Genomic DNA, 288,358 nt, shown 5'->3' on the forward strand with positions numbered 1-288,358 from the left:
GATAGCTGAGGTGCATAGCAAAGGCATGATTTCAGTGAGCCCAGACTCTTTCTTGCATCTTCCTATGCATAGAAAAGCGCTAAATTCCTTAACTTGGGATTTCTGGTTTTGTTTAATTAACAGTAATCTTATGTCGTTCCGACTACCTGCCCTTTGTTGCCAAGCTCCTATATATCCTAGCTCTCCCCTCGCCTCCTTGGAGCAGTTCTCTCAGTGTTACTTGAGATGCTGCCTTCTGGGCTTGAAGTCCTAAAAATTGCCACCAAATAAAACATAACTCTCAACTTTTAGTTTGTGAATATTTTTTAAATCGACAATATAGACAGAACAATGAACAAATCTTAAACGTACAACTCTGTGATTTTTTGTTTCAACATAACCACCATCCAGATGAATATAGTGTTACCAGCACACTTGAAGCCTCCTGTGAGGAAGGTATTCAGTTCCATTTTACAGATTGTGCAGACTCAGCAAGGTTTCCCTTGCTCAGAATCACACATTTATTAAGTTACAGTTTGGTTTTTTGTGTTTTTTTTTTTTTTTTTTTTTTTTTTTTGGCTGCGTTGGGTCTTCGTTGCTGCGTGCGGGCTTTCTCTAGTTGCGGCAAGCGGGGGCTACTTTTCGTTGCGGTGCGCGGGCTACTCTTTGTTTTGGTGCTCAGGCTTCCTATTGCGGTGGCTTTTCTTGTTGTGGAGCACGGGCTCTAGGCGCATGGGCTTCAGTAGTTGTAGCACTCAGGCTCAGTAGTTGTGGCTTGTGGGCTCTAGAGCGCGGGCTCAGTAGTTGTGGCGCGCGGGCTTAGTTGCTCTGCGGCATGTGGGATCTTCCTAGACCAGGGATTGAACCCGTGTCCCCTGCATTGGCAGGCGGATTCTTAACCACTGCGCCACCAGGGAAGTCCCAAGTTACAGTTCTGAGATTTGAAATCCCGTTTGCCATTTGGACTGAGAGGTGTCTTGAATTTATGTTTTCCTTGGTAGAAGTGGGCAAGAAGCAGATTTGTCCTGGTGTAGGTCTGCCTTTTTCTCCCCTCAACTCCTCCCCCACCCATCTGTACTCCCCCAGTGCCACTCTTCCCCATCTTTTTTTACACCCAGATTACTCCCCACTGTCTCCCAAGTACGTTTGGTGTCCTGATGGACTAAATGTCCGACATTAAACACCATCTAGCCTCATAAAGACACTCAGATTCTAGCTTATGTGATTGTTACCAAGTCCAAGCTTGCTCTGCTCGCCGCACGACAGGCCAATGAATCGGAGGCGAGGTGTTGAGGCAAGGAATACCACTTTATTCGGAAAGCCAACAGACGAGAAGGTGGCTGACTAGTGTCTCTGAAAAACCATCCTATCTGGGTCTGGATGCCAGTTTCTTTTATAGAATCAGAGAGGGAGAGGCAGTGAGGAAGTAAAGCAAAAGGGCTATCAGTCTTGCAAAACATCTCCTGGAATGACCAACATCCAAGAGGGGATGTGTTAGTTTCTTTTTTCTTGCAGCCACTCACAGGTGGGCATGGTTACCTGAGGTAGGCCATTATATATGATTATAATAACAAAAGCAACGAAAAGCGAAGGTTAAAGGCAATGAAACAGATCAGACATGGAGTCCGATTTAGCTCTTCCCTGTTACATGATCAGAATTTAGAATCTCTCAAGTTCATCTTAGCCCAGCAAAGACCATTATAAGCAGGTAGGGCAGGGGTTCCCCAGAGAAAGATAACTGTTGCCAGAAAAACTGGGTTCATCTCTTGGTGGGTGTCAAGCCAAAAGACACATCCAAGCCAAAGATCAGGAGAAGGGAGAATTTATTATTGAAACCTAGCAGGACCCTGTAGGACTCCCGGGTACAAAGCCTTTCTGTGTCCCCCATTTCTTATTTGTAGGAAATAGGCTTCATTCAGCCTCCAGGACCTTCCCTAAGTTCCAAAAGGCAGGCTAAAACAGTTGCTAATCAGAGAAGGGAGGGAATGCAGAAACAACAGAGGAACAATCAAGAAATACTAATGCAGCCTTGGGGCAGGGTCCTGGTTCCTCCTCAAGGAATATACATAACAATATTTTTGAGGTCTTCTGCAGGAACTAAGGTCCCCACCCAGGGAGAGGATAGCAACCTCAGGCTGAGCACAAGATTCCTGGAGCACCACCTTGTTACCTCACCACCAACCAATCAGAAGAAAGCCATACACCCTGCAGCCCTCACCCCAAATTTTGCCTATAAAAAGCTTTCCCCAAAAACCATTGGGGAGTTTGGGGTTTTTGAGCATGAGCCACGCATTCTCCTTGCTTGGTCTTGCAATAGACCTTTCTCTGCTTCAAAGTTTGATGTTTAGGTTTATTTGGCCTCACTGTGCATGGGGCACATGAACTTCTGTTCAGTAACATTATTGCAACAAGTAAAGAGAACAACAGGGATCTTTCCCAAAGCTGTGTCTCCCCGACAGCAAAAATAGGAACGTTTAAGCTAAGGGCACATGCATATTCATGAAAGGGCTTGGGTGGTCAACAGAGTCCAAGCTTTAGTTGATTAAAGTCACAAAAGTCAGAAAATCTCGACATCAGCATCCCTTATATTCTAACTGATCTGGTGGTTGAGTGCTTCAGGCTAATCTTTTTTTTGTAAAACAGAACTGGGAGTCTTATCTTTGCTGTTGTTACTCCTCTGGCCTGATAACAGTTTGTTCTTGCATAATTTTGTTCCCTTAAGATCAGTAATTACTGAGACCTGTTCAAGGACAAGCACTGTGGCCAGGCTTAGATCACAAAATGGCTTAGGCCAAAAAGGACCCTCCCACAATCCACAATCTTCTGCCCCATCGAATGGACTCCTTCCTGCCCACTCCTTCCCCAGATCTGAGCCTTTTGCTCTTAGTTCTGGCCACTGGGATTGTTCCATGCAAGGCACAACACTAGCCTTCCAAGAGTTTTCAGAGCAATAGTCATCAAATTGGTGGTATATTGTCTTCTAAAAGAGATCAGCATGAGAACGCACCATCCCTTCTACAATCTTCCTCCTCCGTTTTAAAAAAGACAAACCTCTCAGCCAGCTCCTAGGATGCATTGCCCCCGTGTGCATTGAGGCTACTAAACAAAGGAACTTTTGGAAATACTGATGACTCTAATGACTGGATCATAAACCCTTATGCAAGTCATTTCCAATTCTTTGTTTTGAAAACTATTGGTAAAAGCTAATAGACCATTAAAAATAATTTTGGGTGATAGATTTTGTGATTTTTGGAGTATAACTTGGAAAGAGTTAAAACAGCTAAGTGACATTGCTTTAGAAAGATTTCTATTTTCATCCACTTATTTATGTGAACAAGTTATCTCAATGCTTGTATCTATAAAAATGAAAAATAAGAATGGAATTGAGGGACTTCCCTGGTGGTGCCACGGTTAAGAATCAGCTAGCCAATGCAGGGGACGCAGGTTCACGCCTTGGTCCTGGAAGATCCCACATGCCGCGGAACAACTAAGCCCGTGCGCCACAACTACTGAGCCCACATGCCACAGCTACTGAAGCCTGCGTACCTAGAACCCGTGCTCCGCAACAAGAGAAGCCACCGCAATGAAGAGTAGCCCCCATTCATCACAACTAGAGAAAGCCACACACAGCAATGAAGACCCAACACAGCCAAAAATAAATAAATCTATATTAAAAAAAAGAATGGAATTGATGTTGAACTCTGTTCATTCTGAAAATAAGTAATATTCATCCACAGGGACAAGAATTAAATGGAGAAAATAAAAAAATAACAAAGCCCCAATCCATCTCATTTTTATGTTTAATAAGTATTAAAACTTGTACTGTATGTTACTTTGATCAACTGTGTAATAATAATAGTTGTAATTTTTAAAAACATCACAGAACTTAAAATTATATAAATTAATTTATATATTTTGACTGCAGAGAAGGATGATAACTTAAAATTTTCAGTCATAAGAATATGCTATATTAAGACAATATTCTCGAGGTGAGGTGGGAGCATTCTTTGATGTTCTATTTAACTTCAGTCTTGACCTCAGCTCTGTCCCTGCATCTCCATAGTGGACACTTCACATGTCCTATTCGCCCTCTTGGAGCTGGAGTACTGCCTAAATAAAATCTGTTATCTGAAGGGAAGATGGGGAAGACGCTTCTCTGAAAATTTCCCCAGCAGCTGGTGTTCCCTTCCACCAAAACAAGAAAAGCTTCTTCTGCATATTCCTCAATTTTTTGTGAACACCCAGTAGGGTTTATGGAGGAAAAGTTCATAGGTCTTCACATAGAGGGAAACTATACTTAATGAGCCTTATCGAGATGAGGCTAACCTGATCTAGATGATAGATTTTTTTTAATTAATTAATTTATTTTTTGGCTGCATTGGGTCTTCGTTACTACATGTGGGCTTTCTCTAGTTGCTGCAAGCGGGGGCTACTCTTCGTTGCAGTGTGTGGGCTTTCTCATTGTGGAGGCTTCTCTTGTTGTGGACCACGGGCTCTAGGTGTGAGAGCTCAGTAGTTGTGGCTCATGGGCTCTAGAGTGCAGGCTCAGTAGTTGTGGCCCACTGGTTTAGTGACTCTGCAGCATGTGGGATTTCCCAGACCAGGGATCGAACCCATGTCCCCTGCATTGGCAGGCAGATCCTTAACCACTGCACCACTAGGGAAGTTCCGGCAGGCGGATTCTTAACTACTGTGCCACCAGGGAAGTCCCTAGATGATAGGATTCTTGACCTCCAGTCTACGCCTGAAATATCCTAACGTGATGCAACTTTGGAGGTTCTCCAAGGAGAGGTGAGTGGACTGTGCATACAGGAAAAACTTCATTGTTGTTGCTAGACGGTGGAATGTGGAAGATTGTGTTTTCTGGAAAAGGTCACAGCAGTATTTCTGGCTCATCTGACAGAAAATTGATAATCCCCTTTAAGAGATAGGGTCTATTTCCCCTCTCCTTGAAACTGGGAAGGACTTGTGACTGTTCATTGAAGATAGTATGGTTAAACTGTGTGATTTCAGGCTAGTCTAACAAAGGCAATGCAATTTCCACTTGGCCATCCATTCCTGTCTTGGGACATCTACCTTTGAAACCCAGTCATGCTAGGAAGTATCCCAAACTAGCCAACATGGAGACCCCATATGGCAAACTCTGTGGCAGAGTACCTAATATTCTAGTTTATAGCCATTATCAACCAGTAGACCTGTGAGGGAACAAGAACTCATATGAGTCTAGCACCTAGCTTTCATGTCATCTAGTTGAAGCTCCAGATATCATGGATGAAAGACAAACTATCACTGCTGTGCCTTATCTAAATTCATGACTCACAGAACTTTTGAGCATGATAAATGGTCATTTCACATGGCTTAGTTATGGGATAATTTGTGACTCAGCTGAAGTAACAAGGATAAACTCCTTTAGAAGCTTAATGCAGAAACTTAGTGTGTAGAAATTTTTTTCAGCTTTATTGAAATATAATTGGCATACAACATTGTGAATAATATGTTTATTTGTTACACTTATATACAGTGGACCCTTGAACAGCAAGGTTTATACGTGGATTTTCTTCAGTAAATGCATACTACAGTACGACACAATCCAAGATTGAATCCATAGATGCAGAATCACAGACAGGGAGGGCCAATTGTGAAGTTATAAGCATATTTTTGACTGCACGAGGGTCAGTGCCCTAACCCCTGTATTGTTCGAGGATCAACTGTATTTCAAAATGATTACCATCACAGCATTAGCTAACACCTCTGTCCTGTTATATAATTACCATTTCTTTCTTGGTGGTGAGAACGTTTCAGATCTATTCTTTTAGCCGCCTTCAAGTATATAATACAGTATTATTTGCTGTAACCACCATAATGTACATTAGATCCCTAGAACTTGTTACTCTTACAACTAGATATTTGTACCCTTTGACCAATGTCTTCTCATTTCCCCCACACCCCAGGCCCCTGGTAACCACTCCTTTACCCTCTCTTTCTCTGAACTTGGCTTTTTAAGATTCCAGATGTAAGTGATATCATACCGTACTGTATTTGCCTTTCTCTGCAGACAGTGTTATTTCACTTAATGCCCTCAAGGTCTATCCATGTTGCAAATTGCAGGATTTTCTTCTTTCTTCATGGCTGGATAATAATAAAGTGTGTGTGTGTGTGTGTGTGTGTGTGTGTGTGTGTGTGTGTGTGTATCTTTATCCATTCATTTGCTGATGACACGTGTTTTTCCATGTCTTGGCTATTGTGAATGGTGCTGCAATGAACATGAAGATGCAGATATCTCTGCAAATGAATTGACAGCAATGTATAAAACTGCTCATATTTATGTATTAAGTGTTTAATTTAGTATAAGTAAATAGTACATTCAGTCAATTGAAAATTTTTGTCTTAAAACATTTATTTTTTTTAAAGATTTTTTGATGTGGACCATTTTTAAAGTCTTTATTGGATTTGTTACAATATTGCTTCTGTTTTAAATTTTTTTTTTTTTTCCGGTAGGCGGGCCTCTCACTGTTGTGGCCTCTCCCGATGCGGGGCACAGGCTCCAGACGCGCAGGCTCAGCGGCCATGGCTCACGGGCCCAGCCGCTCTGCGGCATGTGGGATCTTCCCGGACCGGGGCACAAACCCGTGTCCCCTGCATCGGCAGGCGGACTCTCAACCACTGTGCCACCAGGGAAGCCCTCTGTTTTATGTTTTGGTTTTTTGGCCATGAGGCATGGGAATCTTAGCTCCCTGACCAGGGATCGAACCCGTACCCCCTACATTGGAAGGCGAAGTCTTAACCACTGGACCACCATGGAAGTCCCTTAAAATATTTATTTTATTTATTTATTTAAAAAATTTTAAATTTTATTATTTATTTATATTTTTTTGGTTGTGTTGGGTCTTTGTTGCTGTGCGCGGCTTTCTCTAGTTGTGGCAAGCGGGGGCTACTCTTTGTTGCGGTGTGTGGGCTTCTCATTGCGGTGGCTTCTCTTGCTGTGGAACACGGGCTCTAAGCACGTGGACTTCAGTAGTTGTGGAACTCAGGCTCAGTAGTTGTGACTCGTGGGCTCTAGAGCGCAGGCTCAGTAGTTGTGGCACATGGGCTTTGTTGCTCCGTGGCATGTGGGATCTTCCCGAACCAGAGCTCGAACCCGTGTCCCCTGCATCGGCAGGCGGACTCTCAACCACTGCGCCACCAGGGAAGCCCTAAAAATTAATTTTAAAAATATTTTTTTAAAAAAGAATTGGAGGGCTTCCCTGGTGGCGCAGTGGTTGAGAGTCCGTCTGCCGATGCAGGGGACATGAGTTCGTGCCCTGGTCCGGGAAGATCCCACATGCCGAGGAGCGGCTGGGCCCGTGAGCCATGGCCGCTGAGCCTGCGCGTCCGGAGCCTGTGCTCCGCAAAGGGAGAGGCCACAACAGTGAGAGGCCCGCATACAGCAAAAAAAAAAAAAAAAAAAAAAAGAATTGGAGGTGAAGAAGTGGACAAAGTGCATATAAGCAACCTGTTGAGGAATTTTGCTATAGTGAAATGGGATGGTAGTTGGATGTGTAATGAAGTCAAAAGTGGGATTTTTTTTCGGCCTGAATTGGCAGATACATTAGTATAGTAGATTATGTGCTGATCCAGCAGAGTGAGGAAAATTGACAATTCAGGAGAAAGAGAAGATAATTGCAGGGGCAACATCCTTGAGTAGGCAAGAGAGCATAGACTGTCTGCCTCAGATTGGAGGGCAGACTGATAGATACTTTTTTTTTTTTTGCCCACGCTGCACGGCTTGTGGGATCTTAGTTCCCCAACCAGGGATTTAACCTGGGCCCTCAGCAGTGAAAGCACGGAGTCCTAACTACTGGACAGCCAGGGAATTCCCCTGTCAAATACTTTTTAAAGTGATTGATGCCTCCTGATCTCCAGTATCTCATTTAATCCTCACGGTAATCCAGCATGTTGGTATTACCATCCTTATTAAATTAAATTAAATTAAATTAATTAATTTTGTCTGCGTTGGGTCTTTGCTGCAAGCGGGCTTTCTCTAGTTGTGGTGAGCAGGGGCTACTCTTCGTTGTGATGCTCGGGCTTGTCATTGCAGTGGCTTCTCTTGTTGTGGAGCATGGGCTCTAGGTGCCCGGGGTCCAGTAGATGCAGCACGCAGGTTCAGTAGTTGTGGTGCAGTGGCTTTGTTGCTCCAGGGCATGTGGGACCTTCCCGGACCCGGGGTCGAACCAGCATCCCCTGCACTTGCAGGTGGATTCTTAACCACTGCACCACCAGGCAAGTCCTGTCATTCTTATTTTAAAGTGGGGGTAAATTGAGTGTCAGAGACGCTTAGCAACTTGCTTAAAATGATAGAGTAGTGAATACAGGATTAAGAATTTGGCTAGGGAATTCCCTGGCAGTCTACTGGTAGGACACCGTGCTTTCATTGCTGGAGCCCCAGGTTCGATCCCTGGTTGGGGAACTAACATCCCACAAGCCACCTGGTGTGACCAAAAAAAAAAAAAATGTGGCTAATTTCAAAGAGAGTGTCCGTTTCACCAAGATCAACAACAGCTGTTGAATCAGTGAATGAGAATGTGCACATGAGTGTACCTCTCGGGAAGCTGGATAGTAGCTGTGTACAGCTGTTTCTGGAATATCAGGCTGGGGAACTGGAAATCTCACAGACCTGAACCTCCAACCTTGAGGCTGCCCAACTAGATAGATTGTGAATCATCCAGGACAGGTGTTGTTTAGATGTAATTGCATTTAAATCCTTGCTGTACCCCTTAGTAGATGTGTGAACTTGGGCACATTTCTGCATGTGTGAAATAGAGATTTGAATATCTACCTTGCTGATATGTTTTGGAATTAAATGAAACAATGGATGTAAATTGCCTCACAGTATACATAGTAGGGATTTAGTCAATAGTTGTGACTGATTATTGTTTATATTCAGAGTAGACGTTTGCAAGCTAGGCAGGGGTGACAACAGTCCCCTCCCCACCCAGTGAAGCTGCTGAAACTGCTCCCCAGACCCGAGAGAGATAGCAGGACTCCTGAATGGAAGAGGATTCTGCAGAAGGGTTGCACTCTCTTCTCTCTCTCTGTCTCTCTGATACACATATGTGTGCACACACATTTATGTAGAGCTCTAGCTGTATTTGTATCAGGGCAGGATTCACAGTCACAAAGATCAATGCTGCAGTAAAGTGGTGGGAAGGAGGCTGCAGCCAACTGAAAACATTGGTCTGGGACTGGAAAAGGGAGGGGAAGAGGAGGGAGTGCTGTGAGCAGGCCTGGCAAGGCGAGGGCAGGACCACGGCAGGAAGCAGACGGCCTGTCATATGGCAGTGCGGATTTCCCCTGTCAACTGCACTTCCCAATTTTACATCCTTCCACTGCACATGTGTCCCGCAGAGCCTGCCCTGTGCTAAAAGTGGGTAGAAGTGATTGATTTATTTATTCAACTGACAAATGCTTAATGATACTTACCACATGCCAGGAATTTTCTGGAAGGATTAATAGCTGTTGGTCAGGGAGCTAAACGGAGCTAGGGAAGAGCAGTCTGCACAGAGGAACAAACATGTGTTAAGTTGTGGAGGAATGAAGTAGAATGTTACACTCCAGGAACAACATGTGGTTTGATAAAAAGAGAGCATAGAGTTCCAGGGAGAAAAGTGGTAGATGAAACTGGAGAGGTGGGATGAGTCCAGTTCATAAAGAGCCTTAGTTACCACATTAAAATGTCTGGGTTAACTGACTAACCATTTGGAAAAAAATAAAGATTAGACTCCTACCTTGTACTAGACACAAAAGTAAATTTCAGGAGGTTTAAAGGTTTGAATATGGAATTCCCTGGCGTTCCAGTGGTTAGGACTCAGCGCTTTCATGCTTTCACTGCAGGGGCCCTTGTTCAATCTCTGGTCAAGGAACTAAGATCATGCAAGCCGCTCAGTGCAGCCAAATGAATAAATAAATAAACAAATAAAGGTTTGAATATCAAATAAATAAATTTTTTAAATGCTAAAAGAAGAAATAGGAGAATATTTGTATAATCTTGGTGTGAAGAAAGCCTTCCTTACCTTTAAAGCAAAAGTTAGAAAGTATAGGGCTTCCCTGGTGGTGCAGTGGTTGAGAGTCTGCCTGCCGATGTAGGGGACACGGGTTCGTGCCCCGGTCCGGGAAGATCCCACATGCCGCTCCCCATAAGCCATGGCCGCTGAGCCTGTGCGTCCGGAGCCTGTGCTCTGCAACGGGAGAGGCCACAACAGTGAAAGGCCTGCATATCGCAAAAAAAAAAAAAAAAAAAAAGTTATAAAGTATAAAGGAAAATACTGACAGCTTTCACAGATAAAAGTGAAAATTGTGCAGCAAAAGACAACATAAACAAGATTAAAAGGCAAATGACACAGTAGGAAAAGAGTCTGCAATATTTAATGGTTGAAGGGTTCAAATATTACGTTGTAAAGAACTGCTAGAAAATCAATTTTATAAATTTATTTATTTATTTATTTATCTGTGGCTGAGTTGGGTCTTTGTTGCAGCACGTGGGCTTTCTCTAGATGCGCACTCAGGGGCAACTCTTCGTTACGGTGCGAGGGCTTCTCATTGCAGTGGCTTCTCCTTGCAGAGTACGGGCTCTAGGTGTGCGGGCTTCCATAGTTGTGGCACGCAGGCTCTAGAGCACAGGTTACAGTTGTTGTGGCACACGGGCTTAGTTGCTCCACGGCATGTGGGATCTTCCCGACTAGGGCTCGAACCCATGTCCCCTGCACTGGCAGGCGGATTCTTAACCATTGCGCCTCCAGGGAAGACCCGAAAATCAATTTTCAAAAGACAAATATTTTGATAAAAATAGGCAAAAAATTCTTAACATGTTGTTCTCAATATAAGAAAGAAAAATGGGGGCTTCCTTGGTGGTGCAGTGGTTAAGAATCCGCCTGCCAATGCAAGGGACACGGGTTCGAGCCCACGTCTGGGAAGATCTCACATGCCGCGGAGCAACTAAGCCCGTGCGCCACAACTACTGTGCCTGCGCTCTAGAGCCCGCGTGCCACAACTACTGAAGCCCGCATGCCTATAGCCCGTTCTCCACAACGAGAGAAGCCACTGCAATGAGAAGCCCTCGCCCCGCAACGAAGAGTAGCCCCCCGCTCGCCGCAACTAGAGAAAGCCCATCTGCAGCAACGAAGACCCAATGCAACCAAAAATAAAAATCAATAAAATAAATAAATTCATAAAAAAAGAAAGAAAGAAAAATGGCTATAAAAAGGTTATTCAGGGCTTCCCTTGTGGCGGAAGGAATTAACTACTACACTCAACAACGTGAATAAATTCCCCAAACTTAATGTTGAGTGAAATAAAGCAGACATGAAAGAATACATATACTGTATCATTCCATTACATAAAGTATGAAACCACTAGAAACCAATCTATGGAGGCTTCCCTCGTGGCGCAGTGGTTAAGAATCCGCATGCCAATGCGAGGGACATGGGTTCTATCCCTGGTCCGGGAAGATCCCAAATGCCGTGGAGCAACTAAACCCATGCACCACAGTTACTGAGCCTGCACTCTAGAACCTGCAAGCCACAACTACTAAGCCCACGTGCCACAACTACTGAAGCCCGCACATCTAGAGCCCCACAACAAGAGAAGCCACCGCAATGAGAAGCCTGTGCACTGCAACGAAGAGTAGCCCCTGCTCGCCGCAACTAAAGAAAGCCCACGTGCAGCAATGAAGACCCAACACAGCCAAAAATAAAAATAAATAAATAAATAAAATAAATAATAAATAAATAAATAATTTTTAAAAGGTTATTCAAACACACTAACAATGAAAGAAATACAAATCACTTTCCCTGTCAGACTGATAAAATTAAAAAGATCAATCCCCAGTGTTGGGGACAATGTAAAAAAAGAGACCTACCCATACACTGTTGATGGTGGTGCAAAATAGTATAATCTTTCTATAGGTTAATTTGGTAATATATATTAAAATTTTTTTGGGGGGTGGGGGTGGTTCGCGGGCCTCTCACTGCCGTGGCCTCTCCCGTTGCGGAGCACGGGCTCCGGACGCGCAGGCTCAGCAGCCATGGCTCATGGGCCCAGCCGCTCCGCGGCACGTGGGATCCTCCCGGACCGGGGCACAAACCCGCGTCCCCTGCATTGGCAGGCGGACTCCCAACCACTGCGCCACCAGGAAAGCCCATGGATTAAAATTTTTAATGTGCATCCCTTCCGACTTTCCTTCTGAACCAGGAATTTTAAGGAATTTAGTCAAAGGAAATAATAAAAAAGTGACACGGTTGTTTATTGTGTTGTTTAGAGGAAAGCAAATTTACCCGAATGTTCATAAGAAAGGAATTGGCAAAACAAATTATTGTGCATCCACACAATAAAAGTGATACAGGGCTTCCCTGATGTGGTGTAGTTAAGAATCCACCTGCCAATGCAGGGGACATGGGTTTGAGACTTGGTCTGGGAAGACCCCACATGCCACGGAGCAACTAAGCCCATGCGCCACAACTACTGAGCCTGTGCTCTAGAGCCCTAGAGCCACAACTACTGAAGCCCGCGTGCCTAGAGCCCGTGCTCCACTACAAGTAGAGCCACCTCAATGAGAAGCCCACGCACCGCAATGAAGAGTAGACCCCGCTCGCCGCAACTAGGGAAAAGCCCGTGCGCAGCAACAAAGACCCAACGCAGCCAAAAAAAAAGAGTAATACAGACACAGGAAAAAGTAGGTCTGTAACTGTTGTAGTAGAAAAGTGTTCAGGATATGTTGTGAAATGGAGGAAAAAACAGAAAACAAAAAGGAGGTTATCAAAGGCAGGTTGGGCACTAGCTGTGCTCAGTTCATTCAGATTCAAAGATCAAAGTCCTAGGGCTTCAAAAGGCCAGGGTGCCACCACCTGCTTCTGGATCAAGGTTGTGCAAGGTAAGGGAGGAGGCTGGCCATGAGCCCAGGGTGGGGATGGGCATTTCTTCTCCAGCTCTGCCACAGCCATGACAAAGCCTAGGAGCCAGATACCTGCATTGGAGCCTGCATTTCCTTCTCCAGGCAGAATGTGGATGAGGGTTAAAACTCTGGGTACATTCTGGTGCCCTTCATTAGGCAAGAAGTTGACTTCCCTGAGCTCTGCTAGTGCTGGACTTTGGGAATCTGATTTCCTTTTTCTCGGGAATCTAGCAGATAAGCCTTTGCTATAAGGCTGTCCTTTTAGTCATAGACCAACTATAGCCAAGATGCTTGGTTGTGTTCTATTAGAGGAGAGGTATTCGAGTCCATTTCTGAGGATAAGAGGATCACAAGATTTCAGGGTACCCAGAAATAAAAGAGTAGGCACTCAATAAATACTAATTAAGCTTCACATAAGCCTGGATTTCCAGTAAGATACTGGGAAGCAAAATAGTTTGATTAGATGAAATATTTCAGGATCTGAACATTGGTCAAACCAAGCTATTATTATGTAAATGGCCAATTAGTAGCTAATTAGAACTCTGGAACTCCCTGGCCAGGCCCCATCTGGAGACCCTCTTGAAACTGATATAGTAAATCCAACTTATAACACTTACTGATCAAAACATTCTCCAGTGAAAATCCCCACATTGGCCTTTCCCATCTAAGGTACTAGGGGTCCAATTCTTATACACTTAAAAAACAGCATGCAGTTTTTTTTCTGGAAAGGAGGAGGACAGAAGTTACAGCACAATTCTCAGGCCCAGGTTAATTCCATGTAAGTGAATCTCCCTCCTGCCTGGAGAAAACAAAACAGGAATTCGAAAAGACATATGCACACTGATATTCATCGCAGCGTTATTTACAATAGTCAGGATATGGAAGCAACCTGAGTGTCCATTGATAGATGAATGGATAAAGAAGATGTGGTATATATATCATGATATATGTGGTATATATTCAATATATCATGATACATGTGGCCATAAAAATGAAATCTTGCGATTTGCAGGAACATGGATGGATCTAGAGGGTATTATGCTAAGTGAAATAAGTCAGACAGAGAAAGACAAATACTGTATGATCTTACTTATATGTGAAATCTAAAAAATAAAACAGGGACTTCTTTTGCGGTCTACTGGTTGGGACTCTGCACTTCCACTGCAGGTTCGATCCCTGGTCGGGGAAATAAGGTCCCACATGCCTGTGCAACATGGCCAAAAAATAAAGTAAAATAATAAACTAAAAGTAAAATAGGGCTTCCCTGGTGGTGCAGTGGTTGAGAGTCCGCCTGCCCATGCAGGGGACACAGGTTCATGCCCTGGTCTGGGAAGATCCCACATGCCATGGAGCAGCTAGGCCCGTGAGCCATGGCTGAGCCTGCGCGTCCAGAGCCTGTGCTCTGCAACGGGAGAGCCCACAACAGTGAGAGGCTGGTGTACCACAAAAAAATAAAATAAAATAAAATAAAATAAAATAAAATAAAATAAACAGATAAACAAAACAAAGTGAAAACAGACTCATAGATACAGAGAACAACTGGTTTCCAGAAGGGAAGTGGGGGATGGAATAGGTGAGGGGGATTAAGAGGTGGTACAAAGCTCCAGTTAGAAAATAAATAAGCCACAGGGATGTAATATGAAGGAATATGGTCAATAATATTGTAATAATTTTGTATGGGGACAGATGGTTACTAGACATCGTGGTAACCATTTCATAATGTATGCAAATGTCAAATCACTATGTAGTACATTTGAAACTAACATATTTTTAATTAATTAATTAATTAATTATTTTGGCTGCATTGGGTCTTCATTGCTGCATGCGGGCTTTCTCTAGTTGTGGCTAGCGGGGGCTACTCTTCACTGCAGTGCACAGTGTTCTCACTGCGGTGGCTTCTTTTGTTGCGGAGCACGGGCTCTAGGCACGCGGGCTTCAGTAGTTGTGGTGCATTAACTTAGTTGCTCTGCAGCATGTGGGATCTTCCCAGACCAGGGCTCAAACCCGTGTCCCCTGCATTGGCAGGCGGATTCTTAACCACTGCACCACTAGGGAAGTCCCCTAACATAATACTTACTGTATATCAACGATATTTCAATTTTTTGAAAAAATATTTATTTATTTATTTGGCCGCACCAGATCTTAGTTGCGGCATGCGGGATCTTTGTTGCTGCATGCGGGATCTTCATTGCAGCATGCAGGATCTTTAGTTACAGCATGTGGGCTGTTAGTTGCGGCATGTAGGATCTAGTACCCTGACCAGGGATTGAACCTGGGCCCCCTGCATTGGGAGCGTGGAGTCTTAGCCACTGGACCACCAGGGAAGTCCCTCAATTAAAATAAATAAATAAATAAATAAATAAAAGTAAAGCTCTATCCTGTCAGTTTTCCAGGCCATCCTCCAGACCAGAGTGGCTATGGTTGGCTCAGTTTTAATGGAGTTGATTCATAATCCTCTCTGCCCCCAGGGAACTCAGAAAGTAATACTAAATACTTAGGAAGGCTGTTTTTTATTTTATATTTGAACTTGCTAGCCTATGGTGGAGGGGAGCAGGAACCTCAGTTCTTAAAAATGGGGAAATTGAGACATTGACTAATTCAGCAAGTACCCATTCAGCAGTTTCTCTGCTCCTGACATGAATAAGGAACTTTTCATGAGTGTGCTCATGACACTCAAAGATGAGATCACCAGGGCTTCCCTGGTGGCTCAGTGGTTGAGAATCCGCCTGCCAATGCAGGAGACACGGGTTCGTGCCCTGGTCCGGGAAGATCCCACATGCCGCGGAGCAACTAAGCCTGTGAGCCATGGCTGCTAGGCCTGCGCGTCTGGAGCCTGTGCTCCGCAACGGGAGAGGCCACAACAGTGAGAGGCCCGCATACCGCAAAAAAAAAAAAAAAAGATGAGATCACCAAATGTGTGGCTAGCCACCTGAGAGCAATTCCCCTCTGCCTGAGGCATTCATGCATACTCCACATTCACTGAGCACCAGCTGCTTACAGACCATGTGCTGGATGCTGGAGATGCAGAGGTGAAGATATGGCCCTGCCCTCAAGGAATGGCAGTCCGATGCAGTGCTTCTCAATCTGTTATCTCTTCAATGCTATGAAGTACTTACTACCACCATAACCTTGACTCACTAAGATCATGGTCCATTGGGGGAAGAGAAAAAAAATTAATAATTACAGAACGATGTGATAAGTGCTAGCTGTGATAGAAATAAGCACAAAGTGTGGTGGAAATACAGAAGGAGGAACACTGAAAATCAGTTTGAGAATGGAGTGGTTGTCAGGAAAGGTATCCCAGAATGGTGACACTTTAGCCTAATTTTGAGAGACAAGCAGAAGTCAGGCAAAGAAGAGTCAGCAAACAGGATGTGGGAGATCTGTAACATCATGATATACTTAAGGATTGCACACAGTCCTTTATGGTTCGAGCAGCTTGCAGTGTATGTGAGGGAGGAGAGACAAGGTGGAGAGCCTGGGTGTCAAGATATGGAACATTACGCTGAACACTTGCTAAGCTAAATACTGTGGGGAGATATCAGCAAGGGGGTTGGAAATCATATCACATAAGGAGCAGTTAGGGAAGTGGGGCTACTTAAATTGAAGAACTGAGAAGACAGGAGAGAAGAGTTTTGAAGAGTTTTTTAATGTGTTACTTCAGAATTAGAAAGGGCCAACTTTTATCCTGGCTTGGTAAACCATACATGATGAGCAGGTTAGCTAGACAGTTAGGTCGGTGGCCCAAACTGTTCAACCATTTGGGATGGCCCTGCCTCCTATCCGGCTCTGGTCTTAGATTAGAGTTCTCAGATTCCGGTGCGCTTGTCAGACCTGCTATTCCTCTGGGGAAGGTGGTAGGAAAGAATGTGGAGATGCCTCTAGTTGCAGAATTATGGCTTGTAGAGGGTCAAGGGAACATGACTAATGGCTCCAGGAAAGGCGAGATCCCAGCTTGTGGTTAGAGGTGTGGTTGAGGCTAGGAATGAATCAGTGAAGACTTGCCCAGAGATAAAGCTCTCCTTTTCCATTTGTGTGCTTTCTTAGAGACTTTTATCCTTTGTCTCCCTTTCTCTCCCATCTGTCAGTGGCAAAGTAGGCTTCAGAAGAACAAGCCAAAGAGTCATTACAATGGGTGTGAGTCTTTCTGGTCCCAATATCATCGCTCTCCTAATTGCAGTGCTTCTAATGAGTGAGGCACTCTTTTCTGGAAGATTTGGCCAAGATGTCTAGAAGTAAAATATGAGTGCATGAAAGAAGTAAAAGATTTTTTCCCCCTGCTTCCAGGCAGAGAATACCCTACCAGCCAGGACAAATGGGCCAGAAGGTTAGATAGGCTGGGAGAACTCAAGTCATTTATCTGACTTTCTCTAGCTGAGAGGTTCTCAACCTGAGGCAATTTTGTCCCCCAGGGGACATTTGGCAATGTGTCAGAGGGGGTGCCACTGCCATCTCGAGGGTAGGATATTAATAGCTAAACATCCAATTATGCACAGGACAGCCCCTCCCTCCAACAACTAATTATCAGACTCAAAATGTTGATGGCACTGAGTTTGAGAAATAACTGATAAATGCTTATGTTTATAAAGATTTGGTTGTGGGGAGGATGAAGGTTTGAGCGTTAGTACCTAAGGCATGAGGTGGCTAGAGGTAAAAACCAAGTTTAATTCTGTAAATATAAGGTGCACGTCCACTGCTAGTCTAGCTTACAGCTATACCATAGTTGATCCAGCTTGGGTACTTCCTTCCCCTTTACTGCTCTGGTCTGGATGTATCTGTGCATTCATTCGAGCTCTCCTAAAATTGGAGGGGAAGGAAGATGGAAGAAGAGAAGGAAAATCGACACTTTAGTTAGGTGTGGAGGGGTGAAAACTTGAGCCTAAAATCAAGAGTTTGATGTTCTAAACACATGCCTCATTTAATTACAAACAGCAGCTTAGTATAAAACAGGACAATGGGGCTTCCCTGGTGGTGCAGTGGTTAAGAATCCACCTGCCAATGCAGGGGACACAGGTTCGAGCCCTCGTCTGGGAAGATCCCACATACCATGGAGCAACTAAGTCCATGCGCCACAGCTACTGAGCCTGAGGTCTAGGGCCTGCGAGCCACAACTGCTGAAACCCGCACGCCTAGAGCAGGTGCTCCGCAACAAGAGAAGCCACCACAATGAGAAGCCCGTGCACTGCAAGGAAGAGCAGACCCCCCTTGCCGCAACTAGAGAAAGCCTGCACACAGCAACAGACCCAACGCAGCTTAAAAAAAAAAAAAAATCAGGACAGTGATAGAAGAATAACAAATACCAAATTATACTTGAATTTAAGGTTTGGAATCTGATTGAAAATGTAGAATTGGGCAGTTTAATAAAATGAATTGCCACCTCTAGTCAGAGCAGGAAAAAAACGTAACTTAGTCTCTTTTTCTAGCATTTCAACATCCTTACACAGCCACAGTCAGAATCCTAAGTTTCTCCTTTCAGATTCATCAAGGTCAGTTACCTATCTAATACCCTTCCTTTTTTCCTTCCTAACCTTCCCCTTCCGTCCTTCCTTCCTTCCTTCCTTCCGACAGATTCTCAATTTTGTTAGGACTGGTAGTATGCCCAATTAATAGACACAACTTCCAGCCTCCCTTACAGCTAGGAGCAGCCATGTGACATACTTAGGCAAATGCTATGTAAACTGAGGGTTTCTGGGAATACTTTGCCTCCCCATTATAGTTCCCACACACTTCTGGCTGCCTTTTTTCTTCTCCCTGCCTGGAATATAGGTATTAAGTTGGAAGTAGAGCAGACATTTTGTGACTATAAGGTAGTTGTAAGAATAAAAGCTGCATGCTAGGGATTTGGGACGAGAAAGTTAAAACTCTGGGTTCCTGATAGCAGCCTTGGACTGCCTACTTGTTAAATGGGAAAAATTAATCCCCTATTTGGTTGAGCTTGTTATTTGAGTTTAATCTGTTAGTTACAGCTGTATTCAATTCTAACAAACATCATCCTTGATAACAGTGTTTCGGTTGGTATCTGTAGGCCTTTGTGTGCCCCAAATATAATTTTATAAAATGAATTCTTTGTATATTAAAGGATTCAAGTGTTCTTTGAGCTGTTAAATGTAATGTTTTTCTTTCAGCAATAATTTTAAAAATTAACATAATCCTATTTTGAATCATTTGGATGCACTCATAACTGAATGCTGCCCTGGGATTTTTATTTCCATGATTGCATTTGTGGTTACAATTACATTAAAGCATTTAGCTTTAATAGTTTATAGGTTTAACTTTAATGGTTTATAGGTTTAACTTTAATGGTTTATAATTTTATGACAGGCTGCTATTAGGTTAGCAAGTTCTAATGTTAAGATGATCATTGCTCTAGGAAATCTGCTTTATACTCACGTTGAATTGCCTTACCTGTTGCATCTAGTTAGTTATGAAGAAGGTGTGTCAGTTAACTGTGTCTACCTCAGCAAATCAGTGCAGTGATATAACTACCGCTTTAAGCTAAATGAGGGCCAGATGATGTCAAAAAACACTGTATGAACCAAGGTTTCATGACTAGATTGAACAGAGAAAGGTTGTGGGAGAACTGAGTCACCAACACAAGGTGTTGGCAAGTATAAGTGTGCAGAACCCAGGGGGTGATGAACTATAACAGTATTAGGACCATATTTTTTTTTTTTTTTTTTTTTTTTTTTTTTGCGGTACGCGGGCCTCTCACCGCTGTGGCCTCTCCCGTTGCGGAGCGCAGGCTCCGGACGCGCAGGCCCAGCGGCCATGGCCCACGGGCTCAGCCGCTCCGCGGCATGTGGGATCCCCCCGGACCAGGGCACGAACCCGCGTCCCCCGCATCGGCAGGCGGACTCTCAACCACTGCGCCACCAGGGAAGCCCTAGGACCATATTCATGAAGGGTATTGCTTGAATGAAACTCATCTTGCATATTACAACTGGCAATAATTCAGCAGCAGCAAGTGTAGTAGTGATTAACAAGAAAAACATTTTCAGGAAGCAGTATTTTATTTCCTCTTTGAAACAGTATTTTAAATTATATTCAATGATGCATCCCGGGGTAACCTATCAAAATATTAAGTACCCACTTAAAGCCCTCAGCAACCAGCAACTTAGTAATGGAATTTTTTTTTAATTTAAAGGATTTTAGAGAAAACTCAGTAGTAAATCTCACAGGTGGCAGCTTATATATCTACAAGTTGACTCACTTCTTAATTCATTCCTTTTTTGTTTGCTTTTTTGTTATCCTTTCCCAAGTGCAATAAACTTCAATGCTGATGGTGGAGATCAAAGGAAATTATTCTGGGTAGAAACAGTCCATCTTCATGAGTGACCCTTTGCCCACAAAATGCTGATTGGTTTTTGTTTTTGGTTTTTTGTTTATTTGTTTTTGTTTGTTTTGTTTTTTGTTTTTTTTTTAGTTGCCTTTAATTGTTTTTGTCCCTCCTCTTACCCTCATAGAAAATCTTTGAGGTTCTGGTCTTGGCTCATCTCTTTACACTTTCTTAGGGATTTCATTTATTCCTACAGTTTCAAGTATCCTTGATATTACAATTGATGTCAAAAAATATAATTCATGGGCTTCCCTGGTGGCGCAGTTGTTGAGAGTCTGCCTGCCTATGCAGGGGACGTGGGTTCGTGCCCCGGTCTGGGAGGATCCCACCTGCCGTGGAGAGGCTGGGCCCGTGAGCCATGGCTGCTGAGCCTGCGCTCTGCAACGGGAGAGGCCACGACAGTGAGAGGCCCGTGTACCGCAAAAAATAAATAAATTATATATATATATATATATAAAATTCATTAATTTATTTGACAAATACCTAGGGACTGGACTTCCCTGGTGGCACAGTGGTTAAGAATCTGCCTGCCAATGCAGGAGACATGGGTTCAAGCCCTGGTCCGAGATGCCACATGCCGTGGAGCAACTAAGCCCATGCACCACAACTACTGAGCTTGCACTCTAGAGACCAACCAACAAGCCACAACTACTGAGCCCACGTGCCACAACTACTAAAGCCCGCACGCCTAGAGCCCGTGCTCCACAAAAAGAGAAGCCACTGCAATGAGAAGCCCGTGCACTGCAATGAAGAGTAGCCCCTGCCCGCTGCAACTAGAGAAAGCACGTGCGCAGCAATGAAGACGCAATGCAGCCAAAAATAAATTTAAAAAACCAAACCAAAAGAAAAAAACCTAGGGACTTCCCTGGTGGTCCAGCAGGTGAGACTCTTCGCTCCCAGTGCAGGGGGTCCAGGTTTGAACCCTGGTAGGGGAACTAGATCCCGCATGCATGCTGCAACTAAGAAGCCTGCATACTTCAACTAAGAAGCCCGCATGCCACAACTAAAAGATCCTGCATGCCGCAACTAAAGATCCCTCATGCCGCAATTAAAAGAAAAACCAAAACCCAAATATCTACTGTACCTATCATGTGCCAGGAACCATGCTGATAAGTATTAGGGTAATAACTTGATGAACAGGATAGGCAGGGTCCCTGCCTTCCCACAAGCTTACACTCAAGTTTTCACATTTCCAACTTTCTTCCTGGCTAACTCCTGCTGGAATCTCAAATTCAGTATGTCCCAAAGTGGACTTATTATCTCCTCCAAAATTGGTTTCATTACATTTCTGTGAATTGCACCATCTTCATCCAATTCCCTTGGGACTCATCCTCGACTCCTTCCTCTCTTTCAATTCTCATAACTGATGCCCAGATCTTACAAACTCTGCCATCTGATCCCATCTCTCCACACTTGCCACTACTGCCTTCACTCTTGACCTCTTCCCCCAATCATGGCAATAGCTTCCTTCTTGGTCTCCTTATCCTATATCTTCTTGCTCCCCTACATCTATTTTCACTGCAGCTGCCAGAATGATAAATAATACAACCTGATGTCATTTTCTTATTCAAAACTCTTACTTCCTTTCTATACTTCCATATTCAATTTTGCCCCCTGGGATAAAATTCAAACTCCTCAGCCAAGCTTATGGGGTACATCATAACCAATCTGTGTTCTTTGTCTCTACATTCTAGTCTTTGGCATTTACATTCTATTAATATTCAACTTTTTGTACTTCCCCAAACATATTATATTGTTTTCCACTTCTTTTGCTGTTTTCTCTGCCTGGAGCTCTTTCCACACTTTTCTTCTCCTTAGCTAACTTTTTAGTGATCCTTCAAAACACCTCAGTAGATGGTGTTTTATTCATCTTTGCATGTCTGGTACCTAGCAGAGAATAGGCCTCCTGTAAATAGAAGAACAATAAATATATAACTAAACCTCTGTGCTGCTGATTTTCAAATCTACATCTCCAACAGTGACCTCTGGATACCTCTACCTGGATGTCTTGTGAGCATCTCAATGATGTTTTCCTCAAACCAAACTGATTATCTTCTCCTTTAAGAGAGGAGTCAGTAATAAGTTAGACTCCAGAGTCAGCCTGGCCAAACCAGGATAAGGCACAACTCCATTACAGTCTATGTAAAAAATTTTAAAAATATTTATTATTTTATTTATTTATTTATTTTGGTTGTGCCAGGTCTCAGTTGCGGCATGTGGGATCTTCATTGTGGCATGCAGGATCTTTAGTTGCAGCATGCAGACTTCTTAGTTGCATAGTGCATGCGGGATCTAGTTCCCTGACCAGGGATAGAAACTGGGCCTCCTTCATTGGGAGCTCAGAGTCTTACCCAATGGACCACCAGGGAAGTCCCAGTCTATGTAAATGTGACACCTGCATAGTGTGCAACATGATAGCTCTGCTGCCTGGGATGGCATCTGGCTCCAAAACCTATTGAAGCCAAATCTGGCCTCTGTACCCCAACACCAAATTAAAGCTTGGAGACAGAATTTTGGTTGAAGTAGAAAAGAAGAGCTTAATTGCTTTGCCAGGCAGAGGCCACAGTGGGCTAATGCCCTCAAAACTATGTGTCCCAACTTGGAGAGGGTAGTGAGAAGTTTTATAGTAATGGTTCACCCAGGGCATGATCAGCTTGTGGAAATTCTTCTGATTCGTTGGTGGTGAGGTAAGTAGGAGTCAGCATCATTAACCTTCAAGTTCCAACTGGTCTGGGGTCTATGTGCCTGTGGGCAGCATACCATTGTTAAACTTCTCCCACCTGGAGGGGGTTTTAGTATCTGCAAAACTCAAAGACATTGTTATGTGTATCCTTTGAGGGGGAACCAGGACATTGCCCCAAGGCTGCATTATTGTTTCTCTTGATTGTTTGTTTCTCCCTTGTCTGGAATCCCCTCCCCTTCCCTAATTAAAAAGTGCTTGAATCTGCCCATTGGAACTCAGGGAAGGTCATGGAGGCTGAATGAAGGCTATTTCCTGTAATCAAAGGAATAGGGGACACAGAAAGGCTTTGGGTCCAGAAGCCCCACAGGGCCCTGCTTGGTATCACTATTAGTTTTTACTTTAGATAATTAAATTCTTTGGGCACCAGGCATCTCATCTATAAAATAGGTAGTACTCGATAAACGTTCATCATTTAAAAAAATTTTTATTTATTTATTTATTTTTGGCTGCGTTCGGTCTTCATTGCTGCACCTGGGGCTTTCTATAGTTGCAGTGAGCAGGGGCTACTCTTCCTTGTGGTTGCACGGGCTTCTCATTGCGGTGGCTTCTCTTGTTGTGGAGCACAGGCTCTAGGCGAGCGGGCTCTAGAGCACAGGCTCAGTAGTTGTGGCTCACGGACTTAGTTGCTCTGCGGCATGTGGGATCTTCCCGGACCAGGGCTCGAACCCGTGTCCCCTGCATTGACAGGTGGATTCTTAACCACTGTGCCACCAGGGAAGCCCTCATCACTATTTTTAACCTCAAAACTTCTCCTCCAGTGTTTCCTACATTACTGGTTAATGACATTACTCACATGGCACCAAGATATGAAACCAAGGAATCAAATTGAACGTCCTCTTTCATCTCACCCTAAATGCAATCGATCCAAAAGCCTGTAGAAATATTTTCTCTCCTTCTTCCCTTTCTGCTGCCAATGTCATTTTACAGTTCTGAGACCTCTCTAATCTGGACCATTGCAGTAGCCTCCCAGTTGGTCTCTTTGCCTATTGTCTCCTAGTCATTACATTGATCACACAGCTGCTAGAATCATCTTCCTAAAATTTGGTTCAAGTAGGTTAACCCCACATCTCAAAAATCTGCAATACATTCCAAAATTAATGAAGCACGTCTCCTAGGCCAGTTAGTTTGCCAGGTTCTGGTACTACAAATATAAATAAAACAGATAAAATCCTTCTCAGACTACTGGTGAACAAGGGTGGATAAAGGTTCTGTAGAAGGATAAAGTTCCCCTGCCCCCATTTCCAAAATCTTTACTGTTCTCTGAGGAAACAGATTCTATGATAACTTAATCAGACAAGTGTTCAACAGATTTCTTCTCTAGTCATAGTTGTTCTGCTATTTTGTTTTTTTATATTCCCACGAGGATTGAATGTTAATATTTCCCTGGGCCAGGATAACTTTTTTGGTTCTTAAATGAGACAAATAAGCTCAAGTGCCCAGCCCAGGGCCTGGCACATGGTAGATACAATAAATGGTAATTTTCTTCTGGCTGAAGTAGGACTGTGTATTGTTGGTTTAACCTGCTCACAGCAATAACCATCCACTATTAAGCTCTGAATGTCTGTCTCCCCTGAGTCCTCAAGAAGAAGATGAGTAATGGCCAAATAATTGTTCAGTCTCAGGAAGAGAATGAAAAAAAAAATCACTACTGTTGCATGGTAGGATGATAAATGCCAAAAAATTTTGAGATGCTCAGTCAGCATGACACAGAACTTCCCTATTTTCTTATCCTGCTATAATGTCCAAGGGAGTTAGGAGGATAGTGGGGGTTGAGGGCAGAAAGGGGGACACAATACTATTTAGTAAACACTCCTATTTTATATCAGGTGCTACGTTGTGACGTGGGGACACAGGTGGTAGTGACCCAAACCCTACCCTCCAGAAAGTCAGTCTAACAAGGAGAGATAGACATATAAACAAGTAAAATAGCTTAAAAGTTTTCTTTTTGCTATACAGGCTACTGTTTGGGCAGAAAGGAGGGAATGGTCAATTCTGAGGATGAGTGAAAGAATTTCAGAGGAAGTAGTGCTTCAGCTGAGTCTTCAAACACGTTTTCTGTAGGTCAAATAGAGAACGGGTTCCTCATGTTTGAACAAAAGCCTGAAGGCTTAAAACAGCTACACTCTGCTCTGGGTGTTACAATATAGGAGCAAGAAAGAGTTACAGTAGTAACAATGGCTCACACTTCTAGTGTATAATAAGAACTAGGTACTGTGCTAAATAAACTACAGAGATGATTTCAGCAAAGAATAGTATTCCCATTTTACAGACGAGAAAAGTAAGGTTAATGGATTAAGACTCTAATGAAGGTCACACATAAAATAACAATGAAGAGTTTTAACTCAGGAATACAGTGCCCCAGTTTTTATGAACCACAAATCAGAGGGGTGAGTGAGTGAGTGACAAGATCAGATTTCAGGAAGATTCCCTCCAGCCGCCGTGGAATGGATGGGATGGGAACTCATGGATAGCAAATGGAAAGCAGCAACCCTGTTAATCAGACGGCTCTCTAAGGAATGAGGGTTACTGAGGATCAGCACTAGAGCAGAGGCTGCGGAAATCGGTGTAGGGGGTTAATATCTGAGAAATATTTGAAGAGAGAGTTCTCAGGGCTTGGTTAGACGTGGTCTTCCGTGGGGAGCAGCTAGAACCCTTACTCTGGTTCAGGCCTTAAGGGCAAGGCGGAGGCGTTCGGGTTTGGAAGTGATCAAAAGAACGCCCCAAACCTCGGCGGCGCGGGGGGGAGATTGGTAGTCCGCGAGGCCGCCCCCAGTGAGGGAAAGCGCTGAGTCATTCTGGCGGGGCGCTTTGGGTCGGGGCGGTGCTCGGGCCAGATCCCCCGCCTTCCCTCTCTCCCGTCCGCATCCCTGGCCCGCCCTGACTCTCGCGAGAGCCTTACAGGGTATAAAGGCTAGCGCCCCGCGCACGCTTTGCGTGTGTGCTTCCTGATTGTCCTTTGTACCCTGTGAGGAGTGGTGAGTATGTGGGTAGCGCTACTTCTGCGGACCGCAGCGCCCCACGTCCCGCTCGTCGCCTTTTCTTCTTCCTCCTCCTCGGGGCCTGCCCAGCTCAGCTGGGGTTCTCTGACGGAGAAGGTGGCCAGGCGAGGTGGCCCTCACGTTGGACCCCCTTGTGGGTGCGGGGACGTGGTTGAAACCCGAGACTAACGGCGGCTTGAGTATGCCCTTCCCCCGGCAACCAAAGCAGAGGGCGCTGATTGGCTTGGCGTGACTTGGTGGTGATGAGAACCTTCTAGAGTGGATCTGCAAACTGATTAGAAACAGAGGATACTCGTCCGTCCGTCGTGTATTAGGGGGAAAGGCTGTTTTCTCTGTCCTGACCTGTGACTAGCAGTGGAGCTTCAGATACTAAGATTCCGTTCTCCGTCTTTAGTTTTCTATCTGCAGAATGGGGTTTGTGGTGATCCTAAATGCCCTCGGTGAAGAGTGCGCACTCTTCTGCTGGTGCTTTCTTTTTTTTTATTAAAACATTTTTTTTGCGGTACGTGGGCCTCTCACTGTAGTGGCCCCTCCCGTTGCGGAGCCGTTGCGGAGCCCAGGCTCTGGACGCGCAGGCTCAGCGGCCATGGCTTACGAACCCAGCCGCTCCGCGGCTTGTGGGATCTTCCCGGACCGGGGCACGAACCCGCGTCCCCTGCATCGGCAGCCGGACTCTCAACCACTGCGCCACCAGGGAAGCCCTGTTGGTGCCTTCTTAAGTGTTAGGGTGGGGGTGATGATGGGAGTGGTAGGGAGGGTACCTGAAGTGAGTTTTTGGGGAGTGGCTTCCTCCAGGGAAGTTCAAGGGGAGATTTCCTGAAGGGGACACACCGACTGGAAGTCCAGCAGCTTCCTACCCCCCACCATTGGTTGTGCTTTAGTGGTCGTGGGGGGCTCCCTGGAAAATCAGGTTTGTACAAGAAAGCCATTTATGTTAGGGTCACATCCTGTGTTTGGTTGCCAAGTTGCTTTGTGCCTTGCTGGTTGGTTCTTTGGTTTGCTATTAAAGTTGTTAAGTGGTAAAAAGCTTGTGGCACTCGATGCTTACGTTTCTTTTGGTTGTGGTATTATGAACCAAGAACTTTGGGACTTGAAAAGTTGGTTTCTTGGTGCTTTCAAACTGATGGCTTACTGTGTTAAATCTTAACTTCTTATCTTGGTCTTGACCTGGGTGAATCCAGTGTAACATTACTCTTTGGCAATAAATTGACTCTTGTTCTACTTATTACTGCCCCAGGATCTTGGCCCCGAGGTAAGAAACCCACTTTTGAAAGGACTTCTGGGCCTTAAACACAACACCTAGAATTTTGAAGTAGACCCAAAGCCATAAATCTTGGTCTTGGCGTCTTGAAAAAGTTGGATTGGCTTTAGGGTGTGTGCTGTCTTGGGTAAATCTACGTGGAGAAAGGTCAAAGTGTGCTTACCACATTCTGAAGGCAGGTGGAGTTGCAGTCCAGGGAAAGGGCAGCATGGCAGCTTCTGGGAGGCAGGTGCTCAGTGTTAATGGCATTGTGCATTTGGGTCCAGGTTTGAGAGTTTCCACCTCTTTCTCTGCTTGTGTAATGTGTAATGAAAGTACAGAAGAAAATGTAATTGTACGAATGATGGTTCAGGAACAGTAAGAGTTTACTCCAATTGATAAAGAAATTTCCATTTTAAAATGAAAACATAACATTGTAAATCAAATGTGCTCCAATAAAAGGTAAAAAATTAAAAACAAAAATAAACTTCAAATGCACAATACAAAAAAAGAATGGAAACAGAGCTGAGATTCAGAGATGTGTAATATTTTTGTTTGAAATATTGGAAAGTTGGTTCATGCTTACTATTATAAAAGTTAATGTAGGGACTTCCCTGGTGGTCCAATGGTTAACACTCCGCACTCCCAATGCAGGGGGCCCAGGTTTGATCCCTGGTCAGGGAACTGGATCCTGTGTGCCGCAACTAAAGATTGCGCACTCTGCAACGAAGACCCGGCACAGCCAAATAAATAAAAGTTATTGTAGGGCTTCCCTGGTGGCGCAGTGGTTGAGATTCTGCCTGCCGATGCAGGGGACACAGGTTCGTGCCCTGGTCCGGGAAGATCCCACAAGCTGCGGAGCGGCTGGGTTCGTAAGCCATAGCCGCTGAGCCTGCGTGTCCAGAGCCTGTGCTCCGCAATGGGAGAGGTCACAACAGTGAGAGGAGTGAGAGGCCCCCGTACCGCAAAAAAAAAAAAAAAAAAGTTATTGTGTATGCAGCATCACTGGACACTTTCTGCACCTAAGTCTCCAAGTAGCTGAAAGTTGCTGGTTATCTAGAAAAGTAAGGCTTGTTTCTAATTGACTTCCTGGGATCTTTTATCTTTTCCAGCTGATTGCAATGTCTTCAGGAAATGCCAAAATTGGGCACCATGCCCCCCAGTTCAAAGCAACTGCTGTAATGCCAGATGGTCAGTTCAAAGATATCAGCCTATCTGACTACAAAGGTAAGAGTAGTTAGGTTCATTAATATGGAATTATGTTACAATCTAGGGATGGCTTGTTCATTTTCTGTATCTCTTGTCATATTTGATTGTAAAATGATTTTTATATCTCCTGTGTCTTTAGGGTAAGAGGCTTTGTCTTCCTGTTGAATTGAAGTGGTGATTATCATCAGTGAACATAGGGTAGATATCCTAAGTCCAAACTGCTTCTGGAGAAAGCACATGCTTCATTATGTCTGGACGTATATCTTTATTATTTTCCCAGTATTGCTCCTCAATTATATTACTGGAGATATTCTCATTATCGTGTTATAAAAGGCCTTCAACAATTTAAAGTCTCAGAGCTAAAGTCTTTGGAGCTGTGAGACTGTATATTCAGTTCAGTTTAAGAAATATGTGTGTCATGATTGCTGTATTAGGCAGAGGGCTTAGGCACATTCCCTTGACTATTTTGCCCCCAGAGAAAAATTGATGTCGCAATTAGAATAACTCTCCTTTCTGTTAAATAGTTTCAAGTAGACACCTAGCAAGTTCTAATGAGGCTCTTTTTACTTTGCAGTCATGGAGCAGCAGGGTCTTCTGGGACAATTGAAAATACAAATTCCTTAGAGTGCAAACCTGAAACTCAGGTGTCAAGTATTCCTTTCTTGGTGGTGTAGCAGTTGGTCCCTAGAGTCAGCTTTTGGGTAGAACCTGTGACTAGGTTTCTTAACAAATTACACATATTGGTTGGAATGAGAGCAGATAAGTGGGGCCCTATGGAGAGAAGTTCCTCCTGGCAAACAGGGTAAGTAGCACCATAGGGAGGTGACCCTGGCCCAAGGGCAAAGGCATGAGGTTTAGGAAGAGCTATTGTGTGCCCTCCAGGGCTTGACAGGCTGTGTAGAGTGTTAGGCAAAGCCCCTGAGGAAGGGTTGTTTAGGTGAGTGTGTTTATAGTGATTTTGGCTTTCAAAGTGAATGTCAAAAGGACCTGCTTGTTTTGACTTTTCAAATATCGTTGCTATCTGGAAATAAGTGAATATTTGGAATTGTTCCAAATAGCTCAGCCCATTAGGTATGGTGAGAAGCTGCCCTCAGGTTGAAGATCTAGAATACTTCAATTGGTAATCAGAATGAGTTTCATAAAATTGCAACTAGAAATTCTGTTACCTACCAGCAGAATTTTTGGAACTTTTGCCTTTTAACTTTTTTCTTTGCTTGTCCTATCAGGTTTGTTTGAAACATGTCTGTGGTTATTCAGGTGATCACTTAAACCTTAGCCATCAGAGACTCCCTGGTGGTCCAGTGGTTAATAAGAGTCCCCCTTCCAGTGCAGGGGACGTGGGTTCAATCCAATCCCCAGTCGGGGAACTAAGATCCCACATGCCGCGGGCATACTGCGGGGCAACCTAAGCCCGTGCGCCACAACTACAGAGCCTGCACACTACAACTAGAGCGAAGCCCGTGCACACTGCAAGGAAGATCCCTCGTGCCGCAAGGTAGCCGCAAGGAAGACCCAATGCAGCCTAAATAAATAAATAAATAAATAAATAAATCTTACCCATCATATTACTGTGGTTCGTTGTGGAAGAATTGCAGAGGTTCTGACTTTCTCTTGGTCTTATTGCCTTGCAGCAGAGAATGCAGCAATTCAGCTCTTTCTGGGCACTGATTATATAAGCATTGGCATTAGACTGTCCAGTAGATAATTGCATCTTTGCTTTTTTTCTTCGCTGGAGAACTTGGTGTTTGTGCTGATTTTAACTACCCAAAGATCAGATCAAAATTAGGTGGAACAGTGTTTATCTGTAGTTGGCAGCTAACATGGAGGCAGGAAAATAAAGCATGGAAACTGGAAGAACTTTTTCTTGTGGAAGGGGTTCTGACAGTAGCTGCAAGGAGTCTTCTCTGTTGAGCATCTTGTCATTTTAACAAATGTGTCTGCCATCAACTTAAAAAGGCTTCTTTTTTCCATAGGAGAATGTCTTCAGGTTTACATTCTCTATAAAGCACGGAAGTCTGTTTCTTTTTTTTTTTTTAAATACATTTATTTACTTATTTATGGCTACGTTGGGTTTTCATTGTTGCACGTGGTCTTTCTCTAGTTGCTGCGAGTGGGGGCTTCTCTTGTTGCTGAGCGTGGGCTCTAGGCATGCAGGCTTGAGTAGTTGTGGCACATGGGCTTAGTTGCTCTGCAGCTTGTGGGATCTTCCCAGACCAGGGCTCAAACCCGTGTCCCCTGCATTGGCAGGTGGATTCTTAACCACTGCACCACCAGGGAAGTCCCAGGAAGTCTGTTGCAAAGGCTAACTTGGGCTTTTTTCCCCCCCGCAGGAAAATATGTTGTGTTCTTCTTTTACCCTCTTGACTTCACCTTTGTGTGCCCCACGGAGATCATTGCTTTCAGTGATAGGGCAGAAGAATTTAAGAAACTCAACTGCCAAGTGATTGGTGCTTCTGTGGATTCTCACTTCTGTCACCTGGCATGGTAAATCTCTTGGTCCATTTGGCATGGAGTTTTTTGTTTTCCTTTTTAAAAATTATTACTATTATTATTATTATTTTTGGCCGCACTGTGTGGCATGTGGGATCTTAATTCCCCGACCAGGGGTGGAACCTGTGCCCCCTGCAGTGGAAGCACAGAGTCTTAACCACTGTACCACCAGGGAAGTCCAGGCATATGGACTTTTAAATTAAGCAACAACTGGGACTGGGAGGCTTTGGCAATAGACTTTCTCAAGTATTGATTTCTGACTCCTCATAGAAGCGGGTGAGTACAAATGCTCTGACTTCCCTTGTTGTTGTTACTACCTGGCAGCAGAGGAAAAGCAACTTGGATTACAGCTGAGTGTACCCTAGTGACCTTAACTGTCCTCAGCCGGTTATTTTACTGCTGGAAAAAGTTTGAAGTTTTTTGGGGAGTTAGGTTAGGAATGTTGGACAGGAGAAGGAATAGTTAATGCTTTTGCTACACAAGAGTTTGAATGAATGTGATTGTGTGCTTTTTGCTGTAGGGTCAACACACCCAAGAAACAAGGAGGACTGGGACCCATGAACATTCCCTTGATATCAGACCCCAAGCACACCATTGCTGAGGACTATGGGGTCTTAAAGGCCGATGAAGGCATCTCATTCAGGTATATACCTGCTGGGGGGCTGACAGTCATCAGGAGAATTATCTGATTGGCTGAGGACCTTTTATTTGAAAGGTAGAGCCCTGATCTGTGGAGTCTTTTTTTCTCATTTCATTTTTTTTTTTCCTGTTGTATTGAGAAATAATTGACGGACATCACTGTGTAAGTTTAAGGTATATGGCATGATGGTTTCATTTCATTCTTCTATGCAGGGCCTAAGGGGAAGGCCAGTGCAAGTGTGGGAGACCAGCCTATTGCCATTTCTTCTCTATTCTAAGAAAGCAATTTCTAAAACTGTACTGTCTCTCTCAAACCTTTAATACTTTCTTCCAGGGGCCTTTTTATTATTGATGATAAAGGTATCCTTCGACAGATCACCATAAATGACCTTCCTGTTGGCCGTTCTGTGGATGAGACACTGAGACTAGTTCAGGCCTTCCAGTTTACTGACAAACATGGAGAAGGTAAGTCAGTCTGCCTGGTGACAGGACTGTGGAGTGGGAAAGGTGGTAGGAACAAAGTCTAACAGATAAGAAAAGGGTGATTATGTCTCTTCAAGAAGTTGCCATCTCTGGATTATAGTGGGTTGTGGGGGTGGGGCAATGGAAAAGCCTGGGGAGGAGAATATAAAGGCTTCTTGTTCCAACTGTATTCCCAGCTTCTGCCCTGATCATTTAGTATCGCTCACTGCTGCAGATTCAACTTACTAAACGAGTATAGGAGGATCCCATAGGTGTGTTAAGGGTAAAACAAAAGGCTGGGAATCACACCTAGGCATGAACCCATGCCACTCTTGACAAGTGTTTACTGGGGGCAGAGCTTAATCCCTGTAGACCATATTTGTTTCATTGGGGTAATGTCCAACCAGTTTTGGAAAATGGAAATGAAAAGAGGACTAAGATAACTTATCCAAAGACAGTAGGTAGGAACAGTTAATACATTTTTATCTTTTAAAAACCCATTCTGTTGGTGCAGTGTGGTTGTATTTGTAAGACTTACAATCAACAAATATCAAACTATATATATGCTCAATATAAAAATTTGTTTAAGGAAGGAGGAGGGGTTAGGGCTGAAGGGTTTGAGATGAAATACCAAGGTTCTTCATTAGAAGTTTCAGGATGAAAGACGATGTTTTCGTGAGTCTGAACATGACCACGTAGATTCAATTTACGTTTTTTATCTAGCATTTGCTAGAGTTCAGGTCTTTCTTACTGCTCTAGCCCTTCTCTCCTTATATATTCTCTCATTGCAGTGTTTTGATAAAGTCCTGAACTACTTGCTCCCAGCCTTTGAGTTTATAAGTCTGTAGCTTTTGATAGCTCCCCACCTCTGCCCAGTGTAGTTGTTGCTTGGAATGAGATAACCTTATCCCAACTGTCAAGTTGAGTTTTAAGAACTCAGCTCCTCCTGTCTGCTGCAGGTGCTGGGTATGTAGGGGGAGGGGATCTTGAACCCCACCCCCACCCCAGCTTAATATGATTGAGGGTAAGATGGTTGTGATCAAGTGCACAGGTGGACTTGGACAAATTTCTTGTCTTATTACATCTCATTTTCTTTCTCTAGAAAGTAAGTCGTTCTGGCTAGCTCTCTAAGGTTCATTTCAGCTCTGATCTTGTGAGTTAAAGGAGGTGGAAGTTAAGAACCTGGATTAGTGGTGTTTGTTTGGGGGACCCAAAAGTACTAGCTTGACTAGAGTGGAAGGCTAATAGGCAATGGGAATCAGAAGGCACCATTTGCAGAAGCATGTGTGTGGGCTTTACTCTGGATTAAACTATATATATATATATATATATATATATATATATATATATGCTCAATATAAAAATTTATAGAGCTGAGACTGCCCCCTGGTGGAGAATGAAGTTCAGTACAAAGAGGGAAGGCGCTGTGGAGTGGCCAAGTCAGCCCTTTACTGGACTTTGCTAGGACCTTGCATGGACTCTTGAACCCAAGAGCTCATGACTGTGAAGCTTGCTGTTTCACACTCTATTGTTCTCTGCAGCTTCCCATCCCATTAGAACAGGCACAGCTTTCTGTGTGCAGCCTTTTATGGCTTATAATATGATAGTTCCCGCTTGAGAGCATGTAAATACCAACCAAGCAGTCTATATGAGGTGCTGTCATGTATTGTTTATTTGACAAATAACCCTGCATTCCTATTTTTAAAATTGAGATATAATTGACATATAACATCATATTATTTTCAGGTGTACAACATGACCTTATGTTTGTATATCCTATGTTCCTCTTTTTTGATCTTGAATTTTACACTTTTTTTGCGGGGAGGGGTCTTTAAGTGAACTACATTACATTTTAGCAGAGAGAAGGGTGGAACTGACAAATACAAGAGAAATTTTTTACTGAAAAAAATCCTATGTTCCTATTTTTAAGGACAAATAAACCAATATTTAAACACAGCATATATTCATAGTTAATGGTGGAACTGGGATCCAAATTCAAAGCCCTCCTTTTCTTAGGTAATTTAAAATGCTGAAAAAGTCATTGTTTAGGGCCTTCTGTGTTGGCGAGAGTTGTGGTACTTCAGCTGTACTTGAAAGCTGGTAAATGTGGGACTCAGCCAGTTCTTCTGGGGTACATATTGATTCTGAAAAACCAGCACTGTTGCGTATGAGTGAAACATCCAAGTGTGGATCTTTCTGTCCTGTCATTAATTATTGGTACAGTCTTAAGTGCCAAGAGGCTTTAGTGCCAAGGAGACTAAATTGTCAAGGTTCTTCTTTCTGGTTCATTATTCCTCCTGTCTTTGTATCATTTGTATTCCTGGACAGAAGAATCTTTGGTTTCCCTGCTGGCAAACTACGGGGTGGCTCTGGGTCTGTTCTTTGCTTTTATGTTGCTTTTTATTCTTGGAAGCTTGTTTATGCTTAGGACCTGTGTTCTAATCCTTTGGTGTGCCACTAAAGCTAATGACTGTGTAACAATCAAATGGAGATTTTTGTAAAGCAGCTGGGTTTGCCATTTAGTGCTTGTTCCATCCATACCTTGTTCCCAGACTGCTGTTTGCAGTGTCTGACATCTGAGGCTGTGACATCCTTGGACTGAAAGGGGCTTCCCCTCTCTCACCTGAGCAAGTGAGATTTTTGCTGCTTCATTACTGGACTTTGCTGACTACATGCTTCCGAGAAGACTAAACAGCAAAATAGAGTGGAATATCAGAGATTGGTTCCTTTGCCTCACTTTCCTCAGGTTTGCCCAAGGAGCATTGCTAACTCAGAATCGTTGGAAAAGTTGAAAGGTTATGCTTTTCTGCATAAAGTGTGTGAAAGATTCAAACTTGGACCTTTTGCTTACCAAGGTATAGCAGGCAGTTACATAGTGAATCAAGCAGGACTTTCTGTGGAGGTCCTGCCCCTTATTTCAGGCATTCTTGTTTGGTAGAGTTAAGGAACACTGAGAAGGCAAACTGCTGCTTTCAGATCTCTGAAGGGCTGCTAGAGGGAAGAAGCAGCTTAGTGTTAGGGTTTACACAGTCCTGGCTTTGTCATTTTTTAGCTTATTTTTCTTGGGTATGGGGGCAAGTCACTTAAGGTTTTTTTAAATCAATTTTTATTGGGGTTTTATATAATTGACCTTTTTAAGTGCATAATTCAGTGGCATTAATTACATTCACAGTGTTGTACATCTATCAGCACTGTTTCTCTTTTTCATCATCCCAAACAGGCAGTAGTAACCATGAAGCAATAACTTACATTTCCCTTTCCCTCCAGCCTTTGGTAACTTCTACTTTCTGTGTCTGTGAATTTGCCTATTATAGGTATTTCATGTGAGTGAAATCATACAGTATTTATCCATTTGTGTTTGGTTTCTTTCACCTAGCATAATGTTTTCCAGGTTTATCCAGGCTGTAGTATGTATCAGAACATTATTTTTTAAAGGCTGAATAATATTCCCCCCCCACACACAAAACCATGTTATGTCTATCCATCCGTTAACAGGTTGTTTCCATCTTTTGGCTATTGTGAGTAATATTGCTAAAATATTGGTGAACTGGTGTCTGAATCCTTGTTTCCAGTTACTTTGGGGCTATATATAGGAGTAGAATTGCTGGGTCACACAGTAATTCTGTTTAGATTCTTGAGGAACTGCCAAACTTTTCCACAGCACGTGCACCATTTTACATTCCCACCAGCAATACCAAGGGTTCTTTACATCCTTCCCAACATTTACTTTCCTTTTTTTTTTTTTTTAAACTATAGCCATCCTAGGGGATGTGAAGTGGTATCTCATTGTAGTTTTGACTAGTGATGGCATATTTTCATATGTTTATTTAACCATTTGTATATCTTTGGAGATATGTCTCTTTTCAAGTCCTTTGCCCATTTTTGAATTGGGTTGTCTGTTGAGCTGTGGGAGTTCTGGATTTCAATTTTGGCTATTAATCCCTTATCAGATATGATTTATAAATAATTTTTCCTATTCTGTGGGTTGTCTTCACTTGCCTGATAATGTCCTTTAATCTACAAAAGTCCTTAATGTTGATCAAGTCCAGTTTATGTTTTTTACTGTTGTTTGCGTTTTCAGTATCCTATCTAAGAATACATTTCCAAATCCAAGGTCATGAAGTTTGACCACCCTGTCTTTTCTTCAGAGTTTATGGTTTTACTTCATACATAGGCTGTTGATCCATTTTCGAGTAAATTTTTTGTGTATGGTATGAATAATGTCCAATTTCATTGTTTTACATGTGGAAATCTAGCTGTTCCAGCACCATCTGTTGAAGAGCATTTAAGCTTATTTTTCAAAAGGTGCATTTTTGAAGCATACATAAAATCACAGAGAACATATGAATGAATACCCATTTACTTACTACTTACTGTTAAAATCGTAATATTTTGCCGTACATGCTTTAGACAGATTATTTTTAGAACAAAGCATGAAGTTGAAGCTGTTTCTCAATTTCTTTAAATTTCAGTTACTCTCTGAACAAATTAGGTATCGTAATTAGGGCTGTGGTGAGGATTAAATTACATATTTAATTTAGTTTTATACTAAAAGGCTGAATGATCTCAGACTGCAGGGTAGGCTTCTGGTGCCTGAATGTTGAAGCTCTTTCGGGCTCAGATTTGGTTTTGAGGCATCCAGTTGTCCTTGGGAGGGTGGAGCTCACCACTGATCAGGTTATTAATTAGTACCCTTTCTCTTGCAGTATGCCCAGCTGGCTGGAAGCCTGGCAGTGATACCATCAAGCCTGATGTCCAGAAGAGCAAAGAATATTTCTCTAAGCAGAAGTGAGCACTGGGCCATTTTAGGGCCAGGCTGCAGCAGGTGGCCATGAGAACAAAACCTCTTTTGTACTATTGTCATGCTTAAAACACAAGACCTTAACACTCAGCCCAGATGTGTGGGACAGACAGGACAGGCCTTTTCCTGCAGGGGTTGGGGAGGCCAGCCTTTCTTCCTCTGGAGGGAATGGCTTGAGCTGTATTATGGGGCAGGCAAACTGATGTGTATAGTAGTAGGGTATCACTTTTGGTCTTTTGTAGTTTTATTAAACTTGAGCTGAGACCTTGTTGATTCTTCATTTTAGGGGGGGACATTAGCTTTTGAGTGTAAGAGGAATTTACTTTTTGCTTTCCCTCTTAAGGGGAAAAGGAGGTGTGAGAGTACCTCAGAATCAGGAAATTATATTGAGGGGAAATGCAAGTAGATAGAGAATGGACCTCGAAGCAAGGTGTTTCATTTCACCATATCTGGAGAAGAGCAAGGCCTACTACAGTACTGGCCAAGGCACTGCAATTTATGCTATAGGCTGGGTTTCAGGTTAAAGAGCCCAATGAGATTACTGACATTTACTTTTACACTACTGGGAGGGCTATATGAAAACCTGAAACTTGGCCTCTTCTGATAAATGCCTGGTACTGGTTCTGTAAAAAGATGAGCGTTAGAGGCTTCAGTACCTTTGGAACTAAAAGGGGGAGGGGGAGACAAACACAGTGCTGGTGTTCATAGGGTAGGCTTTCTATGTCAAAAGCACAGTGCTGAGCACCTCTTGGCTTCCCTCGGTTTCTATCCTTGATTTAAGGGTAGTTCTTATCCTCATATCATTGTCCTGAGGGAGGGTTGTCAGTAGGGCAAAGGTGGATTCCTCCTGGGCTCTTGAGGCCTTGAGGCTAGGGCAGATTCAGGACTGAGAATCCTTCTGTATATCATGTGGTGTCCTAGACACCTTCCAGACACAGCTACCCCAGCCTACCCACCCCTCCAGTATTCAGAAAAGCAAGAACTATGAGCAGCAGTATAGGATTCCTGGGGCCTTTAATAATAGCTTATTATATGCCAGGCACTATTTCGTATTTATTCAGTCTCCATAATAACCCTCTGAGGCAGGTACCGTTACTTAGGGGATAGTTGCTTCTTAAGCCCTGTAACAAGTAGCAGCATCTTGAAGCACTGCAGAGAAATGGTAACAAGTAATAATCCCATATTCTAAGGCAGGTGGCAAGTCTGGATCTGCTTTGGTCTTTTGACCAAACTTCTTTAAGCCTTGTTATCTTCATTTAAGATCTCTATTATAATTCTTTATCATAAATGATCATCTTGTACCCAATAAAACCTTTGTCTAGCCAAATAAGTTCCAGCAGGTGCCACTGTCATAAATGAGGATCCCACAGGGGAGGGGAGGGTATCAAGGGCCAGGGGATACAGGTGGTGAGACCCTGGGGCTGAGCCAGCCTCTGCTGGGATTCTGAGGCTTCCTGGGTATGAATGTGATAAAGTGAAGCTCTTGGGATGTAGAGCTAGGCTCCTCTGAGGTCTGGGCCAAGCCCAATAAGGCCAAGCGTTGGGCAGGCGGAGTGGAAAAGTAGGCCTTCTGCTCTTCTGAGTAGCGCTCCTGAGGTGGCACAGCATCCCGGTAAGTCCAGTCACGCCAATGGAAGTTGAAGCGTTCAAGCAGGGTGATCCGGTCAGCTCTTGCAGGTACACAGTCGAGGGGCTTTGTGGGTGGCAGATCCGGCACCTCTATTCCTCGCAACAGCACCACCCCTCGGATGGCAAACCAGCCCCCAAATCTGGGATGTATGCACACACCTGATATGTGCTGGGGAGTGGGTAAAATAAAAAAGTCATGGAGGTCGTCTTGGCACCAAATCCAGCTACCAGCAATGCAAGCTAGGTTTGTTCACTTATTCATTCTCATTTCTCATTCTGAGTCTACATGTGAGCCTCTGTCAGTCTTTGACTGGACTCCTCTATTCCCTCTCCTGGACAACTTATTTCATGAAGTCACCGACCACAAGGAAAGGTTCCTTGAGCTGAATTTCAGCTTCCCAGTCTCACCACTCTAATCACAGCTCTGCCCCCTCCATTCTGTCACAAAGACTAAGAACAGACTGTCATAAAGACTAAGAACAGACTAGTTCTCTGACGTGATGTGTCCTTAGGAACCAGACCCCTGACCATGGTGCACCTTTGTCCTGGATTGTACCCATCAATTCCTTTACCCAGGGGAGGTGGAAGAATGACACCTGAAATCTTTCTTTTACTACTTTTGGCTGTGCCTCGTGGTTTGCGGGATTCTCAGTTCCCCAACCAGGTAATGAACCCGGGTCACGGCAGTGAAACCCCAGAATCCTAAACACTAGGCCACTAGGAACTCCTGGGTCTTTCTCGGCCCCTATTCATTCATATTTGCCCTCTGACCTGGGTTCCCCAGGGGTCAGACTCCACATCTTGTCGTTGGTAGTAATAAGCTGCTCCTGCCACATGGGCTGCTGTCTGGGCCAGAATCTTGGGGCGCCGGTTCGGGTGTACCTCGTAGTCAGCGATGATTTCTATTTGCATCTCTGGGAGGCTCTGTGATGGAGAACAAGATGGAAGCTTTTCGCACAAGAGGAATCATGACCACGTCCAACAGCCTTAAGTTGTGCTAACACGGCCCTGTCCTCAGAAGTCATGTTTAAAGGGGAAACATGACCTTAAACTTGGAGTGGGGCTGGGGGCTCCAGCGTGAAGAAAACAACAGTGTCTAGGAGGGCCCATGTTTGAAGGGAAATACACGAAGTCTTGTTCAGAAACCTTTACGAGGGGTGACTTGGCTCTGCCCTCCAGAGGCCCAGTGTGGAGGAAGACATGGCCCAGCTTTGGGGAGACCCAGTGTATGTGTACCTGTGTATGTATACATGTAAAGTGTGTAGTGGGGGAGTATTCTGTCCTCAAAAGACCCCAAAGACAGCATAAAGCTTCCAGGTCTAGGGCAAAGAAAGGTGAGAGATGCGTGGGGAATGTTGGGCTTATTCCCATTTCACTTGGAGGCCAAGGAAAATCTGATCACATAGTTGTCCATCAGTGAAGGGTGAGTGAGACTGGTTTCAGACCTGGAGGCTGCTAGAGGAGGTGGCCAAACCTGGGGTGAGAAGGCAGAATGGGGAGAGATCACATTGTCAAGGCTGGCTTTAGGATACCCTTCTGCCCGGGAAGTGGCTCCTAGCCCTAGGCAGGTCTAGATCCTGCACTAAGCTTTGAGGAGCTGGAAGCAGATGCAGGTTTTGAAGCTGGGAAAGGCTACAGCCAGCCTTGCTCACCTCTCTAACACGGTCCAGGTGGTAAGCCACACACTGGTCCACAGGGTCAGTCAGTGGTTGGAGGTGGCAGCTCTGCAGGAAGGGCTTGAGGGCCCGGTCAAACATGGCAGGTGTGCTGAGTACCAGGAAGGCCAGGGTAGGTCCTGGCAGGGGCAGGTGGAAGGCTGGAGGCAGGAGTGCATTGTACCATGCCACCTGGAACAGAGAAAATTCAGGCCACACAAGAGGGCTAACTTAGGCCTTAGCCAGGCCCATACCTTAGCTTCGCATTCAAGGCTTCATGCATCTTGCCCAGCCTCCATCTTATTCAGTCAATGAAATTCTACTGATGTATGATGTGTGTTTATGGGGACGCATCTGAATCTGACAGGGAGTTTCAATAGAGAGGCAAAGAATTCATAAACAACTAAGAACAAAAAAAAATTGATTATATTGTGATTAGTGCAATAACAGGGCCAGTAAAGGCCCTCTGAAATTAGAAAAGGCTTCTTGGAAGCTGAGTCTTGAAGGCTAGGAAGGAAACTTACAGGCTGAAGTGGAGAGGGAGAATCTGGTGTGTGTTTTAAATAGGTCCCAGCATAAACAAAGAGGTAAAAAGTGCAAGGCATAGTTGGAGAACAGCAAATTGTCTAGTTTGACAGAAGTGAAGCATCTGTAGAGGGGAGCAGAGGGAAAGAAGGCTGGAGAGATCAGTAGGAGTAAGACTGTGACTGGCCTTGAATACCACCAATTTGAGGAATATGGGGCTAACTTGGTGACAATGAGGGGCTAGCCATTGACGATTTAAGGAGTAAACTGACATCAGTTTTAGATCAGTCTGGCTGCAGTGTGGAGGATGGAATGGAGGCAAAGTGACAGCAAGGAGGTTACTGCAGAAATTCACATGAGAAGTAGTGGCCTGGACCAAGAACATAGATGGGTTGAATGGAAGGGAATGGATCTGGGATAGTTAGGAGACAGATTGCTAAAGGTCTCAGTGGCTGATTGTATGTGGAGCTAGGGAGGTGAGAGAAGGAGGAGCTTAGGATGATTGGCAGGGCTGTATACGGCACTGTTCAATACCATAGCTCCCCCTATCCAGGCCTACCTGATTGCACCAGCTAGGCATCCCCACTCTCCCTCATACCTGCCATCCACCACTACTACCTCAACACCTTTACTCAAGCTCTTCCTGATATTTGGGATGTACATAACCTTCCAATCTATCTTTTCATATATAGTTCAACTCCATTTTTTCCAGGGAAGCCTCTCTGAGGCTAGATCCAACCTACCTCTTCCTCTATAATCGTCTCCCAGCACTGCTGTGTGCCACGCAGTGGACGGGTTGGAAGTGGGCTGCCTCTTAAACATCAGGCAAAAGGCTCAAGCTGAGTTGATTTAGCTTTGTTTCCAAGCCCAGGGCTCAGTGCAGGGGGCACTGGATATGGGGAAATGGACCTATGTGAACAAGGGTAGGTGGTGATGCCAGACTTCTGTGTCAGGCAAGTGTATAGTTTCTATACCCAGCCCAGCACTGGTGATTGGCAACATCATGAATGTAACCTTTTATTAGTAGATGGAACAACCCAGCCAATTGTTTGCTTGTTCAACACCATGAATGCCCTTCGCTAATCAGATGACCTAAATTCTAGCCATGCAAACATTCCAGACCTTGCCCTCCTCCCAACTCCTTCGGGAAGCTTCCAAAATGACTCTGGCCCCACAGTACCTTTCTTCCTGTAAATTACGTAGGTGACAAAGCCCCAGGGTTACTGGATCATATGGTGTCTCCTATTCATCAATCCGGCATTGTATGAGGGTAAAAGGACAGACCTGCAACAGTCCTCTACCCGTTTTGCCCAAACGCCCGTTGAGACCCTGTCGCGATACATCAAACGAACACGGGGCCAGAAGAGCTCGGGAAAGTTCAGAGGACCACCGGGCCTCACGCCGGTGGCACCGAAACCAACCACTTCGCCCTAGCACCACAGTAGGCATAAACCAACCTGGAAGGGGTAAACCTCGAAGCCAAAAGGGCACAACGTGTCCTCAACCTTCTGCTTCAGCTCTGCGACTTGCGGCTCCATAGCTCACGCTACACGCTGAGCCTGCTGGGGAATGGAGTCTCAAGGTAACTCGGGACGTTAAGCTTTGAGGCAGCTCGGACTCCATTTCCCAAGAAATACTGGGATCGGCAGCGGGACTTCGTTGGCTCTGCGCGATGCACCCTGGGACACGTAGTTCATTCGGTCCTTAGAGACAGCCACTACAGAAGCAGAAAGACTCGGTTTCCCGGCAAGCTTCACGGTGGGGGTGTGACTGCGCGTGTTGCTTCCAGGGAAACGTAGTTCGGTAGCCTGCATCGCCAGCTGTCTCCAGTAGAGGTGAACTCAGTTTCCCAAGTGGCGCCGCGGAGGCCAGTGCGAAGTCTGGCTTTCCCGGCCTACCGTAAGGTTTGAACCGGGTGGCGGTAGTAGTCGCTGGCACAGGTCCGGTGTGATGGCGCAAGTGTCGTGCGTCTGGAGAGGTCTCGACCAAGATTCGGTACCTTTCAACTCCCACCTGATATCTGCCTATCAGGGCATCCCGCTTTTCTTCCAGTTCCCCAAGGAAGTTGCTCCCCTTACTAGTCCCAGAGGCACAGTTTTGGTCTGATACTGCATCGTTACCTTTAGTATTGCATCCCCCACTCACCTCTTTAGATCTGACGTTGTGGTCTTTCCTAGGCTGTGCCTTGGGTGTCCACAATTGGGAGAGCAAGGGCACAAGATGCCAGGGAGCCAGAGACCTGCTACAGGCTATGAGTAGGAGGCTGAGCTGGTCTGAGCAGCTCGACGCGCTTCTCAATGCTACTGACGGAAATGTGGCCAGGATTAAGGTAGGGGGGCGCCTGAGTCCCCCGCCCTCTGGTTTATGAGATGTGGGTTAAGGGACTGCAAGACAGAACTCATTGGCCTGTGCATTTGTTTTTTTGTAGCAAAGGCTGTATCCCCTTGGAGTCTCCACCGCGGGTATTGTCCCTTTTTCTACCTATCCCTCAGCCTTTTCTCTTTCCAGAATCTGCCTTTTTCCAGTGCCTATGCCATCCACTATTCCTTCCAAATTCCAGCTTTTTCTTTTCCTAAACAAACATTTCGTCCCCTCCCCCCAATAGGCTTTGCACTTGTCCCTTCCTTATTCCCTCAGCAGGAGACCTGACTGGGACCTGGATTTCCCCTCATTACTTGCCTCCCCAGTCAGGAGTCCAAGCTCAACAACCTTGGGCTCTAGAGACTCCCATTGTCCCAGAGAGACTAAGTTGGGCTGAGCCCCGTAGTGCATCTTCTCTCTGGGATGAAGTTACTATTCTTCGATCCCAGCTTCGATCCCAGGCTCAGGTGAGGCATGGAATCCTAGGTGAGTATGTTTGGGGTTTGCGTGAGACGAGGATACCAGGGGTTGGGGGAGCCCCTTACACAATAGCTCATGTGGTTTTTCTGTCTGGGTAGGTGACTGAGGCACTAAGGCAGGCTGTGAAGGGCCTGCTGGAAGAGCGAGAGCAGCAGAAGTACCAGATCTCTGCCCTAGAAGGTATCTGATCAGTTCTTTTCTTCATATACACAGCCTCATATGTGTGAACACATTTTGTTGCACTCCTGTTGTGTGTGTGCTTGTGTCTTGATTTGCAAGTGGAGTCTCTAGGCTCGTGTGAAGTTCTTAGAGGGGCTGATCCCCAACTTGTCCCACAGCATCACTAAGGTTGCTGCAGGGGGGCCCAGAGCAAAGGGTCCTTCTCCTGGAGCAACGCCTGGAGGGGCTGAGAAGGGAACTGCAGGGCCTTCGAAGCCAGGTACAGGAACGGGCCCGAGCCCAAATACAAACAGGACCACAAAAGTGCAGTGCTACCAGTGGCCTTCACCAAGAGCTGCAGAATGAGTAAGTGATGGGCAAAACCTCTCCTTCTTCAGGCCTCTGAACTCCTGGTACTCTGGTAGCCTCCTCTGGGCTTGTTAATTGGCTTTAGAATGACATTGCTGTCATCCCTGCAGGCCACAACTGCTGTGGGAGGAGTCAGTGATTCTTCAGGAGGAATTGAAGTTGCTGAAGGACCAGCTGAGTGAGTAAAAGATTGGGGGTGGGTATGAAGTCACCTGTTCCCTTTTCTGGAAAGCCTTCTTGCTTTCCTAATAAATGACCATAGCTCCGACTGCTTGAGCTTCCTAGAAATCTGGCCAAATATTTTGTCTTACCTCTCATGGTGTGAGTCTAGTCTCCCCAGTCAGCTTGGAAACTTTTCAACAGCTGGACCAGAATGTTTCTGTCCTAGTTTTCAGTGTCAGAGGAGGGGAAGGAAGGAAGTTGGAGAACATCCCCCTTACATTTTCTTTCATCCGCAGGCCAGCACCAGGAGCTGCTGCTGAAACAGATGACTGAGGGGCAGCAAGCTCAGGCCCACAGCTGGAAGGTAGGACCAGGTTCGGACCTATCTGTTCACATCTCCCTTTGGAGGCCCCTTCCTTTCTCTGTCTATCCTGTTTTGCAGGCGGGCCAGTATACCCTCTCCTATCCCTATCTCTTTCCTTCTCTTCCCTGTGCTGACTCCATCTGTCTCCAAAGCTCTTCTTCCCAAGCCCTTTGCTCCAGGCCATGAGAAACTCTTTGTCCACATGAGGGTTCCAAGTGTGCTGAAGAGGCTAATTGTGGGGAGGGGGAGTTGCTTCTGGAGAGGGAGAGGTTTGGTCCTACCTGGGCCCATGGTCTGGCAGATGTTGGATCAGCTGGAAAGTGGCCAGGAGGGCAAAAGTCACACCCTGGAGGCTGCCAGGACAGAGGTCCAGGATGCCTGGTGGGAGCACGACCTCCTTAGGTCAGGGAGTATGGGTGCTTGCAGTAGTGGAAGGGATTTGTCTCACAGAGACCAGGCACTAGGGACCAAAGTTCAGCTATCTTAGATTTGAAATGGGCTGGTAGGGGTGGTATGGTAGGGGTTGCAGCCCATACGGGCAGTACTGGGCATTCTTTACTTGACACAGAGTCACTGAGGTATTTCTATATATTTGGAGGATAAAGGAGGAGGGGACTGGAGTCCTAGCCTCAGGAAGGAGGACAGTTCTGTGCTGGGAGGGCCCTCTTGACCCACCATCACCATCTCTGTCTCTGATTCTTTCCCCTTTGCAGGACTTCCGTTCACGTCCTCCAGTCTGAGCTGCCCCTGGCTGCCACCTTCGCCATGTCTCTTTCTTCATCTAGCTCTGAAGTCAGTCTTCCAGACAGTAACAGTAGTTGGGAACTTTTAAGGTAGCTAGGTGGGGGTAAGGCATGGATCTGGGGGAAGCTGAATCTGAATGGTGCCTGGATGCCAGCTGCCTAATTGTTTGACATTGGGTAGAATGGAGTCTCTGCCTCTTTCTTTGTGAATCCATCAACCTCTGTTGCTCCTTATCCCAAGTCAGGCCTTTATATCCCTCCCCATCAGGGCACACAGCCTAGGTCTGTATGTATCACAGTGCTTGCTGATGATTTGTTCTCTCTTCCCTTTCTTTCCTCTTAGATCTCCAGAGGCATACCCTTTCTAACCTGGAGCCCAGCAGCTTTCAGCTCCAGGCCCAGAGCCCTATACTTTAAGGGCCCCAGGATGCTCCTGAGTGACTGTAAGGACTTGTAAGAGCAGTAGGATGATATCTTCTTTGCTCACCTTCCCCTCCAAGGTCCTGTTTCTGGGTCCCCTTCCCCTCCCCTCTTGATCTAGTTGGTGTTTGCCCTCCCTTCTGAGGTTTGTCACTGCCTGTCCAGCCTTACCCACAAGCAATAAAATGGTTTAATTCTCCCTGATCTGTTTTCTGTGAATCAGCACCCACATGGGATAGACTCAGCTGTACCTTTTCTTCTTCCTGTGACTTGACTGCTTCCTGTCACCTCTCTCTCTGAAATCCAATTTCATAGACATTTATAACTGTATCTTCTGAGTGCACGCCGTGTGCTCAGTGGACGTTGGAAGGAAGAGCTCCCATTCTGGTGGGTAGAATGAGGTAGGACAATGCTCTGGGGAAGTACTGCTATGGGGATGCAGAGGAGGGCAAGACACTCTGGTGGGCCTTTGACCTGGCAAATAGAAGGCTTCCTCTCCTTTTTTTTCAGCTTCTGCCTCTTGAGGCTCACTCTAGCCCCTCCATATTTCTTCATCCTCAGCAGTCCAGGCTGCATTTCTGTAGCAGTCTCCTCCTTAGTCTCTCTTCTTTCAGTCTCTACCTCTAGTCCAATGGAGTTCAGGGCTTTTTGACTGTGACCTCCAGTAAGAAATACAGTTTACATTGTAGCATAGTAAATATAAATGTATGTATTTATTAACTGAAACAAATTTTATGATTCAATACTATTCTTACTAAGAGTTATACACTCTGATATTTCCTATTATATTTTTTAAAATGCTTTGTGGCTATTGGTTCTGATCCTTCCACCACTTGGTTGCTCTCTGGAAGTATACCTTCCTGGGTAGACTAAGGGAAGCTTTACTTTTTCCTTACCTGGGCTTTGTATTCTAGACAGTGCAGTCCAGGATTTCCCTAGAAGTAGCAGCATCTCACTGAGGTCTCATTAGGTCTCTTCCAGTGCTAAATACAGCCCCCAAAATAATGTCATTTATCCACCAAGTGGATGTTTATTGAGCATAATACATACCAGTCCTGGTATATATTTGTCCTAAGCTAAGATGTGCAGTGGACTCCCATCTCTTAGCTCAGTCTAGCTGGGAAGAGGAGACAGTTATCTGAAGTAAAAGCATAATAAAAGGCTGGGGTGAGTAAGGCAGGAACTACTTCCCATTTGGGGGTACATTCAAGGCCCTGGCCTAATCAGCATACAGGTCATGAAGGGTGGGCCTTTGACACCTGAATAGCTAGGCAATCCTCATGTTTTCTTCCCCCTCATTAGGGAGATTGATGAGAATGGAATGGTAGAGATGAGACCTGGGTCAAACAACCTGTTCAAAAACACAAAACCCAAAAGTTCCCAACAAGGCTCATCTTCCTGCTGAAGCAGGTACAAGGAACCCCTGTCTTTTACATCTTTTACTGGGCAGGTGATATATCTGGCATAATGGCACTATCTAATCTACTTGCTACCAGTGCTCTACTTGTTTATCAACTACTTTGCATCAAGGTCTGTGGAAGACAGGTTTGTAAGGGTGCCAGGGCTCCAACAGAAACATTAAATAGCAATGTGGAACAATGGTATTTGAACTGTCACCAGGTGGCAGCACATGATTTGTTGCTAGGAGAATGATACAGAAAAGGCTTTGGGCCAAGGGGACTGGGTGATGGTGACCTCTTTTCTCCCTTTGAAGATCCTGTGAGCGATCAATCTTCCTAAAACAGTGTCCTGTAAAGGCTACTCTCCTGCTAAAGAACCTCTGATAATTCTCACAGCATAAAAAATAAAGGACAAGTTTGGCATTTAAGCTGAACCCACATTTAACCTCTTCTCTCTCCATTCTCTCTCTTACCACACATCTTTCTTAAACTTTATTGCCACCAAAAATGCACACCACCTATACTCCAGCTGTTCAAATCCTACTCATCTGTCAAGACCCTTCCAACAGGAGGCAAGTCTAAAGATGGCAGAAAGGAGGTCTCTAACCCCAGGGAGTGTGGGTACAGGAAGGCCATACTCCACTGTTTGCCTGTTCTTGCCCTGGAAGCTTCAATCTGCTCAGGCATGAGATCATCAAGGCTCATGCCTCGATGGCATGAGGTCCAGACGTATGGAAAGCATGAGGAAATACGTGCCTGTTGAACAGCTGAATAGCATTCTTATTTCCTACCCTGTTTTCAAGCCAGCTCAAGTGTTAACCACATCGAATCTCTTAGTTTAGAGGTATTGCTCACTCAGCATTTATACCCACTGCTCTTACTATGTCAAGTCGCTAATTGTTTATTTCAGTTTTCTCCCCACACTATACTGAGATCCTGTCCGACTCTGCGTTCGTACGGCTTTTGCCTACTCAAGTCCTTATTCAGCTATATCTTCACCAAGCCAGAAGCCGCGCCAGTAGAATCCATTTTCTGTTGCCTTTATCAATTACCGAGCGCTTATATGTTTGGCATTTTTGTTTGTTTGTTTTGTGTGTGTTTTTTTTTTTTCCTCGGTATGCGGGCCTCTCACTGTTGTGGCCTCTCCAGTTGCGGAGCGCAGGCTCAGTGGCCATGGCTCACGGGCCCAGCCACTCCGCGGCATGTGGGATCCTCCCGTATCGGGGCACGAACCCGTGTTCCCTGCATCGGCAGGCGGAGTCTCAGCCACTGCGCCACCAGGGGAGCCCTGTTTGGCATTTTGATTGGCCCATTTTGTGTTTACTGTCCCGCCCTCTGAGAGTCTCCTGGGCTCGGGTTTTCCCCAGGTGTATTCCCTCCTCCTTGGTTCCGCCCTTGGTTCCGCCTTTCCCGCACACTGCCTCTTCTGTTTTTACTTCTACTTCCTTCCTATTGGTTCCCTTCGTCCTCCAGAGTTGGCGCTTTGGGCTGATGATTGGCTTTTCTGAACGCCCATTGTGTCCACCCGCATACCACGTGGCATTCCTAGTGCTAACTGGGCAATTCCATTAGCTCGTTTTTCCAGGATTAGCGATTGATTGGCTGCTCTGAGGGAGGGCTTGAGAAGAGGGGCGTGACCGTTGAAACCCCGCCCCTAGCTTCCCTGCCCGCCTGGGCAGGAGTTTCAGTTGCTCGCGGCTGGGCAGCCCAGGGCGCTTACAGCTGCGCTCTTTGGCTCGCCGGCCGCATCATTCTCCTGGCCTCGCCGAACAGGCGAGGGGAGCGGCCCCGACTGCGGGGTCATGGCAGTAGCCTCCTCGTCCTCCGCCGCCACTGGCCCAGCCGAGTCGCTGGCTTCTGCGCGAGGGAGCCCTACCGCCTCTGCAGGCTAAGAGCCGCTGCCGCCTCCGAGCTGTGAGGGCTACTATGCTCCCTCTTTGCCTTCGCCTACCCCTCCCGCCCGCGCAGGCACCCCTCTGGCTGCTCAGTCCCGCCTCAGGTAACGCCAAGAGAGCGCGTGGGGCACTAACCTGGGGCACCCCGGCCCGCGTGCGCGGCTGCCACCCGCCTGGGCTTCGGAGCATTGGTGCTCCAGTCTTTTAGCACTGGCAAGACTCCTTCGCTTCCCGGAGCCTCCTCTCAGCGGCTGGGGACACTCCTCGACCCCTTCCCCTACTCTTTTCACTTCCCTCAGTGTCCCGGGACGGCTCCTCCCCACCGCCCCGCGCCTTCTCCCTCCCCACCTTAGAGGCCCGGAACCCGTAGAAGTTCCTTCATATCTGGGACCTGGTCCCCGACTCCTTCAGGCACTTTCCCCACTTCAGAGACGCAGGGCTTCTTCATTTCCTCGGAGAACTCCCGTTTCTGAGACCTCCAGCTCCACCCTGTCAGCTCTCTCAGAGATCTGGACTCCCTCACTTTTTTCAAACGTAACACCCTCGAAAACACCCACTTCTACCCTCGAAAGATACTTCCCTCCCCTCAGACACTACTGACTCCTTTTTTTCACTCCTCCCCTGTCATCCCTCCTCTCCGCATCTTTCCTTTTCCCTCCTGTGCCTTTTACCCTTAACTTTGAACACTCTGGACTAAGCCAGTATTCAGGTTTAGCTAGAAGTGAAACCGGGTTTGTCGAATTTAAAAACCTTTCAATGTATCTCTCTGAAAAAAACTTTGCTAAATAATTTGGACTTTATTCTGTAGGTATGGGGAGCCATTGAAGTTTTTAAGCAGGAGTTTGGTATGGTTGATTATCTCTGTTGAAAATATGGAGGAAGAATTCAAAGTGAAGAGCGTGGAGGCAGAAAGCCTAGGTAGGCAGGAAAGTAGTGTGCTAATCCAGGTCAGAGGGGAATAGTGGTAGGAAAATGAAGAGAATGGCATGCAGTTCCATGAGGTTTCAAAATAGAGTTGAGAGAATTAGTGGGGGATTTCTAACTTGGCTGATGGATGGATTAGTAGTGTTAATTGAAATAGGGAACATAAAGAAGCAATTTTGAGGGAAGGTAATGAATGTGGTTTTGGACAAGTTTAGTTTGAGGTGTTTTTCAGGTATCATTGTGGGTAGCTGGAAATTTGGGTCTGAAAACTGGGAGAAAGTTTGGAGCTGAATACCTATATTTGAGGGTCAACAAAGAGTATATGGGGGATGTTTGAAGCCTTAGTATGGGATGGTAATACTGAAACAAGAGAAGAAAAGGGCTATGGACCAGAAGGAATATCATTGTTTGAAGGGTAATAGACACTGAGAAAGAGAGGTTAAAACAGTGGGACAAGAGCTAGAACAGAATGGCGTTATGATAGAGGCCAAAGGAAGAAAGCGTTTCAAGAAGGGAGAGGGTGACCATCAGTGTATGATGTGGTGTTTGACCAGTAGAATGAGAATTCGGAAGAAAGCACTGAATTTAGTAATTAGGAGATCACTTGCTTTCTTTGAAAGACACTTTAGATAGCATGATGGTGGGAATGATGGCAGTAGTCAGATCGTGATGGATTGAGGAGCAAATGTGAGACAGTGAGTAAAATTACTCTTTCAACAACTGTGGTTGTGAAGGAGAGCTGATAGTAGTGAAACACCTTTGTTGAGGTTATTCAATATGCCAGGTATAATAAAGATGTGTTATAGATCACAACAGCCTTGTTTATGTATCAGTATCCCTCTTTTACAGTTGGGAAGGCTATAGGCAAGAATTTGAAAAAGGCTGTCTAGCTCCGAAACCTGTGTTCTTTCCACTATGGCACATGTGTGTTTTTCTTTTTAGTATGGTAGGTTGAGGGGAAATTTTATTTAGGAAATATGTTGGGCATTTCATTCTTTGACACCAAAAGGATAGACATCGAGATGGATAATGATGTGGTAGGAGGGAAGGAAGGTGAGAGAGTTTAAAAGATGGTTTTATTTTGTTGATTTGATCAGTTATCTGTGGAGACGTCAGTTATCTTTGGAGACTGAAGGAACTGTGGTGAGCTTCTGGCTTGAGTATTATGGCCATGGAAATATTCAATGAAAATGAAAGAGGAATGGATTAAGGATTATTTTTTAAATTAATTAATTAATTTTTATTTTTGGCTGCGTTGGGTCTTCATTGCTGCATGCGGGCTTTCTCTAGTTGCGGCGAGCGTGGACTGCTCTTCATTGCAGTGTGCAGGCTTCTCACTGCAGTGGCTTCTCGTTGTGGAGCATGGGCTCTAGGCATGTGGGCTCATTAGTTGTGGCTCGCAGGCTCAGTAGTTGTGGTGCACAGGCTTAGTTGCTCCGCGGCATGTGGGATCTTCCCGGACCAGGGCTTGAACCTGTGTCCCCTGCATTGGTAGGCATATTCTTAACCACTGCGCCACCAGGGAGGGAAGTCCCTGGATTAAGGATTAAATAAAAAAGATTGTTGACACATTTAATCCCAGTTAAAGTTAGAAATATATATTTGTAGTGGGGCCCAGGAGCATGCATTTTCCACTTCTCCAGTAGCCTAAGGACAAGAGGGCAAAAAAGATGATTGGGTTGATCCAGAATTGGAATTTACAAGAAAGAAAGGTAAAATGGAGAGTAATTTTACATTGCTAGTGATAGTGTGGGAGGTATGATGGTATGATGCACTTTGAGCATCAGAGCTGGTCTGTGAGAAATAAAACCTTCATTGGGGCTGGTGTACTTGGAGAATAAGGAGACTATCAGAAAAGTGTTTGAAGACTAGGTTTTGTAAGAAGAACAGAATGAGAAAGCTGAGAGTTCAGTATAAATATAGTTTCAAGGTAAAACAAAAAACAGTGTAAGGACTTCCCTGGTGGCGCAGTGGTTAAGAATCCGCCCACCAATGCAGGGGACACGGGTTTGAGCCATGGTCTGGGAAGATCCCACATGGGGCGGAGCAACTAAGTCTGTGTGCCACAACTACTGCGCCTGCGCTCTAGAGCCTGTGAGCCACAACTACTGAAGCCCGAATGCCTAGAGCCCATGCTCCGCAACACGAGAAACCACCGCAATGAGAAGACTGCGCACAACAATGGAGTAGCCCCCACTTGTTGTAACTAGAGAAAGCCCACGCACAGCAACGAAGACCCAATGCAGCCAAAACGAATGAATGAACGAATAAATAAATAAATAAACTTAAAAAAAACCACACCAGAGTGTAACTGTCTCAGTGCTGTTGAAGGGGAATAGATGTATAGATTATTGAAGTAGTGGGAGGTTAAGGGGCTATAAAGGATATTGATATGTCATCAATATGGATGTCATAGTTGCCCACTATGAAGCGGGAAATGGAACAGAGAAGATATTGGGTCCTATATGTGGGGCTGCTCAGAACTAAGGGACCCAGAATTGAGTTGGACATTCCTTGGCACTTGTTCAAAAGCAGTACTAGGGGGCTTCCCTGGTGGCGCAGTGGTTGAGAATCCGCCTGCCGATGCAGGGGACACGCGTTCATGCCCCGATCTGGGAAGATCCCACATGCCCCGGAGCGGCTGGGCCCCTGAGCCATGGCCACTGAGCCTGTGCGTCCAGAGCCTGTGCTCCGCAACGGGAGAGGCCACAACAGGAAGAGGCCTGCGTACCACAAAAAAAAAAAAAAAAAAAAAAAGCAGTACTAAGTGGTACAGATATTTGTGTGTGAATTAATGTCGAGATCTTCAGATACTTGATGCCCTGGATGTATGATGTATTATTCTCTCAAACAGCTGTCTATTAGGGATGGTCTCAAACACAGATCTTTTGTGATTTGGAATATGATAGGCCTGTTTAGTTCTGTTTAAAAGTGTATGTGCTGAGAAGCTAGACTAGGGAACCTCCAACACAGTATCCCCAATGACATTTTGTACTTATGTTATTTGTAAAAAGTAAATTACACATTTACATATTTACATGTACTCATTCCCTGGCTTATTTAGAGTAGAAAGCTGACTTGCTTTAATGATTTTTTCTCTATGTGAAAGTGTTTATAATCTTCGTGTCATACATTTCACCTTTCTGCAAAATGAATGTTGTGTTGGAATTTGAAATAAATGATAAGGGCTTTTATGAGAATTTTGTCTCCTTCTGGTAAATGAAGCCCAAGTATTACATTGTATAGTGTGGGTGATGGTGAATGTTTTGGGCCAACAATGAGTATTATACTGTTTTCCAAGTCTTCATATGGAGATGAATTCAGTGTGGTCTCACTGGTGTTATTTCTGCTGAGCACTCAGAGTGGTTGTTTCAGAGAAAGGCTTACTTGTGATAATTTTTAAATCTTACATTCCTGAAAATTTCAGAAAGGCAGTGTGATATAAGGAAAAAAATGGAAGTCCTAACGGTCATCAACCCTGTTATGATTAGCTATATGATTGTAGGCAAATTTTTTATCCTCTGAGCGTTAGTTTTTTTAAAATTTAATTTTTGAATAGGTAATACATTCAGATGGTTAAATAAATAGTTGAATATTTATATATTTTATATAATCAGTGAAAGTCTCACTCCTATGCCTATTCGTCATCCACGCAGTTCCATGTCCCTTGCCCAACCACTTTTACTGGTTTCTTTACACTCTTTTAGACTTTCTTTAGGCAAACGCTTACAATTATGAATGTATTTTTCCTACTTTTCATGCAAAAGTTAGTGCATAGTCCCCACTGTTCTGCACCTTCAACCCATTACCCCCAAAATGCTTTTTCATTTAATGTATCTTGGAGATCTTTCCAGATCAGTACATAGAGAGTTTCTGCTTTTTTTCAAAAAATCTGCACAGTATTTCATTGAATGGATGTATCATAATTTAACTAGTTCCTTATTGTTGTACATGTGTGTTGCTTCTACTCTTTTGATATTATAAGCAATTCTGTAATGGAGACCCTTGAACATGTGTCATTTTACATGTGTGCAGGGATATTTGTGGGATCACTTTATAGAAAGTGGTGTTTCTAAGTCAAAGGATATATGCATTTATAACTGTGAAATATGTTGCCAACTTGCTTCCCTTTGGGGTTGCTCCAAAATGTGCATTGCCTGTTCACTCACCAACATTAGCTGTATCATAGCTAATACTTACATGGTACTTACTGTGTACCAGATACTGTTCTAAGTGCTTTATATACATTACTTCATTTTATCTTAATAACATCTCTTTGAGGTAGGTACTGTTATTATCTCCATTTTTCAGATTAATAATTTGAGGAATAGAGACTTTAAGTGATTTGCCCAAATCATACATTTACTGTGGCAGAAATTCAAACCAAGTATTCTGGCTTCAGGATTGGTGTTACTAAGATTATGTTTTACTGTTATCAAACTTGAATTTTTGCCAATCTGATAGAGAAAAATGATACTTTAGAGTAGTTTTAAGTTTAAAAATATTACGTTAAGATTAAGGATCTTTTTATATTGTTTGATCACTCATGTTTCCTTTTCTGTAAACTACGTGTTTAAATTCTTTACCTGTTTTTTTTTTGAGTCATAGGTCTCTTTCCTATTGATTTCTAAGTTTCTCTCTTTATATATGATATAAATTATATATATATTTATTGATATATGTATATATATTATATATACATGTGATAAGATATATTTTTTTGTCTGGGCTATGTATTGCAAATATTTTCCCATTTTGACATTTGTCTTCTGACTTCTTTTATTCCCTTGCAGAACTTTTAGATTTTTATGTAGACAGACTTATCAATCTTGTCTTTTATGGCTTTTGGATTTTGAGTCATAGTTAGAAAGACCTTCTTCATCTCAGTCATTAGTTTTTTAATCTATCCACTGGGAACAAGAAGATAGAATTATTGTGAAGGTCAAAGTGCTTTGTGAACTGTAAACTGTAAATCATTATACAGATGAAATATGGTGTTACTTATTAATTTGTCTTCTGAACAAATTGTATAGAGGTTGTCATCTCTTCTCCTGCATTAAATGGAACAGGATGACAAATTTTTGTTTTCTGCAGTGTGGGAAACTAGGGTGGTATTGATCTTGTGGTCAGTGTTTTTCTTGGACAATTTGCATGGGATCTTTTTCAAAAGTAGGCACAGTGGAAATCCTGAAGTATTTTTGCATACTTTAGTCTTTGTTGTTCTTTGTGTTAGGTATAATTGGAATCTGACTAAAAGTTCTCAAAAATTGTTTTGCTTTCACATTAGCTATGGTTGACAAATTTGCACATTATTTACTTTGGGTATTGTATTCCTACTGATTGGTAGGAATTTGTAATTTGGGAGGACCCCTCACTTTTGTGTGTGTGTGTAAGATTATAAAATTAATTCATGTTCATTAAGGAGGAATTGGGGAATAGAGATGATTTTAAATTATTCAAATCTCCCCAAGATTCAAAGAGTTAATAGCCAATGTTAACATTTTGGACTCTCAGGATTCTTTTTGTGTATGTGTTTGTATTGTCATTACCAGCTCTCTAGGGTTTGGCATAGTGCCTGGCCCTTAGTAGGTGTTAAATAAATATTTATTGACTGAGTGAATGAAAGAATGAATATGTTTTTACATAGGAAGTACAGAATCTCAATGTCTTATTTATTTTCATTTTTTTTATGCATTGTAGATTTTAATTCATATAGTATTATTAAAATTTGTATGCCATAATTCATTTGGAGGTGAGTAAGTTCAAGTCTAACCCTCACGGAGCTCAGAGTCCAGTGAAAGAGACAGATAAGCAACAATTAACATACTGTGTGATAACTATAATAACAGAGCTTTGTGGAGGGCATTATTAAAACACAGAAAAAAGAGATTGAGGACTTCCCTGGTGGCGCAGTGGTTGAGAGTCCGCCTGCTGATGCAGGAGACACGGGTTCGTGCCCCAGTCCGGGAAGATCCACGTGCCTCAGAGCGGCTAGGCCCGTGAGCCATGGCCGCTGAGCCTGCGCGTCTGGAGCCCGTGCTCCGCAACAGGAGAGGCCACAACAATGAGAGGCCCGCGTACTGCAAAAAAAAAAAAAAAAAAAAAAAAAAAAGATTTAGGGGTCAGAGAACACTTACCATATGAGATGATCACTGGAGAGCCATGTAGAAGAGGTCAAGAATAACAACATGCCAGGGAGAAGGAATATTCCTTCTAGGTATTGAACTGTTAGCAGGACTCTACAAGTAGTTCTCTATGTTTGGAGCAGATTGTGTCTGTGGGTAGAGGAATAGAGATATATGAGGCTGGAGATGTGGGCAGGGGCCAGATAAGAAAGAGCCTTTGTATCACACATGAAAAGTTCTCAAAAGTTTACTTATTTTGGAGAATAGATTGGGAGAGGTGTCAGAGTGAAGATAGGAAGACCAAGAAGATGTTAACTGAGCACAACAGCTGGAATGAGATGAACATCACTTAAGCCAAGTTAGGAGGGGAAGGCTACACTTGAAAGGAGGGTTAAGTCTGGGGGCTAATGATTAGGCCAGTTTTAGTAGAGCAAAGTCTTTGAATGCCAAGCTAAGGAATTTTATATGCAACAAATGTCATGGAATTTTAAAATAAATTTTTATTTTTGGCTGCATTGGGTCTTCATTGCTGCATGTGGGCTTTCTCTAGTTGCAGCGAGCGGGGCTGACTCTTCGTTGCGGTGCGCAGGCTTCTCATAGTGGTGGCTTCTCTTGTTGCAGAGCACAGGCTCCAGGCGCACGGGCTTCAGTAGTTGTGGCACGTGGGCTCAGTAGTTGTGGCGCACGGGCTTAATTGCTCTGCAGCATGTGGGATCTCCTCAGATCAGGGATCGAACCCGTGTCTCCTGCATTGGTAGGCGGATTCTTAATCACTGCACCACCAGGGAAGCCGCCATTGAATTTTTTTTTAACTGTCAACGTGTGTTATGTGAACTGTTACAGGTTGCAGTTTGCTTCCTTTCCACTAGTCTGAAATGATGTTGAAATCTTTCATGCTTATGAAATAGTAGAGATACTATCAAAGACAATTGTATTTAAACACAAGTGAAATTTCAGACTGGAATATGACACTTTATTTGAAAAGTATATATGTGTATATGTATTAAAGAACTATGAGAATAGGCATTGTTTGAAAATACCTTTTATAATAGTTATGTACTCTTTCCTTTGGATGCTTAAGACCAGATAACTCTCTGGAATGGTAAGGCTCTGGTCTTGTTGAAGCTTTACAACAAGTATAAGGAAATCACATTAAAAGTCCTCTTAAAGCTCCATAGTTACATTAGAGAATACATTTTTAACTGGAATTGGAATTTTTTTCCTGAATTTAAATCAGAGGGCTTCCCTGGTGGTGCAGTGGTTGAGAGTCCGCCTGCCGATGCAGGGGACACGGGTTCGTGCCCCGGTCTGAGAAGATCCCACATGCCGCGGAGCGGCTGGGCCCGTGAGCCATGGCAGCTGAGCCTAAGCTCTGCAACGGGAGAGGCCACAACAGTTAAGAGGCCCGCGTACCGCAAAAAAAAAAAAAAAAAAAAAAAAAAATCAGAAAGAAAATATTTTAAGGAAGCAAAGTCCTTTCAGAAAGTTAAAGAAATGCCAGGGAGTATGCTGTAGTTAATATGAATTTGGTCGAATTACTACAGCTCAGCTTTTATATTTGTATTTCTGTATATTAATAATTAAATGCTTTGAGAGACTCATGTTCATTATACATTGATTGTGAAATTATGTTTGCTATATTTATTGTCAATATAACATTACAGAAAGTTTAGAATAAGAGTAAAGAATAAGTCATAAATTTTCTACCCAAAATAACATTATCACTTTGGTATAATTCCTTTATTTTTTCCAGTGCATACTTTTTTTTTTTTTTTCGGTATGCGGGCCTCTCACTGCTGTGGCCTCTCCCGTTGCGGAGCACAGGCTCCGGACGCGCAGGCCCAGCGGCCATGGCTCACGGGCCCAGCCGCTCCGCGGCATGTGGGATCTTCCTGGACCGGGGCATGAACCCGTGTCCCCTGCATCAGCAGGCGGACTCTCAACCACTGCGCCACCAGGGAAGCCCCGTCCAGTGCATACTTTTATATAATTATAATCATTGATTAGTCAATTTTTATATTTTTGTCCCTCCCTCTTCCCACTTAACATATAAATTTCATCTCATGTAGTCTAAGCTATTGTAGTGGGAGGGATGAAACGGTGATTTTTAGTTGTTCTAAGCTTTTAATCTTCATTTTTTAAACAAAAGTAATACAAGATCATTGTAAAAAAACTGAACAGAAATGTATTCCATAAAAAAATGAGTCTTGGGACTTCTCTGGTGGTACAGTGGCTAAGAATCCACCTGCCAGTGCAGGGGACATGGGTTTGAGCCCTTGTCCGGAAAGATCCTACATGCTGGGGAGCAACTAAGCCCATGTGCCACAACTACTGAGCCTGCGCTCTAGAGCCCAAGAACCACAACTACTGAGCCCACATGCCACAACTACTGAAGCCCGTGTGCCTAGAGCCTGTGCTCCACAACAAGAGAAGCCACTGCGATGAGAAGTTCACGCACCGCAAGGAAGAGTAGACCCCGCTTGCCTCAACTAGAGAAAACTTGCATGCAGCAACGAAGACCCAACACAACCAAAAATAAATTAAAAAAAAAAAAAGCCTTTCTTATAATCACCTCTTCCACCAAGATAAAGTTTAATATATGCATTCCTTTAAATTGTTTTTTTAGATATATACTGTTTACTATTATATTAAAAAATAAAAATAAGGTTGCACTATACATTCTATTTTGCCAACAGTGACACTGTCAAGTGACAATACCAATATTTTGGTATTGTCGACAGTGAAACTTGGACATCTCTCCATGTTAGTATATATAGAATTTACCTCATTCTTTTAATGAGTATATAATACATTATTTGGATGTACTCCAGTTTATTTAATCTACCCTATTGATGGACATTTGGATTGTCTCCAGTTTTTTTCTGTTACAACATGTAGGTTAATACATTCATCTTATGTCTGCTTATAGTAACTGTCACTTTTAATGGCTATAAAATATTCCCTTTAGTGGAAATAATACACTTGAGAGAGGAATAAGGTTGAAAAATATTTTGGGGTGAATATTTTTTGACAATACTTCATGTTATTAATTTTGTTTTGCCTTTTATCAGATTCCTCCTTTGACCTTTGTAATGTAAACTATAGAAGAGCCTGCCCTAACCCCAGGAATCTAACTTCCTTTTTCTCTTGATTGCTTTCTTTCCCAGCCTCTGAAATAGACTTCTAACCACTTTATCAGAAGAGGTGAGTTGCCTATTTGACCTAAGTGGTCTTCTTAAAATCAAATAGGAAAATTTATCAAAATAAAGATTATCCTGGAAATTTATTTATTTATCTATCTATTTTTGGCTGCATTGGGTCTTCCTTGCTGTGCGCGGGCTTTCTCTAGTTGTGGCGAGTGGGGGCTACTCTTCATTGAGGTGTGTGGGCTTCTCATTGCGGTGGCTTCTCTTGCTGTGGAGCACGGGCTCTAGGCACGCGGGCTTCAGTACTTGCGGCCCGTGGGCTCTAGAGTGCAGGCTCAGTAGTTGTGGCACACAGACTTAGTTGTTCCGCGGCATGTGGGATCTTCCCGGACCAGGGATCGAACCTGTGTCCCCTGCCTTGGCAGGTGGATTCTTAACCACTGGACCACTAGGGAAGTCCTATCCTGGAAATTCATAATCCTCTTACTACTTTAGCATCTCAGCTTATTTGAATGGGTCTAATATCAATCAGTTGATCTTGTGTCAAGCTTCATGTTCCAGCATAAAAAGTTTTAGATACATTTAGTGTACTTGGAAGATCAGAAACTATGTTTTTTATATCCAGATTATGGGAAATAATAATCCTACTCAATTCTGTCCTAGTTATGTCATATATATAATATTGTGTACATTTTTTTGCTATTGTGTTTTAGAGGAGCTTTGACAGTTTGGAGGGCAATTAAGGCTAAACTTTAAAGAAGATAACCAGGGAGCTCTTGATGCCATGTTTCATGGGAAACTTGAAAGACTTGTGTATATGTGCCCTGGAGAAAACTTGGTAACTGAAAAGGTATCATAAAGAAGAAAACCAGACTTAATTTGTTGTATACTTGCAGCATCCAGAACTAGGATTAAGGTTGGGCAGGGGAAGAGAGAGGAAAGGGAACTCATTTTTATTGAATGCTTACTGTGTGTTATGCACCCTGCCTTTTGCTTCATTTATGCATTTTTATCCTTTAATTCCTTAGTGTGTTGTCATTAATTCTCTTTGTAACTCAGTGAGATATAGTTAATATTTACCTCTATTTTATAAATGAGGGGAGAAGTTAAGTAACATGCCCAAGATGATTCAGCTACTTAGCTGGAATCAGAATTTTTTAAACTTGTCTTGTTTAATTTATTTTGGTCACATACGTATGTTTTAAATAATATTTAACAGTGTTATTTTAGAAAAAAATTTTTTCTGCTCTCATTTCATGAAATTTTACCTGTCTTTACATGCTTTTTCAATCTCAGTATCTTTGCCATCACTATATCTTTTCTGAATTATCTAGCACAGTTTACCATAGTATATCATCTGCTCTTCCCTCTAAGCTCTTTTATTTTTTTATTCTAGCAATTTTTTTTAGATCTTGAGATTTTTAACTTAAATGTGATGCTATTTATTTATTTATGGCTATGCTGGGTCTTCATTGCTGTGCGTGGGCTTTCTCTAGTTGTCGCAAGTGGGGGCTACTCCTCGTTGTAGTGCACGGGTTTGTCATTGCTGTGGCTTCTCTTGTTGTAGAGCATGGGCTCTAGGCGTGCGGGCTTCAGTAGTTGTGGCACGAGGGCTTCAGTCGTTGTGGCATGTGGGCTCCAGTAGTTGTGGCTCGTGGGCTCTAGAGCGCAGGCTCAGTAGTTGTGGTGCACGGGCTTTGTTGCTCCGTGGCATGTGGGATCTTCCTGGACCAGGGATCGAACCTTTGTCCCCTGCATTGGCAGGTGGATTCTTAACCACTGTGCCACCAGGGAAGTCCTCTAAGCCGTTTCAGAAAGAGTATTTTTTGAATATGTATATGCTACTTATTAGAAATTTTATTCCAAGCAACAAGTACTCATTCACATAACATAAGACCATTTGGTTTTTTTCATTTCTGTTGTTGGTGTTTTTGAGCTCTGTGCTGTAATCATTTGCTGGACTCTTTTTTTAAAAAAAATTAATTAATTTTTTGGCTGCGTTGGGTCTTCGTTGCTGCATGTAGGCTTTCTCTAGTTGTGGTAAGTGGGGGCTACAGTTCGTTGCTGTGTGCGGGCTTCTCATTGCAGTGGCTTCTCTTGTTGAGGAGCATGGGCTCTAGGTGCGTGGGCTTCAGTAGTTGTGGCACATGGGCTCAGTAGTTGTGGCTCACGGGCTCTAGAGTGCAGGCTCAGTAGTTGTGGCGCATGGGCTTAGTTGCTCCGCAGCATGTGGGATCTTCCTGGAGCAGGGCTCAAACCCATGTCCCCTGCATTGGTAGGTGGATTCTTAACCACTGAGCCACCAGGGAAGCCCTGGATTGTTTTTTTTTTAACATCTTTAGTGGAGTTATAATTGCTTTACAATGGTGTGTTAGTTTCTGCTTTATAACAAAGTGAATCAGCTATACATATACATATATCCCCATATCTCTTCCCTCTTGTGTCTCCCTCCCTCCCACCCTCCCTATCCCACCCCTGTAGGTGGTCACAAAGCCCCAAGCTGATCTCCCTGTGCTATGTGGCTGCTTCCCACTAGCTATTGGTTTTACATTTGGTAGTGTATATATGTCCATGCCACTCTCTCACTTTGTCCCAGCTTACCCTTCCCCCTCCCCGTGTCCTCAAGTCCATTCTCTAGTAAGTCCACGTCTTTATTCCTGTCCTGCCCCTAGGTTTTTCATGACCATTGTTTTTTTAAGATTCCATATATATATGTTAGCATATGGTATTTGATTTTCTCTTTCTGACTTACTTCACTCTGTATGACAGACTCTAGGTCCATCCACCTCACTACAAATAACTCAATTTCCTTTCTTATTATGGCTGAGTAATATTCCATTGTATATATGTGCCACATCTTCTTTATCCATTCATCTGTCAATGGACACTTAGGTTGCTTCCATGTCTTGGCTATTGTAAATAGAGCTGCAGTGAACATTGTGGTACATGACTTTTTGAATTATGGTTTTCTCAGGATATATGCCCAGTAGTGGGATTACTGGGTCATATGGTAGTTCTATTTTTAGCTTTTTAAGGAACCTCCATACTGTTCTCCATAGTGGCTGTATCATTTTACATTCCCACCAACAGTGTAAGAGGGTTCCCTTTTCTCCACACCCTCTCCAGCATTTATTGTTTGTAGATTTTTTGATGATGGCTATTCTGACTGTTGTGAGATGATATCTCATTGTAATTTTGATTTGCATTTCTCTAGTGATTAATGATGTTGAGTATTCTTTCATGTGTTTGTTGGTAATCTGTATATCTTCTTTGGAGAAATGTCTATTTGGGTCTTCTGCCCATTTTTGGATTGGGTTGTTTGTTCTTTTGATATTGAGCTTCATGAGCTGCCTGTAGATTTTGGAGATTAATCCTTTGTCAGTTGCTTCATTTGCAAATATTTTCTCCCATTTTGAGGGTTGTCTTTTCGTCTTGTTTATGGTTTCCTTTGCTGTGCAAAAGCTTTTAAGTTTCATTAGGTCCCATTTGTTTATTTTTGTTTTTAGTTCCATTTCTCTAGGAGGTGGGTCAAAAAGGATCTTGCTGTGATTTGAGTCATAGAGTGTTCTGCCTTTGTTTTCCTCTAAGAGTTTGACGGTGTCTGGCCTTACATTTAGGTCTTTAATCCATTTTGAGTTTATTTTTGTGTATGGTGTTAGGGAGTGTTGTAATTTCATACTTTTACATGTAGGCTGTCCAGTTTTCCCAACACCACTAATTGAAGAGGCTGTCTTTTCTCCAGTGTATATTCTTGCCTCCTTTATTAAAAATAAGGTGACCATATGTGTGTGGGTTTATCTCTGGGCTTTCTATCCTGTTCCATTGATATATATTTCTGTTTTTGTGCCAGTACCATACTTTCTTGATTACTGTAGCTTTGTAGTATAGTCTGAAGTCTGGGAGCCTGATTCCCCCAGCTCCGTTTTTCTTTCTCAAGATTGCTTTGGCTATTCGGGGTCTTTTGTGTTTCCACACAAATTGTGAAATTTTTTGTTCTAGTTCTGTTAAAAATGCCAGTGGTAGTTTGATAGGGATTGCATTGAATCTGTAGATTGCTTTGGGTAGTATAGTCATTTTCACAATATTGATTCTTCCATTCCAAGAACATGGTATATCTCTCCATCTGTTGGTATCATCTTTAATTTCTTTCATCAGTGTCTTATAGTTTTCTGCATACAGGTCTTTGTCTCCTTAGGTAGGTTTATTCCTAGGTTTTTTATTCTTTTTGTTGCAGTGGTAAATGGGAGTGTTTCCTTAATTTCTCTTTCAGATTTTTCATCATTAGTGTATAAGAATGTAAGAGATTTCTGTGCATTAATTTTGTATCCTGCTTCTTTACCAAAATCACTGATTAGCTCTAGTAGTTTTCTGGTAGCACCTTTAGGATTCTGTATGTATAGTATCATCCCATCTGCAACAGTGACAACTTTACTTCTTCTTTTCCGATTTGGATTCCTTTTATTTCTTTTTCTTCTCTGATTGCTGTGGCTAAAACTTCCAAAACAATGTTGAATAATAGTGGTGAGAGTGGACAACCTTGTCTTGTTCCTGATCTTAGTGGAAATGGTTTCAGTTTTTCAGGATTCTTTTTTTTAATTGACAAATAGTTTATCATCTTTTGTTTCTGAAGCCTTTTTTGTTATCATTATGAGAAAAATATAACAAACGCCCATTACCTGTATAAGAATTGTATATAACAATTAACATTTTGTAAAATTTACTACATCTTTTTTTTCTGATATATTTTAACACAAGTACAGACATGATATTTCACTTCTATTTCTGTGTGCATCTCCAAAAGTAAGTCTTATACAATCTTAATATCATTATCACACTTAAATTAATAGAACTTTCTATTATCAGCTAATAGTAGTCCTTATTAAAATTTCCCCAGCTCTCTTTTATAACTAGTTTGTTCAAATCAAGATCCAGTAGTGTGGGAGGGAAGGAGATGCAAGAGGGAAGAGATATGGGAACATAGGTATATGTATAACTGATTCACTGTTGTAAAGCAGAAACTAACACACCATTGTAAAACAGTTATACTCCAATAAAGATGTTAAAAAAATATTGCTATCTCAAAAAGTTGTAAAATTTTTAATCAACTTTTAATAAATAAAGTTGGTTTGGAAAAAAAAAGATCCAACAAAGTATCATTATTGTATTTAGTTGTTAAAATTCTTAATTCTCCTTCAGAGTCAGAATTTGAATATAGTACTGTGCTTTCTCTATGCTTTCCTTTCCTTGTAAAGAAAAAGCTTTGTAATGATCAGAACTTTTCAATACTAGAACAGGCATGGAGGAATTAGTGAGCTCTTTGTTAGTGGTGTTTCAGTAGGCTGAGTTAACTCTGGCCTCTGTAGTGTCCAATCCAGTGGACACTTTTCTTCATATTATTTGACTGATTTGTGACATCTGATATGTTTATTGTTCCCACCCTTTAAAAAAATAAATTATTTATTATTGCCTGCATTTGGTCTTAGTTGCTGTGTGCAGGCTTTTCTCTAGTTGTGACAAGTGGGGGGCTACTCTTTGTTGTGGTGCATGGGCTTCCAATTGCGGTGGCTTCCCTTGTTGCGGAGCATGGGCAGTAGGCACACAGGCTTCAGTAGCTGTGGCTTGCAGGCTCTAGAGTACAGGCTCAGTAGTTGTGGCTCATGGGCTTAGTTGCTCCATGGCATGTGGGATCTTCTCAGACCAGGGCTTGAACCTGTGTCCCTTGCATTGGCAGGGTAGATCCTTAACCACTGCACCACCAGGGAAGCCCTGTCATTCCCACCTTTGACCTGTGTGACTTACTTCCTCTTGGTTTTATTCTTACCTCTGTTGTTTCTTTTTGTCCTATATGTGTTGATGTTCCCTTGGCCTCTTTTTCAAAAAAAATAAAAAAATAAAAAATGAATAAATAATTTGGCTGCATTGTGTCTTCATTCCTGTATGCAGGCTTTCTCTAGTTGCGGCATGTGGGCCCTAGAGAGCACAGGCTTCAGTAGTTGAGGCACATGGGCTCAGTAGTTGAGGTGCGTGGGCTCGTGGGCTCGCGGGCTTGCGGGCTTCAGTACTTGTGGCATGTGGGCTCAGTAGTTTGGCTCGCGGACTCTAGAGCACAGGCTCAGTAGTTGTGGCGCATGACCTTAGTTACTCTGTGGTGTGTGGGATCTGCCTGGACCAGGGTTTGAACCTGTGTCCCCTGCATTGGCAGGTGGATTCTTAACCACTGCACTACCAGGGAAGTCTGCATGAATCTTTCTGAATTAGAGTTTTTGTCTGCATATATGCCAAGGAGTGGGATTGCTGGATCATATGGCAACTCTATTTTTAGTTTTTAGTTTTTTTTTTTTTTAGTGGTACGCAGGCCTCTCACTGTTGTGGTCTCTCCCGTTGTGGAGCGCAGGCTCAGTGGCCATGGCTCACGGGCCTAGCTGCTCCGTGGCATGTGGGATCTTCCTGGACTGGGGCACGAACCCGTGTCCCCTGCATTGGCAGGTGGACTCTCAACCACTGTGCCACCAGGGGAGCCCTATTTTTAGTTTTTTTTTTTTTTTTTTTTTTTTTTTTTTTTTTTGTGGTATGCAGTCCTCTCACTGTTGTGGCCTCTCCCGTTGTGGAGCACAGGCTCCAGATGCGTAGGCTCAGCCGCCATGGCTCACAGGCCCAGCTGCTCCACGGCATGTGGGAACTTCCTGGACCAGGGCACGAACCCGTGTCCCCTGCATCGGCAGGCAGATTCTCAACCACTGCGCCACCAGGGAAGCCCTATTTTTAGTTTTTAAAGGAACTTCCATACTGTTTTCCGTAGTGGCTGCACCAATTTACATTCCCATCAACAGTGTAGGAGGGTTCCCTTTTATCCACACCCTCTTCATCACTTATTATTTGTAACCTTTTTTTTTTTTTTTAGTGGTACGCAGGCCTCTCACTGTTGTGGCCTCTCCCGTTGCAGAGCACAGGCTCCGGACGCGCAGGCTCAGCGGCCATGGCTCATGGGCCTAGCCGCTTCGCGGCATGTGGGATCTTCCCAGACCGGGGCATGAACCCGTGTCCCCTGCATTGGCAGGTGGACTCTCAACCACTGCGCCACCAGGGAAGCCCATTTGTAGACTTTTAAATCATGGCCATTCTGACCAGTGTTTTGCATTTCTCTAATAATTAACGGTGTTGAGCATCTTTTCATTTGCCCATTGGCCATCTGTATGTCTTCTTTGGAGAAATGTCTGTTTAAGTCTTCTGCCCAGTTTTTGATTGGGTTGTTTTTTTTTGTTATTGAGTTGTATGAGCTGTTTGTATATTTTGGAAATTAAGCCCTTGTTGTTTGCATTGTGTGCAGATATTTTCTCCCAATCTGTAGGTTGTCTTTTCATTTTGTTTATGGTTTCCTTTCGCTGTGCAAACACTTGTAAGTTTGATTAAATCCCATTTGTTTATTTGTGCTTTTATTTCTATTGCCTTGGGAGACTGACCTAAGAAAATAGTGGTACAATTTATGTCAGAGAATGTTTTGCCTATGTTCTCTTCTAGTTTTATGATGTCATGGCTTATATTTAAGTCTTTAAACCATTTGGAGTTTATTGTTGTGTATGGTGTGAGAGAGTGTTCTAACTTCACTGATTTCTATGTAGCTGTCCAACTTTTCCTAACATCAACTGCTGAAGAGACTGTCTTTTCTCCATTGTATATTCTTGCCTCCTTTGTCGAAGATTAATTGACTGTAGGTGTGTGGGTTTATTTCTGGGCTTTCTATTCTGTTCCATTAATAATATGTCTGCTTTTTGTGCCAATACCACACTGTTTTGATTACTGTAGCTTTGTACTATTGTCTGAAGTCTGGGAGGGTTATGCCTCCTGATTTGTTTTTTTTCCCTCAGGATTGCTTTGGCAATTCTGGGTCTTTTATGGTTCCATATAAATTTCAGGATTATTTTTTCTAGTTATGTGAAAAATGTCATGGGTAATTGATAGGGATCACATTAAATCTGTAGATTGCTTTGGGTTTTTCCTCACCTTTAAAAATTTTTTTATTTATTCTTTTTACTTTTCAGTTTTTTTGGCTGCACCACAAGGCTTGTGGATCTTAGTTCCCCAACCGGGGATTGATCCTGAGCCACGGCAGTGAAAGCCCCGAGTCCTAACTGCTGCACCACCAGGGAATTCCCATGTTATTCACCTTTTTAAAGTCACTTCTTTGGGACTTCCCTGGTGGTCCAGCAGTTAAGACTCTGTGCTCCCAGTGCAGGGGGCTTGGGTTCGACCCCTGGTCAGGGAATTAGATCCTGCATGCTGCAACTAAGCTGCAACTAAAAAAAAAAAAGATCCCGCATGCTGCAACTAAGACCCAGCACAGCCAAATAAATAAATATTAAAAAAAGAAAACAAACTTGTAACGCCCTGTACCTAGTGGGAACCCAATTAACATTTGATTTTTTTTTTTTTTTTTTTTTTTTTTTGTGGTACACAGACCTCTCACTGTTGTGGCCTCTCCTGTTGTGGAGCACAGGCTCCAGACGTGCAGGCTCAGTGGCCATGGCCCAAGGGCCCAGCTGCTCCACAACATGTGGGATTTTCCTGGACCGGGGCATGAACCCGTGCCCCCTGAATCAGCAAGTGGACTCTCAACCACTGTGCCACCAGGGAAGCCCAACATTTGATTTTTTAACAGAGGGGATTCTTGAATTGGCCAAAAGATTGGACTAGTTAACCTCTAAATGCCTTTTCAACTTTCAACCTAAGTTTCTGTTTTGTCATGACCTAGGGCCTGGTGGATTGTAGTTACAACAGCATATAATATGCATATCCAAAAGAGGTAATAACAGTTTTAAGAACTGGCTTTTGATCTGTCTGGCACTAATATATGCCATTGTGTATACTCATGGCTAATTAAATAGAGGATGCTAGTTTTTATGTTAGATTGCTTTTGGTTTGAATGGAAACTGCAACTCATTATTTCACAGCAGGATGGCAAGTTCAGCAGTGTTGCTTTTATTTTTAATTAGGCAGTCATCCTGAAATGTGTCTGTATTTGCTATGTTGGTCCATAGAAAGGACAGCAGCTGAGCAGACTGTGATGTAGATTTGCCATGTGGTTGGTCATGATATACAGCTAATGTACTTATCAGTATTCTTGTTCAGGAAAATGGCTAGTTTTCTGGGCTACATCTTACCCGTAATGAATCCTTGTTTTATTTTGAATTAGAGAGGGGATTTTTATGATGATAGAAAGGAAACAAAGTATGATTAGGATATTAGGATATTATATTTGCATTCTTTTTCTAGTCTTTATACCCAGGGTTTAAAAGTCCACTGAATTCTCAGAAATCCTTTTTACTCACTTGTGGGACTTCATTACCAACTCTGTACATGCATGATTCCATATTTGGATGGATTTTGAAGATTATGGTTGCTGGCTGACACTTTGCCATATCCTGTTACCTGTTGGTTGATAGCTGTTCAGTGCATTACAGGATTTTATTTGCATCTACGTTGTTGTGAAGTTTCATCTGCTTCATTCCTGTGGAATGAAAGTGTAAGAAACAACTAATACTGTACATTAGAATGGAAAAGAAGGGCTGATTTGGGGTTGGCATATCTTTCCTGTCAGCTTGGCATCCATTCTTTAAATAGTCCGTTTAAACCAATGCTAATTTATTTATTTATTTAGTTTTCGGTTGCGTTGGGTCTTTGTTGCTGTGCGTGGGCCTTCTCTAGTTGCAGCTCGTGGGCCTTCTCTAGTTGCAGCGAGTGGGGGCTACTCTTCGTTGCAGTGTGCGGGCTTCTCACTGCGGTGGCTTCTTTTTTTGTGGAGCATGGGCTCTAGGCATGCGGGCTTCAGTAGTTGCAGCATGCAGGCTCCGTAGTTGTGGCTTACAGGCTCTAGAGTGTAGGCTCAGTAGTTGTGGCACACAAGCTTAGTTGCTCCGCAGCCTGTGGGATCTTCCTGGATCAGGGCTTGAACCCCTGTCCCCTGCAGTGGCAGATGCATTCTTAACCACTGCGCCACCAGGGAAGCCCAATGCTAATTTTTTGATCTATAGAATGTGATGAAGAGACTAAAGGCTTTTGCTTCAGCGGCTGGTGGAGCTATCATCTGTATGCTCTTTAGTCTGTTGTTAAATTAAGGTGGAGAATAGTAGTAGCTTTGTACCTAGCTAGTAAACTGTAATTTTTCACAGAAATTTAGTTGTTTTTCTGGAGGAGACATGTCATAGTGGGAAGTATTTGGATTTGGAACTCTTGATTTGAATCCAGAGTCTGTCACTAGTTGTTTGAATTTGTTTGAATTTAATCTCTCAGTGTTTTAATTTCTTCCTCTTTAAATTGGAGATGATAACACCTACCTTGCAGAGTTGTCATAAAGGTTATAAAAAACGCAAAAACATTTGGTAGAATGCACGGCCTATGGTAAATGGTGGCTGCAGTTGTTATTATTTCCAGAAGCATTTCAGATGGGCGTATGGTCTACTTGGGAGTCCTAAAAAAGTTTCTTGATTCTCTGGAAAATGATTTGTGGAATTCCTACTTTGAAAAGATAAAATATATAATATTGGTTATAAGATATTTAGTTCACTGACTTTTTTATTGATAGCTTTTTAAATTACTTTCTCCAATCAAAGCTTTTAATTGTACTTTCTTTGGGAAAAATAAATCAATCCCAGTGTAAGTGAAAATTAGCCTTTGAAAAGACAAACCTTCCTATGCAGAAAAGAAAGGAAAAAAGTTTTGAACTTTCCAGTTTATAAATATTGAAATTGAGAACACAATTACTAAAAAATTATTTGTGTCCTTGTAAGCAACATAATTTTGGCATTTTTGAAAGACTGCTGAAGGCTGTTTCCTGGTTTAAGAACAAAACTGATTAAGCTTTTCTGACACAGTGCTTCTTAACGGGGGCACTATTGACATTTAGGGCAAGACAGTTCTTTGTTGTGCAGGACTGTTCTGTGCATTGTAGGGCATTTAGCTTCCCTGGCCCCTGCCCACTAAAATGCCAATAGTGCCCACCCCACACCCCCACCATTGTGACATAGCTCCTCCCTGACGAGAACTTCCTTCCCCCTAAATCTTCACGTGACCCTAATTGAGAACCACTGGGACTCTTGCTGGGATATTTTTAGGGAAGCAGCTCACAGTATCATCAGTTTCCATTTAGGAATTCCAAGTTTTTACAAGCTTAAAATTCTTGATCAACGATGTGTAGTTTCTTGAATCAAATAGCCTCTTTACAGCGAGAGTAATTGTAGTTGTTTTTTTGTTTCACCCAAAATGTATACTTTAAAGGGCACTATTTGTATCAAAAGGTAATATTCCATAAGTGAGACCAAGAGAGGTAATCCAGAGTCTGAAAACAGCATAAAATCTCACAAGTTTCAAAGAAAGTATTGTCTAATTTTAAAATTAGTTATTTTCAGATTTAAAAAAATAGGGTATGGTTTTAGAGTCTGTTCATACACACCTTTGCTGCCTTTTATGGCTAATTAAAATTTATCAGATTAAATTGAAAGCTATTTGTAACTTGGTTGGTTTCATTTAAAATGTGGTCATTCAGTATGCTGGCCAAGGGAGCAGAGGGCATGGTTTGGAAGTTTTCCCATGCTCAGCACTTTTCCAAAATGGATTAATAAAGTTCTTACTCCCAGAAGGGGACTGTACTTTTTATCCCTCAACTGTCTAGCAATTAGTATTGCTTTAGCGTATAATAGGGGCTCTACAACTAAATATCAGTGTTTGTCATGAGTGCTTTTATATTTTAAGTTTGTGGACTTGAATAAGTAAGGCTATCCAAAAATTCTCCCAGTGCTTTTGAGTTTTTAGGCTAAGATATAAATATTCCTTGGACCAAAAACTATAGTCGAACTATTGCAGAATAAAAGTTTGAGAATCTTGAGACTTGGCTTGCACAGTGGGATGCTATTTATTTGCCAAATTGTTTTCAGTTTTTTTGGGCTGAGCATACTGCATAGCTGTTGTATTGGCAATAGACTTAAAAAAACAGAAAACAACTGTTAGAATTCTTTTTTTATTAGGAAAATTAAATATAGAAAAGAGTACAATATAATACCACCCAGAATTAACAAATATTAATTAGTGAAAAAAATAACAAAATTAGCAAACATACCATTTTGTGTTTGTTATAGGTTTGTTTTTTAATAAAAGGAAACAAAACATTATTGTTATAGTTGAGGTCTCCTTTATTTCCCTTCCTTATCTCATTTTTCTTTTTTCCCACCAAGGCAACTACTACAGTGAATTTAGTGGATGGCTTTCTAGTTCATGCTTTTATCTTTTTTTTTTTTTTCCTGCGGTACGCGGACCTCTCACTGTTGTGGCCTCTCCCGTTGCGGAGCATAGGCTCCAGACGCGCAGGCTCAGCAGCCACGGCTCACGGGCCCAGCCGCTCCGCGGCATGTGGGATCTTTCTGGACCGGGGCACGAACCCGCGTCCCCTGCATTGGCAGGCGGACCCCCAGCCACTGGGCCACCAGGGAAGCTCCCCTAGTTCATGCTTTTAGACATTTACTATAAATATATATCTTTATATAATAATCATAATAAGCAACAGGACTTGAATGCTTACTATTTGCCAGGCACTGTTCGTTTAATCAATACCCTATGGTGATTGTAAGGATTAAATGAGTTAATACATATAAAATGTTATAATGTTGGTACTAATTTATTTCCATTTTATAGATGGGGAACTTGAGATGTAGAGAGGTTTTGAAATAACTTGACCAGGTTCACATAGCTCCAAGTTACAGAGCAAGGATTTGAATACAGATTTGTTCTGGAGGCTATACCTTTAATCAGTATGCTGTCCTGCCTCTCTATAATATATGTTATTTTATATGTTTAAAAAATACATTTTTTTATTAAAATGGTATCATCCTGTAGGATGGTCCTATAGTTTTTTTGGTAACTTCTTAAAAATTGCTTTGAATTTAGTTTTTTTAAAAAAATTATTTATTTATTTAGGGCTGCATTGGGTCTTAGTTGCAGGACTCGGGATCTTTCGTTGTGGCTCACAGGCTTCTCTCTAGTTGTGGTGCATGGACTCAGTAGCTGTGGCTCGCAGGCTCAGTAGTTGTGGCGCACGGGCTTAGTTACCCTGCAGCATGTGGGATCTTCCCGGACCAGGGCTCTAACCCGCATCCCCTGCATTGGCAGGCGGATTATTAACTGCTGTGCCACCAGGGAAGCCCTACATCATCTTTATAAAAAAATTTTTATTGGAGTACAATTGATTTACAGTGTTGTGTTAGTTTATGCTGTACAATAATGTGAATCAGTTATACATATACATATATCACTCTTTTTTAGATTCTTTTCCCATGTAGGTTATTACAGGGTATTGAGTAGAGCTCCCTGTGCTATACAGTAGGTCCTTATTAGTTATCTATTTTATATATAGTAGTGTGCCTATGTTAATCCAAATCTCCCAATTTATCCCTCTCCCTCTTTTTTTTTTTTTTTTTTTTTTGTGGTATGTGGGCCTCTCCCTGTTGTGGCCTCTCCCGTTGCAGAGCACAGGCTCCACACGCACAGGCTCAGTGGCCATGGGTCACGGGCCCAGCCGCTCCGCGGCATGTGGGATCTTCCCGAACTGGGGCATGAACCTGTGTCCCCTGCATTGGCAGGCGGGCTCTCAACCACTGCGCCACCAGGGAAGTCCCCTCTCCCTCTTTACCCCCTGGTAACCATAAGGTTGTTTTCTACATCTGTGACTGTATTTCTGTTTTGTAGATAAGTTCATTTTTACCTTTTTTTTAGATTCCACGTTATACCACATTGTCTTTATCCATTCATCTGTTGATGGACACTTAGGCTGCTTCCATGTCTTGGCTGTTGTAAATAGTGCTGCAATGAACATTGGGGTGTATGTATCCTTTTTTTTTCTTTTTCAAATTTTATTGAAATGTAGTTGATTTACAATGTCATGTTAGTTTCAGGTATACAGCACAGTGATTCAGTTATATATATACACACATATATGCATATTCATATATATGTATATATACATATACATATATATACATATACATATATGTGTGTATATATACATATACATATGTATATGTATTCTTTTTCAGATTCTTTTCCCTTATAGGTTATTAAAAAATATTGAGTATAGTTCCTTGTGCTATACAGTAGGTCCTTGTGTGTTATCTATTTTATATGTAGCAGTGTGTATCTGTTAATGCCAAGCTCCTAATTTATCCCTCTCCCCTTCCCCTTTGGTAACCATGTTTGTTTTCTATTTCTGTGGGTCTATTTCTGTTTTGTAAATAAGTTCATTTGTATCTCTCTCTTTTTTCTTTTTAGGTTACACATATAAGTGATGTCACATGATATTTGTCTTTGTCTGGCTTATTTCACTTAGTATGGTAATCTCTGGGTCCATCCATGTTACTGCAAATGGCATTATTTCATTCTTTTTTATGGCTGAGTAATATTCCATTGTATATATGTAACACATCTCTTTATCCATTCCTCTGTCATTGGACATTTAGGTTGACCTGGCTATTGTAAATAGTGCTGCAATGAACGTTGGGGTGCATGTATCTTTTTGAATTATAGTTTTCTCTGGATATATGCCCAGGAGTGGGATTGCAGGATCATGTGGTAGTTCTATTTTTAGTTTTTTTTTTTTTTTTTTTTGTGCTAGGCGGGCCTCTCACTGTTGTGGCCTCTCCCGTTGCGGAGCACAGGCTCCGCATGCGCAGGCTCAGCGGCCATGGCTCACGGGCCCAGCCGCTCCGCGGCATGTGGGATCTTCCCGGACCGGGGCACGAACCCGTGTCCCCTGCATCGGCAGGCAGATTCTCAACCACTGCGCCACCAGGGAAGCCCCCTATTTTTAGTTTTTTAAGGAAACTCCATACTGTTCTCCATAGTGGTTCTACCAATTTACATTCCCCCCAACAGTGTAGGAGGGTTTGCTTTTCTCCTCAACTTCTCCAGCATTTATTGTTTGTAGACTTTTTAATGATGACCATTTTGACTGGCGTGAGGTGATACCTCACTGTAGTTTTGATTTGCATTTCTCTAATAATTAGCGATATTGAGCATCTTTTCATGTGCCTGTTGGCCGTCTGTATGTCTTCTTTGGAGACATGTCTGTTTAGGTCTTCTGCCCACTTTTTGATTGGGTTGTTTGTTTTTTTTGATATTGAGTTGCATGAGCTGTTTGTATATTTTGGAGATTAATACCTTGGTTTGGTTGCTTTATTTTACAAATATTTTTGTACACTAAGTTGGTTGCTTTATTTTACATTTTCTCCCATTCTGTATTTTTCTAAAGTTTCTTTTTCTTTTCCATCTCTGTCCAAATTGTAATTGGCCTGGCCTTCCTCTGCACTCAAGTCCTGATCCTCTTTTATATGCAGATGTCTAGCTTAACTCCTTACAACTCTCATAGTGGAAAAACACTGAACTAAATAATAATGAAATGGAAAAAGCTTGAGCTTTGGTGCTGGGTGGACCTTTGTTCCAGTTCTGGTTCTACCAGCTCTGTTTCCTTAGACAGGTTACTTAACCTCCTGAGCCTACATTTGTTTTTCTGTAAAATGGGGATCATACCTGCCTTGGTGGTATATTTTGAGGATTAAGTGAGAAAGTGCCTGTGAAATTCTTGTTTTTTTTTTTTTTTAAAAGCTATTATTATTCCCCTTCCCTGCTGTAGGGGATCTTCAACTCTTAGTGTACATAAGAATCACTGGGAAACTTGGTAAAATTTCCAGGCCTCACTCCAAGAGATTATGATTTAGTAGGTCAAGGTTGAGACCCAAGAATCTGAGTTTTAAATGAAGTCCTTGGGTAATTTTGAAGCAGATGATCAACAGACACACTTTTAGAAGTGCATTATCCTTGATTCTAAGTGTAGCTTTGCTAGTAAATACCTTATAGCTATGGGCACATTATTTACACTTTCTGGTCCTTGTGTTTCCTAAAGTATAAAATGAACTTCATGGTCTCTACTGGCTGTAAAATTTTAAAAATGTTGATCTTACAATGCTAAATTTTTGATCTGGTGATCTGTTGCCACTTTTTGGCAGAGGTTCAATAGAGGTACTTAAATGTTTCATTCTTTTTTTCTTCTTTTTTTTTGTCCATGTCAGGTTTTAGTTGTGGAACATGGGATCTTTTTTTTTTTTGTGGCATGCGGGCTGTTCGTTGCGGGGTGCAGGCTTCTCTCTAGTTGTGGCATGCGGGTTCTCTCTCTAGTTGTGGGCGCGTGGGCTCCAGACTGCATGGGCTCTGTACTTTGAAGCATGCAGGCTCTCTTGTTGAAGCCTCAGTAGTTGTGGCATGTGGGCTTAGTTGCCCCACGTCACATGGGACCTTAGTTCTCCGACCAGGGATTGAACCCGTGTCCCCTGCACTGGAAGGCGAATTCTTTACCACTGGACCATGAGTAAAGTCGCAAATGTTTCATTCTTTAGGAACTTGGATTATTCTTCCTTCTTTGAAGACTGGTGACACTAACTAAGCAAAAATAATTTGTTTTAAAGATACAGTGATATATCATGGAACCTTAAGCCAGGATGTCTCAGGAATCAGGCATTAGAGCACATTAGGAAAATCAAGAAGTTCTTGACTGTCTGTGCCTTTTTTTCCTCTGCAAATTTGTCTCAATCCCTTGGCTTTTTCTGCCTTCAAGCCTGCGTGGTAGAAAATCCCCATGGCCAACAGCTCCTGAGTTTACATGGTTTCCATTTTAGCCAGCAGCCAGACTGAGGCTGGAATATCTTAATTCCAATTCCGAATTGCCCGGAAAGGAAGTGTGATTGGTCCATATTGGGTAGAACGCTACCAACTTTGGCTACAGCAGCGTCATATTGTAAGGATGGCCCTGCAAGCCCTGCTGCTAATTCTCCATGATTGGAGGTGGTAGAGGTTGTCTGGGTTGGGTATTCATCACATTTATGGAAGTGTTTCACTAATTATAGAATCACAATGTTGTATTTTGCATAGGACTCTTATAATTGATTCTTTTTAAAAAATCTTTTTCAATACGAATTTTATTTTATTTTTATTAAAAAAATTTTATTTTAAAAATATTTTATTTATTTATTTATTTGGTTGCACTGGGTCTTAGTTGTGGCAGGTGGGCTCCTTAGTTGGGGCTCACGGACTCCTTAGTTGCTGCCCGCCAGCTCCTTAGTTGCGGCTTGCTGGCTTCTTAGTTGTGGCATGCATGTGGGATCTAGTTTCCTGACGAGGGATTGAACCTGGGGCCCCTGCATTGGGAGCATGGAGTCTGAACCACTATGCCACCAGGGAAGTCCCAAAATTTTTATTTTATGTTATAGTTGATTAACAATGTTGTGTTAGTTTCAGGTGTACAGCAGAGTGATTCATTTATACATATACGTGTATCTATTCTTTTTCAATTTCTTTTCCCATTTAGGTGATTACAGATTATTGAGCAGAGTTCCCTGTGCTACACAGTAGGTCCTTAGTAGTTAAATGTTTTATATATAGAGGTGTGCATGTGTCAATCCCAGTCTCCCAATTTATCCTCCCCCCATATTCCTGGTAACTATAAGTTTGTTTTCTACATCTGTGACTCTATTTCTGTCTTGTAAGTAAGTTCATTTGTACCATTTTTTTTTAGATTCCACATGTAAGCGATATCATGATATTTGTCTTTCTCTGTCTGACTTACTTCACTCAGTATGACAATCTCTAGATCCATCCATGTTGCTGCAAATGGCATTATTTTGTTCTTTTTATGGCTGAGTAATATTCCATTGTATATATGTACCACATCTTCTTTATCCATTCTTCTGTCGGTGGACATTAAGGTTGCTTCCATGTCCTGGCTATTGTAAATAGTGCTGCAATGAACACTGAGGTGCAGGTATTGTTTCAAATTATGGTTTTCTCTGGATATATGCCCAGGAGCGGGATTGCTGGATCATATGGTAGCTCTATTTTTAGTATTTTAAGGAATCTCCGTACTGTTCTCCATAGTGGGTGTACCAATTTACATTCCCACCAACAGTGTAGGAGGGTTCCCTTTTTTCCACACCCTCTCCAGCATTTATTGTTTGTAGAATTTTTTTTTTTTTTTTTTTTTTTTTTTGTGGTACACGGGCCTCTCACTGTTGTGGCCTCTCCCATTGCAGAGCACAGGCTCCGGACGCGCAGGCTCAGCGGCCATGGCTCACGGGCCTAGCCGCTCCACAACATGTGGGATCTTCCCGGACCGGGGCACAAACCCGTGTCCCCTGCATCGGCAGGCGGACTCTCAACCACTGCGCCACCAGGGAAGCCCTGTTTGTAGATTTTTTGATGATGGCCATTCTGACTGGCGTGAGGTGATATCTCGTTGTAGTTTTGATATGCGTTTCTCTAATAATTAGCAATGTTGAGCATCTTTTCATGTGCCTATTGGCCATCTGTGTGTCTTCTTTGGAGAAATGTGTATTTAGGTCTTCTGCCCATTTTTTGATTGGGTTGTTTGTTTTTTTGATATTGAACTGCATGATATGTTTGTAAATTTTGGAGATCAGCTGCATCATTTGCAAATATTTTTCTCCCATTTTGTGGTTGTCTTTTTGTTTTGTTTATGGCATCCTTTGCTATGCAAAAGCTTTTGAGTTTAATTAGGTCCCAGTTGTTTATTTTTGTTTTAATTTCCATTATTCTAGGAGACAGATCAAAAAAGATATTGCGATTTATGTGAAAGAGTGTTCTGCCTGTATTTTCCTCTAACAGTTTTTAAAAAATTATTTATTTATTTGTTTGTTTGTGTAGGCTGTGTTAGGTCTTAGCTGGGGCATGTGGGAACTTTAGTTGCAGCATACGGACTTCTTAGTTGCGGCATGCATGCGGGATCTAGTTCCCCAACCAGGGATTGAACCTGAGCCCCCTGCGTTGGGAGCGTGGAGTCTTACCCACTGGAGCACCAGGGAAGTCCCCTCTAAGAGTTTTATAGATGCTGGGAAAACTGGACAACTACATGTAAAAAAAAATAAAATTAGAACATCTTTTTAACACTGTACACAAAAATAAACTTAAAATGGATTAAAGGGACTTCCCTGGTGGCCCAGTGGTAAAGAATCCACCTTACAATGCAGGGGGCACGGGTTCGATCCCTGGTCAGGGAACTAGGATCCCACATGCTGCGGGACAACTAAGCCCCACGTGCCACAACTACTGAGCTCGCGCCTCAGCTAGAGAAGAGAAAACCCACATGCTATAACTAGAGAGAAGCCTGCGCACTGCAGTGAAAGATCCCACATGCCTCAACGAAGATTCTGCGTGCCATGACTAAGACCTGACACAGTCAAAAATAAATAAATAAATAATAAATAAATCTTTAAAAAAATGGATTAAAGACCTAAATATAATTGAATCTTGTGGAAAAAGTAGATGTAGGGAGAGACAGGCTAAATGAAAAAGTGGGCTTTTGTTTTTACTCTTAGGTACCAGATGGGATGGAGCCTTCTGTAGTCACTTCTGCTGGACTGGGTTGTTTAATCAAGAGTGGAATTTTAAATTGCTTTTGGATATAGTTTTCTTATTTTAAAATTATACAATTTTATAGTATAAAATATTTGTCATCCTTGTTTTATATATTTGGACTTAATGATATTTCAAAGAAGAGAAAATTATATGAGGCTGTGAAGGGCATTGGCAGGAGCACAGGCTTTTGAAACAGACAGTCTGGCATGTTAACTTTATCTGTACCATTTGGTGACTGTATGATTGCTTGAACTCTCTGTGAAATGAACATAATAATCCTTATATCATGGATTATTTTAGAATCAAATGACATGACATATGCATAACTCTTATAGTATGTTTCCTAGATGATAGGTACTCAGCGAATAATAGATACATCACTGCTTTTTGAAGGTAAAAGCATAAAGTGTCTTTTAGATCTGAAAATCAGGAGCTAGAATATGAAAGAGGAAATATTTTTACATTGGTAGTATACTGTATGCCTGTATTTATTATTCATTAATGGTTTTAATGAAATATTTTCATCTCTTATTTAGTGACAAGCCAGAAGAGAAGTAAAACTCAACAGAAATTTACTATGTGTGGAATTCATTCCTAAAAGAAGAAAAAAAGTGATTATTGAGACTATGGATCGGAGCAAACGGAATTCAATTGCAGGATTTCCTCCACGTGTGGAGCGTCTTGAAGATTTTGAAGGAGGTGGTGGAGGGGACGGGAACATGACCCAAGTGGGAAGAGTTTGGCCTTCTTCATATCGAGCTCTTATAAGTGCCTTTTCCAGACTGACGCGTTTAGATGACTTCACCTGTGAAAAAATAGGGTCTGGCTTCTTCTCTGAAGTGTTCAAGGTAAGTGATGCATCAGTTTTTCTGATATTGTCTTGATGGTCAGTTTCACTGCCGAGTTGACAGTTGTGTTTAATTAAGATGTAAGCTTTGGGCTTCCCTGGTGGCGCAGTGCTTGGAAGTCTGCCTGCCAATGCAGCGGACACAGGTTTGTGCCCTGGTCTGAGAAGATCCCACATGCCGTGGAGCGGCTGGGCCCCTGAGCCATGGCCGCTGGGCCTGTGCGTCCGGAGCCTGTGCTCCGCAACGGGAGAGGCTGCAACAGTGAGAGGCCCGCGTACCACAAAAAAAAAAAAAAAAAAAAGATGTAAGCTTTGCCTTGTCAGGGTGCTGTGGATCTTGAGCAGTGTTATAAACTGTCCTCTTGAGCTATCTATTAACTTGTAAGATATTATATTTATTTTAATTATAAAAATACTACATGCTGATCAAAAAATTAAAATATTATAGGAGCCTCTTCCACTCGCCCAGAATTCTTCATCATCCCAAATGGAAACTTTGTACCCATTAAAAAATAACTCCCTCCACTACCCTTAGCCCCTGTTAATGTCTGTTCTACCTTCTGTCTCTATGAATATGTCTATTCTAGGTATCTCATATTAATGGAATTATACAATATTTGTACTTTTATGCCTGGCTTATTTCACTTCGCATAATGTCCTGAAGATTCATCCATGTTGAAGCATATATCAGAATTTCATTTTTTTTTTTTTTGCGTGGTACACGGGCTTCTCACTGTTGTGTCCTCTCCTGCTGCGGAGCACAGGCTCGGGACGTGCAGGCTCAGCGGCCATGGCTCATGGGCCCAGCCGCTCCACGGCATGTGGGATCTTCCTGGACCAGGACACGAACCTGTGTCCCCTGCATTGGCAGGCGGACTCTCAACTATTGTGCCACCAGGGAAGCCCCCAGAATTTCATTTCTTTGGAATTCTCTGGCAGTCCAGTGATTAGGACTTGTTGCTGTCACTGCTGGGGCTCTGATTTGATCCCTGGTGCGGGGATTAAGATCCTGCAAGCCACATGGCAAGGCAAAAAAAAAAAAAAAAAAAAAAAAAGAATTTCATTTCTTTTTATGTCTGAATAATATCCCATTGTATGTATATACCACATTTTCTTTATCCATTCACCTGCTGATGGACATTTGGGTTGTTTCTTTTGATTATTGTAAATAATGCTGCTATGAACACTGATGTACAGGTAACTGAGTCCCTGCTTTCAGTTCTTTTGGGTATTTACCTATAAGTGAAACTGATGGATCATATAGTAATTCTGTGTTTAGCTTTTTAAAGAAATTGTTGTAAAATACACATAACATATAATTAACTATCTTAACCATTTTTAAGTGTACAGTTTTAAATATATTCACATTGTTGTGCAACCAATCTTCAGAACTTTTTCATCTTGCAAAACTGAAACTCTGTACCTACTAAATAATTCTTCCCTTCCCTCTTCCCGCAGCTCCTGGCAACAACCATTCTACTTTCTGTTCCTATGAGTTTGACTACTCTAGATACCCTATATAAATGAAATCATGTAGTTTTTGTCTTTTTGTGATTACCTTATTTCACTTAGTCTCTGTTTTACTTTTTAAGGAACCACCATACTATTTTCTGTAGAGTTGTACCATTTTACATTCCCACCAGCAATGTACAACAGTTCTCATTTCTCCATATTCTTACTAACACTTGTTCCTTCTTTCTTTTTCTTCCTTCCTTCCTTTCTTTCTGATATTAGCAATTCTGGTGGGTATGGAGTGATATCTCATGTGGCTTTGATTTGCATTTCTCTAATGACTAGTGATGTTGAGCATCTTTGCATTGGCCTTTTGTGTATCTTCTTTGGAAAAATATATTTTCAAGTCTTTTGTCCATTTTTGAGTTCAATTTTATTTATATGTAAGCGTCATATCCTTTATCAAATATATGATTTGAAAATATTTTCTCCTATTCTGTAGGTTGTCTTTTTACTCTCTTATAGTGTCCTTTGATGCACACAAGTTTTTAATTCTGATTACGTCTAGTTTACCTAGTTTTTCTTTTGTTGCCTGTGCTTTTGGTGTCATGCCCCAAAATAACTTCCAAATCCAATATCATGATTTTCCCCAATGATTTCTTCTAAGAGATTTATAGTTTTAGCTCTTACATTTATGTCTTTGATCCATTTAAGTTAAGTTTTGTATGTGGTGAAAGGAAAGGTCTAACTTCATTCATTCAGTGGTGCTGAGTTTTCCCAGAACCGTTTGTTGAAAAAAACTGTTTTTTCCCTGTTGAATGGTCTTGGCACCCTGTTGAAAATCAATTGATCATATGTGCCAGTGTTGATAACGCTTTTATTTTATTTTATTTTAAAAAATATTTATTTAGGGACTTCATTGGTGGCACAGTGGTTAAGAATCCGCCTGCCAATGCAGGGGACATGGGTTTGATCCCTGGTCCGGGAAGATCCCACATGCCACAGAACAACTAAGCTCGTGCACCACAACTGCTGATCCTGCGCTCTAGAGCCTGTGAGCTACAACTACTGAGCCCATGTGCCACAACTACTGAAGCCCACACACCTAGAGCCCATGCTCTGCAACAAGAGAAGCCACCGCAATGAGAAGCCTGTGCACCACAACAAAGAGTAGCCCCTGCTCGCTGCAACCAGAGAAAAGCCCATGCACACAATGAAGACCCAACACAGCCAAAAATAAAATAAATAAAAAATAAAATAAATAAATTTATTAAAAAAAAAAAAGTCATTGCCATACCCAAGGTCATCTAGGTTTTCTTCTGTGTCATCTTCTAGGAGTTCTACAGTTTTGCATTTTATGTTTAGGTCTGTGATCCATTTTGAGTTAATTTTTATGAAGGTATAAAGTCTATGTCTAGATTCATTTTTTTGCATGTGAATCTCTAGTTCTTCCAGCCCCATTTCCTGAAAAGACATTTTTGCTCCGTTTTATTGCCTTTGCTTCTTTGTCAAAGATCAATTGACTGTATTTATGTGGATTTCTGGGCTCTCTATTCTATTCCATTCATCTGTTTGTTTATTCAACAAACTTTCTATTACTGTAGCTTTATAATATGTTTTGAGGTCAAGTATTTGTTCTTCTTTAACACTGAGTTGGCTATTCTGGGTTTTTTGCCTCTGTATATACACTGTAGAATCAGTTTGTTGATATATACAAGTTAACTTGCTGGGATGGGGATTGCATTGAGTCTATAGATTAAATTGGGAAAAACTGACATTTTGACAATATTGAGTCTTATCCAGGAACATGGAATACCTCTCCATGTATGTAGTTCTTCTTTGTTATCTTTCATCAGAATTTTGTAGTTTTCTTCATACAGATCTTGTACATATTTTGTTAGATTTACACCTAAATATTTTATTTTGGGGGTTGCTGATGTAAATAGTAATTGGTAATTTTAAATTCTGCTTATTCATTGCTGGTATGTAGGAATGTAATTGGGCTTTTTTGTACTAACCTTGTATCTTGCAATCTTACTATAATTGCTTATTAGTTTCAGGAGGTTTTTAAAAAATTAATTAATTTATTTATTTGGCTGCGTCAGGTCTTAGTTGTGGCATGTGGGATCTTCGTTGTGGCGTGCAGAATCTTTCGTTGTGGCACACAGGCTTCTCTCTAGTTGTGGTGCTCAGGCTCCAGAGAACACAGGCTCAGTAGTTGTGGTGTGAGGGCTTAGGTGTCCCACGGCATGTGGAATCTTAGTTCCCTGACCAGAGATCAAACCTGTGTCCCCTGCATTGGAAGGTGGATTCTTAACCACTGGACCACCAGGGAAGTCCCTATGTGCTCTCATCATTTCTAGTGTAATTTGATTTGATTTCCTTTTTTTTTTAAACATCTTTATTGGAGTATAATTGCTTTACAATGGTATGTTACTTTCTGCTTTATAACAAAGTGAATCAGCTATATATATATACGTATATCCCCATATCTCCTCCCTCTTGTGTCTCCCTCCCACCCTGATTTCCTTTTTTTTTTTTTTTTTTTTTTTTTTTTTTTTTTGTGATACGCGGGCCTTTCACTGTTGTGGCCTCTCCCGTTGCGGAGCACAGGCTCCAGACGCACAGGCTCAGCGGCCATAGCTCACAAGCCCAGCCGCTCCGTGGCATGCGGGATCTTCCCGGACTGGGGCACGAAGAACCCATGTTCCCTGCATTGGCAGGCGGACTCTCAACCACTGCACCACCAGGGAAGCCCCCTGATTTCCTTTTTAATCTAAGAATTATATAAAATGAGATTTTAAAATTTCCACACAGTTTTATTTTGGTAATTGTTTGATATTTAATTTCTAATTTTAGTGCATCATGATCAAAGAAAATGGCTTATATGAAGTCTGCCTTTGGAGTATAATTTAGGTTTTGTTTTGGTGTAATGCATGATCAGATTTTTTTGAATGCTGCAAATGTGTTTGAAACAAATATGAATTTCTGTTTGTTTGCATAAAGTTCTATATATCTCTGTTAGATTAAGCTTTTGTATTGTGTTATTCAGATGTTATATGGCCTTCTTTTTTTGTTTTAGAAGATGTTGGGGGTAAGAGTTTATTAATTAATTAATTAATTTTTGCTGTGTTGGGTCTTCGTTTCTGTGCGAGGGCTTTCTCTAGTTGTGGCAAGTGGGGGCCGCTCTTCATCACGGTGCATGGGCCTCTCACTATCGCGGCCTCTCTTGTTGCGGAGCACAGGCTCCAGACGTGCAGGCTCAGTAGTTGTGGCTCACGGGCCTAGTTGCTCCACGGCATGTGGAATCCTCCTGGACCAGGGCTTGAACCCATGTCCCCTGCATTAGCAGGAAGATTCTCAACCACTGTGCCACCAGGGAAGCCCTGGCCTTCTTTATTTTAGTCTAATCTATTTCTTTGAAAAAGTTCTATGAATAGCTCCTAATGTATTTATAGATTTCTCTCAGCATGTTATTTGTTTACAGGCCATTTTGTGAAGTAGATATTAATAGAAATGATTATTATTGGATTGTACGCTATAGATGGATTGTATATTTTATAAATGCTAGTTTTTAATTTTTATCCCACCTTATGCTTTTAGCTTTGATTCTTCTTCCTCACTGTATGCATTTGTCTGTTGTTTTGGTTATTATTTTCCCAGTATGTCTTTTTCCATCTCTATTTTTATTCTGTCTGTGATAGTACATTTTTAATGTGTGTCCTGTGAAACAGTTTTATATTTAGTTTTTTGATCCAAAATTAAATTTGCCCATAAAGAGAGAGATTATAATCTGTTTACATTTATTGTGATTACTTCTGTCTTTATACTGAGTAAACTCTTAAATGTTAATTTAATGAGTATAGAATTTAGGACAGTAGTTATTTTCCTCAGCACTTTGAAATTACTCTTCCCCTTTTTCTTCTTCTTTTTGTAGTTCACCTCTATTGTTGCTAAGTTAATTCTTAGTCTGGGTTGTTACTCTTTTTATTTTTCATTTATTTATGTATATATTTTTAAAGACTATGGTTTCTTTTTTTCTTTTTTTGGCTGCAGTGGGTCTTCATTACTGCACACAGGCTTTCTCTAGTTGCGGCGAGTGGGGCCTACTCTTCGTTGTGGTGCATGGGCTTCTCATTGCAGTGGCTTCTCTTGTTGTGGAGCATGGGCACTAGGCACACAGGCCTCAGTAGTCGTGGCACGTGGGCTCAATAGTTGTGGCTCACGGGCTTAGTTGCTCCATGGCATGTAGGATCTTCCTGGACCAGGGATCGAACCTGTGTCCCCTGCATTGGCAGGTGGATTCTTAACCACTGTGTCACCAGGGAAGTCCCAGGGATTTTTTTTTTTATCTCTTTTTATCTCTGTGCACTGCTATATCCTCAGTGCCTAGAATTCTACTTGGCATATAGTACCCATTTTTCTACAAGGTTATTCTTCTTGTATCTTACTGATTTGTGGGACTCCTTTATATTTGTGCTATGAATTATAGATATTTTCCAAGATTGTAGTGCTTTTTAAGCTAGTTTTTAACAATTTTGCAATGTAGAAATAGTTCATTTTGTTTTTTATTGTCTTGACTTCTGTTTCTTTTATTATTTAGAAAGGGTGTCTGCACTCCTTTGTTATAAATAACGTAATTTTTTTCTAATCACTTTTTATGGTATTACTACTTATGTTTAAATATTTGATCCATCTGGAATTTATTTTTTAAGATGTGTACTCAGTTCTACCAGCAACATTTAGTGTATATCAATATTTAATAGTTTTCTCACTGATTGGAAATGTCACCCTTATTCTATACTGAATTTTCCTAAGTATTTTGGTCTCTTTCTAGACTTTATTCTATTGCATTGAACTGTCTATTTATATACCAACATTGCAGCTTTATTTTAATATCTGGTTAGTCTAGTTCTTCATCATTATTATTCCTTTTCAGAATTTTCTTGGCATTTCTTCTTTATTTTTTATTTATTTATTTTTTTTGCGGTACGCGGGCCTCTCACCATTGTGGCCTCTCCCGTTGCGGAGCACAGGCTCCGGACGCGCAGGCTCAGCGGCCATGGCTCACGGGCCCAGCCGCTCCGCGGCATGTGGGATCTTCCCGGACCGGGGCACGAACCCGCGTCCCCTGCATCGGCAGGCGGACTCTCAACCACTGCGCCACCAGGGAAGCCCTCTTCTTTATTTTTAATTTGAGTTTTAGAATGTTTGCCAGTTTCTAAAAATATACTATTGCCATTTTTATTGAGATTTGAGTAAATTTATAGATTAATTTACAGAGAATTATTATCTTTATGATATTGAGTCTTTTTATATAAGCACATGGCATGCCTTTTCATCTGTTCAAGTATTTTGTGTCCCTTTATAGACATTAAAAAGTTAAAAAAAATCTTCCATATTTCTTGTGATGTTTAGTATTATTTTTTTCTTTTTTCTGTTGCAGTTGTAATTGGGAACTCTACTTCCATTATATCTTCTGTTTGTTGTTTCCATATGAGGACTATTAATTTTTACATATTAATTTTTGGTGCATAGGGTATGCTTAGTTTTTTAATGTTTGCAGTAGATTTTCAGTTGATTCACTTTGATTTTCCAGACATACAGTCATATCTGTGAATGATGATAAATTTATTTCCCATTTTTATATCTCACTTATCTTTTTCTCAATAAATTGCATTGATTGATACTTCCTAATATGTTAAATAGTGATATTTGACATCTTTGTGTTGTTCCTGATTTTAATGGGAATACTTGTAGTGTTTCCTAATTAAACATGATATGGTTTTGGGGCTGAAGTATATATCTCTTTTTCTATTGGATCTTCAAAATCTTAACATAAAATCTCTTGTTTTGTGAATAATTATTTTTATGCAGTATGGATGTGGAATTTTTTACCGTATGTCTTTTCAAAGCCTGTAGTATGATTGTTAATTTTATGTGTCAACTTGACTGGGTCAGGGGGTGCCTAGATATATGGTCAAATTTTATTCTGGGTGTGTCTGTGAGAGAAAGTTTTGGATAAGATTATCATTTGAATCAGTAGCCTGAGTAAAGCAGATTGCCCTCCCTAATGTGGGTTGCCCTCATCCAATCATTTGAAGGCCCATGTAGAACAAAAAGGTTGACCTTCCTATGATTAGAGGGAACTCCTCCCTGACTGCTTTAGCTAGGATATCCATATTTTCCTGCCTTTGGATTGGAACTGAAATATTGGCTCTTCTTGGGCTTTGAGCCTGCCAGCTTTTGGACTGGAACTTATACCATCGGCTCTCCTGGTTCTCAGGCCTTCAGACTCAGACTGAAATTACCAGTGGCTTTCCTGGGTCTCCAGCTTACTGACTGGAGCTCTTGAGACTTCTCAGTCTATAACTGTGTGAGCCAATTCCTTATAATAAATCTCTTTTTCTCTTTATATATCCTGTTTGTTCTGTTTCTCTGAAGAACTGATACATACGGTGATACATGTATTTTTCTCTTTTGCTCTCTTAGTAAAGTGAACTATAAGTAGGTAGCCTAATAGTGAGTTATCTTTGCATTCCTGGTGTATTATTCTTTAATGAGTTGCTAACTTCTTTTTTTTTTTCTTTAATTATTTTATTTATTTATTTTTGGCTGCGTTGGGTCTTTGATGCTGTGCGTGGGCCCTCTGTAGCTGCAGCGAGCGGGGCCACTCCTCGCCACGGTGCACGGGCCTCTCACTGCAGTGGCCTCTGCCGTTGCGGAACAGTGGCTCCAGGTGCGTGGACTTCAACAGTTGTGGCACATGGGCTCTAGAGCACAGGCTCAGTAGTTGTGGCACACGGGCTTAGTTGCTCCGCAGCATGTGGGATCTTACTGGACGACAGATTGAACCTGTGTCCCCTGCATTGGAAGGTAGATTCTTACCCACTGTGCCACCAGGGAAGCCCCAGTGTGTTTATTTTTAAGGTTCATGATGAATTTAGCTAGTTTGCTCTCTTAGGAAATAATTAGGACTGATGAACTAGGGCAGTGGTTCTCAACTGGGGTCAGTTTTGCCCTCCTAAGAGATATTTTGCAATGTCTGGAGATACTTTTGGTTGTCACAACTGGGCAGGGGGTGCTATTGGCATCTAGTGGGTAGGGGCCAGTGATGCCATTAACATTCTACAATGCACAGGATAGCCCTCCACAACAAAGAATTGTCTGGCCCAAAATGTTAGTAGTGCTGAGGTTATAAATCCCTGGCCTAAAAGCACTAAAAAGATGAAAGTATAACATCTGTTACTGAATTTAGGAAAAATATACGTTTAGAAACAAAACAGTTTGGATTTACATTTAAAACCATTTGTGAGCGTCAAAGAGTTTCCTTTGATTGTTAATCTTTTCTTTTTCACGTTTTTAAAAACTGCAAAACAGATAAGGGTAATTTCATTGTTTCTAGGAAAATGACTTAGAATATTTTGGATGTTAGTGAAACCTGTTTAGGGAAGAACTGAGGTATGTGTAAGAAGAGGTGACATGAGTGTTTGCGTGTACATTTGTAAAGTAAGGGAAAAGAATGTAAAACCAAATGGCACAATGGCCCTAATCTCTTAGCTTCTGGTAAGTGGAAAATCTATTCAGCTCTAGTGTGACAGTGGCTGACAACATGTTCAGTGTTTTAAATTAAGAGAGCTTCTGCTAGGATACAGTAGAAGGCTCTTAATTTCTTTTTTAAAAAAATTAATTAATTAATTTCTTTATTTTTCTGGCTGTGTTGGGTCTTTGTTTCTATGCGCAGGCTTTCTTTTTGGTTGTGGCGAGCGGGGGCTACTCTTTGTTGCAGGGTGTGGGCTCTCATTATGGTGACTTCTCTTGTGGAGCATGGGCTCTAGGCATGCGGGCTTCAGTAGTTGAGGCGTTCGGGCTTCAGTTGTTGTGGCACACGGGCTTCAGTAGCTGTGGCTCGCGGGCTCTAGAGCACAGGCTCGGTAGTTGTGACGCACGGGCTTTGTTGCTCCGCCACATGTTGGGATCTTCCCGGACCAGGGCTCGAACCCATGTCCCCTGCATTGGCAGGCGGATTCTCAACCACTGCACCACCAGGGAAGCCCTTAATTTCTTTTTATATTAGTCCTTGTTTTGTTTGGGAATATAATTGGAAGGAGGATTTCTAGGAAGATGACTTTTCCAGTCTCTTGAGATAGCTGAAGTACCCCATGAAATACTAAAACACAGAATTATTTTAGTATGTATTGTGAAACCTATAAAACTTGGAATCCCATTCTAGAACAAAGTATCAATGTGATTTCTTTTCTTTTTAATAAGTGCTTTACTGAGAGATAATTCATATACCGTAAAATTCTCCTTTTTAAAATACATAATTCAGGGCTTCCCTGGTGGCGCAGTGGTTGAGAGTCCGCCTGCCGATGCAGGAGACGCGGGTTCGTGCCCTGGTCCGGGAAGATCCCACATGCCGCGGAGCGACTAGGCCCGTGAGCCATGGCCGCCGGGCCTGCGCGTCCGGAGCCTGTGCTCCGCAACGGGAGAGGCCACAACAGTGAGAGGCTCGCATACCGGAAAAAAAAAAAAAAAAAAAAAAAATACATAATTCAATGGTTTTTAGTATATTTACAAGGTTGTACATCCCTCACCACTGTCTAATTTAAAAATATTTTTATCATCCTAAACAGAAATCCTGTAGTTATTAATAGTCACTGCCCATTCCTCCCTTCCCCCATCTCCAGGCAACCACTAGTATTCTACTTCATGTCTCTGTAGACTTGCTTCTTCTGGACATTTCATATAAATGGAATCATGCAATATGTGACCCTTATGACTGACTTCTTTTACTTAGCATAATGTTTTTAACATTGGTCCATGTTACAGCATGTATCACTATTTCATTCCTTTTTATGGCCCAGTGATATTACAATGTATGGGTAATACCACATTTTGTTTATATAGTCATTTGTTGATAGACATTTGGATTGTTCCCATCTTTTGGTTATTGTGAATAGTGCAGCTATGAATATTTGTGTACAAGTATTTGTTTGAGTACTTGTTTTCAGTTATTTTGAGTATATATCTATCTAGAAGTGGAATTACTGGGTCATATAGTAATTCCATTTTACTTTTTTTTTTTTTTTTTTATGTGGTACGCGGGCCTCTCACTGTTGTGGCCTCTCCCATCGCGGAGCACAGGCTCCGGACGCGCAGGCTCAGCGGCCATGGTTCATGGGCCCAGCCTCTCCGCGGCATGTGGGATCTTCCTGGACCAGGGCACGAACCCGTGTCCCCTGCATCGGCAGGCAGATTCTCAACCACTGCGCCACCAGGGAAGCCCCCATTTTACTTTTTGAGGTACTACCAGACTATTTTCCACTGTGGCTGTTTCATTTTACATTCCTACCAGCAATGTATAAGGGTTCCAGTTTCTGTAAAACTCACCAACATTTGTTATTCTATCTTTCTATTATTAAAATTTTTTTTATTATTATAACTACCCTAGTTCATGTGAAGTAGTATCTCGTAGTTTTTTTTTTTTAGATAATAATTGATTTACAATATTATATTAGCTTCAGGTATATAGCATAGTTATTCAAAAGTTTTATAGATTATACTCCATGTATAATTATTATAAAAATTGACTATATTCCCTGTGCTGTACCATATATCCTTGTAACTTATTTTTATACATAGTAGGTTGTACCTCTTAATCTCCTACCCCTATATTGCCCCTTTCCCTTTCCCTTTCTCCATTGGTAACCACTAGTTTGTTCTCTATATCTGTGTTTGTTTCTTTTTTGTTATATTCACTAGTTTTATTTTTTTTAGATTCCACATACAAGTGATAACACATAATATTTGTCTTTTTCTGTCTGACTTATTTCACTAAGTGTGATATCCTCCAGGTTTATCCATGTTGTTGCAAATGGTAAATTTCATTGTTTTTTATGGCTGAGTAGTAATCCATTGTGTATGTATATATACCACATCTTCTTTATCCATTTGTCTGTTGATGGACACTTAGGTTGCTTCCATATCTTGGCTATTGTAAATAATGCTGCTATGAACATGAGAGTGCATGTATTCTTTCGAATTAGTGTTATCCTTTTCTTCGGATATATACCCAGGAGTGGAATTGCTGGTTCTCATAGTAGTTCTATTTTTAGTTTTTTGAGGAACCTCCATGCTGTTTTCCACAGTGGCTGTACCAGTTTACATTCCCTCCAACAGCGTACAAGGGTTCCCTTTTCTCCATTTCCTCGCCAACACTTGTTATTTGTGATCTTTTTGGTGACAGCCATTCTGACAAGTGTGAGGTGATATGTCTTTGTGGTTTTAATTTTCACTTCCCTGATGGTTAGTGATGTTGAGCATCTTTTCATGTGCCTGTTGGCCACATTATGTCTTCTTTGGAAAAATGTCTATTCAGGTTTTCTGTCCTTTTTTTTTTTTTTTTTTTTTTTGCGGTACGCGGGCCTCTCACTGCTGTGGCCTCTCCCATTGCGGAGCACAGGCTCCGGACGTGCGGGCTCAGTGGCCATGGCTCATGGGCCCAGCCGCTCCGCGGCATGTGGGATCCTCCCGAACCGGGGCACGAACCCGTGTCCCCTGCATCGGCAGGCGAACTCTCAACCACTGCGCCACCAGGGAAGCCCTTTTCTGTCCATTTTTAAATTGGGTATTTGCTTTTTTGATGTTGAGTTGTATGAGCTGTTTACAAATGTTGTATATTAACCCCTTATCAGTCATGTCATTTGCAAATATTTTCTCATTCAGTAGGTTGTCTTTTTTTTTTTGGCTGCGTTGGAGGTCTTCGTTGCTGCGTGCAGCCTTTCTGTAGTTGCGGCGAGTGGGGACTACTCTTCATTGTGTGCAGGCTTCTCATTGCAGTGGCTTCTCTTTGTTGTGGAGCACAGGCTCTAAGCGTGGGGGCATCAGCAGTTGTGGCATGTGGGCTCAGTAGTTGTGGCTCGTGGGCTCTAGAGCGCAGGCTCAGTAGTTGTGGCACATGGGCCCAGTTGCTCCACGGCATGTGGTATCTTCCCGGCGCAGGGCTCGAACCTGTGTCCCCTTTATTGGCAGGCGGATTCTTAACCACTGTGCCACCAGGGAAATCCCTTCCCTGTTTATCTGTTTTATATATCGTAGTTTGTATCTGCTAATCCCAAACTCCTAATTTATCCCTCTCCCACTAAGTGAAGTGACTTACTTCACTTCGTATGATAATCTCTAGGTTCATCCATATTGCTGCAAATGTCATAATTTTATTCCTTTTTATGGCTGAATAGTATTCCATTGTGTTTGTTTGTGTGTGTGTGTGTGTGTGTGTGTGTGTGTGTGTGTGTGTGTGTGTACATATATATACCACATCTTCTTTATCCATTCATCTGTTGATGGACATTTAGGTTGCTTCCATGTCTTGGCTATTGTAAAATGGTGCTTCTATGAACATTGGGGTGCATGTATCTTTTCGACTTAGAGTTTTCTCCATATATATCCTCAGGAGTGGGACTGCAGGATCATATGGCAACTCTTATTTTTGTTTTTTTAAGGAACCCCCATACTGTTTTCCTTAGTGGCTGTAACAATTTACAGTCCCACCCACAATGTAGGAGGGTTCCCTTTTCTGCACGCTCTCTCCAGCATTTGTTATTTGTAGACTTTTGGATGATGGCCATTCTGACTGGTGTGAGTTGATATCACATTGTAGTTTTTTTTGTTTTTTTTTTGCGGTATGCAGGCCTCTCACTGTTGTGGCCTCTCCCATTGCGGAGCACAGGCTCCAGACGCACAGGCTCAGCGGCCATGGCTCATGGGCCCAGCCGCTCCGCGGCATGTGGGATCTTCCCGAACTGGGGCATGAACCCGTGTCCCCTGCATTGGCAGGCGGACTCTCAACCACTGCGCCACCAGGGAAGCCCTCATTGTAGTTTTGATTTGAATTTCTGTAATAATTAGCGATGTTGAGCATCTTTTCATATGCCTATTGGTTATCTATATGTCTTCTTTGGAGGAATGTCTGTTTAGGTCTTCTGCCCATTTTCTGATTGGGTTGTTTGTGTTTTTGTCATTGAGTTGTGTGAGCTGTTTGTATATTTTGGAAATTAAGCCCTTGTTGGTAGCATTGTTTGCAAATATTTTCTACCAGTTCATAGGTTGTCTTTTTGTTTTGTTTATGGTTTCCTTTGCTGTCCAAAAGCTTTTACATTTGATAAGGCCCCATTTATTTATTTTTGCTTTTATTTCTATCACCATGGAAGACTGACTTAAGAAAACATTGGTGTGATTTATGTCAGAGAATATTTTGCATATGTTCTCTCCTAGTAGTTTTATGGTATCGTGTTTTATATTTAAGTCTTTAAGCCATTTTGAGTTTATTTTTGTGTATGGTGTGAGAAAGTGTTCTAATTATATTGATTTACGTGCAGCTGTCCAGCTTTCCCAATACTACTTGCTGAAGAGACTGTTTTTTCTCCATTGTATATTCTTCCCTCTTTTTTTTTTTTTTTTTTAATTTGGCCAGGCCCACAGCTTGTGGGATCTTAGTTCCCCCACCAGGGATTGAACACGGGCCCTGGCAGTGAAAGCACCCGAGTCCTAACCACTGGATCACCAGGGAATTCCCTATTCGTCCCTCCTTTGACAAATATTAATTGACCATAGGTGTGAGACAAATAAACCCATTATTTCTGGGCTCTCTATTCTGTTCTGTAGATCCATATGTCTGTTTTTGTGCTTTTGCCGATTTTCTTTTTAACTTCTTTTGTTTTTGGCCATGCCGTGCGGCACTTGGGATCTTAGTTCCCTGACTAGGGATTGAACCTATGCCCCCTGCAGTGGAAGCACGGAATCCTAACCACTGGACTGCCTGGGAATTCCCTGCCCCCCCCCCCCTTTTAAAAGAGAACTTTATTTATTTATTATTTTTTGGCTGTGTTGGGTCTTCGTTGCTGCGCACAGGCTTTCTCTAGTTGTGGCGAGTGGGGGCTATTCTTCATTGTGGTGCATGGGCTTCTCACTGCAGTGGCTTCTCTTGTTGCAGAGCGTGGGCTCTAGGTGTGCAGGCTTCTGTAGTTGCAGCACATGGGCTCCATAGTTGTGTCTCACGGGCTCTAGAGTGCAGGCTCAGTAGTTGTGGTGCACGGGCTTAGTTGCTCTGTGGCATGTGAGATCTTCCTGGACCAGGGTGAACCCGTGTCCCCTGCATTGGCAGGCAGATTCTTAACCACTGTGCCACCAAGGAAGTCCCCTGCCCATTTTTCAGTTTGGTTGTTTTTGTTGAGTCGTAGGAGTACTTTATGTAGTGTCCTTTGATGCAGAAAAGTTCTTAATTTTGTTGAGATTCAATTTTTAGTTTTCCTTTTATTGTCTGTGCTTTTGATGTCATATCCATGAAATTGTTGCCAAATTCAATGTCATGAAGATTTTCCCTAATATTTTCTTCTAAGAATTCTGTAGTTTTAGCTCTTAAGTTTTGGTGCTATTGTAAATGGAATTGTCTTCTTTTCTTTTCTTTTCTTTCTCTCTTTCTTTCTTCCTTCCTCCCTCCCTCCCTCCCTCCCTCCCTCCCTTCCTTCCTTCCTGAGTCTTTTTTTTTTTTGCGGTACATGGGCCTCTCACTGTTGTGGCCTCTCCTGTTGCGGAGCACAGGCTTCGGACGTGAAGGCTCAGCGGCCATGGCTCACGGGCCTAGCCACTCTGTGGCATGTGGGATCTTCCCGAACTGGGGCACGAACCCGTGTCCCCTGCATCGGCAGGTGGACTCTCAACTACTGTGCCACCAGAGAAGCCCTTTCCTGGGTCTTAAAAAAAAGGAATATTTTATTAAAACAAAAGTTACTACAATGAAAGGGGTTTTAAAAAGAAAACTAAGAAAGTGGTGTTTTGCTTGGGACGATTCTTATATTCATGCAATGAGGACTCTTTCTTTAACTTCAGCAGTGGAAGTGTTGGAAGGATGCAGTGGCTGAGATCAAACTAAGAATGCCAATGTCAGGCCAAAGCCAGTTGGTGTCTTCCAAAGTGACAGAAGGGGATACTGTAGGGAAAAACACAGGCAGAGCTGCAATCTTTTTGCCTCCTCTAGAAGAGAACTTTACACGCTGTAAGGAGAATGCTCTAGCTACCCTGCGTTCTAAGGATAGGACTTTGTTTCTAGCAGTTAAAAAAAAAATTTTATTTATTTATTTGGCTGCGCCAGGTCTTAGCTGCGGCACGTGGGATCTTCATTGCCACATGTGGGATCTTTAGTTGTGGCATGTAAGCTCTTTTAGTTGCAGCATGTGGGCTCTTAGTTGTGGCAGCGGGATCTAGTTCCCTGTTCAGGGATTGAACCCAGGCCCCCGGCATTGGGAGTGTGGAGTCTTAACCACTGGACCACCAGGGAAGTCCCTCTAGCAGTTTTGTTGTCGGGGGAATTGTTTTCTTAATTTCTTTTTCAGATTGCTTATTGCTAGTGTAGAATACAATTGATTTTTATGTATTTATCTTGTATCCTGTAACCTGGCTGAACTCTTCTATTAGTTCTAATAGTTTTTGTAGTGTGGATTTTTTTTTTAGAGTTTTCTATATACAAGATCATGTTGCCTGATCAGTATGAATCCTGATTGCATAGGTGATCTCTTGAGAATCAATTCACAAACATACATTCCTTTAGAAGATTAATTGAATTTCTTTGGAATCAGCTTTTCTTGTTAACTAATACAGTTAAAATGTGTCTTCTCACCTAACAAGAGGTATGGCTCCTTGTTTTTAAGCCCACCATATCAAATACTTTGTCATTTTGGAACCAGATTATATTCTAAAGGCATTATTGGAAATGATGTCAGTCTTGAGAGAGTGGTACTCATAGTACTGATTTGATCATCCCCCCCAAAGCCTTGTTTGTCTTACTACTCTTGGGGAGATTTTCTCCTCTCCCATATCTGGACCCTTGCAGTCTGAGTTAAATGCCCATATTCTGTGTCTTCACAGAAACCTATGTTACCTTATCATATTCTTTTGAAATCATCTGTTTAAAGTGTCTTGTTGTCCCACTTAGCTTTAAGCTCCATGAAAACAGGGACGATGTCCTATTTACCTTCATTTCTCCAGGATATAGCACTGTGCCTAGAATAGGCATTCATTCATCCATCTATCCATACATTCATTCCTTCAATATATTGTGGTCTTTCTAAATACCAGGCACTGTGAAAAGTGCTGAGATACAGTGATGATTAAAACTTGTTAATCCTGACCTTGTGGAAATTATAATCTAATGGTAAGCAGTTACATTAAGTAATTAAAAGGATAATTGCCACATAAAGGGAAGCATAGTATATTATTTATTGCTGTATAACAAGTTTACCACCAATGCAGTGGTTTAAAAGAACACATATTACTATATCTGTTTCTGTAGTTCAAGAGTCCAGGTATGACTTAGCTGGGTGCCCTGCTTCAGAGTCTCACAAAGCTGCAATCAAGGTATCAGCTGGGGCGGCCGTTTTACATGAGGCTCAAATGGGGAAGGATCATTAGCCAAAGTCTTCTTGAAAAAGTGAAGTTTAAGTTGAGACCTGAAGGGTGAGTAGAAACTAGCCAAGTGAAGAAATAGGTTGGAGATGAGCATTTCTAGGAGAAGGAACAGTCTATTCATAGGCCAGTGAATGGAGTCTGAGGTGCAGTTGAGGATTTGAGAGAAGTCTAGAATGGCTAGAGCAGAGGGTCAGTGGGAGATTGGTAAGAGATGTAAGCAGAGGTTTATTGTTGAGGACCTCATCATCTGTAGAGGTCCTAAAAGGTAAGGATTTTGGACTTTATCTTAAGAAACTTGCTTTTATTCAAGGGTGTAATATGTTCCGATATGCATTATAAAAAATTACTGGCTGCAAATATCAAATGAATTGGAGAGGGTAAGAATAGATTCAGTTTGGCAATGGTCCAGGTGAAAGATGTAATGTGTAACTTGTGGTGGAGGTGTTGTGTGGTGGCAGTGGGGGTGGAGAAGAATGAAATGATTTGAAATACTAGACATGCTTTTTAATTTACCAATTTAAGTATGCTTGTAAAAAAATGGAGATATATTTAGAAGGTATTATCTGTAGCATTTGGTGAATGATTGGATGTGATGGTGAGAGGAAGGAGGAATCAAAGATGATTTCAAGGGACTTCCCTGGTGGCGCAGTGGTTAAGAATCCTCCTGCCAATGCAGGGGACACGTGTTCGAGCCCTGGTCTGGGAAGATCCCACATGCCGCAGAGCAATTAAGCCCATGCACCACAACTACTGAGCCCGCATGCCACAACTACTGAAGCCTGTGCACCTAGAGCCTGTGCTCCACAACAAGGGAAGCCACCTTAATGAGAAGCCTGTGCACTGCAAAGAAGGGTAGCCCCCGCTCGCCACAACTAGAGAAAGCCTGTGCCCAGAAACGAAGACCCAATGCAGCCAAAAATAAATTAAATAAATAAATTAATTACTTTTTTGTAAAAAAGAGATGATTTCAAGTATGAGCAGCTGGATGTTTGAGCCCTGAAGGAGGAGCACATTTGATGATTTTAAATTTGGATTGAGGTGCTTGTGACACCCTATAAGTGGAAATGATCTGTACACAGTTTCTTTCTTTTCTTTTTTTTTTTTTTTTTTTTACGGTACGCAGGCCTCTCACTGTTGTGGCCTCTCCCATTGCTGAGCACAGGCTGTGGACGCTCAGGGTCAGCGGCCATAGCTCACAGGCCCAGCTGCTCTGCGGCATGTGGGATCTTCCTGGACCAGGGCACGAACTCGTGTCCCCTGCATCGGCAGGCAGACTCTCAACCACTGTGCCACCAGGGAAGCCCCTTTCTTTTTTTTTAAAAAAAAAATTTATTTATTTGGCTGCATCGGGTCTTAGCTTCGGCATGTGGGGTCTTTGTTGCAGCATGCTGCGTCTTTCGTTGCACCATGCGGGCTTTTCTCTAGTTGTGGTGCATGGGCCCCAGAGCGTGCGGGCTCAGTAATTGAGGCATGAGGACTCTCTAGTTGTGGCACGCGGGCTCTAGAGCGTGTGGGCTTAGTTGCCCCATGGCATGGGGGATCTTAGTTCCCCAACCAGGGATTGAACCCGCATCCCCTGCATTGGAAGGCAGATTCTTAACCACTGGACCACCAGGAAGTCCCAATAAGCAGTTTCTTATAAAGATCTAGGGCTCAGAGAATAGATCTTGTTTGGAAATGTAAATTTAAGAGCCATTTACATAGAGTAGCTGAAGCCACGGATATGAATGAGATTATACAGAGGGCTTGGGACCAAGCATTGAGGAACTCCAATATTTAAGGGTTGTGTAGAGGAAGGAAGAGCTGGCAAAGGAGTCTAAATAGGTTAGGACTAGCAACAGAGGTAAGAGAAGCAGTGTGTGTATCTGTGTGTTAGAATGAGTGGAAGAGTGAGACTTGATGAAGAAATTCACACTTAAGATGAACACAAAGTTTTTGTTCATTTCACTTTACCCTGTATAACAATGCCCAACTTGTAGTGTTGGAAAGATCAAATGAAATATGTAAATCACCTTGTACAATGCCTAGTCCATCAAGCAAATAGTAGCTCTTAAAATTTTTGATATTGTTATTTTCTCTATTTCAGTTTTACACAACAGTTCAAATTTGATCTTAGGTCAGCCCACTATTTTTTATTTTATTTTATTAAAAATTTTTAATTGAAGTATAGTGATTTACAATGTTGTGTTAGTTTCAGGTATACAGCAAAGTGATTCAGTTATACATACATACATACTTTTTTCAGATTCTTTACCATTATAGGTTATTACAAGATATTGAATATAGTTCCCTGTGCTATATAGTAGGTCCTTGTTGTTTATCTATTTTATATATAGCAGTGTGTATCTGTAGTTTGTTAATCCAAAACTCCTAATTTATCCCTCCCCCACCCCCCTTTCCATTTGGTAACCATATGATTGTTTTCTGTGTCTGTGAGTCTGTTACTGTTTTGTAAAATAAGTTGATTTGTATCATTTTTTAAAGAGTCCATAAATAAGTGTTATAGTATGATACTTGTCTTTCTCTGACTTGCTTCACTTAGTATGATAATTTCTAGGTCCATCCATGTGGCTGCAAATGGCATTATTTCATTCTTTTTTATGAGCTTACTTTTTTTTAGATGTGATTTCAGTTTTGAAGGTTATATGAAATCAGATGCCTTCTTTTCTTACCATTAGTATCATATTTTTCATAGCATGAATGAGTGTTCCCTTCTTTATGCCTCCTATATACCGTGTACAGACTTTATCAGAGCAATGATACATTTTTGTTTACACGTTTGCCTTTCTCTGTTAGATCAAAACTCCCTGTGTTTTTCATGTCTGTATGTTTAGCGCAGACTGCCACATAAAGGGCACTCACTAAATATTCGTTGCATGAGAAAAAATATATATATATACATTATAAGAATACATTAAGAGGCAAAGTAGCTGAGAGACTGGAGCTAGACTGCCTTGGTTTGAATCTTGGCTCTACCACTTATAAACTTTCTGATCTTCGGCAAGTTACTTGACTTTTGTGCCTTGGTTTCCTCATTTGCAAAATGGAGATAATAATAGTGGTGTTGTTGAGAAGATACAATGAACTAGTATATATGAAGTACTTAGAATAATGTCTAGCACATAATACACCCTATATAAGGGCTAGTTACTATTTCTATTATATATAGTCAAGATCTGTCGAGTTCTTTGTGATAAGTACTGTGTTAAGAACTCATACACATTATCTTTTAAAATGACTACAACAATCCTATAAGTAGTTAGACTTCTGTTATATAAATGAGGAAACTGAGGTTAAAAATATTTAGCATCGGGCTTCCCTGGTGGCGCAGTGGTTGAGAATCCGCCTGCCGATGCAGGGGTCACGGGTTCGTGCCCCGGTCTGGGAAGATCCCACATGCCGCGGAGCGGCTGGGCCTGTAAGCCATGGCCGCTGAGCCGCGCGTCCAGAGCCTGTGCTCCGCAACGGGAGAGGCCACAGCAGTGAGAGGCCCGCATACAGCAAAAAAAAAAAAAAAAAAAAAAAAAAAAAAATTTAGCATCTTACAAATATATTACTACAAGTAAATGGAACAACTAGGATTTGAATTCCTATCTACCTAATTGATGAATGGACTATTGCATCTAATTTTGATTTGGTATACAAGAAATAGATTATTTTATTTATTAATTTTTATGTATTTATGATATATTTCTGGACTCTGATAGCATATATAATAAGAGTTTCTTATAGAGTTCAACCTGATTAAATTCATGTGGCAAGTACAATATATAACAAGGTATAAAAGTTAAGACAGGGCTTCCCTGGTGGCGCAGTGGTTAAGAATTTGCCTACCAATGAAGGGGACACGGGTTCAAGCCCTGGTCTGGGAAGATCCCACATGCTTCAGAGCAGCTAAGCCTGTGAGACACAACTACTGAGCCTGAGTGCCACAACTACTGAAGCCCACACGCCTAGAGCCCATGCTCTGCAACAAGAGAAGCCACCCACTAAGAAGACCGCGCACTGCAACAAAGAGTAGCCCCCCGCTTGCGGCAACTAGAGAAAAGCCCGCGGGCAGCAACAAAGACCCAATGCAGCCAAAAATTAAAAAATAAATAAATCTTTTAAAAAAAGATAAGACAAAGGCTTAGGTTCCCACTTTCTCTCCTTGATATATTTTCTGAAATTGACAGCACTGTATCTGGAAATGCTAAGCCATAAGATTAGTAAACTTATAAACAATAAGAGCCAGATATCTGCCATCTGCTTGGTACTGAAAAATGGATTTTTTCACATTCATGGTTGTACATTTATTATTTAGTGCACATGGAGTTTGTCGTGCAAACTTTAAATCTGTAGGGTGAACAGTTGTATATGGAAAGTAAAGGAAACATTTTAGTATGTGAATGTTATTTTGTTCTGGGATGTTTTATTTTTGTGCTTGGGAATGTAAAGGTTTTGTGTTCTCTGGTAACCTTGTCTGCTTTGTCTGAAAAGTAAGGTACTGAATCTCAATATTGCTAGTGTTGCTGCTGTGGTCTCAGTGCCCCAAGTGACTATAATTTTTTATCCTCTCAAACTATAACTTGTGAAATTTGCATGAGAGTGAATCTTCTCTTTTAAATATTGCAATCTGAATCTACAAGCACTTAAGGATTTTTCTCAGATTGTCTATATTTTATCCTTTTTTTGGCCATGCTACATGGCTTGTGGGATCTCAGTTCCCCGATCAGGAATTGAACCCATGCCACAGCAGAGAAAGTCCGGAATCCTATCCACTAGGCTACCAGGGAACTCCCAGATTGTTTATATTTTATTTCACAGTTGTGTTTGTGCTTCTCTATACGCCTTTTTGAGACCTCACTGTAAACAGTGTTTTCATCAGTACTACATGTGACCTAATAAGATGCAGTGCCTGTATGTTTTAATAATTACTGTATCAGAAAAGAGTTAAGCTCTATAGTCTTAGAGGTGTATAAGGCAGCTTTTGTAAGATGACTAAGAATTGGACAGTGAGGATGATGTGAGGCAGTACATGTTCTACCTGAAGATGAAGGTTAGGAGAAAGCCTATTAGGTATTTCTGATGTTACCAGTTTTCAGAGTTTTTGCTCTGACTGAGATGTCAGTTTATACCAAGGCCATTTGGGGAACAAAGTAGTGAGTTCTGGGAGTGATGTGAATCACCCTCAACTCCCAAACTTCCATGAGCAAGATCTGTGTGTGGTGTGTGTATGTCTGTGTGTGTGTGTGTGTGTGTGTGTCTATCTCTTCATATCAAGCCAGCTGTTTCAGAATTAAACTACCCCATGTAGTTAGAGAATTAATGTAACCTTCAATATAAAGAATGGAATTAAAGGATAATGAATGTAGAGAAAACCCTTAATTGTACAATATTACTCTGGCATGAATGCAGTGTTTTATAGGAATTGAGCACATTTTTAATCATCAGAGAATGTTTTCAGTGTCAGAAACAGTTAAGGAAAAGAGTATGGACAGAGAAGACTAGAGCAGCAAGGACTGAATCTTCACAGGTCCCTTTACTTGGGGAGGATGTGGAGAAAAAAGAGACAAGCTGCAGTTAGAGACAGGTTCCTAAAGATAAGGGAAGCTACCAAACATAAATTCCAAGGGGCTGACACCATATTACGGAGATTTGCAAAAGAGAATAGAGGAAAGAACTTTCTTCCGATCTCCCACCACCTTTTAAAAAGGAGTTTAGGGGCTTCCCTGGTGGGGCAGTGGTTGAGAGTCCGCCTGCCGATGCAGGGAACACGGGTTCGAGCCCCGGTCCGGGAGGATCCCACATGCCGCGGAGTGGCTGGGCCTGTGAGCCATGGCCGCTGAGCCTGAGCGTCTGGAGCCTGTGCTCCGCAACGGGAGAGGCCGCGGCAGTGAGAGGCCCGCGTAACGCAAAAAAAAAAAAAAAAAAGGAGTTTAGCATTGAAAAGCCTGGGAGAAAGAGGATGATAGCAGTCCAAGGCTTCTTAGGGCTCTGCACCTTGGAAATGGTCTTTATTGCACATCCTTATTGTCTGTCAAAACTGCTTCTTGCTAAATTTCCTGTTGTTTTCCATGTTGCATTTATCTGGTTTTGCAAGCTCTTTGAGGTACAGGGGGTTTCAGAGATGGAGCTGTCATGGGGAGGTTCAGTTTTTTGGGGTGAAGTGATGTGTTTTAAAGGAGATTATTTGTATCACATGTGTTCTTAAGGTTTACACACAGTAGTGTATGATTGTAGCTTTTGTCCATATTCAGTACGTTTACTATTTCCTCCAGAGCTGATGTGGAAATTGGGCTGTAATTAGTAAAGAATTTTGCAGATGTGTCTGTGGGGTGAGCTCAGCACTAGGTGACATCAAGGGATAACTTAACAGGTAGAAAATTTTACTTTGTGCATGTTGCTATACAAAAGTATCTCCCAAGATCCTTTACCTTAATTGAAAAGCCAGCTGGAAACATACAAGTTGTATGTACAGCTTGGATTCACTCAGTGCATAGATGTATTTCTGTAGATGATATGATATATGTGAAGGCATGTGAGAGATATTATAAAAAGCTGATGTTAGAGTGTATTATTTTTGCAGTGAGGCAAGTGAGGGGGTTGATTGCTTCCTCTTTGAGACCTCATAGCACTCTGCTGATACTTCTGTTCTAGCATGTAATAAACATTGCAGTTATTTTCTATCTTAATCATTCATTCATTTACTCAGCAAATATTTAGTTAATGCTCATTAGGTGTAGGACATTGAGCTAGTGCTAGGGATAGAGAAATAAATAAAATCCTGCTCTGAAAGAGCTCTTTGCTTAGGGTGGAAGACAGGAAATGTATTTAAAATACAGTATTTGCTGAAACAGAGCCTTTAGCAAGAGCCTCAAATTGCTTAATAGATAGTTGCTGAGTGTGTGAAAGTATGCATAGGGTGCTGAGGGATTTAATAAGGGGCACCAGTACAAACCTTGTTTGAAGGGGTCAGAGAATGCTTTCCAGAGGTCACCCTTGAGTTTTCTTGAAGGAGAAGAAAGAGCTTGTCAGATAGACAAGCAGGGAAAGGGCATTTCAAGCATGAAGAAAAGCTTTCGCAGAGGCACAGAGGAATAAGAGCATGGAATATTTTCGGAATGGTGAGTGAAAAATTAGGTTTGGTTCAAGTCTGGTGGTTGCATGGAAAGAAATGGCAAGCCTGTGATGAGTCTAGAGAAGTAGGCAGAGACCCGAAAATGAAAAATTTCTGTAGATATGTTTATTTTATTAGTTTTTTTCTCCCCCAAATCAACTTTTGTTTTGTTGAACCTCTTTTTTGTTTCTTCATTTTCTATTTCATTAATTTTTTGTTTTTATCTTTATTATACTTTTTTCCCTAGAATCTTTAGTTGAACTCTAAATTATTTATTTTTAACCTTTTAAAGATCAGTTAGGATTGTCTTTGGCAGTATGCTACAGAAACCTGAACACAGTGGCTTTTTCAAATAATGTATTAATTTTTTTCAGGAAATCTTGAGAAATTCCTATGCTTTACAACTGCTTGAGGAAGTCATCAACAATCCAGGCTTCCTCTAGCTCTCTCTTTAGTGTGCAGCTTTTGTCCTTTTGGTTACAAGATAGCTGCTCTTGATGCAAGCGCCACATCTTTGCTTCAGGCTATAAAAAGGACAATTTCATCAGGAAAACATTAGCATTCCTAAAATCCCCCACCAAGTAATTCCCACTTACATCTCCTTACTAGGACTATGTCATCTGGCCACCCTAACTGCAAGGAAGATAGCCAGATTGAATGTTTTAATTAAGCACGATGCCACCTAATTGGAGTTATGTCAGTCAAGAAAAGGGGAAAATAGATGTTGGATAAACAATTAGTATTGCCCACTATGCTTATTTTTAATTATCTCTTTATTTTTGACTTTCAATTTTATTTCATAGTGGTCTGAGAATGTGATTCAACCATTATGATGTAGTAGCCATGGATTTTGGTAAATTGTTTCACGTACACTTGAAAAAATTAGCAAAACTTACCTTTGTTGGGACAAGATTAGATCAAGCATGTCAGTTTTGTTATTAAAATATACCATATCCATACTCATTTCTTGTCTGCTTAAGCTTTTAGTTTCTGAGAGGTATGTTAAAATATCCTATGAAGATTCTGGATTTGTCAAATTTGCCTTTTATTTTGTCAGTTTTTGTTTGGTATATTATAAGGGTATGTTGTTAGATACATACAAGATCATGATTATTATTTCTTGACAAAATAATTATTATGTAGTGTGCACACAGTGCGTTTTTCCTTAGCCCACTTGTTTTCAACCCTGTCAGGCTGAATGTTCTTTGCATTATCTGGGTTCAGATTCTGTCTCTGCCATTTACTAGGTCTCTCATCTTGAATAAGTCATTTAATCTCCCTTTGCCTCCGTTTCCATAGCTGTAAAATGGGAAATACTAATAATACTTATCTCACAGAATTATTTTGAGAATTAACTGAGTTAATACATCTAAAGCAGTTACACAGCAGAACCTAGTATGTAGCAACTGCTATAAATTTAACTATTATAGCAATTTTTAAAAACATAACTCTGAACTACCCTGAAATGAAATCGATAGGTAACTTTGGTAGTATTGCTTTATAATTATGTAACATCGACATGATACCCTAACTGTATGATAAATGAAAAGTAAAAGAAAATTAAATTGGTAAAAATGATTTCAACTTACACATTTTGGGGCCTGACTATGCTAGAAGACATAGTAAAGTGGTTAGATGCTTTTACCTTCTTAAACATGACAGGTTTAGTTTTAAGAGAGGACAGAAGCCACTCCATGCAAGGGGAAAAATTAAAGAGCAGAGATGCCAGTGAATATTAGAATAAAAGTGTAATAACAGGCCAGACTTATTTGTATGTAAGGGAAAGAGGTAGCTTCAGCTGAAATAGGAATAGCTTGCCAAGACAAACTACAGATTGATTAAGGAGAGAAAACAGGGAGGTTAAATATATCTTTGCCAACTTTATCAGAGTGTTTCTTTCTAAATGTTCATTTAACTGGAATGTTCCATCAGGAAAAATAGTTGGCAGAGTAGTCACATTGATAACTTTATTTGTGAGCAAAGCAAAAACACATTTCTTATTTATCCATGTTGTACTTTTGTGTTGGCCATGGGACATGTTCGATCTTAGTTCCCTGACCAGGGATCGAACCTGGGCCCCTGGCAGTGAAAGCGCCAAGTCCTAACCACTGGACAACCAGGATTCCCCACTTTTTATTTATATATTTGATTTTTAAATTTATTTTTATTTTTAATTTTATTTTTTGCGGTACTCGGGCCTCTCTCACTGTTGTGGCCTCTCCCATTGCGGAGCACAGGCTCCGGACGCGCAGGCTTAGCGGCCATGGCTCACGGGCCCAGCTGCTCCGCCGCACGTGGGATCTTCCCTGACCGGGGCATGAACCCATGTCCCCTGCATCGGCAGGCAGACTCTCAACCACTGCGCCAGCAGGGAAGCCCCTGATTTTTTAAAATAAAGGCTAAATAAATCACCATGTATATAAAAACTACACATGGATTCTGATACAGATGTTTTATATTGGGATTCAGAAGCATTATTGCCATTGGTGGTCTGATCTTCTGAAATGTTGACCAATTCTTAATGATATTCTTAACAAAACAAAAAAGCAATTTTCCTCAATTTACAGGTAGTTACAGTCCTAGGAAGTTCAGTATATATATATATATATATTTTTTATTTTATTTTTTTTTCTGTACGCGGGCCTCTCACTGTGTGGCCTCTCCCGTTGCAGAGCACAGGCTCCAGACGCGCAGGCTCAGCGGCCATGGCTCACGGGCCTAGCCGCTCCACAACATGTGGGATCTTCCTGGATCGGGGCGCGAACCCATGTCCCCTGCATTGGCAGGTGGACTCGCAACCACTGCGCCACCAGGGAAGCCCTCAGTATATTTTATTTTTTTATTTTTTAATTTTTAAATTTTTTTATTTTATTTTATTTTTTTTTTGCTGTATGTGGGCCTCTCCCATTGCGGAGCACAGCCTCCAGACGCGCAGGCTCAGCGGCCACGGCTCACGGGCCCAGCTGCTCCGCGGCACGTGGGATCTTCCCAGACCGGGGCACGAACCCGCGTCCCCTGCATCGGCAGACGGACTCTCAACCACTGCGCCACCAGGGAAGCCCCTCAGTATATTTTAAAACTATGCAAGATGACTTTGTTTTTACGTAAAATGGAGTTAGAATCCCAGCTTAGGTAATAATAAATATGTACTTTATTTACATGAATGTCTGGTAAGACATTTGCATTTCATACTGGACATGGAACAATGCTTCCTTGTGTGGTATTGTCCTGTAGCTGCAGGATGTCTAGCATCTCAGGCCTGCAACACTCCCTGCCACCAATCATTGTCATAACCAAAACACTTCACCTGAAAACTTCAAAGACACCTCTGAAGTGAAATGTTACAGCCTCCTTTGAAAACTACTGCTTTAAACTTTATTTGCCTAATACTAATGTTGCTATACCAGCTTACTGTATACTTACTGTACACTCACTGTGACTTCTTGGCTAGAACTCCTAAGCCACTTATCTAATAGTTAATTTAATGATTAATTACTTTGTTACAGTTCTTACCTTGTTGTCCTTTTTTTGTTATTTAATTCTCCCCTTGTTACTTCTCTGAGCTGGTCAGAGGTTTATGCTTTTCTCCCCCTCTAGAAAATAACCATCCCAACTCAAGTTATCCATTTAAATTCAGCAAACATTTTTTGAGCAGTCAACTACTAAATACTAGGCACTTTGCCAGAGAAGAGATTCTCAGTTTGGTTTCATACCACACTGCTAAAGGATGAAGTTATTGCATGTGATTTGTTATTTAAAATGGTTAAAGTATCAACATACGCAAATAATTTAATTTTAAAAACATAAATTAGAGTTGAATTAGAGGCACCCCTATATTTACTGTCACTCTCATTTGCACATTAATATGCTTACTTGAATGGAATAAAAATGGATAGAGTAGTAGCTAAGGGACATAGGATTGTATATAACCTGTAATCTGCTTTTTCTTTTTTTTTTTTTTTTTGCGGTACGCGGGCCTCTCACTGTTGTGGCCTCTCCCGTTGCGGAGCACAGGCTCCGGACACTCAAGCTCAGCGGCCATGGCTCATGGGCCCAGCCGCTCCGTGGCATGTGGGATCTTCCCAGACTGTGGCACGAACCCGTGTCCCCTGCATTGGCAGGCAGCCTCTCAACCACTGTGCCACCAGGGAAGCCCCAAATCTGCTTTTTCTATTCCAGAGTCTACTAGTGTCTGTTGATAGTTATGTAATAATTGCCATGCTTTTCTTTCCTGCTTACCTTTTAACCATTTTTGACAAAAATCTAGATTTGTCCATATGAGAAGAAGTCCTGTTTGTCAGAATGTGTGTTTTGGGGACAGGGGGAGCTGAATAACTATTCTGGGGATACAGAAATGAATAAGGCAGTCTTTGCTCTTAGGCATATAGGCAATTGTTCCATATGCAGTTGTAGATTCTGTGTCTCAGGGAGGAGGTAAGTTCAGGATCCTCCTAGTTGCCACTTTGAATTGGAACTGCCCTTAGGTATATTGGAGATAAATAGATAGGTAGACTAACAGCATACAATATGCAAGTGCTGTAACAGAGATAAATAAGAACAGAGTACTAAGAAAACAGAGTGGAGCCATCCAACTTTTCTTGAAATAAAGTAAGATTTTCCCAGGGAAAGTGATGTTTCTTATATCTTGAATAATTGAAGGGAATTTGGAAGGGAGATTGGTATAGGGCTCAGGGGGTTGAGGATTACATCAAGGCATTGAGAATAGCATGTGTCAAGGCAAGTAAGTGTGGAGAGGGTGATACCTTTGGAAAGAATTACAAATATTAGTATGTAATAACTAAAGGTAAGGGGAGAAGATGGTGGGAATATACAGGGAGCAGAAGATGGATTTAGTTTTGTTAAGGAGTTTGGACTTTATTCCCCAGGTAGTGGTGAGCTATTGAAGAATTTTAAGTTGGAGAGCAACAAGATAACTTTGCAATCTGGGGGCAAAGATTGCTGGAAGATCTGACAAACTGATGTCTCATGTTGATCTGTAAGAGCCTTCTCAACATCTAGCACAGTGCCTTGTATATAGAAGATGATCGTATTTGCTATTATTTGAATGTGGCTGAAAAGTCTCATGAAAGATTATCAATTACTTCCAGTTACTTACAGGCTGCATGCACACACTTGACTGACCTTTAGTTTGTGGTTTGTTCCTTTGTTTGTAGACCTTGAAGTCATCTTCAACACTAGTTTTATTTATTTATTTATTTTTGGCTGTGTTGGGTCTTAGCTGCTGCCCGCGGGCTTTCTCTAGTTGAGGCGAGCAGGGGCTACTCTTCCTTGTAGAGCGTGGGCTGCTGCTTTTTTTTTTTTTTTCTTTAAACATCTTTATTGGAGTATAATTGCTTTGCAATGGTGTGTGAGTTTCTGCTGTATAACAAAGTGAATCAGCTATACATATACATATATCCCCATATCTCCTCCCTCTTGCATCTCCCTCCCACCCTCCCTATCCCACCCCTCTAGGTGTACACAAAGCACCGAACTGACCTCCCTGTGCTATGTGGCAGCTTCCCACTAGCTAGCTATTTTATATTTGGTAGTGTATATATGTCCATGCCACTCTCTCACTTCGTCCCAGCTTACCCTTCCCCCTCCCTGTGTCCTCAAGTCCATTCTCTACATCTGTGTCTTTATTCCTTCCTGCCCCTAGGTTCTTCATGACCATATTTTTTTAGATTCCATATATATGTGTTAGCATATGGTATTTGTTTTTCTCTTTCTGACTTACTTCACTCTGTATGTATGGACCTTCACTCTAGGTCCATCCACCTCACTACAAATAACTCAATTTTGTTTCTTTTTATGGCTGAGTAGTATTCCATTGTATATATGTGCCACATCTTCTTTATCCATTTATCCGTTGTGGACACTTAGGTTGTTTCCATGTCCTGGCTATTATAAATAGAGCTGCAATGAACATTGTGGTACATGACTCTTTGAATTATGGTTTTCTCAAGGTATATGGTGCGCGGGCTTCTCATTGCAGTGGCTTTTTGTTGCGGAGCACAGGCTCTAGGCACACGGGCTTCAATAGTTGTGGCACTCGGACTCAGCAGTTGTGGCTTTGTTGCCACGGACTTAGTTGCTCCATGGCATGTGGGATCTTCCCAGACCAGGGCTTGAACCCATGTCCCCTGCATTGGCAGGTGGATTCTTAACCACTGTGCTACCAGGGAAGTCCCATGGGAACTTTTAAAATCTGTAGAAAATTGAAAGACTAATGCAATAAACCTCTGTAAGTCCCTTCAACTAGAATCACCAATTATTAGTATTTTGTTACATTGCTTTATCTCTCTGTATTTTTTCCGGCAAACCACTTGAAAGCAAATTGCAGACATCATGACACTTAAATACTTTAGTATGTATCTTCCAAGAATATATTCTCCTACAAAGCCATAGTATCACTATTTATACCTTAGATAATTAACCTTAATTCAGTAAAATAATTTAATATACAGTCCCTAATAAAAATTTCCCTGGGAATTCCCTGGTGGTCCAATGGTTAGGACTCAGCACTTTTACTGTCGGGGCCTGGGTTCAATCCCTGGCTGGGAAGCTAAGATCCCACAAGCCTCAGGGCACAGCAAAAAATTTAAAATAAATAAATAAATAATTCCATTAAAAAATTTTTTTCCTGTTTGCCTCCAAAAAGTCTTTTACAGCTTTTTTTGACCCAGAATCCAGTCAAGGTTTCATGCATTTCATTTCAGTTGTTATGACTTTTAATCTCTTTTAATCTGGAATATTCCCCCACACTTTGTTTGAAGAGTACCATCCAGTTGTCTTTTAGATATTCTGAATATGTCTAGTTTTTTTCTTATAATTAGATTTGAGTTAAACATTTTGGCAATTATAATACATTGTATCAGAAGGTTGATAATGTTGCATGCCTTACTTTCATAATGCTAAATAAGATCCCTTGGTTAAGTGCTAGCCGGCAGACTTCTCCATTGTAAAGGTACCTTTTCCCCTTTGTAATAAATAAACAGTCTCAGGGGCATATACAGATTTGAATATTGCTATTTTTACTTAAAATTACAAGTGTACATTTTCTGTATCATCTCAAACTCACCTGATATGCTAAATTCTTATGAACATATAGTTTCTTATTTTTATTAAAAACAACACCTATTTATTTGAATGTTTACTATGTGCCAAGCACTGTGTTAAGTATTTTATACACATTATTTTGTTTATCTAACATAACAATATCATTTTATCCTCCATGTGAGACAGAAACTATTATTCTCTTCATTTTACAACAGAAGACTTCAATGAGAAGTCACTCTAATAAGTGTTAAAACTTGGATTCGGTCTGCTCATCTCCAAAGCTTGAGTACTTCACCACTCTGCTATGCTCTTCTTTAGAAAGTGGATTTGAAGATCCTGTGGTAGCATCAGATGAGTTTAAAAGTCAAGGACAGGTAGTAATTTCCTTACCTTGGTGATCCTCTCCCTTCCCCTTCCCTCCTCACATCTCCTCTTCTCTTTTCTTTCCATCTCTTCTTTCTTTTCTTCCTTACCTTCCTTCTTTTATTTATAATTGTGATAAAGTATATATAACATAAAATTTACCATCTTAACCATTTTTAAGTGTGTAGTTCAGTTCACATTTTTGTGCTACACTCTCCAGAACTCTTTTCATCTTGCGAAGCTGAAATTCTGTACCAATTAAACAACTCCAAATTCCTCCCCTCCCCACAATGCTTAGCAACCACCATTCTGCATTCTTTCTGTATGAGGAATCTAGGAACCTCATATAAGTGGAATCATACAGTATTTGTCATTTTGTGACTGGCTTAGTTCCCATAGCATAATATCTTCAAGGTTCATCCGTGTTGCAGCATGTGTCAGAATTTCCTTCCTTTTTAAGGCTGAATAATATTCCATTATGGTATATACCACATTTTGTTTATCTGTTCATCTGTTGACGGATGGATTGCTTTTGCCTTTTGGCTATTGTAAATAATGCTGCTATGAACTTGGGTGTACAAATATTTTTTCAAGACCCTGTTTTCAATTATTTTGGGTATATACCCTAAGTAGAATTGCTGGATCATATGGCAATTCTATATATTAAAAAAAAATTAAAGATATTTAAAGATATCAATCTCTTGGGAATCCTCTTAGTAGTAGTAACAATGGTCTATGTGTAGAGGACAAACTTAGGCAGAAATAGGTCTTCCCTTTAATCTGAAAATCTAAGTAGATTTGAGGGCTAATTAATTTTCTTGGTTTTGACAACTTGGAATGAAGATCCTCCTGCATTTAGGCAGGTTCCCTGTATTCTGTAAACCTCTAAATTTGATGGTACTTTTTTCTTTATCACCTGTAGTCTGTTCTGTACTTGAAAAAAATCTATCCAAATCTATTAATTCTTGGAGGTGACACTGAAGTCCCATGAAGTTTTTCCCCAAGTGCATCAACATTCATATAAATACCTCTCATGCTGTATTTGATTCTTTATTCTCTTTCTTATCTGACTAGTCATATAGCTTATTGTTTGTCCCTTTCTAGATGGTAAACTCCAGAAAATTTAAGCCAAACCTTATACTACTTTCCTGTTTGCATCCTCCCCCCAAATCTCTGCCACCAAAAAGAGAAAAACAAAGAAAAGCACCACCCCCCAAAGAAATTACCTGGATAAATAAATGATTCACTGGCCTTAGAAAGTACATTAGAAGTATCATTTAACTAACTGTTGTTGCTGTTGTTTTCACTGCGCCCTTATGATGTGCCAGGCCTTCTACGCACTGCAAGACAAAGACTAATACAACATAGAGCCTGGTCTCAAAATGCTTTATAGCCTAGCAAGGAGGTAATTTATGTACAGAACTATGTGATTAGTGGTATAGTGGTGTTCCAAATGTTGTTCTGAGGCAGTATAAAGAGGGATACCACAAATAGTTCCTAGAGAGAGTCAAGGAAGACTTCAGAGAGGAAGGGGATATTTGAGTGTGACCTTCAAAGATAGGTAGAATTTGAGGGGCTAAGAAGAAAAAAGAAAAATATTTTATGCAAATGAAAGACAACTACAGTGTTATGGACATGTTCATCACTTGTTTAAGGAAGTAAGGTTTTTTATGAGTAGTTTGAAACAGATTTTTATCCCTAAATTTCGTACATTATTTTAATATTAAACTTTCTTTTATTTATTTATATATTTATTTATTTATTTGGTTGCACTGGGTCTTGGTTGCGGCAGGCGGGCTCCTTAGTTGAGCTCCAGGGCTCCTTAGTTGCAGCTCACTGGCTTCTTAGTTGCAGCACATGGGATCCTTAGTTGTGGCAGGCGAACTCTTAGTTGCAGCATGCATTTGGGATCTAGTTCCCTGACCAGGGACTGAACCCAGGGCCCCTGCATTGGGAGCGTGGAGTCTTAGCCACTGTGCCACCAGGGAAGTCCCAATATTAAACTTTCTTAAAAGCAGACTTAAAAAAAAAACAACTCAGTGATAGTTTTCAGATGATGAAAAAAAAAAGGAGTGAGTTTCAGAATGGAGAGCCCTTATTACAACACAGATGTTTTCTGTAAATAGAGTTGGAAAAATACTGTCAGTGTGTTCTTTGTATATAAATGTCTCTTTTAACTTATCCATGCAGGATCTGAAAAGGAAAGCCAGTTCTCTTTCATCAATCACGAGGTACATGACAACAGAATCATTGATGCACTAGGAAGAGAGTTGGGTTCCAAATCTCACTAAGTGATCTAGAAGAGGGGAGAGACAGCCAGTGTTCTGCCTCAGTTCTTCTGATCAGGGTTGCTGTGGTTCTGAGTGTTTTGCTTCTTCCTTCCCCTTCTTGTGTCTGGCTACTCTGAAGCATTGTTTCTTTGAATTTTAAGATAAGTTGTGATGTCTGTTCTATATTAATACTAAACTTCTGGGGCTATTGTCATGTCAAAGAATTTCTGGAGATTGAAGAATTAAGTAGATTGTCATGATTTCTACTGGAATTTCCACTTGGTCAACTGGAAATAATATACTGAAACAATACTCTGAAAGTCCATAGGATGATGACATTTTTGCATAGCAAGTCCCTGTTGTGCATGATCTGAAGTGAATTTTTTTTAATCATTCTTTTTTTTTAAAAATTTATTTTATTTTTGGCTGAGTTGGGCCTTTGTTGTTGCACACAGGCTTTCTCTAGTTGCGGCAATCAGGGGCTACCCTTTGTTGCCATGTGCAGGCTTCTCATTGCGGTGGCTTCTCTTGTGGAGCACGGGCTCTAGGCATGTGGGCTTCAGTAGTTGTGGCACGTGGGCTCAGTGGTTGTGGTGCATGGGCTTAGTTGCTCTGCAGCATGTGGGATCTTCCCGGACCGGGGCTCAAATCCGTGTCCCCTGCATTGGCAGGTGGATTCTTAATCACTGCTCCACCAGGGAAACCCTGAAATGAATTTTTTTTAACCAGAAAATAATGAGGTCCTTGGTACTTCATAACTTTTCTACTGTCTCATTCATAATTTCTCAGTAGAAAACACATATCTAAGTGAATAATTGAGCTTTTTTTGGGTAAGGCAAAATATTTTCTCTGATAGTCTCATTTTGCTACTACTGACACCACATTTAGAGGCTGAAAACATAGTTAATTTTCTTGCAAGTATTGTGTTTCTTTTTAAACCTGTTGAGTGTGCATTGAAATTATAAAATAATATTTTTACATGTAAAATAGATTGAATCTACAGAGAATGAACGTTTTAGAAGTAGACTTTGCTCTGTGCATATGGGTAATAGTGTGAGTGGTGTGGCTCATGTTTTTATATCTGACTTGAGTGTGTGTAAATAATTATAAGGTACTTTGTGTTGGGTTACTACACTGTTAGCTCCAAAGGATTCACTGTCTTCTTTCTATATTTAACATGCAATACATTTTTTTCTTATAGATACACATTTTATGGTGCTTGGGGGAGATTTTGAGGATGTGGGTTTAGTGTCCTATAAAGACAGTTTTATAGTTCATTATGTGTTATATAAGGCTTATGTATGAATCTTTTCTGTGCACAATTAAAATTCCACAAAAGAGAACTTTTCCTTTCAGTTTGCTAAGACTCAGCAATGTTGGCCTTAAGAAACCAGTCTAATAAATTTTCCCCATTTTTTCCTAAGGTATTTTGTTTTTATTTTAAAGACATGATTTCTTGAGGTATTATTAACAATGTATTTCTAGCCAGCTTAACGTGAAACAATTTTGGTCTTCAATGGAATAAATCTATCTTTGTTAATGGAAGTGAGACCCTAATGTAATCAGAGTTTATAGAAAAACATCCCTTACCATGTCTATTTTATCTAAATTGGCAGTAAAACATCTTGGCATGTTCTACACGTGGAGGCTTTGACCTCATATATAGCTGCCGCCCTTGAGCCTCTTTTTTTGTCCCATTTTATTTTCTAGGTGCGCCACCGAGCTTCTGGCCAGGTGATGGCTCTTAAGATGAACACGTTGAGCAGTAACCGCGCAAACATGCTGAAAGAAGTGCAGCTCATGAATAGACTCTCCCATCCCAACATCCTTAGGTAATGGCTTTTCCTTCCTTCTGGGGATCAGTGAGAAAGCCGAAACATTATTGGAGACTTGTTAGAATAGTATTAAAAGCTGAAAAGAGAGATTCAAGATTTCACGCTAAATCTGGCTTGCTGGGGTTTAGCTGTGCTCTAGGTCTTTTTCTACCTACTGAGACTTAATTTTCTGGTAATCAACTGCATTTAATAGGGCAACTTAGGACTTCCCTGGTGGTCCAGTGGCTAAGACTCCGCACTCCTAACGCAGGGGACCCGGGTTTGATCCCTGGTCAGGGAACTAGATCCCACGTGCTGCAACTAACAGTTCGCATGCCACAGCTAAAAATCCCGCATGCCACAACTAAAAGATCCCGTGTGCTGCAGCTAAGACCCAGCGCAGCTAAATAAACAAACAAATAAATAAATAAAATATTAAAAAAAAATAAGACAACTTCCTTATGTCTCTCAAATTGCTTTAGTCTTAGTAGCAGCTCATTAGAGTAGTTGTTACCTATTGCTGAATTGGTAATTTATCCAAGAGAGATGATTTTAGTGGTTATTTAATGTTCTTAAATTGGTTTAGGAGGAATCATAATTAAATCAATGACAATAAAAATAAAATTATGCCCCCAGGCTATCTACTCTTAACTGTTAGCACTCACTTGAGGAGACATAGTTTACCGCGGGCCTCTCACTGTTGTGGCCTCTCCCGTTGCGGAGCACAGGCTCCGGACGCTCAGGCTCAGCAGCCATGGCTCACGGGCCCAGCTGCTCCGCGGCATGCGGGATCCTTCCGGACCGGGGCACAAACCCGTGTCCCCTGCATCGGCAGGTGGGCTCTCAACCACTGCACCACCAGGGAAGCCCCATAGTTTACCTTTTTAAAAGAGAATTATTCGTATGTATAATAAGGTTATATAATCATTACTTTCTAGTAATCAGTACAGTCAGCTCTCCATATCGGCAGGTTCTGCATCCACAAATTCAACCAATCACAGCCTGAAAATATTTGGGAAAAAAAATTCCAGAAAGTTCCAAAAGCAATACTTGAATTTGCTGTGCCTAGCAACTGTTTACATAGCATTTACATTGTATTTACAGCTATTTATATAGCATTTATATTGTATTAGGTATTGTAAGTAATCTAGAGATGATTTAAATATATGGGAGTATATGCATGTGTGTAGTTATATGTGAATACTATGTCTTTTTATATAAGAAGTTGGGCATCTGTGGATTTTGGTATCCTCACAGGTTAGGGGGTGGGGTGGTCCTAGAACCAATGCCCTGAAGATACCAAGGGGTTACTGTATATGAATCTTTCTCACTCTATCTTGACTTTTTTTTTTTTTCTTTTTTTTGTGGTACGCGGCCCCTTACTCCTGTGGCCTCTCCCATTGCGGAGCACAGGCTCCAGACGCGCAGGCTCAGCAGCCATGGCTCACGGGCCCAGCCGCTCCGCGGCATGTGGGATCTTCCCAGACCGGGGCACGGACCCGTGTACCCTGCATCGGCAGGCGGACTCTCAGCCATTGCGCCACCAGGGAAGCCCTATCTTGACTTTTTTAAAAAAATAAATTATTTTTTTATTTTTGGCTGCATTGGGTCTTCTTTGCCGTGTGCAGGCTTTCTCTAGTTGCGGCGAGTGGGGGCCACTCTTCGTTGCGGCGTGCGGGCTTTTCATTGCGGTTGCTTCTCTTGTTGCGGAGCACGGGCTCTAAGCATGCAGGCTCTATAGCTCAGGCTCAATAGTTGTGGCACAAGGGCTTAGTTGCTCCGCGGCATGTGGGATCTTCCCAGACCCCGGCTCTAACCTGTGTCCCCTGCATTGGCAGGAGAATTCTTAACCATTGTGCCACCAGGGAAGTCCCTATCTTGACTTTTTAGTGAGGTGAGTATATTTCTAAATGAAACCAAATAAGAAAATTTAAGTCAATATATATTAAAGTAGGGCATATGTATAAGAGAGTTGGAAAAGTTAAAAGTGCAATTTACTTATTAGGGTTGTTTAAGGCTAATATTTATATTGGATTAAAGAGAAATCATATAACAAGTATGACTTACATGTGTCGTCAGTGATAGAAAATTATGGAATTAGATTATACTGCTTACTTGAAACTTTATACCTTTGTATAGAATTATTGACTTCCTAGTCCACTACAAAAATGTTCAGCCAGTAATTTTATTTATTTATTTTAAAAATAAATTTATTTATTTAATTTATTTTTGGCTGTGTTGGGTCCTCATTGCTGTGCTCAGGCTTTCTATAGTTGTGGTGAGCTGGGGCTACTCTTTGTTTCGGGGCGCGGGCTACTCTTTGTTTTGGTGCTCAGGCTTCTTATTGCGGTGGCTTCTCTTGTTGCGGAGCATGGGCTCTAGGCACGTGGACTTCAGTAGTTGTGGTGCGTGGGCTCAGTAGTTGTGGTTCGCAGGCGCTAGAGCGCAGGCTCAGTAGTTGTGGTGCACGGGCTTAGTTGCTTAGCGGCATGTGGGATCTTCCCAGACCAGGGCTCGAACCTGTGTCCCCTGCATTGGCAGGCAGATTCTTAACCACTGCATGACCGGGGAAGTCCCAAGTTGGATTCTTTTTTTTTTTTTGTGGTAAGCGGGCCTTTCACTGTTGTGGCCACTCCCACTGCGGAGCACAGGCTCTGGACGCACAGGCTCAGTGGCCATGGCTCACGGGCCCAGCCGCTCCGCGGCATGTGGGATCTTCCTGGACCTGGGCACGAACCGGCGTACCCTGCATCGGCAGGCGTACTCTCAACCACTGCGCCACCAGGGAAGCCCCAAGGTGGATTCTTTACCACTGGACCACCAGGGAAGTCCCTGGAACTTGAATTTTAATAAGATTTTATAAGATAGGGAAGGAACTCAGGAGCAAAATAATAATAATAAATAAAGCACAGAGATAAAAGCGCAAAGCTTTTTGAGGAGTCAGTGAATTAAAAACACATTTGGCTATGGAAGGTGCGGAAGAGGAGAAAAATAATGTTCCTGCTGTGCCAGAAACCCTTAAGAAAAAGTAAAGGAATTTTGCAGAGCTGAAGACCAAGTGTCTGGGAAAGAAGTTTGCCCAAAAGATGCTTCAAAAGGCAAGGATGAAGCTTGTCTATGAAGAATCTAAGTGCTATCACAAAGAGTATAGGCAGATATACAGAACTGAGATTCTAATGGCTAGGATGGTAAGAAAAGCTGGCAACTTCTATGCACCTGTGTAACCCAAATTGGCATCTGTCATCAGGATCAAAGGATCAGTGGTGTGAGCCCAAAGGTCTGAAAGACGTTACAGCTCCGTACCTTTGCCAAGTCTTCAATGGCACCTTTGTTAAGATCAACAAGGCTCCACTTAACATGCTGAGGACTGTGGAACCATATATTTAGTGGGGGTAACTGAACCTGAACTCAGTAAATGAATTCAGGTGTGGTTATGGCAAAATCAACCAGAAGCAAATTGCCCTGACAGATAATACATTGATTGCCTTATCTCTTGGTAAATATGGCATTATCTACATGGAGGATCTGATTTATGAGACCTATACTGTTGGAAAATGCTTCAAAGAAGCAAGCAACTTCCTGTGACCCTTCACATTATCTTCTCTGTGAGGTGGAATGAAGAAAAAGACCACCCATTTTGTAGAAGGTGGAGTTGCTGGCAACAGGGAAGACCAGATCAACAGCTTGTTAGAAGGATAAACTAAGATAACCTATTATGATGATTTTTGTGATCTGGTCAGTTAAGTAACAGTGACTGCTTTCAGATTGAAAAAAAAATTTTTTTTGACTAATAATAACAATGAGAAAACCACCATTTCTTGAAGTCTTTGTCATATGCTGCATGCTTTACCTATTAAAAGATTTAATTGTCATAACCATTCTCCATTGAAGAAACTGAGGCCAAGAGATTATGTGTTGGCTGAGGTCTGTGACTCTGAGGTCTGGGCTCTTTCTACCATGCTTCTAGAAGAACTCTTTCTGTCATGCCTCTCCTAGAGGGTTTGATGGGATAGTACTGGTAGATAAACGTGGAAAGGTAGAATTGGGCCAGACTATTCAGAAATGTTTTGCATAAAGCCAAGAATATTTTATTTTATTGGATAAAATATATATTTTATTGGATTCTGAGCAGGGACTAGATGACAGAGCGTAAATGGTGGCAAATGTGGAATGGTTTAGTGTTGGGGAGACTGGTGGCCAAGAGATCAGTTAGGGGGCATCTACAGTGTTTGAGAGTGAGATGGTTGAGTCCTGATTTGATGTTCTGCTTAGGAATTTTTTTAAAAAATTTATTTATTTATTTTTGGCTGCATTGGGTCTTCGTTTCTGCGCACCAGCTTTCTCTAGTTGTGGCAAGCAGGGGCTACTCTTCGTTGCGGTGTGCAGGCTTCTCATTGTGGTGGCTTCTCTTGTTGTGGAGCAGGGGCTCTAGGCATGTGGGCTTCAGTAGTTGTGGCACGTGGGCTCAGTAGTTGTGGCTTGCGGGTTCTAGAGCGTAGGCTCAGTAGTTGTGGTACATGGGCTTAGTTACTCTGCAGCATCTGGGATCTTCCTGGACCAGGGTTCGAACCCGTGTCCCCTGCATTGGCAGGCGGATTCTTAACCACTGCGCCACCAGGGAAGTCCCTGCTTAGGAATTCTTAAGCTGATTATATTTTTATCTTGTTTAAAAAGTAGTATTTTTATTGTTTTATTATTATTGTAGAAGGGATACATCATCACTATGGAACATTTAGAAAATAGAATTAGCAAAAACAGGAAAATAAACATTTTCCTTAATCTCAGCATCTAGGGATCAAACTAGTGTTAACATTTGGTATATTTCCTGCTAATCTTTTTTATTCACCACTTCTTTTTTAAAATTCTCTTCACTATGAACTTGATTGGTGACTGCATGGGAAGATTGACTTTAAACAAATTTTATTCCATGACAGCAAAATTTAAAAATATAGTTGTTATAGGGACTTCCCTTGTGATCCAGTGGTTAAGACTTTGCCTTCCAATGCAGGGGGTGCAGGTTCGATCCCTGGTTGGGGAGGTAAGATCCCACATGCCTAGAGCCCATGCCTAGAGCCAAAAAACCAAAATATGAAACAGAAGCAATATTTAGCAAATTCAACAAGGAACTTAAAAATGGTCCACGTCAAAAAAATCTAAAAAAAAATAAAAATATAATTGTTATATAAGAAGCAGAATAGTATAGTATAATGATTAAAAACGGAGGCTCTAGATTCTAGATCAAGCTGCCTGGATTCAAATTGTGGATCTTGGGAAAGTTACTTAACCTCTGAGATCCTTAGTTTTCCCATCTATAATGAGGTAAGTTACAGTAAATCCCTTATAGAGTTGTTATTGAGGATTAATTTAGTTCATATAAAGCATGTGGCTTGTGTTAAGTGCCCAGTAAATGTTAGCCATTATTAGTTTCTTTTCCTCTGGCTAGTTTTTTAAATGTCTCATTGCATCCCATCTGTCTTTTATCATTCATTCACTCACCAAGCATTTGTTGAGGGTCTGCTGCTGTTTTTTTGTCGTTTTTGTAAAAATTTATTCATTTATTTATTTTGGCTGCCCTGTGTCTTAGTTGTGGCACTCAGGATCTTCATTGTGGCGTGCGGGGTCTGTTTTTTTTTTTTTTTTTTTTTTTTTTTTTTTTTTTTTCAGCATGCATGAGGGATCTAGTTCCCTGATCAGGGATCGAACCGAGACCCCCTGCATTGGGAGCGCAGAATCTTACCTGTGGACCACCAGGGAGGTCCTTGCAGCTGTTTTTAATACATTCAAGGGTTTTCTGCTAGAGTAATGCTGTTGAATAGAATAAAACTTTCTGAAATGATGGAAATGTTCTTTATCTGTGCTGTCCAATAGCCACACGTGGCTAATGAGCATTGAAATGTGGCTAGTACAAACAACGAACTAAATTTAAATTACCCCATGAAGCTTAGTGGCTACTATATTGGACATCCTGGCCCACAGTCCATGTACATCTTTGCTCTTTTTCACTAAATATATATGTGTTTCAGCCTAGAAACGTGGTGGTGTGATGAATACCATTCTTATTCTGATGTCACCTTGATCTACTTTCTTAGCCTGTCTTTTGCTCAGGAATGACACACCTTTCCCTTTTATACAAAAAAATCATATTCTTTGCTGTCAGCTAAGTTTTCTAATATGTAAAAGGTAGTGTTAATTCTATCTTGATCTTCACAATAAACCAACAAATGAGATAATGTACATAAAGCCTATGGATTTGTTATAATCCATAGTAAGCATGAAAATTATTGATTATTGTTAACCATGGTGGGTTTGCCCTCTGATGGTGACTTTTTTTGTTCTTCATAAGCCATCTGTCCCAAATATAGTGCAGTTAAAAGCATGGATATGGATTACCTTTTTAAAGAAGTTCTAGTTGTTTATATCTTTCATGTTTTTGTGTCTTTACTTTCATTGTATATTTTGAATACAACAAAAGGAAATTATCCTACCAGGGGCCTAGAGCAAGCAGTGTCCTCCTGGCTTTTGTTACCCAGAGGAGTACTATAGCAGTAGAAGCATTTTTTATACTTCCCTAGGATGCCTTAAATGTCAAACAACAAATAACTATGTTCCAGTCTCAAAATTCTTAGAGTTTTTATTTCCTAAATGCTTTTCAAGTTGTCTTAGAAATTTATTGTTAATACTTTATATTTTTTATAATTCAAATTTTTTGTTACTGTTTGTTAGTATGGCTCTTAGTCTATTTTCAAGCTGTTAGTATAGGTTAGTTAGTTTTTATAGGTGCAAAAGCTGAGGCAGAAGTATGAACCAGTTTTCCCTCATACTGAGATTATGAGATTTAAATTGGGATGAATCCATCTCTTGGAACCCTAGGATTTTCACAGATATGCCTCCTCAGGGGCTTGACCCCAGCAGGGAGGTTGCTGAGCAGATGAGGCTTTTGGTTTCCATTTTTGCTTCATCCAGCCAGAGTAGCTTCACTTTGTATCTGTTTTATATTGAACTTCCATATAGGAATTTTGAAGAAAAGGTCTCCACTTAAAAACAAAGAAAAAGTTGAAAATTGCTGCATTAGTGATTTTGAAGGCCTACTTGGGAAAAAAGGATATCTGTATGACCTGCCAGATGGTGGGCATCTAATCCTCTGGGCATGGCTTGGTCCTCTGCTGGCACAGCTATTTTGTGCCCAGCAGGAGTGAGTGAGCTGAATTTTTGCAGTTTTATTTCTCTCTTTTTCTTGACCCCAACCTCCCTACTTCCTCTTTTCCTTTTATCTTTCTCCCTCCTAAGATTTCTAGTTGGAAGGAAAGGAGTGGACCTGACAAGTCATAGCGGCAAGTAGGTGTGTATATTTTGTTTGTGTGTATGTATTTTTTTTTAATACATGGATACAGTTAAGATTGGTTGTTTTATCATCAGTTGCTCTAATTTATCAGTTAAAAAAAAAAAAAAAGAACAATGAAGTGCTTTGTTGAGTGCAAGGACTGATAGTTTGGGCCTCTTGTGAATAAGGTTGTTTATGCCAGGAAGTCTTATGCTCAAGATCTGTAACCCAATACCATGCCTTGCTCACTTCCACTCCCCAATGGCCTTTTTGAGGACCTGTACCAAGATTTGTTCTCATACCTCTTTGTTATTCTTCATGCCATGAGAAATTTAATATTTCTTTTAGACTCCTTGATCACATTCTCATGCTTACTTTTCTTAAGGCCACATTCTGAATTTATTTTCCTATCTACCAATTTTTTTCAGAATTGTTTTAACTCCCCTTCAGAATCCATTTGCAACAATATGATGACCATTTTGTTAAAATGAAGAATATGCTTTCAAATAACCAAATATTTGTTTGGAACTGCTCAGTCCAGTCCTGTGCTAAGTAATATCATGGTGAATAGAAGAGAAGTAGAGGGCTGTCTCCCAGACAGTCTCCTGAGGAAGCAAACTGTACATTTAGGAAACAGATTAATATCCGCTAATGCTATGAGGATACGGCAGGGTATTTTCCCAGTCTCAGCTATTAAGAGAGCACTCTTTCCAGTTACCCATTATGAAAATCCCGAAGTCATCTTTGGTTATTCCTTGCTTCTAATCAGAAGCTAAGCTCCTGATTCTAAATCTTCAAAGACATTTGCATCTGTTCCTTCCTTTATGCATCTGTCAGTTCAGTCCTCTTCACTTTTGCCTGGAGTGAGTTATTTTTCCTATCTTTTTGCCCACCTTTTCACTCTTCCTGATACATAGCTCTAATTGTATAGCTTATTTCTTAAAAACCTTTTGTGGCTCCCATTTATTTCAGAATTGAGTCAAAAATTCTTTAGGCTGACAGCTAATGTCTGATCTGTTTTTCCAGTCTTATCTTCAACTATTCCTCTTATGCACTTAACACCACTCCATGATTTCCTAATTGTGTTCCCTTGGACAAGTTATTTGACCTCTGGACTTTGGTTTCTCCTTTTGTTAAAAGAGGGGAATGGACCAGGTTAGAAATCACATTGAGTTAATGTTGAATAATTTTTATTTTTTATTTTATTTTATTTTTAAAATATTTATTTATTTAATTGGCTGTGCTGGGTCTTAGTTATGGCATGTGGGATCCTTGTTGCTGCATGTGGACTCTTAGTTGCGGCAGGCAGTCTCAGTTGCAGCATGCATGTGGGATCTAGTTCTCTGACCAGGGATTGAACCTGGGCCCCCTGCATTGGAAGCACAGAGTCTTAACCACTGGACCACCAGAGAAGTCCCTGAATAATTTTTAAATGATCAGGTTTGAAAAATATATTATCTCAGAGTGTGTGTGTGTGTGTGTGTGTGTGTGTGTGTGTGTGTGTGTGTGCTGTTCAGAATAAATGGGAAGCATTTAAAAATGATGGATTGGGACTTCCCTGGTGGTCCAGTGATTAAGACTCTGTGCTTCCAATACAGGGGGCCCAGGTTCAATCCCTGGTCAGAGAACTAGATCCCTGCCGCAACTAAAGATTCCACATGTTGCAACTCAAAGATCTCATGTGTTGCAACAAAGATCCCATATGCCTTAACTAAGACCCGGCTCAGCCAAATAAATAAATTTTTAAAAAGTATTTTAAATAAATAAATAAATAAAAATGATGGATTAAAGTGTATGTTTTTGATTTTATCATTGTAATCCTAGTGAGTAACTAGGTGAAAGAGTGTCAATATAGCCCTCAAAGCAAATTTTATAATACTAGCATATTGGTAAGGGGGGGGGGTCTTAATATTGTTTTCTTTTCTCTGTACTAAGGTAGAAAGTCTAATGACTTAGGAATTGAGTCTAAGTTCTAATTTCATATAACCAGAAAGTTTCTGTAAAATAAAATGTGGAATAAGTTTCAGTACCGTTTATGTCATCATCTGTGGAGAGTGAAGTAGTACAACCCCAGAAAGAAGGTGATTTTTAAAAAAATTATTGAGATATAACTGACATATAATGGAAGATGATTTTTAATATAAACAATGGCTACCATTTATTGAGTATGTATTAAGGACCCCTGTTGATCGTTTTCCTACCCTGCCCCCATTTTTTACTTTCTAGACCTCTCCCATCTCAGCAAATGGAATTGCCATTCATCTATTAGTTAGGCCAAAAACCTGGGTGTCATCCTTAATATCTTTCCTTTACACCCTACCTCAAACCTTGAAGTAGTTTAGCATTATCTTTAAAATATGCCCTGTCTGCCTACTACTTACTACCTCCACAAGCCAGCATCCTAGTTCAGTTCCTCTCTTGCCCCATGGTAGCCAGATTGAACTTTAAAAAGGTAAATCAGATCATACCATCTCCCACTGCTGAGTTTCCTTCTGTGACTTTTTGTCACCCTTCAAATGAAATCTAAACTCTGGGCTTTGATGTACAAGGCCTTAATTTGTCCTGCCTGCCTCTCTGACCTTATTTCTGATCATTCTTCCTGTAGCTTACACCATCCTAACCACCACCCTTACTGACCTTTTTGTTTCTCAAATACACCAACCTCTTTCCTACTTCAGAGTCTTTGTACTTTCTTTTCCCATTTCCTATAGTAATGTCTTTATCCCAGAATCATTTGGCATGCTTATTCTGAGATATCCCCTCCTCATAGAGACTTTTGTTGACTAGCCTGTCTAAAATAGCCATCCAATATCACTGTTTATCCCCTCATTCTGCTTTGTCTTTATAGTTCTTATCATCTTTGAAAATATCTTTTTTTTTTGTGGGAAAATATCTTATTTATTCATTTATTTACTTATTGTTTATAGTCTCCAGGGTAGGGTGAGCTCCCTGAGGGTAGAACTTTATAATGTTCACCACTGTATTGGGTTAGCTAAAAAGTTCGTTCGGGTTTTTCCGTAACATCTTATGGAAAACCTGAATGAACTTTTTAGCCAACCCAATGTTTCCAGTGCCTATAAAATAGTATCTATAGAAGCAGATACTACATAGAAGCAAGCCAGTTTGCATCACAGAAACCTACAAAACTTACAGTTCACCTCCGGATCTGAAGGTGGATGTCAGGCTTGGGCTGAAAATAGGAGGACTATTGAAAGTCTTTTCGGGGATAACTGGGCCTAAAAGTCACCATCCCCATTCTTTGCAACTAATCAGTTAAGTCTCACCCACCCTGACAAGAGGTGAATTTTTATTTTGGGGAAAAAATTGAACCAGAATGTTAGAATGCTTACCTACCTTCATACTAGGTAAGCATCTAAAATGACAGCAGATGGGGAAGGAATGTTATACTGAGAAGAGGGAGATGAAGGGATTGTCTGTATACTGAATGGTGAGGCTCTTGAGACTTCTAGTCCTCTTCTATCACGTGGCTCTTAAGCAGGTAGGAATCATCTGCCTCCCACCCACACCCCTACCACCTGCCAGGAAATTTGTGGATTTGGAGAAATTGAAGAGCCCCAAGTAAAAGAAGAAAACTTTAAAATGTAACTACCAAAAAACCTTCTAATTACTATCTTCTAAATATATATCCTTCCAGGAGAGGTTAGAGAAGGAGCTGCATCTATGAAACAAGAATGGTATACTATAAAATAGGAATAATTAGAGAACCACAAAGATTCTCAAAGATTCTTGGAAATTTAAAATATAATTATTTATTTATATATGGTTCTATATGATTATTTACTTATGGCTTTATTTAAACCATTTGACTACAAGGCCAAGGAGATAAAGTTGGGGAAATCATCCATTAATGGAGAAAAGCCAAAGATGGAAAATAAGAGAGAAAAGATAAGAAAATTAAAGGATCAATCTAGGAAGTCTGTTTTTGACTAATACAAGAACATTTTCTACAACTGAAGAACATGAGCTTCCAAAGTGAAAGGTCCTGCCAAGTGCCCAGCACAATGAATGAAAAAAAAGACCCACCCCAGATCATATGATTATGAAATTTTAGAATATGGGCAATAAAAATAAGATTCTAAGCACTTCCACGGGTGGGGGTGAGGGGGGGAACAAGATGCCATATAAAAGACTGAAAATTAAAATGGTATCAGACTTCTCAACACCAGCTCTGAAAGCTCTACTGATGGAAAAATGCTTTCTGAGAGAAAATTATTTCCTACTTAGAATTCTATATCCAGTCAAACTACCAGTCAGGCATGAGAGTAAAGACGTTTTCAGACACGCAACATTTTGAAAACTTTGTCCTTGCAAAAGCTTTTCTTTTGAAGCTTCTGGGGGATGTGTCCCATCAAAAACAAGGGGGTAAACAAAACAACTAAGTAAAAATAAAAAGGAAGGTGTAAGATCTGGAAAGAAGGGTGATAGCAAGACCCAGGGTGACTGCTAGACAACAGTCTGGAGAATAAGCAGTCCAAACTGGAGTGGGAGGATCAAGAACTCCAGGAGAAATATTGGGGAGTGGGGTTTAAGGAAAGAATTCATGGATTTCCAGATATGTTTGACATGGTGGACATTCATATTCAGAAGAATTTTACAGTTCTCTTCGAGGCTTTGGGAAGAATTAATGGTAGGCATATAGTAACTAAGCAAGTGAAAAATTAGGCAAACATTAAAAATTGTGCAAGAAATAAAATGTAATCATAATATATTACTTGGCTTAGTAGTGATTATAATCAGTCATAATAATGTAAATGCTGAGTTTTTGTTTCTCCTAAATATTGATTTTACCCAAAATTGTCTTTTACCCAAAATTGGAAAGGAAGTAATTTAAGAGGATGGAACCCTCAGCTTCCACACTGGAAAGTCAGTAGAAGGTCAGAAATAGCAGTATAAGTGTGTTAGTTAGCTAGAGCTGTGTTGGTAAATAGAAGAAACAGTAAAATAATTGTTACTTACTCAGGGGAGTAGGATTCAGTGGTGATATGGGCAGCCCTGGGTTCTATTTTCATTATATACCTATTTGAAGCTTTGTAAATTATAACTGAGGAAAATTAAGTTAGGAGGCAATTGCAGTCATCTAGAGAGAGCTTGGACTATGGGTAGCAGTGTAGGTGGAAAAAAGTAATTGGATTCTGGATATTTTTGAAAGTAGAGGCAATAGAATTTCCTAATGGATTGGGTGTGTGATATTAGCACAAGGAAGCAGGAATCTAGAATGACTCTTATTTAGGTTTTTGACTTGAATGACTGGGAGAATTGAATTGCCAGTAACTACATTGGGAAAGACTGAATAGGGGACAGGTTTGGGGATGGGAGATCAGGAGATAACAAGTTGACAGTTGGGTAAACAAGTCTGGAATTCAGAGGAGAGGTTCAGGATAGTTGTGCCTCTTAGTAGTTAGGGGACCTTAGGTAAGTTATGTAACCTCTGTAATCTCAGTTTTCTCATCTGTGAAGTAGAGAATAATAATAGTACTACTGTACCAGGTTGTTGGTGATGCCGAAAACTTGGCCTCTCTGCACTGGTGCCAAATTGAATCTCGGAGACAAGAGTTTTGGGTGAGGTGAAAAGGAATAGCTTTATTGCTTTGCCAGGCAAAGGGGGACACAGCGGGCTTGTGCCCTGAAAAACTGTGTGTCCCAACCTGGGGAGATTGATTGGGGTTGCTGATAAGGATCAGGGTGTATGCTCTAGAGGGCCTGTGTGCCTTTAATCTGGCCTAGGTGGTCTCCTGATGAGCTTCTTGAGGTTAATCGAACTGTGATCTTCTCTGGAATGAAGAATGCTAACGTCTTCCATTTGTTGGGGGTTTTAGTTCTGTAGAAGAGCTCAAAGATATTGTTATGTGTATCCCTTGAGGTGGAACCAGGGCCCTGCCCCAAGGCTGCACTTTGTTTTTATCTCTCTTTTTTTTTGGTTTAAAATAATTTTTTATTGCCCAGGGTATTTTTTTCTAGTGTCTTATTTTGTTTGTTTGTTTTTGTTTTCTTTTTTAATAATTATAAATTCAAGCTTAGAGAAGCTTGCCTTTGTCTTGAAAAACAAAACAATAAAGCTTTTATATCGATTGCTAACCTGGTCTCATTTTAAGAGAAAGATGGGAGTTATCTTGCAAGAGTAAAATTTATACCATGAATGATGCAGGTCTAAGTCTGATGGTACTAAAAGGAGACAACAGCATTGTTGACAAAATTAAAAATAATCTGCTGGTGGCATTTGCAGAAAAGAAGCCCTTGCAAATTTCTAAACAACAGTAAACTCTGTTAGGAAATTCTCAAGTGTTTTACGGGCCAAAAAGGGAATGAGCTTAGTAAAATGCCTCAACAGAGTTTGAATAAAATACTGGATTTGAGAGTTACTGGAACTTGGGTATGTAAAAATAGGGTGTAGGTTGGGTCATGCTTACAATGGTCCTAAGTTCAAATAAACTACTGTGACAGTACACCACTTCACAAGTCACACTCTTTCCCAGGGGTTTTTCTTTTCCCTCAGTAGGTACTGGCAGAAGGTATGCTTAGTCGTTTTCCAGTGTAGATGCCTAGCCCCAAAGCCAAAACATGGGAGAGGAAGAGAGATGGAATGAACACCTTAAGAAATTCTGTAGAGAAAATCCCCCCTTTTTTCATGGCTCCACTTTTCCTCATACTTAAGAAAATGGAATGTTTAGGGTGCCTGAAGTAGAACTCCTTAGGTGGAACGTTTTCAGGTCTCCTGAACCAGTTGAATACCCAGTCTATGATTTTTTTCAAAGAATCCACTTCTTTCTCTCCTGCAGTTTCTTTTTCTGTCTGAGAGCTATGGTCCCTGCTGGTGTGCATTTCCACATCAAACATGATCTGCCCAACTTCCTGTGGGGAAGGACTATCTCAGTGAGAACTGCCTCTTGAACTACTCTGTCCAGATTCATGTTGTGCATCCAAAAGAATGTTTTCCATATCTCCATTATGGATAGAGGATGAGGAGGGTACATGTTCTAGCCCCCCATTTTTCCCATTGCCATTGTCATTGGCCTTGCTGCTGTTCATGGGGAGCTCCACCCAGGAACTGCTGAGGCCGGCTGGTTGGGGCAGAGACTGTTCACCTTCCTCACAGTTGTTGTCTGGGCCCAGCGGCTGCTGTACTGAGACGACATTGTTGCAGCAAGACTGTCTGGTTCTCGGGCAGCAACACTGCACTTTGTTTCTTTTCTTTTCTTTCTTTCTTTTTTTTTTTTTAACGAATATCTTGTTTTTTTAATTTTTATTTATTTTTTATTTTTGGCTACATTGGGTCTTAGTTGCGGTACATGAGCTCTCTAGTTGAGGCGTGCAGGCTTAGTTGCTCCGCGGCATGTGGGAATTTAGTTTCCCAACCAGAGATCGAACCTGCGTCCCCTGCATGATTCTTTACCACTGGACCACTGGGGAAGTCCCCTGCACTTTGTTTCTTGACTGCTCCTCTCTTGTCTCTGCATCCCCTCCCTTCCCAGATTAGCAACTGTTTGAAAGGCTTCTGTGCCAAGGAGCCCCACAGGGTCCTGCTCGGTTTCACTGGGAGGATTAAATGAAATAACGTACATAAAGAACTTATCATGGGACTTCCCTGGTTGGCGCAGTGGTTAAGAATCAGCCTGCCAATGCAGAGAACACAGGTTCAAGCCCTGGTCGGGGAAGATCCCACGTGCTGCTAGAGCAACTAAGCCCATGTGCCACAACTACTGTGCCTACCCTCTAGAGCCCACACACCACAACTACTGAAGCACGTGCGCCTACAGCCCGTGCTCCACAAGAGAAGCCACCTCACTGCAAGGAAGAGTAGCCCCCGCTCACGACAACTAGAGAAAGCCCGCGTGCAGCAATGAAGACCCAATGCAGTCAAAAATAAAGTAAATAAATTTATTTTTTTAAAAAAGGACTTATCACAATGCAAGGCACTAGATCTTAGCTATTATTTTTATTATTGATGCTGCTATTATTATAATCATCTGAAGCATCGTATAATAAGGCTGTATAGCATAAAGCTTAAGAGTTAAGGATCCAAACAATAAACAGATAACGTATTAAGCAAAAGAAAAAGAGTTAAGGATCCAGTCCTGACTGCCGTTTGCTAGTTGTGTGACCTGGAGGAAGCCACTTAATCTGTCTTCAGTTTTATTATCTGTAAAACGGACATAGTAATAGTACCTATTACATAATGTCTTCATGAGGATTAAATGAGGTAATTCCTATAAAGTATATAGAACAGGGTCTGACACATTATAAGTGCTCAGTAAATGTTATCTACTATTATCATTATTTGTGAACTCCTTAAAGAAGGAAACATCATGTTTATTTCTGTGGCCCCCACTTGATCCTCATTGCCTGGCACTGTGCTTGGTATATATGTGACAGGCCGTAAAAAAAAAAAATTTAAGTGTTCTGTTTATCTATGGAGAGTACAAACCTTGCACTTAGTATTTACTTGATACATGTTTGTTGGATTGAATTGGGGAAGAAATAGATCATTGGGAGTGTTTCAGAAGTATGCTCACATAATTTGAAGTTTGTGTTTATATTTTGCTATTTTGGAGTGAGTTTATGAGTAATTGTAGACTAAAGGATAAATTTGGGAAGGGGGAAGAAGCTTTTTCAGCACTTGGGGAAACAATCTGTATACTTGGGTTTGTGGATTTTAGTTCTCTTCTGAACTTCCTGGATTTTAAAAAAAAAGCATTTTGGGAACATTTAAAGTCACTGCACATATATGTATTAATAGTTCTGCCTTTGTCAGGAGACTTGGTATTTTGCTGCTTGCATGGCAGTTTTGAGCAATGTGGTTTAAAATTTTCTATGAAATAAAGAAAATACAGAGTGAATTCATTCTTAGTCTCATTTTACTTTCAGTTATTCAAGATAGAGGATATTTTTCTCTCAGAAATCTAGGATGTTTTTATATTTATTAAACTGTTTTAATATTTATAAGCAAGCAGATCTAATTTAAACTTTTTAGATATTTGTATTGTTCCACTAAGAAAAAGTAAAATTTGACCATGAACTTGATTTGTCCTTTTGTTATATATAGTGCTATTGATATGATCTAGTGATGGCTGCGGAATGTTTATCCTGCCTTTAGCTATCTTAAAATTGGACTATAAAAACCATGGAGAGAAAAGAGAAAGCCACACTGAACCAGCTCTGCTTAGTGTCACCTGATGTGAGGCTCTGGTGGGTAATGTCTGTTCAGCTGAGTTTTCCTTATGAGTTTTCGTATCTATGACCTCGCACAACCAGTTTTCTATGATGTAATACCTCTAAAACACGTTTGAACTGCAGCAAGCCTTGCCCAAGGATAGTACTCCTTTTTTTAATGGATCTAACATTCATAGCTCTTTGGGGACTTGAGTTCTGAGCCATTTCCCTCTCTTCTTTTTTTTGGTTATTGGTAATTTTTTCTAGTCTAAGAGAGCATTGGTATCTTTGCTTTATTTGAGAGTAAAATGCAAAGCAGTTCATTTTATTTTTTTATTATTATCTTTTAATTAATTAATCGACTTATTTATTTATGGCTGCGTTGGGTCTTCATTGCTGTGCGCAGGCTTTCTCTAGTTGTGGCGAGCAGGGGCTACTCTTCGTTGTGGTGTGCAGGCTTCTCATTGTGGTGGCTTCTCTTGTTGCGGAGCACAGGCTCTAGGTGCGTGGGCTTCATTAGTTGTAGCACACGGGCTCAGTAGTTGTGGCTCGCGGGCTCTAGAGCGCAGGCTCAGTTGTTGTGGCACACGGGTTTAGTTGCTCCGTGACACGTGGGGTCTTCCCGGACCAGGGCTTGAACCTGTGTCCGCTGCATTGGCAGGCGGATTCTCAACCACTGTGCCACCAGGGAAGCCCCACATTTTAATATTTTACTATAGGTTTATTTCAGGCCTCTTAATTGTTTTTTTACCAAACTTTGGAGTCAGACATTTTTCTGGAAAGACCAGTACAGGTCAGAAGAACTCTTACAATATGGATGGTGCTTTTATTGCTCAAAGTTGGCAGTAGAAAGGCTTTTAAAGCTAACCAGTAAGATTTTCATTAGTTTACAGATAGATAGTTTTTTATGAATCAAAAATGAAATTATTATTGAACCACTGGCTTTTTCTTCCATACTGATTGTCACAGAACAAAGCATAGGCTTTGGAGCCTAATAGATCCAGATTCCAGTACCTTCTCTAATCTGTCAAGTCACTTAAATACTCTGAACCTCATTTTCCTAGATGATAAAATGGGGCTAATTTCATCTCAGGTAGTACCTATAAAGCACCTAGCACAGTTTCCAGGTATATTGTAGGTGAGCAGTAAGTAGTAATTTTCTTGACAGCTTTGATATGATGGATACAGACCTCTTACTAGGTCCTGTTATGCAGAATTGAAGAGGTCCAAGTCTGACGGTAGTGTCAGTGTTTTGTTTTTCAGAATGAGGATAGATAGATGTGTTTTAGACTATAATCACACCTCTCCTTCATTCTTCTGTTTAGGTAATAAACTTTTGAGAAGGCATAACATTTAAACTTTAATGTTTAACTCTGAGCTTTATACATAACTGAGAGTTCAGTAAATATTTGACCCACTGGATGTAAATGCCCCGAAGGAACATAATAACATTATTGTTTTCCTTATGCTTGTTTAGAAAGAGTCAAATTCCAAAGTCTATCCTAGATCTGTGAGCATTATAGCATAGAATAGTGACCCATAAATTTTTTTGATTATGTATCTATTATTAGTTTTCTATGGCTGCTGTAGCAAATTGCCACAAACCTAATGGCTTAAAACAACATAAAAATATTATCTTACAGTTCTGTAGGTCAGAAGTCTGATGGGTCTTACTAGGCTAAATTCAAGAAGGACTATGTTCCTTTCTGGAGGCTCTAGGGGAGAATCTATTTTCTTACTTTTTTCAGCTTCTAGAGTCTGTTTTGCATTCCTTGGCTTGTAGTCCCCTTCCATCTTCAAAGCCAGCCAAGACCAGCTGAGTCTTTTTCACATTGTGTCCCTCTGATACTGACTCTTCTGCCTCCCTCTTCCACCTTTGAATACCTCTTGTGATTACATTGCACCCACTTTGCTAATCCAGTGTAATCTCCCTAATTTAAAATGAGCTGATTAGCAGTCTTAATTCCATCTGCAGTTTAATTTATTCTACTTGCCTACTAACATAATACATTCACAGGTTGTAGGGATTAGGACATGGTCATCTTTGGATATCTTCTGTCTACCGTAGTATCCCATTAGGAAAACATTTTTGAGCACATCCCCAAGGTGCTACGATCAACCCTTATTAAATATTAATAAAACTTAATTTCTCTTTTTCATATTAAAAAAAAAGTAAAAATTCTAATTTTCTTTCCATACTTCAGTCCTGCTCATTCCCCAGTTTTGGAGACTGCTGGCTAATAGTAGGGCCTTGAAAGGTCCTGCCTTGGAATAAGAATTTTAACTTTTAATTGAATTCAGTAAATATTTACTGAGCAGTAACTATGAACAAGGCAGTGTTTAAGGTATATATAGAGACACAAAAGCTTCTTTCTTACTTATGTTCCAGTCCAGTGCATGTTGCAGGGAGGTTGAAGGGGAACTCTTTTTAACCTAGGATGGGGCCTCAGTTTCCTCTACTGGGTCTTCTGCATCTGCTGGCAGATGAAGGAAGAAAGTATGGAGGACAGTGTTGAGGTTTTTAATGGGACAGGCCTGGAAATAATCACTTCTGCCCCTATACCACTGGCCAGAACTCAATGTTATGGTCTTAACCAACTAGGAAATGTAGTCTACTTCAGGAGGAAAAAGCAAGTGAATAAGTAGCCATTCCCTTCCATACATAACATCCCTGCCCTCAAGAATCCTCTGATTGAGTGGAAGAGGTGGACATAGCTAAAACATGTAGAAGGCAGGCCTGATAAGTGTTACAATAGAAGTTTAAATGGAGTGATATGAGTGTATAGGGAAGAGAAAGATTAATTTTGATTAGAAAGGTGGACTCATTCTAGCAACAAAATGAAAGTGGAAGTGGGAGAATTCAGGACATATTTAGGAGAGGCAGGTTATATAACTGAATGTAGAGAATATAATAGATAAGGTAAGAGAGGTTGGGGTCAGATCATTCAGACTCTTGAATAACACGCTAAAGAATTTGGACTTTGATCAGGGGCTGTGAGCTGCCACAAGTTTTTGAGTAGCCAATAGCTTCTTAAGTGGAGGGGTTGTGTCTTAATCATTTTTATATCCTTTTTGTAACTATATGGAGAGGTAATATAACACTGTGGTTAAGAGCGCAGACTTTGGAAAAGAAAAAAAAAAAAGAGCACAGACTTTGGGAATTCCCTAGCTGTCCAGTGGTTAAAAGTCTGCACTTCCATTGCAGGGCGCAGGTTTGCCCCGTTCAGGGAACTGAGATCCTGCATGACATGTGGTGAGGCCAAAAAAAAAAGAGAGAGAGAGCACAGACTTTGGAACCCACTGTTTAGGTTTGACTCCTGGCTCTGCCACTTATTAGCTGTTATGACTTTGGGCAAGTTACTTAATTTCTCTGAGCCTGTTTCTTTATCTATATGATTAGGTTAATAAAAGTGTTACTTCATTGGGTTATTGTGAGAATTAAATGAATACAACGTAGGACTTACCTGGTGGCACAGTGGTTAAGAATATGCCTGCCAATGCAGGGGACACGGGTTCGAGCCCTGGTCCGGGAAGATCCCACGTGCCACGAAGCAACTAAGCCTGTGCACCACAACTACTGAGCCTGTGTGCCACAACTACTGAAGTCTGCGCACCTAGAGCCCGTGCTCCACAGCAAGAGAAGCCACCTCAGTGAGAAGACAGTGCACTGAGGCAAAGCGTAGCCACTGCTCGCCGCAGCTAGAGAAAGCACACGCGCAGCAACAAAGACCCAACACAGCCAAAAATAAATAAATAAATAAATTTATTACAACAATGAATATAACATAAAGTGCTTAGAACAATGCCTAGATGGTAAGCGTGCTTTGAGTTAGTTGTTATCATAATTATTATGATCATTACCAGTGCCTGGCACACAGTGGCACTCAGTAATTTTTGAGTGGTCAGAGTTGTGTTTTAAATTATCCAGCAAGTGTTCACATACTGTCATATGCCAGGCAAGAGAATGCTATTAAGAAGCTTATAGTCTAGTAGTGGAGATATAAGGCATATTATAAAACAGTTAAAGGTAGAAAATGATGATGATATAGCAGTGTGGTGTTGATGGAGTGCCTTGGTAATTCAGAAGCATGCTCGGTCAAAAATACTTCTACTTAGGGCCTCCCTGGTGGTGCAGTGGTTGAGAGTCCGCCTGCCGATGCAGGGGACACGGGTTCGTGCCCTGTTCCGGGAAGATCCCACATGCCGCGGAGCGGCTGGGCCCGTGAGCCATGGCTGCTGAGCCTGCGCGTCTGGAGCCTGTGCTCCGCAACGGGAGAGGCCACAACAGTGGAGGCCCGCATACCACAGAAAAAAAAAAAAAAAAAAAAAAAAAAAAAGAACTTCTGCTTAGAGGGAGCCAAAGTCTCTGGTCAAAGTCTAGTTTACTAGTAGTATCAGAGTTGGGAGTTTCCTGTTGTAGTCTTACTAACTTTAGAGTAGTGATCAGCTAGCTATCCTTGGTCTACACTGAGCCTTGCCACTCAACATATAAGTCCATAGGCCAAGCAGCATTAGCATCACCTGGGAGCTTTTTAGAAATTCAGAATTTCAAGTCCCCCCAACCTATAGAATCGAAGTCTGCAGTTTACATGATTTCTAGGTGATATGTTTCCACATTAAAATTTAGGAAGCACTGGTCTAAAAAAAATCAAAAGCAATGTGAATATGTGTGTAATATGAAATTAAAAATAACAAAGTTGAGTAATCTAATCACTCACTCTCAAGCATATCCATTAAGAAAGTGCTCCCTTCCCGAGCTAAGTAATTTTATCTTGCATGATTTTGGGTGGTGGTAGTGGAGAATAAGAATCAATCAGGGGCTTCTCTGGTGGCGCAGTGGTTGAGAGTCCGCCTGCCGATGCAGGGGACGTGGGTTCGTGCCCTGGTTTGGGAGGATCCCACATGCCGCGGAGGGGCTGAACCGGTGAGTCATGGCCGCTGAGCCTGTGCGTCCAGACCCTGTGCTCCGCAATGGGAGAGGCCACAGCAGTGAGAGGCCCGCGTACCACAAGGAAAAAAATAGGAAATCAGAGTGTAACTTTTTTTTAGATCCTGTCTCTTACCAAAAGTGATTTTAAGCTTCAGCCACGGGTTTCCCTGGTGGCGCAGGGGTTGAGAGTACGCCTGCCGATTCAGGGGACACTGGTTCGTGCCCCGGTCCGGGAGGATCCCACATGCCGCGGAGCGGCTAGGCCCCTGAGCCATGGCCGCTGAGCCTTCGCGTCTGGAGCCTGTGCTCCACAATGGGAGAGGCTACAGCAGTGAGAGGCCCGCGTACCGCAAAAACAAAACAAAACAAAGCTTCAGCCACAGTTTAGATTTTGATTAAAGAAGCAATAAAAATTTCAGTAAAAACTTACTGTTGATATTAAATGCTTTTCTAGGCATAAATCACTTCCCTGTTAAGGATGAGTAATATTTCCCTTTTAAAGTATATTCTGTTTATAGCAACTGGAATGATTAACTCTGCTCAAGCTCTTCTTACAATATAAAGCTAATCCCTGTCTCAGCTTGCCAGCTCTGTAACACCATTTTCGACATGGTGGTGGTGGAGAGGAAGTGAGGGTGAGGAGGCCTGACAGAAAAGTTTCACATAACGGTAGAATTGTGCGACACCACTGTGATGTGGTGATGAGAGTAGGAAGTGGGGAAGACTGTCACATGAAGCCAGTGCCTGCCTCAATGTGTCATCTGTGACATCTCTATGGATGATGTGGTCATAGTGACAGGTGGGTCTGGGGGGAAGGGAAGCAAGGGTGTATCACACCCAAACCAAATACTTTCAGCTTCTAGGAGATCCATAACTTTAGAATGTAGCCATTGTTTTGCTAGTAGAATCCTATTGCTGAGCTTCTATATAAATATTTGATTAAATAAAGTAAACACCTCTTGGCTTTCCAGCCTTGTACCTGCCTCTAAATGTTCTTTCTTATAAAATGAGTTTACATTGTGAAGCTAATTTGGTGATTACTGCTTTTTCATTCAAGAAATACTTGTTTAGCATCTTACGTGCAAAAGCATTGTATGTCAGGCACTGTATATAGAAATAAGTTAGATGAGGTCTGTACTCTTAAAAATCTTTCTTATATTCCAGTCTGGAGAAGAAGTCAGAAAGGTTAAGAGAATAGCTAACATTCTCTAGTGCTTATTATGTTCCAGGAGCTCAAGTTGTCTCATTTTGTCTTCACAATAACCATATAGGTTAGGTAATATTAACATTCCCATTTTGCATGTGGAAAACTCTGAAATACAGAGAGGTCATCAGTAAGTGGCAGAGCCAGGATTCAAATCCAAGTAGTCTGACTCCACACCCTGGGCTACTTCACTTATGCTAATGAGCAGTCTTTCCAGAAGGATGTTAGCAGTACTGGGGGGCAGGAAGAGAGAGAAAGAGTACTAATGTTTACTGAGGGCATCCTGGAGATCATTGTAGATAAGATGAAATTTTAGCTGATCCTAGAAGGATAATTTTCAGTAAGTAAATGAAGTCTTCCAGTTCAGGGAGGAGCTTTAACTTAAGTTTTCAGGTCATAAAAATCATTCATGCCTTTCAACAAATCTTTACTGAGAGCCTCCTTACTGTGTGCAAGGTGCTATACTAGGTGCTAGAAATACAGAGATAAATAAAACTCTGAATCTTCCACAGTAAGGAAAGTTACAAAAGAGTAATGTGGGCAGAAGGCAGGTTATAATGAGTTTAGAAACAAAGGAAGGTTAAAGATATGTAGATAGTGTATGTAACCTTAAAGTTTGGTTACAAGTGCAGAGTGTATTAGGATCATATTTTAGGGAGAGAGACAAGGGAAGCATTTTTTAAGATGGGTAAATTTAAATATATTTGTAGGATAGAACCAGAGGAAAGGGAGAGATGAGTGAAGAATAAGTCTCGTGGGAAAGTGTGAGCTTCCAAAGATAAGCTGGAGTAAATCATGGAAAGTTTCAAGTGCTGTGGTAAGGAATTTTCACATTATTCTATAAGCAGAAGGGAACCATTGAAGGTTTATAAAGAAGGAAATGACATATTTTGTGTTTTGGAAAGGTAACTCTAATAGCCATGTAAGGGATGGCATAACTTAGAATCATTAATAATAACAAAATAAAAGACAATTAACCTTTATTTGATCATAGGCTAGACATTGCTAAACATTGTCCCTGAAATATCCATCTAATCCTCCTTACAATCCTTTAAGGTAGTGTTATTTTCAGGTCCATTTTTTTCAGATAAGGAAATGGAGATTTATAAAGGTTAAGTAACTTGTTTAAGTTCCCCTAGGTGGATATGGATAGATTTCTATGCTCTAGTGCAAAGGTGAGCAAACTCTGGAAATGACTAGATAGTAAATGTTTTAGTCTTTGCAAGCCATACAGTCTGTCACAACTATTCAACTCTGCTGTTGTAGCACAAAAGCAGCCATAGAAATACCATGTCTGTTCCAATAAAACTTTATGAAAACAAGTAGTAAGCCATAGTTATTAACCCCTGTTAGTGCCCATTATAGTTTAGAAAGCTGTAGTGAAGGAAGAAACGTAGCTTATTGTATTTTACTTTACCTCTTTTTGCTATGGAGGGGTAATGAGAATAGAATTATCCTTAGGTAGGAATACCATTTAATCTCAGAGAAGCATCCTTTCTGTAAGAGGTTCACTAGAAAGAGCTTTTTTTTTTTTTTTTCCTCACTGTTGCAGCCCCTCCTGTTGCGGAGCACAGGCTCTGGATGCACAGGCCCAGCGGCCATGGCTCATGGGCCCAGCCACTCCTCGGCATGTGGGATCCTCCCAGACCGGGGCACAAACCCGTGTCCCCGGCATCGGCAGGTGGACCCCCAACCACTGCACCACCAGGGAAGCCCTAGAAACAGCTATTTAAAAAAAAAATTTATTTATTTTTGGCTGCATTGGGTCTTTGTTTCTGTGCACGGGCTTTCTCTAGTTGCAGTGAGCAGGGGCTACTCTTTGTTGCAGTACACAGACTTCTCATTGCGGTGGCTTCTCTTGTTGTGGAGCATGGGTTCTAGGCGCACGGGCTTCAGTGGTTGCAGCACGCGGGCTCAGTAGTTGTGGCATGCGGTCCCTAGAGTGCGCAGGCTTTAGTAGTTGCGGTGTGTGGGCTTAGTAGTTGCAGCACATGGGCTCTAGGGCGCAGGCTCAGTAGTTGTGGTGCATGGGCTTAGTTGCTCCGCAGCATGTGAGATCTTCCTGGACCAGCGATCGAACCCATCACCCTTGCATTGGCAGGCAGATTCTTAACCACTACACCACCAAGGAAGTCCCTAGAAACAGCTATTTATGCATATAATTTAACCACATTCTGCAAAACACCCACTTAACCTTTTATTACAATTGCTTTCCAACAGAATTACCCCTAGAATGAAAATTCTGTGAGAGAAGGAACTTTGTTTTATTCACTATCCTGTCCCTAATGCCTTACAATTAGTGGCCATTCAATAAATAGTTGTTGAATAAATGAATGGAATACTGACTTTCATAATTCCAGTGACTGGGGAGTTGTACGAACACTTAGAGAACAGTGACCTATTTTTAAGATACCTCTACAATAAAGAAGATGTGGTATATATATACAATGGAATATTACTCAGCCATAAAGAAGAATGAAATAATGCCATTTGCAGCAACATGGATGGACCTAGAGATTATCATACTAAATGAAGACAGAGAAAGACAAATGTCATATGATATCGCTTATATGTAGAATGTGAAAAAAATGATACAAATGAACTTATATACAAAAATAGAAATAGACCCATAGACATAGAAAATAATCTTATGATTACCAAAAGAGAAGGGTGTGGGGGAAGGATAAATAAGGAGTTTGGGATTAATATATACACACTACTAAATATAAAATAGAAAACCAAGAAGGACCTACTATATGGCACAGGGAACTATACTCAGTATTTTGTAATAAACTATAAGGGAAACTAATCTGAAAAAGTATATATATATATGAATCACTTTACATCTGAAAGTAATACAACATTGTAAATCAACTGTACTTCAATAAAAAATTATTACCAATAAAATAAAATGAAATAAAATGTCTTTAATAAGAAAAAAGAAGATACCTCTACAACTGCATCTCCCCTAGATTGATTGTTTTCTCATTTATCTTGCCTGGATTTCTTTTGCTCTAGTACAGCTTCCTATCTTTTACCCAACTAGTTTCTGATGTTAACTGAAACTCTCAGATGCTCTATCTGCATAGCTTATAGACGCTATACTGTGCTGACCAGAAACATTCAGGAGTCCAAATTCAGTCTGCCAGCACTCTGTGTTACTTATGTTCATTATTCTTTAGACTTTTTCCTGTCCCACATTCCTCCCCTCATTCTCTTCTGTATTAGGTAGTGAGTTTCATAGTAAAGAAACTGACAGATGAATAAAGTTAAATGTCCCACTTTTACAAAGCAGGGGATGGAGGTAGGAACAAAGGATGGGGAATGGAGGGGAGAGTAGGCATAGGTAGAAACCAGCTTCTGCCCAGCCAGCTGTGACCAAATTGGATCCTTAACCTGGTCCACTTCTAAGTTATAATTATGAAAATGGCTTACATGTTTTGAACTCTTACTATGTACCAGTCACTGTGTTCTGAACTTTACATTCATTATTTCATTCAGTCTTTCCAACAACCTTATGTAGTGGACACTATTATCCTATTTTACAGAGAGGGAAACTATTGCTTGCCTAGTAAAGAGTGGATGTGGGATTTGAAACCACACCATCTAACTTCAAAGCTCTTTTAACTACTCTGTTATTTTGCTTCCTATTTATTCCCAAGCCAGAGGTAAGTTTCAGCTAGTCATTGGAACTTGCATCCTATTTTCTGTACTACATAGATATTTCCTTGGGTTCTTTCCTTTCTCAAGTCCCCACCGTGTCTCTGGATGCATTTAGAGAAAACCAGTGGTCCAGAAACCACCTCTTGGAGAAACTCTGAAATTTCCACATTAGTAATTTTGGTTGAAGCAGCATGTCTTTAAAACTCTGCTGTGATGTTACAGCGACGAGGCATTCTCCCTCACTTTTTTTTCACTCAACAATTATTTACTGAGTGAGCAAACTATTTACTAGGCACTGTTAGGTGCTTGAGCACAGGGAAGAATATGACCTGGACTCTGCCTTCCTGGAACTTTATGGTCCTTTCCAGCACAGTTACTGCTGTGCCTTCATTCTTACTTTAGTCAGTCTCTTCCCTTTCCTTTGCCCTTCTAAACTAGAACTTTCTTGGGACCTGTGGGTATTGTTAATGAGACTTCCTTCTTGACAACCCAAGCCCCAAGTGTCACTGACTTTATGTCATTTATTTTCTCCTACTTTATAATCATCATCAGTCATAATAATTGATTTATTTAAAAATTATTTTTATATATAAATGTAGCCTGTTGGTTGAAAAAACTTCAAATATGGTATAAGTATGTGCACTAAAAAATAAATTCACCCTTTTCTCCCTCAGAACCATTTATTATTAATGCTTCTAGACATTTTCTATTAATATACAAAATTTTTTTTATACAAGTGGGATTTTAAAGCTCGATGTTTTTATTTAATGGTATATTTTGGGTATGTTCTCATGTCAGTGCATAAAGTTTACTTCATTCTTTTTAATGCTGTATAGTATTCCAATCTATGAATAAAACCATTAATTAAAAAATATTTATTTATTTTTGGCTGTGTTGGGTCTTCGTTGCTGTGCGTGGGCTTTCTCTAGTTGGGGCGAGCAGGGGCTACTCTTTGTTGCAGTGCATGGGCTTCTCATCGCTGTGGCTTCTCTTGCTGTGGAGCACGGGCTCTAGGCGTGTGGCCTTTAGTAGTTGTGGTGCATGGTTTCAGAAGTTGTGGCCCACGGGCTCTAGAGCCCAGTCTCAGTAGTTGTGGCACACGGGCTTAGTTGCTCCGCGGCATGTGGGGTCTTCCTGGACCAGGGCTCAAACCCGTGTCCCCTGCATTGGCAGGGGGATTCTTAAACACTGCGCCACCAGAGAAGCCCTATACCATAAATATTTAACAAGTTTTTATTGGTGGGTATTTAGATTCACATACACCGGTGAAGTAGATGTCCTTTTATGTGAGTTTTTGCTCACCCAAATTGAGTATACTTGTAAGATAAATTCCTAGAGGTGGAATTGTTGGAGCAATTAAAATTTTTGCTAGATGTGATCAATTAATTACCCTTTGAAAAAGTTGTGCCAAGAACTCAACAGTGTTTCCTATCCCAGTTTCCTTCCCTTCTGGACAACACTGAGCATTAGCATTCTTTTTTTTTTTTTTTTTGGCTGTGCCATGCGGCTTACGGGATCCTAGTTCCCTGCCCAGAGACTCAGCCTAACCACTGGACCATCAGGGAATTCGCCAAGCATTATCATTCTTAATATTTGTTCATTGATAGATTTAAAAGGTAATATCTCCTGTTTTAGTGTACATCTCTCTAATTATGAGGGAATTAGAGTACATTTTGATATATTAGCCCTTTATTATTTTTGTGTGAGTTATACATGTACCTTTTGATTATTTTTCTACTGGGTTCTTTTTAAAATTACATATTTAGAAGAGTTCTTTTTATGTCAAAGAAGTTAGCCCTTTGTCATCCAGCCAGGGAGGGTGCTCCCAACCCCAGTTTGTTGTTTGTAAATTACAGACCGTCAGATTGGATAGTTCAACCTCCTTACTTTCTAGGTGAGGAAACTGAGCCCCATAGGGTTAGTGACCTTTCTGTGTGTGTGAGCACGTAGTCAGGTAATGGCAGAGCTAAACCATCACCAGGTTTCTTTGCTTCCAGTTTGGTGCTTGTTCCATTATACCATGCTGTTTTTAAAGGCTTGCTCCTCTCCCTCTTCTACCATTGCTTTTTACCACTAGGTGTTGCTGCAACCAGATGTTTCATGATAAATTTAGAAAGTTACAGGGGTGCTATCAAGGTTTGTTATACAGCAGGGATCCCCAAGCCACGGGCCGAGGACCAGCACTGGTCTGCGGCCTGTTAGGAACCGCACAGCAGGAGGTGAACAGCAGGTGAGCGATCCAAGCTTCATCTGCCGTGGCCCAATGCTCCCCATTGCTCGCATTACCTCCCGAACCATTCCCCCACCCCACCCCCTTCCCGGGAAAGTTGTCTTCCACGAAACCCATTCCTGGTGGCGAAAAGGTTGGGGACCGCTATTATATAGGAACCCAGTAGACTTCACAGGTATTGGATTGTCTCGCATGTGCAACTACACTAGTTATGTTCATGTCTTTTTCATTTGTTTAAAAAAACATCTGTTTCGTTTTGTAGGTTCATGGGTGTGTGTGTACATCAAGGACAGTTGCATGCACTCACAGAGGTAAGACTTCAATGAGCGTGTTGAAGTGACTTCTTTGCCTTAGTTTCAGCATGTATGGTTCCACTGTAATTATTACTCGCATATGTATGCAAAATATGTGTGCATTTATGGTTATGCAAAAATGACATGTTAACAATGTTTTCTTCTGTAGCCTGGGGACAATGGCCATATCTATTAATACTCTTGGATTCCCTAATAACACGTGGTGAGTTCTCAGGGAATGAGTGCTCAAATATTATATTGGTTCTTGCTGCCCATATGACCCCCTCCTAAACTAAAGGATGGCATCACTTGGCTGCAAACTCTATCATGGCAACAAATTCCCAGACTACCCAGAAATTTGTGGTGTCCTGATCTAAAATTCCACTGTTGCTGCTCTAGTTTCCTGATTGAAGGAAACTACTCCTTGGAGAATTTACATCTTTATTCTCATTTCATTTTCAGCCTCTTATAGGCAGGTAAATATGTGGTAGCCATTACTCAGCCTCTGAGGACCAGAGAATCCTCTCTGGAACAAAGACTTCCCAAATTCAGGTACTGGGTTACCAACTTCAGAATTTGCTTGGGTTCTTCTTAGAAACACAGATTCCTGGAATACTCTAGGTTTAGTAGGTCTTCAGAGGGCCCATATGTATTCTTGAAAGCTCTTCAGATTATTCTAATGAGCATCTAGATTTGAGAATCTATGTTCTAGAATGTTTACACATTTCTTCTTGAGCAGTACCAAAATACAAAGTGAAGAAATTTAGGAAGGAAAATTGTTTAACAGAATTTGCAAGAACATTGGTTTCCTGCTGGCTTGGTACCTGGTATTAATCATTAATATCTTATCAAGGAGGGTCCCGTGTACCTTACCCTATGTCTTTTTTCTCAATTACTGAGGATACCAGAATGTGAAGTGTGTGTAGCTATGTCCTGCCTCTTGTATGGAAGACCAAAGAAAGCTGGTTAGTGAGGTAGTTAAGAGCATGGGCTCTGCAGTATTGATTGCCTAGGTTTGAATCTCCCTGTGCTGCAGTGTTTTCACTTGTAAAACGGGAATAATGATAGTAGTACCTATCCCAGGGAATCTAGATAGGGAAGAGGACTATAGCTGGGCCCTAAAGTAGTTGAATTTTATTTTATTTTATTAAAAAAATTTTTTGTATATATATATATATTTTAAATTTATTTATTTATTTTTGGCTGTGTTGGGTCTTTGTTTCTGTGCGAGGACTTTCTCCAGTTGCAGCGAGCAAGGGCCACTCTTCATCGCGGTGCGCGGGCCTCTCACTATCGCGGCCTCTCATTGCGGAGCACAGGCTCCAGACACGCAGGCTTAGTAGTTGTGGCTCACGGGCCCAGTTGAGTCCGCGGCATGTGGGATCCTCCCAGACCAGGGCTTGAACCCGTGTCCCCTGCATCGGCAGGCAGACCCTCAACCACTGCGCCACCAGGGAAGCCCCTGAATTTTAAAAGTCTGGGGTAAAAGGCAGATCGAAGAGTAGCAAGGGAGATAGGAAGAAAACCCAGTAGTGTGTTGGCCTGGAATGGAAAATAAGGGGTTTCAAGGAGGAAGGAGTAATTTTGTAATTGTGCCAAATAACTGTTGGTTAGATCATGACCTCACAGTGATATTGTGAGGATGAAATGTAAAACGCTTATTTAACACAGTACCTGGCATGTAGTGATTGCTTAATACATTTTAACTATTACAGCTTTTATTAACAGTGACTAGTCCCTCCTGAACTCCTTGAATTGTCAGTATTTTTCATTTGGTACTGAGTTCTGTACTGCTGTTAATGTCATTAGATTTTAAAAAAATTTTACAAAGTATAACATAACAGAAAAGCACACACGAAAAGTGTGCATCTCACTAGGTTTTCACAGATGAACAGAGCCATAACCAGCATCCTGGATCAAGAAACATTTTCTGTGTATTTCTTTTCTCAGAAGTAAGTCTACAAATTCCTCAAAGACAAAACTCTCTCCTCTCAAGCCTTCTGTCCACCAAAGGTCTGGCACTAATAAACTAATAAACACTTGTAAAAGTATTTGTTGCACTCTCTGTTTATATCACTGTTTTCTGAAATGTGAGTTCATTGGAAGGGCTTGTGTGTTGGTTTTACTGACAAAGAAGAACATGCTTTGAAATCTGTGATCATGTCTCAAGTTTAAAAGTGGGTGTAGTTGGGGATTCCCTTGTGGCGCAGTGGTTGCAAGTCCGCTTGCCAATGCAGGGGACATGGGTTCGTGCCCCCGTCTGGGAGGATCCCACGTGCAGCGGAGCGGCTGGGCCCGTGAGCCATGGCCACTGGGCCTGTGCTTCCGGAGTCTGTGCTCCACAACAGGAGAGGCCACAGCAGTGGGAGACCCACGTACCACAAAATAAATAAATAAATAAATAAAAGTGGGTATAGCAGAAATGTATGATCATAATGCAACATTCTTTTGGCCATGTTGCACTTAAATAATATTTTCTGTTTCTTATTAGCTTGTTTATAGCCATATACAACATACAGTAAGTGCTTTGTGAGTATATTTCCAGTATCATTAATGAGATATTGATATAGTTTATCATATTAACGATCTTTATTATGATGTTAATAGGCTGAAGGCCATGAAGCCCAAATATCCAAGTGTTCTTGCTTGTTTTCAGAAGGGGATCAGCAAAGGCCATCATGCCATAGATTTCTGGAGACTCCTAGGTTTAATTGCCTTATAATTTGACTTGACAGCACAGCTATTGGTTTCACTAAGGATCATAAAAATAAGTTACTAATAACACTAAGCATACTGCTTGGAACTTGGATGATATTTAGTAAATATTTCTTGGTTGGCAGAATGCCTGCCCTCCACAGCAATGTGAGCACCATTCTTTATTTCTCTTAAAATAGTTTACCAATAATTACAGTTGACAAGCATAGCTCTTATTAATGCCTATAAAATATTGATATTATTAAGAAAAATATTTCTCATATACAATGATGATATAGACTTTTCTGGGCTTCAGCCATTTCCACAAGTCTTCATTGTAATTGTAGACATTAATTGAACTTGGAACAGTAAGACATTAAGGTGTGTTTTTTTAAACTACCTATAGTAAGGATAGACTTCTAAGTTTTTAAGCAAATGAGTATTTGTTAAAGAGAAAGAAGTTGATAAAAGATCAGGTAGAGGGACTTCCCTGCTGATGCAGTGGCTAAGAATCCACCTGCCAACGCAGGGGACACGGGTTTGATCCCTGGTCTGGGGAGACACCACATGCTGCAGAGCAACTAAGCCCGTGTGTCACAACTACTGAGGCTGCATGCCACAACTACTGAACCCCGCATGCCTAGAGCCCATGCTTCACAACAAGAAGCCACCACAATGAGAAGCCCGTGCGCTGCAACAAAGAGTAGTCCCCGCTCACCACAACTAGAGAAAGCCAGTGCAGCAAGGACCCAATGCAGCCCCCCCAAAATAATAAAATAAATAAATGTTCCTTAAAAAAAAAATTAGATGTAGAAACTTTTGAGTTTAATAAGTTGAATTAAGAATCTAAAAGTGTGTCTTTGACTCAGAAGACCTAACCTCATCTTTCATTTGGTCACAAATATCAAGGAAGTGGAAATCTTTGGGTTTTTTTTTTTTCTTTTTTTTTTTTTTTTTTGCAGTACGCGGGCCTCTCACTGTTGTGGCCTCTCCCGTTGCAGAGCACAGGCTCCGGACGCACAGGCTCAGCAGCCATGGCTCACGGGCCTAGCTGCTTGGCGGCATGTGGGATCTTCCCGGACCAGGGTACGAACCTGTGTCCCCTGCATTGGCAGGCGGACTCTCAACCACTGCGCCACCAGGGAAGCCCAAAATCTTTGGTTTTTAAAGACAGAAAATATAACCATATGGTCAGTTAGCTATTGCTGTATAATATCCAACCACGATACCATGCAACAATAAACATTTATTTCTGATACCTCTGCAGGTTCAGCTAAGCTGAGCTGGGCCCAGTTGGGCAGTTCTGCTGCTCTCACTGTGCTCACTCATGCATCTGCAGGTCAGCTGGTGGTCTGCTCTAGGCTGGGCTTTGTGGGGCACTTTGCTCCAGCTGTTTCTCATTCTCTTCTGGGACCAGTGGGCTAACCTGGACATGTCCTTTTTAAGATGAAACCAGGGGCTTCCCTCGTGGCACAGTGGTTGAGAATCCACCTGCCGATGCAGGGGACACGGGTTCGTACCCCGGTCCAGGAAGATCCCACATGCCGCGGAGTGGCTGGGCCCGTGAGCCATGGCCGCTGAGCCTGCGCGTCCGGGGCCTGTGCTCCGCAACGGGAGAAACCACAACAGTGGAGGCCCGCGTACCACAAAAAAAAAAACCCACAAAAAAACAAAAAACCAGAATAGCAAGAGTATGCCAGCCCATTTGCACAAGTGCTTTTCATGATTCTGCTTATGTTCAAGTTTGCCTGTCCAACATCCTGTTGGGCAAAGCAAGTCACATGCCCAAGTCCACACTGGGAGCATACTGCAAAGTTACATGTCAAAGGACATTGATTCAGTAAGGGGCGAAGAATTGGAACCTTTGTTTGAAATTTCCCATACCCTATAAATATCCCAGTCAGCACATCATAATTATTTGTCTTTTCTACCCTACTTGAGGGTAAAGACTTGCTCTCATTTAAAAAATCATAACTACCAGTTACTAAACACCCACTATGGGCTAAGTGCTATGCTTGGTGTTTTATATATTAGCTATAATTCTCGCAATTCTACAGTCCTATTTACTCCGTTTTATAGATGAAAAAACTAAGGCTTAGAGAAATTAAATGATTTCCCCAAAGTAGGATTTAGATCCAGGTTCATCTGACTTCAAAGCCTATACTGTTTCCATTACAACATGATGTCCTTAATTCACGTATGTATTCCCCATAGTGCTGAGCACAGGTTCTTGTAGTATTTGTAGAATTCGATTCTGACTAAGTTTGTATATTTTGGGTTATTTGGGAAAGCTGTTTTCTGGTTACTGGATATATTAGATTGTATTTAGGTACAAGTAACAGAAAATACTTAAATGGCCTTAAACAACAAAAGGACATGTAAACTGGAATTCCAGCAATTTATTAGGTTAGGGGTTCATTTAATTCAACAGCTAAATAGATGTTATCCAGAGAACCGCCCCCCCCACCTTTTCCATTTCTTTGTTCTGTGCTTACATTGTCAGCTTCACTCTAAGGTTGGCTGTCATTCATAATCAAAAAGTGGCTGCCACCAACTTACATGCTATATGTTTTCTCTTCTATATTCAAGATGGGGGGGCTGTCAAAGAAAGAGAGGAGAGAGAGATGCTTCCAGACAGATTATACGACATCTCATAATGTTTTTTTGTGCTTTGTTTTTGTTGTTGTTTTGTTTTTATTCTTGTATTTTAGTTTGAGAAAAGCACAAAGAGGGAAATATCCTTATAATCAAACAGTTTGGGGAACCTCTTTGTGCAGAACCTCTTAGTGCCTAGAAGATTGGGAATTTGGGGGATGAATAGGGTATAAGGTTATGGGGCAGGGACCTCAAGTGACAATACTCTGGTCCAGAGAATCAGCAAAAGAATTGCTTGGCAGGTAGGATGTTTTGGGGTCTTTCTTGCCATTTCTGCCATGGAGAAACTATTCTTTTTTCCACTGTGGCAATGAGAACCACTTAGCTATAAACAGAGCAATTGCTTGGCCTCTTTACAGCGAAGTCACCTCAGCCAGGTAGATACTTGGTACTGAAAGAAATGCTCTTCCCTCATGAGGGAATGGTCAGCCCTGCAGGTAGCTCAAGAGAATTTTTTAATTCACATAGCCCTCATCCTCTTCTCACTCACCATTTCCACCCCAACTCTATACCTTCTTTCTTAAAGAAGTTACTTTGGAAACTCCTTGTTTATGTGGGTTGATATGTGTTGTTTCTGAGTCGGTTTCTGTCAGACTTGTAAGAAGCCTTATATAATCAGAGAGCTTACAATGAAAGGAAACTCTGTGGGTTCAGTGACCAAACTCATGCATTATTTATAAAAATGAGCAGCCAGACCCCGATTCCAGTTTCTTGGTGTGCAGTGATATTGCCATTAGTTTTGCCTGCTGCTTTTCTTGCTTTTGTGTGACCCAGTACAGAGTATTCTCCTGGCCTTATTTACCTTGAGCCAAATGCAAAGTTGTCTGGTGCCTGCCTTGGGTTAACTTTGGCAGCATACCCATACCCTATCTTTCAAGCATGTGGCTGCTTTTCCTGTCCCTAATATGTCTTTGCTTCACTTTGATATGCTACTACATGAGTAATCTTCATTAGGCATACTTTGATAATGTGATGCTTCTGTTTAAAAACTTATGTTTAGCATTCTAGACCCTCTCTAATTAGATTTCAGAATTCAAATCGTTCCCTTTAGTTGGGTGGGTCTTTTTGCTGTCTTCTACACATGCTGGCCTTAGATATGCCTTCCAGGACCTGGGATGCCCTTGTCTCTCTTCTCCCTTCCACTTTCCAAGTTATGTCAAATCCCTCTAGTGGAACTCAGTCTCTTAAATAGGGTCTGTATAATGCCCTGTGTGGCTGGGCCCATAGTATATATAAGAAAGCTGAATTAACTCCAGTGGAAAGAGCCAGAAGTCAAAAATAGTGTGAAATGTTACATCTCAAGTCCTTTCACAATTAGAAGTTTATTTCATTTATACTTATAAAAATAGCTGAAGTATTCCTATTAATACATGTTGGCATCTTCTTTACTTTTGAAAAATGTAGCTTTTGTTTAACTTTTTGGTTTGGTCATTTAGTAATAAAAAAATCTCTAAATAAATTGTGGTACATGTTTTCTGCCCTTATTTTTAGTAACTCCCTAAGACATTTGAGAAATAAGAATTTGCGGTTGGCAGTTTAACCCACAAATAATAGAAGAGTTCATTTAGTTTACTTTATTCTTTTTTTTTTTTTTTTTGTGGTACGCGGGCCTCTCACTGTTGTGGCCTCTCTCGTTGCGGAGCACAGGCTCTGGACGCGCAGCCTCAGCGGCCATGGCTCACGGGCTCAGCCGCTCCGCGGCATGTGGGATCTTCCCGGACCGGGGCCCTGCATCGGCAGGCGGATTCTCAACCACTGCACCACCAGGGAAGCCCAGTTTACTCTATTCTTAAAGAAGTTTTCCCCTGACTTGCTAGCTTGCCTCTAGCTCATTTAGTCATTAAAAAAAAAAAAAAATTTACTGGCTCTCACTGTGTGTCCAGCACTATTCCAGGTACTGGGAATATAATAATGAACAAATAATGATCTCTACCCTCATGGAAATTACATTTTAATGAGCAGGGGGTGGGCAGAGGAGTTAGATTAAACAGGAAAACAATTGTAATATATATGGTGTTATGTGCTGTGGGGTTTGCAATTTTGAATATGTGGATAGGGGAAGTATCACAGAAGGGACAAAAATTAAGGAGGTAATGGAGCTAGCTATGTGGATATCTGGGGAAAGAGTGCCCTAGGCAGTGGGAACAGTTAAGTGTGAAGACATAGAGGCAGAAATGCCTGGAGCTGAATGTGGTCAAAGAACTCCAAAGATGGTGATGTGGCCACAGCAGAGAGAGTAAAAAAGAATAGTAGTAGATGAAGGTCAGAGAGGAAACATGGGCCAGAGCACATAGTGTCTTACAGTCCATTGTAAGAGTTTCAGCTTTTACTCAGGGTGAATTGAGAAGTCTTTGGAGGTTTTTGAGTAGAGTTGACATGATGTGACTTACCTTTTAACAGAATCACCCTGGCTACTGTGTGGTGAGTAGACTGAAAAGGAGGCAAGGTTGAAAGCAGGAAGACTAGTTAAGAGAGACTATTGCAACAGAGTCCATGCAATAAATAGAGACAATGCCAAAAAAAGTGAGAGATGATGGTAACTTGGACCAGAGTGGTAGCAGTGGACCTTGTGATTCTGGATCTATTTTGAAAGTAGAGAAAACAGGCTTTCCTGATGCATTCGGTGAGAGGTTTGAGAAGATGAAATAACTCAAGGATAACCAAGGTTTTTGGCCTGAGCATCTGAAGGATAGAGTTGCTGTTAATGGAGATGGGGAAGACTACAGGAGGTACAAGATGAGAAATGATCAAGAGGTCAGTTTTGAACAGGTTGAGTTTGAACCTGTTCAAGTTCAGGTTATCTCCCAAGTGGAGATAACTTCATAGAGCATTGGGATTCCAGGGAGTACTCTGAATGATAACTTGCTTGTGCACATTCCTGTTTCTGTTTATCAGCTTTTTCACTAGAAAATATTTTATTGATTTAGAAGGAGGCGTTTTTCAACTGCTGTATTACTTCGCGAGTAATAATAATGAAAATCATTAAGTCGTTTTTCTTATTTCAGTGTGCCAGGTCCTGCTAAGCCTCTCCTCTTGGCGGTGGAGGTGGGGATAAATTAGCATACAATCCCATGGAATATATGCTATTTTCCCCATTTTACAGGTGAGAAATCTGAGGCTCAGAGAGAAATTAATTTATCTGAGGTCTCTTAGCTAAGTAGTGGAGCTGGGATTGAGTCAAGTTCCACCTGACTGTAATCCAGTTTACTCGACTTTAAGCTCCTTGATCCTGGCTACTTTGTTCACTGCTGAATCTTCAGTAACTGGCACATAAAGGCATGCAATTAATATTAGTTGGGTGGGACTTCTCTGGTGGCATAGTGGTTGGGAGTCCGCCTGCCGATGGAAGGGGCGCGGGTTTGTGCCCCGGTCCGGGAGGATCCCACGTGCCGCGGAGTGGCTGGGCCCGTGAGCCATGGCCGCTGGGCCTGTGCGTCTGGAGCCTGTGCTCCGCAGCGGGAGAGGCCACAGCAGTGAGAGACCTGCGTACCGCAAAAAAATTAGTTGGATAAATGGATGAATGAATGAAAACTGCTTCCCAACACTTCAGCTTCCAGCAGTTAAACTGTTGTTATCCACAAAGACATCTGCCTCTTTCAAGGTCGTTTAGGCCAGCCATTTGATGAATGTTTTCACAGTGTTGATAGTGATAGGACAGAGAAGGATTTAGAAAATGGTTTATGAGATTTCTAGCTAATATTTCTCTTAATCCTCCCCATGAATGTGAAACTAGTGTGGCATTTGAATTCATAGATCTCTTTGTGAGTTTCGGCTAAACCTGTTTCTAACAGAAGTTTTGACAAGTATGTTTTTCTTAACTTGGTAAGTGGTATCATTCATAGGAATTGGGTCTGTGTTGGCTCTTGACAGCTTTTCCTACTTTGGATTCTGTAGCAAATAGGACAATGGAGGGAGGGTGTTCTCCCAGTATACCGCTCACACATTCCTACTATTCAAGGGCATTTCAGCATTCCTACACCTGATACCTAATTACTGTCTGTACCTTCTGTGTTTACTTGCTCCTTATGTTGGTCTTTTCTTGTTATCATGGTCACCATTGCTTGCTTATATAGTAAATTCTTAGATCAGTGATTTCCAAAGTGAATCATAAGCTTTTCTTTCCTCAACATGCTCATTTTAGCTCATTTCACCTTCTCATAGTAATTGCTTGTGTCTATTTCCTACTCAACAAATAATTATTAAGCAGACACTTTGTGTCAACGGCCAGTTTAGGTGAACTTCAAAAAGGAGAAATTGTTCTGTGAAGGGGCAGAAAAGTTGTCTAAAGCCTTCTGTAGTACTTGGCACAAGTAGCTACTTCATACATGTTTATTAAATGAATTACTAACTTGTAAAAGTTGAGTGCTTATGCTTAGCTTTTCTACAAATGATATTTCTCTTTTCCTTCATTCCTGACCTCTCCCATTTTCTACATCTTATCAATCACCATGACCTGACCATTTTACCTCTTACTACCCTGAATGCATTCACCTTAGGCCAGTTCCTTCTGCCATTGCCATCTCTTTTGCCACAACCTTCTAAACTAGTCTCCCTGTCAGTTTTGTTCCTCACCTTAAATCCATACTGTCCATATTACGAGCCAGACTGGTCCTTTTAAAATACAGACCTCTTTTTTAACTATCTTAGCAATTTTTAAGTGTACAATTCAATAGTTAGTATTAAATATGTTTTTATTGTTGTGCAACAGATTTCTGGATCTTCATCTTGCAAAATTGAAACTCTATACTATTAAACAACTCCCCATTTCCCCCTTCCTCCAATCCCTGGTAACAACTATTCCATTTTCTGTTTCAATGATTCTGACAGCTCTAGGTACCTCAGAAAAGTGGAATCACACAGTATTTGTCTTTTTGTGACTGGCTCATTTTTCTTAGCTTAGTGTCCTAAAGGTTCATCCATATTGTAACATGTGACAGGATTTCCATCCTTTTAAAGCCTGAATAATATTCCATTGTAAGTATATGCGTACTATATTTTACTTATCTATTCATCTGTCGATGGACATTTGGATTGCTTTTACCTCTTGACTATTGTGAATGATACTGCTTTGAACATAGGTGTGCATATGTCTCTCTGAGACCCTGTTTTCAGTTTTTTTGCATATATACCCAGAAGTGGAATTGCTGAGTGATATAATAGTTCTATTTTTAGTTTTTTTGAGGAAACACCATACTGTTTTCCATAGCTATTATACCTTTTTACAGTCCCACCAATAGTGCACAAGGGTTCTAATTTCTCCACATCCTCGTCAATACTTGCTATTTCCTGGGTTTTCTTTTTTTTTCTAATAGTTGCATTCTAATGGGTGTGAGGTGGTTTCTCACTGTGGTTTTCATTTACATTTCTCCATCTCTAATTTGTTGCATAGACTATCCTTTCCCTTTGATACATGCAGGTGTATTTCTGGGCTTTCTCTTCTATTCCATTAGTCTGTATGTCTGTCATTTTGCCAACACCACAGTGTTTAATACAAATCTAATTTTGTTTTTCCTTGCATAAACCCGTCTACGGCTCCTCATTGCCCTCAGGTTAAAGTCAAAACATCTAATCCTGGTACTCATTATCTCTGTGGCCTCACTGCTCATTCTTCTCTGACCTGTTGGTTCTTGTCTCAGTTGTGCACTACAACTGTACTGAACCTCTTTCTCTTTCAGTTCCACAAATGGGATGTGACCCTTTCCACCTTCGGGTCTCTGCACCAGCTCTTCCCTCTGCCTAGGACACAATCCTTCCATCTCCCAATGGTCTGGTCAACTCCTATTTAACCTTCAGGACTCAGCTTAGATATTACTGTCTCTGGGAAGCCTTTTCTAATCTCCCAAGATTAGTTAGGTACCCCTCCTACATGCTCCCATAATACAATAGTATTTATCATTGACTTTAATTCACTGTTTGCTTGTGTATGTAGTTTATAAATTCCTTGAGGGCAAGGACTGTTTTGTTTGCATTGACATCCACTGGGTCCTGTATAGTGCCTGACAATGATAGCTGCTTATCATATATATTTTTTTAATACCATCTTTAAAAATTTTTTAATTAATTAATTTATTTATTTGGGTTGTGCCAGGTTTAGTTGTGGCATGTGGGATCTTTGTTGCAGCATGTGAGATCTCTAGTTGTGGCATGCAGAATTTAGTTCCCCGACCAGGGATTGAACCTGGGCCCCCTGCATTGGGAGCACAAAGTCTTAACCACTGGACCACCAGGGAAGTCCCTTATCATATTTGTTGATTGAATGAATAAATGAATAATCAGTGGCATTTTCTGGCTCAAAAGCATTCAGTGATTTCCTCGCTGATTACAGTATAGTTTTGTAACCTTAGTTGCTTACCAGAATTGCTTAGGAGCTTTTTAGAAAGTGCAGATGCCAGGACCTCACACAAGACCTACTGAGTTAAAGTCTTGGGTGAGGCCCAGGCATCTGTTTTTTAAAATAAATTAATAGGGCTTCCCTGGTGGTGCAGTGGTTAAGAATCCGCCTGCCAATGCAGGGGACACGGGTTCGAGCCCTGGTCTGGGAAGATCCCACATGCTGCGGAGCAGCTAGGCCCATGTGCCACAATTACTGAGGCCCAGGCACCTAGAGCCCATGCTCCGCAACAAGAGAAGCCACCACAATGAGAAGCTCGCACACTGCAATGAAGAGTAGCCCCTGCTCGCCGCAACTAGAGAAAGCCCGATGCAGCAATGAAGACCCAAAGCAGCCAAAAATAAATAAATAAAATAAATTTTTTAAAAAAAGAATTAAAAATAAATTAATAAAGTGCCATAAGTTATTTTGATGCACAGCTAGCGTTAAAATATGGAACTCAGGATTAACTCTTAGCCTGACATTCGGTCCTCTGTGCTCTAGCATCATCCTGCCTTTTTTCTTCTAGTTCTCCTCTTCTTTAACAAGTACTCAATAACTCAGGCAAACTGGGTTTAATGTGTTTACTAAACACTGTGTGTTTTCCTGCCTCTTTATTCATATTACTTCTTCAGCCCAGAATACACTCTTTGCCCGTATCCTATAGAAAGCTTCCCTCCCTTGAAGACTTGGCTCAAAGTCCACTTATTCCTCCATAAAACCTTTCCTGATTCTTTCTCTGCCACTGCTAAACCTCCCTACCTCTCGCTTATGTAGTCAAAATGTTTCCCTCCATTGACCTTCTCTTACAGTTTTTATTGGCACCTCTTATTAAATATTTTGCCATATATTAAAGTTATTTTTGCTTTAGTTTCCCTGCACAAGTGTAAGCTCCTAGAATAGAGGAGGAACCCAGGCTTCAGGGTCAAAAGACTTGGGTACAAATCCAGGTTCCACCATTACTAGTTGAATAACCATAGACAAGTTATTTAAATCTCTGGGCTTGATTTCCTCATTCATAAGAAAAGATGACAGGGCTTCCCTGGTGGCGCAGTGGTTAGGAATCTGCCCGCCAATGCAGGGGAAATGGGTTCGAGCCCTGCTCTGCGAACATCCCACCTGCCGCGGAGCAGCTAAGCCCATGCACCACAACTACTGAAGCCTGCGCGCTCTAGAGCCTGTGCTCGGCAACAAGAGAAGCCCGCGCACCGCCACGAAGAGTAGCCCCCGCTCACCGCAGCTAGAGAAAGCCTGCGCGCAGCAACGAAGACCCAACACAGCCAAAAAATAATAATAAATAAATAAAAATCAATAAATTTATTAAAAGAAAAAAAGAAAAGGATGACAGAATGTTTCAAGATCTTGCAAAGTTCAAATGAGGTAACTGTGAAAGTGCTATGTAAAACCAGTTGCTGGCTATTATATAATGGCAGGGATAGTGTCTCTTATCTGTATGCTCCTAATCTCCCAGCAGTACCTTGTGTTTAGGACACTCTTTTATAGACATTGGCTGAATGATTGAATAGGGAGAAAGGAAGCAAACAACAAACATTTTATGTCATCTAAAAAGTGAAGTTTAGTTAAATTTTCCAGTGCATTTTAGTACCTGTATGAATGGCTGGAACTCTTGCCTCATGAGTGGCGTAATTTCTAAATGGCCTCTTACGTTGTTCAATTGTAAGGCCTCTTGCATAGTCAACCTTTTCCTCTGTAACTAATTTGCTCAACAATTTCTTTTCTACCCAGATTAGCTAGTCAATCAAACATACGTTTCTGGTACACCCAGAAGGAACAGAACCAAGCTCTAATTTACAAGTAAAACAACAGACATGTTACTTACCTGATAAGTCTTTAAGTCAACTAAGGTGTTTGTATGAGAAAATATTTCATTTTTTTAACCAATAATTTATTGTACTTGGCACTATCAGGGACACTTTTTTAAAAAAATAACTTTTTCTGATTATAAAATCATACATGCTTGTTAGAGAAATAGCGAATATATCTGGAATGTAAAGTTTTGCATGCATTTTCTTTTTTTCATCCTATGACAACCCTGTGAGATATAGCTATTATGATTGCTATTTTATATAAAAAGAAGCTAAGAATTAGATTAAATAATAACTGAAAAGCTCTTTTTCCATTTTACCTACTTAACTCAATTTTCAAGTCTTAGTTTAAATTTTCACTTTACTATAGTGGCTTTTTCCAGTGATTTCCTTCCATCTAGATCGTTACTTAGATTATTATTCTCTTTGATAGCACTCTTTCCTTTTTCATTGTAGTACATCTCATAACATATAGTTCTTCATTTATTTGAATGTTTGTTTATTGTCTCTCATATGTCAGTTCCAGTAGGACTGGGACCATGTTCTGTTTTGTTTACTACTAGCAACAAATAGGTAACAGGTCATTGAAGAGCTTGGGGTTGGTGGAGGAAGTAGCAGGCTTCCTCAGGCACTGCCGTTATATTAAGCTCAGGAAGCTAAAGACCACATTCTTAGATGTTGGAAAGTTGGAGTATTGGTTAGAGGGCACCACAGTTAAGGAGGACAGTTGTGTTTAGTATGATTATTCTCTTCCCTTACTATTCTCTTCATAAAGCTAATATGGGTTACTTTGCCCTCTTGGCAAGGATATTATAGAAGGACTTCAATTGTATGATGTGGGGCTTAGAATGGACTGCCTTTCAGGTCTATCCCATCATATTATATTGTTATTCCATACCCTTGGACATTATTTTCCTCATGAGTATGTACCTTTGAAAAAACTGTTGATCCATCCATGAGATAAGTAAGGACAATGTGTATATGTTGATACTGACTAGCTTATCCTGTACATAAGGTCATAGAAATACTTTTCTGAGGGCTTCCCTGGTGGCGCAGTGGTTGAGAGTCTGCCTGCTGATTCAGGGGACATGGGTTCGTGCCCCGGTCCGGGAAGATCCCACATGCTGCAGAGAGGCTGGGCCCGTGAGCCATGGCCGCTGAGCCGGCGCATCCGGAGCCTGTGCTCCGCAATGGGAGAGGCCACAACAGTGAGAGGCCTGCATACCACAAAAACAAAAACAAAAACTTTTCTGAGAATACCTAAAAGAAAAGGAGATATTCATGAAGATTAGGGAGAAGAAGATTAAAAATTTGAGAGAGAGAAAGAGGCTGGATCATACAGGGCCTTATAGGCCATGGTGAGGATTTTGAATTTTGTTTTAAATACAGCAGGAAGCAGTTGAAGGATTTTAGACAGGAGAGTAGTAGGATACAATTTGCATTTTTAAATAGCACTTTGGCTGCTCTGGAGAATTGACTGTAGAGGGACAGAAGTGAGGGCAAGGAGACCAGTGAGGAGAAACTTATAGATTATATGAGAGATTTGGGTAGCTTGAACTGCGGTGGTACCTGTGAAGATTTTTAAAGATCTGTTTTAGAAATAGAAAGACAAGGTCTTGTGACTTAGGTAAGAAAGAAGAGTGAGGAATCAAATGATGCCCATTTTCTAGGTGGGTGGTTGTTTCATTTACTGAGATGTGGAAAAGTTGGAGAGTGCCTCTGGAGAACTTCCTCAGCTGTGTGTGTATTACCTGGGATTTTTTTTTTTTTTTTAACATAACACTGTAATCGGCATAGTCTCTTCACTACAGAAGACTAGACTCAGTCTTTGAGTTTTTCAGGGATAACACATCAGTACATCTTAAAGCCCTTCCTTGAACAAGAGCTTTCTGGTCTAAGGTCTAAAGACTGAGGTAGCTGATGAGAGCTGATTCATGGAGAGTGTAGAGGGATTTCTATATGTAAATAGATAGTTAGGGACACTTAATTTGTTCATTAATTCAATTAGTATTTATTGGGGCTTATTCTGCTAGACACTGATCTAGGAATGGCATTGAACCTCTTCTCAGTGAACTCAAGAAGTGAAGTTAATTGTGTGTTAGGACTTTCTGAATTTATTTGGAAAGGATTTAGAATTCAGTGCTATGGTCATTCTCTGCTTTTAGTCATTTAGAAAAATGTTTTAGAATTTAGCATCCCTAGAACGCTTCTGAGTGACATGATATCCAGATCTGCTGCTTTGTTTGAATTAAGAGTTGGCCTCAGACCAGAATTAGCTGCTTCCCAGAGAGTCCAGTGGCTGATAGAGGAATGATAATTTGGAACATGTTGGTAAAATAAGTCTAGACTTAACTTCATTCAAGATTAATCATCTGATTTTTCTCTCTCTCTCTTTTTTTTTTGGCCCTGCAGTATGCAGGATCTTAGTTCCCCAACCAGGAATCGAACCCATGCCCCCTGCAGTGGAAGTGCAGAGTCCTAACCACTGGACCACCAGGGAATTACAGAGGGCACATCATTCTGATACTTGACATGGTCTGAAACCAAAGGAAAGCCTCTCTCTTTTTCCTTACAGCTGTAGATACTTATATATACACCAGACCTCAAATCTGTTTTCTCTGCAGTAGAACCAGAACTGGCTGAGTCCTCTGTTCCCACCCCTTCCTTTGATAACTCAAACTAGTCTTTGTGAATTTTTGTGAACTTGCGGGTAATTAGTTACCTATCTGACCCTTAGCCTTCAGAGGAGATATCTTCCTGTACTTGGAGTGACTATTGGGTTGGGAAGTTGTCTTCCACATAGCAAATTGGAAACCTTTCCTCCCTTTCTTCCCCCCTACCTACCATTTGCCACTAGAAGATACTATTTGAGCTTATAGTTGCCTCTAACTTTTGCTTGACTTCTTCCTTACCCAGAGACCAAGTAGTGTGTTGATATGGGCAGAAGAGGTAGAAGAAATGATTAGCTCATTTGAGGACAGAGTCTCCTTTGACATAAATCACCTTAATTAGAAACTTAACCTCTTTTGGTTTCCATCTTCATTTTGTCCCCTGTCAAGCCCTTACTCCTGAGATCTGCTAAGGGGAGGCAGGATGTGTTGTCTTCCTTAATAGATTGCTTTGTTCACTCTGAGCCCAATCACCAGGTGAATGTCAGAGGTTCCTGTCTGAAGCTGGAGGATGTGGGGTTGTAGTAGATGTGGGGTAGCGAGCTGGAAGGAAGAATGCTTTTAAACATGACCTTAATAGCCATGTTGCTGGTAGAGATATTATGGATTTGGGGATAGGAAAGCAAACTGGATGGAGTAATCAGGAGCCCTGGGCTGATCATAAATCATGTCTGAAATCATAGATTGCTGGTAGAGCTTTATGGGGCAAAGAAAATAGTCTTATTGTTATCTTAGTTCATTTCTTTGAGAAGATTTGTTCTACAGATTTATCTTTTAATGTGTATTTAAACAAATTTGATTTTGATTATGAGATGTTTGCTGTAAGAATTAAAAATCTGTGGGAAAAGCTTAGCCGTTCCATTTTTGTTTGTTTTTGTCTGTGTTGGGTCTTAGTTGGGGCACACAGGATCTTCGTTGCAGTATGCGGGGTCTTTCATTGTGGTATGCAGGGTCTTTAGTTGTGGTGCATGGGCTGTCTAGTTGTGGCACTGGGCTCAGTAGTTGTGGCACGAGGGCTTAGTTGTCCTTCAGCATGTGGGATCTTAGTTCCCCGACCAGGGATCGAACCTGTGTCCCCTGCATTGTAAGGTGGATTCTTAACCACTGGACCACCAGGGATGTCCCAGTCATACTTTTTTGAATCTTCTGGGTAAACAGTCATTTTGTTGTTTATAGTAGTTTACGTGCATAGAAAAACACTCTTACTACTTCAGGTGTGTTAAACAAACATGTTATTAAAGTGGTGAATGGGTTATACTAAGTGTCTGTGGGAAGTGTGAGGAAAGAGGGGGAGATATCTTTATGGCCTCTTCTACTTGGCTTTCAGCTACTGATAAAAGAAATACCCTCTATAATTCTCAAAAGGAGATCTTAGATTTATTTTTTAAGTCCATGTGATTCTGACCATTTTAAGGAATCTGCTGACAGAGTGTCAAAGGATCCTCAGAATTTCATATTACTGAGTGGCCAAACACACTGTTTTTTGTTTTTTGGGGTTTTTTTTTTTTTGTAGTACACAGGCCTCTCACTGTTGTGGCCTCTCCCATCTGGACGCGCAGGCTCAGCAGCCATGGCTCACGGGCCCACACTCCACGGCATGTAGGATCTTCCCGGACCGGGGCACAAACCCGTGTCCCCTGCATCGGCAGGCGGACTCTCAACCACTGCGCCACCAGGGAAGCCCAAAACACTGTTTTGTATTTTGCTTTAAATTCATTGCTACCATAGTATCTGCCATATAGTAAGCATTATTAAATGTTTGTTTTGCATGATATTTATCAGAAAATTCCTCTAAAAGCACATTTTTCTTTTTGATCTTAAGTTACATTAATGACAGAATTGGGAGGGCTTCAAATAAAAGAGGGAACTTAAAATCTGCCTCTATTTGTTTAAATGTACTTAATCATTCATTTGTTAATTCAACAATTTATTGTTTTGTCACTGGATACTGGGCTTACAAAGTTGAGAAAGATCTGGTCCCTGCCATTAAGGTTATAGTACAATATGATAAGCAATAGTAGAAACACATACAGGGAGCCAAAGTGGCACAAAGTATGGGATGGGGTATCAGGAAATGCTTTCCAAAATAAGAGACTCAAGCTGGGTTTAGAAGGATGAATAAGAATTAGCAAAGCTGTGAAGGGGAAGAAGAGTAGTCTGGGCAGTAAACATATGAAGGCATAGAGAGTGAAACATTTAAATATTCTGAAACACATTTTGGGTTCCCTTTCTCTTTGAATCAGTTCATTACTACTGACTGTTTGAGTCAGGCAGGTCCCGGTGGACCTCCTGGAGTGGAGGCTGAACCGTGGCAAACTCAGGCCTTGGCAGATGTGTGGATGTGCACTTGTCGTGGCTGTGGAACCTTGAGCTGAGAAAAGGAGGCTCCTTTGGAGCATGAGCCTCCCACAGGGCGCTCTTGGGATGCCTGTCCCGGAATTACCCAGGGCAGTAACAAAGCTTTCTTTTCTTCTTTAAACCAAGCCAGCAGGATGGGATGTCTGCTAGCCTTTGTGTTTGGAGCCAACCAACAAATATACAGTGGCCAGCACAATGGCATTGTTGGGCTTCAGTGAAAACTAGGTCGGGGCCCATCCAGAGAAAAGGTTTGACAAGCCACTGATTTGGCTATTTGACATTGTTGCTGGTTTCTGATGGGCTTCTGACTTACTTTTGGTATATAAGATTGTAGGATCTCGTCCCGTTGTTTCTCTCAACACATCTATTTGGAATCTCTGAGTTGCCTTTGACTCTTTTTCCTCAGTTCTCATATCTGCCATTCAGTTGCTAAATCCTTTAGATTCTACCTCTTCCTATGCTAACTCTAGCCCACTTTTTCATGCCTAAGTCAGGCGTTTGGTCGTCTCTCATCTGGACTGATGCAATACTCTTCAAACCTCCCTCTAGCTCCTCCTCTATCTTGCTACCACCAGAGCTTTCTGAAATGTAGTTTTAGTCATGTATTAGTTTCCTAGGGCTGCCATAACAAAGCACCACAATGTGAGTGGCTTATAAAGACAGAAATTTATTCCCTCATAGTTCTGAAAGCTAGAAGTTTGAAATCAAAGTGTTGTCAGGGTCTTGCTTTCTCTGAAGGCTCTAGGGGAAGATCCTGCTTTGCTTCTTCCTAGTCTCTCTTGGTGTTCCTTGGCTTACCAATGCATCACTCAAATCTTTGCCTCCATCGATACATGATATTCTCCTTGTATGTCTGTATCTCCTCTCCTCTTTTTGTTAAGATATTGGATTAAGGATCCACCTTACTCCAATAGGACCTCATCTTACTTGATTACATCTGCAAAGACCTTATTTTCAAATAAGGTCACATTCACAGGTACCAGGGGTTAGGAATTGAGCCTATCTTTTTGGGAGACATAGTTCAACACACAATAGATTATATTATACCTTTACCTATAAACCTTTAGTGGTCCCCATGATCTGCTAAATTAGCTATAGATGTTTCATCTTGGTGTTCCAGAACTTCTACACTAACAATAAATATAATAATAATAGCAATAATAACAACTAACATATTGAGAACTTCATTTGACATTGTTCTAAGCATTTTACACATCAGTTCATTAAATCTTCATAATTCTATGGATTAGGTTCTATTATTATTCCCATTTTATAGATGAATGTTAAAGAGTAACCAACCCAGGGTCACACAACTAGTCAGAGGTGATTCAATCCTAGGCAGTCTAACTCTGCAGTATGTGGGTTTCACCACATAATGTACTGCCCAGCTTTACTTTTTAGCTTTATCCCTTCTCCCCTACTTATACTTTATGCAGTAAAAGAAAAACAAAAAAGGAATAACTAGTAATCTCTGCACTTTATCTTTGTGTTCCTTTTGCATAGAATGTCTTTTTTACTCCCAACCCTACATATGGGCTTCTAGGAAACAGAACTGAATCCTCAATGGGTGATTAGCCAGGCCTATGTGGGGGAAGGTATTCCAGGTAAAGGGACCAGCAATGTGCGCAAACGTGCAAGTAAGCAGGGGTCAGACCCTTATAAGCAGGAGTGAAAGACTTTGTATGCCATGCTAAGGATTGTGGATTTTATCCTAAGAGTAATAGGGCATCAGTGAATAATTTTAACAAGGGAGTAGCTTCATGTTGGCATTTTAGAAGGTTAATCTTGGCTGTATTAAGGAAAATGGATTGGAATGAGAGCTAAGTCTGTTCCAGATGTAAGAAGGGGAAAAGAAGACTAGTTAGAAAGCTAATGGTGTAACCTAGGGGAGGGATGATGATGATTAGATATTAATAGTGGGGAGAATGAGTTGTGTACTGTGAGCTAAGCACTGTGCTAGACATACTTTGTATACCGTATCTCTTTTAATTAGTCCCTGCTTTTGATTAAATACCAAATCATATTGGTTCTACCTTTGAGATGTCTCCAGATATTAACCTCCTTTCCATTCTTGCTGCCATTGTCTTTCTCAGGCATTTGTTACTTTTCACCTGGATGATTCCAGAAGCCTCCTAACTGTTCTCCCAGCCTCAATTTTTGACCTTTCCATACAGTTTTTACATTACTGTTAGAATGATATTTCTGTGAAGCATGTCTGATCATTGTCCTGTATGAAAAAAAATTGTTAGTTGATTATATGTCATCTCTACTGGACTGTGAACTCGACTAGACTAGACTGTGAACTAAGGGCAGGGACTGGCCCCACTTAGTTTTATGTTTCTACGTAGTAGGTTTTCAGTGTTTGTGTAGGTGGACGGATAGAGAGATGAATGGGTCTACCTCAGGACAACTGTGCTAATTAAGTGGCAGCAAATGATCTCTGTTAGTTGGATGGCAGCACATTTATCTGCCCTGGGTAAGTGCCCTAGCTCTAGGCTATTTGGGTAGATTCTTCAAAAAGGTATAATAATTCTTACAGTTGATGTTTTCTTCAGAACCTCTCTGAATATGTCTTTGAACCACTGTTCATAGATGTTTGTTTGATTACAGATATCAGTACATTGATAATTCAAAGTTTTTTTTTAAAAAAAGGTAACCATTTGCCTTGTTCTTCTGACTGGTTATGATTGGGTGAGATTATGATTAGAATCAGCAAGAATTGAGAACAGGAGCCCTGGGTGTAGTGAATGTTACTTCAGGGAGAGGTAAGTATTGCCTAGTCCTGCTCCAGAATATTCTTTGTATGGGCATGTTTATGTGTCTGTCTGTGTCTGAGTGGTACCATCAGAGCCTATAGGGTGTATGTGGGAAGAACCGTACTCTCAGCCTAGACAACTCTTAACTATCTTTTTAGGATCCAACTCAGGTGTTACTTTTTCTCTGAAACTTTCTAAACTCCTCAGTATCTACTTTCATACCCAAGTATTTACCTCTGCTAAAGGGTTATTAGCATTAGTTACTTACCTATGTGTCTTTCATTGAACTTCTTTAAGGTGTAAACTGAGTGTTTACATACCTACAATTACTATGTGGATGGGAGTCTTCCAATCACTGGGAGATATAATGTTGATATAAATGGACAGGTTCTTACTATCATATGGGGGTGACAGGAATGGGAGGAGCGCTCAATAAATCTTCGTAGAAATAAGCTGAATTGATATTCCTTTTTTTTTTGGCCACACCGTGAGGCTTGTGGGATCTTAGTTCCCCGGCAACCAAGAATTGAACGTGGGCCCATGGCAATGAAAGTGCCCCTGGACAGCAAGGGAATTCCCTGAATTGATATTCCTGAGTGTAGAATTAAGTGTCCACTTACCCCGTCCCTTTGATGATTTTCTAGGGTGTTGGCATATGATTTCGTACATACATAGTAATATTGTTTAGTCACCAAACACACATTTGTTTACTGAGTGCCTTCTAAGAAAAGAGTCTTTAATGAAATCAAGTATCAAACACAAATGAAATGGCAGAAATGCTAACATTTTATTAGACCATGAAGAGGAGAGGTTTTGGTGTAGGTAAAGTTGGGGAACAGTCACTTAGAGGTATTGAAGTACCTATAACACATTTGATTGGCTGATATTATAGTTTTCTGAACTTGAAAGTTTAAAAGAACAACAATAAAAATTGTAAAATCTTCTCTCTTTAGTATGTATTTAAATGTGTTGCCAGTGCCTTAGGTTGTTTTGTAGAGCTCCCAAGGGAGTGGTCTGGAAGAAAATGAAAGCAAAGCAGCTGCTATCCCTAACCGGGAAAGCTGAATGTGCTGGAACAGTTGTTCTTGCCTCTGCTTCCCACAGAGGGATTTGTTCAGAGAACACACCAGCTGAGTCTGCACAGGGAGTTGCTCATAGGGAAGTGGACGTTCCGACTAATGGGCACACAGTGTAGCAACTTAGAAATCTTCCTTCTTGGCAGATCTCAAACTTCCTTTCCTCATACATGCAAAGGTCTTGAGACATTGAGAAGTTGTGGTTTCTGAGGGCCCAGAGGCTTATCAGCTCCACCAAAGTATTCACCGAAGGCAGGCAAGAAAAGTGTGTTGTAACAATAAATTCCATTTGGTTTCCCTCTCTGGATCTGGTTTGTGCTTTTTCCATCTTGCCGGGAAAAGTCAGAGCCTACTAGCCAGTGTGGTTCCTCACCTTGTCTCACTTCTCTCCTCTGCTCTCCACCCTGTGGCTTGGTCTGTGGATGTCTCAGGCTTTCAGAGACATTACTGGACAGAGTAATAAACATGTGTTTCTCTGAACCAGAATCAAGAGTCCTGGCTTAGCCTGGCCCACAGAGAATGCACATACAGGCTTTTCACCAGTCTTTTCTGCCTGGCCCTCAGTAGGAAGCCTGAGTGGCTCCCAAAGTCAGGCCTTCCATGTCACACTGTCACCACGCCAAAGAAGTGAACCACCACCTCTTCATATCTTTTTCACTCTCAGAGCTAAAGAAATTTGTCTGCATGTTTAGCTGTCAGCTTCGTTGCTCCTGTATAGCTTGGAATTTGCAAGTTCAGTTTCTTTTTAGCAAATGAGCACCTCAGACGTAAACTGTGAACAGATTCAACTAGAGTGAAGAGATGAGGGCACTATGCTAATGCTGTCATTATGCCTCATTTTGAGATTTCCAAAGCTGGATTATCAAGCAAGATGAAGCAGATCAACAGGTTTCCCTTTTGAGAAGTTTAGCGTATTTTTAGCCATTCTCTCTGCTTTGCCAAACCTGATCCACTTCATCCAAGGATCTGAAGTGCTGCATCGTGCTGCCCCCAACTGGTTCTTTTTGGTGCTTATGTTACCACATCAGAAAATCTCATTATATGGAACTTATATTTTTTTCTTAGCACTTTCATGTATTTGTATTTAATTCTTATAATAACATTGTGAGTTATATGGATCATGGATTATCATACCTACTTTTTATGTGGGAAAACTGAAGGGTAGCCTTATTAGTTGATTTAAAATGGCTGTTGAGGCAGACTTGGACTAAAATTCAGATTTAAAAATGTGTGTGTGTGTGTGTGTGTGTGTGTGTATATATATATATATATATTTATTTATTTATTTATTTGGTTGCACTGGGTCTTAATTGTGGCATGTGGGCTCCTTAGTTGTGGCTCCAGGGCTCCTTAGTTGCAGCTCATGGGCTCCTTAGCTGTGGCATGCAAACTCTTAGTTGCGGCAGGCACGTGGGATCTAGTTCCTTGACCAGGGATAGAACCCGGGCCCCTTGCATTGGGAGTGTGGAGTCTTATCCACTGAGCCACCAGGGAAGTCCCTAAAATTCAGATTTCTTGTCTTCTATCCCATTAGGTTCCCTAGTCTTTTGTAAATTCAATATCACCCCCACTCCAAAAAGGTATTAAGAGCTTAATTTTAGGCTTAGAGGAATTTGCCCCCTTTTCTCCCTTGGAAAGAGGAGGGAGATAATACATCATGTAAGGTTTGAATAAATTCATGAATTTAATTGGCAAAAAATTTTGAGCTCCTGTTCTGCATGAGGCTCTCTGTACCCAGACACCATGGCTCTCCAATGTAATTTAGGGGTAGAGCATGAACTCTGGAGCCAGACTGCCTGAGTTTGAACCCTGGCTCTGCTTCTTAATAATTGGGTAACCTTGAGCAAGCTGCTTAACATCTAAATGCCTTTTGTAAAATGAGAATAATAGTACACTTACCTTAGGGTTATATGAAGATTAAATGATGTAATTAATGGAAAGTTCTCAGAGTAGTGCCTGGCACAAAGCAAGTACCAAGTAAATAAATATTAGCTGCAGCTGCTGCTGCTATTTTTGTTATTATTATTTATTATCTCTATATAAATAGGCTTATTTGCTCTTAAAAAAAGGGCAAAGCAGCTCTTCATGGGTATGTAGGAATGACAGACAGCCAAATTTCTTGAAAGAGTACATCTTCGTGTCGTTTCCCCTTAGCCTTATCTCCTGCTCACTCCTCAATTCACTTTGTTCTTACTCTGGTCTTAACCACTTTACTGTAACTGCTCTGGCCATGGTTGCCAGTGACTTCTTAGTTGCAAATTCAGTAGACACTTTTTAGGCTCATCTTACTTGATCTATAGCATTTGATACTATTGGTCATTTCCTCTTTGGAATGTTTTCCTCCTTTGGCTTCTGTGGTGACATTCTTGCTTGCTTCTTCTTCCTCTGCCTGCTCCTTTAAATGCTGCAGTTGCTTGGGATTCTGGTAATTTCCCACCTTACATGTTAACCCCTGGGCAGTTCCGTACATTCCTTAGCCTCAGTGACTACTTCAGCTCAATGTCATTGCCTCCTAAATGTTAAGTCTCTAGCCCAGACTTTGCTCCTAAACTTCAAACTGACTCTGTATAGGACATTTCCACATGTCCTTAAACCCAACATGTCCTACTTGAACTCACTATCTTTTAACATTGCCTCTTCTAAAAACCTGCTCCTCTCCCTGTATTCTGGATATTTAATAATGACACCCAGGGACCGGTAGCCTGCGATCAACCTAGGAGCTTTTCATTGCCCTTATCCCCTCATCCAGCATTCATCAAGTTTTTTTTTTGACTTTGCCATCTAAATCTTAAATGCTCTATTCCAGTGCCTCCACTATTGCCTTAACTCAGGCATTCTTTCACCAGGATTATCGCAATAATCTCCTAACCTATTTTCCCTTCTCCGTATTCTCCACTCTAATCCATCTATCATACCATTGCTAAAATAATCTTTTCTTTAAAAAACAAATATGAACATGTTGCTCTTTTGCTTAAAAGGCTTCTTTTGTTCCTTATAGACAGGATAAAGTCCATATACCTTAGCAAAGCATATCAGCCTCACCTGCCTCTCCTGTCATGCACTCTGGCCATATTGAGTAAATTAGTTTCCTGAATACACCATGCTCTTTACCTATAACTTTACATATGCGGCTCCCTCTCTGTGGACTTTCTTTCCTGCTCCCCCAAGTCATCCTTTGGACTCCTTTATTTCCTTTGTGCAGCTTTCTCTGACATGCCTAGACTGAGTTAGTAACTTTATCCTCTGTGCTGCACAGTGCTGTCGTACCTGTACAAAGCCATCTTTTAGCATTTACTACATTATATTGTTTGTCTATATCCCTTAATAGATTGTGATCTTCTCAAAGGAAGGTGCAGCACGTACCATAGTGCCTGGATGCAGAATAAGCCCTCAGTAACTTCAAAAAAAAAAATTACAGTCTCTATCTTCTAGGTGTCTACTCTCTAGTGGTTTCACCACCACCCTAAGCATTCCTGACAAATGGTAGCTGGGTTTTCCTTCTGTTTTGCAGTATATCAACTCTGGAAACCTGGAACAGTTGCTAGACAGTAACCTGCATTTGCCCTGGACTGTGAGGGTGAAACTGGCTTATGACATAGCAGTGGGCCTCAGCTACCTTCACTTCAAAGGCATTTTCCATCGGGACCTCACATCTAAGGTACGAAGGCTTTACATGCACTACTCTTTGAGACACTGTCTTCCATTACCAAGAAAACTGTGTTAAGAAACCAGTCATTAATGTGCTTGAGAATGATGGAGATCTCTTATAAATTCAACATACAATCACAGAGGATACAACTTATTACTATGTACAGCTAGTCCTTACAAAGCCAATCTCGGCTCACAGCGGGTACCTTTCATTGCTGAGTCTGGCAACACATACATCTTGAGCACCTTCACTCTTGGCTTCAGGTCCTGAATGTGTGTTGCAGGAGTAGATGGCATGAGGACACTTAAGAGGTTCTTGCCCTATAGGAGTGACAGCAGTCAAGGCAATGTGGGAGCCTGTGTCTTAGTGTTCTCTCCCATGGCCTCCAGCAGGAGTTCTGTGATTTTTAGTCACTTGAGTGTAGGTTTTGAAAACCATAATGTACTGACCCATTTTCTTTCTGTGTGATTGAGTTTCTGCCACCCTGCCAGTTCCTCTTTGTCGCCAGCTGGTCTCTTTAGTATTCTCTCGCTGTCCAAATTGCTGTGTGACCAGGTTAGAAAAGAGTTGCTTTTAGAGGAAGTTGGCCATACTACAAGGCAGACACCTCAGGGCCAAGTAGCACAGGACATCACATGACAAGGCTTATATAAATAGTACTGTTTGATCATTGATATGGGAACTATAAATCATCTAATATAACTTCTGTCCAAGAGCTGATTTAAAGTCTTCTAGGGAGGTATTATAGAAGTTTTGTACCTGCCCAAGAATAGCTGTTATTTCATTCTGCACCCTCAATACATACATATGCACACACATGCACGTGCATACACATACTCCTATAGCTCTTCTGTCATGGATGAGGGGTATGGGATCCTGTTATAAGAAAAAGTTTGCAAAGGGAACAAAAGCAGGCTGTGCTCTCAGAGCCAATAAGGCCTAGAGCAGTGAGTCCCTGGCTACGTCACATTAGAATGGTTCTGGTGTTCCAAACAGCAGTACTGTCCCCGAGGGACCCTGGCCATTGGTTTGTGAGTACTACACAGAAAATAGCTTTGGGGAGGTGCTTGTAGGGCCCCTGGGTGTGGCAGGGCCATTTGTAGTCAGCTGCACTGTTACTAAAGGAGCACTAAGACTGGCAGGTGGAATCTGGTGACCAGCTGAGACCTAGTTGTGAGGAGTCCTTTATCTTCATTGGTATAAGCAAGGACTGGACAGTTGGACAGCTGGGACCTGGAAGGTGGTATCATTTCCTTTTATCAGACTTTTCTCCTTCCTTAGAATGTCTTAGAAACTCAAAACTTAGAAAACTGCACTTGTTCCAGGCAAATGGGTGGGGTTGTATCAACTTAGATACTGCCTTAAGTTGGTAGTATACTCTCACCTTAGGCATGCAACTAAAATCAAATTGCTGGGGCTTCCCTGGTGGCGCAGTGGTTAAGAATCCGCCTGCCAAGGCAGGGACACAGGTTCGAGCCCTGGTCTGGAAAGATCCCACATGCCACGGAGCAACTAAGCCCGTGCGCCACAACTACTGAGCCTGCGCTCTAAAGCCCATAAGCCACAACTACTGAGCCCTCGTGCCGCAACTACTGAAGCCTACGTGCCTAGAGCCCATGCTCTGCAACAAGAGAAGCCACCACAATGAGAAGCCCATGCACTGCAATGAAGAGTAGCCCCAGCTCTGCAACTAGAGAAGGCCTGCGTGCAGCAACGAAGACCCAACGCAGCCAAAAAAATAAAAATAAAAATAAAAGTAAAAATCAAATTGTTGCTTCCTACTCAGAGAGCATCATTTCTTCTAAGGTGGAGGGAGGTCATGACAAGTTATCTGTCAGTCACACAGATGTTTCCTGTACACCTACATGAGTGTCTCCAGTGCCTGGTACCATGAATGAAGGGATATTTGAAAAAGATAATTTCTGACCAGAGGTAGTCTTGTTGGGAAATAACTGAAGAATAGTTCATAGCATTTTATAATTGAGTGTTTAGCTATAGACTATAGGTTTTCAGACAAAAGAAAGATCACTAGGCTAGGGTAGCTAGGCTTTCTGGAGGAAAGTCCTCCACTACCAATGAGTTCCTAAGAACTCATCATATTCTCTTCAGTGCCCCCAAAACTCTTTGTCCCATTGTGCTAGTGTCCAAGTGTGATTCTGTCTGGGATTGTCATAGTATATGTATTGTAAAAATGACTAACCTTTTTGGAACTATAGGGTAAGACCACTATCCTTTGGTTTTCCTAATAGGGAGTGGGTATTCCCATGTCAGTTGGCTTGAGATGAGAAAGAACTCAACCAGGAGAAAGAACTCCCTGGTATCACTGGGCTGTACTTTCTTGGGTCTGAACTTTAGGGGGTGTTGAGAACAAATGACTTTGCAACCTGGAGACAGGCTGGGAAGTACACTCTAGGGAATCTCAAGTTGAAGAAAAACTTCATTGCCCTTTTTATCATCTCTGAGCTTTTGGTAAAGTTTTGTCCAAATGTTTTATCTTCATAGTGTTGCAGAGATTAAGGAGAAAGTTGTATGTCCCCACCTAGACCAGAGCAGCCCCACCCAGGAGACCTGTGTGATGGTGACAATGACCATAAGAATGAGAAGCTCAAGGGAGAAGTCTAAAGGGACAGAGTAGGGCTTTGAAATTTCCAAATTATCTCCTTATTGTCAGCCTTGGGTCTGAGTTTGATTTCTTTAAGGACAATAAAAGGTTTACTTACATTTTAGCGTGTACACTTCCTATTATCTGATGGTTCTTTTGTGTCCGTGTCTCCCACCAACACATGAGTTTCTCAAGTGCTGCTCATATTCACCTTTTTATTCCTAGCACCTAACATATAGAGCCTGTCAGAGTAGGGGCTTCCTGGCTCTCTTTCAGAAAATGTGCTTGATGGCACAGAGGCCAAAACATCTGCTTGAGAACTGAGACTTTGAGTCCCACACCCAGTTTTGTCCCACCTCTTTAAATGACCTCAGTGCTCTTGGGTCCTTAGTGTCCCCAGTCTATTGACCTCATAGGAGTGATCAGTCCGGGCTTTTCAGGCCAGAGCTAACAGGAGGGATTTAAAGTAGTAGGAGCATGTTCCAGGTAGGTAAACCGGGATAGAGAGAAGCACATGCCTTTTTCCAAATGATCCTGAGCCTATGGTAGCGGCAAAGAGGATCACTGGTTTCCAATCAGAGTGCCTACTGAAAGCAGTATTGCCTTTGTAGGATTCACACATCAGTAGTTACTGCAGTACTGTTTTCAAGAGTGAAGAGTCTGTCAGATATAGCTGTTCTGTCTAATTTTGTAATTATTGCAATGCTGATGATTTACTTAGAATCAAGTGGGATGCAGTGTGGCTTTAAAAACATTCCGTTCTTGGGCTTCCCTGGTGGCGCAGTGGTTGAGAGTCCGCCTGCCGATGCAGGGGACACGGGTTCGTGCCCCGGTCCGGGAAGATCCCACATGCCGCGTATCGGCTGGGCCCGTGAGCCATGGCCGCTGCGCCTGCGTGTCCGGAGCCTGTGCTCCGCAACGGGAGAGGCCACAACAGTGAGAGGCCCGCGTACTGCAAAAAAAAAAAACAAACAAACAAAAAACCAAAAAAAAACATTCCGTTCTTGAGCTCCATCAAGAAGTGGCAACAGCCACACACAGGCTAGGAGTGGCTGGTACAACTGTACGTGAGCCATGGCTCTTACGGGCAGCTGGGAGAGCAGTTTCTTTCTGCTTAATACTGTTACTGCCCAGGATCAGGCAAGCACCACTAGTCTTTTTGGATTTCCCCTAAGAGTGTGAATTATGAATTGTACCCCTCTTCTTGGTTGCTGGGTTTTTGTTAGTTTGTTTTGGGTTTTTTGGGGGGTGGGAATGGTTTTTTTGTTTTTTTTTTAACTCCAAATAATCCACTCTGGCCATTCCACTAGAGTGAAAAGCCTATCTACCTGTGGTCTTAGGCTATACCTCACAACTAGGAACAGAAAATGTGAATTTTCAGAGATTGAAGAGAGCATGAATTAGAAACAAAGCTGAATGCTGTGGGGATGTAGAGAGTGTGTATTAGGGCACCCTGTAGTCATTTTTTATAAAGAGAACCATCAACAGCCTTTGGGAACCATTTATACTGTGCTATTAGAGGACATAGAAATTACTAGAATGCAATCGGTACCATCCATGGGCTCTTAGTCAAGTTGGAGAGACAGATATGTGAGTAGATTATTAACCAAGAATTACAGAAAAGAGAGGGGATCACATAGTGGGATGGAGGGGAAGGGAAGGGATGGGACACATTACAGCAAACCAGATAATCTTTTGAGACTTGGACTGCAGCCGTCTCTGGGACATTTAGGAGGGCAATTCAGTCTCTGATCTCCCTGTGGTACAAAAAGAACTTTTAACCCTTCTTGAGATGTAGAATCAGTACTTTCTTTCTAAGTGGGTTTATAGAGTGAATTTGTTGGGGGTAAGTGGAGAGAGGTGTTGGCACATGGAAAGCCTTTTTTGTTGTTGTTATAGAAATAGCTTTAGCTTAGAGCTAACTCTCACAAATGGACTTGGCATTTCTCCGCTCAGGTGGTTCTATTCGGTGCCAATACTAACTGTGCAGCTGTTCTAGAAGACCTCAGAATCTGCTCTTAGGTGTCTACTCTGGCCCAGTTCTGAAGGATTTATGTTGGCTTCCAGAAAGGCATTCATGGCCACCTTTTGAGTCTCTTGTCAGCTCAGTCCCCATTATGGAGAGTCGAATGTATGATTAGTGTATGCCTTTTCACCTGCTTTTGAAAGAAGCTTCAGTCATCTATCCAGGCTTTCATATAACAAACTTTTGCTAAGTTCTTTCTGTGTGTCTGTGCTAGGTTAGAGATAAAGAGATGAATGGGATCATTCCCTGCCCTTGAGAGGCAAACATGTAAGTCTCTCTGCTACGGTGTGATGTATTATCATAGGAGTAGGATAAAGAAGAACGGGAGCCAGGCAGAAGCAGTGCCTGGGCTCCTCTTTGAACCTGAAAAGGTCACCTGTCGCCTCAGGAAGTCTGACTGGGCCTTTCTTATGTCTGCTGCTTATTCCAGGCATACTTTTGAATAAAGCATTCTTCATCCTCTATTTAGTGGACTTTGTATCCCGTACAGCGTGAAAATTAGTCTGGCTTCTTCAGAACCCCACAGTGGTCTGAGCTTCATATTTTGTACTCTGTAGTCAAATAGTCTGTATTGGGTCCATGTCCAAGTTGGGTGAGAAATGCAAGCATTACACTAGGTGCCCTGGGATTAACCAATGTTGGAGGTAGGGGTTAGCATCCCAGATGAAGGGGTCTTATTGTATTGCCTGCACAAACAGTGCTGCCTTCTCCACGGGCCCTGGCCCCTTTTGCTATCTTAAGACTACATTGTTCCTGCCATGGCCTTGCTGTCTCTAGTGGAAAGCTTTTCAGCCAGTTCCTCTGGAGAGGCCAAAATCATTAGGAGGGATCCCTTTAGAATCAGGAGACCTGCGTCTTTACCACTTATAGTTGTAAGCTACACTTTTCTCATCTTAAATGTAAAAATCTCAGATCTGCCCACCTGACAATGTTATCTGAATCACTTGGATTATGTTTATGAAAAATGTTTTATAATTCATAAAGTACCACACAGACAGAAGTAGACAATCTTTCCCTTGCCCAAGGGGCTAGGAAATATTCTCTAGGCCACTTCCTCTAGGCCACTTCCCTCTTAAGACATCCCTGCTTTGCTAAAGCTTACAGTCTATAGCTATAGGAAGGGACTATAGAAACAGATACTTTCATTATAATATTTCAGATGCTAAGGTTAGAGAGAGGAGAAGCATAGGGTGCTTTGAAAAAGGATATTTAACCTAACCTGAGGGTACAGAGAAGACTTCTTGGAGAAGGTGATGCTTGAGCTGAATCTTGAAAATTGAATTCTACTTAGTAAGTATTTTGTGTGTGGAGGGGGGTTATATTCCAGATCAGACCAGACTGCATAAACAAAGGCATAGAGGCATAAACGGTCTGATGTGTGAGGCTGAAGTGGTAGGGGATAAGAATTGAAAAGAGAGGAGTCTGATCATATACTATCTAATTGGATTTTATCTTCTAGACAGGTAATGAAGAACCATTGTGGCTTTTTTAAAGTAACAGCTTTTTTGAGATATTTTTCACATAAAATAAAATTCACCCTTGCAAAGTATACATTTCAGTAGTTTTTAGTATATTCAGTAATCACCACTAACTAATTTAAAAACTTTTCATCACTCCAAAAGGAAAACCCCATGCCCTGTTCTCCTCTCCCTTCAGCATTTGGCAATCACTAATCTTTTATCAGTTTCTATGGATTTGCTTATTCTGGACATTTTATATAATGGAATCATACAATATGTCATTGCCAGCTTTTAAGTAGGGGAGTAACACAGATTTGCATTTTACAGAGATCCTGCTGGCAGAAATGAGGAAGGTGGATTATGGAGATCAAGCCTGGCCCAAGCCACAGAGACCAGCTGGAATATTGCAGTATTCAGGGGAGGATGTGAACTAGGGTGATAGCGGTGGGGACGAAGAGGGAGGGACCGATTTAGAAGCTAAAATTACTTGGAGTAAAGAGTAAAAAGTCTAGGCTGAATCTCAAGTTTCTTGCTTAGCAAACTGGGTGGAAAATGGCAGTGCCAGCTGACATAAAAATATAGCTAGAGTTTTAGTTTTGGGGGAAAAAAGATGAGTTCAGGTTTGCATGTATGGAGTTCAGTGTGAATAATCCAGGAGGAGATGTCCAGAAATAGATGAGATGTGCAAAGCTGAAGCTTGAGGATAAAGGTCAGTGCTGAGGATATACATTTGGGAGTCATCAGCACAGAGGTGGTAATTAGAAAAGAAATGTGGAATAGCCTCAACAATAGAGCACAAGGTGTAGGCCCAAGATAGCACCCTGAGACCATCATCCTCATGGGTTAGGGCCTACATTGGAGTGTGTAAAGGTGGAGAAGGAAATCCATAGTGTCACAGAAGCCAGGAGAGAAGAATCAAAAGGAACAAGAATAGCCTGTAACTAGCCTCTAATGGCTAGTCTGTTAGCTCCAGGACTGCAACGGCTTAGTCTCTGCATGCCCAGTACTAATATGATTCCTGAATCATATGTAAAAATGCTGAAGAAAATAATCAGCAATGTCAACAGCAGCAAGATCAAGTAATATAAGGACTGATTTTGTCTAGTGAGCTTAATGCCACAGAACTCATGGGGATCCTCAGTGAGAACACTTCCGGCAGAAGCCAGTGAGGAAGGAATGGGAGATAAGGAACTAAAAACAGCAAGTGTTGCCAGCCAAACTTCACTAGCCTAGACCCCAGTAAGGGCAGGCTCAGGAGTTTATTGAAAAACCCTATAGGAACTAATCCTGGTCAGAGTTGCTCTCTATTTTCCTTCTCGCCTCAGAAACAGACTCCTAAAGTTTGCTCTTTTGATTTTCAGTATTCCATCTCTGTCTTTGGCTATAATGTCCAGCTGTTGGCTGTGGAGAAGCTTTAAGAGAGGCAGTGGGCACACTCCAGACCAGAGGCAGACTGGGCTAGGCAGGCTCGCCCCATGTTGTAGGGCCCTGATCATCCCTGCCGTAGTCATTTCTTAGCTGCTCAGAGAAGCGACTATGAAGTCACTTCCTCCTGGATGGGTGGTTTACAATGAGTGAACAAGAGGTCTCCATGAATGTGAAGATGGGGCAGAAACTGAACAGCTTTGACAAGGGCAGTATACTGTGGTCCTGTTCTGTTCCTTACTTGCTGAATCTAAGCTGAATTTAACAGGGTTCTTTCTGAGGGCTATAAAGCAAATAGTAAATAGGACTTCAGACTGAGCCTTGTAGACAGGAACCTGAGTTGCTGGTGAAAGAGAAGGAGGAGGGGAGACAAACAAGTGACAGATCTGAGGTGCCACTGCCTCACAAGCCAGTGCCCAATAGCCTAGGCTTTGGCTGTCTAATAGACAAGCTGGCCTAGAGCCTGTCTTCTCACACAGTAAAGTCAGGGAGCTGGGGTGGGGGTGGCGGAGTGCTGAGCCAGTGGACTGATGGGAGGGCCAAAGCCAGGACAAGCATAAGGATGGTCCTGCTTAGAAGCCAGAGACACTTATGTCTGCCAGGAATCAAGGGTAGGAGAGGATGTAATGAAATCACATTACATGAAATCACATTTCCCTTCCAACTCAGGGAAAGAGAGAATAGTGTGATCACATCAAAGCCAGAATAAGGGACTAATTTGTACCTGATGTGGAGTAAGCAGGTGACTTGGCAATGCCTTGGCAACTGGGCGCCAAGGCAAGGAAGAGGGAGGGCTGGTTTCGTGATATAGGGCCTTGCTGGCTCCAGAAATGTCCCTGGGAGCCAAGGATCCCTGCTCCCTGCTGCCTCTGGAGGAAGGTGGGCGGAGTGAGTTGCCTCCTGAGCGAGAGTGGTGTAGGGCCATTTTGAACACAGCTGTTTGGGGAGAGTTTGTTGCTGCTTTGTGTTTATTTTCAAGTCACTTGGGTCATCCTTTCTCTGGAGACAGCAGCATTTGTTCAATGAGCTTGTCCTGAGCCTGTCTCATGACTTGAATACTGTGAGGAAGGAAGGCCCAAACCTGAACTTGCTCCTGAGGAGCTGATGGCCTCTGCTAGGCTGTAAGAGGGAGTGGCACAGAGGGGTTAAAGGAGTTGAGATGAGAGAGAGATGAAGGTGAGAGCTGGAGAGGTCAGGACTGGAAAGGTAAGCTTGTCTTAAAACACAAAAAATTTTATGAGGTGAAAAGAATTGGAAGAACATTCCCAATGGAAGGGAACAGTATAAGCAAAGGCAAAGGTTTGAAGGGCCTGTTCAGGCTTCCCAAATCAAGCTTGTCTGTTACAAGTTTGGATGAAGATGTGTACGTAGGGGCACCAAGGCACAGGGAGGTTGGTAGCTGGTTGGTTAGAGCCAGATCATGGAATTTTTTTCTTTGGCTGCATGGGGTCTTCGTTGCTGTGCACGGGCTTTCTCTAGTTGCGGCGAGCAGGGGCTACTCTTCGTTGCGGTGCACGGGCTTCTCATTGTGGTGGCTTCTCTTGTTGCGGAGCATGGGCTCTAGGTGTGCGGGCTTCAGTAGTTGCAGCACGTGGGCTCAGTAGCTGTGGCTCACAGGCTTAGTTGCTCCACGGCATTTGGGATCTTCCCGGACCAGCGATCGAACCTGTGTCCCCTGCATTGGCAGGCAGATTCTTAACCACTGTGCCACCAGGGAAGTCCCAGAGATCATGGAATTTTAACGCCAGAGAAGAGGTTGGTTGTGATCCTGTGGGCAGTGAAAGTTGGCGTAGGCTTGGGCACTTGTCCTGTGCTTACATTACTTGGCAAGATCAGACCTGGCCTTGGGTCTCTATGTTCTGAGGGAAGGATGAAGGGAGGCCAGGGGCCTGATGATAGCCTGTCTTCCTCCACTAGATTGTAAGCTCCAAGAGGACAAGGGTTTCTGTTCATTGAGGTATCTCTGACACTTAGAACCATGCCTAGCACATAGAAAGTAAGATAAATATTTGTTTGGAGAATGATATAATCCTAGGGCAGCCACCAAAGATCCAGGCCTAACTCATCTCACATGACCCGCCCACGGGGGTCAGCCCAAGAGTGTGTTTTCACCAAGGAGCAGAGGACAAGGTGCCCTGTGGCAGGGAGGGGTGGTGGTAAAGTCTATGGCTGGCTGGTCCCACTTCTGAGCCACATTGTCTTCTTTTTTGGGAACCCTAGAACTGCCTGATAAAGAGGGATGAGAATGGTTACTCTGCAGTGGTAGGTGACTTTGGCCTGGCTGAGAAGATCCCTGATGTCAGGTGGGTAGCCTTAATGGGTGCTGGGGTCCCAGAAGGGACTGAGGCAAAGGGAAGACTCCAGCTTCCTCCTCAGCGGCCAGGACTTGGTCACAGCCCAACCTCAGCTCCCTAAATTCAGTTAATTCTAGTGTGTGCCCATCCTTGGGGGAGAGGAATTCCCAGTGGTCAGATATTTCATTGCACCTGCCAGCGGCAAGCTCATTTTCCATGTAATCTCACCCCACAGCATGGGGAGTGAGAAGCTGGCTGTGGTGGGCTCACCCTTCTGGATGGCACCCGAGGTTCTCCGAGATGAGCCCTACAATGAAAAGGTGAGTCTGGGGACCCCACGGAGGTCTGGTTCTCTGTAGAATCCATTCTTAGCAGGAAGTGTCCTGAGTCACACTTCATGTATGGGGTGAGGATCTACATCCTTCGTGCCAGAAACAGGGCTGGTACCTGTCAGCTGCCTGGTGAATGAATTGAATGAAATATGGAGAACAGGGCCCAGGCCTGGGCTGGTGGACATGAGGGGCAGAAACCCCACCTCTCACCCCATTGAGAGGGAAACTGAGATCTCACTTCCCACCAGGCGGACGTGTTCTCTTATGGTATCATCCTCTGTGAGATCATCGCCCGCATACAGGCTGATCCAGACTATCTTCCCCGAACTGAGGTAAGCTCCAGGATGGGGGTCAGTGCCACTGGGATGGGGCTGCTTTTGAGTCCATGGAATTGTTTTTTTCTTGGGTGGAGTTGCTGGAACTTAGTCTGTGGTTACTTCTCTGGGGCAGTTCTCAGACTCTCCTGAGCAGGCCAGGATGGGTGGAGGGATTAATGACCTGGCTACCAGTGTTCCCTGGTCCTTCCCCACCATATACCCATCCACAGAATTTCGGGCTGGACTATGACGCTTTCCAGCACATGGTGGGAGACTGTCCCCCAGACTTCCTGCAGCTCACCTTCAACTGTTGTAATGTGAGTATCTTTTTCCTCCTGGCTTTGGTTGGGGCTGGCTGAACCCTGTTCACCTGGTTAGGACTTTAGGGAGGCTGCTAATTAGCCTCACAGGGACCTGTTTTTCACGGATGAGTGACAGTGCCCACGTTCCCTCCTTTAGGCCTGCTGGACTCTGGTCCAGAGCCTTGGACCAAGGAAAGGAAAATTGCTTTGTATTATCCTGTCCTCAGCTTGTAGTGTAGACCTACCACCCCTTGCCTTAGATATTGATGGAGCTCTGGTCAGGTTTTCGTTGGACTGTGCGTCCAGCTGGTCCAAGACCTGTGAAAAAAGCTCTTGTTAGCCTTTATTTTATATAGCTCTGGGGTTGGACCCACCTGTTATGACTAAGGGGGTAGCTGGGCCTTGTCCAGGTAGCTTCCAGAAACATGTAAGCTGCAGAACTCAACAAAGAATAGAACCAACCAATGTGAACATACCCTTTTGGAGGGCTGTCTGCCAAACAAGGGGATAAGACATATACAGAAAGGCTGCTGAGATAGGGGAGGGTATTAGACAGCATCTTCCCTGACCTTAATTTTGGGACTCACTCTTGTGGTCTGGGGCTTTCAGAAAAGATCTCTTAGATGCACATCTGAATCTTAAAAGATGCCAGACAGACTCAAATGCCATCCTTGGGATGGAAGATGGGAGGGCAGGGCTAATGGCTGGTGTGGATGACTACAGATGGACCCCAAACTGCGCCCATCCTTTGTGGAGATTGGGAAGATCTTGGAGGCAATTCTGAGCCGCCTACAGGAGGAAGAGCTGGAGAGGGACAGGAAACTGCAGTCCACAGCCAAAGGTAAGAGATTAGACCAGAGTGTCCAACCTGACACCAAGGGAGGATATTAGGATGGTGGGGGGAGGGGGATTTCCCTCTAGGGCTGTGATTACAGGATCCCATGTTCAGAAGAAAGGCAAAGGAGCAGGGGATGATTGAAAAAGTCCTGGAGCTGTGGGCTGGCATATTGCCTCCCTTCTGAGTCTGTTTTCTCATTGGTGCAATGGGAACAGAACCTACTTTGCTTTCCTGAGTGGTGACACTTTGTGGTATGAAGTGCTGCTTCTATTTTTTATGACTAGTGAGAGTAACCCTGACTTGACTCACTATTCTTCAGGACTCTTGGAGAAAGGACCTGGGGTGAAGCGACTGAGCTTACTGGATGACAAGATCCCTCCCAAGTCCCCACGCCCAAGACGTACTATCTGGCTGTCTCGAAGCCAGTCAGACATCTTCTCCAGTAAGCCCCCACGTACAGTGAATGTCTTGGACCCCTACTACCAGCCACAACGAGGTGATGCTGCCCGAGCCCCCAAAATCAACCCTTTCAGTGCTCGCCAGGACCTCAAAGGTGGCAAGGTCAAGTTCTTTGACCTGCCCAGCAAGTCTGTCATCTCCCTGGTATTTGACCTGGATGCACCAGGGCCTGGAACTATGCCCATGGCTGATTGGCAGGAGCCCCTCGCCCCACCTGTTCGCCGGTGGCGTTCTTTGCCTAGTTCACCAGAGTTCTTGCATCAGGAGGCTTGTCCGTTTGTGGGCCGAGAAGAATCACTATCTGATGGGCCGCTACCACGCCTCAGTAGTCAAAAGTACAGAGTAAGGGAGATCCCACCATTCCGAGCATCTGCCCTACCAGCTGCTCCAGCCCATGAAGCCATGGACTGCTCCAGTCCCCAGGAAGAAAACGGTTTTGGGCCCAGGTCTCAGTGGGCCAGTCCATGCCTTGCAGGTGCCCCTGAGGAGATGGAGGTAGAAGAAAGGCCAAGAGACTTGGCTCCAGTCCCCTTTTCTGTCTCAGGCATAGGCCTGAAAACCCAGGGAGAGCAGGATGGGTAAGGGGCATTAATCCCCACCTCACCTTGGGGATGGACCTTCAGCTGAAGCCACAGGGCCCCCTTGCTGCAGAGCCTTGACTCTTCCCTGGGGCCCACAGAGCAGGCAGGCTAAGCCAAGCCAGGCTCATCTTTGGGGTTCCCAGTGCCCAATGGCTGTGTATGAGGTGAGGCAGCAGTGAGACACCTTCCTAGTTAGGGCAAACAGTTAATACCAAGCCTCTGAAATCCAGCAAGGAGCTCTGGCCCCCACCCAGACTTCCCCAGACAGGACCAGAGGACTCCTAGTTCTAGTGTGCACTGGCAGGCAGCTATTACCCCAGGTTCTTCTCCTATCCCAGGTCTGTCTCCTTTCCTTTCCTGGGGCATATAAGCTAAAATGGATGGAACCTGGAGCTGACCAGGAGACCATAAAGGGCATGGCTATTTCTCAGACCTGAAGACTGGGGTGCTTCTTGCCAGAATGTTTAAGACACTTGAATAATTGCTGTTTGCACTTACTGCACGGTCAGACCACATCACTACATTTCTATGCAAGGGGAGGGCAAGGCAGAGTGGTGGTCATGGCTCTCAGCTAACCTATTCAAAGATCTTTTCCAGTTGATTAATCTATTTTCATATTTATGAAGGAGTCTTAATGTTCTGCCCTATAAAACTTTCAACTTTGTGTTGGGAGTAGGGCTGGTTTTGTAGGCCCTAGGGCCTGCTCTATGTATTTGTCAACATGTGATACACCCAGTTGGTTAAATGGTTTATACGTGGACTGATTTCTTCCCTTTCTGCTACAGCCGGAGCTATGGGAAGAGTCTGTCCTTATAGAGCCACAATAAGAAATAACCAAAGATGAAGCTGGTCAAATATTTTCATATCTTGTTTCTGTTGATTTTTTTTTTTAAACTTTCCCAGGACACTTTGAGATTTAAAAATGAATAAAGTCTGTGTTACAGGTGCTGGTCAGCCTTCTTACTTGTATCCTTGTTCCTCATCTTCTGGGGTAAAGGCAAAGGTCCAGGAGTGATGCAGCAGTATCTCTGCCAGGATCCTGTCCCCGCCCCCTAGTAGTTGGGAGTAGGATACTCACAGGCTAGAGGGATCCAGACCCCTCTGTTCCACCCTCAGCTTCTCTTTGTGGGCCCTGAGTGCTGGGTAGAAGTTGGGTCAGCTGCTGCCCCAAGCCAGCTTCATCTTCTGGTTGTGGGCTTTGGAAGAACGGGAGAACTGGCTCTTAGCCACTGTGAGGGGGACAGCTTTGCCACTCAGGTATACCTTGTTGTGGCATTCAGGTAGCCATGGTTCAGAGTTACAGGGCTGGGGTCCTTGGCCCACTCCCATGTAGGCCATCACGTAACCTGTCATAAAGGCATCAAAACCAGCCCGATGCAATCCATCCCCAGGCACTGGGTTAGGAGTGACTTGACTCTCTGGAGCTTCTGAGCTGGCCATGTCAGCTGTGTCAGGCCTTGCTGCTCTCTGCTCCATCTCCAAGTCATTTTTGTGACCTTGCTCAGAGCCACGTTGGTTCCCAGTCTCATCCTCAGCCACCTCCTGCTCAATTTCCTCAGGCTTGAGGCCAACCCTACAGACCTGCTTGGTGGGAGGACCATCCTCAGTTTCACCAGAAGTCTGTTTCTCAGGCAGGCCCAACGAAGACCTCCGCCGTTTCTCCCTACGTCGTCGCCGTCGCCTCTTGTCCTCCACCACAGCTTCATCAGTGTCAATGATAAGGTCAATATCATGGGACCGAGGACACTGTGGTCCCAGGGGGCACCAGCCATAGGCCTAGAGGTAGGAAAAAAGCTTAGAGAGGGGTTCCAGGCATCAGACGTCCCTCCCCCAGGAAATGGGCAGGTGCTCTCACCGAGAAGTTGTCACAGATGCTGGTGGAATGAATACAGTAGGTTGCAGGGGGCATGCAGCAGCGGTAGTCAATATGGGTGCTCATGCTAGAAGGATAGCTGCAGAACTCCAGGGTGAGGTGTGGGCTGCCAGCTGCCCGCTGCTTCCCATTTTCCCGCTCACTGTAACATCGCAAAAGGGTATTGGTCCACTAGCATATAAGCTCCATGAGAGGGGTTTCTGTCTGTTTTGTTCACTGATGAACCCTCAGCACCTAAAACAGTGCCTGGCACATGATAGGTGCTCACTAAATATCTTAAGTGAATGAAATAGTCAAGCTTATACCAGGCCCCACCCCATTCTCTCAACCAGTTCCTCACCATTTCCGGAAGGCATATTCTAGGTAGGAGGCCACGAAGCGGGCGTGAAACTCAGCAGCATATTTGGTGTCATAAATGCCAGCTGGGAACATTTCACATAGGTCAGCAGTAAAGGTTCCCAAACTCTCAGGCAGGTGTGCATAGAAGTTCTGGTACAAGAACACCAAGTCTATAAGACCGTTGTGTAGTACAAGGGGCCGGCGGGCCCGGATTAGCTCCAGGAACAGTGTCCTCACTGATTGGCTCTGGCTCTCATCACCCTGGGTGGAAAGAAAGGGGTCATCAGGAAGGACAGAGTCCCCTAGGGAGCCTTGCAGGACACTTATCCCAGGCTCCCTCACCTGGAAGGCTCTCGCTCCTTGCTTTCACCTGATTTATTCACCAGTGTAACAACAGTCTTGTTTCCCCAGCTCTGTCACTAGTGGTTCTCCATACTCCCTAAGAAGCAGATCCTCCCCATGCACCCAGCCTAGAGTAGTAAGAAATGAAGTCACAGAAGGGGCAGTCTCTAGGCTGGAGGCCTACCTTGTCATTGCCTTTGTGGTAGGGGATACCCTGGGCGTACTGCTGGTTGAAGTTGAAGCCATGCTGTACCAGGAACTGCACAGACTTTGGTTCTATGACATACTCTTCCATGCACAGCAGGGTCAGATTGAACACCTGGGCCAGGTATGAGTGTTCACCCTGGGAGAGGAAGAGATTCTGCTACATCCAGCCTTGGGAGAAAAAAACCTCATAGCTGATGTTCCCCAGGATCTCAACCTTCCTCCCCACAGCCACAGACCTGGGATGCAGGTGAGATCAGCCCATACCTTGTCTGGCTGCTGCTTGAAGCAGGCGAGGCCCAGGGAGAGGATAGAACGGGTCCTGGCAGCATGACACACGGCCTTGTAACGTTCCTCGATGCACCTTGGGGTTGGGTTTGGGGGTGGCTGTGGCTGGGAGTTAGCTTCATGAAAGACCCAAACCACCCAGAACTGTGACCTCCACTTCAGGGTTGAGGTCTGCCCGTCCTGCCAAGGCTAGGACTAAAGAGATCAGGGCTTATACTTACTGGTTCAGCAAACTCTTCCTGTCCCCAAGCCCACTCAGTTCCTATGGGGCAATAAAGGGAGAGTTGTGTTAGGTCCACAGTACCAGCCCTTTCACAACCACGTGCTCTCCCAACTCCCAACTCTCACCGTGTCCACAGCCACAAAGCTAGCTGTCTTTATGGCCAGCAGGAGGGATGGCCACATCTCCTTGAAGTTTTCACTTTGCACATCCACCACGGGAACCTGGACTACTAGCTCCTCCCCAGATTTTGTGCTTTGGCTGGCACCACCTGGGGATAAGGAGGATGATGGATGTTAATGCTCAGGCAAGGGCCTAAGGGAAAAGATACCAAGCTAGGCCGTGGCTGGGGGCAGGGGCAGTTTCCCTCAAGGCAAGAAATGGCAGCTTTCTCCTCAAGTGTATCACATATACTCTATACACAGGCCTTGGAGTGAACAATGTCCTGAAATTGGGGAGAGAAAGCCTGGGTCTTCCAGTGGCTTATTGAGACTCTGGGAACATTTCTTCCCTCTCAGCATCAAAACCTGTAAGGAAGGTAGGACTAGATGATCTGTGAGGTTCCTGTTCCTCACATCCTGCAGGAAATATTTTGCAAGGCTTGAGGACTTCGGCCCCTTTAATATCCCAAAGGCTATATACTACCGTTCATGGCCACAAGCGGCGGCAGTAGCCAGTATGCCCCGGAGCCTGATAAATAACGCCCCAATCCGTCCCACTTCCTGTGGACCACAACTCCCAACCTCCCCAACCTAACAGAGCCATGAGCTCCAGACTACATCTCCCGACATGCCCCCACATGCCCTGCACCCAAGACTCCAGGCTTTTGCAGGCGGAACCGCCGTGCACACCGGGACTTGTAGTCTCCTCGTGGCTGGTTCAGAAAGAAGGCGCTAGTCCTCTGAAACTTGAGATCGGTTTCTTAGAACTACGAGCCCGAGACCCTCCCCTCCCCTCCGCCGTAGCGCACAGGCTTTTAAAGAGCCCCTGGGAAGCCACTCACTGTCAGAGACGGCTGGAGCTGAGGCTGCGCCATCGTCACCGTCGGCGGCCATGACACCGAGGTCCCTCGTTGTATAGTCAGTGCGCACGCGGGACTTCCTCTTCGTCTCCTCACTTCACTCCAGCAGTCGGGGACGGGGCGGGGCTCTGCCCCCGGAGTCGCCGACTGGTCGGATTTCCGTTCAGACCTCCCGGGTCTGGCGCGGTGGAGCCAGCCTGGCGCGCGCTAGGAGCCTATTGGCTGGCGTGGGCCGGTTCACCGCCCGGATTGGCCGGAGCCACGCCCCCTGGAGTTCGTCGGGGAGCTGGGCGCTAGAGATCGCTCTGGAGGTAATTTTTCCTCTGCGTACAACGCAGTGGGAACGTGGGCCTTCGCGTTACCCTGTCTTCATCGATTCGGCCCCGGGGTGGGGATCCCCAGAGGATGTGGCGCTGCCTGAGCTAAGCTCAAAGCGCGCGTACGTGTTATACAAAGACCGGGGAGTGTAGGGGAAAGAAGGATATTTGGGAAGGGGTAAGCTGCCAGGGAGGGTGGAGAGCTCACGGCGTTCCAGGAAGTGAAAGAAGGCGGGACGGAGACAGGAGATGAGGCTGCGGAGGGTGAGAGCGACCGGCTAGTAGGAACACTTTTGAAACAATCCATGCGCGTGATAATAAGGATTTGAATTAAGCCTCCGTCAGGGACAAATTGTAAGTAATTAGGAGATATAGTTGACCTTGAGGTGTTTTGGACATGATTCCTGCTACTGCGAGAGTTGTCCCTGCCGTAGACTAGCCCTTTTCCAAGGGTTCTGCTTCCCACCAAGGACTCTCAACCCTTTATCTCTTTGATTATTTGCTGTTTTCAGTCCATCTTCAACCTTTCTCTCAAGTCTTTTCATTATTCTGAATTGTTTGGATTGTTCCCATTCTGGAAAAGGGGGAACCTCCTTTTACTATCCCCCATCCCAAATTAGTTTAACAAGTATTACATACAATTTGCCTGGCACCGTGCTCGGCTTTGGGGACACAACAGCCAACAAAAGATACCCAGTCCTTGTTTTCATGGAGTTTTACAGTTAAGTGGGGGAAGCAGACACTGATCAAAGAATCACAAATAAATATGGAATTAAAATTGGTATAAGAGCAACAATGGATAAGTACACAGAGGGTAAGACTGGGGGGGATCTGATTTGGACATTTAAGTCAAGACCTGAAAAATGAGAATCTGTTAGGTAAAACATAGAAGAGCTTTCCAAGCAGAGGAAATGGATTGGGTGAGGCCTCAAGGAGGACAGACACTTGGGGATTTTGAACCAACTATTTCAGGACAACATGGCTGTTGCGTAGTGAGCAAGGGGGATGGGGCTTGTTGGAGCCTACAAAGCTTATATTAAGCGGATTGGCTTCTAAGAGCAATGGGTGTGACAGCCAAAGCCCTCCCCAGTGGCCTACAAGGTACTTTGTAGTCCTAGGCTCTCCACTTTCTTTACCTCTCTGACCTCATCAACTCCTCACCCCTTCCTCTTTCCATTCTAACCATGCTGGCTTCCTCATTGTTCTACAAACACCAGGCAGCCTCCTTAGGGCTTTTGCACTAGCTTCTTAGGATGCCTTTCCCACAGGTATCCATTCACATGGCTGACTCCAACTGCTTTAAGTCATTCGTCAAATATCACTTTAATAAGGCCCACCTTGACCACCTTCTTTAAAATTGCAACACTCCCACACCCCTACCCACTCATCCCCTTCACTGCTCTACTTTTCCTCTTTATGCTAGTATTTATCACCTAACATCCTATATGATTTACTGATTGTATGCATTGTTTATTTCCCATTAGAACATAAGCTCTGGGACTTCCCTGGTGGTCCAGTGGTTAAGACTCCATGCTCCCAATGCAGGGGACACGGATTCAATCCCCGGTCGGGGAACTAAGGTCCTACATGCCACACAGTGTGGCCAAAAAATAAATCATCTATAGACTTCAAATAATAAAATTTTAAAAATAATAATAATATAAGCTCCAGGAACCTTTGATGTTTTATTTACTGAAGTATTCCAAGTACCTAAAACTGCTCCATAAATATTTGTTTAATGAGTTAATGGGAAGCTATTGAAGATTTTAAGTAAAAAAGTGACATGATCATGTCTTAAAAGATTGCTTTAGTCTTTAGAGAACAGATTGTAGAATGAATGATGGAAGTCAGCGAGTTTGGTTAAGGAAGTTTGGCTAGGAAGTGGAGGGGGTAGGTCTTGTAGAAGGGATTGGAGGAGGAGGAGGGAACATTCCTCCATATAATGGGATAAAGGAGAAGGAAAGTGCAGATGGAGGTACGTGATGTACGTTTGTACATTCATTCCTTTCTCAGGTGGAGGAAGCAATCTCTTGATGAAAATGAGGTGTGAATTTAAAAGTTTGAGGAGAGAGTTTGAAACAGAGGCTCAGCAGGGACTGCAGTATAGCCAGGTGCAAGCTCTGCAGGCAGACCTTCGGAGTTTGAATTGAAAAGTTGCTTAATCACAAGCCTGTTTCCTTATAACTGAAATGGAAGTAATCCTAGAACATACCTCATGGAGTTGTCAGGAGATTGAGAAATCTGGTAAAGCACTTAGCATAGGGTCTGACATATAACACTCACTAACTGTTAGCTATTCTTAGGTATTAGATTAAAGGCGGCCAGAACAGTAAGGGAAGAGTGAAGATCAACCAGATGTGTTTTCTCATTACTAATGGATAGGCGGCTGTGATCTACTAAATCAGGAGAAGATTAGGAATAAAAATAGCTCATCTCCGTGCCCCCTCCGCCCCAGTTTGCCATCTTCTCTCAGGCAAATCTTTCCCCTCTCTGATCCTTGGTTTCTCCTCCCCCCCCCCCCTTTGCATTTTATGTTTTAAGTCATTATCACAGAGGTTTCTACTTTCCATAGCATGAGGGTTTGGACTAGATGATTACTAAAGGCTGTTTCGGTGTACATGTGCTACATCTCTAAGCAGGTAAACCTCCTACCTACACCTGTATTCCCAGGGATACACAGGTGCTCCCGCATAGGAGGCTTTGGTCCTTGACTCAGCCCAGCCCTGGCCTCTTATTTTGTTTATGTCTCCAAGACTATACTAATGCTGGTCCCTCTGAGGCCGCTTGCAGAACGTCAGCCCTACTGGTCATACCTCAGTGCCACAGCCAGCCAAGAGCAAACCCATGAGCATCTGGGGAGTGCTTGGAGAAAAGTTAGACACTTTATATGAATGGTGTGGGGAGGAAGGTAGCTTTACCCTCTGCGGGGCCCTAAGATTCAGCCTCATGGCGACTGACTACTTTGGCTGGGACTTTCCATTCTAGTCAATCATGAGGAAGCCACGAGCAGCTGTGGGAAGTCGAAGTCGTTGCAGGAAGCAGGCATCCAGCCAGGAGGGAAGGGAGAAACGTGCCCTCAGCAGCAGCCAGGCCAAGCCATCTGCACCTGACGGTGAGGAGCTTGGTCTTAGAGACTCAGGGGCTGGTTTAATTGGCCATGAAAGGGGACAGATTCAGGCTGGGAAGGGAGCATGGTATGTATCAAGGCATTAAGGAACTAATTAAGGTTCTAATTCTGACTTTGCTCTGTGGCTTTGGGATAATTGCTCTGAATAGCTGCTTTCTTACCAGTGATATGGCGTAGTAGTCTGTGCATTTCCTTCCTCACTTGGCTCTCATGGGATCAGATGAGTTTATCAGCCTGTCAGTGTTTTGTAAATGGGAAGGCCCTGCACAGGTATATATTATGCTTGGCTGAAACTTGGAGTTTCATTATGACCCAGAGACAAAGGAGCCAGGGGTATCACCCTGGGAAAATGAAGGCCAGAAACTTGGCTAAGGCTACCCAGGGCTAGAGACTCCAGGTCCCAAGCTCAGGCAAGGGCTTGGGGGTGGGGGAAGCTTTAAGTGGAACAGACTGAAACCAGGCCACAGTGCCCCAGATTGCTGGTGCACACCCTATGCAAGGATGATCCCTGAGTTTTCTGAGGTTCCAGCAGGCCTGGCCAGGCAGCAGGAGGAGGTGAGATTGCAGGCCCCTGTCTCCCCGTACCATCTATTCAGAGACACAGCTGAGGTCACAGTCTTCCGGAAGAGCCTGCTGAGCTGGTATGACCGAGAGAAGCGGGACCTACCCTGGAGAAGGCAGGTAGGTGGGTGAGGGACAAGGACGGTGGAGTGGGGGAGGCTGGTGCCCAGCCCCCTCTGCACTAACTGCCCATCTGGGATTTCATTGGCAGGTGGAGGGTGAGGTGGACCTGGACAGGCGGGCATACGCTGGTGAGTACATCTCCTGAGAGCAGGTTTGCTTTGCCTGGACGCTCTCAGGTCTGGGTCTGTGGGCTAGGAGCAGGGCTGGTTAGCAGTGTCCTCATACCAACCCTTCTTCCCCAGTGTGGGTCTCAGAGGTCATGCTGCAGCAGACCCAGGTTGCCACGGTGATCGACTATTATACCCGATGGATGCAGGTGACTTCAGGGAATGAAGGGGAGGGTCATGGTCCAGACCCCAGATGACTCCTTTGGGGTGGGAATAAAGAAGGCTTCCTCCACCTCCTTCACCTTTGGCCTCATCTCTTTTTGCCTGCCTTTGGGCTGTAGAAGTGGCCTACGCTGCAGGACCTGGCCAGTGCTTCCCTGGAGGTGAGAGCCACCCTAGCGTCGGGGAATGGGGACTACTGAGGACCGACCTCTAATCCCTCTGACCTCTGACCCCACCCACAGGAGGTAAACCAGCTCTGGTCTGGCCTGGGCTATTACTCTCGAGGCCGGCGGCTACAGGAAGGAGCCCGGAAGGTAGGTGGGGGGCGGGGGAGCCCGAGGGCCTCAGGTATCTTATAACCTTGAGTCTTCCCATCCCAATCAGGTGGTAGAGGAGCTAGGGGGCCACATGCCACATACAGCGGAGACCCTGCAGCGGCTCCTGCCTGGTGTGGGGCGGTACACAGCCAGAGCCATTGCTTCCATTGCCTTTGGCCAGGTGAGCCCATAGCCCACCCCCCTATTGTGCGTGCCCACCTTCCTTCCTCCCAGACCTGGCTGACTTCTGGACTCCTCTGTGCCAGGCAACCGGTGTGGTGGATGGGAACGTAGTACGGGTGCTATGCCGTGTCCGAGCCATTGGTGCTGATCCCAGCAGCACCCTTGTTTCCCAGCAGCTCTGGTAGGATATTGGAGTAATGGGGCAGATTGGAAGAGTTGTCTCCAAAGCATCTTTGGCTCACAGCAGCGTTCCCTTCTTGTAGGAGCCTAGCCCAGCAGCTGGTGGAGCCAGCCCGGCCAGGGGACTTTAATCAAGCAGCCATGGAGCTGGGGGCCACAGTGTGCACCCCGCAGCGCCCGCTCTGCAGCCAGTGCCCTGTGCAGAGCCTGTGCCGGGCACGCCAGAGAGTGAGCCTTCTGGGGAAGGGGCAGTCAGGGGTCCTAGGGAGTGACCCCTGCCCCATGACATCCTGCCCTGTCTATGCCTCTCAGGTGGAGCAGGAGCAGCTCTCAGCCTCACGGAGCCTGCCAGGCAGTCGTGATGTGGAGGAGTGTGGTGAGTGCCAACCCTAGCCCTTCCCTGCACTGTTGAGGAGCTGCCTGTGGTTGCCTCATTCCATTTCATTCTACAGTCTGAGTAAGATTCTATAGAGCTGGGCCAGGGCCTGCTCTTTGGAGTTGGCACCTAAGCCCACCTGGCCTGAGTGGGGCTCTTGGATCTCTGTTCCTAGCTCCCAACACTGGACAGTGCCAGCTGTGTGCACCTCCCACAGAGCCCTGGGACCAGACCCTGGGAGTGACCAACTTTCCCAGAAAGGTCAGTCGCAGGCCCCCCAGGGAGGAGTGCTCTGCCACCTGTGTTCTGGAGCAGCCCAGGGCCCTTGGGGGTGCCCGAATTCTGCTGGTGCAGAGGCCCAACTCAGGTACCTTGATCCTGGGAGTGCAGGGGGGTTGCATGAGCAACAAGGAAGAAATAGAGGCATCAGTAGCTAAGGCCTAACTGATACCTGGCTGCCCTCCCTCTCAGGTCTGCTGGCAGGACTGTGGGAGTTCCCATCTGTGACTGCAGAACCCTCAGAGCAGCACCAGCGCAAGGCCCTGCTGCAGGCACTGCAGAGTTGGGTTGGGCCCCTCCCAGCCACCCGCCTTCGGCACCTGGGACAGGTGAGTGAGCAGAGGAGGGACCAGGAATGATGGCTTCTGTGGCCACATCCACAGGTCTGTTTCAGCCTCTTGGTGCTCCCCCCAGGTGGTCCACACCTTCTCTCACATCAAGCTGACATATCAAGTATATGGTCTGGCCCTGGAAGAACAGACCCCAGTGACCATAGTACCACCTGGAGCTCGCTGGCTGACCCGGGAGGAGTTTCACACCGCTGCTGTCTCCACCGCCATGAAAAAGGCACTACCTTAGTTGTCTTCATTGTACTTTTTGTGTTTCCTACATGTTCTAAGTGAACCTGTTACTACGTAAGCAAACAAAACATTTTAAACAAAGGTGCTGGGGCATGAAGATGAGGGCTCTTTGGGGTCAGATGCCAGCTCTGCACTTTCCTCCTCTCTTCTTGTCTAGGTGTACCGTGTGTACGAGGGCCAACAGCCAGGAACCTGCAAGGTGAGTGTCTTGGCCCTCACCCAGCCATCTCTCTCTAAGACCAAATCCACAGGTTTTCAGTGAGGTAAATGATGCACGTTGGGGTGAACAGTCTCCACGACAGACTTCACTGGGGCAAGAGAAATAGTTCTTGACCAGACTTTACAATCTGGGTCCACGGTAGAGAGGGGACAAGAGCAAATGATGGAGACAGTAGTGTCACAGGTGTGTGAAATGTTTGTACAAGATTTTGTGGGATATGAAGTGGGGAACTGTCATTTTTATCTAGGAGGCAAGAATCAGGAATGACTGCTTGCAAGGAGTAGCTGGTAACCTGGGTCCTAGAAAGGAATTATTTTCTCCAGGTTTGGAAGGGGAATCAGCTGTAAAGACGTTCTTTCCAGGCCCAAGAGTAGTGTGAGCAAAGGTGGGGTACAGTACAGTCTGCAGTGCTCAAGGAGCTGTGAGCATTTGGTTTTAGTTGGAGCAGTGAGCAGGGCCTGCCCAGGCCAGTCAGGGATGAGCACTCCAGGCCACTGAAGCATTTTAGATGGAGAGAGGAGTCATCTTTGCATCTTAGGAAGACTGCCTCAGGCTGCCTTTTTTTTTTTTTTTTAATTTATTTATTTATTTTTGGCTGCGTTGGGTCTTTGTTGCTGCGTGCGGGCTTTCTCTAGTTGCGGCGAGCGGGGGCTACTCCGTTGTGGTGCGCCACGAGCTTCTCATCGCAGTGGCTTCTCTTGTTTCGGAGCACGGGCTCTAGGGCTCTAGGTGCGCGGGCTTCAGTAGTTGTGGCTCGCGGGCTCTAGAGCGCAGGCTCAGTAGTTGTGGTGCACGGGCTTAGTTGCTCCGCGGCACGTGGGATCTTCCTGGACCAGGGCTCAAACCCATGTCCCCGGCATTGGCAGGCGGATTCTTAACCACTGTACCACCAGGGAAGTCCTCAGGCTGCCTTTTAGAGAGTTGATCGAAGAGTTAGATACTGGTGACAGGATGGAAGCTTTACAATATAAGCCTAGAATCTGAGCTAGATCAGTGGTGTGGGGGGAGGGGTGGAAGGAGAAGATTCTCTGTTGCCCCCTCAGTACCTCCTTCCTTTGGCTTCTGCACAGGGTTCCAAAAGATCCCAGGTGTCCACCCTGTCCAGACGGAAAAAGCCCAGCGCAGGCCAGCAAGTCCTGGATAGTTTCTTTCAGCCCCACATCCCCTGCTGATGCACCCAGCCTCAATAGTGCAACACAGTGATGCCTCTGGAAGCCCCCACCCCCTGAGAATCCTGTTTAATAAAGTGCTGATTTTTGTAGTCATTCTTGCGACTTTCCACCTTCTCCTTAGCCCCCTCACTCCTCACCTCTGAGGGACCCAGAAAGTGGTAAAGTCCTGCTTGGTCCTGACTTCCAATGCTGAGCTCCTAGCCAGCCCTGGGCAGATGGAGGAGGGGAGCGTTCTGTCCTGAGTGTTCTGTCCTCCTCCAGCCCCAGAAGAGAAGAAGGCAGCTGCAGGGATCCCCTGCCAGTGGCTGACATCCAGCACTCTCAGTCCATGTCTCTGGTCAGCTCTGATTGGAGTTGTGTTATCACCCTAGAGCAGGTGGTTGAGCTCAGCTCTGACTCAGCCCCTCCCACCTGCAGTGGCTGGTCCCTAGGGAGAGGGGAATCACAGAGGAGGATTTGTTTTGTCTTAGACTCCTACCTCAAATAATAAATCATTTATTTAGGGATACATTACATATGCAGTGAAACAATACAGAAAAGCAGAGGGTTTTTAATCATAATATTGGGGGTGTGGTGGAGAGAAATGGGGTCAGAGAAGGACACAAGGAGGGTTCAAAAATATTGGTTATGTTCTGTTTCCTAATTGTGTAATTCCTTTATTCTTTACACTTTGCGTATATATTAGATATAGACAATATGAGAAACGTTTCACAGTTTAAAAAAAAATCCCATCTCTTTGGACCCCTGTGAGATTCAACTTCTGGCACCATGAGATGGAGGCCACACCTAGCCCCTAGACAAAACCTTTCACTCCAGGCCTCTGTGGGTGTCTCTCAGTTCCAGCAGGCCCTGTGCTGGGCTCCCCAGTGCTCCAGGACAGGTGGCTACACCCAGCTTCAGCCCTTCTCAGGCTTCCTGGACCCTGGCAGCTTGCTCCTGCACGGACTGCCACAGGGCCCGAATGTTGCCCTGGCCAAATCCAGTGGCCCCCTGCCTTTGAATCAGCTCCAGGAAGAAAGTGTCCTCTGCAAATAGGGACTTGGTGAAGACCTGAAGCAGAAACTTGCCTCTGTCACCATCTAGCAAGACACCCTGTCGGGCCAGCAGGCTAGGCTCATGCCCTGCAGCCAGGATCTGCTTCTCCTTGCCTGGCTGCTGGTAGTAGGCCTCTGGAGGAGTCAGGAGCTGACCCCCGGCCCCTGCCACCCCCTCAGTGGCTTCCATGATATTTGGTGTGTATAGCCCCACGTGCTGCAGTCCAGGTCCCCCATTCCGGGCCAGAAACTGCTCCACTTGGTCCTGTCGGCTAGTGACCCCCAGCAGGGACTCGGCCAGCACGAGGGTAGGGACAGCACTACCCGTAGGGGCCCGCAGCGCGGTAAGCCTCAGCCCCCCGCGCCCCGACTCTGCTGCCACCTCCAGGCCCAGCTCCGGATCCTCACCTGGGCTCAGCGGCAGGTGGTGAAAGCCTAGACAGTCGTGGAACCAGCGCATCAGTTTTGGGGAGCTGCTGGGGGTGCAGGCCAAGGTCAGGTGGTCCACGTGGCTGACCCAGCCCGGGCCAGGTGCGGAGGGCACAGGCCTAAAGCCGGGCAGGAAGGGCCCGCAGAAGCCAGTGCGGTCCAGCAGCGTCAGGCTGAGCTTGCCGGCCGGCGAGCTGACCACGGCGTAGGTGGCGGCGCCCTGCTCATCCCGCATGCTGACAGGGGGCACCGGCACGCTGCAGCCGAGCGCCGCCAGCGCCCGGGCGGCGGCGCCCGCGTCGGCCACGTCGAAGCACAGGTTCGTGGCACCGGGCACCGCATGATGCGGGTCCAGGCCATACAGCGGCTCTGCGGGCCCCGCGCCCTCGTTCACCAAAAAGACCGCGTCGCCGCTGCGCAGAGCCAGCTGCCGCCAGCCGTCTGCTTCCCGCACCGCCAGGGGCTGGAAGCCGAAGAGGCGCTGCAGATCCCGGGCGAGGGGCAGCCCCGCGGGCACGTGGAAAGCGATATGGCACAGACGGCGGGCGGGCGCGGCCATAGCGGTTTGGAATGGCGACCCCGGCCTGTCCTTCCCCTGGGGACAATCACTTGTCCAGGATTCGGAGACTCTCAGTCCCTGGCTTGTCGTCAGAAGCCGGTGGAGTCCAATTTTGCCGGCAGACCGCGTTCCTCGATCTTTTTCGGGGAGAAGCCACAGACGGACCACTTGGGGGCTTGCGGTTCCCTCTGCCAAACCACGTCAAACTGGAGCTGCCTGGAGACCACCGAGTCTGAGCTGCGGCTCTAGAGAACCACGCGGAGGCAGTGCAGGGGCGGGGCGAGAGAGAGGGGGCGGAGCCAGTGACTGCCACTCTCCACCCTCTCGCTCAGCCTGTGTGGCCGAGAGTACACCGGGGACACAGGACTGACCCTTCCCATGGCCTCTGGCTGGGCCTCACTCTTGGGCACTGACCTTCCCACGGCCTCTGGCTGGGCCACACACCTTTGGGCACTGAGCCTCCCTCCCATCCCCGGACCCTGGAGATCACAATAGCTGCCTTCACTAGGTGCCAGGCACTGAGTTCCCACTCATGTCCCAACCTCAGAGCAAAGGGAATCAGCCCTAGTTGGGGGAAGAGTCCGAATTTTCCCTCTACAAGCACGGAATTTCTTAGCAATTTCATGTTTTAGCTTAAAATTTTGGGAGAATTTTGCTTTTAATTGCCTAATGTTCCTTTAAAACTTAAAATAGAATAAAATGCTTTAAATTACAGATTTTCACTCTTTCCCCAAAATGATCCAGAAAAATTTATGTTATAGGAAGATAGACCATTTATATAGCTCCTAAATGCATCTCTCTTTTGGGAAGTCTTTCAGCTGCACCTTTTCAACCCCACTTCTCCCTTAACATTTTTTACCCCTTGTCCCAAACAAGATTTCGAGATCGAAACAGTGGCTAAGGATCGGAAAGGAACAGCTGCACGGGCATCCTTTCTCACCCTCCTGACTCTATTAGGACTAGAATAAGTCCTCTTTGCTCTTTCCAGATTCCTGATTGGGTATTAGGCCAGAGGAGCTTTCTGGGGGCATTTCTGGCCTTGCCATTGAGAACTGTGTGAGACCACTGGATTGAGGAAATTAGGAGTCTTCTGGACCTGACAGCTCTTGAAGTGTTTGGAAGGGCATTCCAAGAAGGGCAAATGGCATAAGCAAAAGTTCAGTGAGGAATGTGAGCCAAACCCTCAGAGGAGCAATGGAGCATAAGGTTGGGGAGACAGTTGGGATGGATGCCTGTGGTCTGAGGAAATGCAAAAGAGATTCATTTGTCAGGCAGCCTGGTGTGATGACTTACTGTTGAGTTTCATTGGCAGGAGGGAGAAGGATGTGATGAGGAGACAGGGCTTAGAAAAACACCTGGCTGGGTGTTCAGGCCTACAGCCAGGAAGGCAGTACCTGAAGCGGGTCAGCAGTGGTGAAAGGCACTTGGTGCTACTCTGCACTCCAGTGAATTTGAGAACATGGGCTGCAAAAGCCAGATGGACCTGGGTTTAAAAATCTATCTCCAACACTTACTAGCACATGTATAACTTTGGGTAAATTGCTTAACTTCTGAGTCTTAGTTTTGTCATCTATAAAAATGGGAATAATAATAGTACCTACTTCGTGGGATTGTTGTGATTAAATGAAATAGTATATGGTGCAGCCTGGCAAAAGATCCAGGTTTTAGCCTGTGAACCTGGGCCTGACTATGGGTTCAGGGCATACAAAGGGCTACTCCTCCGTAGTCTTGAGCACTGGGAAGGCACTGGGAGGGCTCTGTCTTTGGTGGTGGATTCTGGGGGAGGGGGCCCTGGGAATAGGTATCTGAGAGGGCTGGTACAGAAAAGGCAATGGTCTGCCCCAGCTGTCATGACTGGGGCCCCAAGGGAGCAGCTTCCAGGCCTTTGGTCCTGGAGAAGGAATTTCCACTCAGGGCTCCAGGTATGGACAGAGGGAACAGAAACAGGACCCCTAACCAATCACTTCTGACCTGGGGGAGGGTAGATTTCTGGAAGCTAAGTGGGGGTTGTCTTAAAGAAAAGGGTGACCTTGTCTGGGGCACGCTGCCCTGCCAAGGGCACTGTGTTGACTTTGGCCCAGTGCATAGACTGGGCTCTGGAGACCAGCTGGGGTTAGAGAACTAGACTCCACTTCCTGCAGCCCTGCTGACGTCTTGGCCGTGACCTCCTGGGATCAGACTCGTGTCCTCCTGCCATCAGGACCCTGCGGAACTTTCCCCAAGATGGGTCCTCCGAGCCTGGCAGCGGTTGCACTCCTCCTGGAGCAACTGACAACGAGGGTGGGCGCGGAGGTCGAGACCTGAGGAAACCGGCCGATACCACTGGAGGGCGCGCGCCGGTCGGAGAGGCTAGGTGGTGAAGCCTCTCCTATACATCTGCCTTCTACAACAACAAGGTCAGCAGAGGTGGAGGCGGGGGCTGTGGAGGGCGGAGGAGTCGAACTCTCGGAGCTCTCAGACCCGAGGCACACTCGGCCACTGCAGAAATCCTGACCCCCGCCCGCTCCTAGCTCCTTCTCCTCCCCTCTCCCCTCTCCCCTCTCCTCCGCTCCCCCTCTCCCAGCCGCAAAGGAGGCCCCAAAGCTCGCACCTTTCAGGGCCCATACCGCCCCACCCCGCCCCACCTCCTCCCCCTCCCTCCCTCCCCTCCCCTCCCCCCTCCCCTCCCCCTCCCTTCCCCCTCCCTTCCCCCTCCCTTCCCTGACCCCGCCCCTCCCCTCCCTTACCTCACCCCGCCCCTCCCAAGTTCCCTCCTTCCTTCCTTCTCCTGAAATCGGCTCCCGGAAACTCAGGCCTTTCTGGCCGCGCCCATCCGGAGCTCCCTCCCCATCTAGGAGGCGACCTCGGATGCTCCCTCCTTTCTGGCCTTGCCCCTGCCCTACCTCCACGTCCTCGACGTGATTCCGTTCTTCTCCTTGAGCCCTTGACTTTTTATAAGGAGTGACCTGGAAGACCTCAGAGAAGGTGACTTTGTGTGTGTGTGTGTGTGTGTGTGTGTGTGTGTGTGGTAAAACACACATAATATTCACCACGTTACATTTTTAAGGTACAGTTCAGTGGTATTAAGTACATTCATGTCGCGCAACCACCACGTCATCCATATGCTGAACCCTTTCTCCACAGCTGACACTGTACCCTTTAGATAGCTCGCCACTCTCCCCTCCCCCCGCTCCTGGCAACCACTGTTCTATTTTCTGTCTCTGTTATGATTTTGACTACTCTAGGTACCTCATATAAGTGAAATCGTGCAGTGTGTGTGTGTGTGTGTGTGTGTGTGTGTGTGTGTGTGTGAGACTGGCCTATTTCACTTAGCATAATGCCTGTAAGTTTCATCCATGTTGTAGTATATGTTAGAATTGCGAGAAGGTGACTTTTGAGTTAATTCCTGAAGGAAGTGAGGGGGCAAGAGGAACAAATGTAAAGGCCCTGAGGCAGGAATGGGGCTGGTGTATTGGAGCAAAAGGCCAGTGCAGCTGGAATAGGATAGGGAGGAGGGGGAATAGTAGCCATAAGGCAAACTTTGGCTTTTACTCTGAACAAGATAGGAAGCCACTGGAGGGTTTAAGCTGAAGGGTGACCGGATCAGACTCCACATTTCTACTGAACCTCGCTGGCTGCTGAGTTGATAATAGGATGGAGGGGAGCAAGGGCAGAATGGGGAGGCCAGTGAAGAGGCTGTTGCTTCTAACATTGTCTGGAGGACTAGGGAAGGCTTCCCAGGAGAAGCTGAGACCAGAAGTTTGAGTAGGAATTGACAAGGTGAGGGGTACCTTTATGTGTTGGAGGTTGGGAATGAAGTGTTCCAGGTGGAGGACACGGCTTATACAAAGGTGTGGAGGTGAGAGCAAGTGTAGTTGATTGGCAATTGTTAGTACAGTTGACCCTTTTTTAAAAAAAATTTTTTGGCCACACTGCACAGCATGCAGTTTATTAGTTCCCCGACCAGGGATCAAACCCGCATCCCCTGCAGTGGGATGCAGAGTCTTAACCACTGGACTGCCAGGGAAGTCCCAGTTGACCCTTGAATAACACGGGTTTGAACTTACATGTGGGTCCACTCATATGCAGGGTTTTTTTCAGTAAATACTACAGTAGTACATCACTCTTGGTGCGTTGAATCCGAGGATGCAGAACTGCAGGTGTGGAGAGCCGAATATAAAGTTATACGCAGATTTTACAGGGATTTCCAACTGCGCAGGGGTTGGCCCCCCACCCCTACCCCCCCCCATCCCCACGTTGTTCAAGGGTCAGCTCATTAAACCCCTAGATTGGGAGCTTCCTAGGGAAGAGATGTATTTTCATTTCCATAGGGCAGGGCCTCTACAGGCGCTCTGAAGACCTGCTGATACCACCCTCTCCTCCCCCGTCACTGTGAAGTAAGAATGCCACCTGGGTTAGACTAACCAGGGCTCTGGGTCTCACCAACACTCACATCATCAGTGAGCTTGCTTTACTGATTTTCCTCTCTCTCCTATATATCTTCATTCTGTGCCTTTTAAGAGAGATCATCAGGTCTCTTTCATCTTAAAAAAAAAACAAAGCAAAAAACCCTCCCTCTATCCTGCTTACTTCTACAACTATTTTTGTATAATTCTCCTACCCTTCACAGCCAAACTTATAAAAATAAGGATTTTTAAAAATTAAAGTATAGTTGATTTACAATATTGTGCTAGTTTCAAGTGTATAGCAAAGTGATTCAGTTTTATATATATATATATATATTTTCAGATTATTTTCCTTCATAGGTTACTACAAGATACTGAATATAGTTCCCTGTGCTATACAGTAAATTCTTGTTGCTTATTTATTTTATGTATAGTAGTTTGTATCTGTTAATCCCACACTCCTAATTTATTCTCCCCCCAACCCCTGTCCCTTTCCCCTTTGGTAACCATAAGTTTGTCTTCTATGTCTGTGAGTCTGTTTCTGTTTTGTATATATATATATTCATTTGTGTTATATTTTAGATTCCACATTTAAGTGATATATATTTTTCTTTCTCTGTCTAACTTACTTCACTTAGTGTGATATTCTCTAGGTCCACCAGTGTTGCTGCAAATGGCAATATTTCATTCTTTTTATGGCTAATATTCCATTGTATATATATACCACATTTTTAAAAAAAGATATTTATTTATTTGATTGCACCGAGTCTTAGTTGCGGCAGGCAGGCTCCTTCGTTGTGGCTCCAGGGCTCCTTAGTTGCGGCATGCATGTGAGATCTAGTTCCCTGACCAGGGATCAAACCCGGGTCCCTGCAGTGGGAGCACGGAGTCTTATCCACTGTGCCACCAGGGAAGTCCCATATACCACGTTTTTTAAAAATTCAACATTTTATTTCATGGTACTAACATATACAAAGTAAAAAAAAAGTGTCTGAGAACAAAAAATGATTTTCCGAGTACTTTTTTCTTTCTAGTATTTATTTCGTTTATTTAATAAATATTTGTTTTACTCACACTATGTATGGGGAACTTTGCTATCTGCTAAGAACACACACACACACTTGGCATTGCCCCTACTTTTTTTTTTTTTTTTTTTTTTGAGGTACGCGGGCCTCTCGCTGTTGTGGCCTCTCTCGTTGCGGAGCACAAGGCTCCGGACGCGCAGGCCCAGCGGCCATGGCTCACGGGCCCAGCTGCTCCGCGGCATGTGGGATCTTCCCAGACCGGGGCATGAACCCGTGTCTCCTGTATCGGCAGGTGGACTCTCAAACACTGCGCCACCAGGGAATCCCCCTACTTTTAATCTAATTATGGATAATGCCTATTTGTAATAAGAACAAAGACTTATATGCTTAACATACATTAACTCATTAAACAAAAATACTATAATCATGTCCACTTTGTAGATGGGGAGACTGAGGCAAAGAAGAGTTAAATAATTTGCACAAGGCAGACAGCTGGTAAATGGAGAGGATGGAATTTCAAATCTGGCTTATTTTTTAGTTTTTAGTCTCTTAACCATTATAGTGCATTTAGTCTCTTAGCTCCCCGCCCACCGCTGGCGCTGCTCAGCTTGTGGGATCTGAATTCCCCAGCCAGGGATTGAAGCCAGGCCCACAGCAGTGAAAGTTCCTTCTTAACCACTGGACTGCCAGGGAGTTCCCTGCATGTATCTTTTTGAATTAGAGTTTTCATCTTTTCTGGATATATGCCCAGGAGCGGGGTTGCTGGATCATACGGTAGCTCTATTTTTACTTTTTTAAGGAACCTCCATATTGTTTTCCATAGAGGCTGCACCAATTTACATTCCCACCAACAGTGTAGGAGGGTTCCCTTTTCCCCACACCCTCTCCAGCATTTATTGTTTGTAGCCTTTTTGATGATTTGATTTTTGACCATTGTGAGGTGGTACCTCATTGTCGTTTTGATTTGCATTTATCTAATAATTAGTGATGTTGAGTGTCTTTTCATGTGCCTGTTGACCATCTGTATGTCTTCTTTGGAGAAAAGTCTATTTAGGCCTTCTGCCCACTGAAAATTAGGGTTTTTTTTTTTTTTTTTTTTTCTGTATGCGGGCCTCTCACTGCTGTGGCCTCTCCTGTTGCAGAGCACAGGCTCCGGATGCGCAGGCCCAGCGGCCATGGCTCACGGGCCCAGCCGCTCCGCAGCGCGTGGGATCCTCCCGGACCGGGGCACGAACCCATATCCCCTGCATCAGCAGGCAGACTCTCAACCACTGCGCCACCAGGGAAGCCCTGAAAATTAGTTTTTAAAGACATATAAATTATGTAAAATTTCACTGTACATGCTTGCATGAATATCCAAACATATAGGGACTTCTCTGGTGGTCCAGTGGCTAAGACTCCACGTTCCCAAAGCAGGGGGCCTGGGTTCACTCCCTGGTCAGGGAATGAGATCCCACATGCCTCAACTAAAAACCCCCCATGCCTCAACGAAGATCCCGCATGCTGCAACTAAGACCCAGCGCAGCCAAATAAATAAATAAATAAATATTTTAAAAAATCCAAACATGAAAAAACATAAAATGAAAAGTAAAATTCTCCTTACGCTGACTACCCTGCAGAAACAACCACTGTGAAGAGTTTCTTGTGTATCCTTTTTAAGCATTTTCTGTGCATTTATACAAGCATATATGGCTGTCCTTTTTCCTTGATGCATCCAGTCTTTTTTTAAAAAATTAATTTATTTTTAATTTATTTTTATTTTTGGCTGCATTGGGTCTTCGTTGCTCCACGTGGGCCCCCTCTAGCTGTGGCGAGCAGGGACCACTCTTCATTGTGGTGCATGGGCCTCTCAATGTGGTTTCCTGTCTTGTTGCAGAGCATGGATTCTAGGCGCATGGGCTTCAGTAGTTGTGGCACATGGGCTTACTAGTTGTGGCTCGTGGGCTCTAGAGCGCAGGCTCAGTAGTTGTGGCGCACAGGCTTAGTTGCTCCACGGCATGTGGGATCTTCCTGGACCAGGGCTTGAACCCGTGTCCCCTGCTTTGGCAGGCGGGCTCCCAACCACTGCACCACCAGGGAAGTCCTGATGCATCCAGTCTTGATGCATCCATTTCAATACATATAAATCTAGCATGTTATTTTTTAAAATTAAATTTAATTTTTTTATACAGCAGGTTCTTATTAGTTATCTATTTTATACATTAGTGTATATATGTCAATCCCAATCTCCCAATTTATCCCACCCCTCACCAGCATGTTCTTTTTAACAGATATATAATATCCTGTTGTGTGGCTGTTTTATAGCTAATTTAACCAGCCTCCTGTTGATGAGTATGCAAATTATATTTCACTTTAGCTATTTATAAAATGCCACAGTAAACATCCTCTCTGTAAGCCTTTGTGTATGGGTGAAGTACATTTGTAGGCTAACTTCTTGGAAGTCAAATTGTTGGGGTAAAGGCTGAGTGTATTTTTAATTTTCATAAATTCTGCCCAACTGCCATTCAAAAAAGTTGTACCTAATTACACTCTCACTGATAACTTTGATAGTTTAGCCAAATTTATTGAAAGAGTTGTCTACAGTTGCTTTCTCCACCTCTTCACCTCCTACTTACAGCACAACTCACTCTAACTTGGCTTCTCTCCACCACTTCACTTTAAAAGGATCTAAGGAGAGGTTGACCACTCTCTCCTTTCTGAAACACTCTTGCCCTGGCTTTTATAATACCGTACTTGCCTGGTCTTCCTCTGCCCACTTGTGAATGTTGGTGCTGCTTAGGGCTTCAGTTACCATCTGCATGCAGATGACCCCCACATTATTTCCTTCTTCCTAATCTTTATCCACCTGCTTATTTGCCATCTTGACGTGCATGCATGTCCCACAGGCACCTCCGATTCAACATGCCCAACATCATCCTCCTGGTGCTCCCTTCTCAGCAGCTGTTCCACTGCTGTCCAGTGGTCCTAGCCAGAAACCTGCAAGTCATTTTTGAACCTCACTGTCCCTCAACCTTCACCTTCAGTCAATCACCATGTCCCTGCCCATTCTGTCTCCATAATATCTCTCAAACCATCACACCTCTCATCATCTCCCCACACTACCCAAGTCCAGGTCCTCACTGTGTACCCCCTGGACACTGCACTGACCTTCTGATTGCCTCCCTGGCTTTAGACTTACTACTCTCCAAACCAGTCTCCACCCTGTAGCCAGAGTGAGCTTTGAAAAATGCAGCTCTGATTATGTTACAGTCCTACTTAAAACCCTTCACTAAGTTCTGATTACACTTAGGGTAAAGACAAATAAATCTCCCCTGGCTGATTAGACCTTGGCAACCTAACTGTTGTCACCACTAACAATTGTTAGTCACCAACTGTTGTCACTACTAACCCCCTCCTTCATACTGTAATTAGTTTCTTGAATGTTTTATGCTCCTTCCCACTCAGAGTTTTTGTCTTTGCTGTTCCTTCCTGCCTGGAATACTCTCTCTTTCCCTCCTGCCTTGACCTGGCAAACACCTTCTCAATAAGTAGGACTCAGCATAAATTTAACTTATTTGAGGATGCCTTCCAAGACCCTGAAACTTATGCCCAGTGCTGAACACAAGGGTTGGCACGTGTTGAGAGCTCAATAAATATTTACTAATGAACAAGCGAAGGCCTCAAGGGCCAGGTGGGTGATTACCAGACTGCAGTTTTTCACATGACCTCTGGGTGTCACCCTTGGCCTCAACTTAACCAGGTCTTGGCTGGGAACCCAGAAGGAAGGGCAGATTTGATGCCCAGCCGGGCCCATCCATCCAGCAAACTGGAAGGGTTATGGGAAGCCCAGCTACTTCCTGGGTCTGACACGGTCTCCTTCTGCTGTGGGTCAGCTGGCTTGATAGGGTGACTGATCATACCAGTTTTCCCAAGACTGAACTGCCTGTGCTTCCAGGATGTGGAAATTTTAGTCGTAAATCTGGGACAATCCCAGGCAAATCAGGAGGATTGGTCACTGAACCATGGACAGAGGGGTTGAAACCCCCACCAATGCACTAGACTAAGGTCCAGGCCCAGCAGGAGAGCTGGCTCCAACCCAGCCAGGCTCCTTGCAGCAACACCACTGGTGGGCTGACCCTGTAGCCTGGTGGTTGTAAGAATTTAGGGAGAGAAAGTATATATACTTTAAAGGAATATAAAGAGACCAACTTATGTCTGACAATGTCTACCATTTATTAAGTGCCGCTGGGCATAACATACTTATACATATCTTTTCTAATCCTCACAGAAACCCTAAGAGTACAGAAGATTGTTTTCCTTTCAGAGATTAGAAAACTGAGACCCAAGAGACCAGACTCAAGTAATCAGACCAAGTCACACAGCTGTTAAGTAATATGGTGAAATTCAAACCCTTATCTGTCCAAGTACAAAGCTTCAGCTATTTTCACTGAATCTTTAGCCTGGCTATTTCTTTCCTTCTCTAGTCACCATTTGAGAGCCCCAGGAGTGTGAGTAGGAGGCAAGAGGCAGGTGTGGGTGGAAAGGGTTGAGGAAGAGGGTCTGTGATCAGGGCCTGAGTGGGGGGTAGGGGATCCACATAGCATTGACAGCTTGCCTGTCCACATCAGAGAAGTCTCTGCTGTCTTGAACTAGGTGTGGGCATAGCCTGGGGACTCCAGGGAGGCCCCTTCACAGGCTGTCATCCTGACACCAGGCTGTATATTAATCGAGAAGCCAGGGCTGTGTTTCCCAGAGTCCAGGATGAACCCAACCAGGCCTTATCTGACTGCAAATGGACATCTGGACATGAGAGAGGCATAGGGGAGGGGCCATCAGGAGCTAGCCATAAGCTCAAGAGATAAGTGAGGGGTGGGGGGATGAGTGGGGATGTGACAAGGGTCATGGTAAGTACAGTGCCTCGCCCAGAGTTTAGGCTTAGTGAGTGGTTGTAGTTAATGAGATAGCCAACTGCCCCTCTTTCCCAGAGATATTTGTAAGGCTGAGTTTTACTTTTGCCCAGATGGTTGTTTAGGAATTGAACTGCTTTTGAATACAAAACAAGAGTTGGTTGTGTAGACGCATGAGCAGAGGCCTGACTTTGGTTGTGTGGAAGAATGGGTAGAGGCCTGACTAGGCTGTGCAGTGGTCAGAGCCCTGATGAACACTTATTGGTCTGGCAGCCAGATATCCGCTCCACAGAAGGTGTGATAAGCCAGACTCTGGGATTCCTTTACATTAAAAAACAAAATGCAGGCATCCTTCAAGAATTTTAAGTTCTCTGGCAGGAAAGTGCTTTGGGCTGTGCTGTTTTACTTTATTTTATTGGTGATGTCCAAAGATTTCTAGGGTGCAAGATCTGTCCTGGATCATATTGACCTCAAACCTGGCAGCCCCTGGCACTGGTGTGGCCTGGTACCCCATGGCCAGGTTCTTCCCTGTGGCTCCACTCTGCCAGCCAAGCCATCAGATGGGTGGTACTTGAGCAAGTCTTACCCAGAGTTGGGCCATGTCTCTGCTCTTCCCTAGCTGGCCTTCCAGCTTCCACTAGAGAACTGAGCCTTGCACATTCTAGGGAAGGCTGAGGATCTGGGTGTAAAGCAGGGGCAGAGAGGAGAGGAACCTTGCTTAAACTGCTTTGTCCACAAGATTCCTCTTTCCTTCATTCTGAAAATACCTAGTTTGTTCCAACTGTGACGAAAGGGAAGAGGAATTTGTGAAAGTCACCAATACTGTACCATCACATTGATATGAGACCTCTTGCCAGGAGCTCATGGAAGACAGTGACCTGGTGCAGTGGAAAGCACAAGACTTTAGGGTCAGTCAGAATTGAATTCTGTTACTTTCTGGCTGGGTAACCTTTGGAAAGTTATTCAACCTCTCTGAGTCTTGATTTCCTCAATTAATAAATAGGGATAATAATGATAATGTCTATGTCATATGTTTGTTTTGAGGTCTAAATTTGCTGACCAATGTATATAAAAATATAATATTTATTGAGTGCTTATTATGTGGTAGGTCATGTTTAAGTGCTTTATAAGCATAATATGAACTCACATAACCCTATGAGTTGCATACTTCCATTGTCCGTGCTTTATAGATATAAAACTGAGACTCAAAGAGCGTGAGTAACTTGCCCATGCTGGTAAATAGCAGAGCCAGGATTTGGACCCAGGCAGTCAGGCTCCAGTTCACATGTACTTAACTACCAAGCCATGATGCCATAGGGAGTAGGGCTGAATAAAGAATAGCTATTATGATCATAGTAATTTAGTATTAAATGCTTTTTTTATCCACGGTGTTAAGTGTTAATTATTAGCATATTTGGATGCAACGTTTATCCCTTTGTTCCTATTTCTTCCACAGCCATGGCAACAAAGGGCCTTGTGCTCACTACAGCAAAGCGTCCTGTCTTTGTCCAGCCCAGTCCAGTACATCAGTCTCTGCAAATAACAAAAGATGTGGCCACTCGGCCGCCTGTCGGTGCCGCCACCAGAGCACCGAGAAAGGTTGAGGCCTCTCCAACTGGAACTGAACTAGGAGAGCAGCAGACAGGTACATATCGGCTGACCCAGAGCAGGGCTTACAAAAGAGAGGTCATGCTTAATAAACCTGAGTAATTTCTTTGAGTGGCAACAATGTAAGCAGACAGGGGTGAAAGGAGGGATAGTAATTTATCCTGATTCCAAGGCACAGGAGTGCAGCTAAAACCAACACACAGATTTTATGGAGATGCTGCTGGGGCCTGGAGGGTTCTGGTGGGGTTCAGGCTTGGGGGCAGCCAGAGGGAAACTCAGTAAGTTGCTCACAGTGACCTAGTGAAGAGGAAACTCAGAGCAGGGACAGAGCACAACCTGCCTAAGCCATCTAACCCAGACACAAATCTCCTTGTTAATTCCCTTCCAATGGCTTCCTGCCACCTATATATAATAATGTGGATGTTAATAAAACAATGATGGCTGCATTTATTTGATATCAACTATGTGTAGGGTACTATACAAAAAGGAAACTGAGGCAGAAAGCTTAAGAAACCTACCAGTCACATACGTATTAACACACAGCTGGGCCTCCAACCCAGTCTGCTCTCACGTTCCAGTCCATTTGCAACTGTGTTTAATGATGCGTCTCTTCCATCAGACAGGAAGCCCCTCTGTAGCAGGAACTGATTCAACCTTTGCTCCTTTTGCCCTCAGTAGATGGAAATGCTGAAGCTCCTACATCCTCTGTGCTTCTCTTTCTGAACACTCTTCCCTGGGTGAGCTCATCCTTGCTTTTGGCTTCAGGTCCCACCTCCTGGAGGAAGACTTCCAGAGAAGGGAGTCTAGAAGACTCCCTAACCTCTGACGCACCCTAGATGATTAGTCTAAATATAAATATAAATAAATATAAATATAAATAAATAAATTAATTTATAAATATAAATTCCTTCCTTCTTGCCAGTATCTGGTTTAGGAATGGGGTTATACCCAGTGAGACTAAGAGGACATTTGCTGGGGGGCTTCTGGGAAAGGTTTTCTCACTCCTAGGAGAGAATCACTGGAAGCGACATTCCCAGTGGCTCTCTTCCTGGGAATGTTGTCAAGTCTGGATATGTCCTGGACCTACTGAAGCTGGTGTGCTCCCAAGCTGAGAATGGAGCCAACAGCAGGGATGGCAGAGTGGAGAGCTGGAAGGAGTCTTTGTCCTTGAGGGCATGAGTGCCCTGCCATCCCTGGAGGCCACTAATGCTGAACAAGGGAAATTAAATATTGTCACTGCTGAAGCTATTGAGAGTAGGCGTTCTGATATTTTGTGGTAGAAAGCATCCTTACTAATATAACCAGGGCAGCATTATGACTTTTGTGGACCCCTTCCTACAGAACAATTTCTTTTTAAATTATGTTTTATGACTGCATTGGTATAAAGATGAAAATATTATCTATTAAAACATCTTTATTAAAACTTTTTTTCTGGGACTTTCCTGGTGGTGCAGTGGTTGGCAATCTGCCTGCCAATACAGAGGACACGGGTTCAAGCCCTGGTCCAGGAAGATCTCACATGCCACAGAGCAACTAAGCCCATGCACCACAACTACTGAGCCTGTGCTCTAGAGCCCACAAGCCACAACTACTGAGCCCATGTACCACAACTACTGAAGCCCACGTACCTAGGGCCCGTGCTCCGCAACAAGAGCAGCCACCGCAGTGAGAAGGCTACACACCACAACGAAGAGTAGCCCCCACTTGCCGCAATTGGAGAAAGCCTGTGTGCAGCAACGAAGACCCAAGGCAGCCAAAAAAAAAAAAAAAGAAAGAAAGAAATAGAAGTGTCTTTATAAACTTTTTTTCTGATTTAAAGGAGATTAAAGCTTTTTTTTTTTTTTTTGAGGAGCCCTAAGAGTATTGGGGCACTAATGTGCTTACCCATGCTTAGTAGATAGACTGGTCCTGGATACGACTCCCAAATAGTCATGTCCAGGCCATACCTCCCTTTTGATCTTCAAACCTGCATACCCCACTGCTTATTGGATAGTTCCACTTGAGTGTCTTACCTCAAATTCAACATACCTAAGGCTGAACACACAGTTTCTCCCACACCTTTTCTTTGTCCAGTGTTCCCTGCCTGAATGAACTATGTACTGACCAGCTATTTGTACCAGCCAGAAACATGGAACCTCAACTTCTGCCTCACCCTGTGTCCAATCTATCACCAAATGCTGTCACTTTCCCTCTTAAAGGGCTCTTAAAAGCATTTATTTATTTTCCTCTCCATTTCTTTTTTTTTCTCTTTTTTTTAAAAATTTTTATTTTTTTGCAGTACGCGGGCCTCTCACTGTCGTGGCCTCTCCCATTGCAGAGCGCAGGCTCCGGACGCACAGGCTCAGTGGCCATGGCTCACGGGCCCAGCCGCTCCGCGGCATGTGGGATCTTCCCGGACCGGGACATGAACCCGTGTCCCCTGCATCGGCAGGCGGGCCCTCAACCACTGCGCCACCAGGGAAGCCCTCCCTGTAATCTTTTATCTACACTGTCCTCAGAAAGAGTTTTTTCAAAAAAAAAAAAAGTTTTTTCAAACTGCAAACCAGATTCCGTCATCTCCCTGGTTAAAACCTGATGGCTTCCTGTTGCTCTTATGACATAGACCCAAACCTTCAGCGAGACCTCCAAGGCCCTGCCTAGCATAGCCCCTGCCTCATCTTACCCTTCCTTCCTCTTACTCTGGGCTTCAGCCACATGATCTTACCTTAGCGCCTCAAACGCAAAGGCTCCATCCTGCCATTGGATCTTTGCACATGCTGTTCTTCCATTTTCTAGTCCTCTCTCAGCTCAAATGTGCTTTCTCAAGGAAGCCTTCCCTGACTCCTAGGAAGGTCAAGTGTCACTATGTGGTATTGGGCAAGTTTCTTAATTGCTTGGTGCCTCTGTTTTCTCATCTGTAAAATGAAGATGATAGTAATGCCTAACTCAGGTTTGTAGTGAGGATTAAGTAAAATGATGCATGGGAACCACCCTGAGGTCGGAATGGTACAATGCTCTGCTTGGACAATTGTCCTGCTCTCTGGCTAGCTTTCTAGATGAGGACAGTAGTGGAGAGACACCCCCCCCCCTTCTCCACTAACTCTAGTTGGTGATATTGGGGTGAGACAGACCCTAAAATGTTAGGGCTTCATGAAAGAGCATCTACACAAGGGCACTCAAAGATTTCTGAGTGTCTTGACTGAAACCAAGGAGCTAATTGTTCCAGGAAGTCATTGACAATGCCTGAGGTTAGGCTGGGGTGCTCAGAGAGAGGGAGACATCAAGGGAACCCTCAAAGGTCAAGGAGAGAAGAAAGGTCAGTGGGAGCACACCACAGTTTTGTCAGATCTCTGAGTAGCCCCGAGCCCTGAGAATGAAGGACATTGGTTACCGTGGGGTCTCTATGTTGGGTAAACCTAGGCTCCCATCCCACCCTGTCACTTGTGGGCTGGAAGATGGGGGAAGTCGTTTCACTTCTCCTTGCCTCAGTTTCCTTATCTATAAAATGGAGCTAATAATTTATTTTTTAGATTGATAGGAGGATTAAATGGGACTGTATTAATTTGCTTGGGCTGACATAACAAAGTAGCACAAACTGGGTGGCTTAAAGAACAAATTTATTTTCTCATAATTCTGTAGGCTAGAAGTCTGAGATCAAATTTTCTGCAGGATTGATTGCTTTTAAGGGCTCTCTCTTTGGCTTATTGATGGCCGTCTTCCTCCTATGTCTTCACATGGCCTTTCCTCAGTGTGTGTCTCTGTCCTAATCTCTTCTTATAAGGATGCCAGTTATATTGGATTAGGGCTCACCCATATGACCTAATTTTAGCTTAATTACCTCTTTAAAGGCCCTATCTCTAAATACAGTCTCATTTCAAGGTACTGGGCATAAGGACTTCAGCATAGGAATTTTGGGGGCACACACCTCAGCCTGTAACAGCGATGTAGACATAGGTTAAGTAACCAGCACACAGCAAGGGCTCAGTAGTGCTAACTCTTTTTTCTCTGTCATGGTAAAAGCAGACAATGGCAATGCACTCAGCCCCAGAACTCCACAGATAAATGTGGCTTTAAGCCGTTTGGTGCCTAAGACTTTCCCAAACCCTGGAGGCAAGGACTTTGCTCTTCCTCTCTCCTCCTTGGGCTGGGAATTTTGATAAATCACATCATGTCCAAAAGCAATTGGGAATTCTGGGAGTTACTTTTAGTATATTGGCTTAGCTAAAAAAAATCTAAAACATTACCCTGCCAATCACCAAAGCAATTCTACTCTGACAATATCTGCTTGCAGACTTTGCTAAAATGAACCTATAATTGATTTGAGTAAGGTAGCCCAAACTCAACCCACTAACTAATCAGTGTTTACCAAGTGTGAGTTTTTGTGCCAGATGCTGTGGAAGACACAAAGAAATCCAGGACACAGTCCCTGCCTCAGGACCTAGAGGCTTTGATTGGGATGTTAGCTCCTGTCTGGAAAAGAAAATAGAAAGCAGCCCCTGATGTGAGTGAAATGAAGGATCAGATAAAGTTTGATGTGCCTGTGAGACATCCAAGTGGCGCTGCCCAGGGGCCGGTTGGATGGACACCTGTGGAGCTCCAGAGGCTGGTCTGGTTATATAGTTGTGGGAGTCATTATAATAGAGATGAAGGCATGGGGAAGGGTGGTAGCTTTGAGGGATGGTGTGGTACGTGTAGAGAGAAGAGGGCCAAAACTAAGTCCCAGTTTCATGGGAGAGAAATCTGACTGGCCCAGCTTGAGTCCAGTCAGCTGGGGTTAAGGGGTTAGAGTCAAGTCAGATAAACATGGCTTCCAGGGCCCCAGGGCTCCAGCTATGTAGGTGTATGGGGGAAAGGCGATTCTCAGGGAAGGCAGTTTGTGAGCTGAGTTGGCATCAAAAAGATGGTTACCAGAGAAAGCATGCCCTGATGGAGGTGGCAGTCGCATTTAGTAAGCACTCAATAAACATATGCAGAATCAGTGAGTATATTAGTAAATCAATGAATTAATGAAGGGATGAGTAATCTTGCCACAGACTTCTTGGTAACACTATTTTTTCTTTTTTTTTGGCCGTGCCATGTGGCTTGCAGGATCTTATTCCCTGACCAAGGATTGAACCTGGGCCCCTGGAAGTGAAACTGCTGAGTCCTAACCACTGGACCGCCAGGGAACTCCCAGTAACACTATTTTTAAAAACTGATTTGCAGTTCACACACTATAAAATTTTCAGGAATTCCCTGGCCGTCCAGTGGTTAGGACTCAACGCTTTCACTGCTGGAGGCCCGGGTTTGATCCCTGGTCAGTGAACTAAGCCATGTGGTGGGCCCCCAAAATTAATTTTAAAGTGTACAGTTCAGTGGTTTTTAGTATTACCACATATGTTTGATTTTTGCTTCCTTCCATGAGACGCAGACTTGAGTAGAGTCCTCTGTGGACATAGAGTACCAGTATGACTTCGTATTTAGTTTCCCTTACACAGAAGGCAGTTTGAGGAAAGGAACTCCCTTCCCTTCTTTGGAGGATGCCCAAGGACAGGAGCTGGAGAAGGCCCAATGTGGGAAAGCTACAGAAGGGCAGTGAGGAGTACCGAAGTTGCACACAGCATCACTGCACAGTGTCACTGCCCCCAACCCATCTGTTAGGCTGCAGCGGGCAGGATGTGCAACCAGATGGCCCTGGACAAGGAAATACCCGTGGACAGCAAGACTTTCCTCCCCTCAACAGTGGAGGCTGGGACATTCAGAGAGCATGGACGGGCTTGGAAAGAGTTCAGATTTATTCCTTTGTCCCCTCCATTGGAAGAGTAATGGCCCCTCAAAGATATTCGCATCCTAATCTCTGGAACCTGTGACTGTGTTCTGTTATATAACAAAGGGGAATAATGGTTGTTAATTAGCTGACTGATTATCCTGGTGTGTCCAGTGTAATCACAAGGGTCTTTAAAAGTGGAAGCTGGAGGCCAAAGAGGAATCAGAGTCAGAGAGGGAGGTGTGACAATAGAAGCAGAAGCTGAAGTGATTCTATGTGAGAAGTGAGTCAACCATCGCTGGCTTTGAAGATCGGAGGGCGCCACATGTCAAGAAATGGGGCTGCCTCTGGCAGATGGAAAAGGCAAGGAAATGAATTCTCCCCATTTCCAAGTCCTGCCAATCAGTCAGTTGATTTTAACCCTGTGAGACCCTTGTCAAACTTCTGATCTCCGAAACTGTAAGATAACAAATTTATGTTGCTTTAAGCTACTAATTTTGTGGTAATTTGTTACAGCAGCAATAGGAAACTAACACACCCTCCTAGATAACTAAAAGGGACAACAGCAAGATTCACTTTTAGATCTTTGTTTCTTTTTATTCCTTTTGAGTAGTCTCTATTTTCTCTAAGATCTGCTGTTTTGTCCTCCTGGTCCCCATTTTCCCCTCCAGGCAGAGGACCTTTTGGGATGTTGCTGAGTCCTTGATCCCAAGAACATGCCTACCCAAGTCCATTTGTCCTTCCAAGGCCTGTCCCCAAATGCCACCTTCTGCTTGAAGCCCTCATCATTTTCCCCAGTGAATACTATTTCTCCCTCTCAATCTCTGCACCACACCCCTCACTGTGACACTTCTACATTCATGACTCAACTCTTCTAGGAGTCTACAATTATTTTTCCTTTGCTATTTTAAAATGCCAGGAACTTCCCTGGCAGTTCAGTGGTTGAGACTCCACGCTTCCACTGCAGGGTGGCATGGATTTGATTCCTGGTTGGGGAACTAGGATCCTGCATGCTGCATGGTGTGGCCAAAAAAATAAAAATAAAAAAATAAAGCCAGCATTTGTAATCAGGGGAAGTCATGTATGGATGTCCCTCATTATCTGTGGGGGATTGGTTCCAGGACACCCCCCCTCCCCTGTGTGTACCAAAATCCATAGATGCTTAAGTCCCTTATATAAAATGGCAGAGTACAGTCAGCCCTCCAATTCCACGGATGTGGAACCCTTGGCTTTTGGGGGGCTGACAGTACTTGGTCCTCAGTTTGGAGAGAGAGCTCAGAACAAGATAAAGAACAGAGATATGTTTCCTTAGGACTCTAATCTAGCTCTTTCTTGCCCCTGCCAGCAGATGAAGTCAACCACCATGAAAAGACAACAGTTAATCCCATGCTGAAGGCCAGCTAGTGGCTGATTCACTCACTGTGTTGGCTATCTCTTGTGCTCACCTCATATCCTCTTGGTCCTGTTTTGACAGCATCATTGCTGGGGAAGCAGCTTCACACATGTGTCATGTAACAGCACCTCACCTAAGCTCCTCCAGGCATCTCTCTTTCCTTCTCAGGCTTCTGTAGGAACCACCTGGCACTCACACTGGTGCTTCTGGAAGTGTGAGGGTACTAAAAACTCATGAGAAAACCCTTGACCCAACAGGATAGGAATTGAAGGATAAATTCTCCTCTCCCCTCCTCTGGCCTATGGGCAGACAATTTTGAGGTGTTTTTCACAGTTCTTCAGAAGGTTCCAGCAGGATCAAGCCCCAGTTTCCACAGCTGTGATCAACTCAAGTATGGACCCTTGAATTAGCTTTCCCTTCTGTGTTTCCCTATCCCTAGGCACCCCCTTTGGTCCCTGGGATTACTTCCTATAGTGAACTGCTTGCCCCTGAACAGTAATCTCAGGCTGTACCTTCTGGGGGAATCCGGCCTAAGGTGTCCACCTGTGGCTAGAGTCGTAGCTGTACCACATGACTGGACTGACCAATAGGTGAACAGCCCAAAGCCATTTTGAGTGTCATCCTTGTAGTTCTGACCCAGCTACAGAATCTGTAGGAATCACTTATCTTCATATATCACTTCATCTAGATGCAGCAGCCTCTGAGGTCCCTTTTTTAAACACATTTTAAGGACCAAGTAAGCCATCGACAATTTCAACAAAGGCAGAAAGAGCCCCAGGCTATTCCTTACTATTTTGTAATCTTCTGTATTTTATTGCATGTATCAAGTACTCAATCTAAGCAAACTGAAATAACATACCTATTACACAGTTCCCTTCAGTGTTTCCAGAGAAACGTGTTTCTATTCCTGCCTAACACAAACAGTATGGTGAAATAATAATAATACTTTTGAGTATTTATTATGTTCCAGAACTAAGTGCTTTATGAACATTATCATAGTTATTGTCAACAACCTTCTCTTGTAATAGATACTATTATTAACTCCATTTACGGATGTGAAAATTGAGTCTCTGAGAGGTTAAGTAATTGCCTAAAGTTGTACAGCAAGTAGTAGAGCCAGGATTCAAATTCAGCATTCTGACCCCAGAGCTCAATGACAATGATCTACTGTCATGAAAAGAAAGACTACTGGAATAGATCAATGGAATAGAATTGAGAGCCCCCCAAAACCCATACACCTGTGGTCAATTGATTTTTGACAAGGATGCCAAGACTATTCAGTGGGGGAAAAATAGTTTTTTCAATAAATGATGCTGGGGCAATTGAACGTTGCAAAAGAATAAACTGGACCCCTAATTCTCACCATATAAAAAATTAACTCAAAATGGATCAAAGACCTAAATGTAAAACTCTTAGAAGAAAACATAGTATAAATATTCTTGATGTTGGATGAGGCAATGGTTTATTGGATATGACACCAAAAGCTCAAGCAACAAAAGGAAAAAACCTCCATATAAATTGGACTTCATCAAAATTAAAAATTTTTGTGATTCAAATTACATTTCCAAGAAAGTGAAAAGACAGCCACAAAATGGAGAAAATATTTGCAAATAATATATCCGATGAGTCTAATGTCCAGAATAAATAAAGAACTCATAACTCAAGAACAAAAAGACAAATAACCCAATTTTTTAAATGGGCAAAGGATTTTTTTGTGTGTGGAAGAAATCTAAATATATTCATAGGGCTTAAAATTTTTTTAAATTTATTTTTTAATGCGATGCATTTTATTTCCTAGCCTATTCAGATTTATTGGGGGTTTGGGTCAGTTTTACATTATTATTTTTTATTATTTATTTATTTTTATTTGGCTGCACTGCGTGGCTTGTGGGATCATAGTTCCCTGACCAAGCATTGAACCTGGGCCCATGGCAATGGAAGCTGAAGCCCTAACCACTGGACCACCAGGGAATTCCCATTACATTATTATTTTTTTATTGAAGTATTAAGTATAGTTGATTTACAATATTATATTAGTAACAGGCAAAGGATTTTTTTTTTTTTTTTTTTTTTTTGCGGTACGTGGGCCTCTCACTGTTGTGGCCTCTGCAGGCCCAGCGGCCATGCCTCACGGGCCCAGCCGCTCCGTGGCATGTGGGATCTTCCCGGACCGGGGCACAAACCCGTGTCCCCTGCATCGGCAGGCGGACTCTCAACCATTGCGCCACCAGGGAAGCCACAGGCAAAGGATTTGAATAGACATTTCTCCAAAGCTGCTCAGTATCATTAGTCATTAGGGAAATGCAAATCAAAATCACAGTGGGATACCACTTTACATCTACTAGGATGGCTATAATAGTTTTTAAAATGGAAAATAGCAAGTGTTGATGAGGGTATGGAAAAAATTGGAACCTTCATACATTGGTGGTAGGAATATAAAATGGTGCAGCTGCTGTGGAAGACAGCGGTGTTGTAATAATTGCTATCATTTTTTGACCATTCTCCATGTGCCAGGCACTGGGCTGATTGCTTTAAATGCGTTATCTCTTTAAATCCTCAAAAAAGCCAATGAGGTTCAGTATAGGAAACAGAAACCGTTCAACAGGAACAAAAAGGAATTCAATGTGGGGAATTAGATGCTTACAAAAAAAGCACCTGTAGGATGAGAAAAATCTAGGATAAGCCTCAAGGAATGATCCTCAGAATACTGAAGAAGTGACTTGCCACGGAAGTTACTCTGTCACATGAAGGTAGGTGGGGAATCAGAAGGCTGTCACTGGAATCACTGAGTTTGCGAACACATAATTGTAGATGTATTCTGAGGACCAGGAAGCTGCTGTAGCTATTGCCACAATGGCTGTTTAACTCATCAAGCTGATGACTGGACATTGGAACATGTAGTCCAGTTATCACCTTTGCTGCTACTATTTTTTGACCCCCACTATGCAGACTGGAACTGGAATAGTGCTGTGGTAAAACTCCATGTTACCATAACCTTAAAAACAGCTAAAAGCCTAGGTTGACTTCCATTTTATGTAAGTGCATTAATTAATGGAACCCAATTCTCATCCAGAACCCTAGCTGCAAGGACATTTGGGAAATGTAGTTATCTCTGTGGTACAGAAGGCATGCTAGAGGGAGACAAAAATGGATTATGAGTGAAATTGACTAAATCCTGATGTATCTGCTCTTCAGGTGAAAAAATGAAAGGCTTATAAGCATCAACTACTTTGTCCAGGGTCATGCAGTCAGTCGGTGGCAGGGTTGGGATTTGAATCCAGACCTGTTTTCCCAAGACCCATATACCTTAGAAGACTATCTCTGCTGGGTTTCTGTTTGTGAGCAGGGAGTGGGGGCACTGGGACCATGGTGAATAGCCACTTTCCCAGCATCCTGACTGAGCATAAACCATTGTAATAGGCACACAGTTATCATGTATGCCCTAGAGCACATCAGAGGTGACATGTATGACACTCTCTAGAGAGAAGGGCTCAATAATTTGTAAAGGATATTGAAGAAAATGTGCAAAATAATTTTCTTGTTTTCTTTTCTCATTCAAAAGACAGCAGGCTTTGTGCTTTGATGCTTTGGGAGAGGTTTGGGACAAACCTTCCTGGCTTCTCTTTGAATGGAGGAGAATAAGGCTGGAGGAAAGAGACGTGTCCCCCAAACTAAAATGAGATTCTGTTGGTGTGGAGGAAGGAGAGGCCTGTGTTTTACCCAAGTAAAAGGGCCTCAACCCTCCCCTCCAGAGGTGGCAGGACTCTGAGGGCGTGGCTGTGTGGTCATCCCAAGACTATGGGCCTAGGCAGAGTCCTATACCCCAAGCAGGGCAGGAAGCAGCCAAGTGGCAGATCTGAGAGGATTTGTGAGCTGTGCCTTCACAGAGACAAACCATATGGGCAAGGGACTGATCACTGATGACCAGAGGGGACTTCTGGACACTTTGGCCCTGGAATCTTCATGTAACCCCACAAAGGTTACACAGGTTAAGTTTCCTACATGCCCATTAGGAAGTTGCTTTATAGAAAATAAAGAAATGTGACATCTCTTTGAGGAGACAGAGACTTACCAGTACAAAAAGGCTTTATACAGATCTTACTCTCCTCAGACTTCACTACAATCCCAACCGCCACAACAACTCAGCAAAAGGAAGATTTATATGTAACTATTTAGTAGTATCGGATCATTGCAATTTCTTTCAAGTACTGTATGTCTCTGAAATAAAGAATAAAAATATGCATATAATTGAAAAACAGAATGTTCTCTATCCATTTGCATAAGAGAAGGAATAATTTCATTACTTTTTTGTTTATGGGTACTGTTTTGTTACTTTTCTCTCATTTTAAAAAATGGGGATGAAATTCATGTAACATACAATTAACCATTTTGAAGTGTCCCTTTCGGTGTCATTTAGTGCATTCACAATGTTGTAGACAACCACCTCTCTCTAGTTTCAAACTTTTTTATCACTCCAGGAGACACCCATTGAGCAATTCCTCCCCATTCCTCCTCTCTTCCAGCCCCTAGCAACTACTAATTTAATGTCTTTTAATGTCTTTATAGATTTCCCATCCTGGATATTTCATATAAAATGAACCATGCAGTGTGTGCTAGTTTCTGTCTAGCTTATTTCATTTTTCATGCATTTGAGGTTCATCCAAGTTGTAGCATGTATCAGTGCTTCATTTGTTTTTATGGATAAATTATATTCCATGGTATGGATACACCACAATTCTAAAAATTCATTCGTTCCACCTTTTTGGCTATTGTGAATAGTGCTGCTGTGAACCTTCATGGACAGTTGTCTGTTGAAGTACTTGTTTTCTTTTTCTTTTTTTTTTCTCTTAATGTATTTCTTAAAAAGTCTTTACTGAATTTACCACAATACTGCTTCTGTTCCATGCTTTATGGTTTTTTGGCCGCGAGGCATTCTGGTATAAAAACATTTCCAAACTGAAAGTTTTCCTGAGAAAGAGACAAAAAGCTCCAGTCCAGACAAGACATTTGCAAACACTGACACATGAAATATATAGTTCCAGTTTACGTTCAGATGGCCACCCACCTCATGTACTAGTGCTGGCTACACACATTAAAAGTCTTTCATGGCTATGGACATGGTGTTCTTGCTCTTCCTAGCATTCTCTGCCCAGAAGTCTCCTCCGCTCCCTCATATCAGCATCATTAAAAAGAATTGCCCATTAACATCCTCAGGTGAATAATTGTTGCAAAAAATCGTTAGTGGTATTAACTTTAGAAAGATTGTCAAAAGTGCAGTATGGGTAGTTCTTGACTTACTTAACAACCTGTACTTTTGTACATTACACTTTGATACCTCTAAATAAAGCATTTTGAATGTTTGCACATTTGCTGATAAGTGAATGTTTTTTTGTTTGTTTGTTTTTTCAGTACGCGAGCCTCTCACTGTTGTGGCTTCTCCCGTTGTGGAGCAGAGGCTCCGGACGCGCAGTCCCAGCGGCCATGGCTCATGGGCCCAGCTGCTCCACGGCACGTGGGATCTTCCCGGACCGGGGCACGAACCCATGTCCCTTGCATCGGCAGGTGGACTCTCAACCACTGCGCCACCAGGGAAGCCCTAAGTGAATGTTTTGATCCATCACGCAACGCCAAGCAACAGTTTGGTCTTTCCATTTTTGCTGGTACAGTAATATTTGTCCAACTTTGAACTTTTTATGTATTTTACTGGTATTTTATATAAATAAGTGGAAAATTGAAAAGTGAAATTGCTGATAGTGGTGATAAAATATAAACATATTGCAATTGAGATAAAATGGTTACCATTCAGTTAAGCTGGAAGTGCTGACTTTATTCTCATTTGGATGAGAATGTAACTCAGTTCATTTTGTGTTGATTTGGATGGAACAATAATTAAGAATAGGTTAAAAAATGCTGGAAATATATCATCAGATATGTAATTTGAGATTTTATATATATTTATACACATATATATTTGCACATTAAGAATAGATGTCTTTCTCTTCCTTGATAAATAGAAAGTTAAATTTTCACACATTTGATTTTTATATAAGATTTTATGAACAAATCATGTATGAAAGTAGATTATTTACTGCTTACACTTTTTCCTGGGACACCACTGATCGAAACTGGCAAGGAACCTTGAGGGGAAAGTGGGAATTTTTCAGATTCTAAAGGCAAAATAATAATAATAGTAGTAGTAGTAGAGTAGTAACTCCTGTTTAAGCACTTGCTGTGTTTCAGGCTCTATGCTTGCTGTGTCACAAGTCTAAAATCATTTCATTCTTACAATCCTTAGTTGAAATCCTTAGTTATTTTGTAGTCTCCCATTTTATAAAGTAGCATCCTAGAGTTTATAAAATTGAAATGACTTGTATTGGATCAAGGGAGGGATTTCCTATTTTAATGAGAGGATCCTAGCCTTTTGAGTTCTGATGGAAACAATTCAGTAAAGGATGTATTAGTTAAGATAACTTTAGCTGCCAGATAAACCTTCCCAATTACACATAATGGCTCAAACATGATAGAAATTTATGTCTTTTGTTTGTTTGTTTGTTTTCTTCCCCACTCCTTGTCAGAGTTCAGGGAATGTGATACATTTTATTGATAATATAAGCTTTAAAGAGTTTTGTTTTTTGAATTTTATTTTATTTATTTATTTATACAGCAGGTTCTTATTACTCATCCATTTTATACACATCAGTGTATACATGTCAATCCCAATCACCCAATTCATCACACCACCACCCCCATGCCCCCACTGCTTTCCCCCCTTGGTGTCTATACGTTTGTTCTCTACATCTGTGTCTCAATTTCTGCCCTGCAAACTGGTTCATCTGTACCATTTTTCTAGGTTCCACATATATGCGTTAATATACGATATTTGTTTTTCTCTTTCTGACTTACTTCACTCTGTATGACAGTCTCTAGATCCATCCATATCTCAACAAATGACCCAATTTCATTCCTTTTCATGGCTGAGTAATATTCCATTGTATATATGTACCACATCTTCTTTATCTATTTGTATGTCGATGGGCATTTAGGTTGCTTCCATGACTTGGCTGCTGTAAATAGTGCTGCAATGAAAAATGGGGTGCATGTGTCTTTTTGAATTATGGTTTTCTCTGGGTATATGCCCAGTAGTGGGATTGCTGGGTCATATGGTAGTTCTATTTTTAGTTCTTTAAGGAACCTCCATACTGTTCTCTGTAGTGGCTGTATCAATTTACATTCCCACCAACAGTGCAAGAGGGTTCCCTTTTCTCCACACCCTCTCCAGCATTTGTTGTTTGTAGATTTTCTGATGATGCCCATTCTAACTGGTGTGAGGTGATACCTCATTGTAGGTTTGATTTGCATTTCTCTAATAATTAGTGATGTTGAGCAGCTTTTCATGTGCTTCCTGGCCATCTGTATGTCTTCTTTGGAGAAATGTCTATTTAGATGTTCTGCCCATTTTTGGATTGTGTTGTTTGTTTTTTTAATATTGAGCTGCATGAGCTGTTTGTATATTTTGGAGATTAATCCATTGTCTGATGATCCATTTGCAAATATTTTCTCCCATTCTGAGGGTTGTCTTTTCATCTTGTTTATGGTTTCCTTTGCTGTGCAAAAGCTTTTGAGTTTCATTAGGTCCCATTTGTTTATTTTTGTTTTTATTTCCATTTCTCTAGGAGGTGGATCAAAAAAATATCTTGCTGTGATGTATGTCAAAGAGTGTTCTTCCTGTGTTTTCATCTAAGAGTTTTATAGTGCCCGGTCTTACATTTAGGTCTCTAATCCATTTTGAGTTTATTTTGGGGGATGGTGTTAGGGAGTGTTCTAATTTCATTCTTTTACATGTACCTGTCCAGTTTTCCCAGCACCACTTATTGAAGAGACTGTCTTTTCTCCATTGTATATCCTTGCCTCCTTTGTCAGAGATTAGTTGACCATAGGTGCGTGGGTTTATCTCTGGGTTTTCTATCTTGTACCATTGATCTGTGTTTCTGTTTTTGCGCTAGTACCATATTGTCTTGATTACTGTAGCTTTGTAGTATAGTCTGAAGTCAGGGAGTCTGATGCCTCCAGCTCTGTTTTTTTTCCCTCAAGACTGCTTTGGCTATTCGGGGTCTTTTGTGTCTCCATACAAATTTTAAGACTTTTAAATTCTAGTTCCATAAAAAAATGCCATTGGTAATTTGATAGGGATTGCATTGAATCTGTAGATTGCTTTGGGTAGTAGAGTCATTTTCACAATATTGATTCTTCCAATCCAAGAACATGGTATATCTCTCCATCTGTTGATATCATCTTTAATTTCTTTCATCAGTGTCTTATAGCTTTCTGCATACAGGTCTTTTGTCTCCCTAGGTAGGTTTATTCCTAAGTATTTTATTATTTTTGTTGCAATGGTAAATTGGGGGGTGTCCTTAATTTCTCTTTCAGATTTTTCATCATTAGTGTATAGGAATGCAAGAGATTTCTATGCATTAATTTTGTATCCTGCAACTTTACCAAATTCATTGATTAGCTCTAGTAGTTTTCTGGTGGCATCTTTAGGATTCTCTATGTATAGTATCATATCAAATGCAAACAGTGACAGTTTTACTTCTTCTTTTTCAAGTTGTATTCCTTTTATTTCTCTTTCTTCTCTGATTGCTGTGGCTAGGACTTCCAATACTATCTTGAATAATAGTGGTGAGAGTGGACATCCTTGTCTTTTTCCTTATCTTAGAGGAAATGCTTTCAGTTTTTTACCATTGAGAATGATGTTTGTTGTGGGTTTGTCGTATATGGCCTTTATTATGTTGAGGTAGGTTCCTTCTATGCCCACTTTCTGGAGAGTTTTTACCATAAATTGGTGTTGAATTTTGTCAAAAGCTTTTTCTGCATCTATTGAGATGATCATATGGTTTTTCTCCTTCAGTTTGTTGATATGGTGTATCACGTTGATTGATTTGCGTATATTGAAGAATCCTTGCATTCCTGGAATAAACCCCACTTGATCATGGTGTATGATCCTTTTAATATGTTGTTGGATTCTGTTTGCTAGTATTTTGTTGAGGATTTTTGCATCTCTATCCATCAGTGATATTGGTCTGTAATTTTCTTTTTTTGTAGTGTCTTTGTCTGGTTTTTATATCATTGTGATGGTGGCCTGATAGAATGAGTTTGGGAGTGCTCCTTCCTCTGAAATTTTCTGGAAGAGTTTGAGAAGGATGGGCGTTAGCTCTTCTCTAAATGTTTGATAGAATTCACCTGTGAAGCCATCTGGTCCTGGACTTTTGTTTGTTGGAAGATTTTTAATGAAAGTTTCAAATTCATTACTTGTGATTGGTCTGTTCATATTTTCTATTTCTTCCTGGTTCAATTTTGGAAGCTTATACCTTTCTAAGAATTTGTCCATTTCTTCCAAGTTGTCCATTTTATTGGCATAGAGTTGCTTGTAGTAGTCTCTTAGGATGCTTTGTATTTCTGCAGTCTCTCTTCTAACTTCTCCTTTTTCACTTCTAATTTTATTGATTTGAGTTCTCTCCCTCTTTTCCTTGATGAGTCTCCCTAATGGTTTATCAATTTTGTTTATGATCTCAAAGAACCAGCTTTTAGTTTTATTGATCTTTGCTATTGTTTTCCTTATTTCTATTTCATTTATTCCTGCTCTGATCTTGATGATTTCTTTCCTTCTGCTAACTTTGGGTTTTGTTTGTTCTTCTTTCTCTAGTTCCTTTAGGTGTAACATTAGATTGTTTACTTGAGATTTTTCTTGTTTCTTGAGGTAGGCTTGTATAGCTATAAACTTCCCTCTTAGAACTGCTTTTGCTGCATCCCATAGGTTTTGGGTTGTTGTGTTTTCATTGTCATTTGTCTCTAGGTATTTTTTGATTTCCTCTTTGATTTCTTCAGTGATCTCTTGGTTATTTAGTAACGTATTGTTTAGCCTCCATGTGTGTATGTTTTTTAGGTTTTTTTCCCTGTAATTGATTTCTAATCTCACAGCGTTGTGGTGAGAAAAGATGCTTGATATGATTTCAATTTTCTTAAATTTACTGAGTCTTGATTTGTGACCCAAGATGTGATCTATCCTGGAGAATGTTCTGGGCACACTTGAGAAGACATTGTAACCTGCTGTTTTTGGATGGAATGTCCTATAAATATCAATTAAATCTTTCTCATCTATTGTGTCATTTTAAACTTCTGTTTCCTTATTTATTTTCATTTTGGATGATCTGTCCATTGGTGTAAGTGAGGTGTTATGTCCCCCACTATTATTGTGTTACTGTCGATATCCCCTTTTATAGCTGTTAGCAGTTGCCTTATGTATTGAGGTGCTCCTATGTTGGGTGCATATATATTTATAATTGTTATATCTTCTTCTTGGGTTGATCCCTTGATCATTATGTAGTGTCCTTCCTTGTCTCTTGTAACAGTCTTTATTTTAAAGTCTAAATTTTTTTTGTGTGTGTGGTACGCGGGCCTCTCACTGCTGTGGCCTCTCCCGTTGCGGAGCACAGGCTCTGGACACGCAGGCTCAGTGGCCATGGCTCACGGACCTAGCCGCTCCGTGGCATGTGGGATCTTCCCAGATCAGGGCACGAACCCATGTCCCCTGCATCGGCAGGCGGACTCTCAACCACTGCGCCACCAGGGAAGCCCTAAAGTCTATTTTATCTGACGTGAGTATTGCTACTTCAGCTTTCTTTTGATTTCCATTTGTGTGGAATACCTTTTTCCATCCCCTCACTTTCAGTCTGCATGTGTCTCTAGGTCTGAAGTGGGTCTCTTGTAGACAACATATATATGGGTCTTGTTTTTGTATCCATTCAGCAAGCCTGTGTCTTGGTTGGAGCATTTAATCCATTCACGTTTAAGGTAATTATCGATATGTATGTTCCTATTACCATTTTCTTAATTGTTTTGGGTTTGTTTTTGTATGTCCTTTTCTTCTCTTGTGTTTCCCACTTAGAGAAGTTCCTTTAGCATTTGTTGTAGAGCTTTCTTGGTGGTAGTGAACTCTCTTAGCTTTTGCTTGTCTGTAAAGCTTTTGATTTCTCCATCGAATCTGAATGAGATCCTTGCCGGGTAGAGGTTCTTCCCTTTCATCCCTTTAAGTATATCATGCCATTCCCTTCTGGCTTGTAGAGTTTCTGCTGAGAAATCAGCTGTTAACCTTATGGGAGTTCCCTTGTATGTTATTTGTCATTTTTCCCTGTTGCTTTCAAAAATTTTTCTTTGTCTTTAATTTTTGCCAATTTGATTACTATGTGTCTAGGTGTGTTTCACCTTGGGTTTATCCTGTATGGGGCTCTCTGCACCTCCTGGATTTGGGTGTCTATTTCCTTTCCCATGTTAGGGAAGTTTTTGACTGTAATCTCTTCAAATATTTTCTCAGGTCCTTTCTCTCTCTCTTCTCCTTCTGGGACCCCTATAATGCGAACGTTGTTGTGTTTAATGTTGTCCCAGAGGTCTCTTAGGCTGTCTTCATTTTTTTTCATTCTTTTCTCTTTATTCTGTTCTGCAGCAGTGAATTCCACCATTCTGTCTTCCAGGTCACTTATCCGTTCTTCTGCCTAAGTTATTCTGCTATGGATTCCTTCTAGTGTAATTTTCATTTCCATTATTGTATTGTTCATCTCTGTTTGTTTGTTCTTTAATTATTCTAGATCTTTGTTAAACATTCCTTGCATCTTCTTGATCTTTGCCTCCATTATTTTTCTGAGATCCTGGATCATCTTCACTATCATTATTCTGAATTCTTTTTCTGGAAGATTGCCTATCTCCATTTCATTTAGTTGTTTTTCTGAGGTTTTATCTTGTTCCTTCATCTGGTACATAGCCCTCTGCCTTTTCATCTTGTCTATCTTTCTGTGAATGTGGTTTTTGTTCCACAGGCTGCAGGATTGTAGCTATTCTTGCTTCTACTGTGTGTCCTCTGCTGGATGAGGCTATCTCAGAAGTTTATGTTTTGATAACTTAAAATCTAAAGCATCAGATTTACTCCAGCCTGTAATTCAGGACCATGAACTCCTACATCTTGTGGCTCACCCACCTTGAACAAGACTCCTATGGTTTCAAGCTTGTCTGCATCAAGCCATGAAAGGGAAAAGAGCATGAATGATATTCAAGGGATGTTTTAATGGATCTGTCCTGGAAGTGGCAGCTATCACTTCAGCACAGATAACATCAGTCCCACGGAGCCATACTCCATACCTAACTGCCAGAGAGGTGGGAAATTTAGTCTAGCTGTGTGCCCAGGAAGAGGAAGAAATGGGTTTGGTGAACAGCTAGCAGTCTCTGCTATAGAGGGAGAAGTTAAAGATGCGTGAGATGGCATGGGGGTCAGAGAAGGGGATAATAGAAAGAGTGAGCTTTCTGAGGAAGCAAGAGAGGTAGAAACTAGGCTCGAGAGCCCATGAGGATAGATTTTTTTTTTCCCAGCCAGGAAAAAGGGGCAGGGAGGTCAAGCGTATTTACAAGAGAATGATCACAAAGATGGAACAAGGAGGGTGCTGATGGACAGAATGGAGCAAAGCTAATAAATTGGAGGTTCTGATAAGGCCAAGAATGGCTTCCATGGGGATTCTTAAATAAATGATCTGGAATGAAAGGGGCTTGTGATGGTTTCCCTCTCAAAAATGAGATGTTTGAACAAGTTATTTAGGCTGTGACTGGATTCTGATGATGACAAGGTCCATATGTAACCATGGACGTGGGAGGCTGAGATGGAATGGAGAAAATAGTCGTTGATAGTGAGGAAGTCAAGGAAACTGAGAGCCCAGGACATTTGAAAGTTTAGCTGTGTGGGTACTGGTACTACCCAGAAGGGTAATAGGAGTTGTAACCGAGAGGAAGTCTTGAATCATATGCCGAAGTCTCCAGAGGATGGAAAATGATAGTTTTGTGGGGAGGAGAAGATGGCGGTAAACCTGGATGAGGTGAAACTTCAAAGGCACATAATTTTTCTTTTACAAGAGGGAGAAGTAGTAAAGGTCTGGAAGTTGTACATGGTGTTGAGAAGGACACTGATTTCACCTTCCAATTTTCAGTAGATGATCAATTAGAGAGGAAGCTTTGGCGGCGGGCAAGGGTTGGGGTGGGGAGAGAGAGAGAGAGAGAGAGAGAGAGAGAGGGAGAGATGTGGTATTCCCAAGGGACTACCAGGCTTTAGTTAGGCAGAATGTAGAGGTTCCAGTCTAAGAAAAACTTGGGAATGTAGGTATCTAAGGGAGTTTATAGGTTTCAGAATGGAAGTTCAAGAAGATACAAAGGAATGATTGGGGAGCAAGGCCAGGAAGGAGTGCTGGATCAGTTGAGGGGATATAGAGATAGGTTAGAAGGAGAGTTCCAAAGGTAGGTTGACCCTTTTGGATCGGATTCATCCTGAGAATTCCTTGGTGAAAGAAGTACACACCGGCTGAGCATAGTTGGGAGCCTTCTTGTAGTGATTTGGCAATAATACAGTACTGTGGCCCCTGCAGCTTCACATGGGGGTGCAGCACATGGAGGGAGGTTAGACGACTCAGGGCATCTGCTCCCAGGTTCACGTGGAACAGCCACTCAGACCCAGAGCCCAACTCATGGTAGGCCCTGCCTCTCTCACCACCCTTCCCTCTCACTCCATTGCTCTCTCTGCTCCAGACACTGCAGCCACCATTTAGATCCTCCATCCTCGCATGTTCTTCTCTTCTCACAGGGGAACATGCCCTTCTCTCTGCTCTCTCTCTCTGTTTTTTTTTTGGCCTTGCAGCATGGCATGCAGGATCGTAGTTCCCCGACCAGAGATCGAACCCACACTCCCTGCAGTGGAACCACAGAGTCTTAACCACTGGACCACCAGAGAAGTCCCTCTCTGCCCTCTCTTATTCATCCTTCAGATCTTGACTAAAACATCCCTCCTTCAGGACACCCCAGGATCCCCTATTATTCTCTCTCATCACATTGTGTACTTTTCCTTCACAGAGCTTATCACAGTTGTAATTTTGCAATTATTTGTGTGCTCATTAAATTAAAGCCTCTCTCCTCCTCTTGTCTGTAAATTCTACGAGGGTCGTGTCTGTTTTATACACATGGTATTCTAGTATTTGCACATAATAGGTATGGTTGTTTTAAAATATGTCCACAAATGCTTTGACACTCCCCTTTCAAGGCAGAAGTCTAATTTTCCTCCTCTTGAACGTGGACCAGACTTAGTGATTTGCCTCTAACAAATAGAATGTGGTAGAAGTGACAGTATATGACTTCTGAGGTTATAGAAAGAATATGGCTTCATCCTGGTGCTTTCTTGCTCTTGGATCCCTTGCTCAGGGGGAGCCAGGGCATGCTGTGAGGTCACTCAAGAAACACTGTGGTAAGGCCCACGTAGAGAGGAACTGAGGTCTCCCACCAATAGTCAGCACCAAGTTATCAGTCATGGGAGGAAGGCACCTTGAAAGTAGATCCTCCAGCCCAGGTCAAGGCTTCAGATAGGTGCAGCTCTGACCGGCATCTGACTGTAACCTTATGAGAGAATCTAAGACGGAACCACTGCAACAAGTTGCTCCCTATGAGAGATAATATACGATTATTATTGGTTTAAGCATCTAAGTTCTGGGGAAATTTGTAACACAACAATAGATAACTAATATAATAGGTTTTTAATGAATACTTACTGGATGAATGAATCAGCAAATTCATGAACACCTTTGTTTTCTTTTTTTTTTCTGGTTTGGTATTAGTCAATAATGACCTCAGTAATGATTCTAATTGGTGCCTGAAACTTCCTGTTACATCTTCTCTGCATTTCACTTTATATATATATACCTTTTCATCCTTATGAATGGGAGAAAAAAACGCAAACAAGTCAGCAAAAATACTTAACCCTTAAAGACTGCATTTATCTGAGTGATTTCAGTATAAGGAAAGATTAATTATATTTGCTCTTCCATTACACACTACCAAAGATTAATTGGCATAAAAGTAAAGCAGACAAAGCAAACATCTTAAGGATCTTCAAATCATGATGAAATTTTGGTCAAGAGGTTTTTTGTTTTTTTTTTTTAATTTCTGGGGACTTCCCTGGTGGCACAGTGGTTAAAGACTCTGTGCTCCCAATGCAGGGGCCCAGGTTCGAACCCTTGTCAGAGAACTGGATCCCACGTGCATGCCACAACTAAGAGTTCACATGCCACAACTAAGGAGCCGGTGAGCTGCAACTAAGTAGCCAGTGAGTCACAGCTAAGGAGCCCACCTGCTGCAACTAAGACCCGGCACAACCTAATTAATTAATTTTTAAAAATCTCTACTGTAGATTTTTTTACACAGTTTTTATGTCAATAGCATTGACTTACATGTTACTGCATGCTTTGATCAAATGTTTGCACCTTTTGGGTTTAAAAGGCCAAGTACTTAAGGGTCATTAACCATTGCAACTGCTTTGTTTTTGCCTATGTCAGCAGAACACCCAGGATCCTTTCAGTCTCACAGAGACAGAGGGAATTTTCAAAGGGAATCTTGACCTAGTAGGATGTAACATTCATTGTTCCCTGTTATGGCTGCAGCACAAAAGCAATGGCTGGCACACAGCAGGCATTAAAAACATATTTGTTGAATGAGTGAATAAATCTCTTCACTCGTCATAATGATTGAGATGTTACAAGCTGGTTCAGTTGCCTAAGTAGGCAAGAATACACAACTAATAATGTTATCTGGCAAAAAGAGGAAGTCTGAATTATGCAGCATCAGTCTGACAAGTGCAGTGAACTACTGTGTTATTGTTTGCTCATATTTACATTTTCTTCACAAAAATATAATTTTTGTTTTACAACTGTGTGGTCAATTAGGAGTGTAGCTAATTCTGTGGACTGGCTCATTCATCATCTGTTCCAGTCTCATTACAGTGTGTCTTCCTGGAATGAAGAGACTGAAAAGTTTAAAACTACATTTCCCAGACTCCTTTGCTGCTAGGGTTGTGAATGAGACAAAGCTTCCTTCATTCAAATGCATTCACCGGGAACCTGAAAATGAACAGTTAAGAGGGAGAGTTTGAGGCATCTGTCTTGCTGGTTCTGATGTTTTAGAGGGAAGCAGTTTGATCTGGACCTGGAAGCATAGGTGATGGCTCCCTAACTTGGTAGGTAACTTCCTGGTATGGAAGAGGTGGCAGGATTCCAGAGCTAGTGCCTATGGGCGGTTACTCCCTGATTCAGCAGGTGCGTATCCTATTTTGGTAGGAGCAGCAGCCTCCTTCACAGCCCAGTTTTGCCAGGTGCATTGGAGAACTCACCCATGATGATCAGCCTGGAGTCTGTTTCCTTAGCCCATCTAGCAACATTGTAAGCCATTTAATACCTCGCACTAAATCCCTTTCTGCCCAAGTGAATAGTTTTCTCTGCCGCTGAACCCTAACCAAAGCAAGGGGCCAAGAATTATTATACAAGTGACAAAATGATGTATTACTATGTGGATCATTAGAATATGGATGTACTTTAATACTTATGAAATACCACATACTCTATTGTCAGGGAGATCCAGTTTCAAGCAAAAATATGTGCTCTTGCAACAATCTATACGTTGATTTAAAAAAAAATCCTACAAAATTTGAATTCTACTGAAGAACTTTTTTGTTACTTGCTAATGCTATTAGGACTAGTTTTCATGCAACAGAATTCTACTGGATTTAAGCAAAAGAAAAATGAATTCATATAATGTCCTCTCCTAGAACCCAAGGGCAAGGATGCAGCTGGACCTCGGGGATGACCTGGAGCCGGTGATTGCGGTGCTATTGAAAACCCAGGAATCCCCTCTCACCACCTCTCACCATTGTTTCTCTCTGAATATATGCTTCATTCTTTCTCTCTACTAACTTGCTCTGTATTCCAATAAACAGAGTTCGGAAAAAAAAAAGCTCCATCTCCACGTATGTATCCTCCATTTAAGAGAACAGACAGACAGACTAAAACAGGACTCTCCTAGACCTAATTCTAGAATCTTAAGGAAAGGCTATGAGTAGTCCATTTTAGTCAGGTACCCAGTTCAGCCAAGTTCACAGCTTAAGGAGGCCTTCACCTTGTTTTCTCTGTTAAGGGCAGCCCTGGAGCACAACATTCTGTGGAATAGAATGTGAATGAGGCCCCTTGGAGTTGTGCCACCACCCTGAACCAATCTGCTGGAGTCTGGAGTCAGAGTCCTGTTATGAGAGCCTGGTAGTGGGTGCTCTGCTCCTGGCATCATATAGATTGTGGGGAGGGGGAGGTAGATCTGGAGGAAGGGGAAGTTACCACATAGAGGGAATTATTGGGCGCTCAGGTGACAAGCTCACTGATGTTCATTACAAGAATGATATGCTGATTTTAACTATATTAGATAAAGTGTAGGTAAACTACAGCCCACAGGCCAAATCCAGTCTGCCCCAGGTTTTTGTAAATACAGTTTTACTGGAACACTATCATGCCTATTTATTTGCATGTTGTCTGTGGCTGCTCTTTTTCTGTACTGGCAGAGTTAAGCAGTTGCAGCAGGAATCATACAGTTCACAAAGCTACAATATTTACTGTCTGGCCCCCTACAGAAAAAGTTTGTTCACGCCTGTATTAGACCCCTGCTACTCAAAATGAGGTTCGCCAAGCCAGCAGTCTCAGAATCACCTAGGAGCTTGTCAGACCTTCACTTGGAACTACTGACTCAGAACCTGCTTTTTTTTTTTTTTTTTTTCCCATTGAGGCATTTTATTTGCATCGTATGTATTATATCCCTAGAAAAAGAATCCCAAGATTTTCCCTCCTGTGTGTTTTCGTCTCGCTTCTTCGTGGTTCATGCTCCCGGCTAAGGTTATCAGTCAGTATAATGAAACCAAACTGACTGGATGGGAGCAGGTTATTCTGCCATTTTTCTAGACCTTTGAGTTGTATATCAAATATGGGGCTGATCTCCGCACTTGTGTAACCTGCCTGTGAGGTTCACGACAATTTTCCCAGCCCTGTGATCATCAGTGATTTCAAATTGGCCAATATAACCACGCTTCATCCTCACAGCTAGAAACTGGATGATGGCTTTGGAGCACAGCCTAATAAGAACCTAGCATTTGCCTTTCTTTTTGGCATTGTTGATGCTCTTGAGAATAGCAGCCAGGACATTCATGTGCACCATTATGATGGCACAGAAAGATGGCAGGTAGAACCTGCATTTTACCAAGAGCCCTAGGTGATTTGGGGGCACGTGAAGGTTTGAGCACTATATTAAACTCCTCAGTGGCACAGTCAATATTATTGAAACTTTTGTTTCACACAAGCCCCCTTTTACCTGTGGGACGTGATGCAATCTCCCAGGCACATTAGACTAGTGTGCCACCATCTCAGGATTCGATGCAGTGAGGTTTTTTTGGACTGTGTCAGGGCAGAGTATCATTGCAATCAGCCAGAATCAGTCCAGACAAAGGGATACCTGGCTACGGTTTGTTAGGTACCTACTCACTCTTTCAATTATAACAACTACTTATTGAGGGCACACTCTGTGCCAGGCCTTGAACTACAAATGGTGAACAAATTGGCCCAGTCTCAGCCCTCACAGTTGTGAGGCTTTCACACATCACCTCACTTAATTCTTCCTGTAATCTGTGAGGTGGGGACTTCAATCCCCATGAGGACACTGAGTCTCAGAGAGGTTAACGACTTGCTCAGACTCATGTGACTGGTGAGTGGCAGAGCTGAAAATAGAACCTATGTCTATCTGACACCACAGTTTATGCTTTTCCTATGTGGCACTGCTAGACATGGTTCTAGGAGATTATAATCTAAATTAGGTCTACAGCCAGAGAGCCAGTGTTTTATAGATAAGAAGCAGAGTACTCTTATCTCCCACTTCCCAGATACAGCCAAGGTGATGCTGTAAGACTGGGGAAGGCTGGAAACTAGAGGACCTTCTCTTCAAAGTGGCAGACTTGGCACCTTTATCTGTGAGAAAGGCAGATGACTTTTGTTCAATTACTTCTTCCAGACACTTAGAATGAGGGATTCACCTAAGGTCCTAGGGTAGGACGAGAATAGCACTGCCCTGGGGAGAAAAGAGTCAGGGTTAATGCTTCCTCCTCCAAGAGACTCTCAGGATGAGTCCCGTTCACTGGTGTCCCCCTGCCTTTCTCACCCTCCTCTCACCTGTTCTATACATCCCCTCCACTGCCCCAGCCCTTCTTCCTTGCCTTGCTTCTCCATCATTCCATTGTACCCTCTTGAACTTCCATTCTGAGACCTACAAATGAACCTCTCCTATATCTTTATATCCTCAACTAGAGTAGAGAGGTGAGGTACGGAGAAGGAGGTGAGAGAGGTGGGAGGGACCACAATGGAGAGAGATCTTGGGCTAGGCCCAGGTAGTGAGGGAAGGGAGATGAGGCTGAGGAAGTGGCTGCACAGGGGGAGGGGGAGGGAAGTGCAGGAATGACAGGCATGGAGTAGGGTGCTGTCTGCTGGAGCAGCAGGAAGAAGGCAGTGAGAAGCCTGCAGGGATGAGCCAAAAACAACCGCAAGATTATCATCCCATCACCATCTCAATAACAGCAATCTTGTGAGATAGGTACTGTTATCAACTCTAACTTATAACTGAGGCAACTAATAAATAGATGGATTGGGTAAATGGTTCCAGATCACACGGCTGTAAGTGGTGGAAACAGACCAAAACACAGGCAGGCTGGCTTCAAAATCTCCGCTCTTATCTACCATTTTATATCGTTTCATAAGGGGACCTCACTGAAAGCAGAAAGACATGTTTCTCTTCAGATATCTCTGGTCCTGGACTAGCCTGCTTGCCTTCATTTCAAGCAGTGCATTTGCATTTTATTAATAAGCAGACATTAAAAAACAATTACCTCAGTTTATCTTCAGAGCCTAAATCAAAGCACCCAGCATAGCAGTGGGTTGGTTTGTTTGTTTGGGGTTTTTTTTTGCGGTACGCGGGCCTCTCACTGTAGGGGCCCCTCCCGTTGCGGAACACAGGCTCCGGACGCACAGGCTCAGTGGCCATGGCTCACGGGCCCAGCCGCTCCGCGGCATGGGGGATCCTCCCGGACCGGGGCACGAACCCCTGTCCCCTGCATCGGCAGGCGGACTCTCAACCACTGCGCCACCAGAAAAGCCCAGCAGTGGGTTTTTTTTTTTAAAGGAAAACTGCCAAAATTTAAATATCTAAATGTAATAAATTATTGGATTTGTTTTTCTAGCTGATTTCTGGTTCACACTGAAGGAGAATTTATTCTGACACTGTTACAAGTTTATGTATCTTGATTTGACCTGTATATAGTTCTCAGCTAACAGGTAATACAAGGTTTCCTGGGAGGTGATGAGGATTAATCAGATCAAATGTAAGAAGGACTTCCAACCGTTCAGCCCGTTCAGCAGACATGCAATGAGCAGTTCTCGTGTGCTGTGAGCAAGGAAGACAAGGAAGAACAGGGCATCAGCTCTGAGCCGTTCAAAGTGGGCCAGGCAGACCTGCAATTAGGCTTCAGGATAGTATGACGAAAGCTTCCAGGAGTTGGAGCAAAGCAGGTGGAAGGAGAGAGCACAAACTGTGCCTGGGCTTGAGGGAAGGCTTTGCTGATGCTGCACAAGGAAGACCCTCTGTCTTAGTCTGTGCTCCCCTAAGTAGCCCCTGAGAAAGCACAAGGAGCTTATTTGAGGGTAATCCTAAGAAGTACGGTGAAGGGGTAGGAAAGTGAGACAGAAAAGGTAAGAAAGCCAATAAAAGGTTCATTCACAAGATGGTTACAGCTATGGGCAACTAGGGCTCCATCCTGCTGGGTGCCCTCTGACGGAATGTGTAGAATGTACCTCCGAATTGTCCCATCAAAGGATGAGGAAGCTGGGGTATTTTCCACCAACTGCCACCCCGCACTGGTTGAGGATTGCTCCTGAGGGTGCTAATTCCCTATCACCTCAGCCTGCTTCCCACAGGGGCCGAGTCCTCCTGCAACAAGAGAAAGCCTTCAGGCCGAGAGATGCCGGTGTGTGTAGCATAAGGCATCCATAGCCTTCAGAAGCTGCAGGTGCTTCTGGGCTGAGCCAAGGGCATATGGATGGAGCACGAATACCTTTGGTTACACCCTCAATTAATGTTTGTTTGTTTGTTTGTTTGTTTTTAACATCTTTATTGGAGTATAATTGCTTTACAGTGGTGTGTTAGTTTCTGCTTTATAACAAAGTGAATCAGCTATACATATACATATATCCCCATGTCTCCTCCCTCTTGCGTCTCCCTCCCATCCATCCTATCCCACCCCTCTAGGTGGTCACAAAGCACTGAGCTGATCTCCCTGTGCTATGCAGCTGCTTCCCAATACCTATCTATTGTACATTTGGGTGTGTATATATGTCCATGACACTCTCTCAGTTCGTCCCAGCTTCCCATTCCCCCTCCCCTTGTCCTCAAGTCCATTCTCTACGTCTGCATCTTTATTCCTGTCCTGCCCCTAGGTTCACCAGAACCCCCCCCTTTTTTTTAGATTCCATATATATGTGTTAGCATAAGTATTTATTTTTCTCTTTCTGACTTACTTCACTCTATATGACAGGCTCTAGTCCATCCACCTTGCTACAAATAACTCAATTTTGTTTCTTTTTATGGCTGAGTAATATCCCATTGTATGTATGTGCCACATCTTCCTTATCCATTCCTGTCGATGGACACTTAGGTTACTTCCATGTCCTGGCTATTGGAAATAGAGCTGCAAAGAACACTGTGGTACATGACTCTTTTGGAATTATGGTTTTCTCAGGGTATATGCCCAGTAGTGGGATCACTGGGTCGTATGGTAGTTCTATTTTTAGTTTTCTAAGGAAGCTCCATACTGTTCTCCATAGTGGCTGTATCAATTTACATTCCCACCAACAGTGCAAGAGGGTTTCCTTTTCTCCATATCCTCTCTAGCATGTATTGTTTGTAGATTTTTTGATGATGGCCATTCTGACCGGTGTGAGGTGATACCTCATTGTAGTTTTGATTTGTATTTCTGTTTTTTTTTTTTTTTTTTTTTTTTTTTTTTTTTGCGTTACGCGGGCCTCTCGCTGTCGTGGCCTCTCCCGTTGCGGAGCACAGGCTCCGGACGCGCAGGCTCAGCGGCCATGGCTCACGGGCGTAGCCGCTCCGCAGCACGTGGGATCTTCCCGGACCGGGGCACGAACCCGTGTCCCCTGCATCGGCAGGCGGACTCGCAACCACTGCGCCACCAGGGAAGCCCTGATTTGTATTTCTGTAATGATTAGTGATGTTGAGCATCCTTTCATGTGTTTGTTGGCAATCTGTATATCTTCTTGGGAGAAATGTCTATTTAGGTCTTCTGCCCATTTTTGGATTGGGTTGTTTGTTTTTTTGATATTGAGCTGCATGAGCTGCTTGTAAATTTTGGAGATTAATGCTTTGTCAGTTGCTTCATTTGCAAATATTTTCTCCCATTCTGAGGGTTGTCTTTTCATCTTGTTTATGGTTTCCTTTGCTGTGCAAAAGCTTTTAAGTTTCATTATGTCCCATTTGTTTATTTTTGTTTTTATTTCCATTTCTCTAGGAGGTGGGTCAAAAAGGATCTTGCTTGTCACAAAGAAAGAAAACTACAGGACAATATCACTGATGAACATAGATGCAAAAATCCTCAACAAAATACTAGCAAACAGAATCCAACAGCAAATTAAAAGGATCATACACCATGATCAAGTGGGGTTTATTCCAGGAATGCAAGGATTCTTCAATATATGCAAATCAATCAACGTGATACACCATATTAAAAAATTGAAGGAGAAAAACCATATGATCATCTCAATAGATGCAGGGAAAGCTTTCAACAAAATTCAACACCCATTTATGATAAAAACCCTGCAGAAGGTAGGCATAGAGGGAACATTCTTCAACATAATAAAGGCCATATGTGACAAACCCACAGCCAACATCGTCCTCAATGGTGAAAAACTGAAACCATTTCCACTAAGATCAGGAGCAAGACAAGGTTGCTCACTCTCACCACTCTTACTCAACATAGTTTTGGAAGTTTTAGCCACAGCAATCAGAGAAGAAAAAGAAATAAAAGGAATCCAAATCGGAAAAGAAGAAGTAAAGCTGTTACTGTTTGCAGATGACATGATACTATACATAGAGAATCCTAAAGATGCTACCAGAAAACTACTAGAACTAATCAATGCATTTGGTAAAGTAGCAGTATACAAAATTAATGCACAGAAATCTCTGGCATTCCTATACACTAAAGATGAAAAATCTGAAAGTGAAATTAAGAAAACACTCCCATTTACCATTGCAACAAAAATAATAAAATACTTAGGAATAAACCTACCTAGGGAGACAAAAGACCTGTATGCAGAAAGCTATAAGACACTGATGAAAGAAATTAAAGATGACACAAACAGATGGAGAGATATACCATGTTCTTGGATTGGAAGAATCAATACTGTGAAAATGACTCTACTACCCACAGCAATTTACAGATTCAATGCAATCCTTATCAAACTACCACTGGCACTTTTCACAGAACTAGAACAAAAAATTTCACAGTTTGTATGGAAACACAAAAGACCCCAAATAGCCAAAGCAATCTTGAGAATGAAAAATGAGCTGGAGGAATCAGGCTCCCTGACTTCAGACTCTACTACAAAGTGACAGTAATCAAGACAGTATGGTACTGGCACAAAAACAGAAATATAGATCAGTGGAACAGGATAGAAAACCCAGAGATAAACCCATGCACATATGGACACCTTATCTTTGATAAAGGAGGCAAGAATATACAGTGGAGAAAAGACAGCCTCTTCAATAAGTGGTGCTGGGAAAACTGGACAGCTACATGTAAAGGTATGAAATTACAACACTTCCTAACACCATCCACAAAAATAAACTCAAAATGGATTAAAGACCTAAATGTAAGGCCAGACACTATCAAACTCTTAGAAGAAAACATAGGCAGAACACTCTATGACATACATCACAGCAAGATCCTTTTTGACCCACCTCCTAGAGAAATAGAAATAAAAACAAAAATAAACAAATGGGACGTAATGAAACTTAAAAGCTTTTGCACAGCAAAGGAAACCATAAACAAGATGAAAAGACAACCCTCAGAATGGGAGAAAATATTTGCAAATGAAGCAACTGACAAAAGATTAATCTCCACGATTTACAAGCAGCTCATGCAGCTCAATATCAAAAAAACAAACAACCCAATCCAGAAATGGGCCAAAGACCTAAATAGACATTTCTCCAAAGAATATATACAGATTGCCAACAAACACATGAAAGAATGCTCAACATCATTAATCATTACAGAAATGCAAATCAAAACTACAATGAGATATCATCTCACACCGGTCAGAATGGCCATCATCAAAAAATGTAGAAACAATAAATGCTGGCGAGGGTGTGGAGAAAAGGAAACACTCTTGCACTGTTGGTGGGAATGCAAATTGATAGAGCCACTATGGAGAACAGTATGGAGGTTCCTTAAAAATCTAGAAATAGAATTACCATACCACCCAGCAATCTCACTACTGGGCATATACCCTGAGAAAACCATAATTTCAAAATAGTCATGTACCAAAATGTTCATTGCCAGGACATGGAAGCAACCTAAATGTCCATCAACAGATGAATGGATAAAGAAGTTATGGTACATATATACAATGGAATATTACTCAGCCATAAAAAGAAACGAAAGTGAGTTATTTGTAGTGAGGTGGATGGACCTAGAGTCTGTCATACAGAGTGAAGTAAGTGAGAAAGAGAAAAACAAATACCGTATGCTAACACATATTTATGGAATCTAAAAAAAAAGGTTCTAAAGAACCTAGGGGGCTTCCCTGGTGGCGCGGTGGTTGAGAGTCCGCCTGCCGATGTAGGAGACACGGGTTCGTGCCCTGGTCCGGGAAGATCCCACATGCCGCGGAGCAACTAAGCCCGTGAGCCATGGCCGCTAGGCCTGCGCGTCCGGAGCCTGTGCTCCGCAATGGGAGAGGCCACAGCAGTGAGAGGCCCGCATACTGCAAAAAAAAAAAAAAAAAAAAAAAAAAAAAAAGATCAGCTCTGTGCTTTGTGTCCACCTAAAGGGGTGGGATACTGAGGGTGGGAGGGAGATATAAGAGGGAGGAATATGGGGATATATGTATATGTATAGCTGATTCACTTTGTTATACAGCAGAAACTAACACACCATTGTAAAGCAATTATACTCCAATAAAGTTGTTGAAAAATAAATAAAAAAGGATCTTGCTGTAATTTATGTCATAGAGTGTTCTGCCTATGTTTTCCTCTAATCAATTAACGTTTGAATGAATAAATAACTGAATCAGAAAATGGAGTTGGCATTTGAGCTGCATCAAGGAATGGAAGCTAAGTGCAGTGGGGCCAGAGTGAGAAGGTAGGACAGACTGCTATAATGGAAAGACATGTTTTAAGTTCAGATGAACATGGATTTAAATCTCAGCTTTACCGTTTCCTGAGAGACCTGGAATATTACATTTAAACTCAACTTTCTCATTTGTAAAATGAGAACAACAATATCTACTTCATAAGTCTGTTGTCAGGATTAAATAGAATAGTATCTGTAAAGTTACTGGCACATAGTAGGTGTTCTATACATAGTGGCCAGGATTGCTGTTGACTGTCACAAAATGGCAGCTACAGTTGTTAATCCCTGGGAGCAGGACTGATGTAAGTACATATTTAGTTCAGGGAGCAAGTGAGCTATGTCTTGGGCATAGTGACCTGTTTAGGTTGGCTAGAGGCTGGAAATACAGGTTGAGGCCTTGCACGTCTTTAAGACTCAGCTCAAATGGCACCTCCCCTTCACTTCTCACCACTGCTTTCAGCCTTTGCTCCCATCTCCTATCGACACTGCTCTTACTAAGGCCAAATACCCCAATTTAACAGTCTATTTCAAAAGGTCCTTTCTTCCCAACTTTAACAAATTATGAAATATCACTGCATGCAAAAGACAATAGAAAATAAAATAATGATCCCCCATGTGTTCCACTATCCAGTTAAAGAAGTGAATTATTAAAATACGTGAAGCCCTCTTGTATCCCTTTCTTCCTCCAATCTTCCTGCTCTTTTCCAGAGGTAACCAAATTCCTGAGTGGATTTAGTATTTAATATTCACGTGTATATTTTTATAATCTTACTACATAAGTATACCAAAGTAATGTATGGTATTATTTCACATATATTGAAACTTTATGTAAGTGGTATCATACTATACTTACCCTTCTGCAACTTTTTTCATTCAACATTCTAGGTTTGAGATTTATCTACATTGGTGTACATCCTCTGCTTTAGTCATTTTACTGCTGTGTAGCATCATTCCAAATGTAACTGGGGACTTCCCTGGTGGTCCAGTGGTCAAGAATCCACCTTCCAATGCAGGGGACATGGGTTCGATCCCTGGTTGCGGAACTAAGATCCCACATACCATGGGGCAACTAAGCCCACATGCCACAACTACTGAGCCCACGCACCTCAAGTAGAGAGTTGGTGTGCTGTAAACTTCAGAGCCCATGCACCACAACTAGGGAGAGAAAACCCACACGCCACAACTAAAGAGTAGCCTGCGCATGGCAACAAAAGGTCCTGCCGCAACGAAGATCCCGTGTGCTGCAACTAAGACCCGACACAGCCAAAAAATAAATTAAAAAGATAAAAAATATACAAATGTAACTAATACTTTGAACAAGCACAACATTTGGGAGGTCAAGTTAAAGCAGCTTTTTTTTTGTTTTTCACTGACCCCTTAAATTTATTTTACAGAGTTACTTCTTCCCTTGCTCCTAGATAAAATTTAGGGTGGGTCCCCTAACTTTTCTGATCACTCTTGGGTAGTGAAAAGTGTTCTGGTCCCTTTAGTTACAAAACACAGTCTTGGAAGGCATTTGAATCTGTGTTATGCGGTGCTTTGGTGAGTTTTTTGGAGACTCACCTGCCTATAATGGAGGTCTGTCACTGGCATGTCTATGACGTGGGTAAAAACATCTTTCCCAAATCTGGACAGCCGCATGTAAATCAATGAAGTTAGAATACTCCCTCACACCAAAAATAAACACAAAATGGTTGAAAGACTTAAATATAAGACATGACACGGTAAAACTCCTAGAAGAGAACATGGGTAATACATTCTCTGACATAAACCACAGCAATGTTTTCTTAGGTCGTTCTCCCAAGGCAATAGAATAAAAGCAAAAATAAACAAATGGGACCTAATCAAACTTATAAGCTTTTGCACAGCAAAGAAAACCATAAACAAAATGAAAAGACAACCTACAGAATGGGAGAAAATATTTGCAAATGATGCAACTGACAAAGGCTTAATTTCCAAAATATATAAACAGCTCATACAACTCAATAACAGAAAAACAAACAACCCAATCAAAAAATGGGCAGAAGGCCTAAACAGACATTTCTCCAAAGACATGCAGATGGCCCATGGGCACATGAAAAGATGTTCAACACTGCTTATTATTAGAGAAATGCAAATCAAAACTACAATGAGGTACCACTTCACACCGGTCAGGATGGTCATAATTTAAAAAGTCTACAAATAATAAATTTTGGAGAGGGTGTGGAGAAAAGGGAACCCTTCTACACTGTTGGTGGGAATGTAAGTTGGTGCAGTCACTATGAAAAACAATATGAAGATTACTTAAAAAACTAAAAATAGAGTTGCCACATGATCCAGCAATCCCACTCCTGGAGAAAATATATATCTGGAGAAAATTATAATTCAAAAAGATACATATACCCCAATGTTCATAGCAGCACTATTTACAACAGCCAAGACATGGAAGCAACCTAAATGTCCACTGAAAGATGAATGGATAAAGAAAATGTGGTATATATACAATGGAATATTACTCAGCCATAAAAAAGAATGAAATAATGCCATCTGCAGCAACATGGATAGACCTAGAGATTATCATACTAAGTGAAGTAAGTCAGACAGAGAAAGACAAATGCCATATGATATCACTTATATGTGGAATCTAAAATATGATACAAATGAACTTATTTACAAAATAGAAACAGACTCACAGACATAGAAAACAAACAAACTTATGGTTACCAAAGGGGAAAGGGGGTTGGGGGGAGATAAATTAGGAGTTTGGGATTAGCAGTTACAAAGTACTATGTATAAAACAGATGAACAACAAGGTCCTACTGTATAGCACAGGGAACTATAGTCAATATTCTGTAATAAACCATAATGGAAAAGAATATGAAACAGTATGGCTCACACGTGCATTCTTTGCCCAGACCAACTCCTAGAGCACAGGTCCATTCTAACATGACTTCCGTACCTCTCCTCTTTCCATCTCCAATTCCCAAGTCTTTTGTTACCCTCAGTGTGGTACAAAGTAAAGAATTGAGACTGGTTTTCAAGAATCTTTTTTGCAAGTCCTGCATGGTGATTCTGCATTTCACTTTGGAATGAGACTAAAACAGTTCAATTTTAACATCTGTCACATATTTGATAAAGATACTATATTTATCCAGTCTCCTGATTATCATTTAAATCATTTGCAATGTTCTACTGTCATGAATAATGCATCAAGGAATAGTCTTGACTTCTTTTATTCATATCTCACATGTACATATATATGCAATTTTATTTTGCATATATATCTAAGAGTATAGTTGCTTGACCAGAGGGTATGTATATCTTAACTTTTACTAGATATTGTCAGATTGGTCTTCTAGATGGTTTTATGAGTTTTTACTCTCTAGAGCAATGGATGAGAGTTCCAATTTCTCCACATCTTCTCCAAAACTTGCTTTTGCTAGACTTTTAGATTTTAGTCAATTTGATGATGATGAGGTTCAGGGCAGGCCACCCCCAAATATGCCACTTTGGCATAATGATTATTTGAAATTAAATTGAATTACTTAAGAAACAGCTGATGCAAAAAGGACACTCTGGGGGACTTTCCTGGTGGTCCAGTTGTTAAGACTCCACACTCCCAATGCAGGGGGCCCAGGATCCGTCCCTGGTCCGGGAACTAGGATCCCACATACTGCAACTAGAGAGCCCACACACTGTAGCTAGAGAAGCCCACGCACCGCAATGAAAACCCAGTGCAGCCTAAATAAATAAATAAATAAATAAAAAAGAAGAAGGACACTCTGACCCTCCTTTGTACCCCTACAAATAGAAAGTAAATCTCCCAGGTGAAAGGTACTCACCCTATACCAGGAGGTAGAGAGAAATCCTTATCATCAGCGATAGAGAATTTACAGCCAAGAAGGCTGTATAAACAAAGCTTGTTACTTCTTTACTAAATTACTACCCCAAGACCAAACTTCTTTGTCTTGTCAATTCTTCACAATTTTTTTTTTCTGTTTGTTTGTTTTTGTTTTTTGTCTAAAAGGTATAAAAGTTGCCTTCTTTGGTCATGTCTTTGGGTCCTATACTTATGAGACCTCTGTATATAAAAAATTAATTTTTTTCTCTGGTTAATTTGTCTTGTGTCAATTTAATTATTAGACCAGTCAAAAGAACCAAGAGGAGTAGGGGGGAATTTTCCCCTCCCTGACAATGGTATGTTAAAATATTTCACTCCTGTTTTAATTTACATTTGAATCTTCAGATTTATTCACATTTTATTTTGCGGTTAGAACTTTTGGAGTCTTATTTAAGAACTCTTACTGTACCCTGAGGTCAAAAATATTCTAGATTGACCCCCTTTCTTTTTTTTTGGCTGCATTGGGTTTTCGTTGCTGCGCGGGCTTTCTCTAGTTGCGGTGAGCAGGGGCTACTCTTCACTGAGGAGCACGGGCTTCTAATTGCGGTGGCTTCTCTTGTTGCGGAGCATGGGCTCTAGGTGCGGAGGCTTTAGTAGTTGCAGTGCATGGACTCAGTAGTTGTGGCACATGGGCTTAGTTGCTCCGCAGCATGTGGGATCTTCCTGGCCCAGGGATCTAACCCATGTCCCCTGCATTGGCGGTCAGATTCTTAACCACTGAGCCACCAGGGAATTCCCCAAAAATATTTTCCCATAGTTTCTTCTAAAAGGTTTATATACTTTTTTTTGTATCAAGTCTGATCAACCTAACATTGATAGGGATCTACATTTCCCCCCCCCATATGGGTAACTAATTGCTCCCAAAATATTTGTTGAATAATCCATCATTTTCCCCACTGATTTGTAAGGCCACCTTCCTAATATATTAAGTTTCCATTTAGGTTTTGGTCTCTTTCTGGGCTTTTTATTCTATTTCCTTGTGGACGTTTAAGTCCTTACCTTACTAGACTTCTTGGCGTTGGATCCTACTGACAGTCTCCTAAACAATACTCTACTGACCTCAGTAATGGTTCTTGTCTTTTCTCCTTTCTCTGATTGCCACGTACATGTTGGTTTTCCCGAGGAGCAATTCTCTGTTCATGGCTTTTCTCACTCTACACCCATGGAGAAAAATCTTTTTTACCTAAAAGCTAATTCAAGGAAAACATGTTTACTGACTGCATTTAAAAAATACACTTTTTGTTTTGCAATAGTTTTAGATTTGCAGAAAATTTGCAAGGATAGTACAGAGAGTTTTTGTAGACCTTCACCCAGTTTCCCGTACTGTTAACATCCTATGTCACCATGGTGCATTTTTTACAACGAAGTAACCAGCATTGGTACATTACTATTAACTAAAACACTTTATTTGGCTTTCACCCCAAAGCCCTTTTTATGTTCCATGATCCCATCCAGGATATTACGTTACATTTAGTCATCATGCCCCCCTAGCCTATTCTGGCCTGTGGCAGTTTCTCATACTTTCCCGTCCTTGATGACTTTGACAGTTTTGAGAAGCACTGGCCAGGTTTTCTTGCAGAATGTCTCTCAGTTTGGGTTTGCCTGATGTTTTCTCATGGCTAGAGTGAAGTCATAGGTTTTGGGGAGAAGGACCACAGAGGTGAAGTGCCATTCTCATCACATCATATCAAGGGTACATGTTTTCAACATCACTTATCACTGATGTTAACCTTGATCGCCTAGCTGCGTCAGTGTTTGACAGGTTTCTTCCCTGTAAAATTGTGCCCCAGCCTCTACCTCCATCACCCCTTTCTAAGTGCATTTAAAAAACTCAAATGGAATGAAAAATGAAATAAATCTTCATTAAATACCATGGAGAAAAAAATTATCATAATTTAGGTTACTCACTTTATTGACCAGAAGATTGTCACAAAGAAATGGACATTCCTTTTTATCCATTAATATTTTAATGTCTGGGCATATTTGATTTATCACTTATCCTGCTTTTAACTGTACCTATATGCTGATGTCTCACAGATCTTTCCCAGTCCTGACCTCTCCCCAGATCTGCCACTTCATGTATTCAAGCTCTTGCTAAATATTTCCCCTCTCATGTCTCAGACACACTTCAAATTCAGTATACCCCAAACTGAACTTTTCATATCCCCTCCATTACTCTCCCATCTTCTCCTTCAATGTTCTCTTGCTCAGTAAATGGCACCAAGTCTAATCATTTGCCCAAGCTATAAACCCATCCTCCACCTAATAGGCTGAGTGACTTTTCTAAAACACAAACCTGTCTATAGCACCACCTCCTTGGTTATAATATTTAATCCCATTCTAGGCTTCAGTTTCCCTGTTTGATCTCGTCTCTTAGCACTCCCGGTCTGTCTTTTACCCTCCACGAATAACAAAGGCATGTGGTTCTTTGCACAGGTCCCGAGGTTTTGTGCCTCTGTGTTTTTTCTTCAGGCTGTCACCCTGCCTGGACGAGTTCCCTCCTCCACCTCTGCCCTCTATCTTCTTATCCTTCAAGACTCAGCCTAGCCATTTCCTCTTTGTAAGCCTCAAGGCATCTTACCCCATTCAGTCTCTCCCACTAGACTGTGACTCCTGAGGGTGGGGACCATATGTGATTCATCTTTGTACCTGCCTCCCTCTCAGCTCAGCATAGTTGCCTGCCAGTCAGACTGAAGTCGCTCAGAAAATGTTTGTGACCAAGCGGTCTTCCACTGTGCTCCCAGGACACTTAGAACAGTCATTACCTCTTACCGTAATTATTAGTCAAAATGCCTGGCGTGCCACTGGAGGGGAGCTCCAGGAAGACAGGCTGAGTCTGATTCCTCCTAAAGGCCCAGTGCTTGGAATGCTTAATAAGTATCTGTTGGATGAATGCTTGGAGTAGGAACATTAAAAATTGAATTGCTATGACTCTTCAACAAAACTTCAGCCAAACCATACTAAGGGAATTTTTCTTTTTCAGGAAGGCATTACCCAATCCACTTAAGTACATAAGAAATACATAGCTAAACATTTTGTGAAAATGGCTAAATAGGTAACGTGAGCATCACTGGGTAAAAAAATTTAAAGCTAAATTATTTCTCATAAAAGTAACATTACAAAATAGGCATCAATTTCCTTTAGCTAGCTACAGTAATCCACAATAATATAGAATTAATCTATGCCTAAAGCATCACTGTTCAGAAAAAGTAAAAAGGTATTTGAAAAGTTGCAAAATTCAGCAACTGGAATCAGGAGTGCTCCAAGAATTAGGTCTAAAGGAGACTGAGAATCCAGCATTCACAAAAGGAGAGGCTAGGCATGAATGGGAGGAGATGAGGGTATGGGTGATGTAAGACTAAGTAGAAGAAAGTTTGGCAATCAGGACAGAAAGGAAATAGTTTGACGGTGGAAAGTGCCTGGCAAGTAAAACGAGAATCTGGCAAGGGAAGGACAGGTGACAAATCAATTACAACAGATCTTGCCTGCCATTTTCTGGGCTTCGGAAATAAGTTGATGAGGTTTGGATTTAATAAATATTAAAATTCTAAGAACACTTAAGAACTGCCAAGGGAGGCTGTGGAACAATCATCATATGAGTAGATTTCTAAGGCTAGACTAGAACCCATCTATTATGGATGGTTTGAGACAAACACATGCATCCTGCTACCACAGAGAGAATTTAATGACCCTGCAGGACTTCTTTTCAAACTTCTGAAAGGCTGGGGTGGGCAGGGAGGAAGGTTAAATGGTGTTAACTTTCATTCTTCTGTTTTATCACGGATTCCCTGCTATGATTATTGTATTAATTCAGGTACAACTGACAAGCATTTTCTCTCTAAACAAAAGAAGAGATTTTTTTGATGAATCCTTTCCAATTTTATTTTTAGTTTTTATTTTATACTGAGTATAGTTGATTCATGATGTGTTAGTTTCAGGTGTACAGCAAAGTGATTCAGTTATACATATATCTATTCTTTTTCAGATTCTTTTCCTATATTGGTAATTACAGAACATTGAGTAGAGTTCCCTGTGATATACAGTAGGTCCTTGTTGATTATCTATTTTATATACAGTAGTGTGTATATGTTAATCCCAAACTCTTAATTTATCCCTCCCCCTGACCTTTCCCCTTTGGTAACCATAAGTTTCTTTTCAAAGTCTGTGAGTCTGTTTCTGTTTTATAAATAAGATCATTTGTATCATTTTTCGGATTCCACATATAAGTGGTATCATATGATATTTATTTTTCTCTGTCTGACTTCACTTAGTATGGTAATCTCTAGGTCCATCCATGTTGCTGCAAATGGCATTATTTTGTTCTTTTTTTTAATGGCTGAATAATATTCCATTGTATATATGTACCACATCTTTTATTTTTTTAACATCTTTATTGGAGTATAATTGCTTTACAATGGTGTGTTAGTTTCTGCTTTATAGCAAAGTGAATCAGTTATACATATACATATGTTCCCATATCTCTTCCCTCTTGTGTCTCCCTCCCTCCCACCCTCCCTATCCCACCCCTCTAGGTGGTCACAAACCACCTAGCTGATCTCCCTGTGCTATGCGGCTGCTTCCCACTAGCTATTTTACATTTGGTATGTGTATATGTCAATGCTACTCTCTCACTTCATCCCAGCTTACCCTTCTCCCTCCCTGTGTCCTCAAGTCCATTCTCTACGTCTGCATCTTTATTCCTGTCCTGCCCCTAGGTTCGTCAGAAACTTTTTTTTTTTTTAGATTCCATATATATGTGTTAGCATACGGTATTTGTTTTTCTCTTTCTGACTTACTTCACTCTGTATGACAGACTCTAGGTCCATCCACCTCACTACAAATAACTCAATTTCGTTTCTTTTTATGGCTGAGTAATATTCCATTGTATGTATGTGCTACATCTTCTTTATCCATTCATCTGTTGATGGACACTTCGGTTGCTTCCATGTCTTGGCTATTGTAAATAGTGCTGCAATAAACATTTTGGTACATGACTCTTTTTGAATTACGGTTTTCTCAGGGTATATGCCCAGTAGTGGGATTGCTGGGTCCTATGGTAGTTCTATTTTTAGTTTTTTAAGGAACCTCCATACTGTTCTCCATACTGACTCTATCAATTTGCATGTACCTTTTTGAACTACGTTTTTTTCTGGATATATGCCCAGGAATGGGATTGCTGGATCATATGGTAGCTCTATTTTTAGTTTTTTAGTTTTTGTTTTTTAAAAACATTTATCCATTTTATTATTTTTGGCTGCATTGGGTCTTGGTTGCTGTGCGCGGGCGGCATGTGGGATACTCCCCAACCAGGACCTGAACCCGTGTCCCCTGCATTGGCAGGCAGACTCTCAACCACTGCACCACCAGGGAAGCCCTATTTTTAGTTTTTTTAAGGAGCCTCCATACTGTTCCCTATAGTGGCTGTACCAATTTACATTCCCACCAAAATAAAAGATTTAATTGTTGGTCTTTACTGCTGTCCAATTTTTGTATACAGTCTTTGCCCTACATTTACATACCCATAACAGTAAAATTCCACTTGATAAGTATATTTGGAATTTGCAGTAACTTGAACAGGGGCTGGGTTAAAGTTGAACTTTGCTTAGCAAACCCTTTCTATCATGGATTAAAATTCAGATTTAAACAAAATTTGGGAGTACGTAGGATGAAAAGTATCCTTGAACACTTTGAAAGCACTATTTCGTGATAGGAAACTGAGGTGATGGTTACCCTCTGCAGCAGCATTTTAGGAAAGATTGTCTGCTCCCATGTTTATCTCCCCACTAGACTCTGAACTCTGCAAGGGCAGGGGCTCTGGCTTATTTGCTGGGTGTTCCCATCATTCAACCCAGGCTGGCACATAAAGGGTGTACAGTGAGTTTTCTGATAAAATCAGTCAATCAGTGGAAAATCTGCTGGGATTTGGAAGTCCTGTCTTAGGACAGGATGAGAACTATCTTATTTTAGGGAGTTTTACTAAAGTTTATATCCAGGTTCCAGCAATTACTGACAAATGTATGATCTAGGACCTTCACTCAACCTCAGAGCCTCAGATTTCTCACCTGTAAAGTAAGGATAGTGGTCGTACCTATCGCATAGAGTTATTTTGAGGTTTCAGTGAGATAATGCACTGTCCTATCAGATACCAAGTCTTCTATAAAACAGGGTCTCTCTACCTTGGTGCCACTGACACGTGGGGTGGGATAATTCCTTGTTGTGGGGACTGGTCTGTGCATTGTAGGGTGTTTAGCAGCATTTCTAGCTTCTACCCTTAGATGCCAGTAGTACCCCCAACCCCTGTTATGACAGCCAAAAATGTCTCCTGATTTGCCAAATGTCCCCTGGGAGGTAAAATCACCCTTAGTTGAGAACCACTGCTATAAAGTTACAGTAATTGATGTGTTATTGGTACAAGGATAGACAAATAGATCCATGGAACAGAAGAGAGAAATCAAAAATAGACTCCTGTATATATGGAATGTGATATATGATAGAGATGGAATTACATATCAGTGGAGAAGAGACAGACTGTTTAGTAAATGGTGCTGGAGCAATTGACTGAAAAAATTTACAATTCTATCTCATACCATTCATAAAAACTTATAGAAGAAAATAGGGGAGAATATCTTCATTATTTCAGGGTAAGAAGGATTTCTTAAATAGGACACAAAAAGCACAAAACATGAAGGAAAATGTTTATATCTTTTATGTCAAAAATTATGTAGGTCAATGGCGTCATAGACAAAGTGAAAATCTAAGTGGCAAATTGGAAGAAATTATTTGTGACCTGGTATCCAACAAAAGATATGTATTTAGAATATAATGATAAAGTACCAATCAATACCTAAAGGCTGCTGTATTAGTTTCTTTGGCATGCTGTAACAAATTACCACAAACTGAGTGGCTTAAAACAACAGAAATATACCACCATAGATCTGGAGGCTAGAAGTCCAAAATCAAGGTGTCAGCAGCTCTGGTTCCTTCTGGAGGCTCTAAAGGAAAATTGTTCCATGTCTCTTTCCCTGCTTCTGGTGGTTGCCAGCAATCCTTGGCATATCTTGGCTTATAGCTTCATAACTCTAATCTCTGCCTTTGTTTTTACATATTCTTCTTCCTTGTGTCTCTGTCTGTGTCTTAATATGGGCTTCTTAGGACACTAATCATTATATTTGGGCCCACCTTGATCTAGTATAACTCCATTTTAACTTGATTGCATCAGCAAAGACCCTACCTCCAAATAAGGTCACATTCTTAGGTTCTGGCGGACATGGAGTATTTATTTATTTATTTATTTATTTATTTATTTTTGGCTGCCTTGGGTCTTCATTGCTGCACACGGGCTTTCTCTAATTGTGGCGATCAGGGGCTAGTCTTCGTGGCGGTGCATGGGCTTCAGTAGTTGTGGCTCATGGGGTCTAGAGTGCAGGCTCAGTAGTTGTTGTGCATGGGTTTAGCTGCTCTGCAGCATGTGGGATCTTCCTGGGCCAGGGATTGAAACTGTGTCCCCTGCATTGGCAGATGGATTCTTTTTTTTCTTTTTAAAAAAATGTTTATTTATTTATTTTCTTATTAGTCATCCTTTCTATACACATCAGTGTATACATGCCAGTCCCAGTCTCCCAATTCATCACACCCCCACCCCCACCCCCTGCCACTTTCCCCCCTTGGTGTCCATACTTTGTTCTCTACATCTGTGTCACAATATCTGTTCTGCAAACCAGTTGATCTGTACCATTTTCTAGGTTCCACATATGTGCATTAATATACAATATTTGTTTTTCTCTTTCTGAATTACTTTACTCTGTATGATAGTCTCTAGATCCATCCATGTTACTACAAATGACCCAATTTCGTTCCTTTTTATGGCTGAGTAATATTCCATTGTATATATGTACCACATCTTCTTTATCCATTTGTATGTCGATGGGCATTTAGGTTGCTTCCATGACCTGGCTACTGTAAATAGTGCTGCAATGATCATTGGGGTAGTGTAGTGGGATTAGCAAGCCCAGTAGTGGGATTGCTGGATCATACGGTATTCCAGTTTTAGTTCTTTAAGGAACCTCCATACTGTTCTCCATAGTGGATGATCAATTTACATTCCCACCAACAGTGCAAGAGAGTTCTCTTTTCTCCACACCCTCTCCAGCATTTGTTGTTTGTAGATATTCTGATGATGCCCATTTTAACTGGTGTGAGGTGATACCTCATTGTAGTTTTGATTTTGCATTTCTCTAATAATTAGTGATGTTGAGCAGCTTTTCATGTGCTTCCTGGCCATCTGTATGTCTTCTTTGGAGAAATGCCTATTTAGGTGTTCTGCCCATTTTTGGATTGGGTTGTTTGTTTTTTTAATATTGAGCTGCATGAGCTGTTTATATATTTTGGAGATTAATCCTTTGTCCGATGATCTATTTGCAAATATTTTCTCCCATTCTGAGGGTTGTCTTTTCATCTTGTTTATGGTTTCCTTTGCTGTGCAAAAGCTTTTAAGTTTCATTAGGTCCCATTTGTTCATTTTTGTTTTTATTTCCATTTCTCTAGGAGGTGGATCAAAAAAATATCTTGCTGTGATGTATGTCAAAGAGTGTTCTTCCTATGTTTTCATCTAAGACTTTTATAGTGCCCGGTCTTACATTTAGGTCTCTAATCCATTTTGAGTTTATTTTTGTGTATGGTGTTAGGAAGTGTTCTAATTTCATTCTTTTACATGTAGCTGTCCAGTTTTCCCATCACCAAAAGACAGAAAAGACTGTCTTTTCTCCATTGTGTATCCTTGACTTCTTTGTCATAGATTAGTTGACCATAGGTGCATGGGTTTATCTTTGGGCTTTCTATCCTTCCATTGATCTAAATTTCTGTCTTTGTGCCAGTACCATATTATCTTGATTACTGTAGCTTTGTAGTATAGTCTGAAGTCAAGGAGTCTGATGCCTCCAGCTCCGTTTTTTTTCCCTCTAGACTACTTTGGCTATTCAGGGTCTTTTTTGTCTCCATACAAATTTTAAGATTTTTGTTCTAGTTTTGTAAAAAATGCCATTGGTAATTTGATAGGGATTGCATTGAATTTGTAGATTGCTTTGGGTAGTAGAGTCATTTTCACAATATTGATTCTTCTAATCCAAGAACATGGTATATCTCTCCATCTGTTGGTATCATCTTTAATTTCTTTCATCAGTGGCTTATAGTTTTCTGCATACAGGTCTTTTGTCTCCTTAGGTAGGTTTATTCCTAGGTACTTTATTCTTTTTGTTGCAGTGGTAAATGGGAGTGTTTCCTTAATTTCTCTTTCAGATTTTTCATCATTAGTCTATAGGAATGCAAGAGACTTCTGTGCATTAATTTTGTATCCTGCTACTTTACCAAATTCATTGTTTAGCTCTCGTAGCTTTCTGGTGGCATCTTTAGGATTCTCTATGTATAGTATCATGTCATTGGCAAACAGTGACAGTTTTACTTCTTCTTTTCCAATTTGTATTCCTTTTATTTCTTTTTCTTCCCAGATTGCTGTGCCTAGGACTTCCAAAACTATGTTGAATAATGGTGAGAGTGGACATTCTTGTCTTGTTCCTGATCTTAGAGGAAATGCTTTCAGTTTTTAACTATTGAGAATGATGTTGGTTGTGGGTTTGTCACATATGGCCTTTATTATGTTGAGGTAGGTTCCCTCTATGCCCACTTTCTGGAGAGTTTTCATCATAAATGGGTGTTGAATTTTGTCAAAACCTTTTCCTGCATCTATTGTGTTGATCATATGGTTTTTATTCTTCAATTTGTTAATATGATGTATCACATTGATATATTGTGATCACATATATATCACATTAGCATATAGTTGCTTATAGTAATCTCTCATGATCCTTTGTATTTCTGTTGTAACTTCTCCTTTTTCATTTCTAATTTTGATCTGAGTCCTCTCCCTCTTTTTCTTGATGAGTCTCCCTAATGGTTTATCAATTTTATCTTCTCAAAGAACCAGCTTTTAGTTTTATTGATCTTTGCTATTGTTTTCTTTGTCTCTATTTCATTTATTTCTGGTCTGATCTTTATGATTTCTTTCTTTCTGCTAACTTTGGGTTTCGTTTGTTCTTTTTTCTCTAGTTCCTTTAGGTGTAACATTAGATTGTTTATTTGAGATTTTTCTTGTTTCTTGAGGTAGGCTTGTATAGCTATAAACTTTCCTCTTAGAACTGCTTTTGTTGCATCCCATAGGTTTTAGATAGTTGTGTTTTCATTGTCATTTGTCTTAGGTATTTTTTGATTTCCTCTTTGATTTCTTCAGTGATCTCTTGGTTATTTAGTAATGTATTGTTTAGCTTCCATATGTTTGTGTTTTTTACGTTTTTTCCCCTGTAATTGATTTCTAATCTCATAGCATTGTGGTCAGAAAAGATGCTTGATATGATTTCAATTTTCTTAAATTTACTGAGTCTTGATTTGTGACCCAAGATGTGATCTATCCTGGAGAATGTTCCATGTGCACTTGAGAAGAAAGTGTAATCTGCTGTTTGGGGTGGAATGTCCTATAAATATCAATTAAATCTATCTGTCTCTTGTGTCATTTAAAACTTGTGTTTCCTTATTAATTTTCTGTTTGGATGATCTTTCCATTCATGTAAGTGAGGTGTTAAAAGTCCCCACTATTTGTTACTGTCAATTTCCTCTTTTAGAGCTGTTAGCAGTTGCCTTATGTATTGAGGTGCTCCTATGTTGGGTGCATATATATTTATAATTGTTGTATCTTCTTCTTGGATTGATCCCTTGATCATTATGTAGTGTCCTTCCTTGTCTCTTGTAACAGTCTTTATTTTATAGTGTATTTTATCTGATATGAGTATTGCCACTCCAGCTTTCTTTTGATTTCAATATGCGTGGAATATCTTTTTCTATCCCCTCACTTTCAGTCTGTATGTGTCCCTAGGTCTAAAGTGGGTTTCTTGTAGACAGAATATATATGGGTCTTGTTTTTGTATCCATTCAGCAAGCCTGTGTCTTTTGGTTGGAGCATTTAATCCACTCACGTTTAAGGTAATTATTGATATGTATATTCTTATTACCATTTTCTCAATTGTTTTGGGTTTGTTTTTGTATGTTCTTTTCTTCTCTTGTGTTTCCCACTTAGGGAAGTTCCTCTAACATTTGTTGTGGAACTTTTTTGGTGGTACTGAATTCTCTTAACTTTTGCTTGTCTGTAAAGCTTTTGATTTCTCCATCGAATCTGAATGAGATCCTTGCTGGGTAGAGTAATCCTGGTTGTAGGTTCTTCCCTTTCATCCCTTTAAGTATATCATGCCATTCCCTTCTGGCTTGTAGAGTTTCTGCTGGGAAATCAGCTGTTAACCTTATGGGAGTTCCCTTGTATGTTATTTGTCATTTTTCCCTTGTTGCTTTCAATAATTTTTCTTTGTCTTTAATTTTTGCCAATTTGATTACTATGTGTCTTGGCGTGTTTCTCCTTGGGTTTATCGTGTATGGGACTCTCTGCACTTCCTGGACTTGGGTGGCTATTTCTTTTCCCATGTTAGGGAAGTTTTCAACTCTAATCTCTTCAAATATTTTCTCAGGTCCTTTCTCTCTCTCTTCTCCTTTTGGGACCCCTATAATGCGAATGTTGTTTTGTTTAATGTTGCCCCAGAGGTCTCTTAGGCTGTCTTCATTTTTTTTCATTCTTTTTTCTTTATTCTGTTCCACAGCAGTGAATTCCACCATTCTGTCTTCCAGGTCACTTATCTGTTCTTTTGACTCAGTTATTCTGCTATTGATTCCTTCTAGGGTAATTTTCATTTCAGTTATTGTATTGTTCATCTCTGTTTGTTCTTTAATTCTTCTTGATCATTGTTAAACATTTCTTGCATCTTCTCGATCTTTGCCTCCATTCTTTTTCCGAGATCCTGGATCATCTTCACTATCATTATTCTGAATTCTTTTTCTGGAAGATTGCCTATCTCCATTTCATTTAGTTGTTCTTCTGGGGTTTTATCTTGTTCCTTCATCTGGAACATTGCCCTCTGCCTTTTCATCTTGTCTATCTTTCTGTGAATGTGGTTTTTGTTCCACAGGCTGCAGGATTGTAGCTCTTCTTGCTTCTGCTGTCTGCCCTCTGGTGGATGAGGCTATCTAAGAGGCTTGTACAAGTTTCCTGATGGGAGGGACTGGTGGTGGGTAGAGCTGGCTTTTGCTCTGGTGGGCAGAGATCAGTAAATCTTTAATCTGCTTGTCTGCTGATGGGTGGGGCTGGGTTCCCTCCCTGTTCATTGTTTGGCCAGAGGTGACCCAACACTGGAGCCCACCCGGGCTCTTTGGTGGTGCTAATGGCAGATTCTGGGAGGGCTCATGCCAAGGAGTACTTCCCAGAACTTCTGCTGCCAGTGTCCTTGTCCCTTGGTGAGCCACAGCTACCTCTACCTCTGCAGGAGACCTTCTAACACTAGCAGATAGGTCTGGTTCAGTCTCCTATGGGGTCACTGCTCCTTCCCCTGGGTCCCGATGCACACACTACTTTGTGTCTGCCCTCCAAGAGTGAAGTCTCTGTTTCCCCCAGTCCTGCCTAAGTCCTGCAATCAAATCCCACTAGCCTTCAAAGTCTGATTCTCTAGGAATTCCTCCTCCATTGCCAGACCCCCAGGTTGGGAAGCCTGATGTGTGGCTCAGAACCTTCACTCCAGTAGGTGGACTTCTGTGGTATATGTGTTCTCCAGTTTGTGAGTCACCCACCCAGCAGTTATGGAATTTGATTTTATTGTGATAGCGCCCCTCCTAACGTCTCATTGTGGCTTCTCCTTTGTCTTTGCATGTGGGGTATCTTTTTTGGTGAGTTCCAGTGTCTTCCTGTCGATGATTGTTCAGCAGTTAGTTGTGATTCCAGTGTTCTTGAAAAAGGGAGTGAGAGCATGTCCTTCTACTCCACCAATCTTGGCAGGTGGATTCTTAACCACTGCACCACCAGGGAAGTCCCTGTACATGGATTTTTGAAGGACACTATTCTACCCAGTACAATCTGCTCTTTGAACCCCCAAATTCACATCTGTGGCATGTGCAAAATACCTTTACCCCATCCCAACTTCCCCAAAAGTCTTAACTCTTTCCAACATCAACTCTAAGTCTCACATCTCATCGTCTTAATCATCTAAATCAGGTATGGTTCAAACTCTGGGTATGCTTCACCATGGGAGAAAATTCCTCTCCATCTGTGGACCTGTGAAGCTAGAAAACAAGCTTCCTGTTTCCAAATACAAGGGTGGGACAGACATAGGATAGACACTCCTGTTCCGAAAAGGAGAAAACTGAAAGAATAAACAAGTCACAGATCTCAAGCAAGTTCAAAAACTAGCAGGGCAATTTCCATTAGTTTTCAAGGCCTGAGAATCATTCTTTGTGGCTCTGTCTGCCCTCTGAGCCCAAGGAGGTCTCTTCAGCTCCTGCTTCTGGGTGCATGTCTCTGGCCTCTCCCTCTGTGTTCAAGGTACTGTCCTTGGAATCATTCTTCCTTTTACTTGGATAGCACATATTTGCAGCTGAGTAATTCTGGCAGCTCATTTCCTGCCTGTAGAGCCCCTGAAGTCTGACAGCCTTCCTTCATTTCATTCTGTCTCTGTCCCCTTCAGTCCAGGTTGGCAGTACTTCTGTTGATATGACATTCTCAAAAACCTTTGTTGGTGTTCTGTGTATGTCAAGGGGGATCCATGCCATTATACAAGAGGGTTCTCCACAGATCCCTCATGGATAACCCATCTGTATTCCTGGATTCTGCTGAGGTGGTTGATTTGATCTGTAAGTCACACATCTAATCTCATCCACAACAGTGTGTCCAGCTACACCCTTGGCTCTGTTTCCAGAGTGTACATGTTATCTGAATATGCTGAAAAATTTCCCAAATCATCAAGTGTTTGTTTCTTTTTGTTTAATAGTTCTTTCCTCAATTTATTTCTTTCTGCTTACATTTTACTGTAAGCAGCAAGGAGAAATCAGGTCACACCTTCCACACTTTTTCTTGGAAATCTCTTGAGCTAAATATCCAAGTTCATTGTTTACAATTTCTACTTTCCACCCAATAGTAAAACAAAATTCAGCTAAGTTATCTGCCATTTTATAACTAAGATTGCCTTTCTTCCAGGATCTAATAACAGGTTCCTCATTTCTATCTGAGACCTCACTAGAAGTACCTTAACCTCTGTATTTCTAAAACATTCTCTTCATGGCAATCTAGGCTTTTTCTATCATGTGCCTCAAAATTCTTCTGGCCTCTACCCATTACCCAATTCCAAAGCCATTTCCACAATTTTATGTATTTGTTACAGCAGCATCCCACTTCCTTGTACCAAAATCTGTATCAGTCAGTGTTCTCTAGAAACAGAGAACCAATAGGGGAGATTCTCTCTCTTCCCTCCCTCCTCCATATATGTTACTCCCACATTAGTGGGTGTAAGCTCCTTTACTTAAAGTCAACTAGTTGTAGATGTTAACTACATCTACGAAATATCTTCACAGAAATATCTAGATTAGTGTTTGATTTAAAAACTGGGTGCTGGGCTTCCCTGATGACACAGTGGTTGAGAGTCCGCCTGCCGATGCAGGGGACACGGGTTCGTGCCCTGGTCCGGGAAGATCCCACATGCCGCGGAGCAGCTGGGCCCGTGAGCCATGGCCGCTGAGCCTGCGCGTCCGGAGCCTGCGCTCTGCAACGGGAGAGGCCACAGCAGTGAGAGGCCTGCGTAACACACAAAAAAACAAAAAACAAAAACAAACAAAAAAACTGGGTGTTATAGCCTAGCCAAGTTGACATATAAAACTAACCATCACATAAACCTCAGAAAAATGGACAAATAATAAGAAGAATGGTTGATTCATAAAGGAGGAAACTGAAATAGTCAATAGCACAGTAAACTGGTACAACCACTTGGAAATCTAGTGAAGTTAAAGATTCCTGTGTAAGTTGGGAAATAGGAGATGTATCGGAAAACAGGAACCATTCTACGTTTTCCAGGTATGAAAGGTTTAATATATGAATTAGGGGCTTATACAACCATTAGAGAAGCAGGTGAGTAAAGGTTGGAAAATGCACTATCAAAGATCAGGAAAGTGGGGCCACATTTTATATATACATTATCCTTCAGTAAAGCTGTTAATTTTAAAAAAATCAGGAAAATGCCACCAAAAGTCTCACTTTGAAACATCAATAATTGAGTAGTTCTCAAGAGCTTACTAGGAAGATGCTATAATTCTCAATAACCTGAGAAGCTTCTACCAATTGTCTTAGCCCACAGTGGTGAAGCAGAAGCTGATAGTTTTCAAGAGCTCCCTGGGAAGCTACTATGGCTCTCATGTCTGCCCACATATCTACTGTAATTATCTCCAGAGAATAATGGCCTCCCCTCTTCTGCTCTCCATTTCATCTTGGAGAACTTACCATTTGCATGCCTCAGACCACTAGACCCCTGGAAAATTAATCAACGTAACAGTCTCCTGAATTTTTATGTTTATTTCCCACCTTCTGGCACTCATGTGTCTCATAAAAGCATCCAATGTATTTGATAAGCAACTTCCTGTTCATTAGGTACAGTCAGCAAGATGTCATCAAGGCAGTGAATCAACTATCTATGCAAGTTGGTTAGGTGATATGAAAAGGAGATATGATCAAAGTCTCTACAGTGTAGATTATGACAGAGATTTGGAGAGTTGACACAGAGTTGAGGCAAGATACTGAAGGTGTAACTGTCTCTGCCAATAAAAGTGCACTGCTCTGGTTGTGTTTGCACATGCACACATTCATGTGTCCCTCCCCTGCCCCCATGCACACCAGAGAGGGAGAGAGAGAGAGTGAGTGCTACCTTATCTCTGACAGTTAAGTGCTCCACTTGGTCTCTTCCACTCTTATCACACATTGAATTCAGGGAGCCCATTTCAATGACAGCATCACCCACTGTCATTTCTGACTTGTAGAGAATGGCCAATACAGAACCTTTCAAGGATGCTAGTGCTCCCCTCACCAATAGAATTTTCAGAGTCTGGGTGAAAATAGTGTCCTACATTTTTAGGACACTGTTGTAAGTGATCATCATTTTGCCATCTTTAACACAGAAGTCTTATCTGTTGCCCTTTCAGACCACTTAATCTGGCTTTCATTCCTATCATTTCAATGCTCTTATTTAAGATTACCAGTAACCTGGTGTTACTAAATCCAAGGGACATGTCAACCTTTAGCAGCATATAACTATTTCTGTTCCTGGCTTCCACGTTGCCATTCTCTTTTGAAGAGATGTACATCTCTTCCTTGTACATCTTGACGGTTTCTTCTCTGTCCCAAGGCTGGCGCTTCTTCCACTATTCATCCTCTAATGTTGGGATACATTAGGACTATTTTCTTAGCTCTTGTTTTTTCTTGCCACACTAACCTTTCTCCTTAGGGCATCTCATACATCTCAGGTCTTTACGTGGGTTGTTCTCTCTTCCTAGAATACTCTTCATTCCCTTGTTACTTGGCCAATTTCTGGTCTTCAGAAGTCAGCCTAAATGTCACTTCCCCAGAGAAGATTTTCTTGATGCCTTAGGCTAAGTTAGGAACACTTTTCAAGCACTCAGTATTTCCTCTTTATAATAATTACATTTATAATTACTATTCCATGTTTCATTTCCCACTAAATTGTAAGCACCTTGAGAACAGGGGCAGTGTTAATACCTAACATAATCCCTGGCATATGAGTGGTGCTCAATAAATATTTATAAATTATTCATAGATGAGTATGGAAGTAAAAGTCAAATTTGATTTAGTTCAAATTGTTGAATAACTGGCTCAACCTTATTTGTTGATTAATCTATACATTACCTATAATTTATAATAAGTCCTTTTTCTTATATTCTTATATACTAAGTCTCTTTCTAGGCAATATCTTCAATCCCATTGCTTTATTTGCATGTAATTATGTCAACATCATGCTGTTTTTTAAAAAATAAACGTTTATTTTGGAATAATTTTAGATTTACAGAAAAGTTACAAAGAGAGTACAGGGAGTTCCCACATACCCCTCCACCCAGTTTCCCCCACTGTCAAAATCTTACATTACTGTGGTACATTTGTCAAAACTAAGAAACTACCATTGGTACATTATGGTTAACTAAATGCTAGACTTTGATTTTCACCAGTTTTCCATTAATGTCCTTTTTCTGTTCCAGGTCCAATCCAGGGTACCACATAGCATTTAGTTGCTATTTTTTTTCAGTCTCTCTGGTCTGTGATAGTTTCTCAGTATTTCTTTGTTTCTCATGATCTTGATGGTCTTGAGGAATACTAGCTAATTATTCTGTAGAATGTCCTGCTATCTGGGTTTGCCTGTTGTTTTTCTCAAGATTAGACTGGACTTATGGGCTTTTGGAAGGAGTATCACAGAAGTGAAGTGCCCTTCTCAACATACTCTATCAGGGTAAATGACACTCATATGACATCTCTGATGATGTTAAGTTTCATCACTTAGTTAATAAGGTCATGTTTGCCAGTTTTCTCCACTATGAAGTTACTATTTTTCCCTTTCCCTGTCCTGTCCTTTTATAGAGGGTCAGTAAGTATAGTCCACTCTCAGAGCAGAAAGAACAGGAATTAAGCTATATGTCCTAAAGGTGGGATTTGCATTTACATAATTATTTGAAATTCTTCTGAAAGGGAGACTTATCACTGTATTAATTATAGTTTTTACCACATTTAAAATTTCTGTGAAGGGGTAACCATCACTCATTTTTTATTTTATATTCCTGCAGAAGATAGTCAAATTATCTTTAAATCATGTTATAATTTAAAAATTAATATGATGACTGATTAGAATTATACTTAACAATACATTAATTGGGGAAGGACTGACATCCAGGAGTATGCTACCTGTCTCCATTTAGTCAAATCTTCCTTTAGATCTCTAGGAATTATTATGTGTTAATAACTAAGTTCTGGAAGGACATAAACAGATATGCAAGAATCTGTTTTGTAGTCAGATACTGCAGTCCTGTGGCTTGACGGTCATTCTTTTTTTTTTTTTTGCGGTACGCGGGCCTCTCCACTGCCGTGGCCTCTCCCGTTGCAGAGCACAGGCTCTGGACGCACAGGCTCAGTGGCCACGGCTCACGGGCCCAGTCGCTCCACGGCATGTGGGATCCTCCCGGACCGGGGCACGAACCCGTGTCCCCTGCATCGGCAGGTGGACTCTCAACCACCACGCCACCAGGGAAGCCCGCTTGAAGGTCATTTTGAAGAAGATAGAAATGATGTCCAGGCCACCCCAGGGAAGAAACTTATCAGAGATATAAAGTTTGATGTTGTTGTTGAATTTTGCTACATCAAAGTAAAATATACAGAAAACAAGATTATGAAACTCAGAATGAGGTTTGGGGAAAAGGCTGCCAAAAAAATGCGTTCAGTGAGTCAGGGACCAGAATTGATTCATCTTTGTATTCCCCACTCTAGCACACGCTGGCAAACATGAGCACTTGCTGAATGTCTGTTGAATAAATGAATAAATCAGTGAATAAATATTCACTTACAGTCTTGGCCTTAGATTCTTGGCCACACCAAAGACGTGTTTTGATCATTGTTATGATACAGCAGTTTCCATGGATGATCCACTTTACATGCTCATATTATTTGAATGACTTGTCTGATTTTTCATTAGCGTCAAGAGTATTTCAGACAATAGCCAGGACATGGAAGCAACCTAAGTGTCCATCAACAGATGAATGGATAAAGAAAATGTGGCACATATATACAATGGAATATTACTCAGCCATAAAAAGAAATGAAACTGAGTTATTTGTAATGAGTTGGATAGACCTGGAGTCTGTCATACAGAGTGAAGTAAGCCAGAAGGAGAAAAACAAATACTGTATGCTCACATATATATATGGAATCTAAGAAAAAAAAATGTCATGAAGAGATTAGTGGTAGGATGGGAATAAAACACAGACCTACTAGAGCATGGACTTGAGGATAAGAGGAGGGGGAAGGGTGGGCTGTGATGAAGTGAGAGAGTGGCAGGGACATATACACACTACCAAATGTAAATTAGATAGCTAGTGGAAAGCTGCCGCATGGCACAGGGAGATCACCTCTGTGCTTTGTGACCACCTAGAGGGGTGGGATAGGGAGGGTAGGAGGGAGGGTGACACAAGAGGGAAGAGATATGGAAACATATGTATATATATAACTGATTCACTTTGTTGTAAAGGAGAAATTAACACACTATTGTAAAACAGTTATACTCAAATAAAGATCTTTAAAAAAAAAAGAGTATTTCACATGCAAGTTTAAATGATGACAGAATCACTAAAAATGGCATGAATTTAACAGCATTAAACGTATGCCTACTACCAGTCCAACATATTGAGATATAATTCTATAGAAAATTTTGTTTAAAAAGCAGAATCTAAAATCACATCCAAACGGTTATTTTAATGATAAAACAAATCGTTTGCACATGGTAACAGGCATATATTGTTTATGTTGCTTAGCATCCATTTTTTCTTTTTCCTAAGAGCACATATGTTTTGTTTTGAAGGAAACCACTTCTCACCAGTTCTCAGCCATGTGTTGGGTCCTGATAATTCAGGTCAATCTGAACATCACCTCCCTGGCAATAGTGGTTGGCTCAGGGTTGGACAGGTAACCCAATCGGAGCCCATTTGCTAGGGCTTGATGAAGTGTGAGCATGTGGGATCTAGAACTTCTGTAGCTATTTTGCTACCACACTGGGAGGGCCTGGAACTTGCTAAGGTCACCATATGGAGGCTGAGGATAAAGCAACACAGTGGTAGGCAGAATAGTGTAGTTGAAAGAAACTTGGTACTTACTTGGTCACTTAGTTCAAGCTGCTGGGTCAGCCTCATATGAAACTAGACTTATCAACAACTCCTTTATTGTTTAGTCATTTGCAGGTGAAATACCTGATAGATATACATGCAAGGACTTAAAGGGAACATGGGAAAATGAAGAGAGTTTTGATTTGTTGCAGTGGTGAGACAGAGTAATTTTTTTCTTTCCTTGACTTCTCCTAATGTTCTTTATATGACTGACAAGGGTTTCTGGATGTTAAAAACAAAATCTTAAAAGACAAAAGGTCATAATAGGCATAGTATTATAAATGTTGTACATATAAAATATAGCATTTACATAAATATTATGACAGTTCTCTTAATTCTAACTATATTAAGCATGAACAAGTAAGAACAAGCAGGAGGCTCAGTGTTAGATCACATGCCCTCAGAATGAAAGCAACGTTATACAAGTGCGTATAGTGAACATATAGCTTACCAGTGGGCTTACCAGTATTTGGCTCTTTTCAAATCTTTTTTTTTTTTTAAACATCTTTATTGGAGTATAATTGCTTTACAATGGTGTGTTAGTTTCTGTTTTATAACAAAGTGAATCAGTTATACATATACATATGTTCCCATATCTCTTCCCTCTTGCTTCTCCCTTCCTCCCACCCTCCCTATCCCACCCCTTTAGGTGGTCACAAAGCACTGAGCTGATCTCCCTGTGCTATGCGGCTGCTTCCCACTAGCTATCTATTTTACATTTGGTAGTGTATGTATGTCCATGCCACTCTCTCACTTTGTCCCAGCTTACCCTTCCCCCTCCCCTTATCCTCAAGTCCATTCTCTAGTAGGTCTGTGTCTTTATTCCCATCTTGCCCCTAGGTTCTTCATGACATTTTTTTCCTCTTCAAATCTTAATAGAAAAAAAAAGACTGTAAGCACTAAATTTGGGTCTGTCAGTACACTAGAAGAAGAGAATGCAACTGCACAGCAAACATTTCACAAGTAACTATGCTTCATTTTGCTCTCAGATCCCTGCATCGCTGCCGCCTCTGCTGAACACCAACCCCAGCTCCCAGGAGTCAAGGGCTGAGCCTCGCTCTCTGGCATCCTCCTTTATGAAGTATGATCCAAAGTAGTCCCTTACCCCTTTCAGCTGTCAGAGAGCTGCATTTCAAAGATCCTTTTGGTTTCTGATTACTTAGGAGAAGAGGGGGAATACAAGACAGAAGAGACTCCAGGGACAGAGAGCAGAGGGAAAAATGACAAGAGCCTCTTTAAGTAGAAATGCTTAAAGTGAAGGACACTAAGAAATGGCGAAAATACTTTGTCTTTACAAAGACTAAGCAGTTTATAAAAGCAACACAGGCATCTTTGAAATGTTACTGGATTTTGTTAACACTGTCTCCAAAATACAGTATACGTAAATTCAACTAACAGAAGTAACCCTAGGAGTGAAGAAAAGACAAGACCTTGTAATTTCAATGCCTCACTTTGTATATATGGACATTAGCCAAGGTGCCTTTAGGTGTGCTCAGTAGCAAAGCCACTCTACGCCCTCTGAAGGCTGTGTCTGTCTCATTTATGGCCATGATACTGGACACTTTGAGGTTACATCTTTGAGTTTGACCCATTCGGTTTGATTCGGGCACCAAAGCTTTTATCACTTCTCAATATTTCTATTAATATTTATGTTTACAACTCTTAAATATTTAAGCCCTGTACGAAAACCCCACAGCAAGAACCTGCACTCCGTTTGACCTAAAACTTGACTAAAATAGTGAATGGTTTTTTTTGTTTTTTTGTTTTTATTTTGTGTGTGTGCTAGGCGGGCCTCTCATTGTTGTGGCCTCTCCCGTTGCAGAGCGCAGGCTCCGAACGCGCAGGCTCAGCGGCCATGGCTCACGGGCCCAGCCGCTCTGCGGCATGTGGGATCTTCCCGGACCAGGGCACAAACCCGTGTCCCCTGCCTGTATTGGCAGGCGGATTCTCAACCACTGCGCCACCAGGGAAGCCCGTGAATGGTTTTAGTGAATCATTGAGTTTGGAAGGATCTGAAAATGTGAGTTTTTTTCTGGTTTGTTTACAGAAGTTTCATGTATTTAACAACATAATTATACCATTTAGCCCGTGCCCAGACTTTCCCTCTCAAAATAGCACGTAACAACACTTTAGATTTTATTCAAGTATTTGAGAAGCATTTTTTGATTGCCCATTTTGCCCAGTCCTTGACTTCTAAGTATTCACAGTCTGCTAAACGACATGGACAGGTAAACAGACAATTTCCATACAAAGGGACAGAGATAGGAGCACTATGCTCTCTTAGCCCAGGAGAGGGAAGGCTTCCCAGGCCACAGGACAGGATAGAATAAATGGGAATTACCCAAGTAAGGAAGGGGAGAAGGGTCTTTTGAGTCAGAAGAAGCAGCATGTACCAGACTCGAGAATTAAGTTCACAGAAATCGTGGGTACTTGTTGCTAATTTAGCAAGGCCAAATCGTAGCTGTGGGAGTGAGGACTGGGTAGGTCAAGGGATAGTGACAGCACTTTACTCATCGTTTTTTAAACTGCACAAGACCCATGAATGGGTCATTAAAACAACATATTTTTTGAAAAAGGATAGAATAGAAAATACCAGAATGCTTCACATGCAATAAAGGTAACTACTGGTAAGTGAATCTGTTGTTTTATAGTTATACGTGTGTGTGTGTGTGTGTGTGTGTGTGTGTTGGGTCACAATATAAAATATATTTCTCACTGTGGGACATGGCCAAAAAAGTTTAAAAGTCACTGTTTATAGTATAGTACATATGGTTTACAAGGTGTTTTTAGGTATCCCATTTGTATTACACGGCCTTGCCTCCACTTTAATTTTAAATTTAATTAATTAATTTATTTTTGGCTGCGTTGGGTCTTCAATGTGGTGCACGGGCTTCTCATTGCAGTGGCTTCTCTTGTTGCAGAGCACCGGCTCTAGGTGTGCAGGCTTCAGTAGTTGTGGCTTAGTTGCCTCATGGCATGTGGGATTTTCCTGGACCAGGGCTTGAACACGTATCCCCTACATTGGCAGGCAGATTCTTTTTTTTTTTTTTTTTTTTTTTTTTTTTGCGGTACGCGGGCCTCTCACTGTTGTGGCCTCTCCCGTTGCGGAGCACAGGCTCCTGCCTCGCAGGCTCAGCGGCCATGCCTCACGGGCCTAGGCGTTCTGCAGCATGTGGGATCTTCCTGGACCGGGGCATGAACCTGTGTCCCCTGCATCGGCAGGCAGACTCTGAACCACTGCGCCACTAGGGAAGCCCCCTGACTCCATTTTTATTTGCCATTTACTCATTCCTTAAATATTTATCATGTGCATATTTTATGCCCAGTGCTAGGAAACTCTGAGGGGAACTCACAGTCTATGGGAGACAGACAAGTAAAGAGATAATAGGGAATTCCCTGGAGGTCCAGTGGTTAAGACTCCATGCTTTCACTGCTGAGGGCCCAGGTTCAGTCACTGGTTGGGGAACTCAGATCCCACAAGCCCTGCAGCATGGCAAAAAAAAAAAAAAAAAAAAAGTAAAGAGATAATAATAACAGCTACTGTTTATCACAATCTTCAAAGTGTGTCTTGTGAACAACTGACTTTGGAATCCCCAGGGGGAAGTGCTTATTGAAACACAGGTAATGGGCTGTGCACCAGACCTGCTGCATTAGACTCTCTAGGTGAGGATCAGGGATCTGTATTTTTAATTAGAGGTTCTCAAAAAAGTCTTATACACCTTCAGTTTGAAAAAGATCCATTTCCTGAGTGTGTGCTGGAAGCCAACATTGTGCTCAACACGTTGTGCTCAGCCACAAGGATCTTTTTTCATTTCCTTCAAAGATCCAACACCCTTGCCACACAGAAGCTTCCCACATACTGGCCTTTGATCTGGAATACTCTTGCGCTTCCCAGGCCAATTTTAATCTATCCAACAGGCCTTCGTTTTTTGTTTGTTTGTTTATTTATTTAGGTCTCTACGCGTGGCTTGCAGGATCTTACTTCCCAGACCAGGGATCAAACCCGGGCCCCTGGCACTGAAAGTGCTGTGTCCTAACCACTGTACCTCCAGGGAATTCCTAGGCCTCAATTTAAATGCCCCTTCCTTGGGAATTGTCCCTAATCCCCTAGGCTTCAGTGGGGACTTTGGTTATATGCTTAATTGTGGCAGATGCTGAAATGGCTGCTCCCCCTTCAAAAAAGGACTGTTAAGAATAAGGTCAATTGACAACCTACAGCTGTTAACTCCTTCAGTTCCACCTCAGCTTGTGAGAAGGGCTTACAGTCTTCTCTGGTAGCCCCAGCCAATGACTAAGACTGCGGTGTAAAAGCCTGGCCATTTCCATCCAATGTGGGGTCCTGTAATGTGCAGCCTTTGCTCCAGAGCTCCCCATGGTACTGGCAAAGATTGTGACAGATCTGTATTGTGGTCCTCATGGCTACCCCTGCTCAATCCTGCTTCCTCCTTTTTCTTTTAAAAGGTTTTACTCCCCAACAAACCTTTCACCGTCCTGACTACATCTCAGCATCTACTTCCTGGAGGATTCAGCTGCCACACTTGTCTTGGTGTGGCTGGAAGGTAGAGACTGAAGGGGAGAGACGTGAGACCAGGCTGTAGAGGTAAGCAAGGACGGAACGCGCAGGGCTTTATAGGCCATGCTAAGTATTTTTTTAAAAATAAAAAAATTTATTTATTTATTTATTTTTGGCTGCGTTGGGTCTTCGTTGCTGTGCTTGGGCTTTCTCTAGTTTCCGCGAGTGGGGGCTACTCTTCGTTGCCGTGCGCAGGCTTCTCATTGCGGTGGCTTCTTTTGTTGTGGAGCACGGACTCTAGGCTCACAGGCTTCATTAGTTGTGGCACATGGGCTCAGTAGTTGTGGCTCGCGGGCTCTAGAGCACAGGCTCAGTAGTTGTGGTGCATGGGCTTAGTTGCTCCGCGGCATGTGGGATCTTCCCAGACCAGGGCTCGAACCCATGTCCCCTGCAGGCAGGGGAACTGGCAGGCAGATTCTTTTTTTTTTCTTTTTTTCTTTTTTGCTGTACGTGGGCCTCTTACTGTTGTGGCCTCTCCCATTGCGGAGCACAGGCTCCAGACGCGCAGGCTCAGCCGCCATGGCTCACGGGCCCAGCAGCTCCGCGGCATGTGGGATCTTCCTGGACTGGGGCACAAACCCATATCCCCTGCATCAGCAGGCAGATTCTCAACCACTGCGCCACCAGGGAAGCCCTCATTGTAGTTTTGACTTGCATTTCTCTAATGATTAATGATGTTGAGCATTCTTTCATGTATTTGTTGGCAATCTGTATATCTTCTTTGGAGAAATGTCTATTTAGGTTTTCGGCCCATTTATGGATTGGGTTGTTTGTTTTTTTGTTATTGAGCTGCATGAGCTGCTTGTAAATCGTGGAGATTAATTCATTGTCAGTTGCTTCGTTTGCAAATATTTTCTCCCATTCTGAGGGTTGTCTTTTGGTCTTGTTTATGGTTTCCTTTGCTGTGCAAAAGCTTTTAAGTTTCATTAGGTCCCATTTGTTTATTTTTGTTTTTATCTCCATTTCTCTAGGAGGTGGGTCAAAAAGGATCTTGCTGTGATGTATGTCATAGAGTGTTCTGCCTATGTTTTTCTCTAAGAGTTTGATAGTGTCTGGCCTTACATTTAGGTCTTTAATCCATTTTGAGTTTATTTTTGTGGATGGTGTTAGGGAGTGTTATAATTCCATACTTTTACATGTAGCTGTCCAGTTTTCCCAGCACCACTTATTGAAGAGGCTGTCTTTTCTCCACTGTATATTCTTGCCTCCTTTATCAAAGATAAGGTGACCATATGTGTGTGGGTTTATCTCTGGGCTTTCTATCCTGTTCCATTGATCTATATTTCTGTTTTTGTGCCAGTACCATATTGTCTTGATTACTGTAGCTTTGTAGTATAGTGTGAAGTCAGGGAGCCTGGTTCCTCCAGCTCCATTTTTCGTTCTCAAGATTGCTTTGGCTATTCGGGGTCTTTTGTGTTTCCATACAAATTGTGAAATTTTTTGTTCTAGTTCTGTGAAATATGCCAGTGGTAGTTTGATAGGGATTGTATTGAATCTGTAGATTGCTTTGGATAGTATAATCATTTTCACAATGTTGATTCTTCCAATCCAAGAACATGGTATATCTCTCCATCAATTTGTATCACCTTTAATTTCTTTCATCAGTGTCTTATAATTTTCTGCATACAGGTCTTTTGTCTCCTTCCTTGTTGCTTTTAATAATTTTTCTTTGTCTTTAATTTTTGTCAGTTTGATTACTGTGTGTCTTAGCATGTTTCTCCTTGGGTTTATCCTGCCTGGGACTCTCCGCACTTCCTGGACTTGGGTGGCTATTTCCTTTCGCATGTTAGGGAAATTTTCAACTATAATCTTTTCAAGTGTTTTCTCTAGTCCTTTCTCTCTCTCTTCTCCTTCTGGTACCCCTATAATGCGAATTTTGGTGCATTTAATGTTGTCCCAGAGGTCTCTTAGGCTGTCTTCATTTCTTTTCATTCTTTTTTATTTTTTCTGTTCCGCAGCAGTGAATTCCACCATTCAGTGTTCCAGGTCACTTATCCATTCTTCTGCTTCAGTTATTCTGCTATGGATTCCTTCTAGTGTAATTTTCATTTCAGTTATTGTATTGTTCATCTATGTTTGTTTGTTCTTTAATTATTCTAGGTCTTTGTTAAACATTTCTTGCATCTTCTCTATCTTTGCCTCCTGTCTTTTTCCGAGGTCCTGGATCATCTTACCTATCATTATTCTGAATTCTTTTTCTGGAAGTTGCCTATCTCCACTTCATTTAGTTGTTTTTCTGGGGTTCTATCTTGTTCCTTCATCTGGTACATAGTCGTCTGCCTTTTCATTTTGTGTATCTTTCTATGACTGTGGTTTTCATTCCACAGGCTGCTGGATTGTAGTTCTTCTTGCTTCTGCTGTCTGCCCTAGTGCCACCTTTAAAGATCAAAATAATGCAAAAGTTGCAGGGGTTGGTGACCCCTACTGTAACTGCATTTAGTTCACCTGTGTAGCCGGTGCAGAAAGTAGGGGGATTTTTAAAATTTTTTATTTATTTATTTATTTTTGGCCCCATTGGATCTTCATTGTTGCATGCAGTCTTTCTCTAGTTGTGGTGAGCAGGAGCTACTCTTCGTTTTGGTGTGCAGGCTTCTCATTGTGGTGGCTTCTCTTGTTGTGGTGCATGAGTTCTAGGCACGCAGGCTTCAGTAGTTGTGGCATGTGTGCTCAGTAGTTGTAGCTCGCAGGCTCTAGAGCTCAGGCCCAGTAGTTGTGGTGCATGGGCTTAGTTATTCCGCAGCATGTGGGATCTTCCCAGACCAATGCTAAAACCGTGTCCCCTGCACTGGCAGGTGGATTCCTAACCACTGAGCCACCAGAGAAGTCCCAGCTAGAGGGATTTTACAGATTATGACAAACCAAGATTGGTTGGTAGATCACTCCATCAAGCAGCAGTCCCAATTGCAACTGCCATACCAGACTTAGATTAACATGCTTCTGGTACATACTGTGTAGCCACTGAATTGACACATGCATTCTCTTCTGTCCTAATTAAGAAAGAGTTATGTTCACATGAAACATATTTATTGTCTTAGGGTTCTCCAGGGAAACAGAACCATATATATCTATATCTATATCTATCTATATATCTATCTATCTATATATATCTATCTCAAGATTTATCATAAGGAATTAGCTCACATGATATTATGGATTTTAAGAAGTCCCAAGATCAGCAGGGTGAGTCAGTAAGCTGGTCAGTAAGTAAACCACTTACCAAAGTGGCAAGTGTTTAGGGGCCTAGTTTCAGGGCATCCCAGGATATCCCCTCCAGGTGAAAGGCAAAATTGCTGCATCTTGCATACCCTAACACACAGAAAGAAGTATATTGCCTGCTAGGCCTAACATATTCCACACCTAAGAATACTGTTCTAGTCTATATACTGAGGTAACACTGAATGCAGCCAGCTTTTAGTGGGCCTAATGTGGGAAAGGACTCTGAAGCAGTTCCAAACTGCAGAGCAGGCAGCCCTGATGCTTGGGCTATATGATCCAGCAGGCCCAGTTGGAGCTGTCACTAATGGGAAAAGATATAACATGGAGTTTATGGCAAGCCCCAGTGCTAGAATCATAATGCAGTCTTGGAATTATGGAGCAAGGGCATGCCATTCACAGGAGAGGATTATACACCCTATGATAAACAACAGCTCCCAGTGCATTACTGGTATACACTTGACTATGGGACACTAAATAACTTTGAGTATGGAACTTTCCATTATGAGCTGGATTTTGTTGGACATGCCTAGTCATAAATTCAGACATAACGAGCATGTGTCTATCATAAGATGGAAATGGTACATCTAGGACTCTAGGAGCCTGAGGGCATGAGCAGGAAGTCCAGACCCTCGTATTACCTACCACAGTTGCACCATTGCCCTTCTCTATGCTTGCACCTATGACTATATGGGGAGAAGGAGGTTTGATACGACAGCTGAAAGAGAAAGAAAAAGCCTGAGCTTTGTTTATGGGTGAGTCTGTTTGGAATGTGGGTGCAAGCCAAAAATGGACAGTGATTTCATTATAGTCATATTCAGCAGTGGCCATGACAAATGATGGAAAGGAAATATATTCCTAATGGGTAGAGCTGGGAGCAGTGCATCTGCTTGTCTGCTTTGTGAGGAAGGGGTGAAAGCATATGTAGATTCCTGGGCAGTGGTCTAGGCATGGGCCATCTTGTCAGAAACTTAGAAGGAAAACCATTTTTTTGTATTATACACCACCAGAAAGCATCTATCATAAAAGAGACACTGAACAGTCAAGCAGACAAAATGACTTGGCTAGCTGGTGTTAGCCAGCCTTTGTCATTGGCTCTCCCAGAGATAGCATGATGGGGACATGAAAGAGTGATCTTTGTGGCAGAAGTTGAGGCTACATACAGGCCCAACAGCAGATACTTAGCAAGGCTGATCTAGCTTTTGCTTCTTTGAATGTTCGAACTGTTGATAACTAAGATGAAGAACTAAGCCCCTAATATTGCACTGTTCCTCAGAGAGCAACTGGTCTCTGGTGGCACATCAAATACCTAAGGCTCCTTCCATTCTAGAAGGGTCAGGGAGTTGTTCTCAAAGGGATAGATACCTATTCTACATATAATTTGTCATTCCTGCTCACAGACCTGAGCCAGTACCAGTACTCAGGGGCTTATAGAATCCCTAATTCACAGGCATGGAATCTCACACAGAATAGCACCTAATCAGGAGATCCACTTCATAGCAAAAGATATGTCAGAATCATCTGGCATGACCGTGGAATCCACTGGTCATATCAAATAACACATCATCCAGAAGGAGCCAGCCTCATAGAAAGATGGAAAGGTCTTCTACAGGTGCATTTAAAATACTCAGCTCAGAGATAACATTCTGAAGGGATAGGTGCCATCCTTCAAGATGCTGTGTATGCATCAAATTGGGGACCTCTATATAGTGCTGTGTCTCTATTAGGAAGAGGACATATGTTCTGAAACCAAGGAATAGAAGCAGGAGTGGTCCCACTTATCAACAGTTCCAGGGACCTTCTGGGGGATTTTGTGCTTCCTGTCTCCACAACACTAGGCTCTTCATGATTAAAGGTCCTGGTCCACTACACCACAAACTATAGCTGCTACCAGGGCACCAGAAACTTGTGTCCAGAAACTAGCAGGTGAGAAGAGGAGTCACCATGTTGTCAGGAGTCATTGACCCTTTAGCAGAAGGAGGTAGTGTTCCTTTTACACAGTGGGGTCATGGAGGAAACATGTAGACCCCAAGAGGTCTATCTGAGTGCCTCCTGGTACTCCCTTGACCTGCTGTAACTGTGAACAGACAAGTGAAACAATTCTAGCCTGAGAAAGATATGATTACTAAGTGCTCAGAATCCTAAGGATTGAAGGTTTGGGTCACACGGCTAAGCAAGCTCTGAGGTGATAGCTGAGGGTGGGGTGAATTCAGAATGAATAAGTGGAGGAGGAAGAAGATGAATACTAGTTGTAGCCCCAGGATCAGTTGTAGCAATAAGGGTTGTAGTTACCCCCACCAACCTTCCTCTTCTGAGTTTCCCCTCAGAAAGAGAACTGTGGAAGATCTGTTCCCTGATCCTGCATGGAGAAGTAAATCTGTGAGGTGCAGGGTGGACAGTGGCAGCCACGAAAATGTTCTTGGAGATCTGGTTGTGAGGAGCATACTTTTTTGACCATCTTGATTGCTGTGCTCTAAAATCCAGAGGCATTCACCCAGAGGCCATGGTTTCTACAGATTGCTCTTCTGACTGAGTGCAGAAGAGATACTAAGGCAGACCTGATCCTAGGAGATGCAGAACTCCTCTGATGGGTGACCAGTTTTGTCTAACTTTCTTAGAACTGCCCTGCAGTCTAAGACCCTTCCATTCAAACTTCCTTTCCTTTCTCCTTCACCTGCATAGAGTTATGATGGCTCTCATTCTTTCCCTAGCTCATAGCTCCCTCCCCATGTTCCCTATCAAGCTTAACTTCTAATAAAGCTCTTGTACCTCTAATCCTTCTTAACTAACACACACCCCAAACGTCCATCAAAGGGAGAATGGATAAAGAGAGAATGGACATGTGGTACATTTGTATAATGGAATACTACTCAGGATTAAAACAGAACAAACTGCTGATATGTGGGAATAACAGATATGACTCTTAAAAACATGCTTAGTAAAAAAAACAGACAAAAGAATTCATACTATAGAATTCTATTTAAATGAATAATGTGTATCTCTGGGGGCATGCATATTGTCTGGAAAGGGATACAAAGGAACTTTATGGAATGAGAGAAATATTCTATATTTTGATGTGTGTGGTGGTCTCATAGGTGTGTACATATGTAAAGAGTCATTAAGTTGTACATTTAGGGTTTGTGCATTTTAATGCATGTAAATTGTACCTCAATAAAGTACTGAAAAAATAATGAGATATTTATTGGCTCATGTAACTGGATGTCAATAGGCATAGAGGGAGTAAAGTAGGTTTGATTCAGCTGTTTAAGAATGCCATCAGAAATCTAGTTATTTTCTATCTTTCCCATAAGGCTTCTGGTGTATCACCTTCAACCGAAGCCTGGCTTAACCTTGTATTCATTGCATGCTATCAACCGTCTCCTTTTCTGTGTCAGAGCACTCAGAGTATTACTTCCACAAGTTCTCTTAAAGGAGTGAGAACATTTCTTTCCTGGAAGTTGCCAGCAAACCACATGTCTCATTGGCCTAATGGGTTATGCCTATTCCTGAATCAATCCCCATGACAAGGGAAATACCATACACTGATTGACTTACAACTGTCTATCCCTGAATGAATCACTTTAGAATGGGGTGTGGGATTACTCCAGTCCATTAGACAAGTTGGGGTCTACCCTTGGAGCTAAATTCCTCTAATTTTATGGTTGTTCTCTTCTGGAAGAAATATGGCAGAGTTGGGTAATAGGTCCAATCAATTCAATATTGTTTTAATCATGGTTTTCCTTTCTATTTCTCAAATATCTTTACCTGTCCCCAGGTCATCTAATCTTTCATATATACCTGAAGTTAGCATTATCATCAAGCATAGGTGTCTATCATCTACATTTTGAAATGGAAACCAGAATAAAGTCCATAATTAAATAAATTACTCTGCGTTGCATGTAGTTAACTTGCCAAATGATGCCTAAATCCTCATCTCTAAGTTTCACTGTATCCCTTACCCCATCTCATCACTGATTTTTGTTCAATTCCTAGGGGACTGAGGATGCTCCACAGATGAAATTTTAAAGATTTGCTTTTAAGTTTGGCTCAAAATTTTCCTGACATCAAAAGAGCTGTTGTAAAATGTCATGTATTCTTCCTGGTCATTGATTTTGGTATTTGTGTTTTCACCCTGGACATTGCAGTACTATTAAAAAAGTATCTTTAGACTTCAGTCTCTTTGAAATGGGTCAATTCTCTCAGCAGAGGAGAGAGATCAAATAGGGTAATACAGGCCTAGGGTCACTGCCCATATGGTTCCTTGGTGAGAATTAGAAAGGTACCCAAATGCAACCCTTTAGGTGCAGGGCCGGGCAAATGGAGTGCAGGCTGGATTTCAGCCCTTATGTCTAGATGTTGTGGGTCCTCTACAGGGGTTTACCACCTCCTTCTCACGTGTGGCCACAGCCTTCTAACTCATACTCTGCCTCTATTTCTCTTCCCCACTGATTCTGCACACATCTGTCTGATTAATCTTCCTGAAACACTGCCTTTTATGGTGTTACTCTCCTGCTCAAAACACCTTCATCATCTTCCTTCTGCCAAGCTAAGAGAACTCAGATTCCTTAAGTTAGCAGTTTAAAGCTCTTCCCAATGTCTCTCTTCTCTTCCCAATGTCTCTCGTCTCTTTTATAGTCTTTTCCTGCTACTTCTCACCACAATCTTTGTGTTCCAACTAATCTAAAGTACTTGCTATTCCCCACCACATTTTACATATTCCCCAAAGTCTTATATGCCGTGTTATTACCACATGTATTTATATATTTTTATGTTTATTTGTTTAATGTCTGTTTCCCAAACTAAACTATAAGCTCCACATTGTATATTGACTTTTGTATTTAAAGTAATAGAACATTTAAAGTAATAGAACAATAATGCTAACATCAACAAACTGGTATTATTTTAATCTGAACCAAAGTTTAGGCTAATCTTGAAAAGAGCTGGCAGATGTCAACAGTGGCCTCACATAGCTCTCAATAACACTGACTTCCATGTTCATTCCACACAAGCCACATATCAACAAGGCCTGATACTGGGTCTCTTATTATTCCACTTGCTGATATTTCCAGTGTGTTAAGGTTTCTTTCTTACCACAAGTTACTGATGCTTTTCCTTTTCAACTTTCTTCTTCTTCACCTTCCTCTTGTTCTTGCCCTCTTTTTCCTTCTTCTTTCCTTAAGTTTCATTATTTGACTATAGCCAATGGAATAGTTCTCATGCTTTACTGAGAAATCTAATTGCTTATTCCCTTCTAAGTTAATCAATCTGATAGCCCCTTTCCGGCCAAATCTGAGTCCCTATCTAGGAGAGAATATATGATCACTTTAATTCTATCCTTACAGAATACTTTGGCTCTTAGGTGAGACAACTATGGTGTGGAAAGGAAACTTCACTGGACTCAGAATTCAACAACACAGATTTGAATTCTGGATCTGTCAGTCACTTGCTAGTGATCTTGATTAAGACACAGTTTTTCTGAGCCTTTCTTCATAGGTAAAATGAGGATAAAGATGCTAGTTAGGGACTTCCTTGGTGGTGCAGTGGTTAAGAATCTGCCTGCCAGTGCAGAGGACACAGGTTTGATTCCTGGTCAGGAAAGATCCTGCATGTCGCAGAGCAACTAAGCCCGCAAAACACAAGTACTGAGCCTGTGTGCCCCAGGGCCCACGCTCTGTAACTAGTGAAGCCTGCGTACCTAAAGCCCGTGTTCTACAACAAGAGAAGCCACCGCAATGAGAAGCCCGCGTGCCAAAGAGTAGACCCCGCCCACCACAACTAGAGAAAGCCCACGCACAGCAACGAAGACCCAACGCAGCCAAAAATAAGTAAACAAAACAAATAAATAATAATTTTTTAAAAGATGCTAATCAATTGGGGATGAATAATAAGGTTACCAAGCAGCATTTAGGACCCAAATGGAATTAGAATGAAATTAGTATTCTTGGTTAGCACCAATTTGGTGAATTTTCTTCAGCAATGCTTTATTTCCTAGCCGAAAACTGTAAAGCATTTGTATCAATTTTAAGTATCATTACTATTAGATGTCCTTGCCTTCTTATATTCCTGTAACTTCCTCTGTAACATTTCCCAGTTTTCTGGTCCCAATTCAGGCTTGCATATGGTTTATTTCATTCTTAATGCCCAGGCTGTTTTAAGCACACTGCAACCTAGTATTCTTTACTATATTTAACTTATATGCCTCACAAAATAGTAGCTTATTTATTCGTATTTGTTTAAAAGTGGCAAATATACCAGAAAACACAAAATGTAGCTTCATGGTCTATCAGAAAAAAAATGTCACCCTGCTACTCTAAGGTACAGTGTAGATGTTAATAAATATTCATTGTCTCATTTTTTTTTTTTTTTTTTTTTTTTTTTGCGGTATGCGGGCCTCTCACTGTTGTGGCCTCTCCCGTTGCGGAGCACAGGCTCCGGACGCGCAGGCCTAGCGGCCATGGCTCACGGGCTTAGTTGCTCCGCGGCATGTGGGATCTTCCCGGACCAGGGCACGAACCCGTGTCTCCTGCATCGGCAGGCGGATTCTCAACCACTGCGCCACCAGGGAAGCCCTCATTGTCTCATTTTTAAGGAACAGTAGGTCAGAGGCACTTTATTCAGAGAAATTTCTCTTTTCCTACTGTCATCTGAATTGAGGCCACTACAATTCATGACCAGATTGTTGGAATAGGTACCTAAGAGGTTTCTATGTCTCCTTTTCTCCCCTTCCAATAGATTCTCCACATCACAACCAGATCATTCATTCATTCATTCATGAAACATTTATTGAGGCTCTATTTTGTGTTAAGTGCAAAGGATACTAATGGGGGAAAAGATATGAAAAACATAGGTTATATTCAGTGTTATCATGCTATATAGATGTCTAACAACCTTCTCTGTCTTGGTTCCCTATTGCCCATACTGTATACTTAACTTCACATTCCTTAACCTGGCATTTAATACTACCCATAATTTGGCTTTAAAAGATATTTCTAATCTTTATTTCCCATTTTTATAGCCAAGCAGATTTATTTTTAATTATTCCATGAATGTTTTGTACTTTTCAGCTTTTGGGTTTTTGCCAAAGTTGTTCAACCCAATTGAAATTCCTTTCCTAAGCTTTTGGGCCTATTTGAATCCTACTCATTCTTCAAGATCTAGATGAAATAAGATTATAGTAGAGCTTACTCTCACAATTTTTACTGAAGCTGATCTTTCTTCTGATTCCTCAAATGAGTGCTTCTTCAAATCACTTGACAATCCTCTGAAGCCATTACTTTTTTTGTATTTATTTCAGTCTTTTACTTTTATCTAACTTTTCACATGTTTCATCGTATCTCACTAACTAGATGGTAGGCTACCAGAGGTGAGATTGTTTCTTGTTTAATGATATTTTAATGAATGACTGCAGGACTTTTTGGGAAACATAGTAAAGTTGATTATAAGATTTGTATAGAAGGTTAAAAGGTGCAAGGATAGCTACGAAAAATTTGGAAAACAAGGACAAGGAAGGAAAATTCATCTTACCAGTCATCTAAATATTTCCAAATTTAATTACATATTATCAAATTTAATTATTAATTTAAAGAGTATAGTATTGAAATACAAAGAGATAGAAAGGTAAATAAAACAGAGAAAAAGGCCCAGAAAAAAATCCATGCATATAAGACAACTTGTACATCACAAATCAATGGAGGAAAGGCTGACTATTTGACAAATGGTTTTAGAGCAACTAACAGCTCTCTCTAGGGAATTCCCTGGTGGTCCAATGCTTAGGATTCTGTGCTCTCATTGCTGAGGGCCCAGGTTCAATCCCTGGTCAGAGAACTAAGATCCCATGAGCCGTGTGGCACAGCCAAAAAATAAAAATAAAAACAGCTCTCCCTATAGAAAAAATTAAAATTGTATTCATAGAAAGAAAAAAATTCCAGATGCAAAAAGCCTAAAAGTTAAAAAACTACTAGAAGAAAATGTAAAATATGGAAGGCTTGTTCAAATAAGATATAATATGTACAAAACATAAAAGAAAAGATAGGTAATTTGATTTCATCAAAATATAGTAAAAGAGGGAATTCTCTGGTGGCACAGTGGTTAAGAATCTGCCTGCCAATGCAGGGGACACGGGTTTGATCCTTGGTCTGGGAAGATCCCACATGCCGCAGAGCAACTAAGCCCATGCAACACGACTACTGAACCTGCGCTCTAGAGCCCACAAGCCACAACTACTGAGCCCGCATGCCACAACTACTGAAGCCCGCATGCCTAGAGCCCATGCTCTGCAACAAGAGACGCCACCACAATGAGAAGCCTATGCACCGCAACAAAGAGCAGCCTCCGCTCGCTGCAACTAGAGAGCACAACTAGAGAAAGCCCACACATGGCAACGAAGAGTAGCCCGCGCTTGCCGCAACTAGAAAAAGGCCACACGCAGCAATGAAGACCCAGTGCAGCCAAAAATAAATAAATAAATAAATAAAATTTAAAATATATATAGTAAAAGACATATTAAAATCAAAAGAAAAGAGACATATGGGAAGAAGATATTTGCAATACATATAACAAAGCAGTACTATCCAGAATATATAAAGTACTACAAATCAAGAAAATGTTAAACAATCCAGAAGGAAAAAAAATGATGTAATTAGACAACAGAAGAAGGTGTATGATGGCCAAAAACATATAAAATGATGCTCAGCCTCACCAGTAACCAAATAAAAATAGAGATAACATTTCTTGTTAATCAGGCTGTTAAAAATTATTGTCTGACAATATTGCATATTGGTGAGGATAATGGGAAATAGTACTCTTACTCAGTGCTGGTGGGAGTTAGTTGTGGTAGCCAATATCCAACATGGCTTCTAGTGAACCTTGTCTCTTCCTTGTGTTCATGCTTTTGTACACTCTTCTCCCACATTGAATCAGGTTGGTCTGATAAGATAGAATACTATAGAAGTGATGGTGAGTGACTTCTGAGGATAGGTCATAAGGCATTGCAGCTTCTACCTTGCTCTCTGATTCCTTTGGGGAAAACCAGCCATGCCACAGGATACTGAAGCAGCCCATTGGAGAGGCCTACCTGGAGAGGAACAGAGGCCTCCTGCCAAGAGCCAGAACCAATTTACCAGCCATGTGAGTGAGCCATTTTGGAAGAGGATACTCCAGTCCCAGTCAAGCCTTCATATGACTGCAGCCTCAGTGAACGTTTAATGCCGACTTCATGAGGGATCCTGAGCCAGAAGCACACGGCCAAGCTGCTCCCAAATTCCTCAACCATAGAAACTATGAGAGAGAATAGATTACTAATGTTATTTGAAACCTCTAAGTTTTGGAGTTATTACTCAGCATTAATAACTAATACACTGGGGTAGCTACATTGGAACACAGATTGACAGCATTTAGCAAAACCAAAAGTGTTTATACCCTGTGACCAGTAATTCCATTCAGGCTATATCCCAAGGAGAAATTCTAGAATATATATGCACAAGGAGATCCAGACAGAGATGTTTACTGTAGTACTGAATGTTCATTGAAGTACTGTTTGCAATAATTTTTTAAAAAAAATGGACAAGAGGGAGGGGATATGGGGATATATGTATACATATAGCTGATTCACTTTGTTATACAGCAGGAACTAACACAACCTTGTAAAGCAATTATACTCCAATAAAGATGTTAAAAAAAAATGGAAACAACCTAAATGTCCATCATTAGTGATATAAATAAATACATAAATAATAGCTAAAATTTACGCAATATTTAACCACGTGCTAGGTACTATTCCAGGTGATTCAAAAATATTAATTACAAAACAACATTATTAAGTAAGAACTCTTATCATCCTCCCTTTATAAACTAGAAACCTAAGGTGTAGAAGGTTTAAATCACTTCTTTATGTAGCTAATAAGCGGTGGACACAGGTTTTGAAGAAAATGTGATATATCTTTTTTAAAAAACATCTTTATTGGAGTATAATTGCTTTACAATGGTGTGTTAGTTTCTGCTGTATAACAAAGTGAATCAGCTATACATAAACATATATCCCCATATCTCCTCCCTCTTGTGTCTCCCTCCCACCCTCCCTATCCCACAGCTCTAGATGGACACAGAGCACCGAGCTGATCTCCCTGTGCTATGCGGCTGCTTCCCACTAGCTATCTATTTTACATTTGGTAGTGTATATATGTCCATGCCACTCTCTCACTTCATCCCAGCGTACACTTCCCCGTCCACGTGTCCTCAAGTCCATTCTCTACGTCAGTGGCTCTTTTTTTTTTTTTTTTTTTTTTTTTTTGCGGTTCGCGGGCCTCTCACTGTTGTGGCCTCTCCCATTGTGGAGCACAGGCTCCAGACGCGCAGGCTCAGTGGCCATGGCTCACGGGCCCAGCCGTTCCGCGGCATATGATATCTTCCCGGACCGGGGCACGAACCAGCGTCCCTTGCATCGGCAGGCGGATGATCAACCACTGTGCCACCAGGGAAGCCCTACGTCTGTGTCTTTATTCCTGTCCTGCCCCTAGGTTCTTCAGAACCTTTTTTTTTTTTTTTTAGATTCCATATATATGTTAGCATATGGTATTTATTTTTCTCTTCTTGACTTACTTCACTCTGTATGACCGTCTCTAGGTCCATCCACCTCACTACAAGTAACTCAATTCGTTTCTTTTTATGGCTGAGTAATATTCCATTGTATATATGTGACACATCTTCTTTATACATTCATCTGTCGATGGACACTTAGGATGCTTCCATGTCCTGGCTATTGTAAATAGAGCTGCAGTGAACATTGTGGTACATGACTCTTTATGAATTATGGTTTTCTCAGGGTATATGCCCAGTAGTGGGATTGCTGGGTTGTATGGTAGTTCTAATTTTAGTTTTCTAAGGAAGCTCCATACTGTTCTCCATAGTGGCTGTATCAATTTACATTCCCACCAACAGTGCAAGAGTGTTCCCTTTTCTCCACACCCTTTCCAGCATTTATTGTTTGTAGATTTTTAAAAAACATCTTTATTGGGGTATAATTGCTTTACAATGGTGTGTTAGTTTCTGCTGTTTAACAAAGTGAATCAGCTATTCATAGATATATGTTCCCATATCTCTTCGCTCTTGCATCTCCCTCCCTCCCACCTTCTCTATCCCACCCTTCTAGGTGGACACAGAGCACCGAGCTGATCCCCCTGTGCTCTGCGGCTGCTTCTCACTAGCTATCGATTTTACATTTAGTAGTGTATATATGTCTATGCCACTCTGTCACTTTGTCCCAGCTTACCCTTCCCCCTCCCTGTATCCTCAAGACCATTCTCTACTAAGTCTGAGTCTTTAGTCCTGTCCTGCCCCTAGGTTCTTTTTTTTTGATGTGTGAAAAAAATTTATTAATATCAACACTAGGAAAGAAACAGCTTTGACAACTGTCTCTTTAATACAGGGAAAGAGCTCCCAGTGACCAAACCTGGGACAGTTTGAACAACAAATAGTGTGGTTTTGGATTATAGAAGTTACCTTTTTGTAAGAGACACTTATATCTATACTTTGGGATAGGAGAGGGTTTCTAAAGGAATAAGACAAAACAGCACTAAACATAAGGGGAATTTTTTTTTCTTTTTAAACATCTTTATTGGAGTATAATTACTTTACAATGGTGTGTTAGGTTCTGCTTTATAAAAAGGGAATCAGTTATACACGTACATATGTCCCCATATCTCTTCCCTCTTGCATCTCCCTCCCTCCCCCCCTCCCTATCCCACCACTCTAGGTGGTCACAAAGCACCAAGCTCATGTCTCTGTGCTATGCGGCTGCTTCCCACTAGCTATTTTACGTTTGGTAGTGTATATATGTCCATGCCACTCTTTCACTTTGTCCCAGCTTACCCCCCTCCCCGTATCCTCAAGTCCATTCTCCAGTAGGTCTGTGTCTTTATTCCCATCTTGCCCCTAGGTTCCTCATGACCATTTTTTTTTTTTAGATTCCATTAATATGTGTTAGTTTACAGTATTTGTTTTTCTCTTTCTGACTTACTTCACTCTGTATGACAGACGCTAGGTCCATCCACCTCACTACAAATAACTCAATTTCGTTTCTTTTTATGGCTGAGTAATATTCCATTGTATATATATGCCACATCTTTTTTTTTTAACATCTTTATTGGAGTATAACTGTTATACAATGGTGTGTTAGTTTCTGCTTTACAACAAATTGATCAGTTATACATATACATATGTTCCCATATGTCTTCCCTTGTGCGTCTCCCTCCCTCTCACCCTCCCTATCCCACCCCTCTAGGTGGTCACAAAGCACTGAGCTGATCTCCCTGTGCCATGGAGCTGCTTCCCACTAGCTATCTATTATACATTTGGTAGTGTATGTATGTCCTTGCCACTCTCTCACTTCGTCACAGCTTACCCTTCCTCCTCCCCATATCCTCAAGTCCATGCTCTAGTAGGTCTGTGTTTTATTCCCGTCCTACCCCTAGTCTTTTCATGACTTTTTTTTTCCTTAGATTCCATATATATGTGTTAGCCTACAGTATTTGTTTTTCTCCTTCTGACTTACTTCACTCTGTATGAGACTCCAGGGCTATCCACCTCATTACAAATAACTCAGTTTCATTTCTTTTTATGGCTGAGTAATATTCCATTGTATATATGTGCCACATCTTCTTTATCCATTCATCTGTTGATGGACACTTAGGTTGCTTCCACGTCCTGGCTATTGTAAATAGAGCCGCAATGAACAGTGTGGTACATGACTTTTTGAATCATGGTTTTCTCAGGGTATATGCCCAGTAGTGGGAATGCTGGGTTGTATGGTATTTCTAATTTTAGTTTTTTAAGGAACCTCCATAATGTTCTCCATAGTAGTTGTATCAATTTATGTTCCCACCAACAGTGCAAGAGGGTTCCATTTACTCCACACCCTCTCCAGCATTTATCATTTGTAGATTTTTTGTTGTTGTTGTTGTTTGTTTGTTTGTTTGTTTGTTTTGCGGTATGCGGGCCTCTCACTGCTGTGGCCTCTCCATTGCGGAGCACAGGCTCAGCGACCATGGCTCACAGGCCCAGCTGCTCCACGGCTTGCGGGATCTTCCCAGACCAGGACACGAACCTGTGTTCCCTGCATTGGCAGGTGGACTCTCAACCACTGCGCCACCAGGGAAGCCCGTAGATGTTTTGATGATGGCCATTCTGACTGGTGTGAGGAGATACTTCATTGTAGTTTTGATTTGCATTTCTCTAATGATTAGTGACGTTGAGCATCCTTTCATGTGTTTGTTGGCAATCTGCATACCTTCTTTGAAGAAATGTCTATTTAGATCTTCTGCCCATTTATGGATTGGGTTTTTTTTTTTTTTTTATATTGAGCTGCATGAGCTACCTGTAAATTTTGGAGATTAATCCTTTGTCCGTTGATTCATTTGCAAATATTTTCTCCCATTCTGAGGGTTGTCTTTTGGTCTTATTTATGGTTTCCTTTGCTGTGCAAAAGCTTTTAAGTTTCATTAGGTCCCATTTGTTTATTTTTGTTTTTATTTCTATTTCTCTAGGAGGTGGGTCAAAAAGGATCTTGCTGTGATGTATGTCATAGAGTGTTCTGCCTATGTTTTCCTCTAAGAGTTTTATAGTGTCTGGCCTTACATTTAGGTCTTTAATCCTTTTTGAGTTTATTTTTGTGTATGGTGTTAGGGAATGTTCTAATTTCATACTTTTACACGTACCTGTCAAGTTTTCCCAGCACCACTTATTGAAGAGGCTATCTTTTCTGTATTGTATGTTCTTGTGTCCTTTATCAAAAATAAGGTGACCATATGGGCGTGGGTTTATCTCTGGGTTTTCTATCCTGTTCCACTGATCTATATTTCTGTTTTTGTGCCAATACCATACTGTCTTGATTACTGTAGCTTTGTAGTATAGTCTGAAGTCAGGGAGCCTGATTCCTCCAGCTCCGTTTTTCATTCTCAAGATTGCATTGGCTATTCGGGGTCTTTTGTGTTTCCATACAAATTGTGAAATTTTTTGTTCTAGTTCTGTGAAAAATGCCAGTGGTAGTTTGATAGGGATTGCATTAAATCTGTAGATTACTTTGAGTAGTATAATCATTTCCACAATGTTGATTCTTCCAATCCAAGAACATGGTGTATCTGTCCATCTGTTGGTATCATCTTTAATTTCTTTCAGCAGTGTCTTATAGTTTTCTGCATACAGGTCTTTTGTCTCCTTAAGTAGGTTTATTCCTAGGTATTTTATTCTTTTTTGTTGCAGTGGTAAATGGGAGTGTTTCCTTAATCTCTATTTCAGCTTTTTCATCATTAGTGTATAGGAATGCAAGAGATTTCTGTGCATTAATGTTGTATCCTGCTACTTTACCAAATTCATTGATTAACTCTAGTAGCTTTCTGGTAGCATATTTGGGAATCTCTATGCATAGTATCATGTCATATGCATACAGTGACAGTTTTACTTATTTTCCAATTTGGATTCCTTTTATTTCTTTTTCTTCTCTGATTGCTGTGGCTAAAACTTCCAAAACTATGTTGAATAATAGTGGCGAGAGTGGGCAACCTTGTCTTGTTCCTGATCTTAGTGAAAATGGTTTCACTTTTTCACCATCTAGAATGATGTTGACTGTGGGCTTGTCATATATGGCCTGTATTATGTTGAGGTAAGTTCCCTCTATGCCTACTTTCTTGAGTGTTTTTATCACAAATGGGTGTTGAATTTTGTCAAAAACCTTTTTTGCATCTATTGAGATGATCGTATGGTTTTTCTCCTTCAGTTTTTTTTTTTTTTTTTTTTTTTTTTTTTTTTTTTTTTTTTTTTTTGCGGTATGCGGGCCTCTCACTGTTGTGGCCTCTCCCGTTGCGGAGCACAGGCTCCGGACGCACAGGCTCAGCGGCCATGGCTCACGGGCTTAGTTGCTCCGCGGCATGTGGGATCTTCCCGGACCAGGGCACGAACCCTTGTCTCCTGCATCGGCAGGCGGATTCTCAACCACTGCGCCACCAGGGAAGCCCTCTCCTTCAGTTTTTTAATATGGTGTATCACATTGATTGCTTTGCATATACTGAAGAATTGCATTCCTGGGATAAACCCCACTTGATCATGGTGTATGATCCTTTTAATGTCCTGTTGGATTCTGTTTGCTAGTATTTTGTTTAGAGGATTTTTGCATCTATATTCATCAGTGATGTTGGTTGTAGTTTTCTTTTTTTGTGACCTCTTTGTCTGGTTTTGGTATCAGGGTGACGGTGGCCTCATATTATGAGTCTGGGAGTGTTCCTCCCTCTGCTATAATTTGGAAGAGTTTGAGAAGGATAGGTGTTAGCTCTTCTCTAAATGTTTGATAGAATTCTCCTGTGAAGCCATCTGGTCCTGGGCTTCTGTCTGTTGGAAGATTTTTAATCACAGTTCGATTTCAGTGCTTGTGATTGGTCTGTTTATATTTTCTTTTTCTTCCTGGTTCAGTCTCGGGAGGTTGTCTTTTCTAAGAATTTGTCCATTTCTTCCAGGTTGTCCACTTTATTGGCATATTGTTGCTTGTAGTAATCTCTCATGATCCTTGTATTTCTGCAGTGTCAGTTGTTACTTCTCCTTTTTCATTTCTAATTCTATTGATTTGAGCCTTCTCCCTTTTATTTCTTGATGAGTCTGGCTAGTGGTTTACCAATTTTATTTATCTTCTCAAAGAACCAGCTTTTAGTTTTATTGATCTTTGCTATCGTTTCCTTCATTTCTTTTTTATTTATTTCTAATCTGATCTTTATGATTTCTTTCCTTCTGCTAACTTTAGGGTTTTTTTGTTCTTCTTTCTCTAATTGCTTTAGGTGTAAGGTTAGGTTGTTTATTTGAGATGTTTCTTGTTGCTTGAGGTCAGATTGTATTGCTATGAACTTCCCTCTTAGAACTGGTTTTG

General features: G+C 42.3%; 7 protein-coding genes, 1 non-coding gene and 3 pseudogenes across 15 annotated transcripts; 5 read left to right on the plus strand and 6 right to left on the minus strand.

The window, feature by feature from the left end:
• The first annotated feature begins 25,775 nt into the window (after nucleotides 1-25,775).
• On the plus strand, nucleotides 25,776-37,087 carry PRDX1 (peroxiredoxin 1). Its single transcript, XM_059043411.2, has 6 exons — nucleotides 25,776-25,958; nucleotides 28,335-28,449; nucleotides 30,762-30,915; nucleotides 31,442-31,564; nucleotides 31,895-32,025; nucleotides 36,729-37,087. The coding sequence occupies exons 2-6, from the start codon at nucleotides 28,344-28,346 to the stop codon at nucleotides 36,812-36,814; spliced, it is 600 nt and encodes a 199-aa protein (XP_058899394.1). The 5' UTR covers nucleotides 25,776-25,958; nucleotides 28,335-28,343; the 3' UTR covers nucleotides 36,815-37,087.
• Nucleotides 37,088-37,820: 733 nt separating this feature from the next.
• MMACHC (metabolism of cobalamin associated C) lies at nucleotides 37,821-42,221 on the minus strand. 3 transcript variants are annotated; one of them, XM_067008910.1, is made up of 5 exons: nucleotides 42,090-42,203; nucleotides 41,376-41,541; nucleotides 40,105-40,299; nucleotides 39,224-39,376; nucleotides 37,821-38,621 (listed from the first exon to the last, which is right to left on the minus strand). In XM_067008910.1, the coding sequence occupies exons 3-5, from the start codon at nucleotides 40,207-40,209 to the stop codon at nucleotides 38,208-38,210; spliced, it is 672 nt and encodes a 223-aa protein (XP_066865011.1). In that variant the 5' UTR covers nucleotides 40,210-40,299; nucleotides 41,376-41,541; nucleotides 42,090-42,203; the 3' UTR covers nucleotides 37,821-38,207. The 3 variants fall into 3 exon arrangements, with proteins under 3 accessions (XP_066865011.1, XP_058899203.1, XP_058899213.1); XM_059043220.2 differs by lacking the exon at nucleotides 41,376-41,541 and having other exon boundaries at nucleotides 42,090-42,221; XM_059043230.2 differs by lacking the exon at nucleotides 41,376-41,541 and having other exon boundaries at nucleotides 41,813-42,141.
• Nucleotides 42,202-45,889, plus strand: CCDC163 (CCDC163 homolog). Its single transcript, XM_067025905.1, has 7 exons — nucleotides 42,202-42,214; nucleotides 42,810-42,961; nucleotides 43,572-43,653; nucleotides 43,812-43,998; nucleotides 44,112-44,179; nucleotides 44,460-44,527; nucleotides 45,241-45,889. The coding sequence occupies exons 1-7, from the start codon at nucleotides 42,202-42,204 to the stop codon at nucleotides 45,265-45,267; spliced, it is 597 nt and encodes a 198-aa protein (XP_066882006.1). The 3' UTR covers nucleotides 45,268-45,889.
• A 2,844-nt stretch (nucleotides 45,890-48,733) lies between these two features.
• On the plus strand, nucleotides 48,734-183,464 carry TESK2 (testis associated actin remodelling kinase 2). 3 transcript variants are annotated; one of them, XM_067008936.1, is made up of 12 exons: nucleotides 48,741-49,089; nucleotides 72,939-73,044; nucleotides 79,178-79,489; nucleotides 114,910-115,031; nucleotides 143,792-143,840; nucleotides 169,738-169,884; nucleotides 179,609-179,691; nucleotides 179,918-180,002; nucleotides 180,263-180,346; nucleotides 180,562-180,648; nucleotides 181,357-181,474; nucleotides 181,791-183,458. In XM_067008936.1, exons 3-12 carry the CDS (start codon nucleotides 79,268-79,270, stop codon nucleotides 182,510-182,512), a joined length of 1,719 nt encoding a protein of 572 aa, XP_066865037.1. In that variant the 5' UTR covers nucleotides 48,741-49,089; nucleotides 72,939-73,044; nucleotides 79,178-79,267; the 3' UTR covers nucleotides 182,513-183,458. The 3 variants fall into 3 exon arrangements, with proteins under 3 accessions (XP_058898838.1, XP_066865037.1, XP_066865040.1); XM_059042855.2 differs by lacking the exon at nucleotides 72,939-73,044 and having other exon boundaries at nucleotides 48,734-49,089; nucleotides 181,791-183,464; XM_067008939.1 differs by lacking the exons at nucleotides 48,741-49,089; nucleotides 72,939-73,044; nucleotides 79,178-79,489 and adding an exon at nucleotides 103,291-103,511.
• On the plus strand, nucleotides 117,980-118,712 carry LOC131765561 (large ribosomal subunit protein uL30 pseudogene; annotated as a pseudogene).
• On the minus strand, nucleotides 123,674-123,746 carry TRNAG-UCC (transfer RNA glycine (anticodon UCC)). The gene has a single exon. It is a non-coding gene; the product is annotated as a tRNA-Gly (tRNA).
• Nucleotides 128,845-129,450, minus strand: LOC131744099 (BCL2/adenovirus E1B 19 kDa protein-interacting protein 3-like pseudogene; annotated as a pseudogene).
• TOE1 (target of EGR1, exonuclease) lies at nucleotides 183,362-187,015 on the minus strand. 4 transcript variants are annotated; one of them, XM_067008962.1, is made up of 8 exons: nucleotides 186,781-187,015; nucleotides 185,906-186,048; nucleotides 185,779-185,819; nucleotides 185,537-185,591; nucleotides 185,250-185,408; nucleotides 184,725-184,984; nucleotides 184,367-184,526; nucleotides 183,362-184,287 (listed from the first exon to the last, which is right to left on the minus strand). In XM_067008962.1, exons 1-8 carry the CDS (start codon nucleotides 186,830-186,832, stop codon nucleotides 183,667-183,669), a joined length of 1,491 nt encoding a protein of 496 aa, XP_066865063.1. In that variant the 5' UTR covers nucleotides 186,833-187,015; the 3' UTR covers nucleotides 183,362-183,666. The 4 variants fall into 4 exon arrangements, with proteins under 4 accessions (XP_066865063.1, XP_058898856.1, XP_066865074.1 ...); XM_059042873.2 differs by having other exon boundaries at nucleotides 185,537-185,633; XM_067008973.1 differs by lacking the exon at nucleotides 185,906-186,048 and having other exon boundaries at nucleotides 186,781-186,889.
• Nucleotides 186,598-194,656, plus strand: MUTYH (mutY DNA glycosylase). The gene is given in 17 exon segments (XM_067008947.1): nucleotides 186,598-187,109; nucleotides 190,101-190,227; nucleotides 190,772-190,923; nucleotides 191,015-191,054; nucleotides 191,169-191,242; nucleotides 191,375-191,416; nucleotides 191,498-191,569; nucleotides 191,640-191,753; nucleotides 191,839-191,936; nucleotides 192,019-192,163; nucleotides 192,248-192,311; nucleotides 192,487-192,678; nucleotides 192,783-192,919; nucleotides 193,005-193,157; nucleotides 193,329-193,370; nucleotides 194,462-194,554; nucleotides 194,556-194,656. Coding segments are annotated over 16 exon segments (1,578 nt in total). The 5' UTR covers nucleotides 186,598-187,109; nucleotides 190,101-190,106; the 3' UTR covers nucleotides 194,595-194,656.
• Nucleotides 194,657-195,033: 377 nt separating this feature from the next.
• Nucleotides 195,034-196,836, minus strand: HPDL (4-hydroxyphenylpyruvate dioxygenase like). The gene has a single exon (XM_059043169.2). It carries the CDS (start codon nucleotides 196,583-196,585, stop codon nucleotides 195,470-195,472), a length of 1,116 nt encoding a protein of 371 aa, XP_058899152.1. The 5' UTR covers nucleotides 196,586-196,836; the 3' UTR covers nucleotides 195,034-195,469.
• Nucleotides 196,837-233,314: 36,478 nt separating this feature from the next.
• Nucleotides 233,315-233,709, minus strand: LOC131744107 (small ribosomal subunit protein uS8-like; annotated as a pseudogene).
• Nucleotides 233,710-288,358: the final 54,649 nt, after the last annotated feature.

The sequence above is a fragment of the Kogia breviceps genome, chromosome 1 (genome assembly GCF_026419965.1).
Source record: "Kogia breviceps isolate mKogBre1 chromosome 1, mKogBre1 haplotype 1, whole genome shotgun sequence".
Taxonomy (NCBI): domain Eukaryota; kingdom Metazoa; phylum Chordata; class Mammalia; order Artiodactyla; family Physeteridae; genus Kogia; species Kogia breviceps.

Excerpts from the sequence above, each read along its gene's own strand:
- PRDX1 (XM_059043411.2), top strand. The coding sequence starts at position 28,344 with ATGTCTTCAGGAAATGCCAAAATTGGGCACCATGCCCCCCAGTTCAAA. Across the intron at positions 28,450-30,761 it reads CAGCCTATCTGACTACAAAG|GAAAATATGTTGTGTTCTTC; the intron begins GTAAGAGTAGTT and ends TCCCCCCCGCAG. Across the intron at positions 31,565-31,894 it reads GATGAAGGCATCTCATTCAG|GGGCCTTTTTATTATTGATG; the intron begins GTATATACCTGC and ends ACTTTCTTCCAG.
- TESK2 (XM_059042855.2), top strand. The coding sequence starts at position 79,268 with ATGGATCGGAGCAAACGGAATTCAATTGCAGGATTTCCTCCACGTGTG. Across the intron at positions 115,032-143,791 it reads TCCCATCCCAACATCCTTAG|GTTCATGGGTGTGTGTGTAC; the intron begins GTAATGGCTTTT and ends TTCGTTTTGTAG. Across the intron at positions 180,649-181,356 it reads TCACCTTCAACTGTTGTAAT|ATGGACCCCAAACTGCGCCC; the intron begins GTGAGTATCTTT and ends GGATGACTACAG.
- CCDC163 (XM_067025905.1), top strand. Across the intron at positions 42,962-43,571 it reads GAAATGTGGCCAGGATTAAG|GTGACTGAGGCACTAAGGCA; the intron begins GTAGGGGGGCGC and ends CTGTCTGGGTAG. Across the intron at positions 43,999-44,111 it reads CACCAAGAGCTGCAGAATGA|GCCACAACTGCTGTGGGAGG; the intron begins GTAAGTGATGGG and ends TCATCCCTGCAG.
- HPDL (XM_059043169.2), bottom strand. The coding sequence starts at position 196,585 with ATGGCCGCGCCCGCCCGCCGTCTGTGCCATATCGCTTTCCACGTGCCC.
- TOE1 (XM_059042873.2), bottom strand. The coding sequence starts at position 186,832 with ATGGCCGCCGACGGTGACGATGGCGCAGCCTCAGCTCCAGCCGTCTCT. Across the intron at positions 186,049-186,780 it reads AGCTCCAGCCGTCTCTGACA|GTGGTGCCAGCCAAAGCACA; the intron begins GTGAGTGGCTTC and ends CCTTATCCCCAG. Across the intron at positions 185,634-185,778 it reads AGGAAGAGTTTGCTGAACCA|GTGCATCGAGGAACGTTACA; the intron begins GTAAGTATAAGC and ends CCCAACCCCAAG.
- MMACHC (XM_059043220.2), bottom strand. The coding sequence starts at position 42,170 with ATGGAGCCGCAAGTCGCAGAGCTGAAGCAGAAGGTTGAGGACACGTTG. Across the intron at positions 40,300-42,089 it reads TCGAGGTTTACCCCTTCCAG|GTGGCATGGTACAATGCACT; the intron begins GTTGGTTTATGC and ends TCTCTGTTCCAG. Across the intron at positions 38,622-39,223 it reads CTGACCCCTGGGGAACCCAG|CACATATCAGGTGTGTGCAT; the intron begins GTCAGAGGGCAA and ends CCCACTCCCCAG.